Source organism: Carica papaya, chromosome 6 (assembly GCF_054855325.1).
Source record: "Carica papaya isolate Zhongbai chromosome 6, ASM5485532v1, whole genome shotgun sequence".
NCBI classification, from domain to species: Eukaryota; Viridiplantae; Streptophyta; class Magnoliopsida; order Brassicales; family Caricaceae; genus Carica; species Carica papaya.
In genome coordinates, this window is record NC_142314.1 from 2,038,066 (window position 1) to 2,311,060 (window position 272,995).

Genomic DNA, 272,995 nt, shown 5'->3' on the forward strand with positions numbered 1-272,995 from the left:
TGAGGTGAGGTCGCGGTAGCTTTGGGAGATAGAGGAGGATAGAAGCAAGAGATAAGAGAAATTTGGAATTTCTAAACTAATTAGAGCAAACATGGTGAGATTGTATGTGTAGGTTAACGAAGATACTCCTCATCAAGGAGATGGAAGTCGAGGCGCAATATTTGTAATAACTGATAAAGATAGGGATATATGTGTGTATATATAGAGAGAGAAAAACAAATAAATGAATAAAATAAAGGAGAGAGGGAATAGGGAATTGGAGAGTATAGATTAGATTAGGGAAAAAGAAATAGACGACTAGGATGGATGCAAATGGGGAGAAGGGATAGACGGCCAGGATGCGTGGTAGGTGGAGTATAAAAAGGGAAGGAAAAGAAGAAAAGGGGCGGGGGGAGGGGGGGGGGGCGGGGGAGGGGGGGGGAAGAGAAAAGGAAAGAAAAACTGAGGAAAGAAAAATGGAGAATGGGAAAGGGAAGAAGGAAGTGGGTGATGGAAAATTCGAGAGAGAGGGAAGTCGGAGAGGGAAATAACGAGAATAGCGAGCGAGAGAAGGAGGAAGGCGACGGTGCGAGCTACAGAAGTGCAAAAAAATAGAGACAGGAGGTATGGTGAATTAAATATTGAATATAGAATGATGAAATATGAATTTGTTTTCTGTAAATATTGAAGGAAAATATAAACAGTAAAGGAAATTGAAATTAGGAAGTAGTGATTGATGAAATCAGAAAGCGGAGGGAGATCGCAAGTGGTGGAACCGTTGGTTGATGTGGTGAGTGAAGAGTAATAGAGGAAGCCGCAGGGGAAGAGACCGATAGGTGCGGAAAAGTGTCGTCGAGACAGAGTGATGAACTAGAACAGGAAGTAGAGGAAATGAGAAATGGGAGAGTGAAGGCAAGGTTTTGGTTACAGTGAGAGGAAGGAGAGAAAAGGAAGTAAAGGAAGTGAGAAATGAGAGAGGGAAGATAAGGTGTCGGTTACGGTTAGAGGATTGGGGACAGTGGGTGAATAGGTGTAAGAGAATCCATTGGATGAGTCGGCATGCTGTGAGAGGTTGATGATGATAGAGAGAAGGGTGTAGGGAGCCGAGGGACACAAAGAGAATAGCAGAGAAGGACAAAGAGTGGAACGGTTGGGATGAATGACAGTGACAAGTGAAATGCAGGGTGAGGTGAGTGGAAGGAAAAAAAGGGGAATGGGATGAAAGTTAGGGAGCAGTGAGCGTGTGCATGTAGGGGTTGCGTATGTGAGTATTTGGTGTGGATATGTGTTTGTGTAGGTGTGTTTGGTGTGTATATGTGTTTGTGTAGGTGTGTTTTATGTGTATGTGTGTTTGTATGGGTGTGTATTAGTGTCTATTATTTAAATATGCTTATAGAATTAGAGAACTGCATGGTAAGGTTGATTGTTTGGTAATAACGGAAGTTGGAATGATAGACGTGTGGATTAAGTATACGTATATGGAGAATGGGAAAGGGAAGAAGGAAGTGGGTGATGGAAAATTCGAGAGAGAGGGAAGTCGGAGAGGGAAATAACGAGAATAGCGAGCGAGAGAAGGAGGAAGGCGACGGTGCGAGCTACAGAAGTGCAAAAAAATAGAGACAGGAGGTATGGTGAATTAAATATTGAATATAGAATGATGAAATATGAATTTGTTTTCTGTAAATATTGAAGGAAAATATAAACAGTAAAGGAAATTGAAATTAGAAAGTAGTGATTGATGAAATCAGAAAGCGGAGGGAGATCGCAAGTGGTGGAACCGTTGGTTGATGTGGTGAGTGAAGAGTAATAGAGGAAGCCGCAGGGGAAGAGACCGATAGGTGCGGAAAAGTGTCGTCGAGACAGAGTGATGAACTAGAACAGGAAGTAGAGGAAATGAGAAATGGGAGAGTGAAGGCAAGGTTTTGGTTACAGTGAGAGGAAGGAGAGAAAAGGAAGTAAAGGAAGTGAGAAATGAGAGAGGGAAGATAAGGTGTCGGTTACGGTTAGAGGATTGGGGACAGTGGGTGAATAGGTGTAAGAGAATCCATTGGATGAGTCGGCATGCTGTGAGAGGTTGATGATGATAGAGAGAAGGGTGTAGGGAGCCGAGGGACACAAAGAGAATAGCAGAGAAGGACAAAGAGTGGAACGGTTGGGATGAATGACAGTGACAAGTGAAATGCAGGGTGAGGTGAGTGGAAGGAAAAAAAGGGGAATGGGATGAAAGTTAGGGAGCAGTGAGCGTGTGCATGTAGGGGTTGCGTATGTGAGTATTTGGTGTGGATATGTGTTTGTGTAGGTGTGTTTGGTGTGTATATGTGTTTGTGTAGGTGTGTTTTATGTGTATGTGTGTTTGTATGGGTGTGTATTAGTGTCTATTATTTAAATATGCTTATAGAATTAGAGAACTGCATGGTAAGGTTGATTGTTTGGTAATAACGGAAGTTGGAATGATAGACGTGTGGATTAAGTATACGTATATGTGGGGCATATGGATTAGGGATGGGGTGTAGTGACAGTAGCATTGGTTAGGGAGGGAGAGACGCCGATATTGGTTGTCATCACTCAGAAATGGTAGGTCGATCGCCGATAGTAGTGATGCCTGCGAGTTGTCAGATTGGTATCGAGTGGAGTCGCCGATGTTGGTGACGAAAGAAAACAGCAATGTTGTGTGTGTGGGTGGCCAGTTAGGGGTAAAGCAGTGGAAAAGTAAAGAGTGGTTGTCGATACTAGGGACATATGGGGGTTACAGTATGGGTGAGTGGTCAGGTTAGGGCCGATGGGAGGGTATCAGGGGGTGACCACATCTAGACGTGGTAATACAATAGAGGTAGATGAGTAATATTGGGGTTGGGGGTAGGAAGAAAGCATGACCAAGGTAACGGGAAAGGAAACATAGAAGAATAGGTTTGTGATTGGGTTTCTATACTATATTTGAAATTTAAATTTACTATACTGAGTTATATGTACTCATTATCTATTACTTACAAATGAAGTAGGACTGAAGATGAGATCGGAGTTGCAAGTTTCCGAACCTAGTATATAGAGGATCCCCCTGTAAAAGTATAAGGGTTCAGTCTCCTGTACCTCTCTATGTAGCCTAGGTCAATTAAGGAATGAGCTGGGTCCCGTGGAAGAATGACTGGTCCCGGCTGGGGATAAACTGGGGGGCCCTGTGGTGGCACCTGCTGATATAGTGGGGGCACCAGATTGTACTGTGGTGGTGCCGGGCAGTACGGTGGCTGGGGCACCTGTTCACACTGCGGCAGTGGTGCCGGATGGTACTGTGGTGGAGCAAGCTCGTGCCGGGGTGGCTCGGGATCCGCTTGCTGTAGCGGTGGCTCAACCTGTGGTAGTGGAGGAGGTTCGAGTAACTCCCTTCTCTCCTCTCGATCTTGCTGGGCGGCCATGATCCTTTCCAGCATCTCAAATATTATGTCCACATCTTCTCGAAACGAATTATCCCGGGCTACTCGGTTTAGTGGGGGTATTCCTCTCCTCATTTCTCTGCACCTGCATTTTACAAGAAAGAGTTGAGTAACGATTTATCGGTGGGTATTTCTCTAAGCATTATTGTGTAAGGGATGAGTCCAAGGAACGCGGCTCTGATACCAACTGTAACGGCCCCATAAATTAAAAAGAAATGTATATATATTTATTCTAAGTGTGGAAGCGAAGTAAAATGGATTATAATTAACATCCCTTACACAATAACCAAAACGAATTAAAGTATGAAAGAATAAACTAACTTAAAGGAAATACTATGAATGAATGCTATAAGGAAAACTAATAAATTCTTTGGCTTCTACTTGCCGTCTTCCTGCAGAACGGGCTCGGGAACTAAGTCCTCCTGATTTGAAATTGTTAAGTAAGGAATGAGCTACACTATCCAGTAAAGACATCACACTACCTCACTACCACAGAAGTAAAGGTTAATAGAAAATGAAAACGACCAATTGAGCATAATTTATAACAAACTCATTTATCAATAATAAAAACTTTTACTGTCCACTTACCTCGGTGAGATTCATGAAAACAATTTATTAAAACAATTACATCATAAATATCATAAAATCATGTACACTCTGTAACATAATACATATCAAACTCTCGTTTTTCAATCATCAGACAACAATTTTCTTCTTTTATCAGCCTATTAGTATCCATAGGGGATCCCCGCTACATGTGAACCATTCACATTAATAACTTGATTTCAGGCCTGTCCCCATACCCCGTTTGGTATAGGCATCAAAACCATAAACCTCAATACCCCGTCCGGTATGAGGGTGAAACGGGCCCTCCCTATACCCCATCCGGTATGGGCGCCAAAACATATAAGGTCTCTATACCCCGTCCGATATGAGAGATCACGTTCCCGGTAGGGTTCCCTACGGATCCAGTCCGTCCACCATCTCCCAGGATATCTAGTTAGACTGTCGACATCATCTATTTAACAATTTACATACTTTTTCTATTTTTCTTGGTTTCAATTATCCAATCAAACATAAACACGTAAACCAGTAATGAACACCAAACAAGACAACAATGGGTTCACAATAATTCAAACCATAATAAACGAAACCGTGATTCATGCATACGAAACCATAAAATAAACACATCAAATACAATACTGCATTTAAAACTATAAAATAGATCAAACAATAACTAACCGAAAAATACATTAGATTCGGGCTCCATTAGTAACCTTAATTAATTATACACATGTATTAATTCATGAAATGCCGGTTTATTATTTATTGTACTTTAATACCGTGATAGAAAATATGGTGAGAAATCCTTACTTGTTTCGGAGTCTGAAATCGGGTTCTCACTGCGCCTACGGGTTGTCCCTAAATTCCTTGAATTTTTTCTTGAGAAACTGAAACACACTTCCGGTATCTGCACGTGTCCCCAAAAAATCCTAAATTAGACCCAGGGCCCTTTCGGCCAATATCAGAATTTCAGGCGGCGACGATCCACCTCGGGTTGGCCATTTTTGGTCGAATTCAGCCAAACTTGCATTGTTTCCTGCGATAAAACAACTCTAGGACCATCGGTGAGCCAAAAAATCATGAAAAATCGAAACTTACCGGCGGCGGAGCTCTCGGGTGCGGCGGCTTCTCCGGCACGAGTTGCAATCCGATGTTTTGCTTCAGTCAACCTATAGAGAAAAGGACAGTAATCACAGTGGTGTAAAAATTGCATCGAACGGGAACCGAGAAGGGCCTCATCGGAGGCAAAAATTGAGGAAAGCTGCGGCGGCGTTGCTGGGCTTCGGCGGTATTTTTTCGGCCGATTGGCCGGTGGTTTAGCTCTGATTTGGTCACAGGTAGATTCAGCATCGAAAAACGAGCCAATGAGAGAAATTTTACATCGTTTGGCGGTCGAAAAATCCTCCGATCCAGCGGCGGGTGGCGGGTCCGGTTCCTCCGGTGGCTGGGTCATCTTCTCCGACGAGGGTACTGGCAGCTAGGGTTTGGGGTTGGGTGTGGGTGAGGTTATTTATAACCCTCTCCTTTTAATCTCAACCGTCCATCACGATTTAATCTGGACCGTCCGATCGCGATTAAAATGAGAATAAATCTGGGTTGTCCATCGCGATGCGATCTGGGCCGTCCGTGTGTGATTTTATCTGGATCGTCCGCACACGTGAGATCTGGGCCGTCCGTGCGCGCGGGAACGAATTTGGGCTGTCCGATCGCGCGCACGCGAATCGCTCCCCGTCCCGCGTGGTTTCCCGCGTCAGCGTTCCAGCCACGCAGTGTGTCCTTTTTGGCTGGGGCTGCTGATCGGGCTGCTGACGTGGCTGCTGACGTGACATATCTTTTCTAAATTACGTTTTGACCTCCGGTTTTCGATTTTCTTTTCAAAAATACTCATATAATCCAAATTTTCACTCCTTTTTTTCAAAATTATTTTCAATTAATTTCCAAAAATAATTTCATCCATTTTTATCATTATTATTATTTTTATCTCCATTAAATAAAAATTAAATTAAATTACAACCTTATAAATTAATTAATAAATAAAATAAAATAAAATTCTAAATAAAAATAAAAATAAAATAAAAGTTTTTTTTTTTAGGTTGTTACATCGCACCCCTACCTCTCTCTCGGACCTCACTCGCACCGCCATCCTCCTTCTCTCCCCTCCCGCGGTACTCACACGGCCAACTTTCTTCCACCTACCTCACTCACCACACACACACCCCCTACACGGCCTCCTCCGTACACCGCCACCTCCATAAATATACACCAATCCACACCACACCTCCAAATTTCTCATCCGCATTTCAAATCCTAAATCTACACATGAAATTGAATTTTTACCGTACATCCCATTTCCATCTTCCTTCCTCATGCCGATCGCGCTATCACCGTCCGCGATCTCCTTTTCTCTCCCATCTCGCTCCGCTTCCCTTCTCTCTATTTCTGGAACCTTCCTTCCTCTCTTCTTTCTCCTTCCCGCTCTCTTCTTTCTTTGTTTTTTTTTTCTTTTCCTTTTTTTTTTCTTTTTTTTCCTTTTTCTTTCCTTCCCCGTCCCCTATTTATATCCCACCAGTTTCCTCGAAATGACGTCGTTTTCTCCCTTTTCGAAACGACGTCGTTTTTCCCCTCTTCGAAACGATGTCATTTTCTCCTCTTCAAGACGGTGTCGTTTTCCCCCCCTCCCCCTACCCCACCCCCCTCCCCCCCCCCCCCCCCCCCCTTTTTTTTTTTTCTGTTATTACAAATAGTGTTAAAACTTTTATATGTATGATGATAGTTGAATAGTTTCTTTGATTATAGAGTTATTCATTGTACATTAATTGATTTTTTTTTTAACTAATGAATATGTGTGATTTGGTTGGAGAATTATAAATATTTTATTTGGACTATAAGAATGAATAGTATATAATCTTATAGTGAAAATTATTTAGGGGTGTCACATCATATAATTGATAATAACCTATTGTGAAAACACTTTTAAGTTCAATAACTATATTTATGCCCCATTTGGATAATGTGAGTTATTGAGTTTCTTAATTGTTCTATAAGTATATGATCGAATGTAGATTTTTAGATTGTATTTAAGATTTTTGAATTGTTGTTCGATTTTAGTGATATATTTTAATACTCATGCTTTTTTTCTTTCAAATTGTTGATATCAAATTATAATTAAAATTGATATTAAAACATTGAATATCAATTATTATCGAATTTAAAAATTATTTTTAAAAACAAAAATATGTGAATTTTTTAATTATATGTCGATCTGAGACATCGACTAATCTGAGAATTAATTTTTAAATCATAAGAGTATTTTTATATTTAAAGAATATATCACAATACTTATTATACCTCTAAAATTAAAAAAATATATCAACAACTAAATTATTTTTGAATATTTATAAATTATATATATATCATTAATAATTAAAATATTTCAGAGACTGTAATTTAATTTAACGAGATTAAATAAAGGCGGACTTATCATATTTTCTCTAAAAAATACACGAATTTATTAAAAAAGTTGACATATTTTTAATTAGACTTGTTATTGTGACCTAATTATGTGATAAATCTCAATTATATATTTTATAATTAAAAAAATTTATTACATAATTAATTAAATATAATCTCAAATCTAATATTGAAAATAACCATTTTCTTCTACTAAAAATTAATTTCTCATATCATAAGAGCTGACTGGATCTGATATTTTCCTGAGAAAAGTAACAGAAAAGAAGATTCATTGAATTGAATTGACAAGAGAATCAATGTGTAGTCGCCATTTGTGTGATCAAATCCGTAAGGACATCTCTATTGGAGTTCTCTAGCCACAGAACATCTTGTTTGGCACCATCTTCCTCATCCAACCCACCTGTAACTCTTCTCCAACTTTCTAGACTTGTCTCTTTGTCTGTTCAAATTCCCGCCTCAGCACCTGAAAATGTGCTTCGTCAACTCTCACTGCTTCGTTTCCGACCTTTTTCAATGGCGGCTCTCTTCATTACTTCTCATTCTTCTTCTCCGTCTTCGTGCACTTCCAGAGCAAAGCAGGTCACGAAAAACCCATATTCTACCATTAAGGAAAGCACCCGCCTCTCGTTTTTTTTATGTGCTAAACCTACAGCACGAAGATCCATCAAATTCTCCATCAATGGTCTCCATGGAAGTGAATCCAATTCTTCTTTTGAAAACTCCAGCAACAATGATCCCTTGATTTCTTCCCCGACGAAACACCAATTTGGTTCGAAACCCCACTTCTCATTTTCTGTCTACTGCAAATCCAAATCTGGGAAGGTGGTGAAATTTTCTGTCCAAGAGGATCAGCGAAGCGAACCGACTAATTCATCTTCAGTCACGATGGTATCAGAGGAGCCGAGTAAAGATGATGAAGACCAGAAGAATGAATTGTCTGTGCAAGAAATTGAAGCGAAGAAAGAAAGTCACGGTGAAGAGAAAAATAAGCAGCAAGAAATAGACTGGAAAACTGACGAGGAGTTTAAAAAGTTCATGGGCAATCCTTCAATCGAGGCGGCCATAAAGCTGGAGAAGAAGAGAGCTGATAGGAAGCTCAAGGAGCTTGACAGGGAGGGCAGTGATAACCCAATTGTGGGGCTTTTCAATAGACTAGTTCGTGATAGTGTGGCAAGAGAGAAGGAGAGATTGGAGAAAGCTGAAGAGTCTTTTAAGGCTCTTGATCTGAACAAGGTATTTCACTTACCTTTCGATTTTCTAATTTGGTTCTTCGTAAAATTGCACGTTTTCCCCTTTGTTTCAACGTTATTATGCTGATTATAGCTTCTGTATCAAGATTCTAGATGATTTTGTCTTATGATATTTCACTTTGATTTTCTTGTTAGTACAGTGAGATGCGATGTCCCGTAGGCTATGTTTGAAACCTCTCCTTGTTGAATAACAATGTAATTGTGATTTTGCTAATGAACTCTGCAAATCTATAGCTTCCTTGGGAACATAGTCTTAGGAAATGAATTATAGCTTGTTTTTGATTCCTTATAAGCGGTATGGTACGTCCAATTTATGTCAAAATGCAACCTATTGAATTAGGTTATATGCTTGTATATCTTAAATAGTGCTTAGTTATTATCTCTGAGTTGTGATTTCCACAGATATTGAAGAGTTTATTTGAAATTGGCAACTGCAGTTGAAGAGCTGTTTTGGTTTTAATACATTTTTTGCAACCGATGTTCGGAGATTTGGAGATGGGGGTATTTTTATTGGTAATTTAAGGAGACCCATTGAAGAAGTTATTCCTGAACTGGAGAGTAAGCTATCTGAAGCCGCAGGAAGGGAGGTTGTGTTATGGTTCATGGAAGAGAAAACAGATGAAATCACAAAACAGGTACTTGACAGATGATTTACAGATGTTGCTCTATGAACATATATATATACGTATACATTTCTATACATACACCTAGTCGCACCGAAACATATGCAAGATGTTTAATTGGCCACTAGATAAAAATTTCTGTAGAAGGTCCTTTGTTGAATTCATTTTTATACTCCTTTAAACCACCGTAGACGAGTCTTTTGCTTCCCAACTGATCGAATTTTTCTGTGGTTAAGTACCCTTTCTTGAAGTAAAACGTTCCTTAGACAAAGAAAATGGAGAGAGACAAGGCCTTCAATTTGAGTATTCTTATTTCCTCTAGGACCAAGCACTCTAGACTCAATAAATTTCCAGAATAAAAATTTCCCAGGAAGAAATGGTTGCTTTAAGCTTTATTTTAATTAATTTTGTTCTTTAAGGTATGTATGGTGCAACCGAAGTCAGAAATTGATCTCCAGTTCGAGTCTACCAAGCTGAGTACTCCTTGGGGATATATTAGTGCAATACTGTTATGCGTTGCAACTTTTGGAACAGTTGCTCTTATGAGTGGTTTCTTCCTTAAACCTGATGCAACATTTGATGACTACCTTGCTGATGTTGTGCCGCTTTTTGGTGGATTCATCACTATTTTGGGAGTTTCTGAGGTATGATCATTTTACTCGCTGATTCCAAGTTTTCATGGTGATATTTGTTAAACTTTCAGTAAGTCAAAGCTTTGTGTTCTGCTCCTTCTATGGCAGTTTAGAAGTAGTTTTTTTTTGTACCCTGATGCTAGTCAACTTTGGAGAGCTGGATGAAACAAATATTGAATATATAAATCCTGCAGCTTAGTCTACTCTTTTAGAGTAGATTCAGCTCTGCACATCCAAACAATATGTGTTCGTTTCATCAACATTAATGAACATCCTTCATGTGGTAACAATTCCAGCATATTTGAAGCTTTGCTAAAAATCAAATTTCTAGTGATCTGATTGAATCATGAGGATAACTGGGGGTTTCAAATCGGGGGATTTGCTGGTCACGAGGAAGAAAAAATTTTGTTTTTGGAAGAAATTGTGAGGATATATGCTCTTAATAAATCAAGATTTTACTAGTTTTTTTTAGTACATATTAGTCCCAAGTATTATGAAGAGATCCAAGGATTATATAGTAGAGGATAAGGTTGAATTTTGGGAAGCTTTTGCTCCTGTCCTTCTACAGAATGAAATTTTGCTGGAATTATGAATTATCTGGCAATACTTCAAACTAGTCATAGGAAATCCTGGAACCATCATTTCAATGGTCCAAGTCATCTTTGATAAAATGAATTAGTCTTTATATTCTAGAAGCATTCACTGCAAATGTTTTCTGGTCAATGCTGTTGAATTTTCATAGATTTAAGTCATTTCTTGAAAGTCTGCCTCTTGCATATATAAACGTAAAGGAAACTGAATTGTTTGCATTATGCAGATAGCAACAAGGGTGACGGCTGCCCGTTATGGTGTTAAACTCAGCCCATCTTTTCTTGTGCCATCCAATTGGACAGGGTGTCTTGGAGTCATGAACAATTACGAGTCACTACTTCCTAATAAGAAAGCTCTTTTTGACATTCCAGTGGCTCGCACGGCTAGTGCATATTTGACATCACTAGCGCTTGCTGTTGCTGCTTTTATTGCTGATGGAAGCTTTAATGGTGGTGATAATGCCTTGTAAGTACTGAAACAGATTATAAGTTTTGAAGTTATTACATCCTAAAATATGGAATTTTACTCAGGCACAAATAGAGGCAAATGCCATGTTGCTAAAACAAACTAGAACCAGAAGTGTATTTTATATGTATAATTGTTCATTATTTTACTGTTCAACTAGACTAACGTATTTTATTTTAATGTGTTTGTGCTTCTTTTGTTGCAGGTATATAAGGCCACAATTCTTCTATAACAATCCCTTACTCTCCTTCATCCAATTTGTCATTGGACCTTATACCGATGATCTAGGGAATGTATTACCTTATGCAGTGGAAGGCGTTGGAGTTCCTTGTGATCCCCTTGCCTTTGCTGGACTTTTGGGTGAGCCTTTAGCCTCTTTGCTCCATATTATTTGTTATTAAATAAGATGATTTCATTAAGGCAGGCAGACTGGTTCTTTGATTTATGGGTTCTAAGCAGGAATATGGATTCTCTATTTTGTGAAATTAATAATTAGAAATGGCGTAAAGAATGTTAAACTTACCCTTTACCGAATCTTTTGAGAAGGACAAAATATTAAGATATAATATAAATGATAAACATATCATTTCTTATTAGTTTCAACTTTTAATAAAATTGGTTACATCTTATTATTTAATATGATATCAGAGTTATTCACGCATAACTCTATTTATACATAGGAGAAAATGATAAAATACGACATAAATAATAAACTAAGTTGTTGCTATTAATTTAAACTTTCAGCAAAAGTAGTTACGTTTATTATTCAATAACAAGCTTTGGAATTTTGATGGTTTTGCTCTTCTATAGGAATGGTGGTCACTTCTTTGAACTTGTTGCCTTGTGGAAGACTAGAAGGAGGCCGAATTGCGCAAGCAATGTTTGGCAGGAGTACTGCTACTCTGTTATCATTTGCAACATCCCTTTTGCTAGGCATCGGTGGCCTCAGTGGAAGTGTCTTGTGTTTGGCATGGGGGTTATTCGCAACTTTCTTCCGCGGGGGAGAAGAAGTACCAGCAAAAGATGAGATCACTCCTTTGGGAGATGATAGATATGCTTGGGGTTTTGTTCTTGGTCTTATCTGTTTCCTTACTCTTTTCCCTAATGGAGGAGGAACTTTTTCCTCTTCATTCTTCGGCGAACCATATTTTAGGGGCGATATGTGAATGAATTACTAGTTACGAGTGTGTATAGTTTCTCTTTTTTAATGTACATTTCTTAGAATTTTAGTTTTGGTATCAAATAAATATTTCTGATAAATGAATAAATTTTTTCTTAAAATTCACTTTTTATAAGTATTAACAACGAAAATTAAATAAAATAGTGTGTATTTTTTTTAATTAATTGTTAAAATTTTGAATTAAAATAATAAAAAATAAAAATTTTATACTTAATTAGACAAAAACATTAATTGATTAAATTGAACGATAATATAATACTCAAAGAATTAATTCACATTTAGATAATGTTAACTAAATATAATTATAATATATTTGTCTTGTTTAATCGCATAAATATTAAAATTAAAATCTTTTATCATATCTAATCATATAATTTTTAGCCTCATTATTTACAATTATGTTCTAAATTTGCATTAACGACTATTAAAACCACATTTAAATCAAAAAGATTTCAAATTATTTAGGTCATGATGAGTATGTGTAGGTGTCAAATCTGTAAATTTTGATTAAAAAAAAAAGTAAGATTGTTCAATATATTAACTGTTTATGCAATGCACATTCTATAAATTATTGGATTCATATTAAATATATGTTTCAAAATTTATGTGATGAATTTAATGATAAAAACCTTAAAATGCATGCACCTTTAATTTTAATGTATTTTATCAATTTTTAGTTGGTAACAAAAAATTTACAAGTATATATATATATATATATATTTAGTATAATGTAGTATATATTTAATTTTATTATAAATAATAATTGAATCTTTAACCTTCACAAAATAAAGAATTATCATATAACCCAAAGTTTAGATTATTTATAAATAAAAAATTTTCAACATCTATTTTAAATACCCAACATTTTATTAAAAAATATTTTTTGAAATAATCAAATTAATTAGTCAAAGCTATAAAAAACCACATTCTTAGATACATTAATTTTAAACCTAGTTATTAAATTAATTTGGATTTGTTCTATGCTAATCTAGTATCAAACTGATTAGATCACTTCAATTTTGCAACACTAAATCACAAAATTTGATTTTTGTGAATAATAAACATATATAAGATTATATCTTTACTATATAACTAATAAATATGTGGGCGGTAGGGAATCAATTTATATATATATATATATATATAATTTTAGTAATTGAACTATAGTTGAGATTATTTCTTTTTATAATCTTATTCTATACTTAGTTATAATAGATTTGCTTTTAAATAATTTGAGTTGGAACTATTAAAAAAATCACAAAAGATAATTTTATAAATTTGGATTTGTTATATGATTTGCTACCAAACCAAATCACTTTGATTTGCACACTAAATCACAAAAATTAATTTTGATAACACAAATTTAAATTTTTATTATAATTATGTGGGTGCTGAAAATTTAAAAAAAATTTTTTATATAAAAAACTGTTGTTGGTTTTGAGAGAGAAAAATAAAATATAAAACTTGTTTGAAGTCTTTTAAATATTTACTACTCGTCTTCTTTTATTGTTATCATTTGGTTGTTCTCAGTGAGGAAAAAAAAAAGAGATGGAAAATATAAGGTTGTTACTTAAATGTCTTGAATCGAAAGGAACATTTGTGTTCGAATTACCAAGTGATTGCACTATTTGTTGTCTTCGAAAAAAACTCTCAAGCTCTGTGCCTACGCGTATACGTTTCTCTCGTGATAACAAAGAAGAGTTTGTTGTATTACAAAATGACACACTACAAGCTCTCGGCATTGTCAATGGAGACCTCCTTTATTACTCCCGCGACCCTTTTGCTTTTACTTCTTCGTCAAAAGTCGCAGATTCAATTTCATCGCCTGTAAAAGAATCGTCTGATACTGAGACTACAACAAGTTCAGAAGAGACGAAATAATTGTATTTCGAGTAATTTTTGTCATTTGACAACTGTAATTTTAGTTTTTGATTGAATAAATATATTAAAAATTTGCTTCAAGTTGATGAATTAAAATGCATTAAAAAATTATAATCATAAATATAGTGATGTCGTCGTCTTTTAATTTTTAATTTTTTTTTTAAATTACATATTCGTATTTTATTATTTTATCTTATTATAATTTAAATTATATAATTTGGTAGATCTCAATACATAATATTTTATTTTATTTTATTTTTATCATTTTATATAAATTTTTAGTTTTGAGTTCTTTGTACATATATTTTTTTTAATTTTTATGTATTTTCAAAATTTTTAAAAAAATGAACATCTTTTTTTTTTCAATTTTAAAACAATTTTTTTAATCAATACAATAAAAATAATTTAAAAATATATAATTCTGAATGTTTAAATTATAGTAATTAAAACAAATAACAAATCAAATTTGTATGAATAAATATTTAATAAATAAATAAATAAATAATTTTTAACAGATTGAGGGAATAATTACCAATTAAATATATTAAAATATGTTATAGTTTAAATTAGAGGGTTAGTACCGTAATTTAACCAGTAACCTAATACAACCGGGAAGCTCCCTCCTTTATAAAATCATCTCTTCGTTTTCATGAGATTTGATGGAAACCAGAGAAACGAAAACATGAGGCTGAGACTCAGATGTTACGAAACCAGACAGACGCAGAAAATTGAATTGCCAGATACATGCACCGTTCTTCAACTTCAACAATCCCTTTCCGCTTTTTCACCTTCTTCTGTCCGTTTATCTCTCAACCGAAAAGACGAGCTCGCTGCGTCGTCGCCGGATGATTCTCTGGGCTCCCACGGTATCACCACCGGGGACCTTGTTTATTACTCCAACGATCCCATGGCTTTTACCTCTCCGTCGCAAACCCTAGTGTCCGCCTCCTCTTCTGTACAAGCAACGCTTCATAGTGGATCCACCAGTGCCGTAGAAACTGAAGATTCCGTAAAACTCGAGGACCGAGATGAAGAGATGGACGAAGAAAGCTCGGTTCAAGACCGGTTAGAGGAGGATTTTCTTTCGAGTCTCGAAAAGGGAAGAACCTCAATTCAAGATTATGCAGAAGCTATGCATGTGGATGATGAATATTTAGAGATAGCTGGTAGACGAAAATTCTCTGAGCCTTCTTTCTTGAGGAGAGTATTGACGGCGGAATTAGGTGATAGTGGTAGTCAATACAAGCTGTTGATCGCGGTCCACGCGGTGTTTTTGGATTCGGGTTTTGTCGGGTTCGATTTCGTCTCAGGTAGGCGAGTTGATCGGTTGAATTTACCTGACAAGTGGCCTTCAATGGTCTTTTCTCTATCTCTTTGGTACACTTTGCCTGAACTTTTGAGCAATGGTTCTAATTCACCTGAATTGATTGTTTTGAAGTTTCAAAAGTTAGGTCATTTTGATAATGTTTATGGATCATTAGCTTCTGGTGGTGCAGGGTTGTATAGGGTATGTTTGGATGAAAATAAGTTTCTACCAGCCATAGATTTGATCTTAGGAGATTGCGATGAGAATGGCAGGATGGATGATAAAAAATATTGGATTTTAGATTATGAGAAAGTAGTTTTTGATTTTTGGAGAATGGTGAAGGATGGAATTGTGTTGCCATTGTTGATAGATCTTTGTGATAAGGCTGGTTTGCTTCTTCCCGCTTGCTTGATGCGTCTGCCAACCGAACTGAAAGTGAAGATTTTGGAGTCACTTCCTGGTATTGATGTTGCCAGAATGGGATGTGTTTGTACTGAGATGCGGTATTTGGCATCAAGCAATTATTTATGGAAACAAAAGTTTTTGGAGGAGTTTAGAAGTGAGAGCAATGTGCAGGGACATGTACGTTGGAAGAACAGGTTTGCTATGCATTGGGGGAGAAGGAAGATTCAAGAGAACGCATTATACCAACGCTTTCGCTATGGTATTAGTGATAGACAACCACCCTTTATGGTCCCGGTCTTCCTAGGCCCTGAACCTCCTAGGTTTCCAGCGATATGGAGGGATGATGACCGATTTGGATTCCCTGCTCCCTTTGGACTGCTTGATCAAAGACATCATCGATTTCAACGGCGTAGAAATTTCTCACCACAATGTAATCTAGGAGGATTTTAAGTTTACATTGAGTGCTGAAACCAGACTTAAAGTTATCTTAAATAGGTTTTTTATGCTTATGTTTATAAATAAGCATCTTTGTTGATATTCTATTAGATTTGGACTATATGAGCACAAGTTACGGGCCAAATATATGAGTTAGTTTAAGATACATTATTGATGCTTGAAATGCCAAATATATGAGTTAGTTTGTTCTTCTGGCTGAGTTGCTCTTCTCTTGGTAAATTCTGCTATGGTTAATTTATTTGTTGTGTGGTTCTGTCTAATCTTGCCCGAGTTGGGGAGCTACGTAGATACTGGTTCCTATACAAATTCACAGCACACCTTGTGCCTCGTATTGTTGTTTTTTTTCTTGACATACGTTGAAAAGTGCTGTCGCAGGTCTCGAACTAGGCTTGTTAAAGCACCATGAAGGTGCAATTACCATTCAGCCAACTGGCCTTCGGTTTGGTGCCTTGCTGCCTCTGTGTATTGCTAGCTAGTCATCACCATCTGTAGGATAGTTCAATTTCAATGTGCTCAAGTTTCCTGCCTGAAGCTTGGGGTTTGAGTCACATCTATTTTGAGAAGTTAAAACTCCGCAGTGGGGTATCCTAAACTTTTCACCCCTTAGATGTATGCGGTGGGATGCTCTAGATGTGTACGAGTGTGAAAATTGTGTGATTTTTTGCCTGTTGGGATGAGGGTATAGCATCCCTAATCCTACTTCTAGTTTTTCTTCATATAGATAATAAGAAAATTAATCAAGCACATACTCAATAGCGAATTGCAAAACATTCTAAATTACATGCAACATATGGACAATGTTATTTTTCTTCCGTAAGGCATTCTACCAGTCACATTGCACTCACAATGGAGTCTTGAGTCTTTGTTATTTGTCACCACCATCTAATTTTTGTTACACAGCCATGCCAAATGATATGGTATGTCTTTTATGGCTCAAGTTCGTGCCTTCCATTGTGTTGCTCATTTATGAAGCTTAGAGTATATAGTGTAGATAAACATATGGGAAGGACAACCATGATTCGAGATGTTCTCTGGTGAAATTTATTGGAAGAGATCCATTGTGTTCCATGTTAGAAAGCTGGTTAAAACCCAGTGAAATTTATTGGGAAGAGATCAGTTTTTTAAGGATTTGGGTTATAAATTTTGATATCTTTTACCTCTAAGACAAGTACTTGCTTGTAACAGTACAAGAACAGAAGCAAGAACATCTTCCTCTGGAGTTATTGATGAGTGAGTCATTTGATAAATTTTCTTTTGGTACTGAAATTGAGAAGATGTGAAGGATATATACTTTTTAGCATGAAAATATTTGGGTAAATCTTCTAGCACATTCAAGATTGAGTCATTTATATATTTTTTCATTTTCATTAATGCACGTCTTAATTCACATATTGTTAAGTATGAAAATTTATATATTACTAGATATTTATCTGAATCCCTATCATATATATATATATATATATATATATGATTAATTGTGGACCCAACACAACAATATCAATAGAAAATTTGAGTTGTGTTTAATCTTATTATTTTGTATTTAAGATCTTATATATCTAGGAAAGTATTCATCTATCCTATATTGATGGGATAAGATGAACTCAATTATTTTAGTAAAAGATTAAGCTGAGTTTAATTTCAATTCAACTAATAAATAATAAAATAAAACAGTAATTACTGGATTAAATAGTATTTATTTTCGAGAATTCAAATATAATATTAGAGTAGTAACTAAATCAGGACTCCATTTCCTAACCTCACGGATAATATCACTACCCTCACGAGCAAGATCATGTCCTTCATTACGAGCTTGCACACGTGCTTCTATAACTACTCGATTAGTTACGGCTCCTAGTGCATTTTTATTTCGTATTACACAGATTATAAATTAATTTTGTAATTCGTAATTTATAAATTTTAATTAATTAAAAATTAAAACTTATTTAGATTGAAAAAATTTAAAGAAAACTATTATTATATATCATTAAATGTAACAGTTTGATATTTAAAAGAAAATAAAATTATAAATTGAATGCGAAAACGAAATAATAGAGTTATAATTTACATTCCTTACATAATTGTAGCACCCGGAAAGGAGAAGAAAAAAAAAAAAAAAAAAAAAAAAAAAAAAAAGAAAGGGCGGCCACGTCAGCAGCCACGTCAGCATGCCCGGTCAGCAGTCCCGGCCAACCAGGGCCTGCCACGTGGCAAGACCGCGTCACTCCAAAGGGAGCCACGTTGGCGATCCGCGTGGGTGCGATCCGACGGCCCAGATCAATCACGCGATCGGACGGCCCAGATTCAATCGCACGGACGGCCCAGATTCAATCAAAAACGAACGGCCCAGATTAAAACAAAATGAACGGCTGTGATCAAAAGGCAAGGGGTTATAAATAGAACCTCCACACCAGACCACAAACCCTAGCCGCCAGCCGCTCGCCGGAGAAGACGAACCAGAGGCCGACCGCCGCCACCCGCCGCCACTCGCCGCCGCACCGGGGAAATTTCCGACCGTCGATCGAGGTAAATTTCATACCCCCGACTCGTTTCTCCCCACTGATTCCTCCTATGGCCAAATCGAAGCCGAAATCCCGGCCAAACGGCCGGAATACGCAACCGAAGCCCAGCGGCACCGCCGCGCCCCCTCTCGGTTTTTGCCTCCGACGAGGCCCTTCCCGGCCTCCGTTCGATGCAATTTTTATATCACCGTGATCACCATTCTTTTCTCTACAGGTTGACCGAAGCCAAATCACCAAAACACGAACTTCGCCGGAGAGTCGCCGTACCCGAGAGCGCCGCCGCCGGTAAGCTCCGCTTTTCCGTGATTTTTTGGCCCCCCGAGGGCCCTAGGGTTGTTTTCTGACAAGGACCAATGCGAGTGTGGCCGAATTCGGCCAAAAACGGCCGAAAACAGTCAACCCGAGGCGACTCGCTGCCGCCAGCGGCGGCGCCGTCGCCGGAGCACGGCGGAGCCGCCGTGCCGGAGTTGCGATTTGGGCCGAAAGAGGCCCTGGGCCTAATTTGGATTTTTTTTGGAACCCGTGCAGGTACTGTGAGCGTGTTTCAGTTCCCCGGGAAAAATTCAGGGGAAAATTAGGGACAGCCTGCAGGCGCACTGTGAATCGTATTCGGATCCCGAAAACAGGTAAGGACCCCTCACCTTATTTCCTATCACGGTATTAAAGTTCAAAATGATAAAACGGTATTTCTTGAATTAATGCATGTGTGAAATTGCTTAAGGTAGCTAATGGAGCCCGAGTCTAGTGTGATTGGTGGTTTACTGTTATTTGGCCTGTTTACAGCTTTAAATGCAAAATGAGGTTTGATGTGTTCATTTTACAGATTTGTGTGCATGTACTACGTTTTTATTAATTATGGGTTGAATGACTGAAAAACTGATACTGTATGTTGTCTGTTTGGTATGAATTACGATTTGCTTGTTTAAATGTGAATTGATGATGCTGATTGAGGAAAAGGAAAAATGAAAGATTGTGTAAACTGATAATTGTATTATGGGGGTCAGCCTGACTAGATATCCTGGGAGATGGTGGACGGACCGGGTCCGTAGGGAACCCTACCGGGATTGTGGTCTCACATGCCGGACGGGGTATGGAGATCTTATGGTTTTGGCGCCCATACCGGACGGGGTATGGGGACGGCCCGTTTCACCCTCATACCGGACGGGGTATTGAGGTTTATGGTTTTGGCGCCCATACCGGACGGGGTATGGGGACGGCCCGTTTCACCCTCATACCGGACGGGGTATTGAGGTTCATGGTTTTGGCGCCCATACCGGACGGGGTATGGGGACGGCCCTGGAAACTGATTATGAATGTTAAAGGTTAACGGGTAGCGGAACCCCTATGGACCCCCACGGATACTAGTAGGCTGGTAAATGAGAAAAAGATATGTTGTACAATGATTGAATTACAAGAGGCGTGATAAGTGTTATGTTTTACAGCTTAGATTATTCAATGATTATGATAATGTTATTGTTTTTCTCATATTGTTTTCATAAATTCCACCAAGGTAAGTGGATGGTCAAAGTTTTATTATTGATAAAAGGTTTTGTTGTTAATAAACGAGTTTATTGTAAATTATGCTCCATTGGTCTTTTTGTGGTTTTTTACCCACCTTTATCTCCGTGACGGTGAGATATCGTGATGTTCTTACTGGGCTAGTGTAGCTCACTCCTTAATTAACCATTTCAGATCAGGAAGACATGGTTCCCGAGCCCGTTCCGCAGGAGGACGACGAAGGGGATGCCTAGAGACTCTGTAGTCATACGCATAGTTTTATTTTCGAGTTTCTTTCTTAGTTAGTTTAATCTTTTATATTTTAAGTACGTTTTTGGTTTTTCGTGTAAGGGATGTTAAATGAAATTTTGATCTCGCTTCCGCATTCGATATATTTAAATACTCATTTCATTTTAATATTTTCCGGGGCCGTTACAGTTGGTATCAGAGCCGCATTTCCTCGGACCCATCCCTTACACTATAGTCCTTTAAAGAAATACTCACCGATTGGTCGTTACTCAACCATTCCTTGTAAATGCAGGTACACAGAAATGAGGAGAGGAAGGCCCCCACTAAACCGAGCGGCCCAAGATAATTCGCTTCGGGAGGATTTGGACAGATTATATGAGATGGTGGAAGCTCTCGTAGCTGCTCAGCGAAGGCAAGAGGAGAGAAGGGAGTTACCCGGACCTCCTCCGCTAGCGCAGGTTGAGCCCCCGTTACAGCAGGCTGATCCCGAGCCACCCCGGCAGGAGCCTGTTCCTCCACAGTACCACCCGGCACCACAGCCGCGGTACGACCCGGTACCACAGCCACGGTACCAACAGGTACCGCCACAGCACATTCCAGTGCCCCCACCCCATCAGCAGGCGCCACCACAGGGTCCCCCAGTTCACCCTCAGCCGGCCCCAGTTCCTTTACCTCGGGACCCCGCTCCCTCCTTGATCGACCCTGGCTTCATAGAGAGGTACAGGAGACTGAACCCTTCTACTTTTTCGGGGGAATCCTCTTTTGAAGAGGCCCAATACTGGTTGGCGGAGACTGAGCGAGCCTTTGAGACCTTGGGAGTAATTCCTGAGCAGAGGGCTGCCATTGCCTCCTACATGCTGGTAGGGGAAGCAGTACGCTGGTGGGAGCTCAAGCGGGCCACCCTGCCTGTACCAGTTACTTGGGAGCAGTTCCTAGCGGCTTTCCATGCGGAGTATCTCCCTAAGCACATCCAACATTTAAAGGAAATTGAATTTGCTCAGTTGGTCCAGGGTAATATGACAGTGTCGGAGTATGCCCGCAAGTTCCTGGAGCTGGGCCGACATGCCCCGGAGACATTGTTGGATGAGGGCCGAAAGGCCAGGGAATTCCAGTGGGGTCTCCGCCCGGCGATCAGACAGCACTTGTTGGTGATGGAGCTCGAGACATATTCGGCAGTCCTGGCAAAGGCGCAGATCATAGAAAGGAGCTTCGACACCCGCCCTCAGCTAGCGGGAAGTTCCCGACCTTCAGCCCCGCTCCGCAGGCCAGCGCCTACCATGCCGGTCCAACCCAGCAAGAGACCCAGGCCTGCCGCTCAGGGCCCTCCTCAGGCTATGGGGGCAGCTCGTGGGAAGATCTGCCAGTACTGCGGCAGGGATCATGGGGACCGACCCTGCTACCGCCTCAACAACACCTGTCGCATATGCGGCAGTGCCCAGCACTATGCGAGGGAGTGTCCTAGGAACCAGAATCAAGGGAGGCCTCCAATCCAGGGCAGAGTTTACAACCTTACCCAGAAGGATGCCGATGCAGACCCGGACGTGGTACATGGTAAACCCAAGAAGGAAGTTTGTATCCAAGAGATTCCAGTAGTCCGAGACTTTCCAGACGTATTTCCGGATGAACTGCCCGGTCTACCAGAGGACAGAGAGGTCGAGTTCACCATAGACTTACAGCCAGGAACCCAACCCATCTCGGTAGCTCCTTACCGAATGAGCCGCATCGAGATGGAAGAGCTAAGGAAACAAATCACTGAGCTACAAAACAGTGGCTTCATTAGACACAGCATTTCCCCATGGGGTGCCGGGGTTACTTTTGCAAAGAAAGGAGATGGAACGTTGAGACTGTGTATTGATTATAGAAGGATAAACAAGGTAACAATTAAAAACAAGTACCCTCTCCCCCGGATTGATGACCTTTTCGATCAGTTGCAGGGTGCACAGGTCTTTTCTAAAATAGATCTACGATCAGGTTACCATCAGGTAAAAGTGAGAGCAGAAGACATCCCCAAGACGGCATTCCGAACCAGGTACGGACACTATGAGTTCCTGGTTATGCCGTTTGGGCTAACCAACGCCCCGGCCATCTTTATGGATCTAATGAACAGAATCTTCAGAGAGTTCTTGGATAAATTTGTCATCGTGTTCATCGATGATATCTTAGTCTACTCAAAAAGTAGAGAAGAACATGCTCATCATCTTGCCCAAGTCCTCCAGGTACTCAGGGAAAAGAAGTTGTATGCAAAGTTGAGCAAGTGTGGATTTTGGCTCGAGCAAACCGCCTTCCTAGGACATGTTATATCGAAGGAAGGGGTGTCGGTGAACCCCGAAAAGGTTGAAGCGGTGCTTGGTTGGGAAAGGCTGACAACAGTTAAGGAAATTCGCAGTTTCCTAGGGATGGCGGGTTATTACCGCCGGTTTGTCGAAGGGTTCTCCAGTCTAGCGGCCCCTCTAACCCGACTCACAAAGAAGAATGCAAAGTTTGATTGGAATGAGAACTGCGAAAGGAGTTTTTCAGAATTGAAGAAGCGACTGACTACTGCACCCGTGCTGGCTCTACCGAGTGGATCAGGAGGGTATACAGTTTATAGTGATGCCTCCTATCTGGGCCTGGGTTGTGTCCTGATGCAGCATGGAAAGGTTATAGCATATGGGTCTAGACAGCTAAAGAATCATGAGAAGAACTATCCTACCCATGATTTGGAGCTTGCCGCAATCATACACGCCTTGAAAATCTGGCGCCATTATTTGTATGGAGAGACCTTTCAGATCTACACCGATCATAAGAGCTTGAAGCACATCTTCACTCAGAAGGATCTCAACATGCGTCAGAGAAGGTGGATGGAACTCCTCAAGGACTATGATTGTGACATCCTATACCATCCAGGTAAGGGCAACGTAGTAGCCGATGCCCTCAGTAGGAAGAGTGCAGGCACCCTAGCCCATCTGATGGTTTCGGAATGCAGGTCCATTGGGGCTACGCAGCAGGTTCGACTGCAAGATCTGAAGAGGGCCACATGTTTGAGCCACCTAGCAGTCCAACCCGAGCTAATCCAAAGAATAAAGGAAGCCCAGTCAATCGACTCCGCCCTAGTAAACCGCAAGAAGGATGCAGAACAGGGAGTGAACTCAGAATTTCAGATCTCTGCCGACGGATTGATTCGTTTCAAGGACAGAATGTGTGTCCCAGACGACAATGAATTAAAAAGAGACATCATGACAGAGTCCCATAGTTCAAGGTTCGCCATGCATCCAGGAAGTACAAAAATGTACCAAACTATGCGACCCCGATTCTGGTGGAATGGGATGAAGAGAGATATAGCCGACTTTGTATCTAAGTGCTTGGTATGTCAGCAGGTCAAAGCAGAACATCAACGCCCAGGGGGGTTGCTTCAGCCTTTACCGATTCCAGAATGGAAGTGGGAACACATCACCATGGACTTCGTATCGGGACTACCCAAGGCACGATCGGGACACGATGCCATATGGGTAATTGTTGACCGACTCACTAAGTCTTCCCACTTCCTGGCCATCAGAATGACTGATTCGTTGGACAAGTTGGCAAGAATGTATGTCCGGGAAATAGTCAGACTGCATGGGGTCCCAGTAACAGTGGTATCCGACAGGGATCCCAGATTCACTTCTCGGTTTTGGAATAGTTTCCAGCAAGCTATGGGAACAAAGCTGTCCCTCAGTACTGCCTTCCACCCCCAAACCGATGGACAATCAGAGAGGACAATCCGTACGCTGGAGGATATGCTCCGAGCTTGTGTCCTTGACTCCGGAGGCCATTGGGACGACCATCTACCCCTGATAGAGTTTGCCTACAACAACAGTTACCAAGCAAGCATCGGCATGGCCCCATACGAGGCGCTATACGGGCGTCCGTGCAGGTCACCGATTTGTTGGGAGGAAGTGGGCGATAGAAGATTGTTTGGCCCGGATTTAGTGGAAGAAACCACGTCCAAGATAGTTAAGATCAAGAAGAACATCCAGACAGCTCAGAGTAGGCAAAAGAGCTATGCTGATACCCGAAGGAGGGACCTGGCCTTTGAGAAAGGTGACCGGGTGTTTCTTAAAGTCACCCCCTTCAAGGGAATTAGTAGGTTCGGCAGAAGGGGAAAATTAAACCCCAGATACATTGGACCCTTTGAAATCTTAGACAAGATTGGTACCACTGCCTACAGACTTGCACTGCCCCCTGAGCTCTCCCGGGTTCACAATGTGTTTCATGTATCTATGCTGCGCAAGTACAATCCGGACCCTTCTCATGTCGTGGCTCATGAACCGCTCTCACTCCGAGAGGACTTCTCTTATGAAGAAGTACCGGTCAGTATCACGGACCGAGAAAGCAGAATACTCCGTAACCGGGAAATATCATTTGTAAAAGTCTTGTGGCAGAACCACACGCCTAGGGAGGCGACTTGGGAGCTGGAATCAGAATTTAGGGCCCAATATCCTCATCTGTTTGATCAAGAGTAATGAGGCAAATTTAGGGACCAAATTTCTTTATGGGGGGGAGAGTTGTAGCACCCGGAAAGGAGAAGAAAAAAAAAAAAAAAAAAAAAAAAGAAAAAAAAGAAAGGGCGGCCACGTCAGCAGCCACGTCAGCATGCCCGGTCAGCAGTCCCGGCCAACCAGGGCCTGCCACGTGGCAAGACCGCGTCACTCCAAAGGGAGCCACGTTGGCGATCCGCGTGGGTGCGATCCGACGGCCCAGATCAATCACGCGATCGGACGGCCCAGATTCAATCGCACGGACGGCCCAGATTCAATCAAAAACGAACGGCCCAGATTAAAACAAAATGAACGGCTGTGATCAAAAGGCAAGGGGTTATAAATAGAACCTCCACACCAGACCACAAACCCTAGCCGCCAGCCGCTCGCCGGAGAAGACGAACCAGAGGCCGACCGCCGCCACCCGCCGCCACTCGCCGCCGCACCGGGGAAATTTCCGACCGCCGATCGAGGTAAATTTCATACCCCCGACTCGTTTCTCCCCACTGATTCCTCCTATGGCCAAATCGAAGCCGAAATCCCGGCCAAACGGCCGGAATACGCAACCGAAGCCCAGCGGCACCGCCGCGCCCCCTCTCGGTTTTTGCCTCCGACGAGGCCCTTCCCGGCCTCCGTTCGATGCAATTTTTATATCACCGTGATCACCATTCTTTTCTCTACAGGTTGACCGAAGCCAAATCACCAAAACACGAACTTCGCCGGAGAGTCGCCGTACCCGAGAGCGCCGCCGCCGGTAAGCTCCGCTTTTCCGTGATTTTTTGGCCCCCCGAGGGCCCTAGGGTTGTTTTCTGACAAGGACCAATGCGAGTGTGGCCGAATTCGACCAAAAACGGCCGAAAACAGTCAACCCGAGGCGACTCGCTGCCGCCAGCGGCGGCGCCGTCGCCGGAGCACGGCGGAGCCGCCGTGCCGGAGTTGCGATTTGGGCCGAAAGAGGCCCTGGGCCTAATTTGGATTTTTTTTGGAACCCGTGCAGGTACTGTGAGCGTGTTTCAGTTCCCCGGGAAAAATTCAGGGGAAAATTAGGGACAGCCTGCAGGCGCACTGTGAATCGTATTCGGATCCCGAAAACAGGTAAGGACCCCTCACCTTATTTCCTATCACGGTATTAAAGTTCAAAATGATAAAACGGTATTTCTTGAATTAATGCATGTGTGAAATTGCTTAAGGTAGCTAATGGAGCCCGAGTCTAGTGTGATTGGTGGTTTACTGTTATTTGGCCTGTTTACAGCTTTAAATGCAAAATGAGGTTTGATGTGTTCATTTTACAGATTTGTGTGCATGTACTACGTTTTTATTAATTATGGGTTGAATGACTGAAAAACTGATACTGTATGTTGTCTGTTTGGTATGAATTACGATTTGCTTGTTTAAATGTGAATTGATGATGCTGATTGAGGAAAAGGAAAAATGAAAGATTGTGTAAACTGATAATTGTATTATGGGGGTCAGCCTGACTAGATATCCTGGGAGATGGTGGACGGACCGGGTCCGTAGGGAACCCTACCGGGATTGTGGTCTCACATGCCGGACGGGGTATGGAGATCTTATGGTTTTGGCGCCCATACCGGACGGGGTATGGGGACGGCCCGTTTCACCCTCATACCGGACGGGGTATTGAGGTTTATGGTTTTGGCGCCCATACCGGACGGGGTATGGGGACGGCCCGTTTCACCCTCATACCGGACGGGGTATTGAGGTTCATGGTTTTGGCGCCCATACCGGACGGGGTATGGGGACGGCCCTGGAAACTGATTATGAATGTTAAAGGTTAACGGGTAGCGGAACCCCTATGGACCCCCACGGATACTAGTAGGCTGGTAAATGAGAAAAAGATATGTTGTACAATGATTGAATTACAAGAGGCGTGATAAGTGTTATGTTTTACAGCTTAGATTATTCAATGATTATGATAATGTTATTGTTTTTCTCATATTGTTTTCATAAATTCCACCAAGGTAAGTGGATGGTCAAAGTTTTATTATTGATAAAAGGTTTTGTTGTTAATAAACGAGTTTATTGTAAATTATGCTCCATTGGTCTTTTTGTGATTTTTTACCCACCTTTATCTCCGTGACGGTGAGATATCGTGATGTTCTTACTGGGCTAGTGTAGCTCACTCCTTAATTAACCATTTCAGATCAGGAAGACATGGTTCCCGAGCCCGTTCCGCAGGAGGACGACGAAGGGGATGCCTAGAGACTCTGTAGTCATACGCATAGTTTTATTTTCGAGTTTCTTTCTTAGTTAGTTTAATCTTTTATATTTTAAGTACGTTTTTGGTTTTTCGTGTAAGGGATGTTAAATGAAATTTTGATCTCGCTTCCGCATTCGATATATTTAAATACTCATTTCATTTTAATATTTTCCGGGGCCGTTACAATAATAGTTTAAAATATTCAATAAGATTACGAGAATATATATTTTAAAAGAATAAACAAAAATTAAAGAAATAAACGAAAAGTAAACAACTGAATATTTTAGGACAACCTTTACTACCTTTTGAAAGAGTCCGGATAGTGAACTATTCACAACCCCCTTATTGATCGAAATTTGAATATTAATCCTTTTGATATGAAATAGTTAATGAATGGGTAACGTACACTAGTCTATTAAAAATATCACACTACTCACCAATATAGAACCTGAAGGTTGGTAAAAATCATAAAAACAACCAATGGAGCTCTTAATTTAAGTAAATTCATTTATCATAAATAAAACCATTTATTGCATACTTACATTTGCGAGATTTCTAAAACTGAGCTATAGAGACAATAGCTCAACAACATCATAATTTCATATTCAAGTAAGCAAGAATAACAACCTTCCATTTTTATTTGCCTACCAGTATCTATGGGGACCCATAAGAATGTTCCATTACGCGTGAACTATTATTTAACATAGTCAACTAACCGACCGCCCTCATACTCAATCTGGTATGAGTACCAAAAATACTATTCCTTAATACCAATTCGGTATGAGGGTGAAACGGATCGTCCCCATATTATATCCGGTATGAGTGCCAAAAATACCAATCCTCGATACCCCATTCAGTATGAGGCGACGTTCATAGTAGAATTCCTTATGTACTCGGTCCGTCCACAATCTCTTAGAATATTCAGTAAAGCTACCATTCATTCATTAACTTAACCAATTAATTTTCTGTTTACATTTAATTTTCAGTTTTACAATTTAACTGTAAATCAACACAAGACAAACAATACATGCATTAAGAAAACACAACTAAATCATTTTACTAATTTTCGTATATTATCATGCATTTAAAACTGTAAAATCAAACAATCAGTTAAATAAGACAAATAATAATAAATAACTAGTCCTATCTCTATTAATAACTTATAATTAATTTTCGAATTTTTTTAAATTACGCAAAATATCGTATTATTGATAATTAAACTTTAATTCCATAATAGGGAATAAGGTGATGGATTCTTACTCGAATCAGTGTCTGAAACACCAAACTTTCAGTTGTATTTACTGGCAGTGCTCGGGTTTCCTGAATTATCTTGCGAAGATTAAAACACATTTTACGTATCTAAAAATACACCAAAAAATCTAAAATCAGTGTTAGAAACTATTTTCGGCTAATTTCAAAATTCCGGCACGGCAGCACCGCTGCCCGCGGCGGCAGTTTACTTCGGACTAGCCGTTTTCGACCAGTTTTGTCCGGTTTAGCTGATTTTATACACATCCTGCAAGAAAACATGTTAGGGGGCTCGGTTGGCCGAAAAAAGTCAAAAACAAAAATCTACCGGCGATAGAATTTTTAGGTGCGGTGGCTCCGCCAGTTCACCTTTGCGGCTGGACGTTTTTCTTCGCTCAACCTTTTTTTGCGGTTGGAGATGGCTTAAGCGCGATGGCAGATGAAAGTCGGCTCTCTTCTCCGGCGACTGATTCTTCTTCTCCGACGGGAGGCTGGTGGCTAGGGTTTGAGTTTGGTGTGATACGAGATATTTATACCCATCTTCCTTAAATCTGAGCCGTTCATCGCGTTTGATTTCGACCATTCGATCAAGTTTAAAGAGAAAATGAATCTGAACCGTTCATCACATTTAATTGCGATTGTTCGGTCGCGCTTAAGGAGGAAACAGATCCGAACTATCCACGCGCACAGAAACGCATCCGGACTATCCGATCGCGGGCACGCAGATTGCGTGTGTGGTCTCCTGCATGGCACCGAGTCAGCGTACCTTGCCACATGACATACTCCGTTCGTCAGAGCTTCTGACTGGGCAGTACTACGTAGCACAATTTTCTTTAATGACGTTTTGACCTCTAGTTTTCGATTTTTTTTTCAAAAATATTTTATGAAACTAAATTTTTATCCATTTTTTTAAAAAATTATTTTCAATTTCATTTCCAATCTATTTTTTCTTAATTTTACATTAAATAAAATTTTATAAATTTAAAATTTATATTTTTATATATTTTATTAAATTTTAAAATTAATCACAGGTCAAATTTTTTGTCCCAATATTACATTAAAATTATTTTTGTATTAAGAATTATATTGTACATAATTTATAGTCTATTAAAAATTAAATTCTATTTTTATATGTAAAAAATTTAAGTAGATAAGTAAATATATAAACTATCATATGAATTTTATATTTATACTTTAAATTTTAAATAGATAACGATATATAAAAACTTTGTCTTGATACAACATATATAATCATAATTAATTATTGCACATTATTTTTATTTTTAAATTTTAAAATAAAAAATAGAAAATATAACTTTTTATATATTCCTTTTATAAATACTTCTCAGAACTAAAAATTCTAAGGTGTTTATAAATCTTTTTTTTTTATTTTTAAATTTTTAGGTAAAATTTTAATTAACCAATTATTAAAATAATTAATAAAACCCCGCAATCAAACTCATAAAACCCCGCCCTGAAACCATGGCTTCCATGGCCTGTTTAAATTCTTCTGCCCCTGCAACCCGTTCCAACCGGCGTGTCAAACTCAACGTCGGCGGCAAGCTCTTCGAAACCACAGCCTCCACCATTGAATCCGGCGGTCCGGATTCGCTCCTCGCGACTCTCTTGAACCGGCCGCTCAACGAGCTGGACCCGGTCTTTATAGACCGGGACCCGGAAATCTTCTCGGTCCTCCTCTCTCTTCTTCGGTCGAACCGCCTTTCGTCCGCTGCCCGCCGTTTCTCCAAGCAGGAACTCGCCGACGAGGCGCTCTACTACGGCGTCGAGTCCCGTCTCCGCTCGGCGATGTCCCCGGTGCCGCTGAAAGGTGCAGACGCATCCCTCGTGACTACCATTCTCCCAGCAGCCGATGGTCTCGTCTCCGCATATACTGCTGACGATGAAGACGGCTCCCTCTGCGTGGCCCACGGTGGCCAGATCTCCTTATATGATTGGAATCTCTCCCACGCCGGCACCGTACGTACACACCTCGATGAAATCACCTCGATACGCCGCATCTGGCCTGAGATTGCCGCGGTGGGGTCCGAATCGGCCGCGGGGCTCCATTTCTACGACCTTTCCAAGGCGCGCCGCGTAGGGGCGGCCCACTGGAGGGACCCCTCGGATCCGAGGATCTACAAGGCCCGAGTCGCCGCCATCGCCGATTCCCCTGGCTCGGTTTTCGCGTCGTTCGACTGCCCGCACAGGGAAAACTGCGTGCTCCTTATAGACAAGTCAACGCTGCAAATCTCGTCGACTCTCGGACGGCAATCGGGCAGCTGCGTGAAGACCATGGTCCCAGGAAAACTGACATGGTTGCCGGCTGATGGGCTGCTTGTCGGGAGCGCGATCGTATCAGGAGCTTTCGGGTATTCCGGGTACATCAGGTTGTGGGATTCCAGGCTTGATAAAGTAGTATGGGAAACGAACGAACCGGGGTCAGGACGGAGCAGCAGGTTCGGCGACTCATTTGCCGATGTAGGTGTGGACGTGGAAGGGATGAAGCTGTTCAAGGTTTGTTCAAAGTCCGGCGACGTGGGTATGGCGGATTTGCGTAATTTAGGGGATGATCCTTGGGTATATTTGCATGACAAGAACCCAAGCATGAGAAGCAGTGGCGGTGGCGAGGACTGCGTGTTGCACTGTTACAGGAAGCAAGTGTTTCTGGGAAGAGATGGGGAACTAGAGGTCTGGTCAAGAGTAGCCGAGGAAGGAGATAGTGAGAATTTGTACAGGAGAAATTTTATGGATAAAGTGGAGGACATGGAAAGAGGAGTTATAAAAAAGATTGAAGGTGGTGGGAATAGGTTGTTTCTTAGTAGGGAAGGTGTTGAGGGGATAGAAGTATGGGAAAGCTCTAACTGTTCAGGTGCAATTTCTGTACTAACGCCAACAATCAACAGCAAACAACCGATAAAGAAGAAGAAGGAAACTTTTTGAGTTTTGGTTCGAGGTCAGAAATGGGTTACAAGAGGGTCGAGTCTCTGTGTGTGTTATAATTTAGACATGTAAAACTCATCTGTATATAATGTTGATACCAACAGTCAACAGATAGGATAGTCTGAGAGTTCCCTAATTTCTCATGTGATGACGAACCTTGCCTCCATGGTTTACATGTATAGGGAGATATTCTTTTACTGCAATTCTGCAATGGTGCATCAATTGGTTTGGTTGAGTTTAGGTAGGGAACACTGAAGCAAATCATATGTTTCTGTTCCAAAAGAATACCAAGGAGGAAAGGTAATTTCCTATGGTGTTACTATTAGACGTTGGCTGTAATGTTCAATGCAAGTCTACCTTATGCTCTTTGCCACAGGTTACACAAGTGATTGATTAGTCCAAACATCACTATTATAAACAGGATGAATTTAGGGCTTGGAGCTAACCGGAAAATTTCTTGAGGGATTTTGTAAAATGGATATGGTTACTGGGCAACTTCCACTTCGGCATGTGGGTGTCCAAGCTTTCTACTCATTTAACTTGGCAGCATTCTTGATGGAGACTACATCAAACGTTGTGCGTCCCATTCTGGGAGTTATGAGGTATATCATTTGAATGAAATTAGCTGTTTTGTTTCACTCACCTTTCCTGAGTTTTTCATGGTAATAGTGATAACATTCTGTAAATTAACTCCTTACCCTAACCTAACCAGGAAAAAAAATCTGGCCTTGTAGAACTCCGTGCAACAATTTGGAATTATATCCTGAATCCTACTCTGTGGAAGTAGGTTAAAACACTGCTTCCAATATCATATATTTAAGCACCTTTTTCACTTACTAAGACAACAAATTCTAGGAGTCTGATTGAATCAAGAGGTTAATACTAGCTCTAATTGTGGAATTCCTTGGTCATAACAGAGAAGAACCTTCAATTAGGAGGAAACTCGTGGCTGGTCAGGCTGGATCTTACTGGTTTTTAACATTATAAGTTAGTAGTGAGTATGATAGAGAGAACCTAGGACTTTAGAGTTGAGAGGAAGCTACATTTTCAAACCATGTACTTTGTCCTTCAACGAAGTCTTGTGGGAATTTGTGGATAATCCGGCAACTCTCTAGAATAGACATAGAAATCATGTAACCATCACAAGCTGGGAGTATTAAATTTGAGAATTGGATATCTTGTTATGTACCAATATTTAAGGAACAAGTGTTTCAAAAACATAATCTAGCATTTAAAACACCCTAGAGGTTACTTTTAATGCTGTAAGTTCGAACTGTATCCTTTAACGTTTGCATATTACATAGAATCTGTGTTCTTGATGTCATACCGATAGCAGGAAGGCTTGACGGCTGCTTGTTTTGGCGTTACAGGCTCACCTTATCTTGTCTTGTGGCACCACAAAGGGACATGGTGTCTGAGTTATCAACAATTATTAGTAAGAATCCTCTTTTTAGCAGGAAGACACCGCACAGCTACTGGGTATTTGACATTACTTACTGGTGCTTTTTGTTATGACAGCCTTAATAAGGTGATAGTGCTTTAGAGAGAGTATTTGCTACGATTTTTGGCTGCCCTTTTCGTGGTATCAAAACACGACGTAGCCAAACGAAAGAATTAAAAGTGCTTTTGGCTAACGGTAAAGCTCAAATTTAATTTTACGAAATACAACAGCCTTTGTTTTTAGATAGCTCCAATTTATGCAATTATTTTTTATAAACATAATATAATTTTCTATAAAAAATATTTTTATTAAAAAATTATTTAAAAAGAACTTTTCTCAACACAAACAACAAACTTTAGAAGGTTATATAGCAGAATACAGTTTTGGCGCCGGATAAAATTGAATTTGTCTCACTGTTAATAGACATAAATGACAAATTGTTAACCAAAATATGATTATTTGACCCTATATGGCTCTTGTATTTGGACCTCATCAACCATACAATTAACTGAATGGTATTTTCCGCCATCCTACATTTAAATTCATGTCTGAAAAAACTCCAACAATTATATGTAAAATGACAATAAATAAATATCGCGGTATTGAACTGTCACCAAAAATAGAAATGAACATCATAACTCATGTCCACTGCATAGGGAAACATATCTGAAGTTTGATCTTCATTTCATCTTTGTCTAAACAAGAAACATATCATGATCAAGAAATTTGTAGAATATTATTCTACGTTGTTATTGATAGCTAAATATTTCGACATCACGGGGGTCATTACACTCTGCATGAGCGAAATCCCAGTATGTAATTTACTGCCTCGACCCCTGTTCTTTTATTCCAAAACTTTGAACTTCTATTTGGTCAGAAGATGCGGAGAAAATTAATTATTACAGGGTGGAAAAAAACAGTAAAGTGAATGGTAAACGGCAGGCAGTTCAGGATGAGTTCAACATTCTTCATGGAAATAGAGGACAAAAAGGAAAAATATCTGAAGAAAGGAATGGGAAAGCAAACCAACTAGTTTAGAGCAACATGGACTCTGGATTTTCTATGTAACCTTTAAATGCTTTCAGCCATTCCGCACCAACTGCACCTGTAAATTAAAGCGAGAAAACATCAATTGGGTTACGCCAGAATTAAGTTTATTAAACATAAATTGCTCATTCAGAACTACCTACCATCTATTACACGATGATCACAGCTTAGTGTTACAGACATGAAGGAAGCAAATTTGAACTGTTCAGAACCAGTGCCAGGGACAACCCTCTTCTCAGCTGTTCAAGATAGCAATGGTATTAGCACTTATAATGTGACTCAGAAGAGAATGAAATTGGTAATCAGGAGCATTGATCTTTACAAGTTCCAACTGCAAGAATTGCTGCCTGAGGAGGATTAATGACAGCACAAAATTGTTTGATACCAAAAGGACCTCCCAAGTTGGACACTGTAAACGTGCCACCCTGCAGAAAAGAATGACAAATTTTTTCAGGCTATCGGTTCAAATTTATGTTGTTCATGTTCTTTTTTCAAACTCTTAATTATTTGATATGTAAATTAATTATAATTCATATATATGAAATATAATAAAACTAATGTCACTCATTTTTTAGTTACATAATGATGAAGCTATATTTTCACTTGTTGAGGAGATGCAAAAAGAATTTGAGTGGATATACAAAAGTCATGAAATCAAAATGACATTTACATACAAAATTTTGTCCGATTCATATTACACCTCCATTCCTATTCAATTTAACTGAATTTTGAACCAAAAACAACCTTAATCAAATGCTCCTAATTAGTGAGGCCAACATAGGTCCTACCTCAAAATCTTCTGGTTTTAAGCTGTTCTCCTTTGCTTTTTGGGCCAAGTACCTGACCTCTTCTGCAATTTTGGACAAACCCTTCTTGTCTGCATCCTGAAATTGACACCACATAGTTCTAAGTTATATGTACCATTAAATCAGAATGAAATTAAGGGCTTGCTCACCTTGACAACGGGGACAAAGAGTCCATAATCTGTCTGCACTGCTACATTGATATTCACATTTTTATACCTAAATAGAGGATTTAAGTAAGGACAGCGACATGGAACAGGTACAATGAATCAATAATAATGATACTCACTGGCGGATATAGTCATCTGTCCATGACCTATTACATTGAGGAACTTTTCGAAGAGCCAAAGCTGCAGCCTGCAAATTTCAGAAAGCATAAATATAGCCAGCCAACCAATGATAAACCAGTCTCAAATTGATGCACAACGGGTTATGCCTAACTAGATTTAAATGTAAAACTACTGTAATATTTAGGAGTATATTATTATAGTTTTGATAACTTTAGAATTTTATTCTTTTTAGTATTTAGATTTCTTATTTGTTTTAACATTTTTTATTTATACTAAGATTAGTATTCCTAAAATTATTAGTAACAGTTTTCTAGTCTTATTAGTTCACTATTTCCTAGTTTAGTTCTACTTAGAATAAGTTACTTAGAAAACACTATAAACATACTTGTAATTTCAGTTCTTTGGATAACATTCAAGTTATTCGATACAATATTTCAATATTATCTCAATTTTCTGATTACATGATGCAATCAAAACCTTAAGTGTGATGCTTGAGAATTTTTAAATATTATGTTTAAGAAACTCTAGCTGTAATATTTAGGTTTTTTTCTGCCAAAATCACTAATTGGATTAATCAATCCTATTTGTCTTACATCAGTAACAATAATCTAGGTGTCAAGTATTTGCAACTTTGTTTCTATACAATTAAGTTCCAGACTCAAATTTCAGAGTACAAAACAACAAGTGTATGCTAAAAGCAAGGCATAAGAGAGCTTCCTTATGGAATTGAATAGCTTAAGCAAAAATTTCAAGCTTATATGTTTTCATAAATACTTCCTGTGATAATAATTGTCATAATGGAAAATAGCAAATATTAACTTGCAGAAACAAGGCTGGATTGATGGCAGGTCATGCACAGGCAGTTGATCTCCACATTACATTTTGAATCATCAACTCATCAGTAGAATCTAAAGATGTAATTGAGAGTAACCATCAAATCATCAATAGAACCTGAAGATGTAATTGAGAATACCTAAAGTGATCATAGCAAGTACTAAACATGCTCCTAATCAGTTTCCAATATGAATTTAACATGAGGTGATAGTTAGCAATACACAATTGACTTGGAGAATCAAGAAGCTCAAGTTATGTACATGGGGAGTTGTATACCTTAATTACAAGATCATTTACTGACACGCGCTTGCCACCAGAAGCTTCTTGTATTGAGTTCAGTTGGCTCCTTAGACTTTAGCCAAAAAATAGATTGTTGTGTCAGTAATACCAAAGTACATCTTAAATTTTGTGGATAGGACAATTATACTTACTGCATAAGCTTGTCAACACATATATCTACTGTAAGATAATAATGGGGGATAGTTTGCTTCGAGAGTGATAAACGGGAAGCTATAACCTGTCAAAATCATACCATTAACTTCAGGAGTAGATAGAGAACAACAGATACTAGCTTGTAAATGAAGGAATGTGCATTATATTGATCCACAGAGAGAGAGAGAGAGAGAGGTGCATTATAGAAGTCACAGCTGCCATCAATTTGCAAGTAAGAAGTTCTGAAGGCTATAATACAAGGAGAACCAACAAAATGCTTAATTCAAAAGCAGAGAAAGATAAGACAACAAGAAATATCATCGTTTAGCAAACATCAGCTAGCTCCCTCCGATGCTCCCTTGAGCTTGATTAAAATAATTAAATTTCAAAACAACCAATCCCTAAAATTCAGGGAAATGAAAGTGGTGGTAACTCTACACTGAGCTCATAGAATAAAGCCCAAACTTCATAAATGATAATTAGTCCACCTGTTACCTTTCTTATTTGAGAAGGCGGGGTGTCTATGTAATCCAAAACCGGAGCTTTCATATCTTTAGCTTTGGGAGTTGTCGCTGAAACGCCTTTCTTGCTGGAAGCTGTATCACAAGGAAAACAAAATTACCTAGAGATGACAATTGAGTAAGGATTAATCGGGTCTGTTAGTTCTAGGGTATTCAGGTCATTAGCTCATTCAATTCTTAGGTTGTTTATAATTCAAGTCAATATAGTTTCAGGTCATTCAATATCACATTTTTATGGATATGGAACAAGTCCTTTTACATTTCGGGTCATGCCAAGTTTTGGGGTTTCTTGGTTGGGTCTGATTCACTTACATGCGAAGTAGAGTATTCGGGTTCAGAGTTCAACCATAATCATGTTTCTGATTTTCGGGTACCACCCTGGTTATTTCAGTTTCAAGTGTAGCTAACCCTTGGGTTTCAGGTTATCCGGGGGTTTCATGCTGTTAACTTTTTTGAGTGTTTTCTTTTGAGATAAAGGTTTCATGCTGTTAACTTTATTTGGTAAATTTAGCGGAGTCATGGTTCTGGCTAGTGGGTAAATTGATCTCTAGTAACAGTATTAGCAAATGATTAGAGGAAGGGGTATTAAAGACAAAAAGATAGGTAAGAAAGGGGGAATAAAATCAATACGATACTGAATAGACACAATATATTGAGGTGCTTTATTATCAAATGAAAAGGTGTACTGGCAGAGGAATTGTAAAATTTGATACCTAAGTAATCTTCAACATCAGCTTTAACAATGCGTCCATCAGGACCTGTTCCTTTGATGCTTGAAAGAAGTATCTAATTTTGCAAAAAGCAAAACAAACACCAGTTAGCTATAACTGATTCCCATTGTTGACAGTAACTCGTCAATTGCCATTGACATTCGAAGTCCATTGAGTCACTTCCTAGGACTTACATTTTGCTCTTCAGCTATCTTTCTGGCAAGAGGACTAGCAAAAATACGATCTTCAGCAGGAGCTGTGCTGGGCTTGGAAACCTTTGGCTCTGATGCACTGACTGGTTCCTCCACTACCTCCTGCTTGGCTGGAGTGGGAGTTGATGGCCCTTTTTCTGCGGCAGAACCAGCATTAGATGCAGGACTGTAATCTTTAAACTTTGCAATGTCCTCCTCTTCTTCAACTGTAATAGCAATTACCTACATATAAAACAAAATTGGTACAGACATCTAATTAGGTATCTTCAAATAAAGCACCTTTCTATCATTACTGAGGCGAGGGGACAATGGAATTCGAGGTATACCATAGATGACCATAAGATCTTAAATATTCGACTCTCGAGAAACGGCAGAAAAAAAGAAGAAAGAAACAAATGCCGCAGATAAACATGTGCACATGGACTTTGCATACACGAACAAGTTCATTACCTCACCAACTTTGATCTCTTTGGATCCATCCCCCTTAATTATTCTGGCAAGATAACCTTCTTCCATGCATTCCATCTCAACAGTAGCTTTATCCTTGAGATGTCAATCAAAATAAGGGGAAAAGCAAATATTCCAATATGAGCAAGCCAGATAAATAAGAGACTAAAATAAGTGTTGGAATGGGAAAGACTAGTGGTACAAGAGCCTTACAGTTTCAACTTCACAGAGTACTTCACCGGGAGAAACTTTATCACCTTCTTTCTTCAACCACCTTGCTATATTACCCTGGACATTAGAAAGAAACTTAGAAGGATAAAGACTCAACAAGCTACAGTATTCTGATAAGTCTCAAGAAGATAAGTACCTCTGTCATTGTTGGTGAGAGGGAAGGCATTCCAATCTCTTGGTGTGGAGGAAGATCTGAAAGAGATTATTTACTCCTCAGAAAGACTAATAAGCAATCATATATAAGCTCACCCAAATTTAGTTTCCTGTCGTAACTTTTACTTACTCTCTTATTTAGGATTTATAGTAATGGAATAGCTAACACGATGTGCTTAAAACAGTAGATGCTTTCGGTTACTTAAATCATTTAGGTTCTGACTAGAAAAATAAACAGTTACATATTTGAATAAAGACGCTTATTGTAAACAAATATATATTCTATTTGGAAATATATGTATATATGGGCAGATGGACAAATAACCAAATGTGTTAACATAATAAGTACTTTAGGCTAATACAGAAAAAGTACAGAGAGAGGTTCCTTCTTTGTGCTTAAAGATGTTTATTTGCACTTGCTAAGCTGTCTGCTAATCATCAAATAACAAGAGAGAGTTGAACATCATGAACATGTAACAAGCGGGACCGAACAACCTCTTATTTTTCCATTATAGCTTTTATTAGTTTTCTAACCACATTAGATTCAACATCCTGTTTCAGACAGATTTAGTGCCTTAATAAGAGCCCTTTGCTAGGATTATTAAAAATACAAAGAATTCTTGAGATTTGAGATCTCTTGTTCTTGACCAATTTCTATGCTATTCCTCTGTTTCATTTCCTTTTTGTTTCTTCTCGTAAATCCTTCTTCTCTCTCTATTTTCTCTCTTATTTTCTTCCCTTCTTGGCCTACATCAATTAGTATCACAGCTATCTTTTTCTACTTCTACCTTACCTTTAAGCATGAGCATTCGAATAAAAACTCAATTTTTTTTTTTCTTTTAAAAAATAAATCAATTGCTTTTGAAGTGCAATAAACAGTCGGTTCCAAAGCACTAAATCACATAGAAAAGCAAAGAACTATTGGGGGGGAGGGGAGTGCAGGGATTGGAGTGTTGATGTGATGAAAAACCTCAATGATTGGGAGATAGGAGAATATGAATCTTTACTCCATTTACTTTCTGGTGTGCAGACAAACTCCGATAGGGACCAACTGCTGTGGAAACGAAGAAATACGGGGAGTTTACTGTTAAATCATGCTATGAGCTGTTGATGGGTGAGAATGACACAAGGATGGAATGTTTCCCTGTCAAACAGATTTGGAAAGCTCAGGCTCTACCAAGAATTGCTTTCTTTGCCTACGAGGCCAGTAGGGAATGCATCTTGACAATTGACAACCTGATGAAAAGAGGCAGAGTAATGGTAAATGGTTGTTACTTATGTAAGCAGGTGGCTGAGACTCGCAACCACGTCCTTTTATGGTGCCCTACTTCTTATAACCTTTGGTCTATGGTTTATGGTCTTCTGGAAATTAGCTGAGTTATAGTGGGCTCGGTGAAGGAGGAGATCTGAGCTTGTGGGGGGGAGGGGAGGGGGGGGAGTTTGTAAAAAGAAAAAATGTATAAAACTAATTCCTTTGACTATCTTTTGGGTGGTGGAAGGAGAGAAATAGAAGAGCATTTGATGGGCAGAGAGTGATATGTCAAAGATTAGGGATAGATGACTTTATTGTTTTGGTTCTATTTTTCTAGGGCATGACGTGTATAGGGTAGAAGATATTGGACATGTTATTGATAGTCTTATTGATATGTAAATCTCTTATGTACATGGGTTGAACCCCTTAAGCACCATAGCATTAATATACTGTCTATGCTTTTTATTTTAAAAAAGATATATAGAAAAGCAAAGAACATTTATCCAAAGGAAGAGCAGCAAAAAACATCAAAAGGGCAATGAGCTATACTGTACCTGAACCAGATGAAAATTCTCTCCTTGATAATAGTGAACTGGTAATGGAAGCAAAGAAATAAAAAAAAAAAAAGTTTGTATAAGTAAGGAACCATTGGAAACTGTTAGATAAAGAGAATGTTGAATGTACCTTGAAAGCTCTCTGGTGAATGACGATCCAGCCACTGGATTTCTCAGTTTTGTCATTGTTGGTAGACTCTTCTTCAACATACATGATGATGAAGTCTACAAATCAAGACACATAATATTTAATATTTTGCCAACTGAGGCTCAACTTTAATTAAGAAGATAATTTGACATAATACGAGGTCATGGATGAAAAAGAGGGGAAGGGTAGATAAAAAGTTCTAAAGGAAGTCATCAATCACTCAAAATATAAGAATTTTTTCTCTTTTACTAATAGATATGCAAACTGGACTTACAGTACCGTTAGTGGTAGATCTGGAAACCCTCTCTGCAGGTACATAATCATTGCAAGGTATCTTCATAATATCTGGGAAAAAGGATAGGAGCAAATCTCTTAGTTTCATGCCTGAAAATCTAGATAGTTGATGTTTCACTAATTCTTTCTAGTTCTTCATTGTGAGGTTTAAAGACAATATTTCACTAATTCTTTTGGCATCTTCCATAAGAAAATGGGCTTTGTCCACCTTTCTTTCAAAGAGAAGCAAAAAGTAACATTCAGAATGGTAACTGGGTGCAGATCATATATAAAAGATTTCATACAAAAAATAGAAAAATTATAAGGTCCAGAAGTTCTTCATTGTTGGTGAAAATACAGCCAGCAATCCAAAAGTATAGGTATTCAGAAATAGATTTCTAGGGCTATGAAAAGGGGCTTGCAAACTTTATACAGAAGACTTCTGAAGACTAGGTTTTGGGGGTTTGGAATGGATAAGCCAAGAAAGCTTCCTGACAGGAAAACATCAAACTATAACCCTCCACCATTTCAGGGGAAATAACCATGCAATTTTACAACTGACATGGACTATACTTGTCGAGATGTAAACAAATACATTGAATAATCTGTGGAACTGAATCATAGAGGAAAAAAGGGCAATGTAAAAGAGAGAGTCAGTTATATTGTTATCTTATGCAAATATTAGCATAGATAATGCAGTCATAAAAACCTGTAAATCCTATGCTTAACATAAAGAAAATACTTTTTATTGAGAAGCACATAAAGAGAGTATTACTGATCAGCTCCATAAACCATACATGGTAATTTGTGATTCCCTTCTGATATTTCCAGCTAATGACATGCCAAATTTTTGGTGAAACCCCAACACATGGAAGAAGGATAGTAATAGGAAAATTTTAACAGATATTAACTATATGCATAAATCTGCCAAGCAAGCTTGGTTCCCAAATCAGCTAGCTAACAACAAAGAGCCATTTTATACAAGACCAGTGCTAATAAAGTATGCCTTATATCATTAACACTAGCTAAGTACCTTCTCTTTTAGCAAAAGTTGAATTGGCATCATTGGAGAACCAGCGAATCAATACTGCATGTTCACGGCGAAGCAAGTGGGAAACAGTTTGTAGCTGCAAAAAATACATTAACACTCAGAATAATGTGCATGTCTTTTTTAATTTGAAGACTAAAATATTTAAAACCTATGACGAACATATATTCATCGTATTAAAGAACAAACCGAGATAGCAACAGATTAGAGGTAACATAAGCCTAAGCAGGAGTACCAAATATTATGCAATCTTAAGATGCTTATGACATTTTCATTGTTTTCTTGGAGCAGCAGAAGAACAACTCGGCTACCTTGCATTCATTCTTCTTATATCCTGGTTGTCATCCAGGTCAAGAGTCAACTGAAGTAAAAGTGAAGCGAGATTCTCCCAGCCGATGGTGGTGTCCAAGAGAATATACATGCAGATGATTTGGAGTGCAACGTTCCCACGTCCTACCTCACGTTGCCTAATAGAAGCTAAGTTAATGGATTTGGAGGTCTACAACCAGATTATTGAGATGTCTGGGAAGAAATATCTAGATGGGAGAGACCTTATCTTCTAAGAGTGGATGTTCACTTTGATAAGAAGTAACCCAGGGTATTTCTGTCCTCTGTCCTTTTGAATTAGAGTAACTAAGGGACTGGGAGAATTCATCGAAGGTTCTGCGGTGGTGATATGACGGAAGAGCTTAAGCAACACTTTGTAATGTAGGGAAAAAAAATCAGTTGGGAGAAGTGGGTAAGGTGTAATGTCTCTTACTACTTCAACAAAGCATGTCCTTTATTACTTCATTAAAGCACTATAATATCAATTTTTGTGGATGATTCTGATGAATTGGGGAGCTTGTGAAGGAGAGATAACAATGCCAGGTTTGGAATTTAGCACCTTTGTTGGTTCTTGAACGAGAGAAAATGATAATTGTAGGATTTGGGCCGTGAGATTGGGTTAGAAAGAATATGGATACTCCCTCCTGTTGGTACAAGAATTGACATAGGTTATGGTATTAAAACATTTATTCCTGGATATTTTTGGTTGCTACCCCTATAGAAGTCCAACTTCACATCAAATTTGCAATTCCAATCATGAAATTATTGGAAATTCACAGCATCAGGATAGAAGCTTCAAATCACATCAAGACTGGTCCTAGTTACACTTGAGCTATAACATATCCGGATTCTTGAATTCAAAAATATTGAATTCTCATATAGCCAAAAACAGCTCTGAAGAAGTTCATTTAACATCAAAGAACAATTAAATTAGCAGTTAATATGCTTGGAACAGCGAGTCCATTTTTTTTCTGGGGAACGTCAATTTAGACTGGAAAGGTAATGGTAATGGGATTTACTTGTCTTCTTTCGATCAGAAACAAAAAAAGTCTTTAAGAAAGATAATATTTGCCTGTCTACGAAAGCTAAATGCTATAACAACAATAGTCGGAAAATGACTTAACCTGTCTGTGAAGTTGAACTGAACAATGTGCTATACTATGATACATTGCCACTAAGCCTAGGAGCAAAATTATCAACTTAAATACACCGAGCAAAAAGAGCATCAAAAACAAAAATTATGTATAAAAAAACCAAATTCTACAAGAAAAATTAGTCAGAAAATGACTTAAACCTACCTGTGAAGTTGAACAGAACAATGCATTCAATTATGGTGAATTTCCACAATAAGCTTAGGAGCAAATTATCAATGCGAACACACACCAAGCAACAAGAGCATAAAAAAACAAGACAAGCAAAAGGAAACCAACATGATTAAAAACTAAAAATCATAAAAAAGAAGAAATAATAGTAAATAAAATCTTTGGCAGTGACACTACAAAACTTAAAATGTTGATGTTGACAAAAGCATAAGACATGAGATGTGGACAAGAATTATGGTTACCTTCTTCGAGTGATTGATAATATGAGATGCGTATGCCATGGTTCACCTCTCCAATACAGTTGCCCAAGGAAGTGTAAGATCCTTTCCAGGAAATGCAGTAGAATATCTGAAAAATGAAATAGGAAAATTAATAAACAAACGGGAAACTAATGAAAACAATCATCTAGGGCAGCTTGCGCAGTTCACATATCTAGTTTTGACTGATAGGGCTGGTGATTTAGCAGTCTTCAGTCTATACATCACTCTATTGTCCACACACATCCACCACGACACAAATATTATAGGAGCAAAAAGAAAATGCTCTATCGTAACATAACTACAAGTTTATCTACACAAACGCCCAGATAAGTAACTTTTCTACTTTCTGTGAATCCATATTCCCACACTTAACTTCCAATGGTATACACTTAACTTGCAATGATATTCCAATCTAAAACAAATTTCTTACACAATTTCAAACTGCTAAGCTACACTAAATAGGCGTAAATAAAAAAATGCGGCAAAAAATACTTTAGTATACAAAAAATTCTTTGCTATTTTTGCTCTCCAAGATAATCGAAGTAATAAAAGAAAACAACAGAGTGACTCTCATCCTACGCGTTTTGTCATCCCTCTGAACAAAATCAATCCAGCCAATAATGTACAGTAAATCCACACTCAGCGCACGACGCTTTAGTATCTGATAATGTCAATTCCCCATATATCAAAATATGGCTTAAAACCGAAACCTAAACACTATTATCAACATTCAACACGTAATTCGATCACGAAACGAAAAATCTGCCACAAAAAGAGCTGAAAGAGAGCTATATTTCACGAACGCAAAACCAATACTCAAAGACAAAAATGTTCAACACGATAACAGATGAATTATAGATCGGGATAATTAACCTTCCATCACCAGCTCAATCAACAATAACTCCATCAACGCAACCTCATTTTCATCCAAACGAATAACACTTTAACAAGTTCACCGCTACATACAGGGGATAAAGCACAGAGATACACCAGAGAACACTATGCATGAACATATCTCTACATGACATATAATACATACACAAACACATACAAAAAGCTGAGAAAGATAGAGGGAAAAGTGTGACCTGCTGCTTGACGGAGATGAAGGTAAATGTCTCTTTGGATCTGCCCGTCTGCGCCGTGGAGATGAAAAGAGAGGAAGAACCTTTTCTCGCGTCTGAGAGTACTTGGATGTTGAACGTTTACTTTACATTAAAAGCATTTTATTTATGAAATTAAAAATGATATTATTGGACCGAAAAAATTGAAATTTAGCAGGTACAAAATTTCTGTTTATATAAATTAAAATATTATATTCAGATTATTAACTGTAACTAAATTATACTTAACTGAATTTACATAAATACCCAATACTTATTTTTTTGTTTTGGTTATTTACCCATTAAATATAGGATACATCTCAAACTACTGGAACTATTAATTTTCTTAAAAATATAATTTAATATATATATATATATATATCTCTCTCTCTTGTGTATTAGGAAAGAGTCAATTTCCCATCTCAAATTTTATTAAAAATGGATACCTACAGTCTGATCTAAATATCAAGTGTGATTAGATATATATTTTTAGTATATTTTGTATTGTTACTAAATTTATTATTTTAAATTTTAAATAATTTATCATGATATAATTTAATCATATATTTTTTTTAATTTTATTCCTAAGTTTATAAAATTATTTCAATTTATAATTTCTTTTACACATTTCTAAATCTTTTCATAGATCATAACATAAAAATTTTTGTTCTGTTCGTGTAAAATCACAAACCAAATGTGTGGTGTGATTTTGATTGAATACATTAATAATTTGAGCAGTAAAAATTGTAATGTTCCAGTTCTACATGATAAAATATGTGATTATTAAAATTTATATGTGAATTCAAAAGGTACAATTGAGGAAACTAACTTTTTTGCATAAATTTCACGCCCTGTTACCCTTCTCTGGCCTCTCACGAAGTCAAGTAAAAGACAGAAATTTCGAATAATTTTAAATGGCAGGTTGGCTGGAGGCTTTTTGGTAGTCAAATTAATTCGTTGACTAAAATTTGTTTTAAGTTTTCAACACCTCGGATCTCATGCATAAAGAATCTTTCTTTCCTTGGAATTAAAGATAAATAAAAGGATTTCTAGTTTTGTCAAATTTAATTAAATATTTTTATCATGTATACTCAAAAAATTATAAATATTAAATTCATATAGAATTTTGGGTGAGACTAAAATAATGAATTGTAATTTCTTATCATGTTGAATTCTGTACAACCCTAAAATTCAGATTGTTTTATCACATTTTTCTCAAATATGATATAAAAAGGCATCATATAAAATTATACGTAAAGTTTTAGTAAAGATTAAATTTTTGCTATCTTCGCTCTCTAGTAGATGAATTTTGTGTGAATTCAGAAACGAATTCCGCAACGGATTCTTTTTTTAGTTTGTTTCAAGATCTGTTCGAACCAAGAAACTCTCAAATGCATATTCCTCCTCAACAAATCAAGATTAATTGATCATACCTGTCGTTAATTTCGGTAGACATGATTTCCTAAAGCAACTTCACAAATGTCAACTGCTCCCCCTGGACCAAGAAATTTACAAACAGGTTGCAAAATTTAAAAGATTTTACCACTTACAATCTACAAAGTCACGCCAAGATAACAGCTTCCCCATTAGAACCTGCAACAGTAAACCCAGAAGAAGAAAATAAGATATGGTCAGATACAGGAACAACTATAATATGTAGGCAGACACAAACAGGCAGTGCTTTGATATTACATTGCTCGTAGAGTTGTTTCACTATCTGTAGCGTTGAATCAGCATCTTCTGCCATCTTCGAGACACGTTCTGCTTCCTTAACTGCTTCAGCAGCCAAAAATGATTTGTTTTCAGCTTCAGCAACTTTATAGGCTGCAGCCATTGCTGCTTCCTCCACCATATCACCAGATGCCATTGACCCTAAACTCTGGGGTCTTTGTGCCCTGACATCTTTTTGTTTTGGGGTAGGTGTTTTTGTCACCAATGAGGCATCATTTCTGATCTTGTAGCAATTTTCTACCTGCATTGAGCAGTATCGACAAAGGTGAGTAACTCACATGAGACAGAATCATACCCAAGTCCATGGCATTGAATATTGACTTCAGCACAACTAGTTATCCTGCAATTCTACATAGTTCCAAACTGCAAGAAGCACAGTCCAATAAATGCTCTACACAAAGGTCAGCATGATTGGAGAATCATTCAGAAGTTGGCAGCCATTCAAGATGGTCTTGAGCAAGTTAAACTAAAAGAGTGATGAAAAAACTCTTCACGAGTAAACTTGGCAGAACATATATCAAAGTCTCAAGAAGTTCAAACATATTGCTTCTTATTTCAGAATTCAGTTTTAAATTTCAGGAATGTTCAATGTAGGAAAGAAAAATGATGCATTCTACCGAACCTTCACATAAGTTAAAATAAAGAAGAAATTTGAGAATTTCGAACTCAGCTCACGTGATACCAATCTGCAAAACTAACTCATGTCCTTCATCTCATTTTACTGGTCCACCAACCTGATTGCTATAGATTGAGAAAAATGCTAAAAAGATACTAGCATGAAAGAATCATGTATTTATTATGTAAGACAGCTTTACTCTTTCCAATATCCAACTATAGTTGGTGTCATAATGCACATATAACCAACACTTTTGAGGAATAAAAGACTCAAAAATGGCAGAAAGCTGTTGCATGGAACACTTACCTTTTCAAGTTTGCCTTGAGCAACAAGTCTTCTCAATCTTGAACTTATCGACCTTCTAAAATTTGGTGGTACCTCCTGTCTTTGCTGCAATAAGTGAATCAAGACGGTCACGTACTACTCAGAATATGGATGTGACAACAATCAGCCGCTAGAGAACAATAACGAAAGAGAAAAGCAAAAATCACCCAGAGATAAATTAATGAATACATGTCAATCCAGCCACATTACTTTAGTAAGGAAATTACAAAGAAACCAAGCCATGAACAATTAGAAGGTCCTAGTGTCAGATGCTACACTATTTTCTCAAAAGAAGTAGAAAGAAACAGAGGCACGGAAATTACAGGACATCAGCTTGTGTTGAGGTTAAGAAACCACTGTATGTGAGTTCTGTTTCTTTTCTAATATTTAATTCAGTTAGCACGTCTACTTCCTTATATCCAAACACCTTGGAAAATTGTTGTCTCCAACCAGGTTAAGAACATTCTGCAATTAATATAGCTACTTTACGACGTAATAGGTTGTGATAAAATCAGAAGATGACATATGAAAGAATTACATTCATCTGACCTCAATGTAGTCAACAATGGCACCAATATCAGCTCCATTTTTATCTTTTGTGGTTGAAAGAGCTTCAAAAATCATGGCATTATACCTGAAAAACAAAGGGAAAAGGCGAGAACAAAGAAATTAAAACTGTTTGATTGGGTTTTCCAACATCTAGCAGAAAAAGAGACATGAATAATCATCATGGGAAGGAGCAATTTGAAAGTGATGCAGCATAAACATTATGTAAAACAAAACTCACGTGGATATGGATTAAAATAAAGTGAACAGAAAAGATGAACCTAGGAGCATTATTCCCATCGATGCTGTTTGAAGGATCATCCATGGCAGTACCAGAAGATGCATTATGAGCAACTGAAGCTGATGGAGCCAAATTTGGAGCACCGGGAACTGCAGTAGCAGTGCCAGCAGCAGTAGCAGTGCCAGCAGCCGCAGCAGCAGCTGCTGCTGCTGCAACAACAGCTTTTACTTTAGGTGTCTTCGACTTGTCTTTAGAGCCTGACCCGCCAGTGCTGACACTTAAGTTTCTCCATTTGTCCTAATAAGATGAGAAAACAGATTGCAATAAACCATAATAGGTTAAAGCATTACATAAGTTAAAAAGCAAAACAACAACTGACACACTGCTTATGCTTAATCATACTTAGGCTTCAAGCACATTCAAATGTAATAGGAAAACTTAGAATATTCCAACATTAAAAAGTATTCACACTCTTTCATTGTCAGATGGATAGTTTAGGCATTAAAAGTGATAGAAGAAAACCGCAAAATTCTTAAAACTAAATAGAAAGAAAACCTTCACAAGGCTTGTGATTCCATGGGGTCAAAAGGAGAGCAATTGGCTGGAAGTACAACTCAAAGGGTTGTCCAGGACTGCAGGCTTGTAAAATTATCTTAGCTTGATTACAGCACAATGTAGATGAAAGCATACGGAACATGTAAAACAAAATTGATTCTGGAAATCACCAAGACAAACATGATAACAGTAATTAATTATCACAGTGTATAGCAATGAAGTTGATAGGGAAAATTTTTTTGCTTTATTAACTGAATATTCTTAGAATCAACTCTATGACATATGAAAATTACTTCGAATGTCACATCTTCCACCTTAATTCAGGCAATTCTAAATCAATCATATGATTTCCTAAGTCCAGACTTTTTGATAAAAGACAAGGTCAAATCAAACCTTTGGTCAAGTAACTAGCAAGATCCCAATCAGGCAGCTCCTATGGCCAACAAGGAAATTGTTCAAAACCAATTCCTCAATTTCAGTTAAATACCAAGACGCATACGAATTGAGAAGAATATAATCTTCACAACCAAACGAACTCTTCCACAGCATAAATCTTAACATTCTTTACCACCAAACACCTCCAAATAGCCATCTTTTCTATAGCATTTTGTTTCAGCTATATACAGTAGTACCTAGAAATACTGCAGACACATCAGCACTACCCATTCTCACTGTGGAAACAACCACACACGTAGTCATTTTCCTATTTGTATGCACATATAAAAACATGGACATACAAATGAGTTCCATGCTTTCTTGTGGAACTCCATTTTTCCAAAGAAAGCTCGCATTCAGAATTTTCATTTCGAGGCTGTCAGAATTTCTGGTTTCATCACTAAATAGCCATCTTCTCTATAGCATTTTGTTTCAGCTATATTCAGTAGTAACTAGAAATACTGCAGACACATCAGCACTACCTATTCCCACTGTGGAAACAACCACACATGTAGTCATTTTCCTATTTGTATGCACATATAAAAACATGGACATACAAATGAGTTCCATGCTTTCTTGTGGAACTCCATTTTTCCAAAGAAAGTTCGCATTCAGAATTTTCACTTGGAGGCTGTCAGAACTTCTGGTTTCATCACTAACTGCGGACAAAGAAATTCAATAGAGAACTAAATAACATGAACAATATTTCAAAACTTGGCACTTCAATAACTTCCGGACCATAACAGAAGACAAAGAAATCTTCCCGGGGAAAAGTCGCATAGAACTTCCCTCGAACCAAGCGTTGTCAAAGAGCCTAACGGATATTAGGGTTTCCCTGGCACGGACATATAGTGAGGGAGACTAATTCAATTCAATTTCCTCGAACACAATCACCCCAAGGTTATTGATACCCGCAACAAACCAAATCAGTTACCCGGGAAATCAAAAAATTTCCAGAGAGTCAATCATAACGCTCAGAGAAAAAAAAAAAAATGAAAGAGCTCTATCTGAGAAACAAAAAAAAAACAAAAAAAAAAAGAAAGGGCGGGAGGAGAGAGAGAGAGAGAGAGAGAGAGAGAGAGAGAGAGAGAGGGCTAGGAAACCTTGAGGTCAATGTTCGATCGATTAGTGAGGGAAGGCGCGAAATCAGGATCCTTGAGGATATTCTTCCACTTTCCCGGGCCGTGCTTGGCAACTCCCGCCAGCAGCGCCTCCTCCTCCTCCGCCGTCCACTTCTGCTTCTGATTTCCCATTCTATCCTTTCTCCCGCCTCTCTGTGTGAACACACTTCTATATGTCCATATATGAAACCAAACTTCCGTCGGCTTTTCTGCTGTCCATTTTCTTGGCCTGTTTCAATTCTCACAGGAGAAAAAGGACAGAGCGAAGCCACCTGTGTCTCTCTCGCCTGACTTCTATCCCTCTCCTCCTCTTAAACTATTTATTTATTTATTTTTGTTTTCCTAATTTTTTTTAGTTTAAAATACAGTCAAATATTATTTAGTTTAGTTCTCAAATCTTAATCGAAATACTACCAAGAAAATAGTAAATTCAAATATTATAAAAATAGTGAATTCATAAATTATTTGATTTTGTTGTCAAAATTTGATTAAAATACTATAAAAAAATATCAATTCGTTTAATTTAATTCATAATTTATATAATAAAAATAAAAAAAATCGTTTCTCGTATAATTATCAATGTATTAATAGAAGATTTAAAAGCTACTGTAACTCATTACTTTATCGAGTGTAACTTTAAATTGAAAAATTATTTAAAATATTGTCAAAATATCAGTATCGTTAATTTAATAGTCAAACGTATAATAAGTTAATTTATAATTTTTAATATTATATTTGAATTCAATATTTATTTTAACTTATGTTTGTGATGATATAATTTTTTTAAAAAAATTCATAAATTAAAAATTCATACAACAAAATAATAAGATATACTAGACATAAATTATGAGTTATTTTAATAAAACTTTATCAAATCTCAATCCTAATTGAAATTAATAATGTTTAAAAAATATAATAAAATAAAATTATTTTTTAAAAAATATTCATTTTAACTTTAAAATCGAATCAAACTCCATTATTAATCTATCATCTATCTAATTTATTTTCATTTTGAATTAAGTACTTTTAAGTTAATATATTGAACTTACACAAGATAAAAAGTTTAAAGTTTTTTTAATATGGATGATACAATTACCAAGGTAAAATTAATATGTAATGTTAATTTGTTTAAAATATATTTAAGAAAATTAAAAATTAAAAATGTTAATTTTAAATTTGAACATTTTATGACTATGTCACTTAAATTCATAATTATTTATTCAAGTATAAATTTATTTTAAAACTATATAAAATATAACATTTTTATGCTATTTCAAGTTATATTACAAAAAACTAACTCATGTAATATTTAATTTATAAATTTTAAAAACATAGCGAATAAAAAATTATTATTTTTAATTAAAATTTTAAGGATAATATAAAATATATCATGAATAAAAATAATTTTATAAATTTAGAATCTAATTATAGCAAAATAAAATAAAATTAAGAGGACAAATATTTCAGGTGACAAAATAGTAATTCGTGCTAAATTATGGTATTAAAAAATTGAAATTGATAGTTTGTTTTTATGCCGTCACCGTTACCGTGAAGCAGAGTGCTGCTTAATAAGTAAAAGCCGAACTGCCGAAGCTTGGCGTCGCGGCCTGCACCGCAACAGTTTCCGTTTTCCAAAATCTGAACCAATTTCTGTTGATTCATGTCTGTGTCGCTGGCTCCCATCACCCGAACTCTCAATCGGAGTCACGGCCATGTCATTCACCGTCACTTTCTCACTTCCCTCCATCTCTTCTTCTCCTCAAGGCCAGTCAAAAATACTCAAACAACTTCTCGGTCTCAGCAACCCCAGTTTCAGAAGCTTCCTCCTCAAGCGCCAGCCTTCTCATATTCAATCGCCTTTTCCTCTATTTGCTTCTAGAAAAACCACCTCCAACATCTCTCAGGTTCCTTCTCTATATGTGTGTATGTATATATGTATTCGTGTTTGTGTACATATTGATTTGCGATTTCTATTTTTTTGTGTAGAGGAATAATGATCTTGTTGATGATCCACGCAGTTGGAGCCATTCGATCGCGCCAGACTACCATGAGGATGACGAAGACGAGGACGTCGATGATGATGAGGAAGAAGATAGGAGTTTGGATCTGCTAGTTAGATTCGTTCAAAATGTGTTCAAGAAGATCTCCAAAAGAGCAAGGAGAGCCGCACGGTCAGTTCTGCCTCCTTCCATATCTACGAAACTGGTAAAATACTTATTTTTCCTTGGCTATTTTAGTAGTTTAATGCTTGAAATTTTGAAATTGAAATTGGTATAGCATGAGCTCCAATGTGTTTCAATGTCGTGTTTGTTTGAAGTAGGTGGGTTTTACGGTGAACGGGGTCCTGATACTAGCGTTTCTGTGGGTCTTGAAGGCGTTTCTCGAGGTAATATTTTTTTGTCCGACTATTTTTGCTTTGGAAGGGACCTGAAGGACCAAGCAGGCTTGAGAATGAATTTGCGGTTATTCTAATCCATTGGAGTTTCGTGAATTTATAATTGAACGTTTGTCTTCAATGCTAATAGGGAATTTTGAGTCAAAATTGTTTTGTCCTTTAACTGTTAAATTGCACTAATCTAAAATGGATTCTTCATTTTACCAATAATAATCCATGTTTAATTATGTGTTCTCGCATGGACACAATTAGTCTGATATCTCTTGTTGATTGAAGCACAATCTCGTAATAATCTGAAAAATTAGAATAGGGCATAGATTACCCTGTAACTTTGTGGTGTGACTATCAAATAAAATGTCAATTTTAAATAATTGATTAGGTGATGAATTATTATAAGAGCTTAAGTGACACAGAAATTGCTTAATTTTGCTAGTTATATTGTAACAAACTCCCTCATGTATAGCAGGATGATGGCATAATATGTGAACTTCTTTTTAGAAATAAAGCATAATATATGGGCATGCAAACCATATGAATGCACAAGTCATTAGATTCAATGGTAAAATGCATGAACATCCAATTATGGAAAAGGAATGAATACGGTTGAGGTGGGGCTTCAACATTTGAACTTGAACCCACAATTTTAATTTTGGTACTATATTAAATATTTTGGTTGGGTGATTATTGTTCTAAGAACTTGAGGTAGAAAGTCATTAATTAGCAGCTATTTCCTAGTCATAAAGTTCCATAGAAAGTATCATTTGGTTAATTGGGAGGAGGTCAAAAAACCGATTCATAGTGGTGGCTTGAGGATAAGATCTCAAATTCAACATGAATTTGGCTCTTTAAAGAAAATGGCTATGGAAGTTTTTGAATGAGGATTACAAGCTGTGGAGAAAATTGTGCTGTACTGGGGCCAGCTCTAGGCCTCATGGACGAGGCTTGTGGAAGAATATAATGAGACAATGGCCGAGGTTCCTTAGCTGCATCAAGTGGAATATGGGGAAAGGGGACAAAATCAGATTCTGGTTTAACAAATGGATTGGCGATGACAGATTGCAGAACAGGTTTCCCAGAATTTTTTAGATTGCTCATTCGAAATTGATGGTGGTGGCATAAGCATGTCGGATTTGCAATGATTGTGTTGAATGGTCTGTTAGAGTGAATAGATATTTAAATTATTGGGAAATTAAAGAGTTTGAAGCGCTTTTGTCAATTTTGGAAAAGCAGAATGTGAAAGAGGGCTCGGATCAGGTCTTCTGGAAATTAGAAAAAAGGGGAAACTTTTTTGTCCAGTCATACTACAGATTCCTGTTTGGTGGGGATGCGGAAGACATTGGGGATTTCCCCTTTAAGCAAATTTGGAATTCTAAAGTTCCTCCAAGAGTGGTTTTTTTTTGCTTGGGAAGCATGTAGGGAAAGCATTCTCACCATAGATAAATTAAGGGGGAGGGGGCAGATTATTGTTAATAGATGTTATTTTTGTATGTGTGCTGAGGAAACTTGCCATCAATTACTTTTATGGTGCCCCGTGGCTTATAATTTATGGGGTACGATTTATGAGCTGCTGGGGATTAATTGGGTTATGGCTGGGAATGTTAGGGGAGAAATTTGGGCTTGGGATGGGCTAAATATCAGTAGCAATGTTACTACTTTGGTTCAATTGACCATTTTTTGGGTTCTTTGGAAAGAAAAAAGTACTAGAGCATTTGAAGGAAAAGAAATAGGGTTGTATAAAAATTAAGAGATATGTGGATTAACTATTTTGGAATAAAGCTTGTTAGGGCATGATATTTTGAGTGATGAGGATTTTGGAAATGTCATTGACATGCTAACTACACACTATAAATCTTTTGTAAATAGGTTGGTACCCCCTTTTTTTGGTACTGTGTTAATATACTCTTTACATTTTTACTTAAAAAAAAAAAAGTTCCATCTCTTTTCAGTGAAAATTAATTTGGAAGTAGTAAAATGGAATATGATATGTATAATTATGGTTTTTGCAATCCGTTGGAGGGTACTTTTAGACTGCTCATCCCTTTTTGGATAACAATGGGATGATACCAGTTAATTCCTCTTTTTGGGGAATAAAATGCAGACAGTACCTGTATTTGGGTGTATGGTCCAAATTTTTGTTTCAATGAACGTCTTAAGCTGCAGTTATAGGCATGTGATTTGTCACTTCTTAAATTTTTAGAAATGCATTTTACATTTTGTGCACCATTTGGCCCTTTTGCAATTTAAAACTTCGTAAAGTACTACTATCCTTGTTTGCAATGAGTACTTTGCAAACCAAGTTCATTTAGTAGGATGTTTTGTTATTTTTGTCTCTAATTTTCTGCAGATTTTGTGTTATATCTAGGTGGTGTGCACTCTTGGAAGCATCGTATTTGTAAGCATATTACTTATACGTGGTATATGGACGGGCATAACCTATTTACAAGAAAGTCGTAACTATAGGAGCAATGAATTTAATGATGAACACCATGCATGGTCCAGGGCACAGCCTGTGCCTTGATATGTGCACTCTGAAGCAGAAGCATGCAATCTGTCCAAACACAAAAAATGGCAACCTTTAGTATTTTGATCAAGGAAGAGAAGAAAATGACACCCAAAAAGGTTTTAATCATTGGAAATAACCATTTACTGCAAGTTTGAGGGATTTAATGGTATGAGATAGCTTCCCATATGAATTTCTGGAACAAGATATTCTCATGTAGTATCCATGGAAAACTAGTAATAAAAGCTGGGGAAAGCTTTAGTTGTTTGCATACACCACAATTCTTCATGGAAAAACACCTGTTATAAGTCATGAGAGTACCTTAAATGTACCATAGATATGATATGCCTAAGTTAAGCTTGTCTACAACAACAGCATCAGATATATACATTCTTATCCTTTCTTCAACATTTTGTTGTCACTGTGCTTCTGCAATTACTATTTTTTTTATCAATGCTTTGGTTTCATGATGCTGTCTTGTCTTCATTTTGGATGGAGTATCTTGCTGTAGAGTACATTGTCATTCTCACCTAATTTTTTATTCTTAGTTTCGTATTTTGTCCTATTACTGAGAATTAGAATTTAACTTTCATATTTCATCTCATCCCACCTTAAAAAGAAATTAGATGAGTGAATGTGAGAGCAAACATAAGAGTCAAGGGCCATCCATGCTTGAGGATAATTATAATTCTGTCGGTGGTGTTTGAGTATAGCTGTAATCATATTGTTGATGACTGAGTATAAATGGGATACTTGATTCTTTTGTAATATGAGCTTGATCCTGTAAAACAAAATCATTTAAAAAAAAATTTCCTTCAGAAAATATTATTATTACAGGCAACCAAGCTTTAGGTTCCATTGTCACGATATAGGAAAAAAACGAAAAGAAAAACCAGTCCAATGGAGAGTAAAACAGAAATCGCAGAGAGAAAAGGGTAAAGATCAAGAAATAGAACTGAAGGGCTTGTAAGAATGCAAGCCAACAATGAGGCCTTCAATAGAGGCAACAAAAGCTAATGCAGAGATGAGGAAGCAAATGGTGCTCAAGACCGTAAGAGCTATCCAGTGGGTAGAATACTTTTGAACCTTAGCCTGTGAAAAATGCATCTTGATGGGAAAATAGACAGTCAATGGCCAGAATGTGAAGGCTCCAATCAGACCCAAAACGTTATTGAAGAAGGGAAATATCATGGCCATTAGAGCTGTGAATATCACGTAACCTGTCCTCCAAAACAATCTGAACATGTTCACATTCTGATTTCCAAACCCAGGAATATTCACTGAATAACCTTTTGTTATAAGATTGCTGTCTGGTCGCAGTTTGCTGCACCAGTTTTCTACTAGCCTGTACACTGGTTGGCTGAATACCTGACAGACATCACAAAAATTTTAATTTCTTCTTCTTCAATCAATTCTTGTTTGCTTCTAGTTTTAACTATTGTTGTGAACAGATTAACGATTAGTTTTTACCTGATAAGCTCCCACCAGATGAACAACAACACACATGTTGGCGAAGTCCAAAAGCCAGAAAGGTTCATAGAAACCAAACCCAGTTAGGAAATTGCCCGGTGATTCATTCCCAAACGCAGCATATCCCAAAATCCCGCACAACATGTAGAACATTGTCGTAACTGACACACTAATGGTCGATATCTTTCTCATTACTTTATTCTCAGCTGGCTTTGATTTTAGTGTGTCCTACAAATCCACCCAACAAAGTTATGTTTGATATACTAAATTTCTTTTTGTTGAAATTTAGATATAGTTAAAAATAGATACCATAACACTCTCGTAAAAGAGGTAATGACTTGAGTTTGAATACTAACTTTATTCCAGTTTCAGAAGGAAAAAAATTCCCTATTACATAACTTGAAATTTGAAAAGACTGATTTATAGTTTGAAAGAAGATTGAACTTGCCTGGATCTCGATGAGAATAACAGAGAAAGAATAGGCAAAGGCAATGTTACCAAGAGCCTGTAATAAATTCCAAATCTTCTCTGCCTTTGTCACATCCACTCCAACTACTGTTCCTGTGATACTAGACTTAACAGGCTTCCCTTCTTCAAGACACAAAATCGAATTCACAAACTTAGTACATTTCTATATGGTTAGTAAATACAATTTAATATTGACCTCTTTTTTTTAAAAAAAATTATATTATAAAAGAGTTATTTCTCATGTTTTAATCCCTCTGGGTATATCTGTATATGATGAACTTTGTTATGGTTAGTAATGAACCTGCAATTTTGGCAATGGAGAGGCCGAGGCCTATTAAGGAATAAGCAAAAGACATGATTGCAGCAACCACAGAGAGGCCTGCAAGTTTATGAAAGTTGGGAATTTGGCTTAATATTATCTCTGCAACTGCGAAGATGATCACGAACAAGGTGTTCGACGATTCACATACTGCATTATGACCGTGCTTGTGAAAGCAATTGGCTCTTCTGATCGCCCTGTTAAACAAATTACATACGGAAATCACACACGTGTATAAATACATAACTGTTCTTTTAGATAACGTTGCTCAAATATGTGCTTCGAGTTAGTGATCTCAAGATCGTTAAATGTGATTCCCTACCTGTCCTCATCATCTCTAGAGTTAGGTTGGAGGTTACCTCCATAGTAATGTGTGTACATACAATATGGGTTTACGCTTATCAATAGTACTTACGACATCTATGCTTATCAATAGTACTTACGACATGCTAATAGATGAAGTGATTGTATATCCGATGGTCGATCCGATTAGATTTGCGTATTGAGCAAGTCCACATAACTTGGCTTGATACTCTCCTACAAAAATAAAATTAAAAAAATAAAAAAAACATTTTCATTTAATATATTCCGTTAATTATTTAATAATTAATTAAAAAAAGAACAAAAAAAAAAAAATTGGGAGTACCTAAAATGGTTTGGACTGCTTGGACATAAGTGTGGTTTCTATTGCCGGTAACAGGGTCAGGATACCTGTAAGCATCAGCTAATAAACCGGCAGTAAACCAAGTGACAAGGGAGAAGATGAAAAGACTAAAAGGCCCTCCAATCCACCCTAACTGAGCCATTGCCCATGCCAGTGACAGCACTCCAGATCCTATCACTGCTGTTATTACATGCGCTGTTCCGGACATCAATGTTCCTATTCCACATTTTCGAATGTCATATGAGCTTGAGATTAACATAATATTTTCATAAACATAATTAACGATTAATATTAAAATTAATGAAATTTTCACATATAAAATCGAACACAATTTTATAAAAAAGTAATTACTTATTTCTTGAGAAGAGATGGGAAAACATCGATCTTGCGTTTATTTTACTTTTTATTTTAAAAAAAAAAAATAAATATTGAACTAATTTGATAGATTAATATTTTAATTTAAGCATAAAAACGAAGATATATGTTTAATTAACACGTGAATATTGTATTAAAAACTTTGATAATTATATGATAATTACTTTAGAGTAAAATTACTTAACTATATGACATAATTATTATGAGAGAATTTTTAAAATTAAAAAAGTAATTGAAAAGTATCAGTAAATGTAATCAAATCCAATGTACTGAAAAAAAAAAACAACAACAATATAATTATTATGAGAGGTGAAAATACAGACATACGACAACCATGGATACTGTCGGAGCCACAGAAACCGAGAAGGGACACGGCTCTGTGGCTCGGGACCATTGAACGCGATAAACATCAACAGTTGGTTTTTGAATATCGAAACAAAAAAATCGATAGAAGAAAGGAGAATAGATTCGTACCGGTTCTTTTTAATCTTCCATCGTCGTCGTAAATGTTGGAACAAGAGGAATCAGTGTGTTGTATGGAGAAGCTCATCTTGTTTTCGAGGTCGGAGGAGGCCATTTTTGAGTAGCAGAAGAACAGAGAGAGAGAGAGAGAGAGAGAGAGAGGTAAATCAGAGTAGATTTTTTTTTTTTTGTGTGTGTGTGCCGAGAGAAAAAAAAAATCGTACGAAGAAGAAGAGTAATGAATTGGATTCTTATAGGAAAGATTTATAGTTGAATTGGACAAAATTTAGGGAAAACAAGAAAACGAAAAACGAAGCAACTGCGCAGGTGAAATAACGATGGCAGCCATAAATGCAAAAAAGCTCCTGCGTTTGGAAGCAAACTCATTTATTGGAAGGTGAGTAAGCTAGATTGTATTCTTATATGTATATGTATATATATATATATATTCAAACCATATAATTATTTACCATCCTTTTATAGACACGAAACGCTTGTATTACATGATTACATAACCTTTTCTCTCTCTTTTTTATTTTTTGGTTAGTGTCTATCCATTGGGTACTAATATTATTAATTACTATATGTAGAGATTTGATTATATTTCAAAATTTTATGTATGGTATCCAGCATTAATGGCTTCTTTTGTGATAACATTCAAAAAAATTTGTAAAACAGCGACGGATTCATGGCACACAGGTGAGAATATATGGATATAAAATATTGTCTGTATTCAAATGAAAAACAGAAGACTTTTTTAGTTATGTAAAATAGTTACTAAAATATAAACAGTGCCTACTCAATACTATATATATATATATCATATACATAATACTTATGTTATGCAATTAAACATTTTAACTTTTTTGTTAAAAATTAAAAAAAAAAAAATTGCTAAAAGAATATCAAAAACTAAATTACAATTTCAATGTTTATTTGCACCATTTTTGTAGCGGTAATTAATATTATACCACTTATTACAATTTATTATTATGTTTGTGAAACTATAGTGATCAAATGAATTGAATTTTAATTAATTTTTTATATTTATAAACAAAGAAAATATATTCTATAATGATTAAATTCTCTTAATTAAGATAGTCACAATGAATTAAAAAATTCAACATATTATGTTATATCTTTTAAAAAAAATTATATTATTATAAAGTTATATGATAACTAATAAGTAATGAAATGATATGCAACATAATTTCTACAATATAATGACTAACTGATTCCAATCTCCGTTTTTTTTTTTAAATTTAACCTCAAGATGAAGAGTTGCTGCCATCATCCGAATCTAAGAATTTTCATAAACGTTGAACCAGCTATAAAATTTCAAATAAATTCAAAAAAAGAGAAGATCAATTGTTCTAAGCTTACCCTTAATTTTGGATTGACCCAAATGTTTGCTTATAGGATTTACACAAGGAAAGAATTAACAAAGACTATAATAATATGCTACAGTAAGCTATATTTTAAGTCTTTAATTAGCTTTATGTAAAAGCATAATGTCTATAATTCAATTTACAAGAGGGGCTGCTTGAGATATCCTTTCATCTTCGAGGAGAGCATACGGATCAATATACTGCGGTGGTGCACTCGGAGTGTTGCTTGCGTCATGAACGAATGCTGGTCCAAAGTACTGTTAAGGGGAAAGTAGAAAAGGAGTTGATAACCATCATGACTATATGGTAAAATATAATCATCAAAACGGGGTATAGACTATTCTTACGCATACAGAATAGCAGAAAAAATTAGGACTTGTTAGCTATGGTAAAACATCTCAGAAGGTTTTTCCCCTTTCTTATAGGTGAAATGAGTAGATAAGCTAGATTTCGCGATCCCTGTTCAGAATAATGGTAAACAGGAATACACACTCAGCCTGTGTCTAAACTTTAACTATAGCCTTCCTTTTCTTTGGTTGGTTAGTGGAAAAAGTGGGATAGATCAGGCAGACGACAGAAAAATTCAATTTCCACAAATTAATATCCAAGATGAACTACACCCACTTGAGGGCCATGACGGTCTTACCACCTGAGGGTTTTTGGAACATAAATAGTGAGATTAAACATTTCAATGTCTTCATCCTACAGAACGGCTGTCTAGTATATTTCACATGCAACAGAAAAGTAACATATTTGGCACTGATTCATGCTACTGAGAAATGTCTGCAAAATTAAATAATTTAGTTCATCAGAGACATGAAAGCAAGCTTACAAGGTAGAGGGCAGAAAAGAATGACACAGTTAAGACTATCAACGGCCAAAATCCTAAGAAGAATGTCCCTCCAAGTGTCACCAAAAGTTTAGCACGGGGGACTAAACCCTGCAACAAACAAAAATGTTATGTCCATATCCTTCCACAGGCACTCAATTGCATGCAAGCAAAAAGTAAAAATCAAAGAAGATAATTTTCAATCAATCGGACACAATACTTGAAGGAAAATACTTAAAAAGAAAAACCTTCAAAGGAGTAGGTAGAAAAAGTTGGCCACACAACTCGTTTTGCTCTCTGTCAAAAACCATAGTACAATTTGTAACAACATATTATTTGATATCAATACAATTCCAATGATAATAAAATATTATTTCAGATTTTTCTCAAGATCAGTTTTTGAATTTAGATATAATAAATATGAATGTCTCCAAGTAAACTAAAGAGATGAATCACACTAATAAAGTCTGGCAATTAACTACTGTGAGTAAACAAGTTATAAATTAAAATGACTAGGCATCAACTGACCCAACAATACTTAAGCAATTAACAACTGTGACTAATCATGTTATCATGGTAAGCAAAAAGATTTCCATTACTGGATAAATATTTTTGAAGATACAGAAGTATGAGATCAAATGTAAAACCAACTACTTGTGAAGTCTAACACACTTGGCTTTTGGGCCGAGTGATACCTCTCCCACCTTCACAAGTTTGGATGCCCGGGATAGTAAGTCCCTCAAAAATGGGCTCAAAGTAACAAAATGGTGCCACTACGCAAAAGAATATACAAAGAAGCAAGAAGTCTATAAAAGGAAGGGAATACCTAAAAATATAGATGGACAATGCAAATTTAAATTAACATTTTGAAAGTGCTCCCTACTTCATGGAATTTGTTTATTTGTTTCTTAAGAATCTTGCTTTTGTTAAAGACTGTATAACTGGGCAGCTAACTGGCCAAATATATTGAATTAAAGACTAAATATGAGTAAACATAAAAAGGTAAAGAATAGTTAAAATATCTGTTAAAGAATATTATGCTTTTTGAGTTCCTGAGGATGAAATGGACATTTCATAAAGATGACTATTAAGTCTTTTAATGGATTAGTATTTAATTTTTTTCTCATTAAGTATGACATACAACTATTCAATCTTAAATTTAAAAATAATTACTTAAGAAAATCATGAAGACTGAAAGGAATATGGCCAAAAAAAGGACCATTACAGTTTTTGTGAAGTAAAGCATATGATATTTTCAACCCCAAGTTTTTTAGAAAAAAATATTTGATCTTAAAAATTATTAAATTCGTAGAGGAGAGAAATGTCAACCTCAAGGCCTTCGCTGTTCAATGCCATCGAGCGCTCCCTCTGATTAGATAAACTTGGATCAAATTCAGTTGACACTGCATTTCTTTTGGGAAAACTGCTAGTTTCTTCCCCAACTTTTGTCCCACCATCCACTTCATAGGTATTCCTTTTGGCATCTTCAAGTAATGAAGTGGGAGTCATCCCCCTTCTCTTCAATTCCTTCATGAATAATGACTCAGGAGGTTCTTCACCTGGAATGCAGAACCAGAAAATGAAGCATCCAATTGACTTTCAAAAATCAAATCAAATAATCACCAATCACAGTAGAATTCAGGGTGGAGTAACTAATTTGTGAACAGAAGATATGTTATCATGCGAAGCCCAGATATCTATTGGACAATTAACTACGAAATTCAAGAGTCGATAACACAATGGCCTTGAGCAAACCAGAAAACACTAACTTTGGGAATGTCCCTAACTTTATTCACATTTCCTTATTCCTGTATTGAGCCTTGAATTACAATTCCATGTTGCTTTAGCTGACATTAAAGTAGTAAATAAAATCCTCTAATCAAGATTTCATCTTTCATTTTTTCCATTTCTCCATTCATCCCTTTTCGTGTTAGCATGTGCTTGATTTACCATGTGAAATGAGGGGAATTGCAATTTGGCGGGAGGGGAATATGGCTGTAGGATATATAATTACATTATATTATTTGGTTTGCTTCTTAAAATGACAACTATATTGTTTGGTTAATATGAATAACAGTGAAGTACATTATTAAAACACTAAAATAGCACTAGACATGATATTAACTTAAACATCTGCTCAATACCTTCTTTAATGAAAAGAAATTGAAATAAGTCTTTAAAAATGAAAAGCTTTTGAAAATGAAGATATCTGTCAAGATCAAATTTATTTAAAAAATTTAATCATGGATCTCTGAGGATTGGTTTGGCACAGGTGATCCTCTTGGCTTTGCTGTTTAATTAGGTGTTTAGACATCGTTTTCAGCAGCTTTGGAATCATCCCAAGTGTCACCTAACCTATGGCATTGAGATGCATTATCAACTCATTGGGAGACATTGCGACTGTAACCAGCTAAATCTCCCTTAAATCATGGGTTGACTTGGCAAAGACTGTCACACTGCAGTCTGTTACCACTTGAAATGGCCAACATACAGCCAGATCTGGTGATAGTGGTGGGGAGGTGACTTTTTGAGTTTGTCTTCCAGTGTTACAGTTCCAGACGTTGTAATTTTGAGAATATGAAAGAGTAAAATTGTCTTTAAAATTCCAATTCACGAGGTAGTCGTAGTGAATGGCCATTCCTTGTTTGAAAGAATTGCAGTCCGTCTAAATGCTTGTTAACCCCCAAACCAAAGATAGTAGTAACTATTACCCATATATGGTCTATTCAATCAACCTAACAGGCTATCACTGTTTTATGCTTTCAGATTCCAAATTCCACTGTCCCTGAGTAGCAATTCTCTAATAAATCGAGCATTTATTACGGACCTAAAAGCTAAAACATCCTATAAACTTTTCCTCTAACAAATAGCAAGTTACCCTTTAATACAAAACTAAAAGCAACTTCGTTCGTAGTACACAGCTTACTTCAAGCCATTAACTGAGACTACTAATAAAGTACCGAAAACGAAAATACTTACAACATTCAAAGCAAAAGGCGTACTAACAGAGAAATAACTCCTTACCATTAGCTTGATTATCACCTTGTTGAGCAGCGCAACGAATCCTATCGAACCTCGTAGAGACAGAGTACCTCGAGTTGCCACAAGTTCTAAACACGACATTCCTTTTCCTAGAATCCGATTCCGAGAAAATAAATGACGATTTTCCGGGAAAATTGGACTGCGAAACAGAAAGAGGACAAACCGTGGACTTCAAAACCTGTAAAGGAACCATTTCTTTTAACTATTACTGTTTAATTTTCGTCCTCCTGGGGCATTAGTGAGAACAAAATTTCAGAATTTTCATTCTCGAAATCAAATTCTTTAGTTTCCTTTTAAAGAAATAAAGGCAAAGAACGATTCAGTTTTTTCTTCTTCTTAGTTTGTTGGAGAATGATAGCGAAGTATCTTCGAAGCAAGAACAAGCAGAAAACTAACTCGCGGACTTGGTCCTTGGAGAGACGTGGAGGTGATACCTATTACTGTCGCCGTCTCGGCGTATTTTAGTCATACAACTACATATCTTGCTAACGTGTACCGGAATTTGCAGAGTCGTCTGCTCGTGTGGCTATAATTGCCGTGACGTCGTTTCTCTAACTCTCATTACTTTAAAAAAAAAATTACATAAAATACCCTAAACTATTTTTATATTTATTTTATATAATTTCTATAAGGTTATTTATAAAACAAAATAAATAATAAACTTAATAACCCAATATAATATTAATATTAAATTAAATAAAAATTTAAATATTCAAGAATATATGAGCCAGGTGAAATAAGTTATTTTGGATAAATATTATTAAATTCCATGGAATAAGTACAAACAAAAATATAGAATGAAAATTATATAAAAATAATTTATGTGGCTCATATTTTATTTATTTTTTAATTTTTAGAAGCATATGATTGGATATAATTAATTAAAAAATAAATAAATAAATAAATGCACTGCAGAAGGTGGCGAATATATTATTCTCGAACTTTGTTGTTATTATAATAATTGCTGCTTACAGGTAATTTGCTGCCTCACGTGATTCAGGATCTTATCGCACCATGTTTTCAACTCATGAAAATTAAAATTAATTTGTAATTAAGACAATTAATTAGTATCAAACCCCGTTAATTAATTAATTAATATTTATAATTTTATAAAAATTTAAAAAATTAAAATTTTATTTTATTAATGTGTTTATAAATTTGTAACGAGTAAAATATATTAAATTTTGATAATTTTATTATTTTTTAATGAAGGGTAATTATAATAATTTTAAATTTTAAAATATTTTTTTCTTAAGAAAGAAAAAATAATTACAAGAACATGACAAAAATTTTCAAATATTCCGCACGTTTAAAACACGTTTAATATTATATATATATATATATATTCTTTGTTATAGAAGTGAATTCAAAAAAATCAAGTGGGCAAGAGTTATATATGGTGTGTTATATATCATTCTGAGTGGCAATAGGTTAGATTTTGTTCTTATACACCATTTTGCTGCTTCTTTTTTCACCATTATCATTCTAGCATCAAGCTTAACTAATGCAATCATGAAGTTAAGCTTGTAATTTAATATTGAAAATAAGGTAATTAAAATTCAAACCCACATAACATAATTTAATATTACATTTAATACTTGAATAGAACACGTTTTCAACAGTACTAGCAAGCAACGAATGCATATTCTTCGAGTGACAAATGAAGCCAAAATCACCTAAAGGCTAATCTAATAAACCAACAAGAGCAGTTACGGCAGAGCAAGAACAAGAACCATATATAAAAATATACTTCATCAGGCTGTGCACTCTCTCCTTCCCTGGACTCTAATTTCACTTCTCAGCTTCAACACGTACATACACGTAATAAATATGTATGTACATCTTCTTACATAATAGTCTTTATCTGGATTGATTGGAAGGCTTTTGGTGTTGCATCAGTCGGAGTCAAATCTGAGACCACCAAGACAGCATCTCCTTGTTTCACCACCCCCTTTGATTTCATAAGATCGATGGAATTCGAGATGTTAGCTTCCATGTCGCTTGACAAACCAGTGAAGAAGGGAATAACTCCCCATTGCAAATTAAGGGCCATCCGAGTGCTGTTCTCGTTAGTAAACGCGAAAATTGGAGGGTACGGGCGGTTTCGGGACAGGAGTGATGCCATATGTCCATGCTTGGTGTACACGAAAATGGCATCCACACCAAGCTTGTTTGCTGCAAATAAAGCAAACGGGAAATTAGTGAACAACATTTGCAGGCTTAAATACTTTTGGGCCTTCAAGTCATTCTATTGACAGAAAAATGTGCTGCATTTCCGATCAAACTTATGTCACATGTATGCTTAGTTGGAAATGAGTTGTTTGGAATTGCTGAAAGAAAATGTTCGAGTACTAGGAGCTTATGAGAGAGTTTCTAGTACACTTGAGGAAACTTTGAGTTTAGATTTGCAGGTTGGATATTCAGATATGTTTTTGTCCAATGTGATAGATTAAGCAAGCAAATTAAGACACAAAAAGTCAAGAGAATTACGAAGTTTGTTTAAGGTGACCTACCCTACTAGATTAATTAAATCTGGATTCAATATCAAATTTTCTTGGAGATTATAGTTGTCTTTAGCATCCTACCCCAAAAATACCTTATGAATGAAAAGTCCTTATTTGCTTGTGAAATTAAAATATATCACAACATATGTTGTTTCCGAAAGTTGGAGATTTAGGTGATCAATGAATGTAGAGCAGAACTGACCCATTTCAACAGCACAGTTACATATCTGCTCAGAAATGCGGTCAGCCAGAGATTCACCAAGTTGACACTGATCAAAGAGAGGCTGACAATTTTCCTCACGGCTCCACAGTTCCATCCGACTGCTGGTCATTTGCAAAACAGAGAGAGCCTTATGTCCATAAGATCCAATTGCTGACTCACCAGACAACATAAGAGCATCCGCGTACTGCCGAACTGCTTCAGAAACATCTGCCACCTGGTCATATCAAATAACATAGTTACTGAAACAAAAGATTCCATCTCCTCCAGAAGTCCAGTTCCTCACTGTGCTGCCATATGGACAATGTCCTTGCTAAAAGCTGTAATAATTATAGTATAGAAATACCTCTGCTCTTGTTGGCGTTGGGTATTCAACCATTGACTCAAGAAGTTGGGAAGCAACAATAACAGGCTTGTTTAGTTTCCTGCAAACATAAGTTATTTCCTCTTGAACTGTCGGAATCTGCTCAAGTGGGATTTCTACACCAAGGTCACCCCGAGCAACCATAATTCCATCGCATGCACGCACAATTTCTTCCAATTTCTGAAGAGATTCCAAGCTCTCAAGCTTGGCTAATACTCTTATAGATCTGCAATGACAGTGATTGACATGTCTACATTTAGATTCCAACATTACAACTTAATTTACTTTTAGCATCCCACTCGACCACAAAAAGATTAGTTAAACCCAAAGTTGTAGGGGTCCAATCACATAAACTTTTTACTGGACACTCAGTTTGACACCCCCTTTCAGCTCTTAGGTATATAACAACTTACTCTCGAGTTTCAGGTCCATGAACACAGTTACGCTCTAGCAGATGGAGTATGCTTTAAATCAACCACCCCATAAAGCATAAAAAAAGTCGTGATAGAAGTTGTTAGATGGACCCGGTGGTTTTGAGCCAGTAAATTGCAGGATAAAGGGAAATATAACAGTCCTAACTGTTAAGGCACTTCCACCTAGCTAGGGACGAAGAATAAGGGCTCCATAGAGTCCTTAGTTACTACAATGCAGTCGAGTGAGTCATGATCAAAGTGGATGACATTAGTACTTAAGGCTTTATATTAGCCTCCATGTGCAGCATAGGAAAATTTCGGTCAGTTAGAAGCAATGCATTGTCCCTTTAAGTACTGATATATCAAACTATTCAAGTGAGTAGAATAGATGAACTGTTATATCCACTTACTCGGTTGATTTGGACAAAAGGTAGTCCTTCAGATGCTTGATTGAATCAGCATCATTTACAAATGACAAGGCTATAAAATCTACACCTTCTGAAATTCCAAACTCTATATCTGCCCAATCCTGCAAATCAGATGACATCAACTGACGAACATCATAAAGAGTTTCCTTAATAGTTAGCATTGTTCCAGATCATCAACAGAAACATACATGATGGGTTACGTTATGAACTCGGCACTCAGAACTTCTGCAGAAATGACCCATTTTCCTTTCAGGGGAAAATGTTTAGTAAAATGCAAGATTCTCTAGCATTATCCTTATGTACTAGAGATAATGAAACAAACCCTTTAAGCAAAGGATTTCGTGCTGTTAAAATCAGATGCAATTTCTGAATGCAAGAAACAAGCAAATGAAATTAACCTTTACTGACAAAGTAGGGAGTTCATAATTCCTTTCTACAAGTTTCCCATTTCTCCAAAAGCTGAATTTAGCCCGTGGTAAGAAGATACCGGGATCAGTACACTTGCAACGCAAATCATTCCCAATTTTTTCAATCACTTCAAAGCTTGCCATCCCACCATCAATCACAAGTTCATCCCCAACCTCAATACCTGAAAACATTTCAGTTTAATCAATATAGAAAACAAAACCACCTCTAAATTTCTAGCCACTGTAAACAAACTCAACTTCTTTCACTCAATCAACAATTGCTTAACAGAAACACACCTTCAGAAAAACCTTCATAGTTTGCTTGAACTGTGAACGGACACGGTCCCTTGAGTTTTCGAGCAGTAAATAGCCAAATTGAACTTTCCTTATGACACAATTATTCAAAAGAGAAAAAGATGAAAACCCATCAAATTTTCATTATATTTCCAACATCGCCCTTAAACAAACACAAGATCTGTACACTTGATTTCATGGAGTTTCTTGTTCTATAAATCCTATTCCAAACGATTGAGAGTAGAAAAAGCAAAAGAAAATAAGAGCGTTTATAGCTAAATCACCTCAATTTTGATAGAAGATGAAGCACCATGATCAAGTACATGAATCTGACTACCTTCAGTGTCAATCATCACCGAAATGCAAAATCCTTTCTCCGCATTCAACTTCTTGATCTTCCTAATAACGTCCCGGTGCCATTCCTTTGTGCTGTGACACATATTTAACCTAGCCACATTCATGCCTCCCTTGGCCAACTTCTCCAATTCCTCCTCCGAGCAACACGCAGGCCCAATGGTGCACACCAGCTTCGTCTTCCTCATTCCCAAAAACCCTTTCTCCCTCAGCTCCCCCTCAGACACTGCATCCAACCCCAACTTACCTTCCAAGCCCTTCACCTCCTCCGCGCTTATCTCAGTTGCCGCTGCTCTCATTTTGGTTAGCTCTAGCTTCATTGCGCTCTTTTTACAGAAACTCCATTGTTTGTTGCAGAAAAACCCTGCGTTTGGGGTTTTCTCTTTTGGAATGATTAGGTTCCCGGCAAGAATTGAACTAGCAGCTGCTGCCATGGATTAACCAGGAGAAAAATAAAGATCAAGAACCAACTCTGTTAATACTTCCAGTAGTGATCAACTGATTTTTGTTAAGCATTCATACGTATAATTGCTTTTTTTGCATCGAAATCTCCGATGAGATTTGGGTTGTTTTCCGGTGGAGTTTACAAAGCGAAAAATCAAGACTTTCACACAGAATAATTTAATATACTACGAATCATACGGCACGTTGAAAATATTCTCAGACGAGAGTTTGAATATAATTCGAAATCCAATCGTTAATTTTATAATAAAAATATTATATGTATAATTATTTATTTTATTACTTAATATTATCTTGTAAATTATTTAATAAAAATTCATTAACTACTAAAATAACGCCTTTTTATTAGTGATTAATTATTTTTTAATTCACTAATTATTATTTTTTTATTAACGAGATTTAATGTATTGATAGAGAAATTATATTCACAATTTTATTTAAATTAAAATAATATTATTTCATGTTGCATAACGTACATCACGTGGCATTTTATGATCGTCCATGTAATTAATATCTTGTTTGGTTGAGAACATACAAATACCAGGAAAGGTCAATTTATATCTTATTATATATTATATACACATATATATGGATGACCATTTAATTAATTAAACCTACCCAAGTGGAAACATTATGAAATATAATAAATTATTATTTTTATTTTTTAATTATTTTATTTAGATAAATTTATATAAATTATAATTAAATTGTTTTTCGTTCGTGTACATTATAACTTGTTAAAATTAAATTTATTTAAATACGTTATAATTTATTTTTTATTTAAATACCTTTATATTAAATTTATTATAAATACTATTAGAGATTCTTGATTGATGATTTAAAGTAGTCTTAAAGAAAAATAATTTAAATATAATTTTTGTCAAATTCATGAAATAAATTTTACCTAATTCAGGATATTCCCTGCATTACCGAGCATATTCTTTGTACCTGTAATATTTGTATACAGCATTAGGTTCTGTTTTAATTTCTTTTTTTTTTTTTTTACTTATGTTAATTAATTTTAATATTAATTATCTAATTATATATCTATAGTTTCTAATATAAAATTTGATTTTTGAAGCAATATAATTACGAGTATTATAATTTTAATTTCAATAATTTAGTTTTTTTAAAAAAATAAATTTGATATAATAAATTAATTTTGTAGAATATACCATGATTTGATTGATTTAAAGATAATAAATTTTTTTATGTACGATTTCCACAATGGTATCAATAAGGATGGACCGTCTAAGTGGCTTAAAAAATTAATTAAAAATAAACAGTTAATTTTTTATAGATAAAAATAAAAATTAATTATACAAATTAATATAATTATACATGCATACATGAGATATGCACCCACTAATTTTTGTATAAGATAAATTAGTGATTGAATTAATCAAATCAATTAGTTGAGGCATAGAGCCGATAAGCCAAGAGGTTCCAAAGGGATATAAGTATATAATATACGGATAATGGGATAAGTGTATAACATATGGATAATGTTTTGCTAGGTAAAAATGTGTTATTATATTATAATTTATAGGAATTTAAAAAAATAAAAGGGTTAAAATATAATAAAAATGATAAAATATATTATATAAGTATTCCGGATACGATAAATTTCTTTTTATAGATATAATTAAATATTATTTTAACAAATTAATAATATCTGTAACGATTTCTTCTTCGTAGAGAAATATTATAATTTCGGTAAATTTTAATGAAAGAGGGAGTTGGCTAATTTTTTATTATTGTAAAAAATTGATCATACTATTCTAATTTCGATAAATAATACTAATATTTGTTCACTTAAAAAAATTATTGATACATCATACTTCATTTTGTATATACCTGTTGGTGGTAGAGTCATCCACTTATTTGAATAGTAGATATTTGTTAAGTTATCCTCTCGTTTGAATTGTCACCTTTGTGAACTAATTCTATATAGTAGCTTGTATGTACGAGAATTCCAAGTTTTGTTTATACCATATTATCTTGAGAATTAATATGAACTAACTTTGCTCGAGGGCAAAGAGTTTGTTATTTTAATTCTAAACAATTCGTAAAGAAATATAGACAAAATTGGATAGATTGTCTCGTAACTTACTCTTTATATCTAAATTGCATGCATTAAATTTATGAATAGATGTTCGATTGTCTTTTTAGCAATTTTATGTATACTTCTTGTGTAATATAACTTAAGGATAAAATATTATTGTAAACTTGTCACACTAGATATTTTATTTGTAAATGTCCGAAATTTTTAGGAAATGAATATATATTATATTAATAAAAAAATGACGAAGATAATTAAAAGTTTAGAGTTTATATTAATGTGTCTTTAAAGAAATTCAAATAGTAAAAAAATAAATAAAATAAAACATAACTAAAAAACCTTTAAGGTTAACTTTCGTTGAACAACTCTGTAACACCTAGATCCAAAAATTTGATACGAAATAATTTTTTTAATTTATAAAATATATATAATTAAATTTTATTTTAATTTAATTTTGTTGAATTTTTTAGAAAAAATGAATTAGAGACAAAATTGAAAAAATTTATAGAAAAATTGGGTAAAAATATGATTACGGGGGGTGTTTTTAAAAGAAAATTTTAAAACATAAAGTAAAATCGTAAAAAGAAAAAGTTTAGCAACGTGGGACGACCTAGTCAGTAGCCACGATGAATCAGGACACACCGAGTGGTGAATACGCTGACATCGACACCATGTGGGAGGCCATCAGGGCGATCTGTGCACTTGGGAGATCCAACGGTCTAGATTGAATCTCGCATGCAAGGACGGGCCAGATGCATTCTTTCTTTAGATGTGATTGGAAGGATTAGATTGATCGTGATGGATGACCCATATTCGTCCACGCAATCGACCTAAACAGGTAACGATCAGACAACTCTCATTGTTCTACGTCGACGCGAATGAACGACCAGGATTGGAGAGAATAAAGTTATTTAAATCTTTATTCAATCGGTCTCGAAACCCTAGCCGACACCCAGCCGAAGAAGAAGAAGAAGAAGGCAGTCGGAGGGAAGACCAGTTGTCGGAGGGACGTTGACGCCGCTGCACCAGAGCCATTGCCGACTGCCAAGAAAGGTAAAAGTTTTTCCTTCTCACTCAGAATTCAATCCCGAGCCTCCTTATGGCCATATCGGAGAAAAAAGGTTGATGGGCGGGTTGAAAACTACGGGTAAAGCTCAGTCTGAGCTGCCACAACTAAAACCCAAAATCTTCTCCGATGACACCATTTTTGTTTCTCATTTCGTGTAATTTTTTGACCACCGTGTTTACCATCATTTTCTGATACAGGTTAGCTAAAGGAAAACTTCAGCCGTGAAAGAGGACCGACGGAGCCACTACACCCATAGAGCTTCTGCCGGTAGGGTTTCAGTTATTTGCCTATTCCAGGCAACCAAAGCCTCCTAACTTGGTTTTTCATAAGTTTATATGTAAAACTGGTCAAAAACGAGCTAAAACCGGCCAAATCGAGGTGAACTGCCGCCGTGGGCAATAGAACCAGTGTTGGACCATGGTGGCACCGTCATGCTGGAATCCTAAAATTGGCTGAAAAGGTTTTTCAATGCCTACTTTGGCCTTTTTGGATATTTTTGAATATGTGACAGGTATTTTAATTTTTGTAAGAAAACTTCAGAAAAACTGGGGATCGCCAAGAGATGCAGTGGAAAGTACGGTATTTTGCACATCAATCTGGAGTAAGAATCTCTCTTTTTTTTTTTTCTGTTACGATACATTGAAGCTTAAGAATCAATAACACTGTATTTTTTGAAATTTAGAAAACTCTAAAATTAATTACAAGTCACTAGTGAAACCGGAACTGATTAGTGCATTTTTGCCTTGGTTTATTGTTTATTTTCTCTTATACTATCTAAAATGCTCATTGTTATATTGTGTTCATTAATTTACTAATTTTAATTGCATTCTTGTTATTTAGTTTACCTAACTGTGTTGCCCTCAATTGTTTATTTGTTTTGCAATAAATGATCTAATCATGTTTTCTTAATTTACGTATTGTATATTTGCATGACTTACTATTGATTTGTAAATTTAGAATGTTGATATGTAATTTGGTGATTGATTAATGGTATGAATCTATGTATGAGAGGCTTACTGGGTACCATAGGAAAGGATGGACAGACCCAATACGCAGGAAAAATCATACTCTGGACATTGTCTCAGTTGGATGTGGCTGAAAAATCTCACACCGAAAAAGTTTGGGAGATATAGTTCACTCTCATACCAGACGGGGTATCGAGGCGAGGGTGTGTTTGATATCTATTATCGAACGGGGTAAAGGGATAGTCGATTAAATAATAAATTAGTTATTGGGTTCATGCGTAGGAGAACATCCTTATAAACCCCTAGAGGTACAGTAACCAGGTAAAAAGATATATCGTTATTCTTACTCACTGGATATGAAATCACAATGTCACTTGAGTTATTGTCTTTATAGGTCGATTTTGAAAATTCATAACGGAAAATATGGAAGAGAAGGTTTTATATTAATTGAATTTACCTAAACTAATAATTTCATTAATTATTTTATAATTTTTACCAATATTTAATTTTTCGTATCAGTGATTAGTGTGATATTCTTACTATACTAGTATAGCTCATCTCCCTATTTAACCATTTAAAACCAAAAAGACTAAAATACGGATCCTGGACAATAGGAGGGTTGCGAGTAAAGGTTATCTCCTGAACCCCATCAAAGTTGCTAATGGAGGTTAACCCCATAGGATTTTAGTTTCATTTCTATTTCTATTATTTAAATTTTTTAAAAGGGATGTTTTCATAACCCTATTGGGGATCCAAATTTACTGTGTAAGGAATATAAACCCTAATTATTTTTTGTTTCTGCTATTTTAATATATATTCATTCACTTAAGGTTTTAGGCCTTTACAAACTCTGATGGGACTCGGGATGAAACTTTTATTCACAACTTTCTTGTTGTTTAGGATTTAAATCTTATTATTCATGATCTGAAATGGTTAATAAGGGGAATTAGCTACATTAGCCTAGTAAGAATATCACACTTAATATCGATATGGAAAATCAAATGTTGGTAAAAATTGTCAAACAACCAATAGAGTCATTACTTTTTTTTAAATAAATTTATTTAACTCAAAAATTGTTATTTCATACTTACCCTTATGAGTTTCTAAAATTAACCTATGAAGATAATAACCCAAATAACATTTTTATTTCATACTTAAAATGACAACTTAAAAAGAAATAAATTCATAAATTAAATACTGAAGCGATTAATAAGGTTATTGTTAACATTCCTTCCATAATAATTTTGAATGCCCAATATGATTACGGTAATGTCCGTTCTAAAAGACAAACGAAAATTAAAGAAATAAAACGAAAAATGAATAACTAAGCATCTTAGGACAACCTTCACTAGCACTTAAAAGGGAGTCTGAATAGTGAACTACTCACAACCCTCATACTGATAGGGATCTGAATCTTTGTCCTTTTGATCTGAAATAGTTAATAAAAAGATAAGATACATTAACCCAATAAAAATATTACACTAATTGAATATACAAAAAACTGAAGATTGGTAAAATAATCAGAAAAATAACTAATGGAGCCATTGCTTTGTTTAAGTACATTTAAAACTTATAAACATTTGTTTAATACTTACCATAACGATTTTTCCAAAGACAACCTATGAAGACCCATATCCATATCACTTTTCACCTTCACGCATAAGAGAATGAGAAATAATAGTTTTCCTTTCTTGTCTGCTTACCGGTACCCCTTGAGGTTCATAAGGGTGTCCCCCCTATTCACAAACTTAATATCTAATTTTACAATTGACCGGCCGTCTTCGTATCCCATCCAATTATGGGTGCCAAACATTATATCGCCTTGATATTGCGTTTGATATGAAGGTGAACCATATCTCCTAAATATTTTTAGTAAGCGACTTTCTACCTCAATACAATTGAAATAACGTTCACAGTAGTGTTCTCTATATCCGTGCCAGTCCATTATTTTTCTGAGTAACCAACAAGGCTTTTACATACAGATTTTTATGAATAAACAATTAATAAACTCATATTAATATCTCATATCACATTCTCAGATCAATTAAACTACATTCATGCTGGCAGTGTATAACCAAAATAACTAGATAAATTAATAAGACTATTAAACTATAAATTAAGAATATGTACTATATGAAAATTAAGTAAGTAGGGCAGTACAGGAAAATAAACATAAAATCAAGATAATTGTGAACTAACTGATTCCGACTCTACTAGTAACCTATAATTAATTTTAGCATTTTTAAATTTTTTACAAAAATACAAAATTATACATCGTTGAACATCAATTTACCATAATAGAGAATAAGGTGACCCATCCTTACTTGAATTAGTATTTTAAGACGTCAAACTGTCTACTACGCCTCATAATGGGTACCAAGTTTCCTGAAATTTTTATGTGAAATTCAAACTAGTCGTCACATACCTAAGAATACCGAAAAAAATCTAAAATCGGTGCCCAAAGCTCATTTCGGCCAATTTTGAGGTTCTGGCACGGATGCGGCACCGTGCTCCAGCACTAGCTCCATTGCTCATGGGGCAATTTGCCTTAATCTAGCCAATTTTTGCCGATTTTTGCCGTACCCCTGTAGAAAAATACGTTATGGGTCTCGGTTGGCCGAAAAATAAAAAATAAAAAAAACATATCCTACCAGCAGAAGGTACCTCCGGGTGCGGCGGCTCCAATGGTCCTCCATCGCGACTGAGATTCTTTCTTCGGCTACCCTGCATAGAAAAGGACAATGAATACAATGATCAAAAAATAATATGAAACGAAAATTAGGAAGGGGCTCATCGAAGAGATTTTGGGGTTTTAGCTGTGGTTGTTCCACCGGGCTTTACTTGCAATTTTTGCTTACCTGTCGTCTCTCTTCCTCTTATATGACCACAGGAGTACTTGAAATCTAATTTCGAGTAGGTAAAAATTTTTTTACCTTTTTTGGCGGTCGACAGTTGGCCTCTTTCTCCGACGTTTGGTTCTTCTTCTCCAGCAGGTGCTGGCAGCTAGCGTTTAGGTTTTTGTGTGGTGTAAAGTATTTATAACCATCTCGTATTGATCTGCACCGTCCATTGCGATCGATCTCGTCCGTCCGATCAAGTATGAGGAGGAAATAAATCTGTATTGTTCATCACGATTGATCTCGATAGTCCGATTGCGTCTAAGGGAGAAATGAATCCAGACCGTCTACGCGCGCAAGATCAATTTTGGGCATTCAGATCGCGGGGTACGTAGATCGCCAATATGGCCTCCTGCGTGGCACCGACGTCAGCGTGCCTTGTCTGCGGTGCACTCCAGTTCGTTGAGGCTGCTAACTTAGTGGTCCTACGTGGTCGAACTTTCTCTATTTGTATTTTAACCATCTTTTTTCTAATTTTTTTTTTCAAATATACTCCAGAACCTAAATTTTCATTCATTTTTCTTAATTTTTTTTAATCTCATCCTTAATTCATTTCTTCTCAAAATTCTACTTAAATAAAAATAAAATAAATTAATCAATTATTTTAAATTAATATTTAAAAAATAAAAATTTTGTATCGGGTTATTCTTCGGGCCCGGGTATTACATAATGACTATGGGAGACATAATCAAGACATTTATTACAAATTAATCAACAGATGAGGACAACATAGGTTGATAAACTAAATAAATGAGAAATAAATTAAAATTAATAAATTAAAATACACGATGTAACAGTAAGCATTTTAAGCACTATAAGAGAAAATATACAATAAAACTATGGCAAATATACACTGATCTGTTTCGCATCCATTGGTGACCTCTAATTAATTTAAAAAAATTTATTTTTTTAATAGAATACACTATTACTAGTTATTAGACTTTAATTTACCATAACGGGAGAAAAGAGTGAGAGATTCTTGCCCCATATAGATGTTCAAAATAACATTCTTTTCACTTCACCTCCTGACTATTCCTCGATTTCTTGGATTTTTTTGCAAAAATAAAAAATACGTATTATATATCAAAAAATACTCAAAGAAGGTCAAAATAAGTTTTTTAAACTTTTTTTTGCCAATTTAGGGTCTGATACTACAGCACCGCCATGCTCTGGTGCCGACTCTGCTGCCCATGGCGGTGATTCTACTCGATCTTGCTTTTTTTGGCCACTTTTGACCAATTTTGCATGGAAACTTGTGAACAAACAAGGTTAGGGAGTCTCTGTCGGCCAGAAAATGAGAAAATTGAGACCTTACAAGTAGAGGAGTCTCTCGGTGCGGCGGCTCCACCGTTCTTTTTTTTTCGGTCGGAGGTTTTCTTTTATTAACCTGCACTAGAAAGAAACGAAAAACACGATGGTCAGAAAATTGAGAGAAGTAGAAACGAAAAGGGGTTCATCGGAGGAGTTTTAAATTTCGATCGCGGTAGCTCGATCGAGCTTTACTCGTATTTTTTGGCTCACACATCGGATTTTCAGCTCCTATATAAGTGTGGGTAGATTTGGAATTCAATTTGGAGTGGAAAAGGAAAAAATTTTACCTCTTCGACGTTAGCGGTAGCTCCGGTGCGGTAGTGACGATTTCTCTCAAATGGTTGAGTTTTCCTCCCACCGCCCTTTTTCTTCTTCTCCGATTAGGGGTTTCGGTTCGGATTTTGGGAGTCGACTGAAGAGAGGTATTTAAACTTCTCTTCCTCTGATCCTGACCGTTCATTCGTGTCAACATGGAGCAAGGATAACCGTCCCATTCGAAGCCTTTTTAGGCTGATCTGTGTGCAAATCTAGACCGTCATCCATCACGATCAAATCCAGTCGTTCGATCACGTATGAAGAAGAAATTGATCTTGGCAGTTTGTGTGTCGGGATGCAATCTGTGCTGTTGGATGCACTGGTACGTGGATCGCTCGCGTGGACGTATTTATTCGTGTCTACCATGTGGCGCACGGGGACTGGTTGTGCTGCTGGCGTGGCGGTCTAGGTGGTAATAATTTTAAAAATTCTATTTTTACCCTAATTTTTTAGATTTCTTTTCAAATAGATTCTTCCTTATTTCTAATATAGTCCTGATTTTCAAAACTATTTACAATTGCATCCAAAATTCAATTTTCATAAAAAATTCATAAAAACTAAAATTAAATTATTTTAAATTTATTTATTTTTTATAAATATTAAATTGTTCCGGACTAAATTTTTTGATCCAGGTGTTATATTATTCACCTTGTATGTATATATTGGTGATGGAGTTGATTAACTTACTTGAAAAGGAGATACCTTTTGTGTTACCATCTTATTTGAGATGTCGCTTTTGTGAGCTAATTTTATAGAGTAACTTGTATTGTATGAGCTAACTACAAAACTTTGATTATACCGTATTATCCCGAAAATCAGCATGAACTAACTCTCTTAAAAGGTAAGGAATTTGTAATTTTAGCTCTAAACTATTCATAAAGAGATACAGATAAATTTGGATAGATTATCAAGTAACTTATTATTTAAATCTAAAAAATATATATAATTTATGAATAGATGTTCGGTTATCTTTCTTCATACGTATAGCAAATTATACCAATACGTACTACTTTTATGTTAATCTAGCTATTATGAATAAAGTACCATTGTAAACTCATCACGTTAGATATTTTATTTGTTAAATAAATAGAATATTCTATATCTTATACCAAATAGCTTTATTATTATATCAAGCTTAGCCACTCGTTTTCTCAAATCTAAATAATACTCGATTCGATAAAATACTTTTCCTACTTATTAAACCTCGATATTAATTTATTACTCAATTGTTAATTGATTAAAGTATTTCCTTCAAATTGAAGGTTGTCATTGTCAAAAGACATAAAATGGTACTCAAGTTGCAAAATTTCCCTCTAAAGAAATCTTCAACTTGTTAAATTTCTTCAAAGAGATCTTCCCAGGAAATTTAATGGCACAGTGAGTGGAAATTTCAAACAAACTCCAAGTAATTACTTTTGATAAACACCCACATGATATATATGTATATATATGTATGTATGTATGTATATATGTATCTCTCAATGAGCCTGTAGCATGACAGTTGATAACAATGACAGCCCAATTAACAAGATCCCACTTCTTGTCTGCTAATTCAATCAAATTTTTGAATCTTAATTTGGCTGCCTGTGGAATCACTAACATATACATACATACATACATACATAACTCATTGAAAATAAATTATTGTGAAAAATATGAAAATAATTTAAATAACAAAAAATTAGACTCCATTTACTACATATAAAAATATTATCTAATTTTATTTTTGAAAGATGTGTTTGTTTATATTTTTATTTATAGAATAAAATACACAAATTACAAATAAATTATGTTTTTTTAAAAAGAAAATTTTAAAATTATTTAATTTCATTATTTTTCTTATGTGGGATCAACGAAGACTTGGAAAAATTTGTATTGTTTGTTGAAAATTTCAAGAGAAAAAAAATTTAGTCAAAGGTCAACAATAGTCTAAATTGTAAGTCATTGAGACATTTATTATTTATATAATAAAAATAATAAATTAACATAGCTTAGCTCGTTAAATTATATGCCTTGGAGTCAATTTGTCCCATACAAACTTCCACTACATATATATATATATATGTATATATATGGAGGGTATGTTGGGGAAAAAAAAATTGGGTTGATGGAGAAATAGACATTATATATATATATATATATATATATATATATACACATACATGGAGGATATATTGGAAGAAGAAATTGGGTTGATGGAGAAACAGTCTCTATATGTGTGTATATATATGTGTGTGTGCGTGTATATATATATATATATTGGAAGAATAAATTGGGTTAATGGTGAAACAAACAATGTCTTATAGTATGGTTGATGATATTTTGTCACTTTGTATGTATAATGTTGTATGTTAGTTGTGAATAATACTTTATTGTTGAACCAAACAAAAGTTATAAAGTGTTCAAAGAGGATAAAAAAATGCATAATGCTCAATAACTGTGATTCTTTAATAAAAATTTATATATTATAATAATTAATTAATTGATACTATTTTATACCAATAATATAATTAATTTCATAATAATAACATATATAAAATATATAAATTTACTCGAAACATAATTAATTTTACTTTAATTTTTAACTTTAATTTTTTTTAAACACTAATTTTCATCTCATAGATATTTAGGAACTTTAATCATTGCTAAAGATTATAAATGTCCAATTAAAAAAAAAAAAAAAAAGTATGTACCATACGGTAAATTTGAGTCAGGAGATTATCATATTTTATTTATTGTCCAAAAAAATCCAACTAATCATCTAGTAAGCCTAATCCCAATAATAATTAATTTATTAAATATTAAAAAAAAATGGGAGAGGGGTAAAATGGTAAAAGCAAAAGTAAAAGTAAAAGGTGAAAATAGAGGGAAGATTAAAAAGAAATTCTACTACTCGCTGCAATTGGTAGACTTACACAGAAATCTGGAGTGTGTGGGTGTGTGTGTATATATATATATATTCATATTCTTATTCCTTCTCAAACAAACACCCTCTTCAAAAATCTCTTTTTTTTTTTTTTTTTTTCGCTTCTCTTCTGCAAATTGGGTACCGATTCTCTCTATCTCTCTTTCAATCTCGTAGTGTATGTATACATATGTGTGTGTGCGTACATATATTTGTACTCACTGTCTCTTCCGTTTTCACTGGTATCATTTAGAGAGAGAAGTTGGAGAAACACGTATGTTGTAAAGATTGAGGGAAGAGTGGGGAGAGGAGATCTTGGATGATTATTTCTTCTTTTTCTTGTTTGAGATTAACATTTCCATTTCAAGAATTCAGAGAGGATTAACTTTTGGAAAACTAAAGGAAACAGAATCAAGAAGAGGAGAATAGGATTTGAATTGATTAGTGGATTGAGGGTTTTTTCTTTTTTCTTCTGTGAACTTGAAGAGGTGAGGATGAGAGTAATCGGAGAAATGGGTAATAAAGAGAAAGACGAAGAGGAGAAAGGGAGAGACGCTGAACTCAACATACAGTCTTCTGCTGATAGTGTCGGCTCTCCGTTGCAGCAAGAGCTGATCGTTGGGTACGCTTTGACATCGAAGAAGAAGAAGAGTTTCATGCAACCTACGCTCGAAGGATTAGCCCGGTATATATACATAAGTAGCCCCAATTCAATCTTTTATTATATTGTCTCTATCTACACATAACATTGCTGTTCATCAAATTTCCGTCTGCGGATTTCTGTGGAATTGGTCAGTCTTAATAACTCTTGGTTATCCAACCATATAGTTTTCTTTCATTATCAATTCAAAATTTGCAGAATGATTGTTTATGTGGTGGTTTGTCCTTTTATCAAAATTTTACGTATCTTTTTAGAAGTTTCTGAGTTATTTTCATCTGGTTATAAAAAGGGGAAATCTTTTGTTGCTATTGGTTATTCTTAAAATGGTTGCTAAAGATTTGGTCTTGTTTGTATGCTCTGTTTGGTTCTCTATGTATCTATTGAAAAAGCTGCTTTTGCAGTTGGGAGAGGGTTTATGTCTTTGTCCATAGTGGTGTAGTATACCGTATCTAGAATCACTTTCAAGATTTGTTCTTGGCAACTGTTTGCTTGACTTATCTTATGTGCTTTGATTCTTAGTATATGGAATCTTTCAAAATTATTAAGTGGGAATATTCCATCTATATGCCATCCAGTAATTCTCCAGTGAAGAACCTAAAGTCAAAGCCTGTAGCCTTTTTCTTTTTTGGTTCCTGTTGTAGAAAATTGAAACTATTTTTTCTTTATATCTGACAAGGGGGTTACTTACAACACTTTTTGAAAAAAATCTATTTAAGTTTGTTTCTTTCATAAGCTTTATGTACGTTCCTATATTCAATTAGGCATTAAAGGGATGAATTATTACTCATAACTTGTCGATTTCACGTGACAAAAATTTTCATTTTCCTACATCATTATGAAACTATGCAACATGAGCTGGTATTTCATTATTGCCGAAATACATTCTAGTGCATGATATGCGCTACTTTACCGGAGTACATCCATCTTCTTGAACAAGATCGGTTACTGTTGGTAGGAAAATCTAGTTTCTCACTGCTGACCTGGGAATATAGTCAGTTGAAGAAGTTGTGGAAATTTGATGTTAGGTGCTTTCTTTAGTTTATTTGAGTTAGTGATTTATTTAGACATTACTAAATATTCGTCAAAATATTTGTTGGGTCTACGAGGTAGATTGAGGATCCACAATGCTCCTTCCTCCTTGGACATTCGAATGATGATCAACTAACTATTTTATTATTTATTGCAGAAAAAAAGGAATACTTTTTGTTGCCATTGATATAAATAGGCCACTTGCAGATCAAGGCCCTTTTGATGTCGTTTTGCATAAGGTTAATGCATATTTCTTCTCCAAGACATTCTCATATTTTTTATTTTCTTAATATTCCAAAAGCATACTTTAGTATTAGTATTTAACTCCCATATGTAGAAACATATGGTTAGTTTTGGGTTCTGATGAGTTGTATCCTTTTTTATTTCCCAGTTGTCAGGAAAAGAATGGTGTAGACTTCTTGAGGTTTGTCTGTTCGAGCTTTACTCTTCTTTCATTTCTTTTGTCTATTGTATGAGGAGAAGAATGCTTCTTGATATACAGCTTACCATATAAAATGAGAAATGGAATTGTGTTTATGTTGGAGGTTAAGTATGAGCAAAGGTGATTGGTTGAAGTTGAAGAACAAAATTTCCTGAACTGTAAAGTTGTTCATTATCTAATATGATTTGCAGTTGTTATTCTCTCATTCCTCATCACCATGAGTCATGATTAGATAGTTAAAATCAGTTCCCTTAAGAATTTAAATAAACTTTTCATGACTAATCTAGACAAGTTGCTCTGGTCTTGGTGAATGTAGCTGAATAAAGGTTTCTTGCAGATTTTACAAAGTTGTTTAGGGTTTAGTAACTTTACTGGAAAAGATGGTTTGGTTGGCTTTGGTTAGGGGCCAAACTTTATTTCTCCATGTATTTATGCGTAACCTTCATAGTTTAACTTGGTATCCTAAATTCCTCGGCAATATTGTCCTACCTATTGGCAAAGAAAGCATTTGGAATGTCGTGTGGATTTGTGTTAATTTTGATTCTTTTATTTTTAGCAAATATATTCCTGACCTACTTGGTTCAGTGCATTGGTTCATAAGAAAAAACAAAACTTGGTCTAGTGCATCAAAATTTTCAAAATCCATGTCTGTAGCTGCTAACAAAATGTCATTTTTTCGGTTCATGTAAGTCTTTCTATCTGACAGCATGTATGTTTTGGTGTATTGTCTTCCATAACCTTCTCCTCCCACCGAGAAAGAAAAGGATAAAGTTATTTTCTCAACACATGCTGTTTGAAAAAAAAAAAAAGGGTTTGAGGTTTAATTTGGGTGGACCTTTTTTCTTTGCTGATATCTTGGTATGTGCTTTAGGCTCTGTTAAATGTCTACTAGCTTTGGTGATATATCTTCCACCAACAGTTTTTCTTCTTGATGTTCCTTTTTGTTTTGAAGAACCATAAACATGTATGTATTTATATATAAATACATTTTTCTTTCCAGAAGATGTACCTCTCTCCCCTTAGTCATATGGTTCAAGCACGCTACTACGCAGCCAAAGTGTGGTTTATGATCTTTAAAAGTGCATTAGATTCACTTCTAAATTGACATGTTGCAGAAATCCAGTTGATGGTTCTCTGTCTTAATCAACTAGATTTCTGCTTTCCTTTAAAGTTATTTTTGTTGAAATTTTTTTTCAAAACACTTTTAACAACTCATTGCACAAACATTGACTGTGCTAAACAAAACCTGAAAGAAGCTATACGATTGATTAAGTAGTCTCCAGTCGGTTCATTGTGCTCATTAATAAAAACTAACCTTGTTTTTAATTTTCTAGTGGAACATTTTTTTAGAAGAAAGTGACAAACTGGGAAAAGAGTTAATATTATTCAAATGAAAGAAAGGGCAACCCGCTTATCTCTTGCAACTTGCCTTTTCTCAATGAAAACCCTATACCTGATAACATCTTCATTTCACATTGGTCATGCACCTCTTTGTGTTTAAATAGCTAATATACTGATTGTGAGTTAATTCTTGTGTGTGATTGAGTTTGTGATGCCCAAGAAACTGTAATCTTTCATCTTCTACTTTCTTTCAGTGATCAAGTTTCTTGGATAAACCTGTAATTCCTTTTAGCACCCTTTGACAATCCTTCCATTTGACTTGAGAATTCCTGCCAACTGGACAACAGTCATTAAGGATTCTACAAAAAAAGAAAAATCTAGGGGCCTTGAAGAGAGAATTTTTGTAGTTGAGACATCCTGCTCTTGTTATGCAGAACAGCAGCAGCAGAAGTTTCAATAGTTTCAGTAACATCCAGTATTCAGTGATGTTAAATATTTTCTTGTCGGCTACTACATGTTTTACACTTCATTTTTTTTCTATAATCAAAATTATGTTGAAGGACAATAAGGCTCACGTTTACACTTCTATTTATTTGTCTTGAAGGATTACCAACAAAAACATCCTGAAGTAACTGTTCTAGATCCACCATATGCAATAAAGCATCTACATAATCGCCAGTCTATGTTGCAAGAAGTGGCAGACATGAACTTGTCAGATTTCCATGGTAAATTGTGTATTATTTCCTAAAATTTAAGGGCTATTTGCATACGGCTGCCTATCTTGAGTTCTTGCAAGAAAAATGTAGCTATTAGGGGAAGAATTCCTGTTTAGTAATTTTTGAGTTGACTGTCCATTTAGGCAACATTCGGGTTCCAAAGCAAATGGTTGTCATGAAAGATCCATTATCAATTCCTGATGAAGTCACCAGAGCCGGTTTAAAAATGCCACTAGGTATGACTTTTTTGGAAACTTTTTATCTTATAGTTATATTCCCCCTCATACTTATATCTGAGCCTTGGGTCAATAGTGTACTTATCCCTTTTGAAGGTTGATAGTCAGGATCAACTCGGCCTAAGAGCTTCCCTTCCAATGGTGCATATGCAAAAAAATTATAATTATAATCTTAATATCCCTCTGGTTTGACCTACTTGGTCTGTAAATAGTTATGAAAGTTGTGTATGTCACAACCAGAAAATATTTGGTTTTTCTAGACATAAACAGGTGGCAGGGCTTATAGGACTTCTTCTGGATTCTGAAGTCTGATTTGCTTCTTTGGATCTTTTCTTTGTCGGTCTTACATGTTCTGTCACAGTGTCATGAATAGATTCAATAACTTTTCTTTTGGAAATTGTAGTTTCTTCTGTTGTTTGTTGAGGTTTTGGTTAAATTTACATGATTTTTAACCTTCATTTTTATTTTCCAGTTGCAAAACCACTGGTGGTGGATGGCACTACAAAATCTCATCAATTATTTCTTGCTTATGATCATGTCTCACTCTCAGAACTTGAACCTCCTCTGCTTCTTCAAGAGTTTGTCAATCATGGTATTTACTTTTGCTGCTACTTAATCAATATTTCAGTGTGTAATTTTTTGAAGTACTTATGTTCTACCTATCTCTTTGTAGGTGGTGTTCTCTTTAAAATTTATGTTATTGGGGAAACTATGAAGGTTGTAAGGCGATTTTCTCTACCAAATGTTAGTAATTGTGAACTAGCAAAAGTTGCTGGTGTGTTCCGTTTTCCAAGGGTTTCATCTGCTGCAGCTTCTGCAGATGATGCAGACCTGGAACCTGGCATTGCTGGTGAGATGGTTGACCTATATTACTATCAATTAATAGACAGTCTGAATGATTTAAGGTTTAAAAAATTGTGGGTTTGTTGGTGTGAGAGCTTTTTCTTCTTTACGTTTTCCTGGCTAAAGTATTATCTTGGTGCTTCAATGTCTTTATTAAAGGAGTTTTTCCCAAATGTATAAAATTGTTTAAAGTTGGTTGGCTCACAAGGAGATAATTATTGTGTGTAATGGACACATAGGTATGTAGCATACCTTCTATTATTACTGGAAGAAAAACCTGATTTGACCCGTAAAATTCATGGATTCTTCTATGAGATTACCAGTAATTGAAAGGAAATATCATATTAGTTAAAACGATTAATTTGTATTATAATTATATTTATCCCTTTGTTAGCGTATATCCGTTGTATAAAATAATTCTCTGACAAAGAGAGCTCTTTCAATCTTTTAGTCTTATTTCTTTCAGCTTCCTATCCTTTGTACTAATGTAACATTATGGCTGCAGAACTTCCTCCATGGCCTTTGCTAGAGAGGCTTACAAGGGAGCTTCGTCACCGGCTGGTAAAACTTGTGTGCCTTTTTTGTTCCTACTGTAGCAGGAGCTAAGTAATTGGTTTCAGGTTAAAGGCCACCCTGACGTTATTTATGCTTGCAATTCTTAGGGTCTCAGATTGTTCAACATAGATGTGATTCGGGAGTATGGATCGAGAGATGTCTTTTATGTCATTGACATTAACTACTTTCCTGGTAAGTGAAACCTGTTTACTTTTAACCCCTAGTTCCTACTTCTATTTCATCTCCTACGAGGCTGCCCAGTTTATCTCATTCTCTCTTTGCCATGTTTTGAATTATTCATGGTTATCAGCCTTTACGATCTGTTTCTAGTTGCCTAGCTGCTGGTAATCTGGCGGTTGAACATTGCAGGGTTCGGGAAGATGCCAGATTACGAGCACATTTTCACAGATTTCTTTCTGAGCTTAGCACAGAGAAGTATAAGAAAAGACATGGAGCATAGTTGTTGAAGTAAACATATACATCGCGTATCCAAATACCTTTTTGGTGTAGCTCCCCTTGCAAATTGAAGAGCAGTCAGATTATCAGGCAGCAGCAGTTGGGATTAGTTTCTGCATTTTTTCAGTTTTCTTTTTTAGCTTCTGTTAGTTTAACTGCTGATATGACTGTATTGGTGAATCCAATTCAGTGTACAGAGAGGGGTGCGGGTGTAGGGGATGTTTGATGAAATATAGATATCACATTCACATTTGATACTGTTTCAAAGAAAATTTAAGCCTTAATTGTTCTCCTGTTGGCACTAATCTCACTATTGCTCTATAAATTTTTTATATTTTAAGCTTGGGTCAGGGATGGATCAGCTCAGGTATATATTCTTGTAATATGATAATAAATGGGCTGGATTAGGTTAAGCAGTTTTACTTGGTCTAACTCGGAGTATGAACATAATATTTTTTCTCATTTTATAAATCGTTATAGATTTGACTCAAAGTATGTATTTTCATATGTTTTCGTTAAAAATTACGGGTCTAATAAATATTCTTGTAATCTAGTAATAAACGGGCTGGGTTGGGTTGAGTCATCGGCCGAACCCAGTTAATGCAATCTTACTCTATCTATCTCGAGTATGAGTAAAATATTCTTCTCATTTTATAAAAGTTATTGATTTTAATCGGATTATATATTTTCATATATTTTTATTCGAAAATTATGAATATAATATATATTATTATCATATGAAAATAAACGGGCTGGGTAGGGTTGAGCATAATATGTTCACCAAACTTAGTTTATGTTATCTTATTCGGTTTAACTCGAATATAAAAACAATATATATATATTTTTTCATTTTACAAGAAATTATGAATTTAAGTTGGATTATGTATTTTCATATATTTTTATTAAAAAATTGTGTTGTAATTGATATATTTATATATATTATTTTATTAATAAATTTATGTATTTTTACTTAAAAAAAATTTTAGATTTATTATTATGATAATATTTTTTAAATGGTACGAGCAAATAATATTTTTTATTTTGTTAATTCTCTTCTTTTTACTATATATATATATTTGAAATTACTAGATTAAAGAAGACCAAATTTATTATTTATATTGAAAATATTTTTTTATATTTTAATTTTATAAATTTATATGTGTTTATAAATATCTTTATTTATTAAAATATATAAAAATTGAATAGTTGTGGATAATTAAATATTGGACAAAATAATATATTTTTTTTTCAGAAAAATACTAAGATTAATACTTAAAAATTTTAGAAGTTCATGCTTAATTTACTATTCCTATCCTTTATTTTTTTAAATCAATTGCTTCTAAACCCTAAAAGCAAAGATCCTCTCAACGGCTACATGAACTATAATCCAACGGCTCTCGTTATCCCTCCAATCAGTTGACTTTTCAGATCTGGTTTGTTCCAACGGTCAGAAACTCTCCCCCATAATTTAAATCTCCAAAACCATCATCAATAGACAACTAGCCGTTACGCCTCGATCTCTCCCTCCCTCTCTCTCTCTCTCTCTCTCTCTCTCTCTCTCAAAATCTTCCACGATTCCAAACATTCAATTACTCACTTACTATTTCTTTTTAATTTCCCATTCTCAAAATCAAATTCGAATTGACTCACCCGTTTGCGTTCTTCTTCTTTTTCAATTTCTTGGTTTGTTTCTGCCGATCGCAAAATTGATTTTAATCCAAATTAATGGCTGCCGCGCTCCCAAACAAGGCTGGTTCGCAGATACCAAGCAGACAAAATCATAGTGCAAGAAACTCGGAGATCGGAAACCCCATCAGGAGGAGTTTCAGTGGAAACCCGTTTGCTAAGCCTTCGGTTGTCCCTACTGCTAGAGGGTTTAACAGTATTAACACACCTGCTAATAGTCCTTCAGGTTTGCTCTTCTTGCAACCCTATTGTTTTTGTTTTCGTTTTATTTTCCTATTTTTCGACTATTAGTTTGATAATCGAAGCGTGGAAACGGAAAGAAATAAATGAATTCGTAAAATTGTTGAAGAAATTTTGTGTCTGTTTTTATTATCTGGGTTCCTAAGAATTCAAAGGGAGTCGAGTTAATTAAAATGGATATAACTGGAATCTTTCGTTGAGAGTTAGTTGAGGGATAGTTTTTCCATATGTTGTTTGTTTCCCCAGAAAATCTAAGGGAAAACTGTCCGAGTACAAGTTCTATGGTGAATGTTTAGTTCAGTGAATCGGTAAATGTTGTCCATGCCTCCCGTTAAACATTCAGGGTTGAGAAAGAATCATTTTTATTTAAAGATCTATAATCTTTAATTTTCTCTGACGAAATTTTCTAAGAAATATTTTCGTTTGAAACAAACAGGAAATCTGTACAACAAGCAACAATAACAGTTACCGAAAGCATTTTCTTTCTTTTGCATTATCTGTTTCAAGGTTCTGATGTTGATTTCCTTCCGTGATGAAACGCAGAATTTCATCGGAGACACTCAATGGGCAGAGAAAGTTCGTCTTCTTTTTGCGATCTCGAAGACAAGGAGAACGGGAAGGACGCAAATCTAAAAGCGGCAAGAGTTCGATCACCAGCTGCTCCCAAGGGTAGTAAGAACTTCATGTCGCCTACAATCTCTGCTGCATCAAAGATGAATGCATCACCGAGAAAGAAAATTTTATCCGAGAGAAACGATGCACCAGTTCGACATTCCGTTTCCTTCTCTGATGTTACCACCATAATCATGGAGGATAACAAGATTCAGAAGAAGCTGGTGGAGATGGATTCGCATGAGCAGACGATCATGGATATGGACTTCAAAGAGACCATGAAGAACGACGAAGCCGTTTCCCAGAAAGATCAACATGACTCAGCAGCAGAAACCATGAAGATCAACGAAGCTGCTGTCATGGAGGATGAACTTCTGGTTTTTCAAACCTCTCAACAAGAAGATTCAGTAGCAGAATCTGATGATGCTGATCCAAGCTTTAAGATCAGTCCTGGTCCTTCAGCTTCTTATTCAAGTTCTATGGTGGCACCCCTTGATGCAGATCCAAAGATGCCTCCCTACGATCCTAAAACAAATTACCTTTCACCAAGGCCTCAGTTCCTCAATTACAGGCCAAACCCAAGAATCATGCTTTATCTTGACAGCAAAAGAGAAGGGAGTCGGCTTGAGGAGAATTTTGCATTTGAAAGCTCTTCTGATACTGAAGTTACTGGAGAGGAGGAAACTCAGTCTGAGGATTCACTAAAGCAATCAGAGGATGTTTCTTCTGAAACATCTGAACCAGACTCCATGAGCAATGCTGACATGCTTCTTCAGGGTGTTGAAGCAAAAGCTGTGTTGTCTAAACCCCGGTTATTTACAAGATCAAAGTTCATTGCTTTGGTTTTGATCATGGTGGTTGGTTGGTTCTCCCTCTCAGTTACTGATTCTCCAGTAGTTCAGCCATTGCTAAGAGATTTAACCCTCTATGAGTTCTATGTTCCACCAGAAGCCACGAACTTTGCAAAAGCCAGTTTCTATGAGCTATCTCAGAAGTTTAGGCTGTGGTCAGCTAATTGTCTCTCTCATATTTATAAACTGGTTTCCAGGTTAGGTGGAGTACATGAACTGGCTCCTTTACAGTATGCCAATTTAACAGGTTTCCTGAAGGATTGTTCCATTGATGGATTTCCTCACCGAAAATTTGATCTCGGCCTTCTGAAGCCTTTGAGGGAGAGAAAGGTCGACAATGAAGTAGTGGACGATAAGAGTCGTCCTTTAATTGAAGCTGACGAGACAATAGACGAAGTTGATGAGGGAATGAATCATGACCTAGGATTTGAAGCAGAAGGCAACAGTGAAGTTGTTTGTGAAGAACATCATGACTCTTCAAAGCATGAAGAAAATCAGCAAGATATTGGGGCTGAGGTGATTGAAAATGGTGATAGCTCTGAGGTTGACAAGAGACTGGTGGAAAGAGAAGCAAAACAATCTGAGATGATGTTTGAATTTGATAGTTCAGAGGATGAGAAGAAATTGGAGAGAGTTGAGTGGGCTTGCGTTGTTGCTGAAGTTGATGTAGATGCTAAACAATCTGATGCTCACACAAACAATGAGCAACTAAGTATCATGGTTGAAACTGAAGTAATCAAGCCTGATAGTTCAGAGGGAGAGAAGAATTTTAATAGTAATGCCGAACCAGAAAGTGATTTTGAAGCTAGAGAATTTACTGCTCTCGCAGATAGTGAGCAGGTACGTGTCATGGAACTCAGCGAGCAACCACTTCAACTGGAACCATCAGAAGCTGGCAAACCTGAAATTGAAAATAAAATGAATTTTATTACAGAAGCTGAGTCCACAGGAGTTAATAACGATCCAGAAATCTTTGTTTTTGATGTGGCTGATGAGAATTCACAAGGTGCAGAAACAATGGATTCTGCAACAAAACGGTCAGAGAATGAATTGAAATCAATGCATTATGTGTTGCCCATTTCCTTGCTTGTGCTGAGTCTAATTGCAGCCATAGCTTTCATGTCTGGAAAGAAAAGTAAAGCATCAATACCAAGCGCTGCAGTGACTACGAAAGTTGATTGCAACACAACATCAATGACCGCTGAGCAATTGATCCAGGAAAGATTCTCTTCGTTGAATTGGCCAACTGAGGTTGACATGCTTGGAGAGTCATGTCCCTCAGGTATGAGCAGTTATCAGAGCTCATTTTGCAGCCAGAAAGAGTCCAGTGAGGCAGAGAGCCAAGAAAGGCAGTCCAGCAGGAGGAACCATAAAAGAGAATCTCTTGCTTCATCAGACTTCTCTACTGGTTCACCTTCTTATGGAAGTTTCACTACTTATGAGAAGATAGCCATCAAATCTGTAAGTAATTAAATTTTGCCTACTTAAAAATTCTGCATGCATTAACAAAAGATAGAAAGTTGTTTATATATGTATCTTTGTGCTGGCTTTGGTTTTGTTTAGGGACAGGGAGAGGCTACTACCCCGGTTAGGCGTTCGAGCAGACTCAGCAGAAAACAAGTCACATCCTCGAGATAGATGTTCGAGCAGACCCGGTTTTATACACATGTTTTCCGTTGCACAGATGTGCAATTTCCAGTGTAAATAAACCATGTAGTTTCTGCTGACATAACCCAGCTGGATTTAGTGAACATTTCTACAAATTTAATTCTATTGTTAACTTGAACTCATTGGAGGATTTTTTTGCATGTTTCTTTCTGTTTAGCTTGACTGGTAGTGATTGTAATATGAATCTGTAAGTTCCGGAATTGGAGCACTTCTACAAATTTAATTCTATTGTTAACTGGAACTTGTTGGAGCAATTCATGTTTGTTTATATATGATTTCCATTACACTGCTGTGGAATTTCCAGTGTGCGTAAACCTCTGCTCACATAGTCTTTGCTTCCGATTACCAGTGATTGTAATATGAATTTATGAACTCACAGTCCAACTTCTGCTCACATAGTCTAGCTTCCGATTTCTATTGATTGTAATCTAAATTTTATGAACTCTTAGATTGAAGCATTTTTTTTTTCAAATTTAATTATATTGTTAACTTATAATCCATTGGAGCATTTCATGACTACTTTTGTTTTTGATGGGCTCATCATCACTGATTATATTATTTGTTCTATAAACTCACAATACAGCTTCTGCTCACATAGTTTAGCTTCCGATTCCTAGTGATTGTAATCTGAATTTTATGAACTCCTAAATTGAAGTATTTTTTTTTCTCAAATTTAATTATATTGTTAACTCAAAATTTATTGGAGTATTTCATGACTACTTTGTTTTTGATGGGCTCATTATCACTGACTATATTGTTTGTTCCATAAACTTACAGTCCAGCTTCTGCTCACATAGTCTAGCTTCCGATTACTAGTGATTATAATATAAATTTTATGAACTCCTAGATTGAAGCATTTTTTTTTTCAAATTTAATTATATTGTTAACTCAGAATCCATTGGAACATTTCATGACTACTTTGTTTTTGATTGACTCATTATCACTGATTATATTGTTTGTTCCATAAACTCACAGTCCAGCTTCTGCTCACATAGTTTAGCTTTCGATTCCTAATGATTGTAATCTAAATTTTATGAACTTCTAGATTGAATCATTTTTTTTTTCAAATTTAATTATATTGTTAACTCAGAATCCATTGGAACATTTCATGATTAATTTGTTTTTGATTGACTCATTATCACTGATTATATTTGTTTGTTCTATTCTCTAATACGCATTGTCTTTTATTTCTTTGCCAAATTTTATTTTCCATGTTATACAAAATTATCATAATTTTTTTTAAATATAAAAATATTTATTTTATCATATTATTTATTTCTTACCATCTATTTTATAACATGTTATATTAATCTTTTCGTAGTTATATCGTAATATTTTCTAAATTGTATCAAATTATTACTTAAAATAAAAGTTAAAAAAAAACTAGTTGGCTACATTCTGTATTTTCTAGCATTAGTTATATCTTCTATTAATACTATAATAAAATAAATTATAAGAGATATAATAAATAATGTAGTGATTTTTAATTATTTCAAATTTAAAGCATTTTTTCTTTTGATTGTTTTGTTTACACTCAACAATTTTGTTGTTTTGAAATTATTATTATTTTTTGTATACTTTTTTATTTAAAAAGTTATATTAAAATTTAGATATATTATATCAAATTAAGTTAAAGAGAATTTAATTTTTTTAAAATATATGTTTATTTAAAAATATAATGAATTCATAAAATTTAATTTATTCACCGTAATTTTACCGGATATATTTTATTTATTTAATTTTAACACGCGTAGAGCTTCTCGAATACCTCGAGAGCACGAGGCAGCCCAAATTTGGACAAGGAAGGGCTCTGGAGTCAGGAGCTTGTTGAAACTGAGCCAGTGAGAGGAGAAAAGAGAAGCATATGCTTATCAAGGCGCACTCGTTGGGTTTCCATTGCATATCTCTGAAGAATTTCCCTCTTTTCATTCCGTAGCTATTACATTTACGTCCTAATTCGATGCCTTGAAAAGGCAGAGATCATATTTCTGTGAGTTATTGAAGCCATAAGTACAGAGGGAGGAGAGATATTAGGGTTTAGGGTTTGGGAGTAGAGCCAATTAATGGCCTCCACGTCGCAGTCCGTCCGCTTCTGTGGCCCCTCATCGTCTGGCCCTGGAGGCGGCAGCTTCGACGCTCTCAATCGGATCCTTGCTGACCTCTGCACTCGTGGCAACCCCAAGGTGAGGGATCGTTTCTTTTTTCATTTTTCCTGTTTGTTTCTATGGAAACAGTAGGCAAAACTAATTACGCGCAGTTTTGTGGTTTAGTTGACTATATTTACACTAAGTAAAGATTTAATTTGCCAATGAATGGAACATTTGGAGTTAATATAAATTTGAAGTTCTGTCATCTTTTATTGGAATGTTTTATATTTCCTTCTCTGCATTTATGAATATAATTTATTGTAATCAGGAAGGAGCCTCATTAGCCTTAAAGAAACATTTGGAGGAAGAAGCTCGTGATCTTAGCGGGGAAGGGTTCTCTCGGTTCATGGATCAATTATACGACAGAATTTCCACTTTACTAGAAAGCAATGATGTTGCAGAAAATATGGGGGCTTTGAGAGCCATTGACGAGTTGATAGATGTAGCATTAGGGGAGAATGCAACAAAAGTTTCAAAGTTTTCAAATTATATGAGGACTGTGTTTGATGTGAAGCGTGATCCTGAAATTTTGGTGCTTGCTAGTAAAGTTCTGGGCCATTTGGCTCGGGCAGGTGGTGCAATGACTGCAGACGAAGTGGAGTTTCAGGTTTGTTTGGGTGGCTTCATTAGCTTTTGGCGTTCTCATTTGATTGTTGTAGCTGAGATTTTGTTCTTGTTGTTGCTAAGGTTAAAGTGGCACTGGACTGGCTTCGTGGGGATAGAGTGGAATATCGCCGATTTGCTGCTGTCTTGATTTTGAAGGTAATGCTTCAAATTGCTTTGCTTCCATCTGCTATGTCTTACCCATGCTTCGAGATCATTAGATTAGTAGACACCCTTTTTGGGTGTAAGACAATACCTTATGATCCAATTAACTGAAATGGGAAAGACAAAGAGATTGGAGTAATTTTTAGTCCCGCTGAGCATTTGCCAGTCCAGAAATGATGAGTTTCATTCCATAATTCTTGGGAACTTTATCTTTTTCATGTTGAACTTCTATTTCAGATTTGGACTTTTTGCCCCCAAAAACTTCTGGTACATTGCAATGAGGACAGTTGTTTAATTAGAATAGTTTTGTTGTTACTGTAGGAAATGGCAGAAAATGCTTCCACAGTGTTTAATGTTCATGTACCTGAATTTGTCGATGCTATCTGGGTGGCATTGAGGGATCCACAATTGCAAGTTCGAGAACGGGCTGTGGAGGCATTGCGTGCTTGCCTTCGTGTGATTGAAAAGCGTGAAACGCGATGGCGGGTTCAATGGTTGGTTTGTATTCTTTTAATCGTTTTGACTTAGTAAATAGTGAAATCTTGTTTATGGCTTTTGGAACATTTCTGGGAAGGGAAAAAGTTTAAATAGGAAAAAGGAAACTACACCTGGCTTTCATGATATGGACAGGGCTGCATGTATTTATTCATGTCCTTTAATTTAATTTATTATTTCCTGCCATGTTACTTTGTTTGGTTTTATAGGATACAACTTTCCTTGATTTTATTATTGGTTATATTGTAATCTTCCAACTTTTTGTGGAATTTTGACACTTGAAACTGGACAGCCGTTCTATTATAGAATCATAATCTTTCTCACATGCTTGTCCTATGCATAAGAAACAGTCTTCTATTTATGCTTTAACATCTATGCATAGTTTAGGTTCCTAATACAGGATGTCTTTGTCTTCAGTGAGGAATTTATGGATCTCCAGGACTTTTGTCCTAAGCTCAGTGCACCATATTATAAGGACCACTAAGTGAGCAAATCTAGAGAGACAAAAAGCTATTGAAAATTATTTCGGAGCCTGGGTGTTTTTCATGATAGACCATTTTACACTGTCTGTTACTTCTATGTGTTTCAAAAGTTAATTGTTGATTGTTGTTGATGGTTAAAAAATGGCAGATTCTTCCTTTTAATTCTGATAGTTAAATTTTATGGTATACTTTGTAACAATCTTGGTTCAAAATAGATGTATGATGTATGGGATTACCAGAGGGGAACGATTGGCCTCTGGTAGCTAAACTTCTACTTATGGCCTTTTACCATTTACGATTAAGGCATATTTTTGGCCTTCTGTTCCTAACAACTATATAGGGTTTGTGATTTGTACAAATTCATATTTGTTTTTTGCTTGGTATTGTAAATTGTTGTAGATTACTTAGTTTGTGGGCGAGGAGTGACTCGAGAATTGTTTTATTGATGATTGCAATGGTGATGCTAACAGGCATTTATTTTGGATGATACTCTCTGAAGTTTATAGTATTTCTCATCTCTAGACGTTTGAAGGGATGGCAATCCAAATTTCCCACTTCGAAAGAGGCTGGAAGCTGTATTGATTAATTTGCCTTCTCAAGGATTTGGATGTAAAAATCTACACATAATACCTAAGTAGTACAATAATTTTATATTTAAAAGAATCATAATTTCTAATCTATTCTCAATCTAAACCCAGCTCATTTTTCATCAAGGCCATAGAGAGGTTGTACTGTTGTTTCCTGTTTGATTTTCAGTCTTGGAAAATTATTGAAGGTTCACGTAGTTGATTGTTAGAGGAATGTGGCTCTATATAGATGGTCAAGAGCTGCTTTATTCCCTATCTTCAGACTCTTCACCAGTCTGTATCTTTTTCCTTAATTTTCCTTATTCTGCTGGTTAAGTTGCAAATTATTTGCATTGAATATTTTAGCTTTTGTATGAGTCCTATGCCTTTCCAATTTGTTGGAGGTCAATTATACTGGTCAATATGTTGTAAAAAAAATTAGTGCCTTATCTAGTTATAAAAAACTGTGTTGAGTTTTTATTTTCTACATTCACGGATGTTCAGGAACATATCTATAGTTGTTGAATATAAAAATGGGATTTAGAAAATTAGTGAAAAAATGGTGTGGGTTAGAAACAAACAAAAGAGTTATGTTCAAAGTGGTACCATATTTTCAATATTATTATTCAAGCCTTACTTTCAGTTGAATGATTGTACATGCTTGATGCACAAACATATTTGTATAAATGAAAACTTAAAATAATCTCATACAACTAAAAATATCTTGGTCTTGGCTTCTGTTTTTGATGCATCAAAAAGGCGCTACGTTGCTTGTTGTTGGAGGCTATAATAAGTTTTTATAGGAGACCAACAATGTGGTAATAGGATCAGACAGAAAAAATGAGTGTTTGAGGCTAAAACTTGAAAGGTTGTGTTTGTGGAGGCCAATGAAACATGGAAAGACTCCAAGTTTTAGAAAGTATAAATCAAACAACAAAAGCCTATTGCAAGAACAATTGATGGTGAATGGTGGGCTGTCTTCATTTTTCAGGGCATCCAAAAGTTTGAGACGAGGGGGATTTATTTGAAAGGAGACTTGCAGGATGGAAAATGAATTTCTTTCTAAGAGTGGGAGACAAAATCTCATCAAAAGCACCCTTGCCAATCTTCCAATTTATTTTTAGTTGGCTTTGACTATTTTTGTAAGTATTGCTAAGAAATTGGAGAATATTGAACGTTGGTTTCTTTGGGGGACTGATGAGAGAAGTAGAAAATACCATTTAGTCAAGTGTGACGAGGTGAAGATACCGATTAGTAGGGGTGGCCTGGGACTTAGATCACTGGTGGACATGAATAGGGTCTTATAGGGGAAGTGGCTATGGAGATACTTATTGGGGAGGGTAGGCTGTGGTGTAGGTCATTTGAGGCGAGATGGGGCCTGTTGACTGGGAGGGGAAACAGTAGCGTTTGGGCATGTCCTCATGGATCGAGTCTTTGGAGGAAAATTAGTTTGGGGCGCAACCAGTTCATGGATTGCATTCAGTGGAAACTCAGGAGAGGTAGTAGCATTCTGTAACACCCAAATAAAAATAAAAATTTTATTTATTTATTTGATTTTTTATTCAATTTAATTTAATAAAAATAAAAATAATAATAATGATAAAATTGGGTAAAAATATTATTTAGATTTAATTGAAATTGATTTTGGGAAAAATGGGTGGAAATTTGGATTATGGGGGTGTTTTTGAAAAGAAAATCGGAAACCGGGGGTCAAAACGTAATTTAGAAAAGTTGTGCCACGTCAGCACCACGTCAGTAGCCACGTCAGCGGCCCGGTCAGCAGTCCCGACCAACCAGAACGCGTCGCGTGGCAAGGCAACGCTGACCAGGGAACGGGCCACATGGGAGATCCGCGTGCGCGCGATCGGACGGCCCAGATCCATTCCCGCGCACACGGACGGTCCAGATTAAATGTGCGCACGGACGGCCCAGATTCAATTAGGCACGGACGGCCCAGATTGCATCGCGATGAACGGTCCAGATTTAATCCCAATTAAATCGCGATCGAACGGCCCAGATTTAATCTTGATGGACGGTTGAGATTAAAAGGCAAAAGGTATAAATAACTCCACCCACACCTGACCAAAGAAACCCTAGCCGCCAGTGCTCGCCGGAGAAGAAGAACCAAACGCCAGAGGAGCCGGCCGCCGCCACCCGCCGCCGGACCGGGGAAGTTTCCGACCGCCGATCGAGGTAAATTTTCTCCCTCTTGCTCGTTTTTCGACGCTGAGTCCGCCTATGGTCAAACTAGAGCCAAACCACCGGCCAAACGGCTGGAAAATCCGGTCGAAACCCAGCGGCGCCGCCGCGCCCCTCCTCGGTTTTTGCCTCCGATGAGGCCCTTTCCGGCCTCCGTTTAATGCAAATTTTATACCACTGTGATGACCGTTCTTTTCTCTACAGGTTGATCGGAGCTAAACATCAAAACACGACTCACGCCGGAGGAGCTGCCGCACCCGAGAGCACTGCCACCGGTAAGTTTCGGTTTTTCGTGATTTTTCGGCCCACCGAGGGCCCTAGAGTTGCTCTATCGCAGGGACCGATGCAAGTGTGGCCGAATTCGGTCGAAAACGGCCAACCTGAGGCGAATCGCCGCCGCTTGCGGCGGCGCCGTCGCCAGAGCATAGCGGAGCCGCCGTGCCGGAATTGCGATATTGGCCGAAAGGGGCCCTAGGTCTAATTTGGGATTTTTTGGGACATGTGCAGGTACCTGTAGTGCGTTTCAGTTTCCCGGAAAAAATTCAGGGAAAATTAGGGACAGCCTGTAGGCGCACTGTAAAGCCGTATTCAGACCCCGAAACAAGTAAGGACCCCTGACTCTATTTTCTATCACGGTATTAAAGCTAAATAAATAATTAAACTGTGCTGTGTGACTCTATAGATGTATAATTGATTAAGGTTGCCAATGGAGCCCGAGTCTGATACTGGTTGGTCTGTTATTGTTTGATTTAATTTTCAGTATTAAATGCAACATGATGTTTAATGTAATTATATTATGGTCTCGTATGCATGAATCATGGTTTCTTTATTATGGTCGGTATTATACTTAACCCGATACTGTGTTGTCTTGTTTGGTGTCCATTACTGGTTTACATGTTGTATGTGTTTGGATGATTGAAACCAAGAAAATGGGCAAAAAGGTTATATGAATTGATAAGTGGATAATGTGGACAGCCTGATTAGATATCCTGGGAGATGGTGGACGGATCGGGTCCGTAGGGAAACCTACCGGGAACGTGGTCTCTCATACCGCACGGGGTACGAGGACGGCCCGTTTCACCCTCATACCGGACGGGGTATTGAGGTTTATAGTTTTGGCGCCCATATCGGACGGGGTATGGGGACGACCATGGAATCAGATTATAAATGTTAAGGGTTCACGGGTAGCGGGACCCCTATGGATCCCCATGGATACTAGTAGGCTGGTAAATGAGGAAAATGTGTTGTTTAACGATTGAAATGTAAAGGCGTGGTAAGTATTATGTTATACAGTTCATATGATTTCATGATGATGATAATGTTATTGCTTTAATATGTTGTTTTAGGGATCTCACCGAGATAAGTAGACAGTAAAAGATTTTATTATTGATAAAAGAATTTGTTATAAATTATGTTCCATTAGTCTTTTTATGTTTTTTACCCACCTTTACCTCCGTAGCGGTGAGATAATGTGATGTCTTTACTGGACTGGTGTAGCTCATTCCTTATTTAACCATTTCAGATCAGGAAGATATTGTTCCCGAGCCCGTTCCGCAGGAAGACGGCGAAGGGGACGCCTAAAGACTCTGTAGTTACATTTATAGTTCTTATTTTCGAGTATCTCTTTTAGTTAGTTTGTTCTTTTATATTTTGAGCACGTTTTTGGTTTTTGTGTAAGGGATGTTAATCAAAATTTTTATTACGATTTCGCATTTGACATTTTTAATACACATATTTCATTCTAAATTTCCGGGGCCGTTACACATTCGGTTTTGGGATGATGAATGGATTGGGCCGGGCAGCTTTAGGGATCATATTCCAAGAATTTATGTTCTTGCTGCTAAGAAGAATGTGGTGATGAAGGAGGTGTTCAGGGGGAAGAGGGTAGGAGTGGTTGGAACCTGATTTTGGATAGAAACTTTAATGATTGGGAGATTAATGAGTATGACATTCTTGTAATTATTGTCTAATGTTCATTTGAGTGATAACATGGATAAGGTTGTGTGGAAATTGAAAAAAAAAAAAAAAACTTTAATGATTGAAAAAAAATGATGGGGAAGATATGAAGTTTCCGGCTAGGCAGATTTGGAAAGTGAAGGCTCCCTCGAGAATTGTTTTTTTAGCTTGGGAGGCTGGCAGGGAATGCATTCTAACAATTGACAAACTTATGAGAAGGGGGCATATCTCGGTTAATGGATGTTATTTGTGTAAAAACGTGGGTGAATCTTGCAACCACCTTCTCCCTTGGTGTCTAGTTACTTATAGTATTTAGCATATGTTTTATGGGTTACTGGGTATCAATTGGGTAATTGCAGGATCAATTAAGGATGAAATTTGAGTTTGGAGTGGAATTTGTAAGAAATTGAAAATTATAAAACTTATACCTTTAACTATTTTTTGGGTGATGTGGAATGAGAGAAACAATAGAGCGTTTGATGGGTGTGTGAGGGATACTGACAGAATTAGAGATAGATGGTTGTATACTTTTGGGTCTCTGATTATGAGGCATGATGTTTATGGATGGGATGGTTTCGGGAAAGTTTTTTGACATTTTAACTAACTTGTAAATATTTTGTACAGGGACGACACCTTCTTGGTGTCTATACTTAATTTCTTCCTTTTTATCTCGAAAAAAAGAATAGTTGATATTTGAGATGTACCATTCTACTTTATAGCTAGTTTTTGTAACTTTGTTGTAACAATGGAAAATACCCTAATGATGTTATGAGGTTTTGGTTTAGCAAAGAAGTGGGACCAAGAAAGAGTTCTGACTCTTTTTGTGTTAGATTGGGGACATTAGAATTAGGGAGAACGGGATTCTTGATAAGATATCCATTTTCTTTTGTGATGTAGAATGAGGTAGCACTAGATTTTTTAGATAAATTAGAAATTGTAATTGTATTAAATATAAAACAACTATATTAGTTTAGGAGTATATTATTATATTATTTAGAAATGTTATTATACTTTTAGTAACTTAGAATTTTTATTCTTTTTATTATTTTTCTATTTATATCATGATTAGTATTCTTAATATTATTAGGATTAATTTCTTATTCCTATTAGGATTAGTATTCTTAATTCTATTAGTTTACTATCTCTTATTTTAAGTCTACTTAGAAAAGGTTGCTTAGAGATTACTATAAATAGGTTTGTAATTTCTCTAATTCAAGTATTCAATAATATTTTGAGAGTTTCTCAATTTCTGATTGTGTAATGGAATCAAATTTTTAATGTGATGTTTAAGATTTCTTAGATGTGATGTCTAAAAAACCTTAGGTGTGATGTTTATGTTTTTATTACCAAATCTGTAATTGGACAAGTCAACCCTATTTGTCTTATGTCATTTTGACAGATTAGCATTGGATAGTAGTCTTAATCATGACTCATTAGTTGGGTTGTCCTTCCTTAAGAATGAATTTGAGAGACCTTGGCTAAAAATTATACTAAATGAGGTGCCAAAAAGAGACTTGAAATTGTGTGCTGCTTGACGAGACTACTTGTATATACCAAAATGCTTTTTCTTTTTTTGGGTGGGGTTGGAGATTGAGGAAAAGGTTTGGCTTTAAACTGGCCTTTGACAAGACTTATGACTGGTAAATTTGGGCTTTTTAAATAAAGTCATGGAGAGTAAAGGCTTTGTCTAGGTGGTGGATATGGATTCAAGTTTTCTTACCTTAGTGCTTTTGTTGTTTTAATGGGAAACCTAGGTCTTATTTTCAGGATAGACAAATTTGAGACAGGGATTCCCTGTCTTCTCCTCTTCATATGAAGTGGGTGTTCTGAGTCGTATACTTTCTCAAGACAGAGAAAAAGGAGTGTGATAGAGGGTCTTAGCGTGGGTTGTGATAGGCTGGAGGTTTTCCAAATTCAATTGCTTTTGTTTCCAATGAATGGCTGAAGTTCAATAATAACTTGACCATCCTGAACTCTTTGTGTTATTCATTCACAAGCACCAAGGGGGAGTGCAAACCCATGTACAAAAGAGTTTACAAATCGATTGATATGTCAATAAGGTCTTTAAGTCCCTTGCACAATTTCTTATTGCTTTCATGCTGACTTGGTAGTATTTTCTTGCATTCTACATTTTTATGCTAATTATATTTTTGCATGGGCGAAACTCTTTCTCCATGATCATCCATTTTTTCAAAAAATTAATTGATGAATAGGAAGATGAAATTTAAGAATGTAGAATTGTAAATGAAAATTAAATATTTAAAATGACAATGGGATAGAGTAGAAGAAATTTGAATTTGTATCTAAGTATTAAAAACTTTTTATAGAGGATGATTTGAAAATAGAAAATAAAAAAGTAAAAAGAAATAAAAACTGAAAGAAACAGTTTTTGACTGGAACAGTTTGTAATCGTTTTCTAATGTGGCAATTGAAATTGCTACTCAATTTAAGAGAACTTGCTGTATGATAAATTGAGATTGATTTGTTGAATTATAAATTGAGGGATAAAACTTTGTTTCTTAAAATCATGTTTCATAAGCCTTAAGCATTGTATTTAAGGATTTGATTGCATCTCATAACCAAAAAATTGAGAAACTCTTAAAGTATTTTATTGAATAACTGAAATTTCTCTTAAAGATGAAATTACAAAATTGGCACTAATACTTTCACTTCGTTTTAGTAATATTTTCGAAGATTTCTCTCTAATTTTCCTATTACACTGCTAAAGTGTTGATTGTTAGCATAACAAGTAGCTCACCCACGTGACTGTTGTATGTTATAAAGGGTAATGAAAAGCAAGTTAATTTTGGATCGGGATGGTTGGGACACCAAAACCAGTGTCTCACTTTCTTGTAATAGCTCCTAGGAAGCTATTCTTACTCCTATACTTCCTTCTTCCCTTATTCTAACAGTTAGTGATGGGTCTTGTTTTGCTTTTTTTTTTTGGAGAACTCTTGAATTGACACGACCTCTCATTTCTCCTGCTTATACAATCTATCACAGAGTCACAGTAATCATATTACGTCTTCTTTTGAGTACTCTAGCAGTTAGTGTTCATGGATTTTGTTATTTGGTAGAAGCCTTAATGATCGTGAAGTTATTGACATCAGATTCTTAATTTGACTCCTCCAGTTGTAAAGGGTGCTCTTTTGGCTCGATTGTCTCCAGTGGTGTGTATGATGTGCCCCAGTGTAGCTGAGTCTCATAGTCACCTTTTTCTTCATTACAACATGGTGTGGAAATTATAAACCCGTTTTTTCGACACTCTCCAGTGTAGCTGAGTCTCGTAGTCACCTTTTTCTTCATTACAATATGGTGTGGAAATGATAAACCAGTTTGTTCGACACTTTTGGTGTTTTTTGGATTTCCTTTTTGTTATCTAGAGGGTTTAATTTCCCTCTACTGTATTGTGGAAATAAGGAGTACAAGGCTCTAAGGGTGGATAGTTTCTGCTTATAGGTGTTATGTTTGGAGAAAAATGCTAGGATTTTCAGGGATATATTTTCTCCTTCTTCCCTATAGGATAATTTGTCTTTTTGGTTTCTTTGTGGGTAAGGCACTTTGGCATTTTAAATATTTTTCTTCATCTTTTTTATCAAGATTGGCTGGCTTTCATTGCTTGAGCTGATATAAGCTATCTGCATGCTTTATCTAAAAAAAAAAGCTATCAGCCTGCTCTTCACATTTCTAGAATTTTTCTCTTTGATTACTTTTTTTTAATGTTAATAATACTTTTCCTGTAAAAAAATTGGATTTGTTTTGCTAAGTTGAGAAGTAGTTTTTGAAAACAAGGTTGGGAACTAGAATAATTATGTTTTCATGCTAGTAGTGTAATTATGACCATAATTGGCCTCTCTTACCTGGTATGTTCTGTGTCTCATCTTGAAGTTGGGGGGAGAATAATTATGGCCATTGATCTTGATGGTACATGCTTTATACAAAAATGACTTCAAAACTTAATCATTTAATTTGAATTGGAGAATTGCATTAATTTTTTTGTTTATAACCATTCGTAGTTGCATGGTAATTTCAATTGTGTTGCATATTTAACAGGTACTATCGAATGTTTGAGGCGACACAAGATGGATTGGGTAGAAATGCACCTGTTCACAGTATCCATGGTTCTTTACTTGCAGTTGGGGAATTATTGAGGTTGGTAAAGGCCATTGGCTTTAATTTAAATCTTTGTGTCTATCATTGTTTATACATGCAACTCAAGATTAGTAGTTGTCAAAATGCTTAATTATATATATATGCAAAATTCTCTATTATATTTGTTCTACAATACTTTGTTGAATTGCCATCATCATGTTACAGCTTAATATATTGTTAAAATCTATTAAAAAAAACTCACAAGACATCAAGGAAGTACTACTCATATATAGAAGAGCATTTTCAAGAGAGTTTGTTGACTATCTTGTCTAAATCATTCTCATCAAAGATAGGACAAGATTATGAATGATAGGCCTCTAATCCTACGAAAAATAGAGAGTAAGGAAAGGATTTCGAAAGCAGCAACGAGCTAGGGAGAATAGGTTTGAAATAGAGAAAGAGAGTGAGAACAAAGGAGAAGAAGAGAAGCGAATGGGGGACATTGAAACTTTGGAGCTTAAGGATTCCTAATCGAGATCCTTAGAGGTTGAAGGTAAGATAGTATCTTTCATCTTCATTTCATTGTGTGTAGAGAGAGAGAGAGAGAGAGAGAGAGAGAGAGAGCTGTGGCCGGATGCTTTATTGACCAAGAGAAGGCAACCAAACAAAATTTGCATGACCAATGTTGCACCCTAGGGAGTGGTCAGAATGATCCCTCAGGACATAAAATTTCTGGCCATCAAGAACTAAACTTTCGATGTTGTCTACAAGGAGAAAAAATCGGAAGGAATAAGGGTGAACGAGAATGGGAGGGGCTTTAGGGTTTCAAATTCGTTTTGGGAAGATGAAGTGGACTAGTTGCTGGGAGCCTTACAAGAATTCTATTGGATTGAATGAGGGAGGTGGTCGGAACAAGAAGGGAAGAAGACACAACTTGTGGGTTGCCATGGACAGGAATAGGAGGCGGAGGTTCCTGGTCCTTACATAGGAGAAGAGGGAGGCAATAAGACGAAGTTTTGTACCGGAAGGAACACAGACTGACATATGGTGGAGAATGATAATAGTGCTGTTTGAAATGGTCAGGAAAAAATGTGAAGCACTAAAGAAGTCTAGGTGGTTGAACTTGTCGTGCAGAAGCAAGCGAAGAACCTGGAAAAAGGTCGAGAAATATTGCCTGTCGTTCCTATGCTAGCCCAACTGTCAAATGAAGTTTAGGGTAAGCTTGGTAGCGAAGAGAGAGAAGAGCTTCACTGAAGCTATGAAGGAGAGCTCAAGGCAGGTGTTGGTTGGGGAAGACAAGACTCGTTTCCAAGGCGGGTCGAGTAGATTTCAAATTTCAAAATTATGATTCCCGAAATTCAAATGAGGAATGTTTTGATGAAGCTCGAAACACAAAGAACAATTGTCGTTTTATAGAGGATGTGAAACGAATTGTGCCTCGATGAAGAGGACCCAATTTAAAGAGGATACACAAGCTAATGGTTAAACGTTTCTCACGAGTTGAGAAAGGAACATGAACCAAGTGGACCGAGCTTGGGAGATGGGTTAGAAAAGTGGGTGATGGGCTTAGATGGATACGGAGACCCGTAACTTAGAGATAGATGCAGAAATGCTCAACTGAAAGCGGGGGAGAGTAGGAGTTCGATCGTTCAATAGTGAAGGAGAATGCGCTTTTAGATTTTGATGGCAGGGAGAATGGTAGAGGAGTGGGGGGGGACCAGTGGGAGAGAAGCTATTGTTTCTGTAGAGGGCTGCAATGGGACCGAGGTTGCAGAGGAGGATTCCACCCGATTCCTGGCGGTGGTTTTGGTGGAGGATATGACAATGTTAGTTACTACAAGGAGGGAAGACATGAGGATGGCACAAAGGAGGGAGCTGAAGGTTGAGGAGGAGCAAGGGAGATGATTAGGGACCTAGTTGAAGAAGAATATTCAAGATGAGTAGTCTAGAATAGTTAGCAGGTTAGTAGCAGGCTAAGGGTCTCTTTTGACGGTTTAGAGGAGCAGACTATGCAGCTTTTCGAGGAGATAGAGAAAAGAAGGAAGGAGAAGGTGAGAGGAGAGAGACTAAAAGTAAAAGCATAAAATATATTTTGTATATGGATTAGTACCTCCCTAGTGCCGATTTTAGTAATATTTTTGCTCTATTTATTCTTAAAAAAAGCAAAAGTAAAAGAATAAACATGGGGTAGAGAGCTCTAAAGAGAAGGTTGCAATTTAACATTAACTATGACAATCTAAAGAAAAGAGATGAGAAATGAGGGGGGATGTTTGAAGATGCTTAAATCATATTTGGTTGTACCATTTCTTGGAATGTTAGGGGTTTAAATGATCATAAGAAGAGACAAGTGATTAGTGCCTACGTTAGTAGATGGAGACCTGATGTGATTTGTCTCCAGAAATCTAAAATGGAATCCATCTCTGACTGCATTATTCAGAGTTTTTGGAAGAGTAAGGAGATAGGTTGGAAAGAGCTACCGACTAGAGGGGCAGCTGAAAGGATTCTGATCTTATGAAAGGAGGAGTCTTTTAAATGTAAGGGGGTAGTATTGGGAGAATGTTCTATCTCTTGCCTGTTTGAAAATAATAGAAATGAGTGGAAATGGGTGTTCACTGGTGCCTACAACAATGGTGAAGGAAGATACAAGGGTTTGCTGTGAGAGGACTTGGAGGACTGTAAACAAAAATGAGATTTTCCATGGGTTGTTTGGAGAAGATTTCAACATGTTTTAAACATATATAAAAGGTTTGGTGAGCACTTTTGGAGAATTTGTGCTTAAAAATTCATGGAGACTCTTGAAGAATTAGTTTAATGGATTTCATAGGAGGTAAATGGACCTGATTTAATCAAAGACTCAACCCGGTGTGTTCAAGAATTGAAAGGTGTTTATTGTCAATTTCTTACCAATTACAGTCAACAGGTCCGTGCCAAAAGCTTTTGCAGTCGATTATATTCGATCACTTTCCTATTTGCATTGTGTCTCTAATGGGATCAAGTGGGGCTCTTGCCCATTTAGATTTGAGGATAAATAGTTGAAAGGTAATGGTTTATGTGATAAGATCAGTGGATGATGAAGAGGGATAACGGTGAATGGTAAAGTGAGCTTTAGAATTGCTCAAAAGATGGAGGTAGTGAAAATTGAAATAAAAAAGTGGAGCAAGGAGGAGGAAAAGAGTAAAGATATGTTCACCAAATCTTTATTTAAAGATATTGACACAATTGATAGAATGGAGAGTGAGGATGCTTTGCTTGTGGAAGAGTTGGTTCGCAAGGAACCTTTAAAGGTTGAATTGGCAAATGGATTACAAATGGAGGAGATACTATGGAGACAAAAATTGAGAGATAGGTGAATAAAGGAGAGGATAGAAACGCAAAATGCATTCATAATATAGCAAGTCATCATAAATGGACCAACTATATGGAGGAAATAGAGATTAATGACTAGATACTGGATGATAATGAATGGTTGAAGCAAGGGTTAAGGATTTTTTTATGTAGGTTATACTGCGATAGGTGTAGGCCCAAGTTGGATGATATAACTTTCAGATCGTTTGATGAGATAAGATGTGTTTCGCTCGAAAGAGGGTTCATTTTTAAGGAGATATTTGAAGGATTCATGCTCTGTAGAAAGGATAAAGCCCCTGTCCCGATGTTTGCATCATGAGTTTTATGCAAACATTCTAGCATGTAACGAAAGATGATGTTCAAGATTAGTTAAAAGAATTGCATGAATCAAGATTTTTTGTTAAATCCTTAAATTCTTCTTTCTTCATACTCATTACTTGGTGGAGGGGGCAGCTAATATCAATGATTTCAAACCTATCTTAGTTGAGAGTATTTATAAGCTGATTGTGAAGGTGTTAACTAGTAGGATGGCCAAAGTAATTGATAAAGTAGTTGGTGAGTGTCATCATGCTTCTATGGAAGGAAGGCAAATTCTGGATGCAGGACCTGCGGCTAATGACATTCTTTGTAAATTGGATAGGGAGAAAGCTAATGATAATGTAAATTAGAGCTTTCTTGATTATATACTGAGGAGAACGGGCTTCGGGGATAAATGGTGCAAGTGGATTAACTCTTGTATTACCACAAGAGTGAATTGGGGTTCATTTTTTTAACCCCATGAGATTTTATACAAGGTGATCCATTATCTCCATACTTTTTATTCTTGTCATGAAAGTATTGAATAAAATATGGTTAAAAGTTAGGGAGATGAAGTTGTTTAACGTCTAAAAGTGGGAGAGGATGAGCACATAGAGGAGGTAGCCTACTGATATTTTGCTGATGACACTTTAATGTTTGTGAATCGGACGAAGGGATAAATGTGTTTTATTAGGTTTCTTAACAGTTTTAGTCCTCAATATTAACTTAACCAAGTTTGAATTGGTAAGATTGAACAATAGGAGCAATATTGATAGGTTTGCAAGAGCCATGAGATGTAAAAGTATGGAGCTACCGTTAAGTACATGGGATTGCCATTGGAGGCCAATTATAAAGATGTAAGGACGTGAGATCTTGTCATGTTAAGGTTCAAGGAGAGTTTGGTAGGATGAAAGAGAAACGTCCTAACCAAATGGGGAGACTCACACCCATTAAAGGTACACGGACTAGCTTACCGATTTATTGTCCCTTATGATAATCCTTGTGATTGTTGCCAAGAGATTGAAATTAATCCAATGTAGATTCCTTTCCGATGACTCTCAGGATAGGAAAAAATACCATTTGGTGGTAGGAGATGAGATAAAAAAACCAATATCTTAGGATGGGTTGAGGTTGAGATCTTTTATGGAAATGAACCTGACATTAGAGGGTGAGTGGTTTTGGACGTTCATGAATGAAAACAGTATTTTATGGTGGAGAGTGATAGAGGCAAAATTTTGTACCATGGATAGTAGATGGTATTCCAAAGTATTGTCAAGATGCATGGACAAAAATGTGGAAAAAAGTATGCATAGGTAATGATAAATTACAGGTGGGAGGGTAGGCAGTTGGGACAAAATCAGTTTTAGGAAGGACCCTTGGCTTAGAGGGGGATGACTTAGAGATTAGTTTCCCCAGATTTTTGTTATTGCACGAGACATGGATATGTCAGTCCATGAGTTATTTAGAGATACTGAGGGAGGAGGTGGGGGGAAGGGGAAAAGGGAAAGGGAGTAATATGTGATGTGATAAAAAATCTTAATGATTGAAAAATTAATGAGTATGAGTCTCTCCTACAGACAGTCTCATTCGCCTCAATGGACGAGAGGACCAACCAATTTGGAGTCTTAATACCACAGGGACTTTCTCGGTTAGGTTTTTCTATAATTAATTGGTTGAGAATGATAGTATAGAGACTAGTTTTCTTTTCTAGCAAATTTGGAAGGTGAATGCTTCTCAAAAGTTTCTTATTTTATGTGGGAGGTAGGGCATAAGTGTATTTTTACTATTGACATTAATGAGAAAGGGAAAGATTATGGCTAACGACCGTTTTTTATGCAAGAGGGAGGTAGGGGCTTATAATCATATCTTGCTTTGATGCCCTTTTGGATATAAACTATGAACCATGACATACGAGTTACTGGGGATTAGTTGAGCAATGATTGGTACGGTAAGGGATGTGATTGGGCTTAAAAGAGTATTAATGGTGGAAAGAAATATGAATCTCATTCCTCTTGCTATACTTCAGGTGGTGTGGAAAGAAAGAAATTGGAGAGTTCACTTTCCAAAAGCGGGCGCCTACTCTTATCAGAAGCACAATTGCCAATCTTCCTATTTGTTATCTGTCCCTTCTCTCAATATTGAAGAATGTAGCTAAAAAACTAAAATCAATATTGAGCAGATTTCTATGGAGTGATTTGCAGGAAAAGAGGAGATATCATTTGGTGGCATGAGGCAAAATTAAAAGACCGATGAATCAGGGAGGGCTAGAAGTGAGATCAATCTATGAGATGAAGCAAGCTCTGTAGGGGAAGTAGTTATGACTTTTTTGAGGGAAGGAGGCATTTTATGGAAGAGAATAATTGAGGTGAAGTTTGGTACCATGGATAGAGTGGGTGATGGGTAGAGAGTATGCTTCTAGTCCAACATTTGAATTGATGATGAAATCTTGAGAGCGAGATTCTCACGTATTTTTGCTATAGACGTGATAAGACAGTTCTGTTAGGGAAATATTCAAAGAGGGGGAGTACAAGAGGGAATGCTGGGTGGATGTGATGCATAATCTTAATGATTGAGAGCTAGAAGAATGTGAATAATTGCCAAGTATTTTATCTTCTATTTCACTCAATAAGGATCAAGATCAACCTTTGTGGACTCTTAGCCCTATAGGTCAATTCACTGTGGGATTGTTCTATAAACGTCTAACTAAGAGAGAGTTTGATGAAATTTTTTCATTTAAACGGATAAAAAGACTAATTGCACCTCCAAGAATTGCTTTTTTCGTCTGGGAAGTAGCTCATGGGAGCATTTTAACTATAGACAAGTTTATGAGATGTGGGAAGACTATGGTGAACTAGTGTTGTCTTTGGAAGAATGCGGTAGAGGCCTATGATCACATTCTTTTTGGGCATCCTATTACATACAACTTATGGTCTATGGCCTTTGGTATCCTAGGATACAACTGGGCGTTGGCAGGCACTGTCAAATGTGAAATTTGAGCATGCAAGGGTATTGCGAGTTGGAAGAAGTTTTAGGGGTTCATTCATTTGGATATTTTTTGGGTTGTTTGGAAGGAGAGGATTAGGAGAGTTTTTGAGGGAGTGGATCAGGTGTGGATAGAATTAGAGGGAGATGGTTCCAATCCTTTGGTGTGTTGATAATGAAACAACATTTGTATTCCTTAGAGAATATCAGTGACCTAATAGGTATGCTATGTTGATAATGAAACAACATTTGCATTCCATAGAGAATATCAGTGACCTAATAAATATGCTAACTGAAATGTCAGTTCTTTTTGTAAATGAGTGATACATATGTTGCACTTTTTATTTCAATAAAAAAAAGAAAGAAAAGCAGATCTTTTGATAGGATGGAAGATGATTTTAATGGAAGAAGTTAGGTTTAAAGAATTTTAGAGGGGAGTGGTGATGATTCTTCTTGAAATATCCTTCTCATCTAGAACCTCAATGATTTGGAGTTTGAAGACTGGATTAGTCTTGCATCACTGCTTTTTTCTTCTTGAAATAAAAATATGAAAGATCTATTGATGAAATGACTCAAGGGGATGCCATCCATATACAAGAAAAAAAGAATTTATAGCTCTGTAAGAATATCTACAATAGATCCAAAATCTTCCAAGCTATCAAGGTTGTGACCAAGAACAATAGATCCAAAATAATGTAATCATTTATCCTTGATAGTGACAAAATTAGTTTCTATTTCTTTAAAATTTCTAGTGTTTCTTTCTTTCCAAATAATCCAAAACACAGTCAATGGAATGAGTCTGAGACGCTTGTTATTCATTCTGATCCCCTCCCAAGCAAGTAGTTCACCCTTTACGGATCCCGCCATGACCCACTGAATACCAAGGAGATTAAAAATCATAGACCACAGCATATGCATGATGGGGCAGCTCAATAAAAGGTGATTGCAAGTTTCCGTATTCTGTTTGTACATGGAGCATCTGTTGGCCATGATTATCCCTCTTTTCATGAGATTTTCAAGAGTAGGGATGCCCCTTTAGCGGCTTCCCAACTAAAAAATGAAATTTTGGGAGGAGCATGAGATTTCCAGATCCGGTTGCGAGGGAAAGCGGCCAAAACAGCAGGATGATTTTCCAGAGACCTGTAGTAAGACTTAACAGAGACTTTCCACTTTTGCTCAGGTTCCAACTAAGTTTGTTGTCAACAGTGTTAAGCTAATAAACAGTGTTTTGCAGCACTGCTGGAGGGAACTAATAGGCAGTCTCTGGTCAATGGTATGCTTGTCTTGAAATTTGACGAGAAGAGTGAATTTTCTGTGAAGTCTTGCCTATACACTTTCCTAAACCAAAATTTGGATTGTGAGAAGACTCTGGGATTTGACTTAATCTTGACCTCCACTGGGAGATACTTGAGGATGTCAAGAAAGAAATTTGGATTTTGATCGGCATTTGTGAAGTCTTGCCTATACACTTTCCTAAACCAAAATTTGGATTGTGAGAAGACTCTGGGATTTGACTTAATCTTGACCTCCACTGGGAGATACTTGAGGATGTCAAGAAAGAAATTTGGATTTTGACCGGCATTAAGGTGATCAAGTTAAAAAAGGAGATCATATTGCTCATTCAGTTGATCATTTGTTTGGTATCTATAAAAAGAGGAACAAGAGAGCTTTTGATGGTGTCTCGTTTTCTTCTGTTGAGATTAGGGACCATGTTTAGGATCTCTAATATTTTGCCCAAGGACAAGTCCTTGAATGGTTTTGATTTTATAGATTTATTGGATCCTTGTCCTTCAGAGCATTGTAATTATTATTATTATTATTATTTTTTTTTGTACTCGGGCTCCACCCTTTTGGTTCATGTTTTTTGTATATGGTTTTCTATTTTTTCTAAAAAATGTATAACTAGTGCTTACTTTTAAATGGGCTTGAAGTGATTTAAATGTTATATTTTTATTTCTAAATATTTATTTTCTTAACAAAAGTAACCTTAGTGCTTATTTTTAGGTAAAGTGCAATTTTCCCAATGGTTTGCTCTTATTATAGTTTGAATTTTGTGGGTTTTTATGGCTGTTTAGTTCCTTGCATGATTTTTATCATTTTACACAGGATCATTTGATTTTTATAGGGCATCTGCACGTGCTTAGGCTACTAAATAAATTGAAATTGATTATTTAAAAAAAAATTGAAATTCAAGGAGAAAACCAAAATAGTACATGATAATAGCCTAAAAAATTAATAAATTGATGTGAAAATGTTAAAAAACAAAGACACGGAGTACTGAAATTGTAATAAGCCCTTTCTTACTGATAAGCACTTCTGTCTGAATATATAAATTCTTTTTCTTTAAATCGGCATCTAGGTACTTTAATTGATTGTACTTATTTAAGGAATCTCAAATATCCTCTAGAAGCTATTTCTTAATACCGGTATTAGGTAGTTTCTTTTAGCATGGAGTAACTGGAACTTTCTCTTGCAGGAATACGGGTGAGTTCATGATGTCAAGGTATAGAGAAGTTGCTGAAATTGTTCTCAGGTACCTAGAACACCGTGATCGGCTTGTTCGCCTAAGCATAACTTCATTGCTGCCTCGTATTGCTCATTTTCTGCGTGATCGATTTGTGACAAACTATTTAACGGTAGGAAAATTCCAGTCATTTTTGGTCTTAATATGATGTTGGCTCTAACAGTGTTTTGTTTTTCAAGTGTCTTTTGCATATATGTGCTGTTTATTTAGTTTGTTTATATATGAGTTGTGACGTCCTGCAGATATGCATGAATCATATTCTCACTGTTCTGCGAATACCAGCTGAGCGTGCCAGTGGGTTCATTGCCCTTGGGGAGATGGCTGGTGCTTTGGATGGAGAACTTGTCCATTATTTGCCGACAATTATGTCTCACTTACGTGATGCGGTGGGTAAATAAGAATGTGTACTGACATTTGTTTTACTTTTTCTTTATAGTTTGAATGTGTTGGTTCCTGCTGTAGTATAACTGGGAAGAAGACCTCTGATTGTCCGCATGTCTGTAACTAGATTGCTCCGCGTAGAGGTAGACCTTCACTTGAGGCTCTGGCTTGTGTTGGTAACATTGCAAAAGCAATGGGGCCTGCAATGGAACCTCATGTTCGGGGGCTTCTGGATGTTATGTTTTCTGCTGGCCTTTCTCCTGTACTTGTAGAGGCCCTGGAGCAAATAACAATTAGGTGAACTAAAATATCCACAGACTTTCTGTTCTTATGTGTAGTTATATATCAATGCCTTAAAAGGGGTTTTAGTTTCCTAATTGTTTATTGTTTTTTCAGTATTCCGTCTTTGCTGCCAACCATACAAGATCGCCTACTTGATTGCATTTCCTTAGTTCTTTCAAAATCTCATTATTCTCAAGTGAAGCCCGCTGTCCCTTCTGTTCGGGGAAGTACAATTAATATTGGAACCCAAATATCAGACCTTAATGGTTCAGCTCTTGTGCAACTTGCTTTGCAGACTCTTGCTCGTTTCAATTTCAGGGTTTGTGTTGATAAATTGCATGGATTTGTATTTTCACTGCCTATTTGGTTTAGTTCTGAGACAATTTGTTGTTTAGGGCCACGAGCTTCTGGAGTTTGCAAGAGAATCAGTTGTTGTATATTTGGATGATGAAGACGGAACGACCAGGAAAGATGCTGCATTGTGTTGTTGCAGATTGATTTCAAATTCTTTTTCTGGTCTAGCACCTACACAGTATGGTTCTAGTAGGTCAAGCCGGACTGGGGGAAAGCGAAGGCGTCTAGTTGAGGAGGTACGCACGTGTTAAACTGTTTTTCTGTTACCAGACCCCGCTCTGTCCCCTTATGATAACTCTATGAAGGAGGTAAACCATGAAGGTCAAGAAGGAATGTAGAGAAATTATATCCTTGATGTGCACTATATTGTCCTTTGAACTAAGGTCTAGGTTGACCATTAATCATCATTGAGAAGGAAATAAGTAAGAGAAGACATGCTTAGTTACCTTCTCTATTAGTCGCCAAGGCCTATATCAAGAGCTTTGCCCAAGAAATCTTAGTTAACTTTGATCCTAGACACATGCATATACATATTTATCTTTTTTTTTTTGAAATAAAAAATGGGAAGTGTATATTAACAAGGTACCAAAAATGGGGTACCACCCATGTACAAAATATTTACAAGTGTGTTAGAGTGTCAATGACATTCTTAAAATCCTCATCTCTAATAAGGTAATGACCCAACAAAATGAACCCAAAATAACATATACATATTTATCTTTCATTTATCTACATGCAAGATTGTATTGACTTACATATGGATGCACATCTTAGGCCGTATGAACCATCAAGAAATTATTGATATGATGTCAACTTTAACATAGTCTGTTACGCTGATGTCAGGAATTATTTGATAGATTTTTATAAGATGCATAATACTTGCCTAAAGGTTGGTGTCTGGCTTTCTGCAGCTTGTGGAAAAGCTTCTCATTGCGGCTGTTGCAGATGCTGATGTTACTGTCCGTCATTCTATCTTTTCCTCATTGCACGGGAATAGAGGATTTGATGATTTTCTAGCTCAGGCTGATAGTTTGAGTGCTATTTTTGCTGCTCTAAATGATGAGGTAGGATCTAATATGGCTGTTAGGTCACCTCACACTTGGACATGTCACATTGCACTTCCAATTTTATAATAACAAAAATGATGTGTCCATTTATTTAATTTTCTATTTTCTGGAAATGATCTAATATGGCTGTTATGTTATATCCTTGTTATATAGCCTCCTATTAAAACGGGTCAATGGGCTTTAACCATACAAAATTCGACTAGACAATTTAAGCCGCACAAACTTCAATTCAAGGGAATGCTTGATGGGCATGTTCGCAATTAAGTGACTCTATCTGCTAAGGAAAATAATGATCTTACCCCTAAGGAAAATAAAGCCCCTTTCCAACCCTTCAAATGTTTCAAAATCTTCTCTACAACAGGACCCCAAAAAGAAGAGATATGAGGATTAACCAAGCAGCATCGCTAAATTAATGACAAGCCAGTTACAGATATTTTGTCCTATAAGCTATAGACTTTATAAGTTTTTCAAGAATGTATCAGTTTATAGCATTGTTTTATTAAAAAAAGTTTTTGAGGTGTTTAAGTAATATGAACTTATAAGCTGCATAGTTTATTTATCTGTTTAATAAATATATAATTTGTAACTCTTTGTTCAGTCAAAATGAAAGGATGATAATTTCATTATTATTAATGGATATAGTTATCTGAAAATAGATGTTTTTGGGGGTCAAATTCAATACCTACATTTTTTAGAGAAACAAAAGTATTTAGCAAGCTTAAATAATTATTATTTTTATTTCCATTCTTATTCTTATTCTTACTTTATTTTATTTTGGGTTTGCTTTATGCAAGAATTCATTATCAGTCAAATGAAATTCCATGAGCACTGCTCCGTAGATTAACATCTTAGTGCAAGGAGATTAAAAGAAAAGCCAGATTCTGTATATTTGCAAGAAGGGTCGGGGTTATAGTTTAGTCGTTTTGCATATTTTCCTTCTTATCAAATTGCTAGATATCAGAATCGATTACATAGTTGGTTTTCTGGTATCATCTGAGGTGCTTTATTTTTCTTGATTTTATGCAAGAAAAGATCATGACAAGCTACAGCTGAGCTCGAAGAGCTTGTTCACAGATATCATAGCCGAGGGAATCTTCATACTTATAAATGTTTTTCATATGGTGAGCAAGTTGGTGAGTTGGTTTTTTTTACCAGCTAGATCACCAAGAAGCTATTTTCAAGATGTGTATTAGGAGTGGAAATCACAAGGTGTTGAGAGAGGTCGTAAAAGAGTTTAGGGTGCATGAATGTACGTCCCCTTTGCTGCCGGCCCATTTTGAGCTCTACCCATGCACGTTTGTAGTATACCCCGACATAAATCTTGCCTCTGTTACTATGAACAGACAAACCTAGTTCCACATTTTATGTTTTTAAAGAAGTCTTTCATGACTTTAGGTTGTGAGTATCACTACCTTTTTTTCTTCCACTTTTTTAGAGGGTGGGGTTGGAGAAGTTACACTGATTACTAGAATATTTATCTGCTAATTTAGATGTTGTGTGCATACATTTTTGAAGAAATTCCATACCTTGTGGATCTAGCTGTGGTAGATATATGAAGTTTCTATTCCTGACTGTCAGCTAAGAAGAACACTTTCAAATTTCATTCTCCTTTTACGGAATGTTACATTAGAGCTTGAGACATTTGTAAACTTTTGGCAAGAATATGCTCTTTGTTCCAGTCTCTGTGTTCTTCATGGTAAACTGTGAGATCACTCCAAATTTATTTGTTGTAACAGGATTTAGATGTCCGAGAATATGCTATCTCAGTTGCTGGGAGACTGTCAGAAAAAAATCCTGCCTATGTGCTTCCAGCACTTCGTCGCCATCTCATACAGTTGCTAACATATCTGGAGCAGAGGTGATGTGAAAGGGTTATACTGTTAATTACCAGTGTCTTACAGTCATTTTTTATATGTTGTTTTTATTAAAGTGTCACATGCTTTGAAGTGTCAGATATTGACTTCTGTTACCATGTAAGCAGTGCAGATAACAAATGTAAAGAAGAGAGTGCAAAGTTACTTGGTTGTTTGATTCGTAATTGTGAACGATTAATACTCCCATACGTTGCACCAATACATAAGGTTTCAATTATACTGTGGACTTTATATTATTAAACCATTTTCAAATGCTGTTTACTCTCTTATGGGGTGAATTTTCTGATTTTTCAGGCACTCGTGGCTAGACTTCGTGAGGGTACTGGAGTTAATGCCAACAATGGCATCATCACTGGAGTTCTTGTAACCGTTGGAGACCTTGCCAGAGTGGTGGGTGAATTTTCCATATTAGGTTGATTGTCTAGGACATCCTACTTTGATCTTTGCTATAAATTTTGCAACTTGTGAAGGAAATATATGCATGTCTATGTGGCGTACACTTGTTTGATTGTGAATGATACATGTTATTTTTGACAGATGCATTAATCTTTTCCTGTGAATTGAGGTTTCTACAAATTTTCTGCTTTTTGAGTGGGAGAAAGGTTCTGTAGCCTTTTAGATGAAGCTTATTAACATATTGGAGTTCTTCTCTCTCTCTCTCTCTCAAAAAAAAAAAAGCAACACGAGAAACAGAATGTTTCTATTTTAATTTTTCTGGGTTATTACTTCTGTTTAGGGAGGGTTTGCAATGAGGCAGTACATTTCCGAACTCATGCCTTTAATAGTTGAAGCTTTGTTGGATGGAGCAGCTGTTACGAAACGTGAAGTTGCCGTTGCCACACTTGGTCAAGTAGTTCAGAGCACTGGGTATGTGATGGATTTCTCATGTCATTTCGCATTAATGATGACTACTGAAATTACTTGCTTTCTAGGACTTGAGAAATAATATTTTCCTCTCAATCAGAAGGTCATTGATGCTGATAATATTTGGACTCAGGATATGACATATCATGTTTTTAGGTGTCATAGCTATTCTAAACTCCAAACTATGTATTACTGAGTTCAACTGTTTGAGCAACTTGGATTTTCCCTTGGAATCATGTTTTTCGGTGTTTTGAAATGAATGAACGCACATGAAAAAAAAAGAAAAAGAGAAAAGATAGGCATGAACTTTTCTGACTAAATCTATTACTTCAGCTCCATTCTAGAATATGTGCTCTGAAGTATTTCAAGAAAAGAAAGTCAATTTTAATAGTTTCATTCCATTTCCAGTCCAAACAAATGAAAAAAAATTACAGTGGCCATTAGCAATTACAGAAATCAAAACCCCAAGGTAGCAAAAGAAAGGTGCATTACACAATAAATCCAATGTTTATCGGTAGGAAACCATGCAAAACAAAGAAAAACAGCAAAGCCAGAGATATAAACCCAGGTCAAATGAGAAGCAATGGATAGCTCCTCCTGAAGATTGATTCACAGTGGTGAACATGTTCTATATAAATTTCTGCCACCTCTTTATACCTCTTCTGAACACATCTTTCCTTTTTACCCTAGAATTTCCTAACACCTCTTTATTCTAGATTTTCTTTTCTTCTTGATAATTTAGTTTCCTCATTAGCTTAATCCTTCATGCCACTAATAAAAATAAACCCACCAATCTCTTACCTAGTGAAGAAAATTAGGTTGCTGAGTCCACATGTTTTAAAATGGAGATGGGCTAAGATCCCACTTCAGGTGAGAGCATGCGATCGTTTGTGGTCAATGAGAGGGAAGCTTCTTGGGAAATTGTCCTCTCTCGAAATGACAGGGAGCTTAGTGTGTTCACATGCTTGATGGCCTTTTGTGAATCACGTTTTGCTCACCCAAATAAAGAGGCAAAATGGTTGGAAAGATTTCCAAGGATGTTATTCTTGGTTAAATCCTATTGTTTTTTTTTTCTTTTGAACTGTAATTTGATATTCGAAAACTTTCTTTAGAAGCCAATATGCTCAGCATGACGTGCTAAGTTTGGGAAGGGTCATGGATCTGCATTTTGACATGGATACTTATGGAGAGGCTCTGTATTATGAATTGCAGCCTGGTTATCTCTGTGACAATTAATCCTCCTTTTACCAACTTCTTCTATGGTCTCTGGACAGGAGATAAGGGATCTTGCAACTAGTCGATTGACTATCCGGTGGGTGGTGGTGGGTCTAATATCTGGCAAGCTCCCTTTTTAGGATGGTACCTATGCAGTGAAAAGCCAAGAGTACCATGGCTTTTGTTCCGCTCCAATCTTTTGAACAATTGGGAGAAAGGAATAGAAGAATTTCTAAAGTACTTTTATATACATTATATCTTTCTCCCAATAAAAATTTTCTCATTTATGAAAAAGTTTATTCTTATTGAATTTCTTGTTTAGACAATGTAGTTCATTATTGTGATATTTCTTGCAGTGCTCTTGTTGTCATGCCCATGTGCATTAATGTATTTACAGTCGGAAAAAAATCTGACCATTGATTGTTACAATTCTGTTTCGTAGTTGCTTCATTTGCAAGTTTAAAAAAACAACAAATAGTTTTTTTTTTGGAGGAGAGAAAAACAGGAAATAGCTTTTTTTTTAGAATAATCTTTTTTCGGAGAAGAAGAAATAGTTAATATAAGTTAAACACTGAAAAGATATAGTTCAATCTATATGGTTTTTGTTTTAACATCGTATTCGCTTGAATGGCTGAGATGCTAGAGATGGTTAACTGGAATGGCTGCTCATAGAGACAATTCATCTCTTTGGTATATTATCCCTTTTGTTGATTGGTTTTCAAGTGCTAGGAATGGTTCTCCTTTTCTGTTTAGAGCTGACTTTTGGTACAGTGAGGACCCTCTATACAATTGCTTTCCTCATCATTACAGGCTTTCCTGTATTGTCACAACAGTATCTCCTTGTTTATATTGTAGCAAGAGGGCCATATGTCTTGGAAGTGTCATTTGTTCTGGAACCTTAATGGCTGGAAAGTGTTGGATCTAATGTGTTTGTTTACTTCACTTGATTCTTTTGTTTTTTTAGTAGACCTGGTTGTGGACTTTGATCCCCAGATTCCTTGGGTGTTTTACTTGCAAATCTCTTTTTTGGATTAGAAGAAATATTGTTAGAGAGAGGAAAGATGAAGCTATAGTAAATCCTTTTTTCTTACTAGAAAAATAATAATCTCTTTCTGTACTTTCAAAGAGAGCTTTTCTGCCCAATTTTGACAGGTATGTGATAACTCCGTATAATGAATATCCGCTGCTGCTTGGTTTACTCTTGAAATTGTTGAATGGTGAGTTGGTGTGGTCCACTAGACGCGAAGTGTTAAAGGTAGCTCCTAATGAATTACATTTCTTGACTATATCTTTGAATAATCTATCATGATAACGTTAGTTTTGGGTATTGCTAGGTCCTTGGGATTATGGGTGCTCTGGATCCCCATTTGCATAAGCGAAATCAACAAAGTTTGTCAGGGTCACATGGTGAAGTTACACGTGCCGCAAGTGATTCTGGTCAACATATTCCATCAATGGATGAGTTACCGATGGACCTTTGGCCTTCATTTGCTACATCTGAGGATTATTATTCCACGGTAGTATCTTTGATCTGATTTGTACTTCTAGATTGTGCTTATATTAACACTTTTATTGAATGAATCTAGGTTGCTATTAATTCTCTCATGAGAATTCTTAGGGATCCATCACTAGCTAGTTACCACCAAAAAGTCGTTGGATCTCTTATGTTCATATTCAAGGTATGTAAAATATTTTTCTTTTGGTTTCTTTTAGACATCTGAAGTGATTTTGATATGTGCACTTAATGGTTTTAAATGTTAATATCCTTAATACTATTTCCTTGCGAGGTTAGTCAATGGGACTTGGTTGCGTTCCGTACTTACCCAAGGTTCGTATAGAATTTTTATTTCATAATATTTTCTTGGCATGATTGATTAAGTCTATAAAAAACAAGGCATCATGTGGAAACTACCTATTTGCTTCGTGTCTTCTTTGCTTCTGCAGTATGGACTGTTGTCCTAGTTGGTTTTCTTTATAAATGAACTCGTGATAATATCTGCCATCATTAAAAAGTTCTTTCTGTAACATCTAGAAATCTAATGCTGGTCTGCGTTCCTATTGACTAATAACCACATTGTAGGCGTAGCTAATATTGTAACTGCTAATCCATCATAATCGTTAATTTCAGGTACAGAGAAGTACACCTGTCCTATAGAAGATTGCTTTTGTATAGCTGTCTAATTTTTTCTAATTTGTCTTTGTATCTCTTTTTGTTAGTCTTTGTTAAGTGCACTAGGCTATCTACCTTTTTTGCTCTCTAAATTGTCTTTCTTTCTGCAGGTTTTGCCTGACCTCTTTCAAACTGTTCGCACTTGTGATGATTATCTAAAAGATTTTATAACATGGAAGCTTGGAACTTTGGTCTCTATCGTGCGTCAGGTAATACATACGTTTAGGTTCTTTTAGCCCCATACCTGTTTTTAGTTTTTGTTTCCCACATGATAGGTCGTCAGTGTAGACCTTATTGATAGTTTAACATGCAATTAATTGTATATGACACTATCTATATAGGCAGAACCTGTTGGGGCATGAATAAGGTAGTAATGTTATTTTCTGATTAAAAAAGTATGTAGGTATTTTTTTCTCATGTGTTTTGTTTTCAAATGGAAAAGGATGGTATTTTTCCCTTTTAATTGTCTGGATCAAATTTGATAATTCAGGTCATTGTTTGGGGTTGGGTAGTGTTTCTAGTCTGGCCTTGGTCCGAGGCTCCGGTTTTTTAGGTGGGTTTATTTATTTCCTTGTAAAAGGATTGAGTTGCTATTTTCCTTTTACTTTTCTGCTTATCTCATTGTTGGAGGATTTTATAACATGGAAGCTTTAGACTCTGTTCTCTATTATACTTAGGGAGAGAGTCTAAGAGAGCTGATTTGACACCATCGATGTGGCCACGATGGTGCTGCTGAATAGGGCCATGTTTACGGGTCTTCAAAAGTTTCTGGTGGTAGGGCACAGTTCATTTGATGTGCTTGGAGAGGGTGAAGGGAATCAAATTTTCGAAAATGGGAGGGGAGTCTGAAAGTTGATTCTCTATCAAAAGGGGGATGCTGAATGGCTCATGGGATGTATCAAGGAATTTCGGTGGGAGAGAGGAGAGGAAGGGTGGGGTAGATGTAGGTGGAGTTGGAGCCGTATCCTCTGGATGCCTCTAAGCTCGATTAGGGGAGAGGAGTACTTGGTTCTTTCCGAAGGTAACGTAGGTGGAGGAGGGGGGTTCAACTGGATCTTCGTTTCAGAGCGAGAGAAGGCAGGTCGGTGGTGGCAGATAATGGAGGCAATTTTTGAAGTTCAAAGGATTGAGTTAGTAGAACCAGTATGGGTGAAAGGGAAAGGGAGGGCGGATTCAGGGCTGGGGACTGTGGCTGACCCGAAGAGTCTTTTTTCTCTAGGGACATTTTCGATTAGCTGCTCATGTTGTGGAGTGAAGATGGAAGTTGGGGTGAACAAGAAGGAGACCATGAATGCACGGCGATCCTCAAATGCCCAGTGCAGGTGAACCCTCGGGTAAGGCAGAAGAAACCCATACCCGCATCTATACCCAGTCCAAGTCAAGTTCAAAACGGAGGGTGTAGTGGTTGTTTTGAGTCTGGGGGTCAACAGACTTTTTTGGCTCATGTTGGGGCCAAGTCCAATTTTCAAATTGTGAATGGTTTGCGCTCAACCCAAAATGTAGGAGGGGGGATGTTGTTTTGGGAGGACTAAATTAATGAGAGTGAATCAGGGGCCTTCTGGGGCACAAAACAGATTGAGACTTGGCCGTAGGTTAACATGGCTAGAGAAAGGTAAATGGGTTGACGTTCCAGGCCCTAGAAGGGAGTCCAGATTAAAGATAAGCCCGAGGGCTGGTGTACAGGCCGGTGAACTGAAACCTGAACTGCTGCTCTGAACCGGTTCAGGAGGAAAAATTAGTTGAGAAAGAAAGAGAAGTTGAGGGGGAGAAAGAAAATGACGAGCAGGTGGCGATGATGGAGGCGGGTTTAGAGATCTGTCGTGTTTCGAGGCAGGATGGCACAGAGGAAGAGGAAGTTTTTGGCAAGGGGGACCGAAAATCTGATAAGGAAGGAGGTGGAGACATACTGCTGGAAGAAGTAGATGGAAGAAGTGTCGGGTCTGGTGGTCCGACTTTGCTGGCCGGGGATGCTTCTAGTTTGGTGTCTGTTGATGGTCAAACGGAGGTATGTGCTGCCAATGACGAAAATGAACTTGCTCTGATGTTGATTTAGGGGAGGTATGATGATTGTAATATGGATTTTGAGGATAATGTGGTTGTGGGCAGTAGGGAACTTGATAAAATGAGCAGTGAAAATGATTTAAATGGGTCCATTTGGGTGATGCAAATGCTAATTGACAACAATCATGTCTCGGGTAATGATAATTTGAGGGAGGGTGAACCTTTTTCAACTGCTGTATACAGCAGAGTTTGAGCTGAGACTGAAGTTGGATGAGCTTCAATTCAAACAAATTAGCAAGTTGAGTAGATACGGCCTTGAGAAGGTGTTTTCTGAGGAAGAGATGCTTGACAGTCTTAGAATTTGCAATGGTGATAAAGTCCCTGGGCCGGATGATTTCAATATGAAATTTCTGCAGGAGTTCTGACCTTTACTCAAGGAAGACTTGTGAATATATTCGGGGTCTGGTACTTTTGTGAAATTTCTTAACTCCATGTTTATTGTATATTGCTAAGATGGAGGGTGTAAAAGACATTAAAGAGTTCAAACCTATCAGCCTGATTGGTTGTATCTATAAGCTAATCTCTAAAGTTCTTGCTAGAAGATTAATCTGGGTGCTTGGGGAAGTGATTGGTGAGTGTCAACATATGTTTGTTGAGGGAAGACAGATTTTGGATGTCGTTTTGGTGGTTAGTGAGGTAGTGGGTAGGGGGGAGGAAGAGTTTTTATGTAAATTAAATATGGAAAAGGCGTACGATCATGTGTGTTGGGATTTTATTTACTATATGTTCTGTTGGTTTGGGTTTGGTAGGAAATGGAGGAAATGGATGACAACTTGCATTAGTATTGCTTCGTTCATGGTGATGGTTAATGGTGGCCATTCTTTTTTCAAGACTTCTAAAGGCTTGAGACAAGGGTATCCTCTATCTTCACTCTTGTTCATTATTGTCATGGAAGCTCTAAACAGATTTCTTGAGAAAGCTAGGGAGGAGAATCTGTTAAAAGCTATTGTGGTCGGGAGAGGTGGGGGTCAAATGGAAGTTTCACATTTGTTCTTCGCGGATGATATATTGGTTTTTTGCCAACCGGATGAGGAGATGAACATGAATCTGAGATGCATTCTATTGTGTTTTCAAGCAGTTTCTAGGCTGAACATAAATTTGCATAAGTCTGAGTTGGTGATGTTGGGTAGCAAGGGTGGTGGTGACTGTTTGGCTGGGGTCCTTGGGTGCAAACCTGTTCAATTGCCTATTAAGTACTTGGGTCTACCTTTGGGTGTTAAATATAAAGATGTGAAATCTTGGGACACGGTGATTGATTTATTTCAGAGGAGACTTGTGGATTGGAAAATAAACTTTTTTTTTAAAGGGAGGCGATTAACTCTTATCAAAAGTACTCTTACAAATCTTCTTATTTATTTTTTATTAGGTTTGACTATTCTTATGAAAATTACGAAGAAGGTGGAGAATATTCAATGTTGCATTTTATAGGGGGATGATGATAGAAGCTGTAAATATCATTTGGTAAAGTGGGAGGATGTGAAACAACCTAGGTCCAAGGGAGGTTTAGGTCTCCGGTCCCTGGTGGATTTGAATAAGGCTTTACTGGGGAAGTGGTTTTGGATATTCCTTTCGGAAGAGGGGAAGTTGTGGTGTCAGGTCATTGGGGTGAGGTGGGGGGATATTGTTGGGAGAGGGAGTAGTAGAGTGATTGCTAGGCCTCATGGGGTGAGATTATGGAAGGGTATTAGTATAGGGATGTCTCAGTTCATGGGGGGGGTATTCAATGGAAGCTTGGGAGGGGTAATATCATTAACTTTTGGGAGGATGAGTGGTTTGGGAGGGGTAATCTTAAGAACCAATTTCCAAGAGTTTATAATCAAGCCATGAGGAAGAATGTGGTGGTAGATGAGGTTTTTAGAGAGGCGGATGAGAGGAGTGGTTGGGACATGAATCTTGTTAGGAATCTGAATGATTGAAAGATTGATGAGTTTATAAGGCTCCTTCAAGTTCTAGCTGATGTGCACCTGGAAACTTATAAGGATAAGGCTGTTTGAAAATTCAAGAAAGATGACATCTTTACAGTTAAGTCCTATGACTATTTGACCACTAGGGTGAGTGATAGTTTGAAATTTCTGGATTTCCAGATTTGGAAAGTGAAGGCGCTGCCAATAATTGCTTTTTTTGCCTGGGAAGCGGGTTGGGAATACGTACTTATTATTGACAAGTTGATGAGAAGGGGTCACGTTATCGTCAATGGATGTTATCTATGCGTGGAAGCTGCTGAATCTTGCAACCATGTTCTCCTTTGGTGTCTGGTGACGTATAGTTTATGAAATATGATGTACAGTTTATTGGATAATAATTGGATGATTGGGGGCTCGGTACAAAGTGAACTTTGAGCTTGGGGAGGGATTGGTAAAAGGTTAAATCTTGTTAAACTTATTCCTTTAATTCTTTTTTGGGTGGTGTGGAAAGAGAGAAATAATTGAACGTTTAATGGCTGTGTGAGGGATATTGGAAGAATTAGAAATAGGTGGTTAGATAGTATTAGGACTGTAATTCTAGGTCATGATATACATGGGTGGGATGATTTTGGGAGGGTTTTCAATGTACTAACTGACATGTAAATATTTTGTATAGGGGCGACACCCCTTGGTGCCATATACGTAATATACATGTTTTTATCTAAAAAAAAAGAAGTTAAGTTTTGTTTCCCACATGACTTAGACCTTATTGATGTAGACCTTATTGATGTTTGAACATGCAATTAATTATAGATGACATTATATATTCAGGCAGCACCCACATGGGGCACCTCTAAGATAGTAATATTCTTTTTTGATTAAAAAGGGTATACTTTTCGCATGTGTTTTGTTTTAAAATAAAAAAAAATGTTACTTTTTCCCCTTCAGTGTTCTAGATCAGATGCCTAATTCCGGTCATTGTTTGGGGTTGAATGGTGTTTTTTGTCTGGCTGCGGCCCCCGAGCCCATGGTTTTTATGTGGGTTTCTTTATTTCGTTGCAAAGGGATTGGGTTGCTATTATCTTTTGACTTTCCCACTTCTCTCTTTGTTGGAGGAAATCTTATCCTCCCATTGGTTATAGTACTCTTCTACCTAATAAATTTCTTATTTTATCAATAAAAAAGGAATTTCATGTTGTTGCAGCATATTCGTAAATATTTGCCAGAGTTGCTCTCTCTAATTTCTGAGTTGTGGTCATCATTCTGTGTGCCAGCTGCCAATCGCCCTTCACGTGGACTTCCGGTAATTTCTTTTGTTGTTTACGTGTTACGAGGCTATCTGCAAGTCTTATGTTGATTATAAATGCTTTTACACTTGTGCATTCATAATTCTCTCTCGTGTGTATTAGGTTTTGCATCTAGTGGAGCAGCTTTGTTTGGCTCTCAACGATGAGTTCAGGACATATCTTCCTGATATCCTTCCTTGTTGCATTCAAGTTCTAAGTGATGCAGAAAGGTGTAATGATTACACCTATGTCCTAGATATACTTCACACCCTTGAGGTGTTTGGCGGTTAGTACTTGTTTCTAGACATGACTTTGGGTTACTACTTAGCTTGTGACTTGTTGAACTTCTGCAATGTCGGTCGGAAAAGAGTGCATGGAAACTGGAAAAAATTGGTCCATATTGGATATAATATATTTAGAATCTATAACAAAATGAAGTAGAAATACTGAAGTAATTTGGGAGAAGGGTAGATAATGGATATGTTTTTCTTTAAGATAAAAATAACCTAAGCAGGACGGGGAATAGAAGGAAAATTGATCAAGTATCCTCACACAAAAAAGAAGCACAGTAAATAAAGAATAAAGCGGAAAGGAGAGTGATTTTTGTGTAAGACAGCCTCCCAATTCTTTGGCAAAGTGGGTAAAGCTAATCCTTGAAGATACCCTGTGCTTTAGCCCATAAATTAGCACGATGATGAAAAATTTTAGTTACATTCTGACCATAAAATTCAACATCCAGCAGAAGGTGAGCCTCTCCATATCAAGATGCTCTTCATTCTTGACACAACTTCTCCAAATAGGTGAAAAGAGCACTTCAAAAATGGGTGGGCAAATCCAACATTTGACGAAGAGGGAAAACAACTTATTCCAAAGTGTTGAAACCACCTTGAAGTGCAAGAATGTGGTTATTAGACAACTATCCAGGGGAATATCTCTATAGATAATGGATAATGGATTGAATTTCCTTTCCACCTATTGGTTGGTTCCAAAAGTTAATGAGATGGAATTTATGTTTTGGGATAAATTATGTTGGTGGTCTTTGTTGTTTTTGATATAGTTGCAACCAAGGGGGCAAGTGCAACCCAAAAATGCAATTTTGTTTTTCTTTTCTTTTTATTTTCTGGAAAAAGGTTTTTCTTTTTCAATAAAAGAAGAAATTTAATGATGTGAGAAAGGACTAATACCTAATCTGCCTTCTTCCTATTCTTGTATAAGTTTGTTTTTTTGGTTCTTGTTTGGGTTGAGGTCAAGAGATACTTTAATGGTTTTCTTAATCAGTTTTTATTGAGATTAGCTCCCTATTGTCTCCAATAATTATCTAGTCTCTCTCTTTTGTTTGGTTTTCTTTTGGAGGATACCTAATCCCCTTATTTGTATCTCTTTTTCAATATCTATATATATTTCTATATAAAGAAAAAAAAGCTAATATAAAAGGAAGATGAGAATAAAGGATCATTCGGTGAAAAAAATAAAGAAAGAAATCCAGAAAACAACATAGAGAGAAAAACAAAAAGCTGTAGATGAAAATTTGGATCTGATCTCTTTGCCAAGTTGATAAACATCCCTTTAAAGAAATTGGCTGCACTTGAAGAACTTTTGCAAAAAAATACCTTTATATTACTAAAGAATACCGTGTACTCACCGCTTTAAGCGGCATACGCCAATTAATATATATGATAATTGAGAAAAAATATATATGATATATATTTTTTCTCAATTACTATTTGAACAATGGGTTTTCTTTCATATTTTCTGTTACACTCTTGGTGGTTCTTAATTGTTTGAATAGAAACTGTGATCTTTTGTGTTTCTCAAATGTAATTTGCTCGCTATATTCCTTTTTCTTTTTTATAATCATTTAATTGGCCGGTGAAAGATATTTAATAGTTTACGTTTGTCAAGAGGGTAGATCGAGTTGACAAATATATTTGTTATAAATGGCCTTTGTTTTTATTTTTTAAATATTATAGACTCGATTGAAATTATGCCAAAATCTGAAAGTCCCTCGTGTAATCCACTATTATTTTCTGTGGGAAAAAAATTGTTCTTGAAATTGTACTTTACATAACTTTGGTACTCAAATGTCTAATATCATCTGGGTGAAACCCTTAAAATAGTAAGAGGAGAATAGTGAGTGCCTTGGCTCACTATGTCCAATACACGTACTTTATGACCTTATTGTCATATCCAGTGTATGTATTTTGAGAAAAGTTAAGAATGGAGAGGAAATATCTAAATACACACACACGCGCGCGTGCGCGCGCTCGCACATACACACATATTAATATAGTTTTCAGGGGTGGGATAGATTGAAATAATATTTAATATTGATTCTGAGCAACCCACCTCATTTGGCGACTAGTGCTAGGGGTTTGCCCTAGTATATGTAAGGGCTTGAAGTTATTTTTTTGTGGTGTAAAAAGAGATTTTATCATGTTGAACGCAACCAAAAGTGAATTGGAAAAATGAACATGAGGTTTAAGAATGAAATGAAAATGTGGCTTTTCTTAAAGTTTGAAGGTTTGGAATTCATGTACAAATGGATGAATTACCATATTGTGTTCTTTGGAAGGAAGTTAAGGACTGTACAGGGGTAATCTTTTTCTGCTCTTTTCTCTCTTTTTAACTGGAGAGAGGATACAACATTCTTTTTTAGCATTGAGGGTGAAGTTTCATCTCTGACTTCATAAATTTAAACTGAAATGACTGGGAAGATCAGATATCCCATGGCATCTAAATGTTGTTTCTATGGACTCCTATTCGAGAGTGTAGAAAAGAACCAGATTTTGATACTGAAGTCTGACAGTGATAAAATGAGTGATGTAACATAGTGCATTTCTTTCTCCCTTTTATCTTTACGTATCTCACTTTGGATAGATCTTTAAGCCTTTTCAATATAACATCATAGGGACATTGGATGAACATATGCATCTGCTTCTTCCTGCACTTATTCGATTGTTTAAGATGGATGCATCAGTAGATATAAGGCGTGCTTCTATCAAAACTCTGACAAGGTTGATCCCTCGTGTACAGGTTAATAGCCAATCTACTCTCAGTTCAACTTACAAGATAGAATTTCTTTGTCCCTAGGTCCTATTTGCTCAAATTGCTGCTATTTGATTTACGGTTTCCATTCATCCTTTTCTCCTTTCAGGTTACTGGTCACATCTCTGCCCTTGTGCATCACTTGAAGCTAGTCTTGGATGGGTTAGTCTACACTTACATTGATTTTAAACTACGTAATTGTTATTCAAGAAAAAAAATTATGTAATTGAAGATCTGGCTTTCTTTTGGATATGCATGTTTAAGAGAGAACTGTGGTATATCTTTGATATAATTTGTTAGATACACGAATTAGAATTCAAGTTAATATTCCAAGATTCAACTATCACCAGGCCAAAATGATATGCATTTTTAAGAGAAAACTGTGGTTCTTTGATATAATTTTTATGTCAAAAAAGAAATGTTTGATATAATTTATTAGATGCACCAATTAGAATCCAAGTTTAAATGTTCCAAGATTCAACTATCACCAGGCCAAAATCAGGACCATCAGTGATTAAATTTATGGAAGGAAAGTTTTATCATGCAAAGAAAATAGTACTACTATTATTATTTAAAGTATGGATGTTTGTTTTAGATTTATATTCCTGAATAGGTCAATAGTTTAGTATTCTTTTAATTACTTTCCTAAGTTCTTATGATTTATATTCTAGATCAGTTATGATTTGTCTTTTTACTTAGTTACGAATTGTATTAAATTAGTCCGGCATTGTAATCATTGTTCTTTGAGGATTAGTTAGGAACACTATAAATATGTGAGCCTTGTGGGTTGTAAAGTAAACACTCAATTCTTAATGAATTCTATATTACTCTTTAATGAAATCTAAAAATTCTATTTTTGTGGTGGATTCAAGTGAAACCTAGTGACCTCTTTGTTATTTGTCTAGTTTGGTTGTTGTCAAAGCACCCATGTAAGCTTGAATGAAATCAAGCAATCCTATTCCCATTTCCAGTTTGTATCAGTTGGTACCAGAGTCTAGTGTATCTTGGCCCATTAGTTTTGCACTTCTACCACCAAACAAACACCTACCACCTTTTTTGAGGAAAAAAAAAGAAAAGGGAGAGAGGAGAAGCAAGAAGTTGACAACAACATGACTAACCATATGTCAGACAATTGGCTCTTGAGTTGGCCAAGGCTGGCTTGATAAAGGTTCTGAGGGAGGACGAAGGGAGGTAAGGGTAGAAAGTAGAGAAGAAGAATAATAATAAAAGAAGATGGGAGAGAATTCAGAAGGTAAGAGTGCAGACAGTGTAGGAATAATTCTTAGCTTTTTCATAACTTTTTCTGGTACATGGTACAAGACCAGTCGCTAGCTGGCATATTGCACCTTTTTGTAGGTTTGCTGGATGTAGACAAAGGCTTTGCCATGTTACTAACATTACAAAAGAGGAAATTACGGGAATTCAAACATCTAATTGCTCCTAATTCAAATAACAACTAATTTTCACTGACAGCTAGTCCTATTCTTCCTGCTTAATTGTGACAACCATACTAGTTTCTGCTGATAACACCAACCACCACCACTAACAGGCTCAGTTGCCCATCTGGACTTGCCATAACCAAAAGATGTCGTAGCGTGTGCAATTGCAGTGACGAATTCAAATGCAGATAGTTCTCAGATAAAAAGGAATCATATACTTGAGAAATGTAGTATTGGGGCCTTAGTCCTAGCTTTGGCTTCATAGTTTTCTGTTGAAGATAATACTTGCTTCTGATCACTCTAAACCGTCAAGAGAAAAGTTCGGCAGGAAAGTGCGTCAGCTTAATATGCTCTAGAGATTAAAATGTTCACGTTAATTAGATTACATGCAAAAACTCATTTTTGGTGTCTGGTTTTTTTTTAAGCAATTTTTTGGCATCTGGTTGGGCTAAGTTGTACGGGCATTTCAAAGGTTCTTCTTTGTCTACTTAGGCTGAAGATTAGCTGGTTATCTTTGAGTAAATGATGTCAGCTTTTTTTCCTTTTTTTAAAACTTTTTTTGGGAGGATTCTAGTCCTTGTATGCTGTATTAGTCTTTCTCAATCAAATAATGCTTCTCTTTTCCATTTAAAAATGATAATAATAACGTACATTTAGAGTAATATAAAGTTTTAAGATGTTCATCATTCATTCCAAGGTAAGTTTCAAGAATGAAAAGGAGCAGGACAAACAAAATAAGAGGGAAAAACTAAAGATATACACATTCCATAATTTTCAAGGAACATCTATATGGTATATATGATTTTTACCAGTTCATGCGTACTTATATTTGACCATGCTATGTATTTTAACTGATATAATGTTTATCTAACTTTTGCATTTTTTATGTCATCTGAATATTTTATGACAGAAAGAATGACGAACTCCGTAAAGATGCTGTTGATGCACTTTGTTGTTTGGCTATAGCTCTTGGGGAGGATTTCACTATTTTCATTCCATCAATTCATAAACTTCTACTGAAGCATCGCTTGCGGGTCTCCTCTATTTTATTCTCTTTTTGCGCATACTATAAATTCACAATTTTATTTTATAGACCTCTTACATATTAAGAAACAATTATTTTCTCTTCTTCCTGTAATTCCGAGTAAATTAGTTTTCCATGTTCAGCATAAAGATTTTGAGGATATTGAGGGGCGCTTGCGAAGACGTGAGCCATTAATTGTGGCAAGCACAGCAGCAGCACAGAGACTAAGTCGACGCCTTCCAGTTGAGGTGATCAGTGACCCTTTAACTGATATGGAAAGTGACCCTTATGAAGATGGAACCGATCTTCAGAGACAAGGTCGGGGTCATCAGGTATCCTATCTTTATCTTTCTCTCTGATATTTATTTAGCATCTGTCTTCTTATTTATATGTATATTCTTTCTTGAGCAATTGCCAGTGTTGTTCCTAAACTTGGTTCTTGATATGCGTGGCAATCCATGATGGTGAAGCATGAATAACATACATTCCAAGGCTTGTGAATGAATGGATGTAAACTTCCACAAATAGTGTTAAACCCTGTCGAACATATGTTTTATGATATTATGTAGTACTGTCTAAAACTTATCCTGCTTGGTGATTTTTGTTTAATTTACATGACCGAAGTATTGATGTTGGTCACAGTGTTGGGTAAAACTTTTGTTACCAATTTTATTGTGGTGATTAAAATGCAACTTTAGACACCGCAGCATGTGTGCAGGAGAAATAAAAGTATATTTGAAGAAGGTAAATAGTAAAAAACACATAATTAATTAATTGCAAGATATTCACATGCTTGATAAAAGGTAGTGGATGGCTTTTATTATGAAAATACCATACTCTGGTCAAGTGCATGCCTGTACTTAAATTAATTCAATTCATATTGTGAATGTAGCTTGTTTTGTGGGAGAGGCGTCCAACTGTAGATTTTACTGATCCCCTTCATGCCAAAAACAGTAAGTGTGCTTTTGGAAAGAGAGGGATTTTGGAGGGTTTTGAGGTGCTGAAAACCTCTTCATCAGTAAAAGTTTTCAATTTATTTTTTTAATGAGAAAAGCAAACTATCATGTAAAGAGAGAAAGACAACACATTAGAAGAGAGTATATTTTTTAAATGAACTATACATGACCTTTGGATGCCTTCTTTTTTTTTATGTTTATGGTTACACTCTCAAAAATGAGGGAGAGATGGTGGCTTTATAGATTTTGTTTCTACAGTCAGTCCTGATTTGGTGCCTTGTCAATGCTTTTCTTTCCCTACTAGCAATAGAATACAATAGGTGCACAAACTTCTCTCTCTATCTTGAAATGAAAAATGATCTATTAAAGGAAACATGAAAGGTAAATGGGGTCATATACAAGGGTTCACTAAACCAGGGAGAACAAAACAATTACAGGAACCAAAGGCTAAGTGGAGAACATAAAATCCAAGATAAAACCTGAAAAATTGCTCCAGGAACTTACAGCGAAGTACTGTCTTCTAATGCCTTGGAAGAGGCTTGATTTAGAACTTCATGTGCAGTCTCTAAGTTTGCAGGAGTGTCTAACCTCCTTGTGTTGCATTGGGCTTTTCTATGCTATATGCTAGTTTGATGATTAAGAATATTTACTCGTGTTGTTAACATGTATTATTCCTGTGCAATCATACTGGTTATGTTATTTTTCATATCTCTAAATCTGAATTACTAGACTTAATCATGTGATATTGGTTGGGGTGGGGTAGCATACGGATTCATGTATTGCATGAAATAATACAGGTCAATGATGGTCGGTTACGTACTGCTGGGGAGGCTTCTCAGCGTAGTACGAGGGAAGACTGGGCAGAATGGATGAGGCATTTTAGCATTGAACTTCTAAAGGAATCACCTTCCCCAGCATTACGAACTTGTGCTAGACTCGCACAGTTGCAGGCATGTCTAACTATCTTCATGTTTGCATTTCCTTTGCTTGAGGTTGGATTTTAATTTTCTTCTTTTTGCAGCCTTTTGTTGGCCGAGAGTTGTTTGCTGCTGGTTTTGTTAGCTGTTGGGCGCAACTGAATGAGGCCAGTCAAAAGCAGCTGGTTCGGAGTTTGGAGATGGCATTTTCTTCCCCAAATATTCCTCCTGAAATTTTGGCCACACTTCTTAACTTGGTATTTTTCTTTTAACGGCTCTTTCTTAGGTGTAAGATATTCTCATCTTATGCTGGAACCATAGTTATTATTGAATGGGATTTTGTTTACTATTGTGTTGAGTTTGACTAAAACTCCAGTTCCATCGAATATTAATGAGAATGCAAATAAAAACAAGATACAAATTTGAATAGGAAATAGCAATCTAATCCTAAGTCTTTTCATATTCAATCAGAGTTGGGTTTTTTTTTTGACTCATAGAATTGCCAGGTGTAGATACAAATTCATAATTGTAAAATTGAAAGCAGGAGTGAAATTGATTCAATTATTTATCAAATTTGTAAATTATAACTGACATTTATGTATATATCAATTAACTAATATATAGAAATTGAATGAAAGTAGAATAGTTTTTTTAACCAAATGCGATTTTAGTGTTTATGCTATGAAGCGTTGGCAAAGAACCATCTAAGCCTAAATAGTCTGATTTTAGGACTTCTTAAAAGATATGATCTTATTCTTCTACTTAGTGAGTAGTACTTTTTCGGGATTTGAGTTTATTTAATTGTATATGAACTTTTGAAAACTTGGACTAATTTTTCTATTTATTGTTTTCCTGCTTAGTAAAGTTAGAACTTAGGATGTTGATGTTAAGGAAGTTTACTGATCACATTGTAGAATGCGAAAACACTTCTTATTCTTCTACTTTGGAGGAATGACTTTCTCTTTTTTCAGTTTTGCACCATCTCAGTTGTATTGGTTATAGTTCTTCAGGGGAGGGAAAAGGAGAGAGTTGTATTTTTCAATATGGTTTTGTCTACTGTCGTTGCTTCAAATCTGAAGAAACACTGATTCTGTCTTTTTGACATGATATCCTGGAATGTCTTTTTCAAAACCAGAATATTTCGTTGTTTTTGAGTAAAGATGTCATGTCTTTGATATAGTTACAGAAATGTAAATAATCTTGTACATGGGTGGTATTCTCTTGGTACCTATACTTAATGATACTTTATTCTTTGTATTTCGAAAAAAAAAAGAAAGATATCTAGGTCTTTGGCTCTTTTTCTGGTGATATATTCACATGTTAGAGACTCAACAATTAGCTATGCGCATCCTGATCTTTTCAGGCTGAGTTCATGGAACACGATGAGAAGCCCCTTCCGATAGATATTCGTCTTCTTGGAGCTCTTGCAGAGAAGGTGTGCTTTCATTATTGCTGCAGCTTTAAGAGCAATGTGCTTCTACTATGTTAATTGTATATTTAAATGTTAATTATATATTTATTTCAAAAAAATGTTAATTGTATATTTAAGAATGCTGTGACTTATTCAACTAATTTCAGCAATAAAACTTTCAGTGCCGTGCTTTTGCCAAGGCTTTGCATTACAAAGAGATGGAATTTGAAGGTGCCCGTTCCAAAAAGATGGATGCTAATCCTGTTGCTGTAGTTGAAGCTCTCATACACATAAATAATCAGTTACACCAACATGAGGTTTTACTTCAAGAAAGATATTTTTTTTCGCAATATTTCACCTTCTTTTTCATTATTGTTAGAGAACTTATTTCCTCAATTTCTTGACAAATTTTGGTTTATTAGGCTGCAGTTGGAATATTGACCTATGCTCAACAGCACCTTGATGTTAAATTAAAAGAGTCATGGTAATGTGAAATACTTCTTTTTGTATTTACTTTTTATATTTGCATTTTTTTATAGTTAATATGGTCATGCAACATATACTCATAAATTAAAGTAAAAGGGAGCAAGAGAGAGAACATAGAGAACTTTATGGGCAACGGTGCCTACATCTTTGGTGGTACCTGCCACTTATTCACCTTGAAGAGCTGAGTATTTTTTTTTTATTTAAACAAAGGAAGATATATTATTAGAAAAAAAGATAAATGCTGTAAAAATGTGGACGACATTCCATAAAAGCAGGAAAACACAACAAACAAGGAGGATTCTTCAATGTAAGAGAGCAACCCAATTTCTTTGTGAAGTGGACTAAGAAAGCTCTATGTTAAGAATTATTTAGTATATATTTTATTGAATGAATTTGTTAAATGTTTGAATTTGTCATTCCCTGTTCTTATACCAAAAAACAGTGGTGCCAATAACATAAGGGACTTCAGATCAATCAATTTGGTTGGATATATTTATAAATTAATTGCAGAAGTACTTGCTAGAAGAATGACTCTGGTGTTGGGTAAAGTAATAGGGGAATGTCAGCATGTATTTGTTAGCGGAAGACAAATTCTTGATGCAGCTTTAGTTAGCTAATGAAGAGGTTGATGAATTCATCTTCAGAAAGAGGGATGGTGTTCTTTGTAAGTTTGATATGTAAAAAACATATGATCATATGAGTTGGGATTTTGTTGACTACATGCTTTAGATCAACAAAGCTTGTCTTGTTGGAGTAGGCTGGTTGCACAGCTGGTTTCGGGTGGCAAAAGCAGGTCATGTAGCTGATGGCGAAGGAAATTGCAGTTGGAGTCTTTTCAGTGAGCAGTTGGGTGCTGCTGGTCGTCGGAGGAGTAGCAGCAGCTCTGCGGCTTTGTTTTTGTTGCTGCTGCCGATGGAGGCAAGCTTGGCTACTGAAGACTGGCAGCTGTGGTGGCTTGGATTATGGTGGCCAGCTATGATGGCTGATTTCCCCTGTTTAAGGTCTTTCTTATTTTGGCAATGAAGGGCACATAAGGCTTGTAAAAGAGTTTAAGGTTTTTGAACTTTAGGTTCTGACAATGTGTTAAAGAATTGTTGAGAATGTATTTTGTTGAATATAACATCCTTATATATATAGGTTTTGTAGAATAGAAAAGGAAGTAAACAATTAATTACAAGGGTGTCTTTTACCATAATGCCCTTTAATGTAATTTGCATAGATAATATGCTCTCTCTAACCCTCCATAAAGATTCATGAGCTTTAGTCCAAAAAGCACCAATTTATTGCAATGCTATTCTGGTGTCTGAGAACAATAATTGAGAATTCTGACATTTTTTTCCAACGACGAAGGTAATATGTTGGTGAACAAATGAAGAACTGAATGGTACAAATAGAATTTTCTTTCAGTGGGGGATTAAAGAGAAATTCTAGGTGTAAAAGAGTACTTGCAACAGAAAAAAACAAACAAGGGAAAAGAAGATCCAAGATGCAACTGTTCCATGCTCTTCCCTTTAGCTAGGAGCTTTGTGTGGAAACTCTAATGTTACTGCTTAAATTCATAAACAGGCTTTTGTGGCTTCTAATTTGGATTTTCTCTATTGTACTTTAATGTCATTTTCGTAAACATTTTTCAATGAATATTTGAAAGACAGCAGGACATTTCTCTGCTTTATAGCGGACAGAAAAAATATGGAAGCATAATTTTTCTCTTCAAGCTAATGAATATTGACGTACTAACATTTCCTTTTCTTTCAGGTATGAGAAGTTGCAACGATGGGATGATGCTCTAAAGGCATATACCGGAAAAGCCTCTCAAGCATCAAGCCCACATGTTGTTCTAGAAGCAACTTTAGGTGCGTGACAACTTATACATAGTCACCATTGCTATTATGATGGCTCTGTTCAGTCTTTCAATGATTTGTTTTCCAACAGTTAGGCGTAGATGCATGTAGTTTTTAGGCAGAGAGAGGCTGGGACATGTATACAAATGCACATTTGGGTGCATAAAAGATTCTAAACGATGTTCAAAAGGTAAAATTTGGTGTGCCAATTAAGCCTATGCTACAGCTATATATGATCTGAGCGTCATATAGGGGAGACATGTTTTTGAGTAAGGGGAAAACTTTGGCTCAAATGAACTGCCTTAATGTTTCTTGTTTTGAATCTTTAACTTACTGCCGTACCTGTGTCCTTGGCGAGAACTGGATGTGGTTGTGGGATCTGTCGTCAATATTTGATGTGCAAGTCAGATACTTCGATCCAGAACTAAGAATTTATGGTATATTGTAATATGAAGACAATGATGAAGATACCATGACAAGGAAACATTGAGTGGAAATTGGTCAGGCGAACATGTAAATCTTGAATGTTTTTGTGAATATTCAATCATTCTATATCATTTGGAGTATCATATTTCTAGTTACAAATATGAATCTCGCTCCCTCTCTATATGTACATGCACATACTTGTGTTAAAGACTGTATTTTGTTGTGTAAATAGAAAATAGAAACTAAAAAAGTTGTTTCTTGAGTGTCTAAAATTTTCAATATTTTTGTATAATAAGGACTCAATCACTTATATTGTATTGATTAGTGTCTTTCTTAGCAATTCAATTCTTTTGTTTTCTGCTACATTTTATCTCTAAAAAAATTGAGTAGTATCTTTCTTTTTAATTTTATTACATATATATCTTTATATGTATGCTTTATGTTGAAAAGTATTTGTTGAGTATATGACATCATCTTCGCTTCAATAAGCGTATAATAGTTTTATGATTTTTCGAATTAAATAAATCTAAGTATCGTTAACCCAGTTTTTTGGACTCCTGTTGACTGAGTCCCCATATCTTTGATTATAAGAATTATCAAGTTAGACTCTTGGATTTCATACCCAAACAAGAAAGTTGAACTTGAGATCAAAGCAGCATAGGTCTTAATGGGTGTATCTAGGCATATCCTGTTAGTAATTCCTTTTTTTCTTTTTTTTTTTCGGGGGGAGGTTGGGGGGGGAGGGGAGGAAGAGAAAATTCCAAGGTGCAAGCGTGATACAAAACAGGGAATTCCCTCTTGTCTCCCTTTTTATAACTTTTTTTTCCTCTTCCTAATTATACTTTTCCTTTTATGGGAAAAGAAGGCACCAATTTGAATTACTTTGCATGTTAGCTTTCTTAATTTTATTTTATATGGTTACTTATGTAGGGAGGATGCGATGCCTGGCTGCATTGGCTCGATGGGAAGAGCTTAACAACATTTGCAAGGAATATTGGACCCCAGCTGAGCCATCTGCTCGGCTAGAAATGGCACCATTGGTTGTTTTCTTATCCTTGTCTGAAGGCTGCAATATCTGGACATGTTAATGTTTATGTTAGTCATATGGTTGTGCAGGCTGCACATGCCGCTTGGAATATGGGTGAGTGGGATCAAATGGCAGAATATGTATCTCGATTAGATGATGGTGATGAAACAAGACTTAGGGGTTTGGGAAATACTACTGCTAGTGGTGATGGAAGCAGTAATGGTACATTCTTCAGGGCCGTTTTATTAGTTCGTCGGGGAAAGGTACATTTTATCATTAACTACTATTTTGTTTTTCTAGTTTGTTGGCATTACTTCTTTTTAATTATATATGTACATGTTTCAGTATGATGAAGCACGTGAATATGTCGAGAGAGCTAGAAAATGCCTGGCAACAGAACTTGCAGCCTTGGTTAGTTCTTGAGTTTATAATTTGCTAATTCTGAATTCATTAAAAGATATATTTTTTATCGTTCATTTATTTCCTGTATATTGATTATTTGTGTGCATCATTCCTAACTTGCTCTTGTGAATTGAAGAAATCTTAATTATTTCTAATCATAAGGTTCTGTATTCTAGGTGATTATTATTATTATTATTATTATTATTATTATAATTTTTTGAAATAAGTGTTCTAGGTAATTATAAGGATCTGTAAGGATATTATTGAATCTGTCTGTTTCCTGATGTAGTATGTAGGGTGCTTATGAGATAATCCCTGTGTAGCTTTAGCCAGAAGAAAAATGAGCATCTCTCCCAAACTTCTTATGTATTGACTTATGGTACTTATTTTTTTTATAATTATATTGACTTATCTATTTACTCTTACTTATAAATCTTTGTCAAAATGCAAGTATTTGTTTTTTTTTTTCTGTTTAAATAATAATTATCCTTATCTAAACATGCGATTGCTATTTTCTAAATCTAGATACCTTAAGTTAATCTAATTAAGCACTTGTACTTCAAATGCATTTCCTCAATGCTCCAAACACCCTTTAATTTTTTCAATTTTTAATCCTAGTTATGCATGTTATATTGTTAATACTGAATAAATGACTTGGGTGATCAATTTTCATCAAATGCTTAATCGAGTAATAATAGGAAAAAACCCAATATAGTTTTTTATATTCTACGTCGAACCTGAACACACAACCCTCTAGGGTAAAAGTATAAGCAAAGTACGTGCTTGTTAGTAGTTGCGTTAAAATTTAGTTTGAATAAAAATAGAGCTACTAGGATTTGAAACTTTTTACTTCGGGCTTTCTATTCCAGTCATCATTGCTAAAAGAGTCGAATTATGTAGTGTTGGATTTGTGGAGTAACTCAAATAATCATTTGTTATGTGCCACATGGTTACTAGAAATGATTTACACACAGCTGCTAGAATAGGTGACACATGGCTGCAACAAAAAACTTTCTTCTATTTCTTATTTAGTTATCTAGTTCTATTTAATGATATAAGTAGTTATTGGGATAAGCATAAAGTTAAAATGCGTGAAGTGAAAATTTCTAATTAAATTTTTTATTTATTGAATTTTTATTTATAATATTTAATTTATAATAGCTGGATATATATATATATATATATATGAGAATAGAGAGAGTTTTAGTAGAAAACTCATTACAAATCAGTCTCACAAAAGGAAAAGATCTTCTAGTTATAGAAGTCAACTATGATTATGTTTTATAGGGAAATTTACTTGAAAATACTAATCTGTATAAGAATTAGACATTTATTAGAAGTCGGGTTCTTACACTAGCCCTCAAGTTAGTTTAAAAATGTTGAGCAAACTATGTTTGGAATTCAATTCTTCAAAAGTCTTCCTAGGTAATGCCTTAATGAAATATCTGTGGTTTGATAATAAAACTGAATGTGCCACAAGGATAGTGGTTCTGACTCTATCTTTTCTTTGACAAAGTATTTATTAATCTCCACATGCTTATCGATCATGATGAACTGATTTATTTGCTATATTTATTGTCGATTGATTCTCATATAATATTTTCATAGGCTCTGAAGCGAGAGTTCTCAATTCACCTAATACCCCTTGTAGGCACATTCCTTCTTAGATACCATATGCTAAAGTTCTAAATTCAGCATCGGTATTATTCCTTGATACCATTGACTGCTTTTTGCACGCTTAAGTAATTTCTTCAGATATATGTATAGTATTTAGAGATGGATATCCTTTATCAGCTATAGAACCAGTCCAGTCTGTATCAATATATATTTCAATTTCTTAGCTTTTGTTTTTCTTGAAAAATAATTCTGATTCCAACTATCATTTTTAGATACTTGAGAATTTGAAGCACTGCCTGCATAACTTCTTTGATTGGGTTATTCATGAATTTATTTACTACACTAACGACAAAATTGATATTTAGTGTGATATGTTAGAGATAAATGAACTTATCCACTAAATATTGGTATCTTTCTTTGTCAACTATAGCATTGTTAATTTTATTTCGTAGTTTAATATTGGGATTCATTAGTGTGTTTGTAGGCTTGCACTCAAGCTTTCCAATCTCTTTTTAGAAGTTTAACACATATTTTCACTGAGATTTATGTCTTTAATATTAAATTCTTTAGCTGAAATATTTTTTAATATGAGTATTTTCTTTGTGTCATCCCCTGTAATTATTATATGATCTACATATATAATGAAGATTGCCCTTTTTCCTAAAGGATCATGCTTGACTCACACATTATTATTTGTTCGGGATAAGTCTTCCGTTGTATGCATTTCAAAGTGGGCTCTTGTCAATGTGTGAAATATTCTAAATTTATTTGGTCTGGACAATTATCCTTGTGTGAACAATTCTTGTCCAATTTTAATGTTGCAAACAACAAAGTGGTGAAAGTGAACAAGTGTTTCTTGAAGAGTGACAATCAGGTTGTGTGAGATATTTTTGGTTGAATGGCATATTCATTCTTCCGATGAGGATCCTGAAGATATCATGATATCATTGATATTTTGACTAATGTGTGAATTTCCGTCATGTATTTGGGCAACACTCTCTTACTCTCATGCTAATTGGATAATCTTTTTCTCTCTTTAAAGATATGTAACATGAAATAATTAAGTTGAGTGTCTAATTATTCACAAGTTTTAGCTAATAGAAAGTAACCTAACTTTATGGTTTGTATTCTGGTTTTGGTTGCTCTTGGTGACATTAGAATCACGTAAATGCAATTTAAACAAGATATTTTGTCACTCAGATTTCATTTTTCTTTTATTTTTCTTTCTTTTGTTATGCATAAACGAGTCTTTTTCTTTAGGTGTTGGAGAGCTATGAACGTGCTTACAGTAATATGGTCCGTGTTCAGCAGCTGTCAGAACTAGAGGAGGTATCCTCAAAAACTTTTTCCTCAGGATCCCGCTTTCTGTGTCTGCTTTGATTGCTGGATGAAAGCTTGATATTTCTTTTTCTATCCTGCTGGTTGGCTGTTCCAAATCAGGTAATTGATTACTGTACTCTTCCATTGGGAAATCCTGTTGCTGAAGATCGGCGTGCTTTAATTCGCAATATGTGGACTCAACGTATTCAAGGAGCCAAACGTAATGTCGAGGTAGATACTTGCTCTGTCTTTCTCCCGTCATCTATGCTGTTTTTCTCAAACTAAATTAAGTTCATAGTTCTCTGTTATGCAGAATTGATATGAACCAGATTTTTCTAAATTGATTAGAGTATTTTTTGCTAATCTACAATTTTTGTTTTAGTATGGGTAAGATTGGGACCTGGTAGCATTAGGATTTTATTTATGCTTTCTAAATCTTTTTTGTCCTAGGATTTTATTTATGCTGGGAGAAAATCCTTACCCTGACAAATTAAAATCAAGAGGCTTGACTCTGGTGAATGACTGTCATCTTTGTTTATGGGCTGAGGAATGTCGTAACCATATTCTGTTATGGTGCCCCACTGCATACAATCTGTGATGCTCGGTATATGGACTGCTGGGGATTAATTGGGTCGTTTCGGGCTCGGTTTTGTGGGAAAATTTGGGCATGGGAAGGCCTAAGCATTAAGAGAAACATTGCTAATTTAATCCCATTGATAGTTTTCTGGGTTTTTTGGAAAGAGAGAAATACAAGAGTTTTGAGGGTAAATAATGTTGGTTAAATATATTAAAAGATAGATGAGTACATTACTTTGAGACTATTTTGTTAAGTCATGACATTATTAGAGATGTGGATGTCAGAAGCTTTGGACATGACAATCTAATATATAGAAAATGAAGAAGAAGAAGAGAATGAAGATGGAGAAGAAGAATTTGAAGAGGGAATTAGATAAAGATTTTTATTGATTTCGATTCATGCTTATAAATGATAAAAAACGGCCTTTTATACGCCTAAATGCAATAAAGGAGACGTCTTTGTTGGCGGAATCGGCTTGCTGTAATTGTGCGGTGATGATAAGCGTTGCGTTAGCCGCGAGATGAGATTAAGATTGCTAAGGTGCCGGCTGTGGGATTGATGAGATGATTAGGGTTGACAAATCCTAACCCTAGTCTTACTTATTTTGTCTTTTATGCGAATTTCTTAATCTACCATTCTTTTTATTACGTCCTTAGTGGGTTCCTGACAATACCCTCCACTTAAGCATCAACCTTGTCCTCAAGGTTGATTTGGGAAAACCCTTTCTTCTAGAGACCCTTCCGTGACAATTTCCTCCATGGCCATTACGGATTGATTTGCACAATAGCTTCCTAGAAAGTACCGGTCTCCACACTTGTACCAAGTAGCTGTTGCTCTTCTAGGTGCCGTATCCCTTCGGAGCGATTGATCATGATTTCTTGTTTCAGATGCTTCTGCGAATTTAACAACTTTATCAGTAGGATATGATTTTTGGGAGAGTTCTATTACAGATTGTTCCTGCAGTAAGGCTTGTTCGAATGTTTGATTAAGCATTTGCGACTTGAGGAATCTTAGCATGGGTTGTAGTTATGGCCTGAGACTACTGATAAAGGTGGATATAAATTTTTTTTTGAAAGTATTGAGTTATCTGTGCTCATAAGAGAGCATAAGTGTTCAAATTGTTCTACATAGTCGAGAACAGTGCCTGTTTGGGATAGTTTGGTAAATTTCTCTTTGAAATCTTTTGCAATGGTCCCCCAAATCTATCATGGAGCTCTTTAACAAAATATTTTATGACATTAACTTTGGGTTGCCATCAGTACCATATATCAGAAACTTCTCTTAAATATAATGATGCAATAGCCACCTTTTGCTCGTCAGAAATATTGTGAATTATAAAATATTTTTCACATATTCGAACCCACCCATGAGGATTTATTCCTTCAAAAAGTGGAATTTCTACGTTGGTAAGCAAAAAAAGTTTAGAAGAATCATTTTCGGGCATAGAATCAATTGGGCCGGTTCGGTTTGGGTCAATTCGAGCTGCAACAGACCCGATTCGGTTCAGGTCAGATTGGTCTAACCCGGGTCGATTCTGGTCAGGTCGGTCCACGTACCCCACCTGTCCTGTTCGGTCCAGTGAACTGGACCTAAATAAGGGTTGAAACCCTTATGTGCCATGCGTGCCGTTCGGTGGAGCAGCAGGGAGATGGCCGACGCTTAGGAGAGGAAGCAAATCTCCCTCTCCGCGCGGATTCGCTGATTTTAGTTGGTCTTTTGAGGGTGTCGAAGGCCCCAACCTGTTCGTGCTGCTCGGAAGGGAAAACGAAACATTTGCGTCATGGGTTTCAGCCACCAAACGGGCCGAGCGGCCCCAGCCTGTTCGCGCTTCTCGGAAGGGAAAACGAAACATTTGCGTTGTGGGTTTCAGCCACCAAATGGGCCGAGCTTTCTCCGAGTTTTTCCTGGTGTGGCGCTCGACTGCGTATCAGCTTTGCCAAGTACTCAAGCTTATGCTGGAATTTGCGCTTAATCTCGTTCATTTCTTCCGTGAAGGAGGTGAGTTTCTGATCAACGTCCTTCACGGAAAGTTCGGTCGTTTCAGGTTTCTCCGGCTCAATTGTCGTTGCCGTCCCTTTGGACTGAGTGCAGGATGTGATCTTGGCGTAGGATTCTGCCAATTCGGGCTCTGATACCACCTTGTCAGAAGCCTTAGACATGACAATTTGATCTAAAGAAAATGAAGAAGAAGAAGAGAATGAAGATGAAGAAGAAGAATTTGAAGAGGGAAATAGATAAAGATTTTTATTGATTTCGATTCATGCTTACAAATGATAGAAAAAAGCCTTTTATAGGCCTAAATACAATAAAGAAAGACGTCTTTGTTAGGGGAACCGGCTTGCCAGAATTGCGCGGTGATGATGAGCGCCGCGTCAACTGCGGGATGAGAAGAAGATGACTGAGGCCCCGGCTGTGGTATTGATGAGATGATTAGGGTTGATAAACCCTAACTCTAGTCTTTTACTTATTTTGTCTCTTGTGCGAATTTTCTAATCTACCATTCTTTTTATTACACTTTAAGTGGGTTCCTAACAGTAGATTTTGGGAATGTCATTGACACTTTAAGCATTTTGTAAATATTTTATAAATAGGCAGTACCCTAGTTTTTGTACTTTGTTAATATACACGTTATACTTTTTATTTAAAAAAAAAAATTGTTTGTCCTATTAGAATTTCTAGTGATGGTTAGATCAGGTTAATTTAAAAGAACTATAGAAACCTTTGTAATTTTCTTATAACATTAACTATTAGTGATTAATTATTTTGAGAATTTTCTTGAAAAATATCCTGGTTCTGTATTCTATGTGATTCTGTGATGCATCAGATCATATTAAATTTGGTGCTTACTGGATGATGTTCAAGAATCCCGTAGTCACTTTATCATTTTGAATCAATTAAGACATGTTTTGTTTAACGGATGAAAGAAATTCAAAAGGTGTCAATTTTCATTCTTATATTTTTTGAAGTTGAGTTGTTCTGCTAAACTTTGAAGTTTTGGCATTTGGAATATGTGGAAAATCCAAACATTTTGCCAATTAATTTGCAGTGTTGTCGCTGATTTGTATTTCGAAGGTGATTAGCGAAATTTGAGATCGCTAAGCAAATTTTACATGCATGGTGAATTAGTAAGCTCCATATATTAACTTTAACCAGGTAAAAGATGGGCAGATAGGTAGATTTGATACTTTTTATGTTTAGCACATGGTTGATTGGGTTTTTCTTTTCTTTATCAAAATTTTGCATTGCTTTACGGTTCTGACTTTGGTAACGCTATACAAATGCATAGACGTCAGACTTTTCTTTCCTTTGTAATTAGACTAGCATTTGTTGCTTCTTCTTTAGGCCTTTTAATGATTTTTATTTGCTGTTTCCTTTTAATCTTTGCTTATAATGCTTGAGCAGGTCTGGCAAGCACTTTTGGGTGTTAGAGCTCTTGTGCTACCTCCTACGGAAGATATTGAAACTTGGCTCAAGTTTGCTTCTCTTTGTCGTCAGAATGGGAGGCTTAGCCAGGCTAGATCTACTTTAATTAAACTCCTGCAGGTCAGTGGCAGTAATTTTTCAGAATCCCAGGGATGGTGATTTGGAGTATAGTTTGCTTTTTCCTTGTTACTTTTATTTTTTATGTATAAATTTTTCTTTGTTGCATAGTTTGACCTTTTATATTCTTTTTGTTCCTTTTTTCTTTTCAAATGATGTCTAGTATGATCCTGAGACATGTCCTGAAAATGTAAGATACCATGGGCCTCCTCAAGTGATGCTCGCATACCTAAAATACCAATGGTCCCTTGGGGAGGATCTGAAACGAAAGGAAACATTTGCTAGGCTGCAGGTATGTCTTGCTACTTTTTATTGTTTCAATTATATAAACCTCAATTTATACTCTGTGAAAATGGTTCTTAACACAGCTTTTTTGGGAGTCTTATTACCCATTCCTTCCTTAATACTTGTCTTTTCTTTTCCTTTTCTTATTAAGTTCTTACTTTCACACAAAGTATTTGCTTGGCTCTCAAATCACTTTTGTAGAACTTGGCCATAGAGCTCTCAAGTGCCCCAAATATTCAGTCTGATACGTCATCTGGTTTAATGACTGGCATGGGTGTGAATGTTCCACTACTTGCCCGTGTGTATCTTAGACTTGGAGCTTGGCAATGGATACTTTTTCCTGGAATGGATGATGATTCCATTCAAGGTAGTTTTCTACTTGTAATGTGTATATTTAATTGCTAATGTTAATGTGTATATTTAATTTGTAATGTTATTGACCTTTTTTCATACTATATGTTCCATTGTTTTGTAGAAATCCTTGATGCATTTAAGAATGCTACTCGTTGTGCTCCAAAATGGGCTAAAGCATGGCACAAATGGGCATTGTTCAACACCGCAGTAATGTCTCATTATACAATTAGAGGTTTTCCAACTGTTGCTTCTCAATTTGTTGTTGCAGCAGTCACTGGTTATTTTCATTCAATAGCATGTGCGGCCAATGCCAAAGGTGTAGATGATAGTTTACAGGTAAAGGATGAATATTTCTGATACTTGAGGTTATTGAAATATAAATATTCAATTGTTTGTTTTCATCTGTGTGGTGCATGATCATTGTATCATATCATTTAGTCAAATTACTATGGTACCGTTCAATCACCTCAACAATTTTTACTAACTCTGCTCCTGTCTCTCAGTTCTTTATTAACCTCTTCATGGATTACTATAATCCCGATATTTCTCACTAATATGAGTGGTTGATTCCCTCGCATGTTAGTTTTTGATTGTTGCTTGTTTGAAGGCATTAAGATATCACAGTTTTATTGGCACATTTGAAATGGTATTTTGCTCTTTTGCAATGTCAAATTACATGGATCATTTATCTATACTTTACCCCACATAATATCACTTTCTTGCTAAACTCTTTTAGAAAGAGAAAAACTTAGAGAACGATAGATAGCCGTTGGTTCTCCATGTGCTTACCCTTTGAATTTGGGTGGGGACATGTCTCCCTCATGTTGGACTAGCTGATAAAAAAGGGGAGAATCCTGGTGAGTGGATGCTATTTCTACAAGATTGGAGAGGAGACGTGCAACCACATTCTCCTTCAGCACTCGTTTGTTCACCGCCTTTGGGGTTTGGTTTATAGCTTTTTGGGTTTGAGTTGGGTCATTGCTGGCACCGTAACAACATTTAGAGGGTAAGCACATGGAGAACCAACGGTTATCTGAGTTGGACTTGAGTTGTGGACTTGTAACAACATTTAGAGGAATAAGCAATCTTTAAGGGTATTCCTTTCGCTACCTTTTGGGCAATCTCAAAAGAGAAAAATAGAATGACTTTTGAAGGGACCGGATTTTTTTTAAATAGATTTAAGAATTCGCGGTTCTAGGTTCTAAATTTTTTATTTAGCAGCCAACCATTGCATTCGTGTGATGAAAATGGGACCTTATCAATATGTTGTTGAAAATGTAAGTAGTTTTTTTTTACGGGTTGCACCCTCTTGGTGCAATTTTGATGCACTTTTAACTTTTCAAAAAAATATTTAAAGGCTGATGCCCCTTCACCTCATCGAGAATGGTGTAGGCCAAAGAATATGGATTTATCTTTATGAGCAACAGACAGATTTGTTTTCTCAGCCCCTTTGTGAGCTTATTTGAAATAAAGATTAATAATGGGTCATTTAATAATAGGTCAAGGAGCGGAAGGAAGAAGGTAGGATCCTAATTCTTTTCTTGTGCAAAATATATGTATATTTTATTATATGTCTACACATATCTGATTATGCATAGGCACGTGTATTTGTATATATCAAATGGGTCAAACATACTAATAGGTTGCAGTAAACTGGTGGTGGATCGTTCACCTAATGGGTTGAAGAGTATGAATCATAGTTACATGTTTTAGCTTTAGTTTCTCTCAATGAGGATCATGATCAACCTTTGTGGAATCTAGGCTCTGCGGATCAATTCACTGTGAGGTCTTTCTGTAATCATCTAACCAAGGGTGGGGGCACTGAAGAAAATTTTCCGTTTAAATAGATTTGGAGATTAAATGCACCTCCTAGAATTGCTATTTTCATTTGGGAGATTGTTGGTGGAACTATTTTGACTATAGATAAGCTTATGAAGAGGGGAAGGACTTTGATGAACTGGTGTTGTCTTTGCAAGAACATAGAGGAGACTTGTGATCGCATTCTTCTTCAGTGTCCTATATCATATAACTTATGGTTTATGACTTTTGGGATATTAGGTACAATTGGATGTTGGCGGGTAAGATCAAGAATGAGATTTGGGCTTGGAAAGATATTGTTGTTGGTCATTTTTTGGGTTATTTGGAAATAGAGGGATAGAGGAGTTTTTGAAGGAGTTAAAGAAGGCATTGACAAAACAAGAGAGACATGGTTCCAATCTGTTGGTTTGTTGATTATGAAACAAAACTAGTATTCCTTTGAGAATTTTGGTGACTTAATTGATATGCTAATTGAAAAGTAAATTCATTTGTGAATGGATTTCGCACCCCTTTGATGTTTGTAAGTAATACATACGTAACAATTTTATTTTTTATTTTTCAGAAAAGAGAACTTACACAAGAATCTTCAACTCCATTGTCTTGTAATCGTTTCTCACCTTCTTTATTTGTAAATCTATTGCTACTAATTTATTAATTCTTTCTAGAGGGTAGAGGTTCCTTAAAAAGCCGGAGTCTTTATCTGAGCCACGTAGTTAATTTGATTGACACTAATGACTTGCTTCCGAGAAAATTGCCAAGTAGAGCTATTTACTTATATCTTTCTCTGATATGCTCTAGGGCTCCGGAGGCTAATAGCCACCTTTTATGGATTCCAAGATGGTTTGAGAATAAGTTGTTTGACCTCTTGGGGAGTGTTGGGTTTGTGCACAAAATCTTGAGGTGCTTCTTCTTGTGTCTATTTGAGGGGTTCGATACATAGTAAGAAGCATAGTGTGTAGTAGAGGAAGGCACTTTTTGCTGGGTGTTGGGTTTTGTAGTTAGAATCTAATGCTAGGACACCTATTCATTATTTTTATTATCCCTTATTAGTTGGGACATAATGCTATTTAGGGCCTCTTTATGGGGCTTTGGCACATTGGTTTTTTCGGGTTGTCTATTTTTTTTTTCATTGAGATAGCTTGTCTAATATTAATTCAGCGGACGCTTCTAGTTCATTTTCTTTTTGAATTTTTTTTCTTTTAGTGAGAGGATATCTTGTCCTTGTTCCTTATAATCTCTTTCCTTGACAATATATATTTTTTATTAGTAAAAAAGAAGGTAGGTCTCATGCTAGTTAAGCAAGTGATTTTTTGTCAACGTGAAATAAAAAACTTATGTTTTTGCGGTGCTTTAGTCTATTTCCTCTGGCATGTGTTTTTCATATCTTTCATGCATATGTATATGTATTACATGTCTTAGTTCCAATGTTGTTCTTACATATCTTTATTGTAATTTTTGAGATTACTTCTCAGAATTATTTTATTGTATTATGAGCAATACAACAAGATATAGGGGAAGTATTACACCAAGCAACCTTAACTTTCTATCTTTAATTCGGTAAGAAAAGGACAGAATTTGGGAGGAAATCTTGGATGATCTGGTTATTGAATAACTGAGAATCACCATTATATAGGAGTCAACCAAATCTAGGATTACATGGAATCCCACATCATTTTCGCTTTGCTAATCTAGAAGTCTTATACTCCTCTAGTTAGGTTGTAAATATTGAACAAACACAAGATGCTACAGAGTTCTTTAAAGGTGGTTCGTGGAAAAGCTTTAGTGAGGATATCAGCAGTCTATGATTCTGTAGGCACGTAGGTCATTTGAATTACTAAATTTTCAATTTTCTCTAAAATGAGGTGACAATCAATTTCTATGTGCTTTGTCTGATTATGATGCACAGGATTCTTCACTATATTTGTGGCAGTCTGGTTGTCACAGCATAGATTGATAAGTGCCTTAGTGATTATCTCCAGTTAACCAAGGAGTCTCTTTATCCATGTAGCTTTACAATTCCTAATGCTAATTCTGTAAATTCAACTTCAGTATTACTTCTCGAAACAAGTTTTCTCGGACATCTGAACAGTATCTTGAAGTGGATCTTTTATCTTTCATATCTACTGTTCAGTCTGCATAAGAAAAAAACAAAAATGTTCTGGGTGACCTGTTTCTTGTAAAGTAATCCTCTTCTTGGGGTCATCTTGAGGTACTTCAAAATCTTGTATATAATCTCCATGTGTTCCTCAATTGGGTTGTGCATGAATTTACTTACGACATTAATTGAAAACCTGATATCTGGTCTGGTATGGAGAAGATAGATGAGTCTACCTACAAGCCTCTAATATCTTTCCCTGTCTATTGGTTTATTTTCCTTCTCATTTCCTCTCCTTTTAATTGGACCCATTGGGTATTATTGAGTTAACATTCTAGAATTCTAGTTTCCTTTAGTAAGTATAGGGTGTTGTTGCATGCTAGATGAATATACCCTTCTTTGGTCTTGTCACCTCCATACCTAGGAAGAACTTAAGATTGCAAAGATCTTTTATTTCAAATTTCGTTGCCAGAAAGTTCTTGAGCTTCAAGTGTTCCTCTTCATAATCACCCATGAGTATGATGTCGTCAACATATACTATGATAATAATAATTTTCTCTTCTAAGGATTGTTTCACAAAGAGAGTGTGCTCTGCTTGACATTAGATGTATCCGATTTTTTCATCGACTTCATGAATCTCCCAAACCAAGCTTGGGGGGACACTGTTTTAGGCCATAGAGAGATTTTTTTTTTTTTCTTTTCGGTTTGCAGACCTTGTTGATGTTGAAGTTAATTTCAAGTCTTGGAGGAATGTTCATGTACACCTCTTCCTCAAGATCTCCATTTAGAAATAAATGGATTCTGACATCAACTTGGTTCAGTGGTAAATCAAGGCTTGCTGCAAGGGAAAGAAGAACCCTTATAATATTGACTTTGGTGATTGGAGCAAAGATGTCTTGATAATCTATTTCATATGATTGAGAGAGTCCCTTTGCAAGAAGCCTGACTTTTAGTCTCTCAATGCTCCCATCGGCCGTATGCTTTGTAGTAAAGATCTGCTTACAGTTAACAATTTCCTTTCTAGGGGAAGATCAGAAATCACCAGTGTGCAATTCTTCTCGAATGCTGTAATTTTATCTCTAAAATCTTGTTTCCATTTAGGATACTTGAGTGCTTCTTGGATGGAATGAGAATATGCACATTGTTAAGGGTAGATACAAAAGCCAGTAGGATGGAGATAATCCATTATAAGAAATGTATTTGCTGATGGGATAGTTTGTGCAAGTTCTTGCTCCTTAGAGCCAATGGAATGTTGAAGTCATCCATTCTTGGTGTAGTGTCAAGACCAAAAGTTTCCTTACCTGTTTGATGCTGATTGTGAATTAGAGGTGGTTTCAATTCTTGATCATTGATGAAGCATGTTGAATGCTCTACCTCCCTTTTATTGTTCCTTCTCCGTGTGTAGATAATCTTTTCAAGGTATGTGAAATTCGAATGACCTAGTCGATAGTGCCAAAATGTAACCTCATTTTCCTTATTGCAAGAAGTCTATCCAGCTCCTATAGGACATGCTGGCATTTTGGGTCTGATTTCTGAGAGAATGATCTTTTTTGAAGAGGTAAGAGTCTAGAAGACATCTAAGCTGCCAATCATCTTCCCTTATTTCAACTCCTGAAATTCACACATGAAAGGAAAGAATTTAGCTTCACAATTGTGATCACTGATCAATTTACTAATAGAAAGAAGATTGCTATCCAAGTCAGGAATATATAAATCCGATTTTAGTGTCAAATCCTCTATTATAATTCTCAATAACCCCGAGCCTCCAACCTTGGAGAGGGAACCATAAGCAATTCTAATATTGTAGCTTTCTTTGCTGGGATTGTATTGATGGATTAGTTTGATATTTCTAATCATGTGATCTGAACACCAGATTCTACAATCCAGGCATGAGGATGTTTTGTGTTAGCAAACAAGGCAGTGGAATTGTTACCTCTTTGGGCTGTCAATCCGGTTCAGAGAGAGAGAGAGCAGAAGACTGATGGAAGATGTTTTTATTGAGGAGTTTTTGTAGTGCCTCTAGCTGCTTTTTACTGAAGGGAGTTCTTTTGAGGATGTTTTTCCTTCTACGAAAGTAGCATAGACTTGGTTGTCTTTGTTGCTGTGTGTATGCTTCCAACCAGTGGGTTTACCATGAATTTCCCTGCAGTTTTACCTCAAATATCCTGATTTTTCTGCAGTGATCACATCAAGGAAAATTTCCCTTTCAGTTTTCATTGATGTGATTTGAGTGGGATCATCAGGTCACCAAGGCTGATCCCTCCGACATGGGTGTGGTATCTTGAGTTCCCATCATTAGCTTTTTCCTGCTCTTTTCTTGATGAACTTCGAATAATGTTTCTCTACAACTTGGAAGAGGCTTGGTTCCCATCAATCTTTCTCTCACTTCATCTAAGTTCTTATTGAGACCAAGTAAGAACTTAAAGATCTTCTTTTCTTCTACCATCATCTTGTATAGGTTTTTGTCTTTAAAACACTTCCAGGCGTGAGTCTCAAACATGTCCAGTTGTTACCAATACCAGGAAAGAGTGTTGAAGTATTGAGTAACTTTGAGGTCACCTTGACGCAAGTCACATAGTTTGGCTTCTGTTTCAAATAGTTTTGAAGTATTTTCAGAACTTGAGTAATTTTCTTTGACAACATTCCATAGTTTCCTTTGCTGTCCCAAACAGGAGAAAGTTTCTCCTATCTTATTGTCCATGGAGTTGATTAGCTATGTCATGACCTTGTGATTTTCGATTTTCTAGACCCTGAAGTCGGGATGATGTTTATTTGGGACTATTACTTTGCTTATAAGGTACTTATCTTTTCCTTTTCAGCAGATGTATATCATCACAGACTGAGACCATTGAAGGTAGTTGTGGCCGTTAAGTTTGCAACTGATGATAAGGATAGATTGTTCTTCTGATCCTCCATGAGAATTCCTGATTGTTACTCTTTCAGGATTTGAGGTAACCTCGGACGAAGACTTGTTCATGGCGTACTTGGTCATGAGATTTGGGTTTCAACGAAGGGCAGTTTTCTGTTGTGCCCTGCTCTGATATCATGTAGTTTTCTGAGATTATTTTTCATAATTTTTCTATTGTATTATAATAGAGAACAATACAAAAATATATAGGGGAAGGATTACACAAAAAAACCCTAACTTTCTATCCTTAATTAGTTAAGATAAGGATAGAATTTGGGAGGAAATCTTGAAGGATTTGGTTCTTGAATAGCCGAGAATCCCCATTATATAGGAGTCAACAAAATCTAGGATTACACGGATCTCACACCATTATTACTTTCCTAATCTAGAATCCTATATTTGCATTGCTGCAGGATATACTTCGCCTTCTCACATTGTGGTTCAATCATGGGGCTACAACTGAAGTTCAAATTGCATTACAGAGAGGATTTGCACATGTTAATATCAATACATGGCTTGTTGTTCTGCCTCAAATAATTGCCAGAATACATTCAAATAACCGTGCTGTGAGGGAACTGATACAATCACTTTTGGTCCGTATAGGACAAAGTCATCCCCAGGTATGGTTCTGATGATTTCTCTATGTTAAGAGAATGAAATATTTTTAACATAGGACAAAGTCATCCCCAGGTCCGTATAGGACAAACTCACTTAAATTATTTTTCATTTTTAACTGTTATTATTAGTGCTACTGGAGGCTATACATTTCTAATTGAACATGCTATGTAATTCCTCCTCACTAAACTAATTTGATTCCTTGTACAGGCCCTTATGTATCCTCTTCTTGTTGCATGTAAATCAATAAGCAATTTACGGAGAGCTGCTGCTCAAGAAGTTGTAGACAAAGTTCAGCAGCACAGTGGCGTGCTTGTGGATCAGGTAGGCGGGTTAATTAACTTAAATATCTAATTCTTTGGTGTATTTGTTGATCTAATATATTGGTTACTTTTATACAGGCACAACTTGTATCTCAGGAACTAATCAGGGTTGCTATACTTTGGCATGAAATGTGGCATGAGGGACTGGAAGAAGCTAGTCGTCTGTATTTTGGTGAACATAACATTGAAGGGATGCTTAAAGTGTTGGAACCGTTACATGAGATGCTTGAGGAAGGGGCTATGAGGGAAAATACTACCATAAAAGAGAGAGCATTCATAGAGGTTTTATCTTGTTTCATATTAATGCTTATATAGTTGTCTCAAAGTTGTGTAGAACTTAATGCAGGTCAAGTACACTGAGATTAGGTTTAAATTTCTTTGTTGGATATTTTTTAGTAACAAAAGGAAGCCATAAACAAAGCTGTTTTGTTGTCTCATAGATGCCTAAACTTCAATTGGTTCTCCTTTGAGAGCATTGCATGGTCAAACTTAAAACCTCTTAACTATTCTTGTTTTTAAAAATGAGATTGAATCACAATAAAATCAGTAATCCTCAGAGTCTCGTTGGGGTTATAATTCCATTTAATTTTCTCCTATCTTTGGCAAAAGTCACCTGAGATCCAAATAGAAAAACTAAAGAACTGCCCATGTTGGGAATGGAAAAGCAAGTTGTGTTTTGAGCACAAGATTTCTGGGACTTGAAGAATCCAATTGATTCTTCCATGATCCAGTTTGGTCGTGAAATCGTATCTGGTGTTTTGTGCGACAAATCTTTTTGGCTTTTGGAGAATTGTCCTGTCAGGTCTTTGACTTGCTGCAGTCTTGATTATTCTTTGTAACCTGTTTGGGTTTCCCTTTTTCTAGAAAATTAAGAAATGCTAACATGTATCAGCAATCTTGATTGGATTCTTTCTTACCTTATCTTTATCAGAATTTATTTTATAAACAAGTTCAAGCCCGTGCTGTGCAAATATTTTGTCTTTACGTTTGACACTGAAGATTTTTGGTTTCATCCTTTTCTCGCCTTGAACATCTCTTGTTGTCTTTTTTCTTTGTTTGAAATACTTGTGTTAGCATTCAGGTCACAGTGGTGGAGTTTGTTGCACTTTATATGCTTTAGTAATGTGCATTTCATTGCAGGCATACCGCCATGAATTATTAGAGGCCTATGAATGTTGCGTGCAGTATAAAAGAACTGGAAAAGACGCTGAACTCACCCAGGTACCACAAAAGTTCGGAATATTACTAGCGATTTCCTTATTTTAACTTTAGCCTTGACTAATTCATGAAACTCGGTTGTTGATGCCAGAAATGCCCAATCTATTTAGGGTGTTCCTTTACATGCGTATCTTGAAGAGGACATATAAAACCAAAATAATTGGATCAAAATAACTTTATAGATGGAATTAGATTTAAAAAAAAATTCTCTTCCTTATATAAATTGATTTACTTCTATGCTCCCTCACCTAGACCCAAAGTTTTGAGACATCTCAGGATTTTTTTTTTCAAAAAAAAGTGTGAGATGTGACATCTGAGCAAAGGCTTGGGCATTCCTTGCCTATTTGATTTTTGATTTCATTAAGTTGAAGTTTCCATTTCTTGTATTTTGGTCTTTTTGAACTTCCTGGATTGGAAATCTTTTTTCTAATTTTCTTTTACATTCCTTTTCCTGTGCTAGCTGTTCTTTATTACATGTTTTCACTATGGTATGTAACATTTTCTGATCTTAGCTGCTGCCCACTTAGCCTCACTTTGGTGCTTTGTCTTTATCCTTCACTTTTTGTCATGGGTTCTTTTTGTGTTTTTTCAGTATTCTTTTTACTTCCATTTATTGTAATCGAGCATTTAGTAACCAGAACTCTTATCATTTGCATGTTTCCTTCTTGATATGTGGTATGTCATGTTCCAACATAGACCAGCTTAGGAGCGCAATGTTATATGCGTGGCCATGTACATTATCCTCTAGATTATGTACTACAAAAAAAAAAAAAAAACTCATGTGTTTTCTGCATATTCTCCTTTTCAACAATGACAGTTTCTGAACACTGATTTGGGCACATGAACTGTTTAAGTGTAGCTTCTTTGCTCTGCAACAAAATCTTGGTGCTAAATTGTATATTGTCTTTATTAGGCATGGGATCTCTACTACCATGTTTTCAAAAGAATTGACAAACAGCTCCAGAGTCTTACCACCTTGGATTTGCAAGTAAGAAAATCTGTTTAGGCTGATTTGTAACCCATTGTTATAATGATATTAACTTCTGCTCTATATTTGAATAGTCTGTTTCTCCTGAGTTGTTGGAATGCCGTAATTTGGAGCTTGCTGTTCCCGGGACATATCGTGCAGGTAGAATATAATTATTGTTTAACAAGTCTACTTTGATATTAAATTGAGTTCTCCTAATAAGCTCTACACCTTTTCTGAAATTTCAGAAGCACCTGTTGTGACAATAGCATCATTTGCAACCCAGCTTGTTGTTATAACATCAAAACAGCGACCACGGAAATTGACAATTCATGGAAGTGATGGGGAGGACTATGCCTTCTTACTGAAGGGACATGAAGATCTACGCCAAGATGAACGTGTCATGCAGGTGTTCTCTCTATTGTACATCATATTCCTATGTTTTGGCTGCTCTTATATGTTAATTGGCAAAAGAAATTGAGCTGATAGAAAAAGAGATTAGGTGCATAGGTTTTCTGTAGTTTGGGATTTGACATTATCTCTATCTTGGTTAACTGAGTTTGAATTGAATTCAAGGTTGTGCATAGTCTTATTTATCTTAATGAATCTATTAGACATCGGTTTAACCATCTTTCTAATAGAATTTAAACTCTTTTATCTTGATGGGCTTGATAAAAACTCACAAAAAATTTGGTTCAAAAGCTCACAAATATGTCCAATAGGCTTAACAGATATGTATACATAATGTTCAATTACCGTAAACATGTATTCTACATGCATACTGTGTGATGTATTTTTTATTATATAAAAAATAATTTTTATGAATTAAACTCGAGTTCAAGATGAGGCTTGATGGTTTTCTTCCTGAGGTTAAGCTGAGCCAAATGCATTATTTTGTTGTAGAGAACTGAAGTTCTAGTGTAGTTGTTGGATGGTGAAACCCTTCTGTGTAGTAGTTGTTAGCTGACTAATTATTGATTATAATCTAAATTAGTTCTAGATTGCCGTTTGCCAAAACTTTTATTCTGTTTATTTCTTGAACAGTCAGTTTATGGGTGCACTATTATTAATCCTACAGCATTTCAAAATGTAGTCTAACTAAGAATGGTAATTATCTCCTACTTGTTTCTTATTCAGAAGAAATGATTTCTCTTAGTGTTCATGCTCTGTGTCAGCTTTTTGGTCTAGTGAACACTCTGCTGGCGAATTCTAGAAAAACTGCAGAGAAGGATCTTTCTATCCAACGATATGCTGTAATTCCACTATCTCCAAACAGTGGGCTAATTGGATGGGTTCCAAATTGTGACACTTTACATCATCTAATTCGAGAGTATAGAGATGCTAGAAAGGTTTGTTTAGTTTTATTTTGCTTGTACATGGTTATTTCCGGTATGATATTTAATAGAAGTAACATTAAGTGACTCAAATCGGCCAATTCCTTTCAGATCACATTAAATCAAGAGCATAAATATATGCTAAGTTTTGCTCCGGACTATGACCATTTACCACTTATAGCAAAAGTGGAAGTATTTGAATATGCTCTGCAAAATACTGAGGGAAATGATCTAGCTAGGGTATGCAGTCTTTCAGATTTTTATTGTGCATTCTTATTTGTATTCTTTTTTAGATCTGAGTGTGCAGAAATTTCCTTTATGATAGGTACTTTGGTTGAAAAGTCGCACATCTGAGGTGTGGCTGGAGAGGAGGACAAATTATACAAGAAGTTTAGCGGTTATGAGTATGGTATGCATTTGCTTTATTGAGAGAGCTATCCCTTGAAATGCTACAAAATTCATCTGTATATGAATATGCTTATTCCTTGATAAACTGGTATTGATCTTCATGGCAATAACAGAAACTGTAGGGTGATTTCACCCATTCCCCCAGAAAAGAAAATAACTTCATGCAGCATAATGGGATTGTTTACTTAGAGCAAGCCTTGGATTCTTTTGTTGCCAACTGAAAATTTTTGCACAAGTACCATAAAAAATAAGAAACCTGAAAGTGAAGGAACAATTAATTTCAAAGTACAATGGACCAGTAGACAAGCAGAGTGCTAGCCATCTGTTAACAATGGGTACTGATATTTGGACATTAATCACTGCTTGAGTTAGGTTGGTGAATGAATTCTGATAAAAAGTGACAATGTGATGGCTAATTACTACACAAGTAGTGTTCATTTCTCTTGACTCTCAAACACAGAGTATACTTCAGAAAATGGTTTTGAAAATTGATTTGTCTAATCTTTTACTGTATTTATTATTTTTACTAATTTGAGCATGTATAATTGTTTGAGATTAGTGGTTTAGTGGTTTAGTCAACATAAATTTTAAGGTTTTAGTGACCAGAGACACCTGATCGATACAAATATGTTTATTGTAGAATTATTTTTCTGTATTTTTTCTTTTTCTGTCTTTTACAACCTGACAATATAATAAAATAGTTACTGCCAAGTTGTGCTGTTTTTTCCCTTCCATTAGGGAAGTTTGTTAGTTTTTGTCTTTTTCTTCATTCCTTTGCCTATAAAATTTTGCTGATTATCGATGAATAAAATAAGAGTGAGAAGGAAAGAGAAGTTTTTCTTATTCTCAAGTTTTTCATGGTATCAAAGCAAGCCTGATCCAAATTCTTCAGCATCTCTCCTGCATTCAATAGGCAATGGATGAGCAGACCCCTTCTCCGCTCAAAGTTCTTTTGGGCTCTCACCTTCGGGTGCCTGACCGCCATGCTCTGGCTGATCAGGTTCCATCTTTCGTTACTGGCCATCGACTAAATGGTAGTAACTATCTTCAGTGGTCGTCCTCGGTGTTGATGTTCATCCGAGGGAAAGGCCGAGATGTAGCACCCGGAAAGGAGGAGAAAAAAAAAAAAAAAAAGGTGCCACGTCAGCAGCCACGTCAGCAGGCCCGGCCAACCAGGGCCTGCCACGTGGCAAGATCGCGTCACTCCGAAAGGAGCCACGTTGGCGATCCGCGTGGGTGCGATCCGACGGCCCAGATCAATCACGCGATCGGACGGCCCAGATTCAAACGCACGGACGGCCCAGATTCAATCAAAAACGAACGGCCCAGATTAAAACGAAACGAACGGCTGTGATCAAAAGGCAAGGGGTTATAAATAGAACCTCCACACCAGACCAAAAACCCTAGCCGCCAGCCGCTCGCCGGAGAAGACGAACCAGAGGCCGACCGCCGCCACCCGCCGCCACTCGCCGCCGCACCGGGGAAATTTCCGACCGCCGATTGAGGTAAATTTCATACCCCCGACTCGTTTTTCCCCGCTGATTCCTCCTATGGCCAAATCGAGGTCGAAATCCCGGCCAAACGGCCGGAATACGCGGCCGAAGCCCAGCGGCGCCGCCGCGCCCCCTCTCGGTTTTTGCCTCCGACGAGGCCCTTCCCGGCCTCCGTTCGATGCAATTTTTATATCACCGTGATCACCATTCTTTTCTCTACAGGTTGACCGGAGCCGAATCACCAAAACACGAACCTCGCCGGAGAGCCGCTGCACCCGAGAGCGCCGCCGCCGGTAAGCTCCGTTTTTCCGTGATTTTTTGGCCCCCCGAGGGCCCTAGGGTTGTTTTCTGACAAGGACCAATGCGAGCGTGGCCGAATTCGGCCGAAAACGGCCGAAAACAGCCAACCCGAGGCGACTCGCCGCCGCCAGCGGCGGAGCCGCCGTGCCAGAGTTGCGATTTGGGCCGAAGGAGGCCCTGGGCCTAATTTGGATTTTTTTTGGAACACGTGCAGGTACTGTTAGTGTGTTTCAGTTTCCCGGGAAAAAAAAAATTCAGGGAAAATTAGGGACGGCCTGCAGGCGCACTGTGAATCGTATTCGGATCTCGAAAACAAGTAAGGACCCCTCACCCTATTTCCTATCACGGTATTAAAGTTCAAAATGATAAAACGGTATTTCTTGAATTAACGCATGTGTGAAATTGCTTAAGGTTGCTAATGGAGCCCGAGTCTAGTGTGATTGGTGATTTACTATTATTTGGCATGTTTACAGCTTTAAATGCAAAATGAGGTTTGATGTGTTCATTTTACAGATTTGTGTGCATATACTACGTTTTTATTAATCATGGGTTGAATGACTGAAAAACTGATACTGTATGTTGTCTGTTTGGCATGAATTACTGTTTGCTTGTTTGTATGTTAATTGACGATGCTGATTGAGGAAAAGGAAAATGAAAGATTGTGTAGACTGATAATTGTATTATGGGGGTCAGCCTGACTAGATATCCTGGGAGATGGTGGACGGACCGGGTCCGTAGGGAACCCTACCGGGATTGTGGTCTCACATGCCGGACGGGGTATGGAGATCTTATGGTTTTGGCGCCCATACCGGACGGGGTATGGGGACGGCCCGTTTCACCCTCATACCGGACGGGGTATTGAGGTTTATGGTTTTGGCGCCCATACCGGACGGGGTATGGGGACGGCCCGTTTCACCCTCATACCGGACGGGGTATTGAGGTTCATGGTTTTGGCGCCCATACCGGACGGGGTATGGGGACGGCCCTGGAAACTGATTATGAATGTTAAAGATTAACGGGTAGCGGAACCCCTATGGACCCCCACGGATACTAGTAGGCTGGTAAATGAGAAAAAAGATATGTTGTACAATGATTGAATTGCAAGAGGCGTGATAAGTGTTATGTTTTACAGCTTAGATTATTCAATGATTATGATAATGTTATTGTTTTTCTCATATTGTTTTCATAAATTCCACCAAGGTAAGTGGATGGTAAAAGTTTTATTATTGATAAAAGGTTTTGTTGTAAATTATGCTCCATTGGTCTTTTTGTGTTTTTCTACCCACCTTTATCTCCGTGACGGTGAGATATCGTGATGTTCTTACTGGGCTAGTGTAGCTCACTCCTTAATTAACCATTTCAGATCAGGAAGACATGGTTCCCGAGCCCGTTCCGCAGGAGGACGACGAAGGAGATGCCTAGAGACTCTGTAGTCATACGCATAGTTTATTTTCGAGTTTTCTTTCTTAGTTAGTTTAACCTTTTATATTTTAAGTACGTTTCTGGTCTTTCGTGTAAGGGATGTTAACTGAAATTTTGATCTCGCTTCCGCATTTGATATATTTAAATACTCATTTCTTTTAATATTTCTGGGGCCGTTACACGAGATGAATATCTCACTGGAGAGCTCTCACCTCTTCCCACGAACGATCCAAATGTTCGGATATGCAAAGTTGAGAACAATCTTGTTATGTCTTGGTTGGTGAACTCAATGACCACTGAGATTGGCGAAAATTTCCTCCTTTATGAGACTGCGCACGATATCTGGGTCGCAGCTCGTGAGTTCTACTCCACTCGCGATAACACTTTCGCCATCTTCGAAATCGAAGCAAACCTTCATGACTTGCGCCAAGAAGAAGAAATAGTAATTCAATATTACCATTTTCTTATTCGAAAATGGTAGCAACTTCATGTTTTTGAAGAACATGTTGGAGCTGCCTAGAGGATGCCAGGAGATTCCGAAGCATCGTGGAACAGAGATGAATCTTCAAGTTTCTTTTCGGAGTGAACAAAAACCTCGACAAGGTAAGAGGACGCATCCTTGGAACCAAACCTCTTCCGAACATCAGAGAGGTGTTCTCGGAGGTGCGACGCGAAGAAAGCAGGAAGAAAGTGATGATGGGTGACTCGTAACTCAACCTTAATCCTGCTGAAAACATATCTCTCTCACCCGAAACTGGTACTGTTCTCACAAGTCGGGTGACTGAGCGAAAGGGACGACCATGGTGTGAATACTGTAAGAAGCCGGGACACATTCGTGGAAGATGCTGGAAACTTCACGGGAAACCAGCTGAGAAGGAATCGGCTGAGAAGAAGAAAACACGAAAGCAGGAAATTGAGGAAATTCATCGGGACAATTTTATCTCAATAGAGGAGGGATCCACTACAACCGTTTCTATCGGAAGCCCTTTATTTAGTCCTGAACAAATCAGCCTCCTCCAAAAAGTGTTTTCACCCAATATGGTTCTCAGTAATGCTTCTACAGCTCACAAAGTTAATTTTTATGGTTTCTCAACTTATTCCACAAAAAAGGGAATATGGATTATTGACTCAAGTGCTTCCGATCATATGACTGGGGATATCTCATTATTCAAGGAATATAGTAAGTGCAGAAATAAATTCTCAGTAAAAATTGTTGATGGCTCTAACTCCCAGGTCGAAAACATGAATAATTGCAATGACACCCAAGTTAATTTTGTACTCTGTGCTATATGTTCCAAATTTGGATTGCAATCTCCTGTCAGTAAGTAAAGTATCATAGGATTTGAATTGTGTGGTTACATTTAACTTTAAACTGTGTGAATTTCAGGATTTGGACTCGGGGATGACGATTGACAATGCTAGTATACTGATCATGCAGTATGTACTAATCCTAAATCTGTAAACAACTTAAATATGGAATGCCCTATCATGTTATGACATTACCGTTTAGGACATCCTAACTTCGTGTACTTTAAAAAACTATTTTCTAATTTGTTTCGAAATGAAAATCCAACTTCTTTTCAATGTGAAGTATGTCAGCTGTCCAAATATATTCGAAATTTATTTCTCAGTTCTGTTTACAAACCCACAAAACTTTTTTCATTAATTCATAGTGATGTATGGGGTCCCTCTCGGGTCACTAATATTATCGGGATAAAATGGTTTATATCTTTTGTTGATGATCACATTAGAATTACCTGAATTTTTATCATGAAAGAAAAATATGAAGTTGACCAGATTTTTAAAAAATTTCACATTATGATTCAAAATCAATTTCACACCAACATCCAAGTAGTGAGGTCAGACAATGAGTGTGAATACTTTGAAACCAATTTGAGCCAATATTTTTCTGACCATGGCGTTATCCATCAAAGTTCATGTGTTAATACTTTACAATAAAATGACATAGTTGAACGGAAAATTAAACACATTATTGAAGTAGCCTGATCAATCATGTTTACTACCCACATTCCAAAATTTCTTTGGGGAGAGGCTGTTCTTACTGCTGCATACTTGATAAACCGTATGCCCTCCCGAACTCTCTCATTTCGAACACCCTATGATGTTCTCCTCAGGACATTTCCGCAATCTCATATTCTTTATACTCTTCCCTATAAAGTTTTTGGTTGTTCCGCTTATGTTCATGTTCATGTTCATACTCACCTCAGAGGTAAACTTGACCCACGGGCCATTAAATGTGTTTTTGTTGGATATTCACCAAATAAAAAAGGATACAAATGTTTTGTCCCAAGACCCGTCATTTCTACAACACTATGGATGTCATTTTCTTTGAAAATTAGTCTTTCTATCCCACTACTGATATTTAAGGGGAGAGTCCTAATCAGGAATATCAAGTATGGGATATAAGTACACTACCTCTTACTTTTTCTCCCCTCACTATTCTCGAGTCCTCATCAAATTTTCTTGAAACCAATATCAAAGAGTCTGAAACTGAACCTATACCTACTACTATCAACAAAGAGTTGTGTCTATACTAGGAGATACAAAACTCCCGTTAATAAAGATTCGGAACCAACTAAACATTGTTATGAGTCTATTCCAGTTCCAAGCAGTAAGAACACATCAGGTAATGAGTTTTCAAGCACAATTTCGGATACGGTTACTATTACTGATCATGATACTAAGTTACCTATTGCTTTGCGGAAAGGAACTCGATCTTGTATTAAACACTCTATATAGGATTACATTTCCTTCAGCAATTTGTCCTCAAAGTATCATGCATATATAAACAAACTTGATGGCAGCCCCACTGAAGCTAAAACCATTCATAAAGTCCTTGCATTGGCAATGTGGAGAGGTGCTATTCAAGAAGAGATTAGGGCTCTTGAAAAGAATAAGAATTTGGAACTGACAGAACTTCCACCGAGAAAACATAAAGTTGGGTGCAAATGGGTATTTACTGTAAAACACAATCCTGATGGAAGTGTGAATCGGTACAAAACTCGTCTAGTAGCTAAAGGCTTCACTTAGTCATACGGGATAGATTATCAGGAGACATTCGCTACAGTGGCTAAGCACAACACTATCCAGATATTACTCTTTCTTGCCTCTAATCTTGATTGGCCTCTCTGTCAACTTGATATAAAAAATTCATTTCTCAATAGAGATTTAGAAGAAGAGGTATATATGGAAGTTCCTTCAGGCTTGAGACCACATATAAAACTTACAAGGTATGCAAACTCAAAAAGACACTCTATAGTCTACAACAATCTCCGAGAGCTTGGTTTGACAGATTTACCAAAGCAGTTAAACATATGGGTTATGAGCAATGTCAGTCTGATCATACTTTGTTTGTCAAGAACAGTGCCTTTGGTAAGAAAGCTATCCTAATTGTTTATGTTGATGATATTATTTTAACAGGTGATAACATATAGGAAATTCAAAAATTCAAAAGTTTTCTTGCCACAGAATTTGAGATAAAAGATCTTGGAGCACTTAGATATTTTCTGGGAATGGAATTTGCTCGTTCTAAAAAGAGGATATCTGTATCACAAACGAAATATGTTCTTGACTTGCTAAAAGAAACAGGGATGCTTGGGTGTAAACCAGCAGAAACTCTCATGGAAACAACTACAAAAGTTGGATTTAAAAAAGGCAAGCCGGTTGATAAAGAAAGATATCAGAGACTTGTGGACAAACTTATATATCTTGCTCATACTAGACCTGACATCAGTTTTGCTGTAAGTACTGCAAGTCAATTCATGAACCAACCTACTTATATTCATATGAATATAGTATATCGGATCTTAAGATACCTTAAGAAAATTCCAGGATAAGGACTATTTTTCCAAAAAACAATGAACAGGAATATTGAAATCCACATAGATGCTGATTGGGCAGGTTCTATAACTGACAGAAGATTTACATCTGGGTACTGTACTTACATTTGGGGAAACTTAGTCACTTGGCAGAGTAAGAAACAATCTGTTGTGTCATGAAGTAGCGAAAAAGCTGAATTTCGGTCACTTGCTTATGGAATATGTGAGGGAATTTGGTTAAAAAGAGTTCTAATGGAAATGAAATTTTTGGTTACTACTCCAATGAAAGTATGGTGCGACAATAAAGTAACAATCAGCATAGCTAAAAATGTGGTATATCGTGATCGAACTAAACACGTGGAAATAGATAGACACTTCATCAGGGAGAAGATTGAAGATAAGACCATTATAATACTCCACGTTCCTACTAATTAGCAAACTGCAGATAATTTATAAAAGACACTTTTCAAAGGACTCTTCAACGAATTAATATCCAATTTAGGTTTACTAAACATTTATATAACCTAGATTGAGGGGGAGTGTAGAATTATTTTTCTGTATTTTTCATTTTTCTGTCTTTTACAACCTGGCAATATAACAAAATGGTTACTGTCAGGTTGTGCTGTTTTTTCCCTTCCACTAGGGAAGTTTATTAGTTTTTGTCTTTTTCTTCTTTCCTTTGCCTATAAAATGTTGCTGATTATCGATGAATAAAAGAAGAGTGAGAAGGAAAGAAAAGTTTTTCTTATTCTCAAGTTCTTCATTTATGATTGGTTATAATTTATTTTTGAATTATTTGAATTGAGAAGAATAGAAGGGATCTTGATAGTAAGGGCTACTAATGACTAAATGGATTCAAAGTCTAACGTTTTTGGTCTAATGGACAACTTGTGAAGAGACCTTGTTGTATCTGTCTTGTCAATAGCCGTACTTGGCGACAATCCTCCTGATTAGCTTTAATGTCTCTTTTAAAGGTTTCAATATATGATTATAAGGTCAAATAAATTATTCTAAACTCTCTTTTGCTTGATTATAAGGTTGATACTGGTTATACTTGTTATTTCGAAAGACAAATATATATGATTATAAGGTCAAATAAAAAACATCTTGTATGGCTGGAGTATCAATCATTCAAAAGTTTGATTAATGTTATCTACTATTATTTTTTAGGATTTTCAGTCAATAAAAAACTTAATAAGCTATTCTCTTTCTTTTTTCTTTGTCAGTAATGCAGCATAGTGTAAATAACTAAAGGCCCAGTTCCCTTTTAGAACCACTCAAATGCCACTAATTAAGCTATCTTTGTACTTGTATCAAAATCTGTTGTCTGCTGGAGTAATTGATTTAAGCTGGAGATGTTACTCGCTTTTCAGGTTGGTTATCTTCTTGGCTTAGGCGATCGACATCCGAGTAATCTTATGCTACACCGCTACAGGTACATTAATTTGGAGAAAGCAAAGCTGTTGCTTGTTAAAGTTCAAGTATTTAATATATCTGACTGTTCTTTTACAGCGGAAAGATATTGCACATAGATTTTGGAGACTGTTTTGAGGCTTCAATGAACCGGGAGAAGTTTCCTGAAAAAGTATGTTCTTGATGGAAATCTGCAATTTGCATTGTCACTTTTAATCAGTTGTTTAGTGGTATACAGATAGTTTATGTTTCTGCTGATATCTCTGATGTAGGTTCCCTTCCGCTTGACTAGAATGCTTGTGAAAGCAATGGAGGTTAGTGGTATTGAGGGAAACTTCCGTTCGACCTGTGAAAATGTGATGCAAGTTCTTCGAACAAACAAGGACAGTGTTATGGCAATGATGGAGGTACGGGATGTGGATAATGGAATTGTTTTTTTTATACTGTTTCTGCTTCAATATATTTTTTGCATAAAGTGAATCAGTTTATTTGATCAAGCTCTTCATATAACTGGAAACTGGGATGTCTCAACTGATAGAAGTGAATGTAGCAGTGATTGTGCAGGTTTTAATTTAGCTTCAGAAAAGTAGTTTCTGTCCATGTTTCTCATTCTTTATAATCCCATGTGATAACCCACCCTATCACTGAAAGAAGCATCCAGATCACAGCAACTAAGACACAAGCTGCACAAACTCGAGAAACTGCAGTATCCAGCCAGTAAAGCTAACTCTCCTGAAGCACAAAGAAAACCTGCAAAAACAGTGATTAGGAACCAACAATCTAACTCCCACCCTTCCCCCAAAACTCATCAGCAATTCCCCTTTATTTATATAGTTTCTGTTAGAACTTTGAGAATCTTAAACCCCTCTTATTATAATTTGCCTTTCCCAGCCTTTTACTGAATATTTTTGCAAAGTCAATTAACCTCAATCTCTTGCACTTAGTTGCGCACATTAGCCTTGCATTTGATCTTTCTTGTGAAGCTCTTCATTCTCGCGGCTTGCACCTTTTATTGCTTCCGATGTCTTGGATTCATTCCATGAACCAAGCATGCTATACTCCTTGCACTGAAGGGGCATCTTGAAATAATACTTTTTCATTACTATTAGCTTGTTTTGCATCAATGTTAGATTAATATCATTAGTTTATTTTAGTCCCCGGTTTGCAGTCACCAAAAAGATTCATGGTTATGGAGTTTGTCTTGTTGTATAGTGGCACTTGAAGATCTGAAGTTGGTTTGAGTTGTTTTTTTTTAATTTTTTTTTCTTTCTGGGGAAAAGTAGAGAACTGATGAGGCAATCATCGTTCTAAATTCTAGTGGTGAGTTAGTAATTACCGTACACGTGTCCAAGGATCCAGGAATGCGACAGTAAAGTGCTGTAAATCTTATAGGCAACTGGTGTAGGCTACTGTGTGGTGTTTTCTGCCAAGATGTGTGGTGACCATTGTTTATTATGTTTGATTTTTGAGTTTCTGCTTTTACGTAGAATGGATGGCAGAGACTTGTTCGGAATTGGATAGTTAGGGTTTTGCTGCTGGAACCTCAATAAATTCAACTTTAGTATTAATTGACTTAATTTTCTATTTGGTCAGATTTTTGTTTCTGCATTTGCTGTCAGAAAGCAAAAGCTCTGGCTGAATACCAAAGATAGAAGTACCTTTTAAGTAAAAGCAAAATTTTTTTTTGGCTTCTGATAAAGGTGAAATCAGAAGCTTGAAATAGATGTGTTTGGAATAGAGCTTGTGCTGTAAAGAGTTAATGATGTTTTTAGTTACTATTTATTAATTTTATATTTCACTAACTTATTAACAATATTTTAATTTTTTTTAAATGAAAAAATATTGTAGTAAAGGCACGAAAAGGATTCAACCTGTATAAAAAATCTTTACAAATCTGTTATAGTATTAGTCAAACCCTAAATCCTTACTAGACTAAAGAGGATAACACTTTACTGAAAAACATAGTCTGAAATGGAGTATCCTTGTCTCTTAAGAAAATTTTATGTCCTCAACAGAACTATTTCTTTCTTTATAAATAATCTGTAAATAGCCAAATTTATCTAAAAAAATACCTATAAATAGCCAAATGAATAAGGCTAACACTCTTCTTGAAAGATTCATTCCCATGGATACCTCTCCAAGCCCAAATCTCATCTCTCATTGAACCAACCATTACTCAATTAACTTGCATAAAGTTATATGCCATAGACCAAAGCTGAGAAGCGAAGCACATCATAGAAGAAGATGGCTACCTGTTTCCCGTATCATTCTTACACAAATAATACTTGTTCACGAAGAATATTCCCTTTTTTGTAAGATTATCTGGAGTTGGGATTCAACCTCTTGTCACCTACCATAAAAAATGCCACTCTGTGGAGCTTTAATTTTCCTAATCAGTTTCTATGGTAAGTTCATTGCAACTCTTTCAATCTTTGCTGGATTGAGCTTTAATTTTCCTACTTGTCCAAAAATTGGATTAGATTCGTGTATTCATTTATTTCCCAATTGTTTAGGTTTCTAACCAAATCCACCACCCAAGACCTGTGGTCCTCATCCCACCTGAGAAAGAATTCAACTGTTGCTTCTCTGTTCCTTGCTATGAAGAAAATAGTGGGAAGATGTTGTTTCAAGAATTTTATCTCTGTACCATTCGACTGACCAAAAACTCACCTTGTGCCCTGAATCAATCTTCCATCTAATACACCCTTGAAAATCCTCTCTTCCCATTGTAATTTTCTTCCATTAACCAACCCCATGCAGCCATCTAGGTCTCTTAGAATGCCACTTTTTACTTTTTGTTCCAAATTTTTCTTTGATCACTCTTATCCAAGGTTGTTTCAGTCCTTCAGATGCTCTGGAGTTCTCTATATAGGCATGAGAATATTTTTTATTCTAGCATTAAAAGCATGCAGGATATTACCTTTATGTGTAATGGACCAAGCAGCCATAATAAGGAGAGAAATTGTTTTGCTTCTACACAAACAATTTCTGGAGAGTCTCAGTTGCTCTTTGCTAAAGAGGAAGGTTCTGGTGGTGTTAGGATTTTTCTCTGAAGTTGTTGAATTTCCTCTGATGTCCTTTCAATTAGTAGGTCTGCCGTGTAAGTCCCAGTAGGTGTCTTTCTGTTACCAAGTTATGACAGTGATCATATTTTGGTCTTTTCTTTGCTTTATGTTGTTGGATGAGGACACTCTTCCCAAAGCAATCAAGGCAGATGCCTCAGGATTGTAGGATGGATCTTGCTTTCTCAGCATCACTCGTGTGACTTCCTCACATCTCACTTTAGCAAATGCTTCTCGAAGACTAGGGATTGATCTTTTTGAAAGGTTTTTTCCACGTACTCAATTAGGTTTTTATTGAGACCTATTAAGAATTTGTACCATCGCTTGTGATCAACAAGTTTCTTATAGTATAAAGCATCATCTGGACATTTCGACGCATGTTCTTCAAACATATCCAACTGCTTCCAGTGTTTGTTGGGAATGTTGAAATATTTGACGGCGATAAATTCTCTGTCGTTGGTTATGAAGAAGACATTCAATGTTGAATAGTTCGGATGTGTTTTCGATGTGTGAGTATGGCTTCTTTGCAGCATCCTATGTTTCTACTGTTATTTTATATAGGAAACAATTCTCTCCTATTTTCATTCATTATGGAGTTGAGGAGCTATAACGTATCCTGGTTGTTCTTCGTGTTCCATGCCAGAAAGATTGGGTCTCTGTTTTTTTGGCTGGACTACTTCTCTCGTCAGGTATTTTTCTTTACCTTTCCTAGATATAAAAATGAAAACCAACTGGGACCAATTTAGGTAGTTATGACTGTTTAGTTTGTGAACGGAGATGGAGAAGGATGAGGCATCTGAGGCTCTTCGTTGGTTGATAGGACTTAGAATAATTTCTGATGATGAGCTCCTTTCTCGGCAGCCATAGAGGTTTTGGACCTTTTTTTTTTTTCTTTTAGGCTCTCAAAGGTTGCTTTTCTTACCATGAGAGATTCTGACTGAGAAGTGGTTCATTATATTATGGATGGATTAGCTGGTAACAAATAAAGAAACAATATCAGCTAATAAGCCCCAGGTCAAAGGAAGAATCAAATATCTTATTTATCCTAATTGAGAAGCAATAAAACAGGAAACAAAAGATAACAAATCAAAGAAACAAAAGCCTAAAATAGCAGTCACTCTCCTTTTAATGCTTTGTTGGATCAACCATTGACCTGACCCCAATGTCTCCATCTATTAAAGAAACTTTAATTGTATCCCAAGCCACCAAGTGAAATCTCATATGCTCGCCCGAATCTCCTCACACAAACTGTCTCTAAATGGCCTTTACGCTCCACTCATTAAAATAGTCAAAAGTGACAAGTAATAAATTGGTAGATTTGCAAGAGTACTTTTTTACTTTTTGTAAGTGTTGGTCTTCCAAACTTGTCAACTACTGGATTCTATATAGAGATATCTTTGAATTTGGACCACCCAATTGAGCGCCTGCTTTTCGCTATATCAGCCTCATCTCCTCTAGCTGCGCCTGAACATCTACGTGTAGTCACTAGCCATGCAGCTTTCTCTAATCATGCCTGAATATGTCCAGCCAGCAAGAATATTGGAGGTTACGTCTCAATCTACCAGCACCAACTTTCCAATAAGAAGCTCAACACAAACAATGGCGAATTTTAACTGTTTGACCGCCTATCCGCTTCAAGGGTAAAGATTACTTGAGTTGGTCACAATTAATTCGAATCACTCTCTTGATTCAAGGGTTGAGAAAAATTAAGCCAACTACTGGGCACTGGATCAGAGATAGGAGATCCCACTCTTGATGCTAGGGATGAGGAAGATTCTATGATTGTGTTTTGGCCCTGGAATTCTATGGCACCAGAGATCAATAAGCCAGCTATATGACTGGTATTCAATCCAGGAGACCTATTCCAAGGGGCAAGATACAGTGCAAATGTATGATCTAGTCATCAAAGTGTGGACAACCAAACAAGGTAACATAACAGTTAGAGAGTATTTAAACCTTTTGAAGGGCATATTGTAGGAGCTCGACCAGTATCATAGTATCACTATGGAAAACAGCAAATACACAGCCGTGTAAAAAAAATTTATTGAAAATGATAGAGTTTATCAATATATGGCAGGACTTAATAAGAAATATGATCAAGTAAGAGCCCAGATTATGGGAAAAGAAGAGATGTCGCCTCTCAATGAAGTAATATCCTTAATCAGTGCAGGGGAAAGTAGGAGGAGAGTTATGTTTGAATTTCGTACAACTGATAAGTAAAGGTTCTAAATCTCAACAGTTAGAGAAGAATCCAAGTCACAGTGCGATCTCCGCTGCTGGCAGGGATAAGAGTGTTATCTTGTGTTATAATTTTCCTTATTTTGTCCTTTCAATTATGCTTGCTTTTCTACTGATATTTTGTAGAGATGAAAGTTTCCTGTGTGGCTTAGTTTCCTCTTTGAGTTCTATTTTTTTCCCGTACTTTAGCCTATAAATACCCATTTACAAGTTCTATGGGCCTATGAATACTTATATACAAGTTAACAACAGTTACAATGCTGATAATATTTTTGCTCTATTCTTCATCAGCTGATTATTAATACTTCTCTTTTCAGGCCTTTGTTCATGATCCTCTCATTAATTGGCGTCTTTTCAATTTCAATGAAGTCCCACAAATGTCAGTGTTTTCAAGCACTCATGTTCCTCCTGTTGTGAATGCCGAAGAATCTGCTCAAAATAGGGAGCTTCTTCAGCCTCAACGGGGTGCTCGTGAAAGGGAGCTTCTACAGGTTTTACAATACACCAAACATGGATCATTTTTAACAATTCCATGATGTATGATTTTCATCTAACTGATTTTCATCTGTTAGGCTGTTAATCAACTCGGTGATGCTAATGAGGTTTTGAATGAACGTGCTATCATTGTGATGGCTCGTATGAGTCACAAACTGACAGGACGTGATTTTTCTTCGTGTTCTTCATTATCTCCTGGATCTATGCAATATGCTGTGGACCACAGTACATTGATCTCTGGTGACGCTCGTGAAGTCGAACATGGTTTGTCTGTCAAATTGCAAGTTCAAAAGTTGATTGGCCAGGCTACATCTCATGAAAATTTGTGCCAAAATTATGTCGGGTATGAAAATTTCAAATTCTCCTCAGTACAGTAGACATGCAGGCAAAGCTTATTTATGAACATTTATGTTTGCAAATGATAGTTTTTCTCTATTTTTTGGCCAATCGAATTAGTGGAGTCAGGTTTTGGCTGTTATCAGGTCAGAGATGGAAAAATAAAAAGTGTATTATTAAAGTATCAGAATTAAGTTGCTACTGTTAGAGTCATGATTTCTAATTTCAATATCCTAAACTTCATAGTTAGTGTTACTAATATCAAGTTGCTTGTAGTCTGAACAAAATTTATGTTGAAACAAGTTTGGCAATCTAGGTGGTACTCCAAAATTATCCGATCAATTTTGTCGATATAAGCTGCTCTGTCAGTTTGTACACTAATTATTATTGTTATTTTACTTTCTATCAAACGTTACCCATATTTTGTTTTTCTTTTTTTCTCAGATGGTGTCCTTTCTGGTAAGCAGCAGAAGATATGTTGATACTGTATGTATATAATGTACATAGCTGACCCAGCAGTGATCAATAGTGCTAATTTATTGTGCTAGTATTCTCTTGTAATCTGTAATTTGATGTATATCGATACTGCTGCATTGGTAATGTATAGACACTACACCAATTAATGAAACTCTTTTTTTTTTTTTTTTTTTTTTTTTCTTCTTTTTTCTTTCCTTCTCGTGTGAATGCTACATTTGTAAGCTGTTGTCTCATGAACAGTGCTAATTATTTCATCTACTTGATAATTCTGCATGAGAATTCTATACAGTGGGTCCGAGCTTGCAGTTTTAATTTTAAGCAATGGTTTTTTAGCCCCCTTAATTATGGTTTTAAATTTTGTTACTTCCCAAGGGTTTTAAGGGTATGAAAACTGGCTTTTTACAGTTAAAATGTTTGCAAGTTTGAATTTACTGTAATTCTTTTACCTGGTGAATTGAGTGCTTCTGGAAATTAATGTTGGGTGCATTTGGTGTATTAACATCAGTTTTTAGTAAATTAGATTTAACATGGTATAACCTATTTTTAATTAATACAACAAATGGATGCAAACACCTCTGATTTTTTTCTCTAGAGAGAGTAAAAATACATTTCATTTCTTAACAAACAGCACATGGTGCAGTGATGAAATTTGAACATCTTATTTGAAAGTTGTAAGCTTGAATATGATTGTTAACGTATTTTAATTACTATTTCAATAGATGATAGTAAAAGTAGTGATAGCTATATATTACTTCCATTTGTATAATGTGTTTAGAAATTTTTAACACTCAGCGTGGTAGATCTCTTTTACAGTAAAGGGCCAATGGAATTTTGTTTGCTACTCGGTCTCAATGTATGTGTATTATTCAAATAGAATATTACTGTATGTAATTGTTATTATTTCAATTAAATTCAAGACGAGATGGTAAGTGTATATTATACAAACCTATATTTATAATTTAACTACTTTTAATTTCTCTAACTTTAAACTTTTAGAGTGTGTTTAAATGACTTTCGAGATGATTTATTATTATTATATTATGTTGTATGATAATGGTAAAATTATATTATTTTTAGAAAAATTATATATTAATATAAAATAATGGCTAACTGTTTTTTTTTTTTTTTTTTTTTTTGGCAGTACTGATTGTAATTTATAAATAAATAAATAAATAAAAGAAAAAAAAAACATACATTTTCGTTCCGCCTTGACGCAATCCCTTTGAAGCCTTCTCTATCTTCCTCTCTTCTCTCGATCTCTGTATCCTAACAATGTCTCTTCTTCTGAAGTCAGTACCTCTCCTCCCTCTGCGGCTCAGATCCTTTTCTCTCTTCATCCATGGCACCATCCTCTTAACTGCAAAACCAGTACTTACGACCAGAACAACTGTTTTCTCTATTTCGGCTTCCGCCTCTCTTTATCCTCCTCATTCTTCTTCTTCTTCTTCTTCTTCTCCTTCCGCTGAAGCTCCATCCAGACCACCAGCTTCTCTCAAGGACGCATCACTGCACTGGGTCTCCAGGACCGCCTTCTGCGGCGAATTGTGCACTGAAGATGTGGGCAAAAGGGTCCGCCTCTGCGGGTGGGTTGCGCTCCACCGGGTCCATGGCGGCCTCACTTTTCTCAATCTTAGAGACCATACTGGAATTGTCCAGGTATAGACTTAATATACTCGAGCTCTGCATAATTTGCTATCTACGAATGGGCTTTGTAGATGAATAACCGTTGCTTTATTTTTATTGATTTTTTTTTTTTTTTTTTTCTGGAATAAGTAATTTTTAGTGTCGAAAATGTTGAGTGGTAGGTTACGACACTTCCCGATGGATTCCCCGATGCACATTCCACTATCAATGACTTGAGGCTTGAGTATGTGATCGCTGTGGAAGGAATTGTTCGGTCTAGACCAAAGGAGTCAGTCAATAAGAAAATGAAAACTGGTTTAATAGAGGTATATTTCCATCATTTATATAGTTTCTTCAACTTGGGTTTTCTTGTTTTTTAATCCACAAAAGTAAGGTTATATCTAGAAAAAAAAGATTAGAACTTTTGTTAGAATTATTATGAAAATTTTGCACATTGATTAGAAAGGATGAAATCTAGGTTGCTGCAGAGCATGTTGAGATCTTGAATGCTGTGAAAACAAAGCTCCCATTCTTAGTTACTACTGCAGATGATGTGAAGGATTCTGTTAAGGAGGATATCCGGTTGAGGTAGCTGGCTTTAGTTGCTCTCAGTTCATTTGGTGATTTATGACTTATGCTGGACTGACGATATGAATGGTTGATCTTTTATTTTTATGTATGTGCTGAGATTCAATTTGTTTTCTTCTTTTCCTTCATGGCATTTCTGATTTCTAGATCGGGAATTGGGGTTTTAACTCTTTTTTGTAATTGAATTATTTTCCAAAATATTAAAACATTGAGCAGTTAAAGATACAAGTCAACTTTTCTGCTACAGTTGAATTAATTATTCTGCATTTTCAGTAAATATTGTACTTGTGAATTTCAGAATCTTTGTGAAATGCTCTTCTAAGTTATCAAGCGTAACAGTTTATTTGCTGATACTGTACCATGCTGCTATTGATTTCTTCTCTCAATATCTGTTGAAAATCTCTCTATTTTCATATGCAAATTCCATCAAGGAAATTCGATTGTCATTTTCCATCTATATTATCTCTTGTTAATTTGGTATCTCTTGAGTAAAATCCTTGTTTCTTTTTTGACCTTTGTGATTCATCCAGAGTAGATGAGAATTTTTTTCGGTAGAAGATGTCTATAGAAATTTCCTATTCAATCTTCAAGTGTGAACAATTATAGGTTCTCTGTAATTAGATACATACCTCATATTTTTATTTCAAAAAAAAAAAAAAAAAAAAAGGTTCTCTATAATTAGGAAATGTAGGAATTTGTGGGCTTTGGTCCGAGGCTGCCCAAAGGTTTTGAGTCCCCTTTATCTGGATAGAGTTTAGGACAATGAGCTATCTTGCTTTCTTGTAACTTTGTAGTTGATATGAATGCGTGGGTTCAACAAGTTACTTGCCAGTGTTTTTTCTTCATTTTATTTAGTGTCTTCCATGGAGATAGGTTAAAGGGATGAAACCATGTTAATTAGTATATCTCTTTTTCCTCACTTTGTGCGTGACTTCGTAGCAATTCTCCACATGGTAATCTTTTTTTCTTGAATTATCTGGAACTTTTCTGCTTAGATTCCTTTCAAGTTTCAGAGAATAAAGCTATAACACTTGTTGGTAGGTACCGATGCCTTGATTTACGCCGGCAACAAATGAACTTTAACATAATGTTGCGTCATAGAGTGGTTAAACTCATCCGAAGATATCTAGAGGATGTTCATGGCTTTGTGGAGGTATTGTCCTAAGAGTTTCATTTTTTCTTCACGTCAAAGTTTCTTTCCAGTTAGTTGGTTCATACTTTCTTTTGATCTTAACCTTTCGTGTCTGTAAGGCAGATTGAAACTCCAGTACTGTCTCGATCAACCCCAGAAGGTGCTCGAGATTATTTGGTACCCTCAAGAATTCAGGTGCTCTACATTCTGAAAGACCTACTTACCTTCATATAGCATCCTGGAACAGGCTCAGGAAATGTAAAAAGTTATCAAGCAGTCCTGGGATTCACTTGTGAAATTATTAACTGCATCTTTTGTTCAAGTCGATCTCTGTTTATTTATTAGTACTGGAACTATATATAAAATTTACTCATAACCCTAGTAACTCACTGGTGAAAGAGAGGAATCGAATTGAACAAAATGTTGGACAAGGTTTCCTGAAGAGTTAGTACTGTGTGTGTCCTTATCATGTGGCCAATTTTGATCTTCGTGGGTTCTGTTGCCTCTCAATTTTTTACTTAATTTTGTTTTAGATTTCTTCTTTGTGAAGTCTCTAGGAGGATATCTTATTCTCTATCATTGTAATTCATAACTTTCTTATTCCTAATAATACTTCTTTTTCTTGAAAAGAAAAATCCTGTATCATGCGAACAGTGGAAAATTCTGTTGGCCCTTAACTAATAAGTGGCCCGGCCATTGGACCTTTGGATCTTCAAGTGATAATTAATTTGATAATGCAGATACATAGGGAATCTGAATAAGATTAGGAAGAAGAACATGATAAACATTCTGTTACAAAGATTTGAACCTTAGTGAAGGAATAGTTGCATGAAGTTTTCTCAGGTTTTCGTGAATTCTACTCAAAGTCAATTGAAACTATTTCAACTAATAAATTTGTGTTTAGTTCCCCATATTTCATTATAAGTAATTAGGAATTCAAAATAATGTTATTATACTTTTATTTATCAGATTGAAAGTCTATAATTATTTAGAATTTAGTTTTAACTTGTTAATGGATATAAAACTATGAAACTTGAATTTTGATGGACTATATTTTTTCAATAAAAGAATTTTCAGATTATCCATCTTCTATTGTTAATGGATGAGCTTTCTCTTGAAATGTACCATTATTCCAATTTTCACTTTTTGATAGTTGAGTTTGCCATCTGAAAAGATTTTTTCTCTGCCTTGGTCTGAATTATGCAATGCTCATTGATACAGTTCTCTCTACAGGCTGATTTTTTTTTTTTTATTTATTTTTGTTTTCCTTATTAAAATTTGAGGTAGGGACTATCTTAGCCTTAAAGGATAAAATATATACTTAAAGGATTTGGATCCTTTATAGTTATTTAAGATTTAAAATTTAATGTCGTTGCAAAAAGACCTGCATGTTACAATCATGGATATACCTGCACATGACAATCATATGCATACTACTGTGGCGATGTAAATATTTATAAGCCTTGTCACTCTGGTTTTTTTTTTCTTTTTTTGCTTGTCTTTTGGAGTTAGCATTTGTTACTTGGAGTATATTTTTATTGCTTGCAGGTCTGATTCAATTTAATGTGTATTTTGAAGCCAGGAACATTCTATGCCTTGCCTCAAAGCCCACAACTATTTAAACAGATGTTAATGGTCTCAGGCTTTGATAAATATTATCAAATTGCCAGGTAATAATTTTTGCTTTCTGACTTGCGAACTTGTTATCATTCTAGCATGGTGGTTGCTCGCTTAGTTGGTTGGAATTTAGCAGCTTCATCAAGACCATGTTTATTGTTATTTTTGTGATTCAAAACAACAAACAAGCCTTTGCTTATATTGAATTTTGTTCTGAGTACTGCTGAATTGGTTAACTAAATTACGGTTTTGTTAATGGATATTGGATTGGATCATATTCGTTTACTTAAAATATCCCTCTATCTGCCAGATGTTTTAGAGATGAAGATCTAAGAGCTGATAGACAACCTGAGTTCACCCAGCTTGATATGGAACTGGCTTTCACTCCTTTGGAGGACATGCTGAAGCTAAATGAAGATCTGATTAGAAAGGTTTGTATATGTGGGAGATACTTGAGAGGATTGTGTAATGAACCTTCTAATATTTTGTTGGATGAGTTTAAATGAGGAAATAGACAGTAGCTCTGTGAGGTCAATAAATTTACAGGTTTTCTTCAGTGGTTTACTTGTTACGAGGTTTTATCCAATAAATTCCAAACTTGTAATATTAGAAATATATCTGCAAACGGGAGCTGGTGAAAATGTTATGTTGCTTTAGTAAGTACAAGGTTGTGAAGCAGGTTAAATTTGATTTTTGTTGAGCTCTGCTGTGTGATAAAGATTGATTTGGCAATTACTCTTTTTAAAAAAAAGATTCACTTGGCAAGTGCATGTAGTTAGCTCCTAAGTATGATGGTGTTTGTGGTAAACTGTAGCATCAAGCTTAATAATGAAAGTATATTTTATCATGATCAAGTACTGATATGAGTAAAGTAGATTGTGTTTAAAAGTTATATCGTTTTGCATATTAACTAAAACTGACAATAAGATTTGAGATATATTGCGCTTGTACGGTATTTGATGCAGAATTGATTAACTATAGATTATTTAAATAGATTAGAAATCATAGTTTGATTAAAACTACTATATTATTTAGGAGTTTATTGTTGTAGTTTTAGTAACTTTAGGATTTTATTTGATTAGTATTTACTTTTCCTATTTCTATTAGTGATATTATTTATAATATTATTAATACTGATATTTCCCATTTTATTATGGGTAATATTTATAATCTTATTAGTATGAGTATTTTTAAGTTTAATCCTACTTGGGAAAGACTTATTTGACATTCTATAAATATCTTTCTAATCTCTTTGAGATTATCATATTAGTTATTCAATAAAATATGTTGAAAATTTCTCTATTTTCTGGTTCTTTGATACAATTAAACTCTCGAGAGTTCTACGTAAGATTTCTTAAATGTGATGTCTATATTTTTATCTCCCAAATTCCTAATTATACAAATTAACCATAACTCATCCTGCATCAATATTATATGCTTGGGTCCCGATATTTGTTCCCGAGTTTTCCTACGATCAATAACTGTTGATATGCTTGTTGATATCCTGTATTAGGCACTTGTGATATTTGTCTGGTAAGTCTGTCAAGTTAATGCTTATGATAGATTCCTGTTGATTGCTTATTACCCTCTGTTGATTTGCTGATGTTCACTATTTTCTTTTCTCCTTGTTATATATATTTAAGGAAAGTTTTAACATGATCATATTGGGTAAGACAGGTGGTTATCTTGTCATTACTTGTGTCTATAAAATGGTTTATATTTGTTGGATTTGAAAAGTGATGTTCTTCATGGGTTCATTTCTTTGAGGAAATGTTGGGGCACAAATCTGATGATAGGAAGCACATATGTTCTTATGTGCAGAAGAGGTGGGACACAGAGGGCTTTGTTTGTTGCGTTTGACTTGGTCAAGATGACTCTGGACAATTTTTTTTTTTAACCAGGATTTAGCAAATAGTGTGGAAAATTGTGATTAATTTTGTTGACTAGTTGGAATATGCAGTCTTTTGGGATGATAGACTACTAAGGACATGACAAAAGTTCATTATCTTAATGTCAACAAGGATTGATATGGGATATAAAAAAGAAACAGGAATTATATGGCTTAGGACATGGATGCACCTAGCTCTCGAGACCATTCTGTTGGAATTTGTATTTTCTTGACTGGCAGTTAATTAACTACAATATTGTTGAACCTTTTTCTGCTCATCGTCTTTTTCATTTCCCTTCTACCTGGGTTGTGCTTTGTTTTTGTTTTTTTTTTTTTAACTTTCTTAATACATTTAGTTTTGATCTATTTAGATTAAAAAAAGGTATAATTAAAAAAACATGTTTTGTAGGTTTTTCAAGAGATTAAAGGTGTTCAGCTACCAAATCCTTTCCCAAGGCTTACATTCAGTGAAGCTATGGATCGATATGGTTCAGACAGGCCAGATACTAGATTTGCTCTTGAGTTGAAAGATGTGATTATCTCTTTTTTTACTTCTGTTTACATGCATCTTATGATTGTACCACACTGAAATTATCTTTTAACCTTAAAATTTATACAATTCAACATTTATTGAAGGGCATCTTGCTTTGAACTGTGCTACTACACTAATCTAACATTGTGGAATGTTACTAATCTCATTTGTATTTCTTTGGTTTAGTCCTTGATTCCTTTTGGGGATAGATATTACTTATAATGAACTTTTGTTTTATTAGCTCAAGAAAAGCAGGGATGCTAGAGGAACACATTTCTGGGAGCCAGCAAGAGTGCCTAATAGAATTAAAAAACGAGCTTGAATGAGCGATGTTTTCTAACGAGAGTAATTGGAGACAAAAGGCAAAAATCAAATGGGTAGAAGTAGGGGATGCTAATACATGCCTATTCCATTGCATGGTTAAAGGCCGTAGAGTTAAGAGTGTGACCAAGGAGCTAGAGCTTGAAAATGGGCAAGGGGAAGGAGAGGTGGGGCTATAGGTAAAGAGATCACTCAGTTTTACAGAAAGTTGTATATGGAAGAAGCCTCGTGCAGACAATTTCTGGAGGGAATTGATTGGGCACTGATTAGAAGGGATACAGCAGAATGGCTAGAACGATAGTTTGAGGAGCAGGAAATAAGTAGGGCATTGTGCAATTTAGGCAAGGACAAATCACCTATGCCCAGACAATTTCTATACAGTTTCTCAAAGTTGTTAGGACATGGTGAAAGGGTTTTTAGTGAGAGTATTTGTGGACTTTTATTTAAATGCCACCATATGGAAGAGTATGAGCTCCACCTTCATAACACTAATCCCGAAAAAAGACAAGTTCACAAAGGTCTCATACTATTGCCCAATAAGTTTAGTGAAAAATGTATACAAAGTAATTAAAAAAGTCCTTTATCGAAAACTTAGTGAGATATTGGATACTGAATTTTGCTAAACCAAAGTCTAGAGATGAGAATTGGAGCGAATGGCCGGCTAATGCATCCAGTCCACTCCAAATAGAGCAGTAAAGACCAGTAATTAATAAGGTTACTGGGTGAGTGTGGGTAGAAAGTTATAAATCTGCAATGGGTATAGAACGAGTATTGATTTAGTCATTTATCTGTCTTTCACCTGCTTCACCTTGCCCCACTGTATATATAATTAATAATTTTATTTTTATCTTTAATTTTACTCAAACTAATTAATTTTTGATTAATAAATGTTTAATATTGTATATTTATAATATTAGTTTATATTTATTATTAAGTATTATATTTAAATATTATTTTAAATCATATCTTGTTTCGGTTAATATTTAATATTTTTAATTGAATTATTTAAATATTTTATAAAATTTTTTAAAATTAAAAAAAAGGTAAATGGGGTGAGTAATGGTAGGAAATTTTACCTGGAGGGCGAGTGATCAGTAAATAATTTTTTATCCGCTATGAATATGGAGTAGGTATAGATTTATATTTTTATTAATGGAGCTGGTATGGGAATTGACATACCTGCACCATACTCACCTCGTGTTCACCCCTACCAAAGTTCCTCCATGGAAGATAGACAAATGTTCAATGCTAGTCTAGCAGTCAACGAGGTGGTGGGTTGTATTTGGAGGTCAAATGAGGCAGGGCTAGTCCTCGAGTTTGATTTCAAGAAAGATTATGACGGGGTCAGTTGAAGATTTCTTGAAGGCATTCTAGAGCATAAGGGATTTGGCCCAGGGGGAGGAGGTGGGTTCAAGGAAGTCTATTATCAATTTCACTTACGGTGATAGTGAAGGGAAAACCACAAGATTAGTTTCAAGCAACGAGAGGATTAAGGCAAGGGGATTCCTTTTCTCCCTTATCTTTACACTTGTGGTTGATGTGTTGAACAGGATGTTGACAAGAGGAACAGAGAGAGCTATCATGTAGGGGTTAGAAGGGAAGGACCGGATAGAAGTGTCACATTTACTGTTTGCTGGTGATACAATCTTTTTTTCAATGAAAAGTCCGTTGGAAATGCATTCGCTCTTATTCAAGTGTTTTGACTTATTTCAGGTTTGAGAATCAACTTGGCTAACCATCTCTCACTGGGATAAATGTGGAGGATGACATTTTCAAGCACTTAGTGGCATTAATAGGATGTATTAGATCAGTATGGCCTGTTATATACCTAGGTGTCTCTTTGGGAGGTAATTCATGAAGTAGAAGACAAGGTATCCAAATGCCTAGAAAGTTGGAAAAAGCGCTATTTTCTTTAAGGGGAAAGAAATATTTTCTTTAGGGGGAAAGGTTACTTCAATTTATGTCTGCCTTTCTAGCATTCTCATATACTTATCATTGTTCAGGGTGCTCATGCGAGTTGCAAAGATAATAGAGGGGGCACATGGAGAGGTTTTTGTGGACCAGAGTGGTGGAGAGATAGGTATCACTTAGACAAGTGAAAGGTTTGTTGTCAGTCCAAGAGTTCATGGGGATTAGGTATTAGGAATCTTAGGTAAAAAACATATCTCTATTGGCTAAATGGATTTGGCACTTTATCTATGGGACAAACTGTGCCGGAAGGTGATGAATGGTGTTCAGTTGGATGGTAGGGACGGCTGGGATGCCAGAACAGGAAGATCTATATCCTGTAGCAGTCCCTAGAAAGCTATCTCCGAAGTTTATGCACTATTCCTTCCCTTAACCAGATTACAAGTGGAAGATGGCTCTAAAGCCATGTTTTAGGAAGGCACATGGGTAGGGTGGCAACTGTTGGCCACACATTTTCCCTGACTGTTACATTATCCTTTAGTCCCAATGCATCTGTTTCATACTTCATATCCATATCAGAAGGAAGAGTTGCATGGAACCTCTACTTTAAATGTAACCTAACCGAAAGGGAGGCTTCTGAAATGCAAATCTTATCAACCCTGCTAGAGCCAATTCAGATTGCAAATCAACCAGACACCAAAGTTTGGACCCTAGAACCCTCAGGCTTATACTCTTGCAAGTCCTTCGATCACCTAAAAAAATACAATATCTAGCCATTTCCCTATTGCAGTATTTACGTGGATAGCTATCCATCAAAAGCTTAACATCAATAAGATGTTAAAAGTCTGTAGGCCTCTGGCACTGTCCCCGAATATCTGTGTTATGTGCTGTAAAGGAGAGAGATGCACATCTTTTCTTTCATTGTAAGAATTGAAGTTGTGGGCCAAACTCATTGATCTATTTGGTCTTTATTGGTTTGTCCCTACGACAGTTGAGAGAAACGGAAGGGTGCAAAGTTCCCATGGCAAGGGGTGATATTTGCAGGATTATGTGTGATTTGGCTGGAAATAAACAGCAGAATTTTTTATGACCGATGTTCTTCTTTCCAGGAGTTGTGGGATAGGGTTACATTTTTTTCTATATTATGGAAGAAAAGTCGCAGGAAATATTCTGAGATAGCCATCTCAGAGCTTCACCTGGATTTCTGAACTCTTTGTTTCTATTTCTTAGAGTATTTTCGTTCATGTTTTTTTTTCTAATGCATCTGATACAATTCTTTGGGGGATCTCTTGTTCTCTGCATTTACTTTTCTCTCTTATTCTAATAAAGCTTTCTTTCGATTAAAAAAATTAATGCACTTCTGTTTGCTATATTACTTGATAAGATGTGTTATTCTAAAGAATATTGTTTCCTGAGGAAACACAACCACCTAGGCTACCCATGCTCTAGGTTGGTAGCCTTTCCATTGGCACTAATTACAGCCAAGCAAGGATAATCTAAAACTCACAAGGAAGAGATCAAGAGTTTCTAAATCCTAATGAAACTTTAAATCTCCTAAATCTAGTTAAACTTACCTAGCGTAAACAATTTAAAAACATGCAAAACACTAAGTTTCATACCTATTCTAAAAACATTTAATGATCTTTCAGTTTGACTTATTCTGATTGCACAACAAGTACTCTGTAAAGTTCAAAACAAAACAAATGCTTCTATTTGTTCTTATAGTAATGTTTTCTCCAATATCCTTTTCAAGTGGATGATAAAGTAAAGAGTTTCTTTGGAGCTGCAGGTGTCTTACATATTTGCGGAGTCCCCATTTAGGGTTTTTTCAGATGCTGTTAAAAGTGGAGGAATTATCAAAGCATTATGTGTACCTTCTGGTGCTAAAAGTTATTCAAACACAGCTCTCAAGAAAGGTGATATTTACAATGAGGCAATCAAGTCTGGTGCAAAGGGTTTGCCTTTCCTGAAGGTGTTGGATGATGGTAAAGAGAATACTTTTTCTTTCCCCACCTAATAATTAATTTCTTCATAGGTTATACTAAGGTTCCAGTTTTTCAGCGTTGATGTGTTTGGAATATTCTTTCAGGTGAAGTTGAGGGAATTCAGGCACTAGTTACTAGTATGAATCCAACAAATAAAATAGACTTATTGAGACAATGTGCAGCAGGGCCAGGTGATCTTATACTGTTTGGCGTGGGCCCTCATGTATCAGTGAATAAAACTCTAGATCGACTTAGGTTATTTGTAGCCCATGAACTTGGTTTGATTGATGATGTAAGTTTCTCACTAGCCTATGATCTTGAGTATGTGTAACCATTTTTTTTGTTTTGTTTTTTCTTTTCCTCATCCTACTGATTTGGACTGGTTCTGATATTTTAGACCAGGGATTCAATTCTATGGGTGACCGACTTCCCAATGTTTGAGTGGAATGATTCAGAGCAGAGGCTTGAGGTATGTCCTATACCATAATCTGTTTCTAGCAATTATGGTATGATTAATTTGTTTTCCCTCATTAAACTCTCCTTGATGGTGTGGTTCATGATGGTATTATCGACATAATTATTTTCCTTTCACTTCTTGCTGTATGTTTTCAATTTGTTAGGTGGTAGGTAGATTTCCACTATACTAAATTTGAAAACACTGTTGATATTAATGCGATAGATTGAGGTTGTGTTGTTTTCTCTTTATAAGGTCAATGAGGTTTTGTTCTGTCTCTCTTTCTCTCTCTCTCTCTCTCTCTCTCCTCCTCTCTGTGTGTCGAATTGCCTTTGTGCAATATCAATATGATTATTTAGTTTGGTACCTTAAATTGGGAAATGGTGAACTTTATTCTATACCTGCAAAACTAGTGGGTTTTGATTTCCTTTTAATATTTCGGTTGGATGCCATAACATCAACATTTCAGAATAATTGAGGAGTTGTCTGTTTGCCTACCCTGCCAATCCTATTTCTTGCAGTTTACTGGTCATGGTTAGCCGTGACTTGGATGAAAGAATTTTCTTAGTTGTGATTGAGAAGATAATATTTTTCACTTTCCTCCTGTTTTTCTTTGTGGTTGTTTTCTTTGTATTTTTTGCAAGATTTTGGTCTAATTAGGGTAATATTGTTTCTTTAGTCGTTAAGTGGATGCAGTTTCTTGCAGGCCATGCATCACCCATTTACTGCGCCGAACCCGGAAGACATGGAAGATCTTTCCTCTGCACGTGCTCTTGCTTATGACATGGTTTACAATGGAGTTGAGGTGATTACCTAGTTTTCCTTCTAAGATCAATAAGTTCTGAACTTTTGTTGGAATTTAGTATAAAACAAATATAATGTTTGCCTTTGTTTTTGGTGTAAGATTGGCGGAGGAAGTTTGAGAATTTACAAACGTGAGGTGCAGCAGAAGGTTTTGGAGATTGTTGGCATCTCTACCGAACAGGTAAGGGATATTGAAAATGTATTTTCCAGGTCCTTTATAATTCTAGAAAAAGGAAAAGCTTCAACCAAATTAATTGAATCCATAGTAATAAGTAAGATACTAATGGAATCTAGATTTTTTTCTTGGAGCCATACGTATCAACATTCATAATCAGTGGTTTGTTCCATATTTATTGCTATTTATCTATATACATATATATATCTACCTCTTCCTTCAGATGCCATAACATCAAAATGTCAGTAGTGCACAATGTTTGAGGATTTATCTCCAAGCTCAGAATGAAAATGCATATTCCTCAACTTGAAAAGTGTTGGAAAACCCCTCAATCTTTTATCTTAATATTAGGAAATTAATCTTCCTAAAATATGGTATTGATTAATTTTCTCCAAGCTAGGAATGAAAATTAAGCTCTTAGGTTAAATGAAAAGTACATATTTGACCTAAGTCAGTAGGAATGAAAAGCACATATTTAACCTAAGCTAGTAGGAATGAAAATTAATTTCCTCCAAGTGTATAATTTTCTCCATGCTAGGAATGAAAATTATGCTCTCCAGTGATCAGTTTTGACCTGTATTTGATTCAATATGAAATTGTCACAGCCATATTGCTACTAGAACAAAATGCCTACCAACTGGGATTGACTGGTTTTGCTAAAATGACTTATACACTTATTTTTGGCATTTTTCAGTTTTAGTTATTGTCTTTTCTGGAGAAATGAAAAGCTCGACATATGAGTGAAGTGAACCTAGTATTTTTTTTGACGGGATATTTTTCTGGGAATGATCTTTTTGATATGCTGGAAATGTTCTTCAGCACGTCATAGGTTATATACCACCTTTCATTTTCCAGCACTACGTCCCTTGACATCATCTTAAATGGTGATATGCTATCTTGTGTGCAGGCTGAAGCAAAGTTTGGCTATCTTTTGGAGGCTTTAGAGATGGGTGCGCCTCCACATGGTATGGAATTTTTACTAGGATGCATCTTTTAATGTCTTGTTTGGTTTAATATTTAATCTACTTCAATTCTTTTTCTTGACCTCGACTGTTTGATATTTGGTTTATATTTTATTCTACTTTCGTTGTATTTCTTGACTTTGTTTAATATATAGGAGTATGTTGAGCTTGTTAAAATATAATGAAGTTAGATGTGCTATCAACTTAAATGCTATCTTTAGCACTTTAGGTAGGGTAGTAAAAATAAGGTTAGGTAAGATATTTATATGTAAGATTTTTATTTTAGATATGTTTGAGATAATTGGGTGAGGAGATGAGTAGGATATTACAAAAGATCATTTTCTTAATTCATAATCATAACGGTGGCGGTAACAGGGGCAGGCACAGAGGCAGCAGCAGCAACAATGGTGACAATAGTGGAGGTGATGGTGATGGTAGCGAGGATAGTAATTGTAAAAGCAGTTGTGGTGGGATTAACTATGGGGGTGGGCAGTTTTGGGGTTGATAGTAGAGGCAGAAGTCATGGGAGCGACAACGATGACAATTTATAATAGCAGTAGCAGTATCAATGTCGGTGCGTTGGCAACGATGGGTTGGTGGGTAGATAAGTGCTTATTTACCTCTCTGGGTTAATTGTTTTACCTAGGCAGGTAATGTTTCTATTATGGAGTGAAAAATACTTTCTACTTCAAGGTTGAATACTGGATCCTACCCATGAAAAATTTCTTAAGTAAACATTTGGTTAGTGGATAAGAGATCTTACCCACCCTTTGGCCTTACCTAACCTTACTCTATTCTTGCAACTTATCATATTAAATATTGAGCAATATGTTTAATAATAAAGTTGGATTATTTTTTATGAACATTAACGCTAAATATATAAATTAAGACTCAATTTTTTTCAAAAAGCATAATTTTGCACTTGAGCATTTGGTTTTGCAATTCTTTTTTCCAATCCAAACGATGTTTTGAGATCAATGCGATAATATAAGACTAAGTTTGGTACGTCGGATAAAGTAAGATAAGGTGTAGATAAGGCTCCTTTGTCCTATCTAATAATTGGAAGTATTTAATAGGTATGATAAATCACTACGTATCGTAGGGTGAGTAGTGTTATTTGCCTAAAGAGATGTGAAAAAGCATTATCCATCTAGGTAGTGCTTTAAAAAAGAGTAAAATTACTCTTTATAATTTTTTTTCCTTCTACATTTATCATTTAACGAGAATACCTCAATCACCACCCCTTACTGCTACAACTAGTGCTACCCTTATTACCATTGTCACTAAAACCACCACTCTCGCTGCTGTTGTTATTACTCACCACCATCAGTGCGACCATATTGTATTGTCGTCATAGCCACCTTTATGTTCAACCTCACCACCATTGCAACCATCATTTCACCACCACTATTTTCACCCTAGGACCACCTTTGGCATTGTTGATTTTTCTATTTTCACCATCACTGCCATTGCACATGCCACCACCACTTCTGTTGTCATGTTGACTACGCCTATTGCTACCATTACCACTCTTTTACCATCACCACCGTCCTTACCATTGTCTTTGCTACCACTGCCAACGTCACTTTCATCATTATCTTAACCCATCACTGATGTCATGTTTGTCGACATTAATACTGTTTCTACCATTACTTGACCTGCATCCGCCACCAGTCTGCCACCTCTATTTTTGCCAACAATGTTATTGCCATCACAACCTTTGTCTAAGTCGTCAGCACTCTCCCCACCCATGCGTTGCTACTAACATCACCATCACCACCTACTATCACCACCAATTTTAAATATAAACTAAGACAAATTTCAATATGAATTAAGAAAACGATTGTAGAGTAAGAATCATAGAGTAATACCAAACAGATTGTAGAGTAAGAATCACATGTATCAGTAGTTTACTCTACTTTAGCCAACTACCTTATCCCATCTAATTTACCATCCTACCAAAGTACCAAATGTATCGTAAAATTTATGAAAAAAACTTATATAAGACCATAGACTAGAGTGTGTTCATGGGGATTGTCAGGGTCTCTACTAATGAATCTAGTTGTGTGACAATATTCATGAGAAGCTGCAAAAGTTCTTGAGTGTTTGAGTTTTTCTACCTGTACTAATCTTCAATGAAAATTAGGATCTTTAGGGGAGTACTTTGTGATCTATTGAGTGTGAAAGTACTCGAAACTTTCATTAAACTTTTTCACACATAATATTTCCATTTTAAAGCAATTCTAGTTGTGATAATTTCTGGACTTTTAGGAACTACCTTTCTTTATCTGATTCTGAGACTGAAGTCAACAACACTCACAACTTAATACATATAGAGCAGAATATTAGATATACCACAATAATATACATAACTTCATAAGAGCATAAGAAAACAAAATCACTTATCTCCCTAAAGCACAACTTAATTTTTCTTTGCTCTTTGGTAAACCTTGCAAAAGATGTTATCTTCATAATTATAGAGTCCTTAACAGTGATTTTTCTCTTAATTTCATGTAAATTATCTTAATTTTTCTTCGTTCTTAGGTTAACCTTGCAAGAGATGTTATCTTCTTAATTAAGGACTACCCTGATTTTTCTTTTGATTTGATGTAGATTATCTTATCCACACCGTGATATATGGAAAATAGTTCAAGATGCAAAATTTTTTTTGGTCTTATAGCAATGGTTAGCTTCATGCACCAAAATTAAGTTGCTTTCTACAATCCATTGAATCGTAGTTCATTCAGGATTTAGAAATCCTTGCAGAGTGTCAGGGACAGACATCAAACCTAGATGATCAAGGTGGGAACAAGTATCAACTGGACTAATTATGCGTATGGTTCTTGAACTTTAGAAACATAACTTGTCATTCGAGTCTATCTGGAGCATTTGGTTTGGTAGAAACATATTACCTTTGAATACACATCACATTTTGGGATCTATCGGATAACATTAAAATAGCTATAACATTATTTTTTTAAAAAAAGCCCTAATATTAAGGAAAATAACTAAATTTTGAAATATCATAACTTCATATTTTAGTGTCTGTCTGGAGAAATTCTTTTAGAAGCTATGTAACTTTTCAAGATCTATGTGATTAAATTAAAACAACTATGACATTAAGAAAACAGCTACTGAGCAATGGACAATAAAACTCATAATGATAGATGTTTAAATGCTCTAACTTTGTATTCGAACGAGGAATTGTTATACTGAGTACAAAGCTGTCAATCATATTGCAGACTCAATCTTCTCATATACCCACATAAACAAGTTATTTTCTTCATGTTTTTATACTTGATTCTTTTTGCGAATACTTGATAAATTAGTGTCAAAATCAAAAGAGTCTAGGTTCAAGCCTCTGAGACTCACTCTTCTCTTATTATTACCCACCCAAACAAATTATTTCACATAGTTATAGCATGAGGCAGCGGTCTGATGCTTTTAGTTTAGTTGGGGAGCATTGGAAGGGGGACAAGTTAGAATATAAATAATTACTTGAACATTTTTCTGTCATCTTTTTAAGTTATTGGGTTACTTGGTATAATTGTTTTATATAACCTACTACACTCCTATTTTGAACTGGGTGCTATGTTGGAATTACAAATCTGCTCAGCATACCATTCTCTTTCTCAATATTTTTTCTTATTTCTATTCAATTTCAATTCCTATTTTCTGGAATTGATGTTTTGACCTATGCATAATCTTATAATAGAGGGAATTTATTTACATATGGATTGGATTTTCTGGAATTAATTCCTAGAATAAAAAATTTTGCTGGCAATGCTTCTGAAATGCAGGGGGAATTGCATACGGATTGGATAGATTGGTTATGTTGTTAGCAGGAGCTAGTTCCATAAGGGATGTCATAGCTTTTCCGAAGACAACTACCGCGCAATGTGCTCTCACCAGAGCGCCATCAGAGGTTGATCCACAGCAGCTAAAAGATCTTTCAATTTAAAGCCAATAATCTCTCCTGTTTTCAGTACAGAACATATTTCTAAAATCAAGTTTCCAACAGATATTTATATGGGAGAATTTGACTCCACTTCCTTGTTCATGTTATCGGTTCAATTTTAATTAACGAGGGTCTTATTTTTGTATACCTATATTACAGACGCCTTTAAAATGTTATAACAGATAGTAGTAATTTTTTCGCAAAGGGAACCATATTTCTTATCATATGCTCAGTCAAAGAATATGAGCGTGATATTCGATATTATCAAATTCAATAATAATAGTAAGAATTTAAATTCTCTCTTGTATTATATCAAGTGAATTATATATTCATTACTCGACAAAGATCATCTTGCTGACCATGATAAAGCTGAACTTTTTGATTTATTTACAAATAGTTAATTTATGTGTTAATAAGGGAAATGTATAAAAGTGAAAAACTCTTGAACTATTTTACTTTACTTAATTTGTGTGCTATGTACGATAATAATTAGGCTATATATGATCTTTGTAAACTTTCCATTTTTGTATACGCAGGTGGTGAATGTTATGATCATTTCCATGCCAAGATTTAATTTCTTTTTTTAGACTGAATCAAATTGATGCAATAGTTTGTTTATAAATGCATTCAGTAACAAAAATTGAATAAAAGAAAATTGGAATATGAAATACATATAAATATATAGATCAAATCGATGAGACTATCAAATTTATTCAGGATAGAAAGATTTTTGACTTCCCCCCAGCGTTATACCAAATGAACGACATATTAGTTGTTGGGTAAGATCATTTTACTGATCATGGTAAAATTTAACTCGTTGATTTACTTAAAAATAATTATATGAATTATTAATAAATGACATGCATAAAAAAAATAATTATTAAACATTAGTTCGTTTTAGTCAATATTAGAGAATTAGGTTTTATGTGCTAACGTAAACTTTTCGTTTTTGTATTTGTCATGATCATTAATGCGCCAAGGATGAATTTCTTCCTCAAGTTAAATTAAGTACAAGTAGTAATTTGTTCACAAATGCATTCAGTAATAGAAGCTAAATAAGAAGACTCAGATCATGAAAAATATGTAAACATAAAAATTATCTCGATGAAATTATATTAAAATTCACTAATGATTAAAGAAATTTAACTTATTTTTAGTATTACACTAAATAAATAACAACTTATTTGTTATCTTTTTTTTATAATATCCATTTATGATAATTTAAAAATTATAATGAGTCGCAAATTCTTAAATCTGTGACGTTATATGATATATGTATGTGTATATTTGTGACTTTGAAGAAAAAACATAAAAGATTATTCCGCTTACTCATTTCATTTCCCTATTCCATTATATGAAAATATATAAATCTGTTGGTATATATTTAATTCGTTAGTATGCTTAAGAGTTTGTCTTAATATATGTATATATATATATTTAATTTTAACTCGATTTAATTTAAATTACAATACAAATACCACATATCTGAATTCAAAAAAGAGTTATAGCTCTAAATCAAATTCAAATTATATATTTTTTAAAATCTTTAATATAAGTTTGGATTTTGTGATTGTATTAAAAATTCTGGATTCACTAATACAATGTAAAATAATCAATTGACATTTAGTCTCAATATCCAAATGTTAAAATGAGAATACTTAAGTTATTATTAAAAAATATGTAAATAATTTATTAAGAAAAATTATATCTGTCATTCTCATATATATTATTTTCAATATAGATATTCAAAAGAATAATATAGTATTCTTATCACGGTTAAAAATAATAAATTATACGATAGATATTATAAATTATATAATTTATAATATATATATATATATATATTTTTTAAAAAAATTATAATCTATCCAAAATACAATAGATTGAAAGCTCGATTATTTTTTTAAATATATTATTTTTAAATTTTAATATTCAATATAATAAATTATGTGAAAGAGGTTATAAACTATTTAATTCGTCAAGATCTATTATATTTTCAAAACGAATTATAATAGGTTATTTACATATATAATATTCAACATACAAAACTTTGTAAATTAAAGATGGATCTATTTTTAAATTCTATTATCTGAAAGAAAAATAAAGTATACTCATCACAATTAGGAATAATAAATTACATGTACATGTTAAAATTTATAAGCATTTTGCTGTTTATATACCAAGCACATAATAAAATTTGAATGATGTGAGAGATTTTATTTAAGTCAATATTCATTAAAAAAGATAATTCAATCAATTATTTTTAGTCAAATAAAAAAAATATCTCAGAAGCTCTATGTAAGACTATTTAAGAAAGATTCTAAAAAATGCAGGTGCATTTATTTATACTAATCTAAATTAGTTAAATTATATTCTCTCTATTATTACAAAATCCTAAAGGAGTAAGTAATTAAGACACAATTAACTTAGATGCAGGAATACTTAAAAATTGTAACCGTCAAATTGAGTAGTCTATAAATATACTTTATTTTACTTTATCTTTGTTCAATCAGTCAAATCACAAATTAATCTTTATATTCATGTTAAGTTTATCCATGGAGCCTCATAGGAAGTCAAAGGGCCGCCAAAAGATTGAAATGGTGAAGATCAAGAAGGCGACGAATCTCCAAGTTACCTTTGCCAAACGCCGGGCTGGCATTTTCAAGAAGGCGAGTGAAATTAGCACGCTCTGTGGCGCTGAAGTTGCAGTGATTATTTTTTCACCTGCCAAGAAAGTGTTCTCTTTTGGCAGTCCTTCTGTGGAAAAGTTGATCAATCGATTCAATGGCCTGATAGAACAACCTCCTTCAGCTAACAGACGTATGATGGATGCTCATCGAAATCCTTATCTCCAAGGGCTCAACTTACAGCTAAACGAGGTATAATCACTACCATGTCTTCATATATCTATACTATTTGATTTTTGTAACTAAATCTTCAATTGTTTTTGGACATGATTTTATATAATTAAAGCTTAATGACCAACTGGATGCTGAAAAGAAGAAAAGTGTGGAGCTTAAGAAGGTGATGAAGGAGAATGCGAGTAAAGCCTGGTGGATGGGTTCCATAGATGACATGAACCTTTCACAGCTTCAGCAATTTCAAGGTGCTCTTGAGGAATTATACGAGAATGTTATAAAACTCGCAAAAGAAAAAGATGATGAAGAGGACAGTATTAATCCTAATTCTGATGATCAGCTTCTTCTTGGAAGCTCTTCCAATGGAACTGGACTTCCATTTGGATATATCCCCTTCAATGCTGTTGTTGGTCCCATAAACATGGTTAATCCCAACATGAATAGGGTTAATCCCAACATGGTTAATCCAAATGTGATTAGTCCCAGCATGATTAATCCAAACATAGTTAATCCTGCAACTTATATGAAGATGCTTCGTAATATGCTCAACAACAATAATCCAAACATGCCCTTGTCCAATTCCATGATTCCCAGTAATCCAAACATGATCTCCAATGTCATGCCTACCAACAGTAACCCTACAAACATGATGCTGCCGGCGGCCAATCTGATGATCGACAATGATCAAAACATGGTTCCAGCTAATCATATGATGATGAACAATGACCAGAACATGATGGTGGGGGGATCGGATGCGATCAACGATTCAAACATGATGTATACTAATGGTCCCAACAGTGTGGACATGATACAAGCTACAGGATATAATATGACTCAGAATAATGGTGGAGATGGGCAGGAGTTTTTCTGAATTTGAAGTTCGCTGGAATGTGTTTTGATTAATAAGATCACAGAGTGCTCATGCAGTTTGGCTTTCATATTTCAGCTATATTATCAATGGAATATAAAGTGATATATTTTATAAGTAAAAGATCTATTTGCTTTCATCTCAACTCTAAATTTTACAGTATTATATGTTATACATGCATTATAAATCTTATATATTTGTGCACTGTTTAATAAATAATAGGGCTTAGATTTATGCCCAAAAGAGAGAGAGAGAGAGAGAGAGAGAGAGAGAGAGAGAAGCAATAAAGATCAAGAATCAAAATTAATTTGTATTTACATATCTAATATGTTCTATTAGATGTTATATGGGGTGATAGGTTCTTGAAAAATCATCTGTGAAATATTAATTATTTACCAATCTACGGTTAAAACAAATGTATGGCACGTAATGGCTGTAATAATCCAATGAAAAAATGAATATATAGGTTGTTGATAAGATATATAGTGGATATATATAGAATAACTTCAAAAGTAAAACATCATTAATTTATTCTTATTTAACAAAAAAATTTTAGAAAGACATGATAGTGAAAGTAAAAATGAATAGTGCATTAAAAATACATTTTTGCAAATACGGATACAAGTGCACGTTATCTTAAAATATATATGAGTACTTAATAAATTTACTATGCAACGTGTTATATTTTATATCAATATTTCAGTATATTATAAATAATCGAATATTGTTAATATAATATCCCATATTGAAAAAATTAATTGAAAACATTACAACTATGTTCTATATTTACAAAATTTTTATAAAATATATTGTGCTTTTTCATCAGCATAACTACTACTTATGACGGAACCCAATCTCTTTGGGATTTGAGTTTTTTCAAAAAAAAAACTGCCCTCAAAGACAAATTCCTTCAAGAAAATATGAATTCCAATTGAGAATATTCGATTAAAAACATGACTATCTAAATCCTTTCTTTTTGTTGCAAATTTATTTGGAAGATGACGAGATTAATGAAAAAGTAAACATAAAAATTTAATTAGATAATCCTAAAATTCTGACTACAATATCTCTCATGGAAACACATTTAAGCCCCTATGGATTCAAATAGATAATAAATAATTTTGAATCAACGTAGAGAAGATTAGAGAAGATGAGCAATCATCAAAAGCATCAAGAAAGATAATGTACTATGAAAAACAACTCACCGTGGTGAAGAATTGAGCCAAGTCGGAATAGTTCTATAGAGAAGCTTCATCAAAACCTTTTATGGCTAAGGTTGAAAAGAGGAAAATAGTTTTTAAAATAATTAATAGGGTGGTAATTGTATGATATTCAATACTTTGGGATTTTCTTCTTCAAATTTTAATTGCTTTTATATATAACATGTTAAACTTCATGGTGGTTTTGCAATATTCGCTATAATTTTATTACCAAGCTTGTAATTTTTTGTTGACTAATTTATTTTTCATGTATGGAGAAATATGAAAAATATTTTCATTATCTTCCCAAATTTGATATATATATATATATATTAAGAAATAGGTTTGTAATTATATAATACTGTGTACTGAGATGTGTTATTCAAATTTTATTCATCCGTGCGCATCTTGACACTATTTTTATTATCTTGTCAAATTTGATAAGCAAGAAAATGTGGCTGCTAATAACTATTTCTAAGAAGATTCATCTCATTTTGTTCTACAAATAAGGATGATTAGGAAATGGAAAATTCGTATAACTTATAGGTAATATTATATCAATTTTCAAAATTTTTTTACTACATATTTCAATGAGGTGATTGTAAAGCATTCCAAACAAGTAAGTTTTTAAAGACGATAGATTTATATAGAAAATTTGTCTAAATCAAATTATATATTGAACAATATAAAATAATAATGCATAACTTGGTGACTCGGAATGAGTAAGTCATCAAAACCGGAAAAAATTTATATAGAAAATTCATCTAAATCAAGTTGTGTTGGATAGTAAAAAATGATAACGTCCAACTTGATGATTCCAAACAAGTAAGTTATTAAAGCTAATAAATTTGTATAGTGAATTCATCTAAATAAATTATGTATCAGATAGTTCAAAATTATAATGTCAAACTTAGTAACTCCAAATGAGTAAGTAATTAAAGTTAAGAAATTTATATAAAAAATTCACCTAACTCAAGCAATATGTTGGATAGTGCAAAATGATAAAGTCAATCTGGTAACACCAAATGAGTAAGTAAATAAATCTAAGAAATTTTTATAGAAAATCTACCTAACTTAAACTATAGGTTGAATAATACAAAATGATAATGCACAGCCCGATGATTCCAAATGAGTACGTAATTAAAGTTAAAAATTTTAAACAGAAAATCCACCTAACTCAAGCTATATGCTGGATGGTGTATAATGATAATGCTCAATCTGGTGACTCTAAATGAGCAAGTAGTTAAAGCTAAAAAATTTATGCAAAAAATCCATTTAAATCAAGTTATAGATAGTGCAAAATAATAATGTCTAACCTGATGACTCCAAATGAGTAAGTAATTAAAGGAAGAAATTTATATAGAAAATCCATCTAAATCATATTATATGTTTGATAGTGAAAAATGATAATGCTCAGCCTGGTAACTCCAAATGAGGAAGTAATTAAAGCTAAGAAATTTATATAGAAAATCTCTCGTAATCAAGTTAAATATTGAATAGTGCAAAATGATAATGTCCAGCTTGATAATTCCCAATAAATAAGCAATTAAAGTTAAGAAATTTATAAATCAGTTTATATATTAGATGGTGCAAAGTGATAATATGCAATCTGCTCCAAATGAATAAGTAATTAAAGCTAAGAAATTTAAATAGAAAATTAATCTAAATCAAGTTATGTATTTGATAGTGAAAAATGATAATATCTGACCTGCTGACTCCAAATGAGTAAGTAATTAAAGCTAATAAATTTATAAATCAAATTATATATTGGATAGTACAAAATGATATTTCCTTAATTGGTAGCTAAGAAAATTTTATTACTTTAATATGAGTAATTAATCTAAAAATAAATCAATAATGAAATTAGATAATATTCATGGGAAATATTTTATTGAGAGTATGCAAATATATCTATATATTTGGGAATATATATCCCAAGTATGGATAATATCTTCATTAAATGTTAATTATTTATTTAACTTATTCAATTATATGAGATATAATTTAAATAAAAATTTCCTGAAAAATGCATTGAAGATTTTATATTAGGACAAAACAGTATTAAATAGAAATTTTCAATCAAATGGATCAAAGAAATTGGATTTTGTTTAAGCAGGCTTTAAGTTGAAGTGTTGTGCAAATAAAATAATTGTAAGTCACCTTTTGAAAGTGCTCAACGTGAATTATATGAATTTTTAAGTTTAATTGAATATCACACGCAATCGAATTAAAACTTTATTGTTATGAAGGTTAATCGATTGTCACAATTAAATTTAATTATTTAAAATTTTGAATTTTAAATGTGATCCAATTGATAGTTATAATTTAATTTGCAACTTCGATCCTTCCTTAATGCTTATAAATAAAATTAAAATTATCCATTGTACTAATGATCAATTAATTTTATAAATAATTTATCATAGTTTTTAAATTTTAATATATCTTATAGTACATTTTTACATTTTTTATTACTTTAACATAAATTATCTAAGGATTTTTATCATTGCAATTAGATTCATTGTGTCTTCTAACAAGACTTCTAACAAGAGACAAATAAATAAAATTAAAAGTAACTCTTTTACCTTCTCAATCCCAAATTAATATCGAGAATATATATAAGTATATATAACATAAAAAATGTAAAATTTTCAAAAAGGTTCAATTTTCATGTATATCCATCTAGCTATGTATCTATATATGTTAAAACAATGATGATTTTGTAAATTGTATAAAAGTACAGCTAAAATTTAACTTTAATTGTCCAGATTTTTCCTACCATATATTTTAATAAGGAGGAGATTCTCAGGCAACCCTAAACAAGTAAGTTATTAAAACAAGAAAATATATACAGGATGTCTACCTAAAATTTATTAATTCACAACCTTGATTTAAATCTCCTATAAATATCACTCATTTCCCCCTCTTTCAATACAAATTATTTCTCTCAATTAATCTCTCTATTAATTTCTCTCTGCACATATTCAATACTTGTAACCATGGCGAGAAAGAGTAAGGGACGACAAAAGGTTGAGATGGTGAAGATGAATAATGAAAGCAATCTCCAAGTCACTTTCTCCAAACGTCGAGCCGGACTTTTCAAGAAGGCGAGTGAATTGAGCACTCTATGTGGGGCTGAGATTGCTATTATCGTCTTCTCACCCGGTCGGAAGGTCTTCTCTTTTGGCAATCCTTGTGTCGAGACTGTGTTGGAATGTTTTGTTAGTGGTAATCCACCCCAAACTGCTTCTGGAACCATGAAACTCATTGAGGCTCATCGGAACGCTAGTGTTCGTGAGCTAAACATGCAGCTCACTCAGGTTATTTTAATTTCTTTCCTTTCTAATAAAATGTTTTCAATATTAATAATACATATTAATTCTACTACATGTACAGGTTTTGAACCAACTCGAAATCGAGAAGAAGCGAGGCGAGGAGCTTAACCACATGAAAAAGGCAAATGAGAATAAATATTGGTGGATGGCTCGAAAGAACGATCTGAGCCTGACACAACTTCAACAACTGAAGGCCTCTCTCGATGAGCTGAAGAAGAATGTGGCTAAGCATGCTGAGAAGATTGTGATTCATACCCAAAATAATCATCATCCTCATCCTCATCCTCATCCTCATCTTCCTCTTCCTCATCCTCATCCTCATCATCATCATCCTAACCATCCTTTTTTTCTGGGAAGTTCTTCCGGTGGAGCAGGTCTTCCTTTTGAGACAAAGCCTGCTGGATTCAGTTCTAGCATTGTTCCATTCAACAATCCGAACATGATGCCTCCAAAGTATCATGGATTTGGCCAAGGATTCTTCTAAGCGAACTTTTGTTATTTATTTAAAATAAATTTTTAATTTTTCTGGCACAGTAAATGCCTCAGGATTAGTCTTTATATTATGTTGGGTTTTAGTATTTTAGCTTTTAACGAGTAAGGGTTTGTTCTAGAAAATAAGAGGCATCTTATTTTTTGTTATTTGTTTAAGTATTTTGTAATCGTTCAGTGATATTGCATCTAGTTCTTAATATAAGTTTTCTACCTTCAAACCCTTTGCGCTATAAATATATATATATGTATGTATCTCAAAGATTCTACTATGCTATTTTTTTTTTGTCTTGCATTGTGACACTATTAACTGCTACATATATAACATATCGTAATATGTATTATTTTAATATATAAACAATAATTATCAAAATATTTAGTCATTTATATTCACCATACAAAATATAGAATATATATATACAAGAGTTTAGCCTCTATTGTATATATGTGTGTGTGTATATATATACAGTGATCTATTATCTCTTATTTATTGTACACCATACCTCGAGAGATTGAGGAAAGTTTAGAGCTTGAGGTAAGCATACTAGAATTTTTTAATATCAAGAGCTTTCAGGTTAGAGATAGATATTAGATTACACAAGCATGAGTTTTTGTTCTTCGGATAAATTTATGGAATAATTAGCATGCACAAGAATTAAATTACGCAAAAATTATAATTTACAATTTTCTTATTTACAATTTAAACGTATGTATGATACTAAATGGCTGTATAAATCCAAATAAAAATAGAACATATAGGTTGTAGAGAAGGTAAGTAATAGATGTATATATAGATCAACTTTAAAAGTATAATATAGTTAATTTATTTTTTTTACCAAAAAATTTATATGGACGACCTGATAGGGAAAATAAAAATAAATTGTGCATTAAAAAGATGATGCATGTACAGATATAAGTGTGCGTTGTATTAAAATGTATACACGTATTTAATCACAAATCTGCCTATTACACTCCTATATTGAATTTGGTGCTATGTTGGAATCACAAATCTTCTCAGCATATTATTCTCTTTCTCAATTTTCTTCTTATTTCTATTCCATTTGAATTTCTATTTTCTGTATTTTTACACTGGATCTACAACTCGTGTATGTCTAAGATTTATATTTTTTTTCCATGAAGACATCCTTCTCTGCTCTAAGTTCGTTGTAGGTATCAAAAGTTGATCATATTGTAGCTATTATGTGAAAACAACTATTGAATTTAGAATAAAAGATTTGCTGGCAATGCTTCTGAAATGCAGGGGACACTTCATATGGATTAGATAGATTGGTTATATTGTTAGCAGAAGCTAGTTCCATAAGAGATGTCATAGCTTTCTTGAAGACAATTATCGTACTGTGTGCTCTCACTCGAGCACCATCAGAAGTCGATCCACAACAGCTAAAAGATCTTTCATTCCAAAACCAATAATCTCTTCTGTTTTAAGTCTGAACATATTTCTAAACCAGAGTTTCTAACATATATTTATATGAGAGAATTTGACTTAGCTTCCCGGTTCATGTGATCCATTCAATTTTGATTAACGAGGGTCTTATTTTTGTATACTTATCTTACTATTTTTTAAAAAATTCGTAACAAATAATGAAATTTTTTCGCTAAGGAAAACATATTTCTTACCATATGCTTAATCGGCTAAGGAAAACATATTTCTTACCATATGCTTAATCAATGCATGTAAGGGTGATATTCAGTCTTAAAATTTTATTTCAAAAGATTTATTGTTAAGATATTTTCAGACTAATTTTGTACATTGAAACTAAATTATTTTCAATTTTGAGAGCAAAATTAATCTTGAGAGCAACAAAGGAGGCCGATAAAGAAAAACATGCTAATAGATTTAAAATTAAATAGAAGGAAAAAAAAAGAAAGAGAAATAGGAAGGGGCTGCCGAATGATTCATTAACATGGCAATACTATTATGATATATTGTTTACATTTTGAAGCCTTATGAAACACAAACAGATATGCATAAAGAACAGATTGCGTTCAAGGACAAAAACAGAACAACAAGACCGGAATATAAAAAATATATAGACACGTTGTTTATATCAATGAGATTATGTCAAATTCAATAATGACGATAGAATTTAACTTCTCTCTTGCGTTATACCGAGTGCATGACATATTCATTATCACATAAGATCATCTTTCTGACCATGATAAAATCGAGCCTTCTGAGTTACTTGAGAACAAGTAAATGATATGTTAATACGGAAAATGCATAGAAGGCAAAAACTCTTGAACTATTTCACTTTAGTTAATTTGTGCATGATGTAAGAGCATTAGGTTATATAGATCTTCATAAACTTTCTATTTTGTGTTCCAAGATTGTGGCTATTATGATCATTTCCATGCCATTAATAAATTTCTTCTTTGAGATTGAACCAAACTTGATGCAATAATTTATTCATAAATGCATGTAATAATAAAAATCAAACAAAAATACTGAAATACAAAAAAAAAAAAACAAATAGATATACCGATGACACTATCAAATTTATTCAGGGTAAAAACATTTTTAACTTCCCCATAGCATTACACCAAATGAACGACATATTAGTTGTTGGATAAGATCACCTTGCTGACCATGATAAAACTTAACTTGTTGATTCACTTAAAAACAATTATATGAATTGCTAGTAAGTGAAATGCATGAAAAAGAATAACTATTGAACATTAGTTTGTTTTAGTCAATATTAGAGAATTAGGTTTTATACGCTTACGTATACTTTTTGTTTTTGTATTTGTCATGATCATTAATGCGCCAAGGATGAATTTCTTTCTCAGTTTAAATCAACTAGAAGTAGTAATTTGTTCACAAATGCATCCAGTGATAGAAACTAGATAAGAAGATTGGAACATAAAAAATATATAAACATATAAATTATCTCGATGAAATTATATTAAAATTCACTAATGATTAAAGAAATTTAACTTATCTCTAGTATTATACTAAATGAATGACATACTAATAGTTGAATAAGATCATCTTGACGACCATGATAAGAACAAATTTTTTTATTTAGTAGAAAATAATTAAATGAACTATGAATCAGGAAAATACATTAAAAGGAATTTAGGTTCAACATGCTTGTGTAAACTTTCCATTTTTGTATTCCAAGATCAATGCGCTCATATGATCATTGACGGACGAAGAATAAGTTTCTTCCTTGAGATGTAAGCAAATCAAAATTCTTAAATGAATGTTTAACTATGTACTAGATATAAAGGTAAAGAATTCTTGATAGTATCAGAAATTTAAGTTTTGGATTATGTCAAGATATTCCTTACCTTATATTTCAATGAAAAAGGATTCTAGCCAGAACTGTAAATACATAAAAGTTAAGTAAATCCACCTAACTCAACTTGGATAGCCTCAAGTGGTACCTCCAAACCTTATAAATATCTTGCGTAGTTTACAATCTTCAATTGCAATAATAGTATACTTACATCCTCTCATCATAATCTCCATTATCTTCTTCTCAATTTGTTGAGGTTATCTTTTGTTATTTTCAGTTTTAGCAATGGCAGATGAGAGGACATCGAGTAAAAGAAAAGGTCGTCAAAAGATCGAGTTAAAAAAGATGGAGAATGAAGCCAGTCTCAAAGTTACCTTCTCAAAACGTCGAAGTAGCCTTTTCAAGAAGGCGAGTGAACTTTGCACTCTTTGTAGACCAGATGTTGGCCTTATTGTTTTCTCCCCTGGAAATAGGGCCTTCTGCTATGGCAATCCTAATATCGATATTGTGATTGATCGTTTTCTTAGTATTGATGTTCGTTCAGCTCGAGATCCTGACAACGACAATGATACTCAACAAACAATCAATAGGATCACTAAGGTGTTAAAAACTTATTCGTTATCTTTTTTTTATAATATCTATTTATGATAATCTAAAAATTATCATGAGTTGTTAATACTTAAATCTATGACGTTACATATTATATTTTGAATTTTTTGTTAGAATTTCAAATCTTTAGCCTAATTGCTTATCTAATACTGCAAATAAATGAACATGTGTATATGATAACAGGCGCAAGACAAGGAGGAGGCAGCAAGGAAGCGAGGTAAAGAGCTCAAACAAAGAAGAAAAGGCTTGATGAAAGAGCTTTGGTATACGCGTTCAATGGACAAATTCAACCTGGAAGAGCTTGAAGTTTTGGATGCTGGTATGAAGGCCTTGTGGAATGATGTTGCCGAACTCGCAAAGAAGCTAAAGAAGGAACAAGGTAACTCGAGTTCTGCTGAGGGTTCTCCAAGGGATGATGGGATGTTTTACTCAGATCCAGCAATGAAGGCCTTGACTACTCTCCCCATGCCTAGTTTGCCCAGCAACCCAACTCATGAATATGCCCCCAGCAGTACTAATTCAACTCCTCCCCTGAGTAGCTTCTGTAACATAGACTCTGGCAATCCCAACATAATGATGATGGATAACCCGTCGAATGATTTAGGCATGGCGTTAGATCCTGTTGATGACTTGGAGGGCATGCCTGGAGATCTCTTCAACAATTTAGTCATGATTGAGTCAGATGATCCAATTGCAGCACTTAATGCAGGAGATAATCCATACACAATGTCTGATGCCTTCGGGAACCAAACTGCAACAATGGATATTAATCTGTCAAATGATCCAAATATCAGGCCTAATGAGTTTCTTAATTTGAGTACTATGCCTCATGCACCAAATGATCCAATTAGCACAACATCTGATGCTCTAAATATGATACGTATCGTGCCAGATGATTCAAATCTAGACTCAGTATTTGATGGCTTCACTCTAGAGATGCTATTTGCGGATCCACTGGATGATGAGAACTTCATTGTGGACAATCCAAATGAGGCGGCTAACGGTGATAATCCGGAAACAATGTCGCCTCCTCTTGCAGGGAATGTTCCAGGAAGCGACCAAGGATTTTAATGACTAAGTTTGTTGATTATCTTGAAAAGAATCAAGGGCTAGTTTGAAGAGTTTCAATATCGTGTCTTTTGTTTTTGTTTGTCTTGTCTTTCAAATAATGCTATGGGAATTTGGGATTTCAATTGACTTGAGTTTTGTATTTGCTTACTTTCAGGTGGTATTCTTGTGTGTGCGCGCGCGTGTGTGTTTTTTTTTTTTTTTATAAATGTTGTCGTTGTTAGTCTTGGATCGAGTTAATAAGTATATGTGTATTTCATGAGTGTTGTTTATTTTAAATTCTTGTTAAGTAATATTCTCTAAATCTTTAGAAATAGTTAATCTTTTATAATGGTCCTATAAAGTACATTTATATGATAGTTCTGTCTCTTTATATATATGTATGTGTGTGTATGTATATGTATGTATATATATGTATATATAGTAGTAACTTATCTCGTATTTCTTGTAAACTATATCTCGAGAGATTTAAAAGAGTTTAAAATTTGGTATCAACACTCTCGAGTATATGAAAATATTGAAGCTCTTTAAGTACGTAATAAATTTATTATTTTTAGAAAGTTAATTATTACATTATATATAAATATATGTACGTGTATATCTATGACTTTGAAGAAAAAAGGTAAAAGATTATTCCGCATACTCATTTCGTATTCCTATTCCATTATATGGAAATATATAAATTTTTCGGTATATATTTAATTTGGTAGCATGCTTAAGAATTTGTCAGAATATATATGTAGATATATATATATATATATAATTTTAACCTGTATTTAATTTAAATTACAATACAAATACCACATATCTGAATTGGAAAAGAGTTATGATTCTAAATCAAATTCAAATTATAGTTTTTAAAAATCTTTAATATGAGTTTGGATTTTGTGATTGTATTAAAAATTCTGGATTCACTTATATAATGTAAAATAATTCAATTGACGTTCACCCTCAATATCCGAATGTTAAAATGAGAATGCTTTTGTTATTATTAAAAAATATGTAAATAATTTATTATGAAAAATTATATATGTCATTCTCATATATATTATTTTCAATATAGATATTCAAAAGGACAATATAGTATTCTCATCACAGTTAAAAGTAATAAATTATACGATAGATATTATAAATTATATAATTTATAATATATATATTTTAAAAAAAATTATAATCTATCAAAAATGTAATAGATTGAAAGATCGATCATTCTCTTAAATAGATTATTTTCAAATTTTAATATTCAAAATAATAAATTATGTGAAAGAGGTTATAAACTGTTTAATTCGTCACGATCAATTATATTTTCAAAAAGAATTATAGTAGATTATTTACATATATAATATTCAACATATAAAACTTAGTAAATTAAAGATTGATCATTCTCTTAACTATGGCGAAATACTTTTAAATTCTATTATCTAAAAGGAAAATATAGTATACTCATCCCAATAAGGAATAATAAATTGCATGTGTAATAACATGTTAAAATGACGTGAGAGATTTCATTTAAGTCAGTGTTCATTAAAAAAAGATAATTCAATCAATTATTTTTAGTCAAATAAAAAGAATATCTTAGAAGCTCTATGTAAGATTATTTAATAAAGATTCTAAAAATTGCAGGTGTATTTATTTATACTAGTCTAAATTAGTTAAATTATATTCTCTCCATTATTACAAAATCCTAAAGGAGTAAGTAATTAAGACACAGTTAATTTAGATGTAGGAATACTTAAAAATTGTAACTGTCAAATTGAGTAGTCTATAAATATACTTCATTCTACTTCATCTTTGTTCAATCGGTCAAATCACAAATTAATCTTTATATTCGTGTTAAGTTTATCCATGGAGCCTCCTAGGAAGTCAAAGGGCCGCCAAAAGATTGAGATGGTGAAGATCAAGAAGGCGACGAATCTACAAGTTACCTTTGCCAAACGTCGGGCTGGCATTTTCAAGAAGGCGAGTGAAATTAGCACGCTTTGTGGCACTGAAGTTGCAGTGATTATTTTTTCACCTACCAAGAAAGTGTTCTCTTTTGGCAGTCCTTCCGTAGAAAAGTTGATCAATCGATTCAATGGCCTGATAGAACAACCTCCTTCAGCTAACAGACGTGTGATGGATATTCATCGAAATTCTTATCTCCAAGGGCTCAACTCACAGCTAAACAAGGTATAATCACTACCATGTCTTCATATATCTATACTATTTGATTTTTGTAACTAAATCTTGAATATTTTTGGACTTGATTTTATATAATTAAAGCTTAATGACCAACTGGATGCTGAAAAGAAGCAAAGTGTGGAGCTTAAGAAGGTGATGAAGGAGAATGCGAGTAAAGCCTGGTGGATGGGTTCCATAGATGACATGAACCTTTCACAGCTTCAGCAATTTCAAGCTGCTCTTGAGGAATTACAGGAGAATGTTATAAAACTCGCAAACGAAAAAGATGCTGAAGAAGACAATATTAATCCTAATTCTGATGATCAGCTTTTTCTTGGAAGCTCTTCCAATGGAACTAGACTTCTGTTCGAATCTATCCCCTTCAATGCTGCTGTTGGTCCCAGAAACGTGGTTAATCCCAACATGGTTAATCCAAACGTGATTAGTCCCAGCATGATTAATCCAAACATGGTTAATCCTGCAGCTTATATGAAGATGCTTCTTAATATGCTCAACAACAATAATCCAAACATGCCCGTGTCCAATTCCATGATTCCCAGTAATCCAAACATGGTCTCCAATGTCATGCCTACCAACAGTAACCCTACAAACATGATGCTGTCGGCAGCCAATCTGATGATCGACAATGATCAAAACACGGTTCCAGCTAATCATATGATGATGAACAATGACCTCAACGATTCAAACATGATGTATACTAATGGTCTCAACAGTGTGGACATGATACCAGCTACAGGATATAATATGACTCAGAATAATGGTGGAAATGGGCAGGAGTTTTTCTCAATTTGAAGTTTGTGGGAATGTGTTTTGATTAGTAAGGTCACAGAGTGCTATTGCAGTTTGACTTTCATATTTCAGCTATATTATCAATGGAATGTAAAGTGATATATTTTATAAGTAAAAGATCTATTTGCTTTCATCTCAACTCTAAATTTTACAGTACTATATGTTATACATGCATTATAAATCTCATATGTCTGTGCACTGTTTAATAAATATTAGGGCTTAGATTTATGCCCAAAAAAGAGATAGAGAGAGAGAGAAGCAACAAAGACCAAGAATCAAAATTAATTTGTATTTACATATCTAATATGTTCTATTAGATATATGGGGTGGCAGGTTCTTGAAAAATCATTCGTGAAATGTTAATTATTTACCAATCTACGATTAAAACAGATGTATGGTACGTAATGGCTGTAATAATCCAATGGAAAAATGAATATATAGGTTGTGGATAAGATATATAGTGGATATATATAGATCAATTTCGAAAGTAAAACATAATTAATTTATTCTTATTTAACAAAAAAATTTAAGAAAGACATGATAGTGAAAGTAAAAATAAATAGTGCATTAAAAATGCATTTTTGCAAATACGGATACAAGTGCACGTTATCTTAAAATATATATGCGTACTTAATAAATTTACTATGCAACGTGTTATATTTTATATCAAAAATATGATATTTCAGTATATTATAAATAATTGAGTGTTGTTAATATAATATCCCATATTGAAAAAATTAATTGAAAACATTACAACCATGTTCTATATTTACAAAATTTTTATAAAATATATTGTGCTTTTTCATCAGCATAACTACTACTTATGACAGAACCCCAATCTCTTTGGGATTTGAGTTTTTTCCAAAAAAGAAATTGCCCTCAAAGACAGATTCCTTCAAGAAAATATAAATTCCAATTGAGAATATTCGATTAAAAATATTACAATCTAAATGCTTTCGTTTTGTTGTAAATTTATTGGAAAGAATGACGAGATTAATGAAAAAGCAAACATAAAAATTTAGTTAGATAATCCTAAAATTCTGACTAAAATATCTCTCATGGAAACACATTTAAGTCCCTATGGATTCAAATAGAGTATAAATAATTTTGAATCAATGTAGAGAAGATTAGAGAAGGTGAGCAATCATCAAAAGCGTAAAGAAAGATAATGTACTATGAAAGATAACTCACCGTGGTGAAGAATTGAGCCAAATCAGAATAGTTCTATAGAGAAGCTTCGTCAAAACCTTTTATGGCTAAGGTTGAAAAGAGGAAAATGATTTTTAAAATAATTAGTAGGGTGGTAATTGTATGATATTCTGTACTTTGGGATTTTTTTCTTCAAATTTTAATTTCTTTTACATATAACATGTTAAACTTCATGGTGGTTTTGCAATATTCGCTATAATTTTATTACCAAGCTTGTAATTTTTTGTTGACCAATTTTTTTTTCATGTATGGAGAAACATGAAAAATATTTTAATTATCTTCCCAAATTTGATATATATATATATATATATATATTAGGAAATAGGTTTGTAATTATATAATACTGTGTATTGGGATGTGTTATTCAAATTTTATTCATCCGTGCACAGATGCTGATATTATTTTTATTATCTTGTCAAATTTGATAAGCCAGAAAATGTGGCTGCTAATAACTATTTCTAAGAAGATTCATCTCATTTCATTCTACAAGCAAGGATGACTTGGAAATGGTAAATTCATATAACATATAGGTAATATCATATTAATCTTCAAGATTTTTTCACTACATATTTCAATGAGGTGATTGTAAAGCATTCCAAACAAGTAAGTTTTTAAAGACGATAAATTTACATAGAAAATTTGTCTAAATCAAATTATATATTGAACAATATAAAATAATAATGCCTAACTTGGTGACTCGGAACGAGTAAGTCATCAAAACCACAAAAAATTTATATAGAAAATTCATCTAAATCAAGTTGTGTTGGATAGTGAAAAATGATAACGTCCAACTTGATGATTCCAAACAAGTAAGTTATTAAAGCCAATAAATTTGTATAGTGAATTCATCTAAATAAATTATGTATCGGATAGTGCAAAATTATAATGTCAAACTTAGTGACTCCAAATGAGTAAGTATTTAAAGTTAAGAAATTTATATAAAAAATTCACCTAACTCAAGCAATATGTTGGATAGTGCAAAATGATAAAGTCAATTTGGTAACACCAAATGAGTAAGTAAATAAATCTAAGAAATTTTTATAGAAAATCTACCTAACTTAAACTATAGGTTGAATAGTACAAAATGATAATGCACAGCCCGATGATTCCAAATGAGTACGTAATTAAAGTTAAAAATTTTAAACAGAAAATCCACCTAACTCAAGCTATATGCTGGATGGTGTATAATGATAATGCTCAATCTGGTGACTCTAAATGAGCAAGTAGTTAAAGCTAAAAAATTTATGCAAAAAATCCATTTAAATCAAGTTAGTGCAAAATAATAATGTCTAACCTGATGACTCCAAATGAGTAAGTAATTAAAGGCATAAATTTATGTAGAAAATCCATCTAAATCATATTATATGTTTGATAGTGAAAAATGATAATGCCCAGCCTGGTAACTCCAAATGAAGAAGTAATTAAAGCTAAGAAATTTATATAGAAAATCTCTCTTAATCAAGTTAAATATTGAATAGTACAAAATGATAATGTCCAGCCTGATAATTCCCAATAAATAAGTAATTAAAGTTAAGAAATTTATAAATTAGTTTATATATTAGATGGTGCAAAATGATAATATGCAATCTGCTCCAAATGAATAAGTAATTAAAGCTAAGAAATTTATATAGAAAATTAATCTAAATCAGGTTATGTATTCGATAGTGGAAAATGATAATGTCTGACCTGCTGACTCCAAATGAGTAAGTAATTAAAGCTAATAAATTTATAAATCAAATTATATATTAGATAGTATAAAATGATATTTTTCAATCTGATGAATCCAAATGAGTAAGTAATTGAAGATTAAAAACTTTACATAGAAAATCCATTTAAATAAATTTTGATGTTGCATAGTGCAAAATAACAATGTCAATCTGACGACTCTTATAAACACTACCCATTTTCATTTCTCTCTACACATATTCAATCCTTGTAACTATGGTAAGAAAAAGTAGGGGACAACAAAAGGTTGAGATGGTGAAAATGAACAATGAAAGCAATCTCCAAGTCACTTTCTCCAAATGTCGAGTCGGACTTTTCAAGAAAGCGAGTGAATTGTGCACTTTATGTGGGGTTGATATTGCTATTATCGTCTTCTCACCTGGCTGAAAGGTTTTATCTTTTGGTCATCCTTGTGTCGAGACTATAGTGGAACGTTTCATTAGTGGCAATCCACCACAAGTCGCTTCCAGAACTATGAAACTCATTGAGGCTCATTGAAATGCTAGTGTTTGTGAGCTCAACATGCAACTCACTCAGATTATTTTGATTTCTTTCATTTTTAATATAAAATTTTTGTTATAAATAATATATATTAATTCTACTATATATACAGGTTCTTAACCAACTTGAAATCGACAAGAAGTGAAGTGAGGAGCTCAACCAGATGAAAAAGGTAAATGAGGACCAATGTTGGTGAATGGCTCCCAAAGAGGATATGAGCTTGGCACAACTTCAACAATTGAGGGCCTCTCTTGATGAGCTAAAGAAGAATGGGGCTAAGCATGCTGAGAAGATTGTGATTCGTGCCTCAAATAATCATCTTCATTTTCCTCGTCCTCATCCTCATCATCTTTTTTTTCTAAAAAGTTCTTCTAGTGGAGCTAGTCTTCCATTTGAGACAAGACCTGTTTCATTCAATACTAACGTTGTTCTATTCAACAATCCAAACATGATGCCTACAGAGAATCAGGGATTTGGCCAAGGATTCTTCTAAGTGAACTTTTGTTATTTATTTAAAACAACATTTTAATTTGTCCTACATACTAAATGCCTCATGATTGGTCTTTAGAATATGTTCGATTTTAGGGTTTTAGCATCCAATATGAGTAAGGGTTTTGGTTTAGAAAATAAGAGGCATCTTATTTATGTTATTTATTTAAATATTTTGTAATTGTGATTAGTGAATTTCATCTTATTCTTAATATAATCTTTCTTTGTTCAAACCCTTTGTGCATGATTATATATATATTACTATATTTCAAAAATTCTACTACGCCATTTTTTCAATGTGTTGTGACGCCATTAACCAGTACTTATATAACATATCTTAATATGTATCATATTCATAAGCTAAAATAATTTATTAGTTAAGAATAAATGTCTTTAACAAATTTAATTAAATTTTGCTAAATAATTTGTATATCCTATTAATCTAACCACAGTTCTAATACTTGTTACGATATTATTTTTCATGAGATAAAATCTTCACTATTTATTGATTTTTTAGTGTTAATTGTATTCAAACTATGTTCCTACACAAGCAGATTTTAAATTAACCACATAAACGCATTTGTTAGGTAATCTTACCATAAAATAAAATTAATATGTACATGCATAAGATGTATCCTATAACCATTTTTCTGGCAGCTGTCAATGAATTTTCACGAGAAATTACAAAATAATATAAGATTCACTCGACAATATATATGATTACTCCAAAATGGCCTTTAAGTTTATTATATACTAATGTTATGATTCTTTTAATTATAGTGTAGATTTCAAAAGTTATGTACGTTGATTCGAAATATTCATTGTAAATGGATACTTTTATTAAGAGTTATGATATTTCTATGTTCTAACCTTGACTGTTACTTAAAATCCATTTACTTATATTCTATTTTCTTGAACGTTCGTGTCAAACTTGTTTTCTTATCACATTGATATGAAAAGTACACGGATTTAAAATTGAATTATTACTCTAAACAATGTAAATGTATAGTCTTTTAAAAATATTCTACTTTTGTGAGCAATGTGGCATGAACTTTTAAATATATAAACAATATATCAGATATCTTCTTAAAATTTTCTTTTTTTAAATAATCTATTCAACTTTATTATTTAATTTGATACTAATGTCAAAACCCTAATATTTAAATCCTAATGATTTTATCCTATTTTTTTGTTAGTTTACAACACAAGATCGATAAGTTCATGCAATAACCTTACATCTTTATTATTTAAAATATCTTGTTCACTATTTATCATGTATTTTACCTTTATTGTTATTTTTGTAAATAACCAACTTGAAGAGAAAATTTGTGTCAAATGATTCTTCAATTTAAAGTTATATATATTGGACCAGACTTTTATTGTATCAGAGGTAAGAATGAAAGTTCTTTGAGTATATTAGTGAAAAAGTGAGAAAGAAAATTCTTTGAAAGAGATCAAAGGACAAGTGGTTCTTCTTTTGAGTCTGAATACATCACTTATCTTGGAACAATTGAAAAAAAAGGGGAAAAGATATGGCAAATTGTGGTGTGCATGTCGACTAAGGAACAAAGCAAAATTTAATGATAAATTAGGGAGTAAGGAACTTTAAAGGTTTTATACAAGGACGTGTGGCAAAGAGTAAAAGATTTATCAACATAAAAGAGGTTTTTCTCTTTAATAAATGCTGATGTTCTGTGGGAGAGAAATTATTATGTCATATGTATTGAAAATATGAATTAGATAATAACATAAAGCAGAGGTAGTATGGGATTTAACTTAGCAATTGGGATTCTCTTTAAGTGTGAAAAGGAGACCGTGACTCGAGGAATTGAGGAGATGGAGAGAAGAGATCGTGAGGAACTCCAACAAGCTTAGAAATAGCAATGCTTAATGGATATTGCTTAGCCAGAGAAAACTTTTCATTGTTTTTACTATTCCAATTATGTTGGCATTTTCTAGAGTTTGAGCCCTTTAAGGGTTGTTGCTTGGTGTGTCCATACTCTTTTCTCTTCTCTCTTCTCACTTTGGAATAAGGGTATGCGAATTTCAATCTGAACCAAAAAAATGAATTGGACCACATAAATATTTTAGTCCTAAGATAAAGAGACCAATAAGTTTAGTTCCAACTGGTTCAGTCCTGGTCCAGGCTGGTAACAAAAAAACTTTAAAATAAAATTAAAATACTAAAAAAGAAAAACCCTAACTATTTAAGACTTAAATTAATCCCCTTCCACTCCTCCCTAGCTGAAATTTTGAAAAAAGAAAAAAGGAAAAAGAAATAGATGAACCCTAAGGTTGTTGATGATGATGATCAATGGTGATGGTATAGTTGCCAGAAGGATGAAAATTCGAATGGAATTTTTAATAGATGTCAAACTTAGGTTTGTTTTAATAACCCAAATGGATTTGTTTAATGAAAGGATGTTGAATGGATGATGATAATGATGGATTTGATTTTAAAAGTTGGATGGACTTCACTTTTTCGAGCTTTGGTTTAGTGTAAGTTATACAACTAAATATTCAATAGATATGAAAATAAGATAATTTGAAATTTTCTGTTGGTATAGGACTGTACTTGTAGAAAAGTTGTATGTTGGTAAAAGTCATCCTATAAAATTGATTTCTGTGTGTAAAAGATGAACTTTATGCTTGTAAAGATATAGTGCAATAAACGAGGCATTAACCTACATAAATATTCAATACATATGAAAATTAGATAATTTGAAATTTTCTGTTGGTATAGGACTGTACTTATAAAAAAGTTGTATGTTGGTAAAAGTCATCCTATAAAAATGATTTCTATGTGTAAACGACGAACTTTATGCTTGCAAAGATATAGTGCAATAACCGAGACATTAACCTATATAAGTGACTAATGTTTGTATGTGTCTATTGTTAGTAACGAAATATTGTCAGTTACTAAAAGTGGTCGGTAATATAAGTGACTTTTCTTTTAGTGAATTTATGATAACGGTGAAATTATTAATAATAATTTACTTCTATTTTAAAAATTGTTAAACTAATAACCCAGTGAATAAATTTAATGAATGCATTCACTAAATACATATAACGGCCCCGGAAATTTAAAAGGAAATGTATATAATAATTTGAGTACGGAAGCGAAATAAAGGTTAAGGTTAACATCCCTTATACGATAACCTAAAAGTATTAAACTAAACAAACATCACGGAATAAATTCTCTTAAAGAAATATAAGAAATGGAAAAAATAAAGGAAACTATAAAGCATCTAGCATCTACTCGCAGCCTTCTTGCGGATCGGGCTCGGGAACCAGGTCCTCCTGATCTGAAATGGTTAAATAAGGAGTGAGCTACACTAGCCCAGTAAGGACATCATACTATATCACCGGCACATAAGTAAAAATTGGTAAAAAATAAAAAAAAACCAATAGAGCACTAAATTTAAATAAATTCATTTATCATAAATAAAACCATTTACAATTCACTTACCATTGTGGAATCTGTGAAAATGACCTATAAAGACAATAACATCATGAAGATCATAACTTCATGCACAATCAGTAACATAGAACATATTATAAATTCATATTCATTGACAATAACTAATCATCACCATTTCTCGTTTCACCAGCTTACTAGTATCCATGGGGATCCATAGGGGTGTCCCTGCTACACGTGAACCATTTTCCTTAACAATCTTAATTTCGGGGTCGTCCTCATTCCCCGTCCGATATGAGCACCAAGACATTAAACATCAATATCTCGTCCGGTATGAGACAACGTTCATGGTAGGGTTCCCTATGAACCCAATCCGTCCACCATCTCCCAGGATATTTAGTGAGGCTGTCACCTTATCTGTTTATTAGATCACACCCCTTTCCTATTTTTCTTTAATCTCCATTACCAAATTAAATACAATCACATAACCAATGAACATGCGCCCAGTAATACAATCATATCTGAAACCAGATACAGTAACACATGCATTTAAAATCCTAAACCAGATACCATCATGCTTTTAAACTATAAAATAAATCAACCTGAATCAACAGAGAACAATGTCCGTTTTCGAGCTCCATTAGTAAATCGTAATTAATTATGCATATCTATCTAACTTGTACAAAATACTGTATTATTATTTACTCAAAACTTTACATCTATGATAGAAAATAGGGTGAAGGGTCCTTACCTGATTCGACGCCGAAAACTAAATGGTTACTGCGCCTACGAGCGGTCCCTGGTTCCCTGAATTTTTCTTCAAGAATTGGAAGCCGCTTACGGTACCTACAAATGTCCCAAATAAATCTAAAAATCAGTCTCAGGGCCTACTCGGCCAATTTCAAAAATCTAGCACGGCGGCTCCACTGTGCTCCGGCGACCCACCTCGGGTTGGCTGTTTTCGGCCCTTTTCAGCCAAACTTGCATTAGTTCCTACGAAAAAAAAAATTTAGGGCCCTTGGTTGGCCGAAAAAATATAGAAAACCGAAACTCACCAACGGTGGGGCTCCCCTGTGCGGTGGTTCCTCCGGCTCACGTTGCGGTTGGGTGTTTTACTTTGGTCAACCTGTAGAGAAGGAAATGGTGATCACAACGGTAGAAAAATCACACCGAATGGGAATCGGGAAGGGCCTCATCAGAGGCATTTTTTGAAACACCCCGCGGCGGCATTTTTTGGCTAATTTGTAGGTTCTTTCACTCTGATTTAGCCATGGGTGGGTTTAAAATTGAATTTTGTGTAAGAGAGAAAATTTTTACCTCGTTTGGCAGTCAAAAATTGCTCCGGTGCGGCGGCGAGTGGCGGCAGTCGACTCCCCGGTGACTGGGTTGTCTTCTCCAGCGATGGGCTCTGGCGGCTAGGATTAGGGTTTGGGTGTCTATGGGGTTATTTATACCCATTCGCTTTTGATTTGGGTCGTCCATCGCTTTTAATCTGGACCGTCTGATCGCAATTAAATAGAGAGTGAATCTGGACCGTTCCTCACGATTCAATCTGGGCTGTCCATGTGCGATCCAATCTGAGCCATCTGTGCGCGATGCAATCAGGGCTGTACGTGCGCGTTTTGAATCTAACTCGTCTGTGCGTGCGGGAACAGATTTCAGCCATTCAATCGCGCGCATGCAGATCGCCCACGTGGTTCCCCCCACGTGGCCTCCCACGACAGCGCCTCTACCACCTGGTGCATCCTGGTTGGTCGGGGCTGCTGATCGGGTATCTTACGTGGCGTAATTTTTATAAATTATGTTTTAACCCCTGATTTCTAATTTTTCTTTCAAAAATACCCCTAGAACCCAAATTTTTACCTTTTTTTCTCAAAATTGTTTTCAATTAAATCCTTAACTAATTTTTTACCCTTTTTATTATTATTATTATTTTCATTAAATCAAATTAAAATAAATTCAATTCAATTCAATTCAATTAATAAATAATTATATTTATAAAAAAATAAAATAAAAATAAAAAAATAAATGTTGGGTGTTACAACTCTCCCCCCCTTAAAAAAAATTTTGTCCCTCAAATTTATCTCCTACTCTCGATCGAACAGATTGGGATATTGGGCTCTAAAGTCTGATTCTAGCTCCTATGTAGCCTCCCTTGGTGTGTGGTTCTGCCATATGACCTTTACAAAGGGTATTTCCCGGTTGTGGAGTAACCTGCTCTTTCGATCCGCAATGCCAACTGGTACTTTTTCATAGGATAAATTCTCCTGGAGTGGAAAAGGTTCGTGGGCCAACACATGAGAGGGGTCCGGGTTGTACTTGCGTAACATGGACACATGAAACACATTGTGGACCTTAGAAAGTTCCGGAGGCAGTGCTAGTCTGTAGGCGGTGGTACCAATCCTGTTTAAGACTTCAAATGGTCCAATAAATTGAGGGTTCAGTTTTCCCCTCTTGCCGAACCTACTGATTCCTCTGAAGGGAGTGACCTTGAGGAACACCCGGTCACCTTCCTCAAATTCTAAATCTCTCCTCCGGGTGTCCGCATAACTCTTCTGTCCGCTCTAATCCATCAGAATGTTCTTCTTGATCTTAACTATTTTGGATGTAGTCTCCTCTACCAACTTTGGGCCAAACAGTTTTCTATCACCCACTTCTTCCCAACAAATTGGTGATCTGTATGGGCGCCCATATAACACCTCATACGAAGCCATGCCAATACTTGCTTGATAGCTGTTGTTGTAGGTGAACTCTATCAGGTGTAGATGATCGTCCCAATGGCCCTCGGAGTTAAAGACACAAGCTCGGAGCATGTCCTCAAGTGTACGGATTGTCCTTTCCAACTGTCTATCAGTTTGAGGGTGGAAGGCAGTACTGAGGGACAGCTTCATTCCCATGGCTTGCTGAAAGCTACTCCAAAATCGAGAAGTGAACCTGAGGTCCCTGTCGGACACCACTATCACTAGGACTCAATGAAATCTGACTATTTTCCGAATATACATTCTTGCTAACTTGTCCAAGGGATCGGTCATTCTGATAGCCAAGAAGTGGGAAGACTTGGTAAGTCGGTCAACAATTACTCAGATGGCATCATGTCCTGAGCGTGCCTTAGGTAACCCTATCACGAAGTCCATGGTGATATGTTCCCACTTTCACTCTGGAATCGGTAATGGCTGAAGCAACCTGCCTGGGCGCTGATGCTCTGCCTTGATCTGCTAACATACTGAGCACTTAGAGACAAAATCAGCTATGTCTCTTTTCATCTCGTTCCACCAAAATCAGGGTCGCATACTTTGGTACATTTTAGTACTTTCGAGACGCATGGAAAACGTTGAGCTATGGGCCCCTGTCATAATGTCTCTCTTTAACTCACTGTCGCCTGAAACACACACTTTGTCCTAGAATCGGAGTAACCCATCGACGAAGGCTTGGAATTCTGAGCTAACTCCCTGTTCTGCATCATTCTTGAGGGCTACTAGGGTGGGATCGGCTGACTGAGTTTCCCTTATTCTCTGGATTAACTCAAGCTGAACGGTCAGATGACCCAAACATGTGACTTTCCTCAAGTCCTGAAGCCGAACCTGTTGTGTGGCCCCAATTTGCCTGCATTCTGAAATTATCAAATGGACTAATATACCTGCACTTTTTATGCTGAGTGCATCGGCTACCACATTGCCCTTACCCGGATGGTACAAGATGTCACAATCATAGTCCTTAAGAAGTTCTATCCACCTTCTCTCACGCATATTGAGATCCTTTTAAGTGAATATGTGTTTCAAACTCTTGTGATCAGTATAGATCTGAAAGGTCTCTCTATATAAATAATGGTGCAAAGTCTTCAAGCCGTGTATGATTGCGGCAAGCTCTAAGTCATGGGTGGGTGGGTGGGATAATTTTTCTCATGACTCTTTAACTGTCTGGACCCATAGGCTATGACCTTCTCATGCTGCATTAGAACACAACTCAGGCCTAGATAGGAGGCATCACTGTAAACTGTATATCCTCCTGATCCACTCGGTAAGGTCAGCACAGGTGCAGTAGTCAACCGCTTCTTTAGTTCTGAAGAACTTCTTTCACAGTTCTCATTCCACTCAAACTTGGCATTCTTCTTTGTGAGTCGGGTTAGGGGAGCAGCTAAACTAGAAAATCCTTCAACAAACCTGCGGTAATAGCCTGCCATTCCCAGAAAGTTACAGATTTTTTTAACTGATGTCAATTTCTCCTAGCCGAGCACCACTTCAACCTTTTCAGGGTTCACTGATACTCTATCCTTTGATATGATGTGTCCCAGGAAGGTGGTCTTCTCAAGGCAAAATCCACACTTACTCAACTTTGCATATAACTTCTTTCTTCTGAGAACCTGCAAAATCTGAACTAGATGGTGAGCATCTTCCTCTCTGCTTTTTGAATAGACCAAGATCTCATCGATGAACACGATAACAAATTGATCTAAGAATTGTTTGAAGACCCTATTCATTATATCCATGAAGATGGTTGGGCCGTTGGTTAGCCCAAATGGCATGAGCAGAAACTCATAGTGTCCATACCTGATTCGAAAAGTCATATTGGGGATGTCTTCTGTCTTTATTTTCACCTGATGGTAACCTGATCACAAGTCTATTTTGGAGAAGACTTGCGCACCCTGCAACTGATCGAAAAGGTCATCAATCCTGGGAAGGGGATACTTGTTCTTGATTGTGATCCTATTCAATCCTCTGTAATCAATACATAATCTCAACGTTCCATCTCCCTTTCTGGTAAAAGTGACTCCGGCACCCCAAGGAGACACACTATGTCTGATAAAACTACTGTCCTACAATTCAGTGATCTGTTTCCTCAGCTCCTCCATCTCAACGCGGCTCATGCGGTAAGGAGTAACCGAAATAGGCTGGGTGTCTGGCTGTAGATCTATGGTGAACTCGACTTCCCTGTCCACTGGCAGTCCAGGTAGTTCATCCAAAAACACATCTGCAAAGTCTCGAACTACCGGAATCTCTTGAATACAATTCTCTTTCTTGAGTTTGCCTAGTTAGAGAAAAAAGCAAGGTTAAGGTACTCAACGAATAAGAAAACTTGCCATCAAGGAATAAGTATTAAATGATTTTATTAATTTGTAAATGGCTCCTCATTAGTAGGATTGAATACAACATTCTTGCTAAAACAATCTACGGTGGCGTGATATGCCGCTAGCCAATTCATCCTTAAAATTACATCAAAATCTCTCGTGTCTAATTCTATTCAGTCTACACTCAGTTTTCTATCTGCTATCTCTACAGCACAAGCCCTGTAGACAACTTCTCCCAAGAGTGTTATACTCCCAACAGTAGACACAAATAATATAGAATCAAATTTATCAGGTAATACATTAAATTTTGATGCAAAAACAGGGGAAACAAATGAATGCGATGCACCAGTGTCAATCAAAACATGAGCAAGATGGTTACAGATAGTATACATACCATGTACCACGTCCAGGTCAGCTTCAGCATCCTGTTGGGTGAGATTGTAAGCCCTGCCCTAGATAGGAGGTCTACCCTGATTCTGGTTTCTTGGGCACTCTCTCGCATAATGTTGGGCACTACCACATATGCAACAGGTGTTATTGATGCGGTAGCAGGGTTGGTCCACGTGATCCCTGCCGCAATACTGACAAGATCTTATCATGTCCTACCACTGGAGCCTGAGGGGGAGCCTAGATCACCGGCCTGGGCCTCTTGTTCTGTTGGACAGACATAGTAGGTACTGGTCTGTGGGGTAGAGCTGAGGGTCTAAGGTTCCCTACTACCTAAGGGAGGGTGTGGAAGCTCCTATCCACCAGCTGTGCCTTGGTTAGAACGGCCGAATAGGTCTTGAGCTCCAGCACGAATAAATGCTGGTTGATCTTTAGGCGGAGGCCCCACTGGAATCTCCTAGCTTTCCTGCCCTAATCCAACAGCGTCTTAGGGGAGTATCGGCCCAACTTCAGGAACTTACGAGCTTATTCTGACACAATCATGTTCCCTAGGACCAGGTGGACGAATTTCATCTCCTTCAGATGTTGGAGAGGCTCTGGGAGGTACTCTGCATGAAAGACTGCTAGGAACTGTTTCCAAGTAACTGGAACAGGTAGGGTGGTCTGTTTGAGTTCCCACCAGCGGTCTGCTTCTCCCACTAGCATGTAGGTAGCAAGGGTGACTTTCTGCTCAGAAGTCACCCCTAAGGTCTTGAAGGCCTTCTCTGTCTCAGCTAACCAGTACTCAGCATCTTCAAAAGAGGATCTCCCTGCAACAGTTGATGGATTTAGTCTCTTGTACCTCTCTATGTAGCCCGGGTCAATTGTGGGAGGAACTGGGTCCCGTGAAAAAGGGACTGGGCCAGGCTGAGGGTAGACTAGGGGGCCTTGTGGTGGTACTTGTTGATACGGTGGGGGCACCGTAATGTACTGTGGGGGTGTTGGGCAGTACTGTAGCTGGGGCATAGGATCATACTGCGGTGGTGCCGAGTGTTAATGTGGAGGAGCAAGGTCGTACTGAAGTGGCTCGGGATCCTCTCGCTATAGTGGTGGCTCAACTTGTGGCAGCGAGGGAGGGTCAGGTAGCTCCCGCCTCTCCTCTTAGCCCTACTGGGCCACAATGAGTCTCTCTAACATCTCAAATATCTTATCCACGTCTTCCCTGAGCGAACCATCCCGGGATGCTCAGTTTAGTGGGGGTCTTCCTCTTCTCATCTCTCTGTACCTGCATTTCACAAGGAAGGGTTGAGTGATAATTTATTGTTTGGTGTTTCTCTAAGTATTATTGTGTAAGGAAGGAGTCCGAGGAACGCGGCTCTGATACTAACTATAACTGCCCCAGAATTGAAGAGATGGAGAGAAGAGATCGTGAGGAACTCCAACAAGCTTAGAAATAGCAATGCTTAATGGATATTGCTTAGCCAAAGAAAACTTTTCATCATTTTGACTATTCCGATTATGTTGGCATTTTTTAGAGTTTGAGCCCTTTAAGGGTTGTTGCTTAGTGTGTCCATACTTTTTTCTCTTCTCTCTTCTCACTTTTGAATAAGGGTATGCGAATTTTAATCTGAACCAAAAAAATGAATCGGACCACATAAATGTTTTAGTCCTAAGATAAAGAGACTAATAAGTTTAGTTCCAACTGGTTCAGTCTTGGTCCAGGTTGGTAACAAAAAAACTTTAAAATAAAATTAAAATACTAAAAAAGAAAAACCCTAACTATTTAAGACTTAAATTAAGCCCCTTTCACTCCTCCCTAGCTGAAATTTTGAAAAAACAAATAAAGAAAAAGAAATAGATGAACCCTAAGGTTGTTGATGATGATGATCAATGGTGATGGTATAGTTGCCAGAAGGATGAAAATTCGAATGGAATTTTTAATAGATGCCAAACTTAGGTTTGTTTTAATAACCCAAATGGATTTATTTAATGAAAGGATGTTGAATGGATGATGATAATGGTGGATTTGATTTTAAAAGTTTGATGGACTTGACATTTTCGAGCTTTGGTTTAGTGTAAGTTATACAACTAAATATTCAATAGATATGAAAATAAGATAATTTGAAATTTTCTGTTGGTATAGGACTGTACTTGTAGAAAAGTTGTATGTTGGTAAAAGTCATCCTATAAAATTGATTTCTATGTGTAAAGGATGAACTTTATGCTTGTAAAGATATAGTGCAATAAACGAGGCGTTAACATATATAAATATTCAATAGATATGAAAATTAGATAATTTGAAATTTTTTGTTAGTATAGGATTGTACTTATAGAAAAGTTGTATGTTGGTAAAAGTCATCCTATAAAAATGATTTCTATGCGTAAACGACGAACTTTATGCTTGTAAAGATATAGTGCAATAACTGAGACATTAACCTATATAAGTGACTAATGTTTGTATGTGTCTATCGTTAGTAACGAAATATTGTCAGATACTAAAAGTGGTCGGTAATGTAAGTGATTTTTCTTTTAGTGAATTTATGATAACGGTGAAATTATTAATAATAATTTACTTCAATTTTAAAAATTGTTAAACTAATAACCCAGTGAGTAAATTTAATGAATGCATTCACTAAATACATATAACGGCCCCGAAAATTTAAAATGAAAAGCATGTAATAATTTGAGTGCGGAAGCGAAATAAAAGTTAAGGTTAACATCCCTTATACAATAACCTAAAAGTATTAAACTAAACAAACATTACGGAATAAATTCTCTAAAAAATATACGAGAAATGGAAAAAATAAAGGAAACTGTAAAGCATCTAGCATCTACTCGCAACCTTCTTGCGGATCGGGCTCGGAAACCAGGTCCTCCTGATCTAAAATGATTAAATAATGAGTGAGCTACACTAGCCCAGTAAGGACATCACACTATGTTGCCGGCACAGAAGTAAAGATTGGTAGAAAATCAAAAATAACCAATGGAGCACTAAATTTAAATAAATTCGTTTGTCATAAATAAAACCATTTATAATTCAATTACCATTGTAGAATCTATGAAAATAATCTATAAAGACAATAACATCATGTAGATCATAACTTCATGCACAATCAGTAACATAGAACATATCATAAATTCATATTCATTGAAAATAACTAATCATCACCTTTTCTCGTTTCACCAGCCTACTAGTATCCGTGGAGATCCATAGGGGTGTCCCCACTACACGTGAACCCTTTTCCTTAATAATATTAATTTTGGGGCTGTCCTCATACCCCGTCTGATATGAGCGCCAAGACATTAAACCTCAATACCCCGTTCGATATGAGACAATATTCACGGTAGGGTTCTCTATAAACCCGATCCGTCCACCATCTCCCAGGATATCTAGTGAGGCTGTCACCTTATTTGTTTATTATATGACATCTCTTTCCTATTTTTCTTTAATCTCCGTTACCAAATTAAATACAATCACATAAACAATGAACATGCGCCCAGTAATACAATCATATCTTAAATTCTAAAATCGCACAGTGGTCAAGTAATACAGTAACACATGCATTTAAAATCCTAAACCAGATATCATCATGCCTTTAAACTGTAAAATAAATCAATATGAATCAACAGAGAACAATGTTCGTTTTCGGGCTCCATTAGCAAATCATAATTAATTATGCATATCTATCTAACTTGTACAAAAAACCATATTATTATTTACTTAAAACTTCACATCTATGATAGAAAATAGGGTGAGGGGTCCTTACCTTATTCGACGCCGAAAACTAAATGGTTACTGTGCCTAGGGGCGGTCTCTGGGTTCCCTGAATTTTCCTTCAGAAACTGAAACGCGCTTACGGTACCTACAAATGTCCCAAATAAACTCAAAAATTAGTCCAAGGGCCTACTCGGCCAAATTCGAAAAACTGGCACGGCGGCTCCGCCGTGCTCCGGCGACCCGCCTCGGGTTGGCTGTTTTCAGCCCTTTTTGGCCGAATTCAGCCAAACTTGCATCGGTTCCTGCGAGAAAATACATTTAGGGCCCTCGATTGGCCGAAAAAACATAAAAAATCAAAACTCACCAGTGGTGGGACTCCCCAGTGCGGCCGCTCTTTCGGCTCATGTTGCGGTTGGGGGTTTTGCTTTAGTCAACCTGTAGAGAAGGAAACGGTGATCACAATAGTAGAAAAATTACATCGAACGGGAATTTGAAAGGGCCTCATCAGAGGCATTTTTCGAAACACCTAGCGGCGGTGGTACCAAGCTTCGGCGAAAATTTTCAGCCAATTGGCTGGTTCTTTCACTCCAATTTTACCATGGGTGGGTTTAAAATTGAATTTCGTGCAAGAGGGAAAATTTTTACCTCATTTGGCGGTCAAAAATTGCTCTGGTGCAGCGGTGGGTGGCAGCAGTCGACTCCCCGGCGGCTGGGTTCTCTTCTCCGGCCAGGGGCTCTAGCAGCTAGGCTTAAGGTTTGGGTACGCATGGGGTTATTTATAACTATCTGCTTTTGATCTGGGTCGTCCATAGCTTTTAATCTGAACCGTCCTATCACGATTAAATAGGCAATGAAGCTAGACCGTTTATCGCGATTCAATCTGGGCCGTCCATGCGCGATCTAATCTGAGCCGTCCGTGCGCGATGCAATCTAGGCCGTCCATGCGTGTTTTGAATCTAGGCCGTTCGTACGCATGGGAACGAATCTCTGCCATTCAATCGCATACACGCGGGTCGCCTATGTGGTTCCCCCCGTGTGGCCTCCCGCATCAGCGTCTCTTCCACCTGGCGTGTCCTGATTGGTCAGGGCTGCTGACTGGGCATCTGACGTTGCATAATTTTTTTAAATTACGTTTTGACTCCTGGTTTTCAATTTTTCTTTCAAAAATACCCCCAAAATCTAAATTTTCACCCCTTTTTTCCAAAATTATTTTCAATTAAATCCTTAACTAATTTTTCACCCTTTTTATTATTATTATTTTCATTAAATTAAATTAAAATAAATTCAATTCAATTCAATTCAATTAATAAATAATTATATTTATAAAAAATGAAATAAAAAAAAAAAAAATAAATGTTGGGTGTTACAATACATGTTCACATTTTGTAATATCTCATTATTAATTATGCTTGTTTTATCCTATAAAAAGTTAAAAAATTGAAAGTCCTTCTATTTTAATCCTTTAGAGGAGATTCTATTTTTTTTCATAATGAAAATTAACATTACCTTAACAAAAAAGACAAACATATCTTTATTAATGCAATAAAAGCCATCACAATTTTTTTTTAATTGTGTAAATTATTGAGAAAAATGATTGAGTTATCGCATCTCCTAACAAGAGGCAAATAATTAAAAGTAAAAGTGACTATCCTACCTTCTCAATCTCAAATTAACATCTACAAGGAGAAGTAATATATGTATATATAATAATGTAAAAAATGACAATTTTCAAGAAGGTTCTATTTTCATGTATATCTATATACCTATGTATCTATATATGTTAATAAAAGAAAGATTTGGCAAATTGTCTAATAGTAAAATTTAACCTTTATTGTCCAGATTTTTCCTACTATATATTTCAATATGGAGGAGATTCTCAATCGACTCTAAAAAAGTAAGTCATTAAAAACAAGAAATCTACACAGGATATCTACCCAAAGTGTTAATTCACAATCTTGATTTGAGTCTCCTATAAATATCACGCATTTTCCCCCTCTTTCTATACAAATTATTTCTCTCCAAATCTCCTTTTTAATTTCTCTCTACACATATTCAATCCTTGTAACCATGGTGAAAAAAAGTAGGGGACGACAAAAGGTTGAGATGGTGAAGATGAACAATGAAAGCAATCTCCACGTCACTTTCTCCAAACGTCGAGCCGGACTTTTTAAGAAAGCGAGTGAATTATGCACTTTATGTGGGGTTAATATTGCTATTATTGTCTTCTCACCCGGTCGAAAGGTCTTCTCTTTTGGTCATCCTTCTGTCGAGACTATGGTGGAACGTTTCATTAGTGGTAATCCACCACAAGTCACTTCTGGAACTATGAAATTCATTGAGGCTCATCGGAATGCTAGTGTTCGTGAGCTTAACATGCAGCTCACTCAGGTTATTTTGATTTCTTTCATTTCTAATATAATGTATTCATTATAAAAATATATATATTAATTCTACTATATATACAGGTTCTTAACCAACTTGAAATCGAGAAGAATCGAAGTGAGGAGCTCAACCAGATGAAAAGGGTAAATGAGAACCAATGTTGGTGGATGGCTCCCAAGGAGGATATGAGCTTGGCACAACTTCAACAAGTGAAGGCCTCTTTTGATGAGCTCAAGAAGAATGTGGCTAAGCATGTTGAGAAGATTGTGATTCATTCCTCAAATAATCATCCTCATCTTCCTCTTCCTTGTCCTCATCATCATCATCCTCATCATCCTTTTTTTCTGGGAAGTTCTTCTAGTGGAGTAGGTCTTCCATTTGAGACAAGACCCATTGGATTCAATACTAGTGTTGTTCCATTCAATAATCCAAACATGATGCCTACAGGGAATCAAGGATTTGGCCAAGGATTCTTCTAAGTGAACTTTTGTTATTTATATAAAACATCATTTTAATTTGTTCTACATAGTAAATGCCTCATGATTGGTCTTTAGGATATGTTCGATTTAGGGTTTTAGCATCCAGTATGAGTAAGGGTTTTGGTTTAAAAAATAAGAGATATTTTATTTTATGTTATTTATTTAAATATTTTGTAATCCTGATCAGTGATATTTCATCTTATTCTTAATATAATCTTTCTTTGTTCAAACTCTTTGTAACGGCCCCGGAAATTTAAAATGAAATATATATATTAAAAATATCAAATACAGAAGCGTGATAAAAATTTTGACTAACATCCCTTACACAATAACCAAAACGTACTCAAAATATGAAATTTCAAACTAATTAAGAGAGAAACTCGAAAATAAAAGCTATAAATATAACTACGAAATCTTTAGGCCTCCCCTTCGCCGTCTTCCTGCGGAACGGGCTCGGGAACAATGTCTTCCTGATCTGAAATGGTTAAATAAGGAATGAGCTACACCAGCCCAGTAAAGACATCACATTATCTCACCACCACGGAGGTAAAGGTGGGTAGAAAACACAAAAAGACCAATGGAGCATAATTTATAACAAATTCTTTTATTAATAATAAAATCCTTTACTGTCCACTTACCTCGGTGAAGTTCATAAAATAACATACGAAAGTAATAACATAATCATCATCATGAAATCATATGAACTGTATAACATAATACTTACCACGCCTTTGCATTTCAATCATTACACAACATATTTTCCTCATTTACCAGCCTACTAGTATCCATGGGGATCCATAGGGGTCCCGCTACCCGTGAACCCTTAACATTTGTAATCAGATTCCAGGGCCGTCCCCATACCCCATCCGGTATGGGCGCCAAAATCATAAACCTCAATACCTCGTCCGGTATGAGGGTGAAACGGGCTGTCCCCATACCCCGTCCGGTATGGGCGCCAAAACACATAAAGTCTCCATACCCCGTCCGGTATGAGAGACCACAATCCCGGTAGGGTTCCTTACGGACCCGATCCGTCCACCATCTCCCAGGATATCTAGTCAGGCTGACCAAATTATACAAGTATCAATTTACATAACCTTTTATTCCCTTTTTCCTCAGTCAGCATCATCAAATCACACACAAACCAGCAAACCAGTAATTTATGCCAAACAAGACAACACACAACATCGGGTTCTCAGTCATTCAACCCATAATCAATAAAACAGTGATATATGCACACAAAACTATGAAATGAAAACATCAGACCTCATACTGCATTTAAAACTGTAAAATAGGCCAAACAACAGCTGACCGACAAACACACCAGACTCGGGCTCCATTAGCGACCTTAAACAATTTCACACATCTATTGATTCATGAAATACCGTTTTATCATTTATTGAACTTTAATACCATGATAGGAAATAGGGTGAGGGGTCCTTACTTGTTTTAGGGTCTGAATACGGCTCTACAGTGCGCCTACAGGCTGTCCCTAATTTTTTCTGAATTTTTTTCTGGGGAACTGAAACGCACTACTGGTACCTGCACGTGTCCCAAAAAATCCCAAATTAGACCCAGGGCCCCTTTCGGCCAATATCACAATTCCGGCACGGCGGCCCCGCGGCGGTCCCTGTGATAAAACAACCCTAGGGCCCTCGGTGGGCCAAAAAATCACGAAAAATCGAAGCTTACCGGCGGCGGTGCTCTCGGGTGCGGTGGCTCTCCGGCACAAATCGTGTTTTGGTGATTTGGCTCCGATCAACTTGTAGAGAAAAGAACGGTGATCACAGTGGTATAAAATTTGCATCGAACGGAGGCCAGGAAGGGCCTCATCGGAGGCAAAAATCGAGGAGGGGCGCGGTGGCGCCGCTGGGTTTCGGCTGAGTTTTTCGGCCGTTTGGCCGGTGATTTGGCTCTGGTTTTGCCATAGGCGGACTCAGCGTCGAAAAATGAGCAAGGGGGAGAAAAATTACCTCGATCGGCGGTCAAAAATTTCCCCGGTGCGGCGGCGGGTGACAGCGGCCGACTCCTCCGACGACTGATTCTTCTTCTCCGGCGAGCACTGGCGACTAGGGTTTCTTTGGTCAGGTGTGGGTGGGGGTATTTATACCCTTCGCCTTTTAATCTTGACCGTTCATCAAGATTGAATCTGGACCGTTCGATCGCGATTTAATTGGGATTAAATCTTGGCCGTTCATCGCAATGCAATCTGGGCCGTCCGTGCTTGATTGAATCTTGGTCGTCCGTGCGCGTGAATCTGGGCGGTCCGTGCGCACATTTGATCTGGACTGTCCGTGCGCGCGTGAACGGATCTGGACCGTCCGATCGCGCGCACGCGGATCGTCCCCGTGGCCCGTCCCCTGGCTAACGTGTCTTTGCCACGCAGCGCATCTTGGTTGGCCGGGGCTGCTGACCGGGTCGCTGACGTGGCTGCTGACGTGGTGCTGACGTGGCACAACTTTTCTAAATTACGTTTTGACCCCCGGTTTTCGATTTTCTTTTCAAAAATACCCCCAGAATCCAAATTTTCACCCCTTTTTTTCAAAATCAATTTCAATTAAATCCAAATAATATTTTTACCCAATTTTATCATTATTTTTATTTTTATTTTTATTAAATTAAATTAATCAATTAAAATTTCAATAATTACAAAATAAACTAAATAAAATAAATTAAAAATTAATAATAATAATAATAATAATAATAAAATTAATGGGTGTTACACTCTTTGTGCATGATTATATATATATTACTATATTTCAAAAATTCTACTACGCCATTTTTTCAATGTGTTGTGACGCCATTAACGGGTACTTATATCACATATCTTAATATGTATCATATTCATAAGCTAAAATAATTTATTAATTAAGAATAAATGTCTTTAACTAATTTAATTAAATTTTGCCAAATAATTTTTTTATCCTATTAATCTAACCACAGTTCTAATACTTGCTACGATAGTATTTTTCATGACATAAAATCTTCACTACTTATAGATTTTTTTAGAATAATTTTAAAATAATTTTAACCATATAAATGCATATATTAGGTAATCTTACCATAAAATAAAATTAATAGGTTCATGCATGAGATATATCCTATAACCATTTTTTCTGGCAGGTGTCAATGAATTGTCATGAGAAATTACAAAATAATATAAGATTCACTCCAAGATATATATTAGCAACAACATCATAAAGATTACTCCAAAATGGCCTTTAAGTTTATTATATACTGATGTTATGATTCTTTTAATTATATTGTGTAGATTTCAAAAATTATGTACATTGATTCAACGAGAAATATTCATTGTGACAAGACACTTTTATTAAGAGTTATGATATTTCAATGTTCTAACATGGACCGTTAGTTAACATTCGTTGACTTATATTCTATTTTCTTAAACATTCATGTTAGACTTGTTTTCTTATCACATAGATATGAAAAGTACTCGGATTTAAAATTGAATTATTGCTCTAAACAATGTAAATGTATAGCCTTTTAAAAATATTCTACTTTTATGAGCAATGTGGCGTGAACTTTTAAATATATAAACAATATATCAGATGTCTTCTTAAATTTCTAAATTTTTTTAAACAATCGATTCAACTTTATTATTTAATTTGATACTAATGTCCAAACCCAAATATTTAAATCCTAACAATTTTATCCTATTTTTATGTTAGTTTATAACACAAGATCGATAAGTTCATGCAATAACCTTTCATCTTTATTATTTAAAATATTTTGTTCACTATTTGTCACATATTTTACTTTTATGGTTATTTTTGTAAATAACTTACTTAAAAAGAAAATTTGCCTCAAATGATTCTTCAATTTAAAGTTATATATATTGCACCAGACTTCTATTGTATCATAGGAAAGAATGGAAGTTCTCTGAGTATATCAGTGAAAAAGTGGACTCAGTAGGAGGCTCTTAAGGATAAAAGAAAGAAAATACTTTGGAAAAGATCAAAGGACAAGTAGTTCGTCTATCATTTCTGTGACATCCCAAATGCTAATTAAGACATGTGGGTATCAGATGCAGAAACATAATAACAAGTGCACGATAAAAATTATATACAGCGAAGCAAATTAACACAAATCCCTTACAAATATATGAGTTCTAATTACATATATATAATTGAGATTAGAAGTGGCTGTAAAATATAAAATCAAAAACAAAAGAGGGTTACTTCTTTCACTATGCTATTGAACTCATTAGAGTGCGGAAACGATCATGCACTCAAGTTTTGTAGATCCACGAGATCCTCATAAACTTTAATAGGCAGGTCATCTACCAGTTCCTCATTTTCTTTTTCATCTGAGGGGGGTATAAAAAGAGTGTGTTTCACATGCTCAGTAAGAAAATAGTGTTTAATTAACATCATAAGGTTTATAAGCATTTTGCTATTTATTTACTAAGTACATAATAAAATTTGAATGACGCGAGAGATTTCATTTAAGTCAATGTTTTATTAAAAAGATAATTTAATCAATAATTTTTAGTCAAATAAAAAAAAATATCTTGGAAGCTCTATATAAGACTATTTAAGAAAGATTCTAAAAACTACAAGTGCATTTATTTATACTCGTGTAAATTAGTTAAATTATATTTCCTCCATTATTACAAAATCCTAAAAGAGTAAGTAATTAAGACACAATTAATTTATATGCATGAATACTTAAAAATTATAACTGTCAAATTGAGTCATCTATAAATACTACTTTATTTTACTTCATCCTTCTTCAATCATTCAAATCAAAAATTAATCTCTATATTCGTACTAAGCTTATCCATGGAGCCTCCTAAGAAGTCAAAGGGCCGCCAAAAGATTGAGATGGTGAAGATCAAGGAGGCAGCGAATCTCCAAGTTACCTTTGCCAAACGGCAGGCTGGGATTTTCAATAAGGCAAGTGAAATTAGCACGTTTGTGGTGCTGAAGTTGCAGTAATTATTTTTTCACCTGCAAAGAAAGTGTTCTCTTTTGGTAGTCCTTCTATGGAAAAGTTGATCAATCGATTTAATGGCCTGCTAAAACAAACTCTTTTAGCTAACAGACGTATGATGGATGCTCATCGAAATGCTCATCTCCAAGGGCTCAACTCGCAACTAAACGAGGTATAATCACTGCCATGTCTTCATATATCTACACTACTTAATTTTTGTAACTAATTCTTGAATTGTTTTTGTTCATGTTTGATATGGATATGGACATGATTATATATAATTAAAGCTTAATGACCAACTAGACGCTGAAAAGAAGCAAAGTGTGGAGCTTAAGAAGGTGATGAAGGAGAATGTGAGTAAAGCCTGGTGGATGGGTTTCATAGATGACATGAACCTTTCATAGCTTCAGCAATTTCATGCTGCTCTTGAGGAAGTGTATAAGAATTTTATAAAACTAGCCAAAGAAAAAGATGTTGAAGAGGACAATATTAATCCTAATTCTGATTATCAGTTTCTTCTTGGAAGCTCTTCCAATGGAACTAGACTTCCCATTGAATCTATCCCTTGTTGGTCCCAAAAACATGGTTAATCCCAACATGATTAATCACAACATGATTAATCACAACATGGTTAATCCAAACGTGATTGATCCCAGCATGATTAATCCTAACATGATTAATCCTGTAGCTTATATGAAAATGCTTCGTAACATGCCCAACAACAATGATCCAAACATGCTCTTGACCAATTCCATGATTCCCAATAATCCAAACATGGGCTCCAATGTCATGCCTACCAACAGCAACCCTACAAACATGATGCTGCCTGTGGCCAATCTGATGATCAACAATGATCAAAACATGGTTCGAGCTGATCATATGATGATAAACACTAACCAGAACATGATGGTTGGGGGATCGGATCTAATCATCAATTCAAACATGATGTATACCAATGGTCTCAACAATGTGAACATGATGCCAGCTGAAGGATATAATATGACTCAGAATAAAGGTGGAAATGGGCCGGAGTTTTTCTGAATTTGAAGTTTGTGGAAATGTGTTTTGATTAGTAAGGGTACAGAGTGCTCATACAATTTGATTTTTATATTTCAACTATATTATCAGTATAATGTAAAATAATGTATTTTATAAATAAAGAATATGTTGACTTTCATCTAAACTCTAAATTATACAATACTATGTGATTATATGCATTATAAATCCTATTTATCTGTGCATTGTTTAATATATATTAGGGCTTAGATTTCACCCCGAGAGAGAGAGAGAGAGAGAGAGAGAAACAACAAGGACCAAGAATGATTTTGATCCCTAATATTTAATTTTTGTAATTTTAATTTTAAGTTTACTTTCTTAACTCCATGGCTATAATGTTCTAGGTATAGCCTAATTTAATTTTTATTTGTCTATAAATTGGTCTTTATAATTTAGAATTAAAATATATCCAAAAATTCGTACTATTCAAATTGAACACATTACACCCATGTTCTATATTTACAGAATTTTTATAAACCATGTCGTGTGTTTTCTTGAGCATAACTACTGCTTATGACGGAAACAAGTGAAGAACCTTAATCTCTTTGGGGTCTGATTTTTTTCCAAAAAAAAAGACTCTTGAGGACAGAATCTCTCAAGAAAATATCAATTTCAATTGAGAATATTCGATTAAAAGCATAACTATCTAAATCCTTCCATTTTGTTGTAAATTTATTGGGAAGAATGATGAGATTAATGAAAAAGCAAACATAAAAATTTAGTTAGATTAGCCTAAAATTCTAACGAAAATATCTCTCATGGAAACACATTTAAGTCCCTATAGATTCAAATAGAGGATAAATAATTTTGAATTAATGTAGAGAAGATTAATACAAAAGATGAGCAATCATTAAAAGCGTTAAGAAAACTAACGTATTATGAAAGACAACTCACTGTGGTGAAGGATTAAGCGAAATCCAAATAGTTCTATAGAGAAGCTTCATCAAAAGCTTTTATGGCTAAGGTTGAAAAGAGGAAAATGGTTATTAAAATAATTAGTAGGGTGGTAATTGTATGACATTACTTTGGAATTTTCTTCTTCAAATTTTAATTTCTCTTATATATAATATGTTAAACTTCATGATGGTCTTGTAATATTTGCTATAATTTTATTACCAAGTTTATAATTTTTTGTTGACTAATCTATTATTCATTTATGGAGAAACATGAAAAATATTTTCATTATCTTCCCAAATTTGATTTATATATTAGGAAATAAGTTGGTAATTATATAATGCTGCATATTGGGATGTGTTATTCAAATTTTATTCATATGTTGACACTATTTTCACTATCTTGTCAGATTTGACATGTAAGAAAATGTGGCTACTAATAACTATTTTTAAGAAGATTCATCTCATATCATTCTACAAGTAAGGATGATTTGAAAATGGTAAATTCTTATAATTTATAGATAATATTATATCAATCTTCAAGATTTTTTTTACTATATATTTCGATGAGGTGATTGTAAAGCATTCCAAACAAGTAAGTTATTAAAGTCGAGAAATTTACATAGAAAATTCATCTAAATCAAATTATATATCGGACAACATAAAATAATAATGTCCAACTTGGTTACACCGAATGAGTAAGTCATCAAAATGAAAAAAAAAATTATATAGAAAATTTATCTAAATCAAGTTATGTGTTGGATGGTGAAAAATGATAATGTCCAACTTGATGATTCCAAACAAATAAGTAATTAAAACTAAAAAAATTGTATAGAAAATTTATCTAAATCAAACTATGTATTGGATAGAGCAAAATGATAATGTCCAACTTGGTGACTCCAAATGAGTAAGTAATTAAAGTTAAAAAATTTATGTAGAAATTTCACCTAACTCAAGCTATAAGTTAGATATTGCAAAATGATAATATCCAGTCTGGTGACTCCAAATGAATAAGTAATTAAATGTAAAAAATTTATAAATCAATTTATTTATTGGATAGTATAAAATAAAAATGGTCAGTCTGGTTACTCCAAATGAGTAAGTAATTAAAGATAAAAAAATTTATATAGAATTGGATAGTGTTATATCAAATGAGTAAGTAATTAAAGTTAAAAAATTTATAAATCAAGTTATACATTGGATAGTGCAAGATGATAATATCAAGCCTGGTAACTTTAATTGAGTAAGTAATTCAAAAAAATAAATTTATATAGAAAATCCATCTGAATCAAGTTATATGTTGGATATTGCAAAATGATAATACCTAGCCGGGTGATTCCAAGTGAGTGAAAAAATAAAACTAAGAAATTTATAAATTAATTTATATATTGGGTAGTGCAAAATGATACGGTGACTTCAAATAAGTAAATAGAACTAAGAAATTTATATAAAAAATCTATCTAAAATAAGTTATATGTTGAATAATGCAAAATTATCATACTCTGTCTAGTAACTCCAAATAAAAAATTTATATAAAAAATTCATCTAAATCAAGTTATATATTAGATAGTGTAAAATGATAATATCCAGCCTGATGACTCCAAATGAGTAAGTAATTTATAAATTGAGTATATATTAGATAGTGTAAAATGATAATATTTAGCCTGAGGACTTCAAATAAGTAAGTAATTAAAGTTAAAAAATTTGTGCAAAAGTTCCATCCAAATCAGGTTATATATTGGATAGTGCAAAATGATAATGTTAGTCTGGTGACTCTCATAATATGTTATTCATTTTCTATCTCTTCCTAGCAAATAATAAAACTTTTATTATCTCTTCTTCACATTGTCTCTTTCTTTCACTTTTAGTCATGGATAGGAAAAACAAAGGTCGTCAAAAGATTGAGATGGTGAAGATGAGTAATGAAACCAACCCCCAAGTCACTTTCTCAAAACGAAAAGCTGGTATTTTTAAGAAAGCTAGTGAATTGTCCACTTTTTATAGCGTTGAAATTGCAATTATCATTTTCTCACCTGGTAAGAAGATTTTTTCGTTTGGTCATCCTTGTGTTAAAAAGGTGATTAAAGATTTCATTTGTGGTAATTCTCCACGAGCTACTTTAGGAGCCATGAATCTCATTGAGGTTCACCGCAACTCAAGGATACATGAGCTTAATATGATTCTCACATAGGCTTAATTAGATCATATTTAGATTTTAGAAGTTCTTATAATTATTTAATCTTTTTTTTTCTTGGATTAGAATCTATATCGAATTGTACTTATTATTTGAAAAATATGAGAATAGGTTATGAATCAATTGGAAATTGAGAAAAATCGCAAAGCAGAGCTTAAGGAAAAACAAAAGATATGTGCGAGTAAGTGTTGGTGGATGGGTCCGAAAAAGGAAATGAGTTTCTCATAACTTGAGCATTTAAAGACATCTCTTGAAGAATGGAAGAAGAAAGTTATTGAAGAAGCTGAGACGATTATAATTCAGGACGAATTAAATATGATGCCCCATGTGTTGAACAACCCAAATATGATACCAAATGAGGTCAACAATAATCCAAATATGTATAATCAAGGAAATTGGCAAATAAGTTTCTACTTAGTGCATTTCTTGACTAAGTCTTGGAATGATGAATTTAAGAAGAGTTGTAAACACAATGCTTGCAGTTTGTTTTATTTTATTCTATTAGATATCTGCTGCCTTAGCATTTGGGTTTTCATCATGTTCCTTTTCATTGTAGTGTCGTGGTACTTTCAAAGACTTTAATAATAATATAACTTTTTTATTTATGCATTTACTTTTCTTTTTAAGTTGAATCTGATACACTATTTTATGAATGGTAATAGGAAAAAATACTTCAAATAATTTATTTTTAACTTATTAATTCACGATAAAGGTAATGGCTAAGTATAAGAAAACAAGGTATTGAAGTCATATAATTGTGCTTCAACGAGAACATGAATCAATTTTGGGAATTGTATATATTAGACAAAATGATATGTGAATAGGTACGAGAGATGATAAATTCAATCATATCATATTTATGAGTTAGTTTTTACATTGACAATTACGAGTCTTTTTTTTAGTACATATATACATTAATTAATCAAACGATACATATACATCAATTATAAAATAATATAAAAAATATATCGAGTGTTCAGATAAATAATTGTTCATATTAGTCATAAAGCCCAATCTAGTGACTCCAAATAAATAAATAATTTATAAAAAATTTATCTTGGATAGTGCAAAATGATAAAGCCCAATTTAGTGACTCCAAATGAATAAATAATTAAAATCAAAAATTTTATATGAAGAAATTATCTAACTTAAACTATATATTGAATAGTGCAAAACGATAATGTCCAACTTGATGACTTCAAATGAATAAGTAATAAAAATTAACAAATTTATATAGAAAATTCACCTAAATCAAGTTATATGTTTGGACAGTGCAAAAATAATAAAGTCCAACCTAGTGATTTCAAATGAGTAAGTAATTAAATCTAAAATATTTATATAGAAAATTCATCTAAATCAAGTTATATGTTGGACAGGGTAAAATGATAAAGTCCAACCTAGTGACTCCAAACTAGCAAGTAATTAAACCTAAGAAATTTATATAGAAAATTCAACTAAATAAGTTATATGTTTGGACAGTGCAAAAATGATAACATCCAACTTGGTGACTTCAAATGAGTAAGTAATTAAATCTAAAATATTTATATAGAAAATTCATCTAAATCAAGTTATATGTTGGACAGTGTAAAATGATAAAGTCCAACCTAGTGACTCCAAACGAGCAAGTAATTAAACCTAAGAAATTTATATAAAAAATTTAACTAAATAAGTTATAGGTTGAATAATGCAAAATTTTAAATCAATAAAGAAATTAAGTAATATTCTGGGAACATAATTTATTGAGAGTACTTATCTAAATATGTAAATATATCTATATATTTGAAAATATATATTCCAAGTAGGAATAATATCTTAATTAGGCATTAATAAACGTTAATTTCTTCATTTATGTGAGATATAATTTAAATAAAAATTCCTTACAATTACCTATTTTCTAACAAACTTTATTCAATTATACGAGATATAAATTACATAAAATATTTTATATTAGGACCAAACTGTATTAAATAGAGAATTTCAATCAAATGGAGCATAGAAATTGGATTTGGTTTAAGCCGACGTAAGTTGAAGTGCTTTACCAATTAAAAGCTCGACTTGAGAGGGGGAAAAGAAGAAGAAAGCACTCAACCCTTCGAAGAAAATTCTAACAAAAATATAAAGAAAAAAAAAAAAAAAACTGATTCGAAGGAAAATTTCATTCTGTCGATTTTAGATTAACATCCTAACAGGATTAGAATTTATCATGGGACATGAATTACAGTTTAAGAGTTGGATTTAATTACATAAATTTCTAGTTTAATTGAATATCACATGCAATTAAATTAGGATGTTATTCTTATGAAGGCTAATCTATTGTCACAATTAAATTTAAATATTTAAAATTTTAAATTTTAACATAACCCAATTTATAGGTATAAATAGAAATCAAATTTTCTCATAATGTTGTATAATTGATCAATTTAAGTTTAATTTGTGACCTAGGTCCTTCCCTAGTGCTTATAAATAAAATTAAATTCTTCCATGGTACTAATGATCAATTAATTTATAAAATATTCATCAAAGTTTTTAAAATTTTAATATATATTATTTTTACTTTAACATAAATTATCTAAAGAAAAATATTTTTTTTAATTCAATAAAATAAATCATAGTCTTTTTTTCAATTGCGTAAGTTATTGAGAAAGTGATTGAATTATCGTGTTTTTTAACAAAGGGCAAATAAATATAACTAGAAGTAGCTCTCTTACCTTTCGAATCTAAAATTAACATGTACAAGGAGAAGATATATATGTGTGTGTATAGTGTAAAAAATGACAATTTTCTAGAAGGTCAAAGTCTCATGTATATCTCTCCACCCATATATCTATATATGTTAAGAAAATGATGATTTGGCAAATTATTTAAGAGTATGCCTAAAATTTAATCTTAATTGTCCAGATTTTTCCTACCATATATTTTAACAAGGAGGAGATTCTCAAGAAACCCAAAACAAGCAAGTTATTAAAAACATAAAAATCTACACATAATATCCATCTAAAATGTTAATTCAAAATCTTGAGTTCACTCTCCTATAAATATCACTCCTTTCCCCCTCTTTCTATACAAATTATTTCTCTCCATTAGTCTCTCTTTTGATTTCTCTCTATACATATTTAGTATTTGTAACCATGGCAAGGAAAAGTAAGGGACGACAAAAGGTTGAGATGGTGAAGATGAACAATGAAAGAAATCTTCAAGTCACTTTCTCCAAGCGTCGAGCCGGACTTTTCAAGAAGGCGAGCGAATTATGCACTCTATCTGGGGCTGATATTGCTATAATCGTCTTCTCACCGAGTCAAAAAGTCTTCTCTTTTGGCCATCCTAGTGTTGAGACTATTGTGGAACGTTTTATTAGTAGTAATCCTCCACAGGCTGCTTTTAAATCCATGAAACTCATTGAGGCTCATCGAAACGCCAATGTTCGCGAGCTCAACATGCAGCTCAGTCAAGTAATTTTGATTTCTTCCCTTTTTAATATAACGTTTTTAATATAAATAGTGTGTATTAATTTTATTATACATACAGATTTTGAACCAACTCGAAACTGAGAAGGAGCGAAGCGAGGAGCTTAACCAATGGAAAAAGGCCAATGAGAACCAGTGTTGGTGGATGGCTCCTAAGGAGGATCTAAGCTTGGCACAACTTTTACAATTGAAGGCCTCTCTTGATGAGTTGAAGAAAAATGTGGCCGAGCATGCTGAGAAGATTATGATTCATACCTCAAATAATCATCGTCATCTTCCTCTTCCTCATCCCCATCCTCATCCTCATCATCATCAGCATCCTTATCATCCTTTTTTTTTGGGAAGTTCTTCTAGTGGAGCAAGTCTTCCATTTGAGACAAAGCCTACTGGATTCAATTCAAGCACTGTTCCATTCAACAATCCAAGCATATTACGCCCACGAAATCCTTGATTTGGCCAAAGATTCTTCTAAGGGAACTTTTGTTGTTTATTGAAAATAGCTTTTAAATTTTTTCTACCAAGTAAATGCCTCAAGATTGGTATTTACATTATATTTGGTTTTAGGGTTTTAGCTTCTAGTATGAGTAAAGGTTTGGTCTAGATAATAAGAGGCATCTTATTTTATGTTATTTGTTTAAGTATCTTGTAATCGTTTAGTGATATTGCATCTTGTTCTTAATATAATCTTTCTTCCTTCAAACCCTCTTCGTGATTATATATGTATATATCTATATTTACTGTATCTCAAAGATTTTACTATACTAATTTTTTAATGTTGTGTTATGATCTCATTAACCGCTATCTATATAAAATGTGTTAATGTGTAACATTTTAATATATGATGAATTATGAGAATCTACCAAAATATTTATTCGTTTATATTCACCATACAAAATAAAAAACATGTTTATGTGAGAGATTAGTCTCTGTTATATATACATATGTGTATGTGTATGTATATATATACAATGGTATGTTATCTCTTATTTATTATGTACCATACCTTGAAAGATTTAGGCGAGTTTTCAACTTGAGGTAAGCGTACAAAAATTTTTTTGTTACGAAAAACTTTAGACTAGAGATAAAAATATAATTGCACAAGCATGAGCTTTTGTTCGCCGGAAAAATTTATGGAATTATTACCATTCACAAGAATTGTATTATGTAAAAAAAAATTATATATGACAGTGATAAATACTGGATTCGTTATAAAAAAATTATATTAGTTCAACTTTGAAAAGAACCCTAAGAAATCTCCATGCAGGCTTGTCTCGCTCCCCTAATCCACTATATGGAAACATATAAGCTCTTTGAGTAGGTAATAAATCTATTATTTTTATAAATTTATTAAGACATCAGTATATGTATCCGCGACTTTGAAGAAAACCCCTAAAAGATTATCCTACAGACTCGTTTCATTTCTTTATTTCATTATATAAAAATACGTAAACCTATTTGTATATATTTAAGAGAATACAAATTTCAATTGAGGTTATTCAATTAAAAGTGTGATTGTCTAAATTCTTTCATTTTGTTGGGTAGAGAAGATTGTCGAAATCAATGAAGAAGTGAATGTAGAAATTTAGTTAGATAAACCAAAAATTTTGTTGGGTAGAGAAATCCCTTATGGAAACACATTTTAAGTTCCTATGGATTCCAATAACCAATCAATAAGTTTGGATTAACGAAGAGGAGATTAATAGAGAATATGAGCACTCATCAAGAGCATTAAGAAAAACAACTTCCTATCGAAGACAACACATTATGGTGAAAGATTGAGCGTAATCAGAATAATTATATAGAAAGGCTTCAGTAAGAGCATTTATGCCTAAGGTTGAGAAGAGGAAAATGGTTGTTGAAGAATTTTGAGAAAGGCATATGAAACATGGGAAAGTTCTTGTAGGGTTTTATGCTCAATTTTGTATACTGAGCTTTTTTCTCCTCTTAATTTTTATATTACTTTTATATTTCCTCTTAGTATGCTAAACCTAGGGAGGGATTTATACAGTAAAATAGACATTTAAAATAAGTAAGGTGGTAATTGTATGATATTCTGTACTTTAGAAATTTTTTTGTCCAAATTTTAAATTATTTTACATATAATAAGTTAAACTTTATGATAGTTTTGTAATTTTACTATAATTTCATCACCGGGTTTATAATTTCTTTATTACTAATTCATTATTCATGTGTGGAGAAATATGAAAAATATTTTCATTATCTTCTCGAATTTGACATATACACTAGGAAGTATATCACTAATTATATAATCTTCTAAATTGATATGTGTTATTCAAATTTTACTTATTTACGGATAAATGTAGACACTATTTTCATTATCTCATTAATTTTGATATGCAAGAAAGCATGGCTGCTAATAACTCTAAGAAGTGCCATCTCATATCGTTCTACAAGGATGATTTAGAAATAGGTAAATGTTGTATAAAATTACAGATGATATTATCTTAACCTTCAAGATTTTTTTTTACCATATATTTTGATGAGGAGATTGTAAAAAATTCCAAACAAATAAGTCACTAAAGACTAGACATTTATATAGAAAATCTACTTAAATCAAGTTATCTGTTGGATAATGTAAAATGATAATATCCAACTTGGTCACTCTGAGTGAAAAGTTATTAAAGCCGAGAAGTTTATATAAAAAAATTCATCTAAATCAAGCTCCATGTTAGATAGTGCAAAACAATAATGTCTAATTTGGTGATTCCAAATGAGTAACTAACTAAAACTAAAAAATTTATATAAAAAATTCATCTAACTCAAGTTATATGTTGAATAGTACAAAATGATAAAACTCAACTTGGTGATTCAAAATGAATAAGTAATTAAAATCAAAAAAATAAAAATTATAAAAAAATTATCTAACTCAAGCTATATGTTGGATAGTACAAAATGATAATATCCAACTTGATGACTTCAAATGAGTAAGTAATTAAGATTAAGAAAGAAAATTTATCTAAATAAAGTCATATATTGGACAATGCAAAGTGATAAAATCTAACCTGGTGACTCCAAACGAGTAAGTAATTAAATTTAAGAAAATTATATAAAAAATTCATCTAAATAAATTTTATATTGAATAATGCAAAATTATAATATTCAATCTGGTGACTCCAAACGAGTAAGTAATTAAAATTAAGAAATTTATATAAAAAATTCATCTAACTCAAGCTATATGTTGGATAGTAGAAAATGATAAAGCCCAACCTGGTGATTCTAAATAAATAAATAATTAAAACAAAAAAAATTATAAAAATTTTATCTAACTTAAGTAAGCTATATCTTGAATAGTGCAAAATGATAAAGCCCAATCTAGTGACTTCAAATGAATAAATAATTAAAATCAAAAAATTTATGTGGAAAATTTATCTAACTTAAACTATATATTGAATAGTGCAAAACGATAATGTCCAACTTGATGATTTCAAATGAATAAGTAATAAAAATTAACAAATTTATATAGAAAATTCACCTAAATTAAGTTATATGTTTGGACAGTGCAAAAATGATAAAGTCAAATCTAGTGACTTCAAATGAGTAAGTAATTAAATCTAAAACATTTATATAGAAAATTCATCTAAATCAAGTTATATGTTGGACAGTGTAAAATGATAAAGTCCAACCTAGTGACTCCAAACGAGCAAGTAATTAAACCTAAGAAATTTATATAGAAAATTCACCTAAATCAAGTTATATGTTTGGACAGTGCAAAAATAATGAAGTCCAACCTGGTGACTTCAAATGAGTAAGTAATTAAATCTAAAACATTTATATAAAAAATTCATCTAAATCAAGTTATATGTTGGACAGTGTAAAATGATAAAGTCCAATCTAGTGACTCCAAACGAGCAAGTAATTAAACCTAAGAAATTTATACAGAAAATTTAACTAAATAAGTTATAGGTTGAATAATGCAAAATTTTAAATCAATAAAGTAATATTTTGGGAACATAATTTATTGAGAGTACTTATCTAAATATGTAAATATATCTATATATTTGAAAATATATATTCCAAGTAAGAATAATATCTTAATTAGGCTAATTTCTTCATTTATGTGAGATATAATTTAAATAAAAATTCCTTACAATTAGACAAATTTGGGCCCAAACCTTAATAAATAAATAAATAATTTCAGTCAAATGGATTATACGAATTGGCATACATTATAGCATGGTATAATTAAAATGCGCCCAATCAAAAAAAGGAAAATTAAACTGATTGTAAGTCGTCTTCTAGCAGTACTTAATTAAATATGATTAACGCCCTAATAGGATTAGAATTTCTTATTAGTAAATATTTTATTGAGAATACTTAAGTAAATATGTGAAATTATCGATCTATTTGGAAATATATATATATATATATATATATATATATATATATATCCCAGTTAAGGATAAAAGCTATAATTAGTTAAGAATGTAATTGTTCATTGAACCCTTTTAAAAATTAGAAGTACCAGTTTGAAATTTTAAACTTATGATTGCAAACCCAATTAATTGTCGTAGAAATATTTGTTTACTTAGTAAAAAAATATAATAAATTTTTTGAAAGTTAGTTTAATTTAATTACTACAATTTTAGCAATACATTATGAGAAAGGTTTTCAGTTCACACTTACTAAAATATTATAGGTTATTTTCTATTAAACTTTATTTAATTACGTGAAATATAATTTAAATAAAAATTCCTCAAAAATACATAAAAGATTTTATAATATAACCAGACTGTATTAAATTGACAATTTCAATCAAATTGATCATAGAAATTGAATTAGGCTTAAGCCGGCCTAAGATTTCAAAGAAAATTTTTATTATGTCAGTTTTAGATTAACATCCTAATAGGATTAGAATTTATCCTGTCGACCTGAATTACAATTCAAGAGTTAGATTTTATTACATGAATTTTAAATTTAATTGAATATCATATGCAATTGAATTAGAAACTTTATTCTTATGAAGGTGGATCCAATTAAATTTAATAATTTTAAATTTTAAATGTGATCCAATTGATAGTTATAAATAGAACCAAATTTTATCATAATGTGGTATTAATAATTGATCAATTTAAGTTTAATGTGCAACCTAGGTCTCTCCTTAATACTTACAAATTCGTGGTGCTAATAATCTACTAATTTAATAAAGAATTCATCATAGTTTAGTATACACTATTTTAACATTTCGAAAAGAACTGACATGCTTGACCGTACAACATCGAGTGCTGTTTTGCTAGTACAATAGATAAAAATTATATCTACATATTAAATTTGCGAAAGTTGAATTGTGAAGAGTTAAAAGTTTTAAATAAAGTGCTTTTAAGATATATTTGATATTGTGTAAAGCTAGAAAACATTTTCAATATACAATTTATTATTGATTATGTTTCTCTCATTTAGTTTTAATTATTTTTATGATTTTTACTTTAATTTAATGATCATTTATCAGTTTTATTCAATATAAATATCAGTATAGCTTTTGTTATTTTAATTTTTGATTTAAAACTCTTTAAATAATATCACTACAAGAAAAACGATTAAAAAAAAAACTGTCACTACAAGATCATTTTCATTTGTATAGTTCCTTGAATATACCAATGTCTACATTTTTCATGGTGTTTCTAGGGTTTACACTAGCAATTATATAACCATTAAAATAAGTTATCGAATATTTACAAATAACTGAGAGTCATTTTGATTATGAAATTCAAAAATGAACTCCTACTACAAATAAATCACTGCCAAAGTCTAAGGTAAAACTGATGGTTGACACATGATGGAGAATGAAATTATGAGGACACGAGCGTTCTTCAGCCAGTGATGAACCCTAAGGCGTATAGATGATGACAATGAGGATGACGATGTCACGTTGAAGGAAAGGCAAAAGAAATGATAAACCTAGTAGAAATTTCGTCAAAAAAAATAGAAAAAAGAAATAGATGAACCACGAGGTTGTTGATGATAATGATCAATGATGATGGTATAATGAAATTCAATTAGAATTTTTAAAATATGCCTTGCTTAGGTTTGTCTTAATAACCCAAATGAAATTTGTTCAATGAAAGGATGTTCAATGGATGATGATAATGATGTATTTGATTTTAAAGATTGAATGGGCATGACTTTTTCGAGCTTAGGTTTAATGCAATAATCGAGGCCTTAACCTATACAAATGAGTAATGTTTATGTGTCTATCCTTAGTAGCGAAATTTTGTTAGTTATTAAAAGGGGTCATTACTGTAAGTAATTTATCTTCTAGTGAATTAATGATACCGGTTAAATTATTAACAATAATTTATTTCTGCTTTAAAAATTATTAAACTAATAACCTAATGAATAAATTTAATGCATGTATTCAATAAATACATTGTTCACATTTTGTAAGATCTCATAATTAATTATGTTCGTTTTATCCCTCTAAATAGTTAAAAAAAAAAAAAATTGAAAGTCTTATTTAACCCTTTGAAGGAGCATCTATTTTTCTCATAATGAAAATTGAAATTACCATAACAAAAAAGACAAGCTCATCTTTATTAACACAATAAAAGACATCACAGCCTTTTTTTTTTAATTGTGTAAATTATTGAGAAAAGTGATTGAGTTATTGTTTCTCCTAACAAATTAGTAAAAGTAATTATATTACCTTCTCAATCTCAAATTAACATCTACAAGGAGAAAAAATATATGTATATAATGTAAAAAATGACAATTTTAAAGAAGATTATGTTTTGATGTATATCTATCTATCCATTTAGTTATATATGTTATTAAAAATATGACTTGACAAATTGTAAAAGAGTAAAATTTAACCTTAATTGTTCAGATTTTTCGTACCATATATTTCAATTAGGAAGAAATTCTCAATCAACTCTAAACAAGTAAATTATTAAAAAATGAAAATCTACCCAGGATATCTACCCAAAATGCCAATTCAACACCTTGATTTGAGTATTCTATAAATATCACTATTTTTCCTACTCTCTACACCAATTATTTCTCTCCAGATCTCTCTTTTCATTTCTCCCTACACATATTCAATCCTTGTAACCATGGTAAGAAAAAGTAGGGGACGACAAAAGGTTGAGATGATGAAGATGAACAATGAAAGCAATCTCCAAGTCACTTTCTCCAAACGTCGAGCTGGACTTTTCAAGAAAGCGAGTGAATTGTGCACTTTATGTGGGGTTGATATTGTTATTATCGTCTTCTCACCCGGCCGAAAAGTTTTCTCCTTTGATCATCCTTGTGTCGAGACTATAGTGGAACGTTTCATTAGTGGCAATCCACCACAAGTCATTTCCAAAACTATGAAACTCATTAAGGCTCATCGAAACGCTAGTGTTCGTGAGTTCAACATGCAGCTCACTCAGGTTATTTTGATTTCTTTCATTTCTAATATAATATTTTTGTTATAAAATATATATTAATTCTACTATATATACAGATTCTTAGCCAACTTGAAATCGAGAAGAAGCGAAGTGAGGAGCTCAACCAGATGAAAAAGGTACATGAGAACCAATGTTGGTGGATGGCTCCCAATGAGGATATGAGCTTGGCACAACTTCAACAATTAAGGGCCTCTCTTGATGAGCTGAAGAAGAATGTGGCTAAGCATGCTGAGAAGATTGTGATTCATGCCTCAAAAAATCATCTTCATCTTCCTCCTCCTCATCCTCATCATCCTTTTTTTATTTTTAAAGTTCTTCTAATGGAGCAGGTCTTCCATTTGAGATAAGACATGTTGGATTCAATACTAGCGTTGTTCCATTCAACAATCCAAACATGATGCCTACAGGGAATCAGGGATTTGGCCAAGGATTCTTTTAAGTGAACATTTGTTTTCTATTTAAAATAGCATTTTAATTTGTTCTATATAGTAAATGCTTCATGATTGGTCTTTAGGATATGTTCAATTTTAGGGTTTTAGCATCCAGTATGAGTAAGGGTTTTGTTTTAGAAAATAAGAGGCATCTTATTTTATGTTATTTATTTAAATATTTTGTAATCCTAATAAGTGATATTGCATCTTATTCTTAATATAATCTTTCTTTGTTCAAATCCTTTGTGCATGATTATATATATATTACTATATTTCAAAAATTCTACTACGTCATTTTTTCAACGTGTTGTGACGCCATTAACGGGTACTTATATCACATATCTTAATATGTATCATATTCATAAGCTAAAATAATTTGTTAATTAAGAATAAATGTCTTTAACTAATTTAATTAAATTTTGCCAAATAATTTTTTTGTCCTATTAATCTAACCACAGTTCTAATGCTTGCTACGATAGTATTTTTCATGAGATAAAATCTTCAATACTTATAGATTTTTTTAGTGTGAATTGTATTCAAATTATGTTCCTACACAAGCAGATTTTAAAATAATTTTAATCATATAAATGCATTTGTTAGGTAATCTTACCATAAAATAAAATTAATAGGTACATGCATGAGATGTATCCTATAACCATTTTTCTGGCAGCTGTCAATGAATTGTCACGAGAAATTACAAAATAATATATGATTCATTCCAAGATATATATTAGCAACAACATCATAAAGATTACTCCAAAATGGCCTTTATGATTCATTTAATTATATTGTGTAGATTTCAAAAATTATGTACATTGATTCAACGAGAAATATTCATTGTAAACGGACACTTTTATTAAGAGTTATGATATTTCTATGTTTTAACATTGACTATTACTTCAAATCCATTTACTTATATTCTATTTTTTTGAATGTTCGTGTCAGACTTGTTTTCTTATCACGTAAATATGAAAAGTACATGGATTTAAAATTGAATTATTACTCTAAACAATTTAAATGCATAGTCTTTTAAAAATATTCTACTTTTGTGAGCAATGTGGCATGAACTTTTGAATATATAAACAATATATTGGATATCTTCTTAAAATTCTAATTTTTTTTAAATAATCGATGCAACTTTATTATTTAATTTGATGCTAATGTCAAAACTAATATTTAAATTCTAACGATTTTATCCTATTTTTTTGTTAGTTTATAACACAAGATCGATAAGCTCATGCAATAACCTTTCATCTTTATTATTTAAAAAATTTTGTTCACTATATATCATGTATTTTACTTTTATGGTTATTTTTGTAAATAACCAACTTAAAAAGAAAATTTGCCTCAAATGATTCTTCAATTTAAAGTTATATATTGTACCAAACTTCTATTGTATCAGAAGTAAGAATGGAAGTTCTCTAAGTATATTAGTGAAAAAGTGGTGGATTCAGTAGGAGGCTCTTAAGGATAAAAGAAAAAAAAAATACTTTGGAAGAGATCAAAGGACAAGTGGTTCTTCTATCATCTCTCTCAATAAATAATTATCTTTCGAGTTTGAATACATCACTTATCTCGAAATAATTGAGAAGAAAGGGGAATGGATATGGCAAATTGTGATGTGCATGTCAACTAAGGAACAAAGCAAAAGTTATGACAAATAGGGGAGCAAAGAACTTTAAAGTTTTTATATAAAGAGGTGTGGCATGGAGAAAAAGATTTATCAACATAAAAGAGGTTTTTTGCTTTAGTAAATGTTGATGTTCTGTGGGAGAGAAATTATTATGTCATATGAATTGAAATATGAATTAGATAATTACATAAAGCAGAGGCAGTATGGGATTTTGCCTAGCAGTGGGGATTCTCTTTAGGTGTGAAAAAGAGATCGTGACTCGACGAATTGAGGAGATGAGGAGAAGAGATTGTGAGGAAATCCAACAAGCTTAGAAATAGCAATGCTTAGTGGATATTGCTTAACCAGAGAAAACCTATCATTGTTATGACTATTCCGATTATGTTGGCATTTTCTAGAGTTTGAGCCCTTTAAGGGTTGTTTCTTGGTGTGTCCATACTCTTTTCTCTTCTCTCTTCTCACTTTGGAATAAGGGTATGCAAACTCCAATATGAACCAAAAAATGAATCAGACCACACAAATGTTTTAGTCCTAGATAGGGAGACCAACAAGTTTAGTTCCAACTGATTCAGTCCTGGTCCAGGCTGGTAACAAAAAAACTTTAAAATAAAATTAAAATACTAAAAAATAAAAATCCTAACGATTTAAGACTTAAATTAAGCCCCCTCCACTCCTCCCTAGCTAAAATTTTGAAAAAAGAAAAAGGGAAAAAGAAACAATGAACCCTAAGGTTGTTGATGATGATGATCAATGGTGATGGTATAGTTGCCCAAAGGATGAAAATCCGAATGGAATTTTTAATAGATGCCAAACTTAGGTTTGTTTTAATAACCCAAATGGATTGGTTTAATGAAAGGATGTTGAATGAATTATGATAATGGTGGATTTGATTTTAAAAGTTGGATGGACTTGACTTTTTCGAGCTTTGGTTTAGTGTAAGTTATACAACTAAATATTCAATAGATATGAAAATTAGATAATTTGAAATTTTCAGTTGGTATAGGACTGTACTTATAGAGAAGTTGTATGTTGGTAAAAGTCATCCTATAAAAATGATTTCTATGTATAAACGACGAACTTTATGCTTGTAAAGATATAATGCAATAACCGAGGCATTAACCAATATAAGTGACTAATGTTTATATGTGTCTATTATCAGTAACGAAATATTGTCAGTTACTAAAAGTGGTCGGTAATATAAATGATTTTTCTTTTAGTGAATTTATGATAACGGTGAAATTATTAATAATAATTTACTTCTATTTTAAAAATTATTAAACTAATAACCCAATGAATAAATTTAATGAATGCATTCACTAAATACATGTTCACATTTTGTAATATCTCATAATTAATTACGCTTGTTTTATCCATATAAAAAGTTAAAAAATTAGAAGTCCTTCTATTTTAGCCCTTTGTAGGAGATTCTATTTTTTTTCATAATGAAAATTAAAATTATCTTAACAAAAAAGACAAACATATCTTTACTAATGCAATAAAAGCCATCACATCGTTTTTTTTAATTGTGTAAATTATTGAGAAAAATGATTGAGTTATCACGTCTCCTAACAAGAGGCAAATAAGTAAAAGTAAAAGTGACTATCTTACCTTCTCAATCTCAAATTAGCATCTACAAGGAGAAGAAATATAAGTATATATAATGTAAAAAATGACAATTTTCAAGAAGGTTCTATTTTCATGTATATCTATATGTCTATGTACCTATATATGTTAATAAAAGAATGATTTGGCAAATTGTATAATAGTAAAATTTAACCTTTATTGTCCAGATTTTTCCTACCATGTATTTCAATATGGAGGAGATTCTCAATCAACTCTAAATAAGTAAGTCATTAAAAACAAGAAATCTACACAGGATGTCTACCCAAAGTGTTAATTCACAATCTTGATTTGAGTCTCCTATAAATATCACGTATTTCTCCCTATTTCTATACAAATTATTTCTCTCCATATCTTTTTTTTAATTTCTCTCTACACATATTCATTCCTTGTAACCATGGCGAGAAAAAGTAGGGGACGACAAAAGGTTGAGATGGTGAAGATGAACAATGAAAGCAATCTCCAAGTCACTTTCTCTAAACGTCGAGCCGGACTCTTTAAGAAGGCGAGTGAGTTGTGTACTCTATGTGGGGCTGATATTGCCATTATTGTTTTTTCACCTGGTCGGAAGGTCTTCTCTTTTGGCCATCCTAGTGTGGAAACTGTGGTGGAACGCTTCATTAGTGGTACTCCACCACAAGCCGCTTCTGGAACCATGAAACTCATTGAGGCTCATCGGAACGCTAGTGTTCGTGAGCTCAATATACAGCTCACTCAGGTTATTTTGATTTCTTTCCTTTCTAATATAATGTTTTCATTATAAACAATATATATTAATTCTACTATATATATATATATAGATTCAAAACCAACTTGAAACCGAGAAGAAGCGAAGTGAGGAGCTTAACCAAATGAAAAAGTCAAATGAGAGCCAATGTTGGTGGATGGCTCCTAAGGAGGATATGAGCTTGGCACAGCTTCAACAATTGAAGGCCTCTCTTGATGAGCTGAAGAAGAATGTGGCTAAGCATGCTGAAAAGATTCTGATTCATACCTCAAATAATCATCCTCATCTTCCCCTTCCTCATCCTCATCCTCATCATCACCATCATTCTCATCATCCGTTTTTCCTGGGAAGTTCTTCTAGTGGAGCATGTCTTCCATTTGAGACAAGACCTGTTGGATTCAATACTAGCGTTGTTCCATTCAATAATCCAAACATGATGCCTTCTGGATATCATGGATTTGGCCAAGGATTTTTCTAAGTGAATTTATGTTATTTATTTAAAATAGTATTTTAATTTATTCTACATAGTAAATGTCTCAGGATTGATCCTTAGGATATGTTCGATTTTAGGGTTTTAGCATCTAGTAAGAGTAAGGGTTTGGTCTAGAAAATAAGAGGTATTTTATTTTATGTTATTTGTTTAAGTATTTTGTAATCGTATTCAGTGATATTGCATTTTATTCTTAATATAATCTTTCTTTATTCAAACCCTTTGTGCTTGATATTATATATATATATATATATATATGTACTATTATATCTCAAAGATTCTATTATGCCAATTTTTTAATGTTATGTTCCGACACTATTAACTGCTACCTATATCACATGTGATACATATTAAGAAGCTAAAATGATTTATTGGTTTTGAATAAATGTGTTTAACTAATTTAATTTAATTTTTCCAATTATTTTTTTATATCCTATTACTCTAACCCCAGATCTAATACTTGTGACGATTTTATGTCTCACGAGATAAAATATTCACTACTTTTAAATTTTGGTGGTATGAATTGTATTCAAATTATGTTCCTACACAAGCAGATTTTAAAATAATTTTAACCATATAAATACATTTGTTAGGTAATCTTGCCATCAAATAAAATTAAAAGGTACATGCATGAGATGTATCCTATAACCATTTTTCTGGCAACTGTGAATGAATTGTCATGAGAAATTACAAACATGATATACGATTGACTCCAGGATATATATTAGCAACATTATAAAGATTACTCCAAAATGGTCTCTAAGTCTATTGTATAGTGAGTTATTTTCAACTTCTTGAGTTTTAAATTAGATTGTGTAGATTTCAAATATCATATACATTGATTCAATGAGAAATATTCATTGTAAACGGACGCTTTTATTAAGAGTTATGATATTTCTATGTTCTAACATTGACCGTTAGTTAATATTCATTGACTTATATTCTATTTTTTTGAATTTCCGTGTTAGACTTGTTTTCTTATCACATAAATATCAAAAAGTACACGGAATTAAAATTAAATTATTGCTCTAGACAATGTAAATATATAGTCTTTTAAAAATATTTTACTTTTGTGAGCAATGTGGCATGACTTTATTCCTATATAAACAATATATTGGATATTTTTTAAAATTCAAAATTTTTTTAAATAATCGCTTCAACTTTATTATTTAGTGTGATACGAATATCAAAAATCTTGTATTCAAACCCTAACAATTATCCTTCTTTCTTGTTAGTTTATTACACGAGATCGAATAAGTTTAAGAAATAACTTATTCAACTTTATTATTTAAAATATCTCGTACACTATTTATTTAAAATAAAATTGTCTAACACCTCCATACATTATACCATCATACATAATGTCTATCCCATAATAAGCACTTTCATATTCATATTCAAGTTGCGGGTACTCCGAAAAAATAATTATTGTCCTGGTGTCGCTTTAAAATTAAAATTAAAATTAAAATCAAAATTAGCAAAATATCTAAATTATGATGATGTTAAAGACAAATAATAATAGTAATAATAAGAAAAATCATAGAAATAATAATAATGATGATAATAAACCCGACCATGAACTAATTTAATTATTATTTGTCAAATTATATCGCCAATTTATCATCATTATCGTTATTAATTATGTATTCTTGTTTCTGAATTAATAAATATCTTTACATTTCAAAAAAAAAAAAGCTATAGTTTTTCAACACTCTATGTGCAAAAGCTATAATCTACATTGGACATGTAGCGCCCGGGAAAATGAAAAAAAAAAGGGGGGGGGGGGGGGGGGGGGGCTACATCAGCAGCCACGTCAGCAGACCCAGTCAGCAGTCCCGGCCAATCGGGACCTGCCACGTGGCAAGACCACGTCGATCCGGGACAGGCCACGTTGGCGATCCGCGTGTGCGCGATCGGACGGTTCAGATCAAGCGTGCGATCGGACGGCCCAGATTAAATCAAAATGGACGGCTGAGATCAAAAGGCAAAAGGGTATAAATAAGACCCCCACACCAGACTACAAAACCCTAGCCGCTTGCCCTCGCCGGAGAAGACGAACCAGAAGCCGGCCGCCGCCACCCGCCGCCGCACCGGAGGGATTTTCGACCGCCGATCGAGGTAAATTTCATACTCCCGACTCGTTTTTCCACGCTGATTTCCCCTGTGACCAAATCGGAGCTAAAATCCCGGCCAAACAGCCGAAAAACACGGCCAAAACCCAGCGGCACTGCTATGCCCCTCCTCGGTTTTTGCCTCCGATGAGGCCCTTCCCGGCCTCCGTTTAATGCAATTTTTATATCACCGTGATCACCATTCTTTTCTCTATAGGTTGATCAGAGCCGAATCACCAAAACACGAACTTCACCGGAGAGCCGCCACACCCGAGAACGCCGCCGCCGGTAAGCTTCGGTTTTCCGTAATTTTTTGGCCCCCCCGAGGGGCCTAGAGTTGTTTAATCGCAAGGATCGATGCAAGTGTGGCCGAATTCGGCCGAAAACGGCCAAACCGAGGCGAATCGCCGCCGCAAGTGGCGGCACCGTCGCCGGAGCACGGCGGAGCTGCCGTGCCGGAATTGCGATATTGGCCGAAAGGGGCCCTGGGCCTAATTTGGGATTTTTTTGGAACATGTGCAGGTACCAGTAGTGCATTTCAGTTCCCCGGGAAAAATTCAAGGAAAATTAGGAACAGCCTGTAGGCGCACTGTGAAGCCGTGTTCGAACCCCGAAACGAGTAAGGACCCCTCACCCTATTTCCTATCACGGTATTAAAGTTCAATAATGATAAAACGGTATTTCTTGAATCAACGAATGTGTGAAATTGCTTAAGGTCGCTAATGGAGCCCGAGTCTAGTGTGTTTGTCAGTTAACTGTTATTTGGCCTGTTTTACAGTTTTAAATGCAGTATGAGATTTGATGTTTTCATTTTATAGTTTCGTGTGCATATTTTACTGTTTTATTGATTATGGATTGAATGACTGGGATATTGATGCTGTATGTTGTCTGTTTGGCGTAAATTACCGTTTTGTTTGTTTGTATGTGGATTGATGATGCTGACTGAGGAAAAAGAGAATGAAAGATTATGTAAATGAGTAATCGTATAATGTGGTCAGCCTGACTAGATATCCTGAGAGATGGTGGACGGACTGGGTCCGTAGGGAACCCTACCGGGATTGTGGTCTCCCATACCGGACGGGGTATGGAGATCTTATGTGTTTTGGCGCCCATACCGGACGGGGTATGGGGACGGCCCGTTTCACCCTCATACCGGACGGGGTAATGAGGTTTATAGTTTTGGTGCCCATACCGGACGGGGTATGAGGACGGCCTTGGAATATGATTTCAAGCGTTAAGGGTTAACGGGTAGCGGGACCCCTATGGATCCCCATGGATACTAGTGGGCTGGTAAATGAGGAAAACATATTGTGTAACGATTGAATTACGAAAGGCTTGATAAGTATTATGTTATACAGTTTATATATGATTTCATGATGATGATGATATTATTGCTTTCGTATATTGTTTTATGAATTTCACCAAGGTAAGTGAATGGTAAAGGTTTTATTATTGATGAAAGGATTTGTTGTAAATTATGCTCTATTGGTCTTTTTGTGTTTTCTACCCACCTTTACCTCCGTGACGGTGAGATATCGTAATGTCTTTATTGGGCTAGTGTAGCTCATTCCTTATTTAATCATTTCAGATCAGGAAGACATTGTTCCCGAGCCGGTTCCGCAGGAGGACGACGAAGGGGACGCCTAAAGACTCCATAGTCATATTCGTAGCTTTTACTTTCAAGTCTTTCCTTTAGGTAGTTTGATCTTTTATATTGTGAGCACGTTTTTGGTTTTAGTGTAAGGGATGTTAATCGAATTTTTGACTTCGCTTCCGCATTTGATATTTTTAATATACATTCCATTTTAAATTTTCAGGACCGTTACAAGACATGCTTATTAGATCTTAATCTTATACTTGTCTTAATCTGTTCTGGTAAATTTTTAAAATTTATGCAGATTCAACTTAATATATATATGTATTATTTGAATGGTCACTCAAGGTAAAAGTTATATAGCTTAAAAATATTTAACATCGAATAAGCTATTTCGTTACCTTACATGTTAAATTTCAAGAAGTTTAATATCGTATTTAAATTGTAAAGATTTTGAAAACTTCTATTATCGTAAATTTATTCTTTTTTTTTCAGTGAAATCATTTTTCTTAAATCTTAATTTGAATTTTAATTTGAAGACATATTTGTTTTAATATTATCATATATCTCAAAAAATTCAGTTAATTTTTCATGATTAAATATCATATTATTATTGGTATATAAGTTTTACCTAAATAATAAAAATATTTTACTTCCTTATTATAACCATATGACAAAAAGATACCCTTAATTAAGAATATAATTTTATTAAATATTTACTTCATACAAAACAAAGTCCCCAACTTCATCAATTCTTCCTTTAGTTGTTGCCAATCATATAAATATATGTGTGTGTATATATATATATATATATATATATAATATAGAAACATGCTAGTAAACTTACATATTTATATATAGCATATAAACTTACATTAAAAAAATATAATCATTAAGTTAGTGCGTTATAAAATATAATTTATTAATCAATCAACTTTTATTTAGGTTTAATCAACCAACTTAAGTTATAAATCAGAAGAATCTCAATTGAGGAAAACCAAGCAGGGCAGTCATTTTCCTTGAATATATACATATATATACATATATATATATTGAATATACAAAATCAATTGAGAATTATCACATCTTAATTTTATAATATTTTAAAATAAAATTAATATATAAACTGTTGATTATCTACTCCTTCTCTATATCTCATTTATTATATAATTTTTAAAAAAAAAAAATACAAAGTACGAAATTTTTTTTAATTTTATAAAATTTTTCTCTGTGTAAATTAATTTTTATGTTATATTTATATAACTATAAAAAAATATTCTAAAACTGTATTTTGTACATAATATAAGCTGAAAATCTAGTTTAATATTAATTTATTTAATAAAACTTGAAAATCACAAATATAAAAATTATTTAGAAATATTGATTCTATCCCTTTGGATAAGTTTTTATATAATATATCTCTTTATTATCTAACAAAATACTCAAGAAAACCTCTAAAACATCTATTAGTTATGTAATTAATCCTAATTTTTTCTTAAATAATATATAAATCAACCCACTTTTTCATATATATATAAAAAAATTGTGTGATTAATCTAGCTTAAAAGAAGAACTTGTTTAATTGTGTGATTAATCTTTAAAGTAAGATGTAATTAGTATCTAATTTTTTGAGGTGAAAAAAATTCCACCTCCAAAAAATATCTACTAAATCTTGATTAATCTACGATTAAAATTACTTTCATAAGAAAACCTTATTCCAATTCTTCTTCTTCTTCTTCTTATATATATATATATATATATATATATATATATATATATGGATTAATTAGAAGCTAAGCTTAATTTTTTCAAACAAACATTCCTAAGTTGCCATGTGTAAAACAAAAGTCTTAAAGCAAATTAAATACCATTAAACTCTTTATATTTATATATATATATAAAGATGGCATAATCCATTACTACTACACTAATAACTACAATTATTGATGGGAGAGTTAAATAAAATGCATAAATCAGTTAAAAAGGTTTAAAGCTTTATCAAAAGAGAAAAATAATTATAATAAAGCTAAATTAAGTTGGGTATATGTATATGTATATGTATATATATATATATGTGTGTATATATATATCTGTGGGCTTATTATAAAAATTAAAAAAAGAAAAGTGTGGGGTATGTGGCAATACTTAGTGAAGAAGGAAATGTGAGGGAGTAGAATCCAAAATTAAAATGGCTTCTGGTTGTTGTCTTAATGTGCCACGTGTCATGCTTTGATTGGAGGTTCCGTAGAACAGTCATTATCGGCCAGGTAGTTTATCTGGTTAGTTAATGATTGTTGAACATGAAAATAAACTTCCTCAATCTCTCAGTTTATGAACAGATTTTTTTTTTTTTTTTAATAGAAATTATTTTTTAAATATAACGTAAAATATATATATATTATTTTTAGGTTAGATAAAAATTCCAACTTCAAATTTTTTTTAAATTAAAATTTGAATAGTATTTTATCCAATAAATGAGATTGTAATTTTTTTTTTGTTATTATATTTTTTTTTTGCTAAATCAATTTTAATAAATGAATAATAATAAATTTATTTTATAAAGAGGTAATTCCAAATTTACCCAAAGAAAAATGTTAGGTATAAGTGCTTTTTGGGTTTTGGAATTTGTTTAGAAAAGAAAATTTGTACTGTAAAAAGTTAGATCTGATTGGATGCATGCATGGAAAAATGCTATTCAACAATGGCCAAAAAGTACTTTTGATGCTACTGAGAATAATAGAAGATGAAAGGGTAGTAAGCCTTATGCCTGTGAAAATTATACACACCACTTGCATATATATATATATATATATATATATATAGACATATATATATTTAATAAAGTCAGGAAGAAGAATATTATGTCTTTTCTTTTTTAAAGAAAAGTATTATATAATTGAAATTTGGAAAATAAGATAAAATAAAATAGTATTTATGTTTGATGGGCTATAAATAGCAAATCTATGCAATCTAGACATTCAATACATATACATATACATATATTCTTCAAGTATTCCAAACTGTTAAATGAAAAACAGAGCTTACTCTGTTTTACTCTCTGTTTCTCTTCGTTAGGACTTCACTGTCCTTTCTTTTCTTTTCCATGATCCTAAACACAACTACTCTGTTTTCTATTCCCACAGTTTCCCTATTTCTTCTTTTGAGAGAGAGGGCTATTGCGGTAGTTTCGGGAAATAGCGGGTTTGGTTTCCAGTGACAAGAAATCGAACCATTTCCCACTGAGTTCCAGTCAAATCTCTCTGTTTTTTTTTTTTCTCTCTCTCTTGGTTTTCGAATGGATCCGTTTAAGCTCCGGAAGGTCAAAGTTGATAAGGCAAATGCAATCCTAAAGTATCGGAGGCTAAGGCAGATCACACACTTGTTCAGATTAGTTGAAATATGTGCTGTTCTGGTTTTGATTTCGAGGCTCTCCGCTCACCTCCCAGATGCTGTCAAGAACTCCGGTGAGTATTTCCGGGACTTATCTGTCATCCTAGCAAGCCCGCGCTTTGTGTTCATTCTCGGAAACTTGATTGTCATCATTCTTTTTGCAAAGTCTGGTCAGTTTTCCGGCCAAGATTCTGCTATGCGAAGTTCGAGCTTCGATTTATATCAAGAGTTTGTCAAAAAAAGTGAAAGGAGGCACGGTATCCATCGAGACGTGGTTAGATACAGAGAACAGCAGAGTATAACCGAAACAAAAAACAGAGAAAAACAGAGAACTTCTGAAGCGAAACAGGGAGAAACACAGAGTACGTGTGAAGAAAAAAACAGAGAAAAACAGAACATATTTGAAGAAAGAGTTGTTGCTAACACTGTCTCTGCTTCCAGAGAGATCAAGAGTTACCAAAGAACTCGATCCGAGAATCTCAGGCATGTGACTTTCGAAAATTTTGCGCAACTAAGGCGATCACAGACAGAGAAGTTCACGGAAAGCTCTGAGTCTAATATGAAACTGGTGAATATCTCGTACCCGGAAGACTCAATGAGCAACGAAGAGTTCCGAAACAAGGTGGAAGAATTCATCGCAAGGCAGAAAAGGTTTCGGAAGGATGAAGAGTACTCTGTTATCTAGAGAGCTCTAAGTGTCTGTATGTACATGTAAAAAATCATGTAGTACATAAGATGGAAATTATCAAACAGTTTTTGTTTCCAAAAAATTTACTGCCTCTGTCATTCTATAAACACTAATGTGTTAAATATAAAGAACTCTGTAATTTTATGTAGATAATAAATTTGGCTATTTCTCTCATTATCTTAAACGTTTGAAAAAGTCGTCTTTTACACAATTGGATTCTGTTCTGTATTCCGATTCACGTACTAATTCTTTTCGCGCACGAGAGAAAGAGCACTATAACATAATAAAAATAAAAAATTTGATCTTTTTTACCGTTCGTAGTTATTACATAAGTAACAAAAAAAAAAAAAACAAAGGGATGTAGGAAAATTTTTTTATCCAAATTCAGATTATGCAGAAAAGTAATGTCCTTTACGCGTGGCCAAGTTCCAGGAATCTTAGCCAATTTTCTGAGATGCCCCATTTCCTAGATAGGAGAATGTATGGCAAATCAGATGAGCTAGGAAGAATGAATTCTAAAAATCTTGTGCTCACAAAATCATAATATACTTTGATGCTAATTGCCAGTTAAGGTCATTGAAACTTGAGACATGAATCTTAAGCAGAGCATAAAACAGAGAAAGTTGGGTTTTTTAAAACATATATATATATATGTGTGTATAATATATACAATATATATGTCTGAAAAAGCATCTCAAGTTTATCTCAAGTATTTGTCTAATCTCTCAAAAAATACCCACAAAAAAATAGAAAGTTGAAGGTGTATTTTATGGGATACCTCTGCTCTGATTCTATATATATATATGAAATATATTCATGGTGACTAGGTAATTGCTGTCATTCACTAGAAGAAACAGGCATCAGTTCCAAGTTCTTTTCCACTTGCAAATGGATTATTATTTATTTAAATTGTTCTTTTCTTTAATTCATTTGATGTGGATAATGCTCTAATGCATTATTAGCATTAAGCAGATACTATATGTATATATATATATAGATGTGCGTGTGTATGCATGTGTGCGTGTGTGTGTGTGTGTGTGTATAGGTTGAAACTGTTGGTGGGTTTCGGATTAGTTTTCTTTTCTCAGTTGGGTTTTTCTGTTCGTTTCATTTTTCCCTTATGAAAGTTCAATAATTATTTCTAACATTTTTTTTTTCTTTTTCATTTAATGATTGGATGGTACGTGTTTGTTTCAGAAACTAAATGCAAAAAAGAAGAGGAAAAATAAGCTATTCGGATTAAGCTTTAGTTACACGCAAACTGAGAATTTTAAATATATATATATATATATAGAAAGCAATAAAATATCATTAACAAATAAATAATTATAAAAATATAGAATTTATAAGTCAACAAGTCAACTTTCTTCCTAATTGGTTCAAAATATTTGACTTGCAGCAACAGGGCCACTGCAAGACCAAGACTTTAATTTCTCTGCAGAAACTACCCATTTTCTTCCCACTTTCTCTCAGTTTCCCAGTAGCCAATCACCACCCACCACCATCGCTTCAAAAACCATACGGTCTATTTCTGCTCAACCTTCAACTATTTCAATAGTTTATAATCAAGTAGCTCTTTGATCCTTTAAACACCTCCATTTTAGTAGTACGTCCTCTCTATTTTCTCACTCACCAAAACACTTCCCGTGACCACCAGGTATAACCCATCAAAACTCCATATACCCACCAATTTACAGCAAAAAATAAGTAAACCCAGTTTAAAAGAAGTCAACCCAGTTTAAGAAGCACCAAAAACCATGTTGTTGTCTGCAGATAGCTCCCAGCTCCCCTCCGCCAAATCCATAATCTCCGCCGCAGCCTCAGTTGCAGCAACCGCCGTGCTCATCCGATCAATCGCACAGGACTACGTTCCCCACGAGCTTCGTGACTACATTTTCTCCAAGCTCAGAGGCTTTTTTTCCTCTTTCTCTTCTGATCTGACCTTGACCATCGAAGAATACGACGGTCTTAACAACAACCACCTCTTCACGGCGGCGGAGCTTTTCCTCGAGTCCATGATCTCGCCGGAGGCAAAGAGAATCAGACTCTCAATGCCCAAAAAAGATAACACGTTTTCACTTTCTCTAGAAACAAACGAGGAGATAATTGATACCTTCAATGGGATTAAGTTGAAATGGAAGTTTATATCCAAACAGGTACCTTCAACTTTCGTTAATGGCCCAGATCCGTACAATCCCGTAATGAAATCCGAGCTCAAGTTCTTCGAGTTACGATTCCACAAGAAACACAAGGACATGGTTTTAACCAGATACATTGAACACGTCTTGATGAAGTCCAAACAAGTGACAGAAGAGAAGAAGATATTGAAAATTCATACCCTGAGACACGACAGGTTGCATAGGAGAGGAGGGGATGTTTGGCAATCGGTTAATCTGGATCACCCGGCAAGATTCGAAACGTTGGCTATGGATGCAGAGGTGAAGAAAACGATAATGGAGGATCTTGAGAGATTTGTAAAGAGAAAAGAGTACTATAGGAAAGTGGGCAAGGCTTGGAAACGTGGGTATTTATTGTTTGGACCACCAGGAACTGGAAAATCGAGCTTGATTGCTGCAATGGCGAATTATCTGAATTTTGACATTTATGATTTAGAGTTGACTGATCTTAGAGGCAATGCTGAATTGAGGAAGCTGTTGATTTCAACAGCGAATAAATCCATATTGGTTGTGGAAGATATTGATTGCTCTATTGAGTTGCAGAATAGGATTGAACCAGCCGGAGCTATGAATCCTTCGAGAGTTTATGCAGGATTTAACCAAGGAAACCAGCCGGTAAAAGAACTCAAAGCTCATAATTATTTGAAAAACTTTGTTTAGTGATTGGATTATTAAGAATATGTCCAATGCAATTCAATTCCTATTGTTTTACCTTTCAATCACTAAACTTTGTATGAAATTTTATAAATGATCTAAGAATTGAAAAATGAAAACAAAAAACAAACAAATAAGAATTGATTTAGTGATTGGAAGGTAAAAGAACAGCAACTGAATTGCACCAGACATATTCTTACTAGAATTTGCTAACACAATTAAAATATTTTAGGTTACTCTATCAGGATTACTGAATTTCATTGATGGATTATGGTCGAGCTGCGGGGACGAGAGGATTATTGTATTCACCACGAATCACAAAGAGCGACTTGATCCAGCTCTGTTACGTCCTGGTCGAATGGACGTGCACGTCCACATGTCCTACTGCACCCCGTGCGGGTTCAAAATGCTGGCCTCCAACTACCTCTGCATCACAGACCACTGGCATTTTTCGGAGGTCGAAGACTTGTTGGTGGCAGCCGAGGTGACTCCGGCAGAAGTAGGCGAGCAGCTGATGAGGAGTGAGGTGCCTGAAATTGCTCTGGGAGGTCTCATTGAGTTCCTAGAGGGCAAAATAAGAGAGCTTGAAGCAAAAGCTCCAGAAGGAGAAGCAGAAAAAAAGCAGGAAGGAGAAGCTGAAAAGGAGGAAGAAGAAAATGGAATGGAAGCAAAGAACGAGTAATTTAATAAGTTGACCTGTCAAAGTAATGTTAGAGAGGTAAGGGAGGTTCTAGGAGAAGTTAAAATGTAAATAGATATATATATATATATACATATTGGGGGCATACAGTAATAATGGTGGGTATCTGTGGGGATACAGATGCTTTAAAAATATAAGCAATTTTTTATGTTAGTGGGTTGGGATAAAAGAGATGATAATGTTAAAGATCCGGGTATCATAACAGTTTCTTATCTACACTAAGTAACTTAATATAGCTAATCTATCTTTTTATAATATAATGATATTTTGTTCAAGATTTGTTTTTTTAAAAATTGTACTTTTAAGATGTATTCATAGTGTGTATATACGGTTACTTAAATATAAATAAAGACAAAAAAATCTAAAATATGTTAAAACGGTTCTTTCATTTTTTTTTTATTTTTTTTTTCATATTATGTACACAGATAGACAATGAAGAAAGCAAAGTTTCATGTAAGTTCTTTATTAGAATGAGAGAAACTGCACATCCTCTTCAGTCTAAATGTCTAACAAAAATAAAGCAATTTTATACTGATAATCTCTCGTATAAACTATGAAATTGTAAGGTATGTAAGTCAGCATATCATACCACCATGCACCCAAACAAATCAAAATCAAACTAATAACCAACATTCTAATTTCTGAAGGAAATCATTTCGAGCATCTGACTACAGATGAAAAGTAGTTGATCAAATGAACGGGCATTGCATCAAGAGAAAATTGTCAGCATAACTCTCTCAACACATCATACCAAAGCTGTAGCAGTTTTAGAATGTCAGCCTCATATCATCATCATTAGAAAAGAAATGATTCCAAAAGTAAAAGATACAACCATATAATCCTGAATCACCTTAGAACCACCAAATCTGGAACTAAAGGATTCCCATTTACTACATAAATAAAGTTTTTAACTGTATCCAACAACTACCAAATCTTTATTTGGATGTTTGTATGCAACTCTATATCAACAAAAAGTCTCCGGTAGCTACACCTGAAACATTACTGAAAACCAAGGCTTCAGTATGCCTGAGCAACATAAAGCACAAAATAAATCCCTAAAATACAAGAATGCAATGCTTTTTTCCATTTAATATTCGATTTGCTACCAAAAATAGAAGTGCTATCCTATAAGTTATAGACCCGCGATTGCTACCGGTGCCGGTTTAATTCCCATTTTATTCTTCAATTCTGATTTTCATTTTAGTTTAATATGCATAAGAGCTTTTTTTTTATCAGAAAAAATATGGATAAGAACATAACTCTTGTATTTTGATTATAATTGCCCCTACCTCAAATTTCTTCGCGGTAGAATTCAGTCTCCATCTTAAAAGGTAAGAATTGAATACCCATCATCCAAAAATTTAAAATGGGTTAGCAGGAAGTCAAATACAACAAATTATGTTTTAGTTATACATACTAATACTAATATGAAATTTATAACTACAAATTGAATATGACATAGACCAAAAGAAACCTAACTGGTAACTAAACCGTCCGTCGAATCACTAAGAGATTACATGCACATAGCAAAAGTAATTTATTGAAGAAAGACATGTAATCACGTACCTGCCTCAAAACTGAGAACAAATATCTCCTAGTAGAGATCAGAGTCCTTGAGCTCACCCAAAACCTATAAAAGAAAGCTCTCTACACCGCCATTTTCATTTCTATTTTCTGATGAGGATCATAACCTATGAGCTTGAAATCAGTCGCCACAAAAGAATCAATGTTTTTCTTTTCTGGATTGATCTTCAAAATCTACATTAAAATGAAGGTTGGAAAGTATAGAATAACCAATTATAGAAGAAAATAATAGAAAACCATGGTACACTATAATCTATATAAATGAGTACTATGCAATAGACCAAATGGTAATCAAACATGGTTCCTGTCTACTTCCCACTCACTGGAAAAGGCTTTGGAAGGTTCTGAAGCTGCTCCTGCAAGGGCCTGACATGATTGCTGTAAACATGAGTATCCCCAATAACATGGACCAAATCACCTGGTCTGAGATCTGAACAATATAGAGGATGGTTACTTGCAGGTTCCAAATAGAAAAAAGGTTATACTTACTATCTTCCATCCATTTATCCATATTTTTATTAACATATCTCTTCCAGGCTACCCAAATTCTGGTACATTTTTCTTAAAGATTATATCAAACAGCTCCTCTGTTTCATCCTTGCTAGCGCAGTATTCCTATTCCAACCAGACTGACTCTTCAGATGTCAATAGATAACAGCATCATATAGACTACAGAGCAATCAAAGCCATTAAAGACCTATGTACTTATTTTTTGGGAAGATAACATACCACAAACATGAGCAATAATGCAAGTTAGGAGTGCATAAGAGGCGATATTAAATGGTACACCCAGGCCCATGTCTGCTGAGCGCTGATACATTTGGCATGATAACTCCCCATTGGCGACATAAAACTGCAAAAAAAAAAATATTACTCCAAAAAATTGGTAGTTACTTTTTTTTAGATAAAAGTAAAAAAATGGTAGTTTCAATAAGAAAGCATTAGCTATATTGATAAAAACCTGTGCAAACATGTGGCACGGGGGAAGTGCCATCAATTTGAGATCAGAAGGATTCCAAGCTGAGAGAACTATCCGACGATCATTTGGATTATTCTTGATTTTATCGATAATATCTAACAACTGATCAAATCCTTGACCTGTATAGTCCGCATGCATATCAGTGTACCTGGGAATTACAAAAGATAGGTAAAATTTTAGTTTGATATTTCCATTATTTCACCAAACCTTAACATAATAAAGAATTTAGTCAATCACCTAGCACCAAAGTGTCTCCACTGAAACCCATATATGGGCCCTAGGTCACCTTCCTCTCTCTCTTTCAACCCAATACTGGAATTAAGAGACAAATATTAGCTAGAACTAAATATGTCACAGCATTTTTGTATGAAAAAATAGATAATCACAATCCAACTTGCCTATCAAAATATTCTCTGGATGCATTGCCATCCCATATATGGATGCCCTTTTCCTGAAGGACCTGTCAATTATACCAACTTCTAGAATGTAGATCATATAGACTTCATCTACAACTACATTAATGAGATGACAGGGCACCTAACAAGTAACATGGATGAGGTTACCCTAATTTTTGAAGAAACAACAGATTAAGTAGGATACATACTAGAAATAAATTTATTATAAAATTTTAAAAATTCAAACCTTAAAAATCCTCAAGAAAGAACTGGCATACAACTAGCTGTACTGAACATCTCCAGTTAAATTTGAAAATTCTCTTTAAGAGTAACAAACACAATCCATGCATAAAGATATTAAAACAAGGCATCATTACATTCACTACATTCTCTTAAAGCAAAACAGATGACTGATTTTCTGGTGAAACAGTTAGCTTTCTGAGCAAGAACAGGTGAACTGAATTACACATATGTATAGTTCACATGAGATGGAAGAGTGTGAGAGGAGAGATTTGAATAAAAAAGAACCAAACACTTTCAACCTTTAAACCTTGTTTACACTCCTTGATCCAAAAAGCTCCCTACATGTTTGGAGCTATGATCCTAGAGTGTGCTCACTTCTGAAAAAGAAAAGATAGAACTATAGATAGATAATAATAAAGTTTACCTTTGCATTAGTCGAACCACTTATGAACCAAAGAAGTTCCTCAACAACACCTCGCCAAAACACTTTCTATAAACCAAACGAGAATAATATATGTCAACCTATATATCAAATAAATAAAAGGTTTTCCTTTTAACAAATTGTCATCATGATAAACAAAGAATTATTATTTAGTCCAAGGGGAAAATGGAAAAGAATACAGAAGAAGCTAACTATTACATGGCAGAAATGAAGAGGATGGAGGGATATGGTTGTAAAGGCATAAATACCTTAGTTGTAAGAAGTGGAAAAGTACTCCGCAAATTGAATCGCATCTGACATGAAATGAGCTTGTTAGCAGTCAAAATAGGAACCATGTAACTCAAGCATACTTCTGAAGAAAAAGTTACAAAACTAGATAAAGCCTAGATAATCTAAGTTCCAACTGACCTGGCAACCAAATTTCGACAAAGTACCAGTTCCCGTCCTGTCATCTTTCAGAGTCCCATTTGATATGATGTCTTGAACCAATTTTAGATACAAGTATTCCTCATGTCTCTCAAAAATCATCTTGGGCAAGAAAGAAAACTTCTTTATCTCAAACTTAGATGATTCTGACCAACTATCAAAGCTGAGCCCATTATTCTGACCAGGGATATCAACCGCAGAACTTCGTACACGAACGTAAGTCGTGAAGCAAAATCGTATATCGTTCTCCACAATAGGAAACGATGAGTACCATGGCTGATACACAGAAGTATCAATTGTAGGTATAAATGTATCACAAGCGATGGTTGTCTCAATTTCGGTTATGTGGATAGCATCACAGCTAGGTGCATTGATAGTTTCCCTGTACAAAAGGATAATAAACATAAAGAAAGAAAAATGAGATCCTCAAAGAAGTAATAAAAAAGAAGTGCACACCTTAATATCTGGCCTCCTCCGATAACAAACACCTTCTCTATTGACAGACAGTAAGGAGATGCAGCTAATAATTCCAAAGCAGAAGTCATGCTGCTACAAATTACAACATTCTCAGCAGTGGCAATATCAAAACTCCCTGAGCGAGTAAGAACAACATTAAGTCGACCAGGCAGAGGTCGATGCTCAGTGGGAATACTTTCCCATGTTTTTCTACCCATTATAACAGCATTCTTCTTCCCAGATTCTGAGGTAGTTAAAGTAACATCCTTGAAAAATTTCAAGTCAGTAGGCAACCTCCATGGTAATTTCCCATTCTTACCAATACCCATATCGCTGGTTGCTGCTACAACAACTTGGTAAGTTCTCTGTGGATCTGGCTGTGTGCCAAAATTTCCATCAGGAACATTTGCCACAGTGTCTGCCGCCATCACTGCACTCAAACCTTGGGATAAACCTAACAATGATGGCGTGAAGTGAAAACTAAACTGCCAACTTTTGTGGACGGGCAGCACGACCTGAAATCAGCAACACGCTTTACTTTAAAGCAGAAAAGAGATATCATATTTTTTTCCTTGAAAATTGAAGACATGCACCACAACAAAGCAAATGAAAATAAAAAGAACAATGAATCATAAATAGAGACTTATAATATCTGAGATGTAAAAAGAATTTTACTAAAGAGACGTAGACTTAAATGGTAACTCCCCATTATTGGAAAACTCTGGAAATCCTATGAAATATTTGATTAAGTTTAGCAGACACGTCACCATATAACTCTAATGAAATAAGAGCTTCCAATCATGCTTCCGGTTTGGCTATCCAAAACTAAAGCAGCTGGAACTTCCAAAAAGGTTCAAATGAAAAAAGAAAGAACAACAAATCAAAAATTGAGACTTAAAAGCTCCGAAACGTAAAAGGAATGTCGCTAAAGATATGTAGACTTTAATGCTAACGCCCCATTATTTAGTGGACAAAACACCAGATAACTCCAATGAAATAAGGACTTTCAACCATGCTGCCGGTTTAGCTATCCAAAACTAAAGCAGCTGAAACTTCCAAAAAAATTAAATAAAAGAGGATATTACGCCTCGAGCTTCTGATCTTGACGGTTTACCAATATACACTCACTGCTATGTTGAACAAAACTGTGTTAAAGTACAAATGAGTATACTTACCTCAACTAGATGTCTCCTTGTCACCAGAATTAAGAATTCAATCTCACCTCCTCTTTTACTGTTTTACTCTCCTCTAGTTTTTATCAATCATACATTTCCTGCATGGCCTTAAAGTTGTGAATTGCAACTCTGGAATTCGCAACTATTTCTTTAGTAAAAGAAGAGCCCCTCCCTTCGTCCACTCCCAATCCACCGATCAACACGAGTTACAGAACAAGACTAAAATGAACTTTTACTCTCTGTTCGATCTTCTTATTCAATTTTTTTTTAAAAATAATCTTCTTATTTAATTTACTTGTCACCAAAAGATGGAAATAGAATATAAAGCCGAAAAAGTTTGGCGAATGAACAAAACTGACCCGAGCAAATTGTCAAAAGAAACTCTCATACAAGCATAAAGCCAAAAAGGCTAACCAGTTAACAAAAACAAAAAGAACAATTGTCAAAAGGGAGAAAACTCAAAACACATAACAATAACGACAATCTAATTGAAACAATGCATTCGACCAAAAATGCAGAGAAGAACCTTTAGAGCTCTCACCAGAGAACAAAAAATAGTTAAAAAATTCACATATCGGCGTCAAACAATCAAGATAGACAATCATGAAAGTTATAAATCAACCAAACCGTGAATCAGATAACAGCAAATACAAAGCAATTTCTTCACCAAAAAAAAGAAGTAGCGAAAAGGAAATGTTACCAACCGATCTGAAAATAGACCGTGAAATCTTGACGAATCGCTTTCACAATCCTCAGAAGAATAACACACTCGAGCTCAAATGGAAAGGAGGATTAGGGTTTGAGAGTGCAAATGCAAGCGAAAAGGAGCGAATTATTAGCCGAAGCGGAAGGAGAGAGCGAGTGTGTGCGTGAAGAAAACCAGAAGCTAAGCAAGTTTCTTCACTGACAATCTTCTTTTCCTTTTTCTTGTTTGGTTACTTTCTCTCTCTCTCTCTCTCTCTCTCTGATTGTGCGAAGAACAGAAAAAGAGAGAGAGATGGAAAAGAGCGAGAAAAACACAGACCGAGACTGCAAACAAAATCCAAAAACACGGTTGATGCGGACGCGGAGTGCCGCCAAGTCTAGTGCGTGCGTATATAACAATCCTATGGCTCTACCTGAATGCCCCTGATCTTTCGTTTATTTACTACTTTACCCTTTTGCCAGGTATATCATAAATTTTATGGATTTAATAAATTAATCAAATTTGCGGATTTTTAAATAATAACCCAATTAGTAGTGGTGCTTATCCGTGACATGATTAAGAGTGGGGTCTAAATTGAAATAGATTAATGTTGTTTTAATTTATTAATTTAATTTTTAAATATTCTACTTCAATTCATCCATTTTATTTTAACTCAAAATATATTAAAAATTAATTTTTTAATTTAAAAAATTTATTATAAATGAAAATCTATTCAAATTATGTATGAAATGAGTACCAACTTAATTGTGTACTTTTTTAATTATATTTCTCTTGATTTAGTTCTATCCAATTTGGTTTATTATCTCATTAATTAATAATCAAAACTTTAATTTTTATATTATCATTTGATTAAGTTACTCAAGTTGGAATTTTTTTTATTTTTCTTCTAATCCAATTTACAATTCTAAAACCATATAGGGAATAAATTAAAGAATTTTATAAATTCTATTTATAAATTTACATTTAATGTAATTAAAATACGATAAAAAAAATTATTACTAAAATAATTAAAATTATAACCCTATATACGACTCAAAATTCTAAAGGTAAGATAGGAGTAGCTTGGTTATTAGAACTTAAAAAGAGGGGCATTTTGGGGAAAACAAATTGAAGTGGCTGAAACATGC

General features: G+C 34.9%; 19 protein-coding genes, 3 long non-coding RNA genes and 3 pseudogenes across 37 annotated transcripts; 19 read left to right on the forward strand and 6 right to left on the reverse strand.

Moving 5' to 3' along the window:
- The first annotated feature begins 7,735 nt into the window (after positions 1-7,735).
- On the forward strand, positions 7,736-12,288 carry EGY3 (ethylene-dependent gravitropism-deficient and yellow-green-like 3). The gene is made up of 6 exons (XM_022055810.2): positions 7,736-8,675; positions 9,130-9,327; positions 9,735-9,959; positions 10,765-11,003; positions 11,209-11,363; positions 11,814-12,288. The coding sequence occupies exons 1-6, from the start codon at positions 7,956-7,958 to the stop codon at positions 12,167-12,169; spliced, it is 1,893 nt and encodes a 630-aa protein (XP_021911502.2). The 5' UTR covers positions 7,736-7,955; the 3' UTR covers positions 12,170-12,288.
- Positions 12,289-14,700: 2,412 nt separating this feature from the next.
- Positions 14,701-16,430, forward strand: LOC110825070 (F-box protein SKIP22-like). The gene has a single exon (XM_022055531.2). It carries the CDS (start codon positions 14,714-14,716, stop codon positions 16,223-16,225), a length of 1,512 nt encoding a protein of 503 aa, XP_021911223.2. The 5' UTR covers positions 14,701-14,713; the 3' UTR covers positions 16,226-16,430.
- An 8,645-nt stretch (positions 16,431-25,075) lies between these two features.
- LOC148253201 (uncharacterized) lies at positions 25,076-27,375 on the forward strand. Its single transcript, XR_015812830.1, has 2 exons — positions 25,076-26,087; positions 27,154-27,375. It is a non-coding gene; the product is annotated as an uncharacterized LOC148253201 (long non-coding RNA).
- A 2,514-nt stretch (positions 27,376-29,889) lies between these two features.
- Positions 29,890-31,787, forward strand: LOC110810504 (BTB/POZ domain-containing protein). The gene has a single exon (XM_022036705.2). The coding sequence runs from the start codon at positions 29,941-29,943 to the stop codon at positions 31,396-31,398; it is 1,458 nt and encodes a 485-aa protein (XP_021892397.1). The 5' UTR covers positions 29,890-29,940; the 3' UTR covers positions 31,399-31,787.
- Positions 31,788-33,502: 1,715 nt separating this feature from the next.
- Positions 33,503-44,914, reverse strand: LOC110810411 (dihydrolipoyllysine-residue acetyltransferase component 2 of pyruvate dehydrogenase complex, mitochondrial-like). 2 transcript variants are annotated; one of them, XM_022036580.2, is made up of 20 exons: positions 44,789-44,914; positions 43,686-43,791; positions 41,780-41,873; positions 40,748-40,818; positions 40,456-40,550; positions 40,326-40,363; positions 38,503-38,558; positions 38,349-38,423; positions 38,139-38,231; positions 37,671-37,910; positions 37,480-37,552; positions 36,741-36,841; positions 36,245-36,330; positions 36,090-36,165; positions 34,979-35,046; positions 34,842-34,908; positions 34,675-34,770; positions 34,209-34,311; positions 34,030-34,125; positions 33,503-33,944 (listed from the first exon to the last, which is right to left on the reverse strand). In XM_022036580.2, the coding sequence occupies exons 2-20, from the start codon at positions 43,722-43,724 to the stop codon at positions 33,874-33,876; spliced, it is 1,638 nt and encodes a 545-aa protein (XP_021892272.1). In that variant the 5' UTR covers positions 43,725-43,791; positions 44,789-44,914; the 3' UTR covers positions 33,503-33,873. The 2 variants fall into 2 exon arrangements, with proteins under 2 accessions (XP_021892272.1, XP_021892273.1); XM_022036581.2 differs by lacking the exon at positions 44,789-44,914 and having other exon boundaries at positions 40,753-40,818; positions 43,686-43,731.
- A 1,287-nt stretch (positions 44,915-46,201) lies between these two features.
- On the reverse strand, positions 46,202-50,679 carry LOC110810412 (telomere repeat-binding factor 4-like). Its single transcript, XM_022036582.2, has 6 exons — positions 50,355-50,679; positions 48,302-48,558; positions 48,024-48,108; positions 47,457-47,540; positions 46,496-46,775; positions 46,202-46,396 (listed from the first exon to the last, which is right to left on the reverse strand). The coding sequence occupies exons 1-6, from the start codon at positions 50,502-50,504 to the stop codon at positions 46,365-46,367; spliced, it is 888 nt and encodes a 295-aa protein (XP_021892274.1). The 5' UTR covers positions 50,505-50,679; the 3' UTR covers positions 46,202-46,364.
- A 1,233-nt stretch (positions 50,680-51,912) lies between these two features.
- On the forward strand, positions 51,913-55,675 carry LOC110810466 (ATP phosphoribosyltransferase regulatory subunit). Its single transcript, XM_022036664.2, has 4 exons — positions 51,913-52,276; positions 52,359-52,577; positions 52,693-52,758; positions 55,130-55,675. The coding sequence occupies exons 1-4, from the start codon at positions 52,085-52,087 to the stop codon at positions 55,283-55,285; spliced, it is 633 nt and encodes a 210-aa protein (XP_021892356.1). The 5' UTR covers positions 51,913-52,084; the 3' UTR covers positions 55,286-55,675.
- Positions 55,676-56,064: 389 nt separating this feature from the next.
- LOC110810421 (amino acid permease 6-like) lies at positions 56,065-59,439 on the reverse strand. The gene is made up of 7 exons (XM_022036609.2): positions 59,038-59,439; positions 58,171-58,404; positions 57,968-58,061; positions 57,507-57,721; positions 57,186-57,328; positions 56,738-56,965; positions 56,065-56,635 (listed from the first exon to the last, which is right to left on the reverse strand). The coding sequence occupies exons 1-7, from the start codon at positions 59,138-59,140 to the stop codon at positions 56,210-56,212; spliced, it is 1,443 nt and encodes a 480-aa protein (XP_021892301.2). The 5' UTR covers positions 59,141-59,439; the 3' UTR covers positions 56,065-56,209.
- Positions 59,440-60,393: 954 nt separating this feature from the next.
- LOC110810495 (tubulin alpha-6 chain) lies at positions 60,394-64,700 on the reverse strand. The gene is made up of 4 exons (XM_022036698.1): positions 64,267-64,700; positions 62,572-62,801; positions 61,246-61,353; positions 60,394-60,670 (listed from the first exon to the last, which is right to left on the reverse strand). The coding sequence occupies exons 1-4, from the start codon at positions 64,475-64,477 to the stop codon at positions 60,548-60,550; spliced, it is 672 nt and encodes a 223-aa protein (XP_021892390.1). The 5' UTR covers positions 64,478-64,700; the 3' UTR covers positions 60,394-60,547.
- Positions 64,701-65,854: 1,154 nt separating this feature from the next.
- LOC110810485 (pyruvate kinase isozyme A, chloroplastic-like) lies at positions 65,855-69,927 on the reverse strand. The gene is made up of 7 exons (XM_022036686.2): positions 69,199-69,927; positions 68,918-69,005; positions 68,612-68,802; positions 68,196-68,314; positions 67,355-67,598; positions 66,991-67,225; positions 65,855-66,459 (listed from the first exon to the last, which is right to left on the reverse strand). Exons 1-7 carry the CDS (start codon positions 69,700-69,702, stop codon positions 66,131-66,133), a joined length of 1,710 nt encoding a protein of 569 aa, XP_021892378.1. The 5' UTR covers positions 69,703-69,927; the 3' UTR covers positions 65,855-66,130.
- Positions 69,928-81,330: 11,403 nt separating this feature from the next.
- LOC110810477 (Inositol 1,3,4-trisphosphate 5/6-kinase family protein) lies at positions 81,331-87,786 on the forward strand. Its single transcript, XM_022036676.2, is given in 11 exon segments — positions 81,331-81,939; positions 83,102-83,183; positions 83,336-83,368; positions 85,332-85,452; positions 85,587-85,679; positions 86,152-86,271; positions 86,353-86,529; positions 87,028-87,083; positions 87,185-87,269; positions 87,447-87,506; positions 87,509-87,786. Coding segments are annotated over 11 exon segments (1,047 nt in total). The 5' UTR covers positions 81,331-81,748; the 3' UTR covers positions 87,538-87,786.
- Positions 87,787-89,019: 1,233 nt separating this feature from the next.
- On the forward strand, positions 89,020-92,844 carry LOC110810505 (uncharacterized). Its single transcript, XM_022036706.2, has 3 exons — positions 89,020-89,445; positions 90,003-92,383; positions 92,486-92,844. Exons 1-3 carry the CDS (start codon positions 89,259-89,261, stop codon positions 92,558-92,560), a joined length of 2,643 nt encoding a protein of 880 aa, XP_021892398.1. The 5' UTR covers positions 89,020-89,258; the 3' UTR covers positions 92,561-92,844.
- A 1,503-nt stretch (positions 92,845-94,347) lies between these two features.
- Positions 94,348-175,496, forward strand: TOR (target of rapamycin). Of its 5 annotated transcripts, XM_088222164.1 has the most exons (57): positions 94,350-94,773; positions 95,006-95,344; positions 95,425-95,499; positions 95,827-95,999; positions 105,257-105,355; positions 114,396-114,555; positions 114,686-114,829; positions 114,952-115,121; positions 115,221-115,425; positions 115,502-115,696; positions 116,372-116,524; positions 118,264-118,385; positions 118,509-118,608; positions 118,696-118,791; positions 119,138-119,268; positions 121,633-121,735; positions 121,815-121,997; positions 122,067-122,159; positions 122,273-122,308; positions 122,761-122,859; positions 127,820-127,918; positions 128,025-128,187; positions 130,810-130,934; positions 131,056-131,108; positions 133,296-133,419; positions 133,553-133,741; positions 135,163-135,315; positions 135,387-135,539; positions 136,646-136,717; positions 136,876-137,010; positions 137,116-137,177; positions 138,935-139,032; positions 140,377-140,486; positions 140,563-140,736; positions 140,819-140,884; positions 143,753-143,821; positions 143,933-144,043; positions 147,792-147,932; positions 148,093-148,221; positions 148,416-148,581; positions 148,690-148,904; positions 155,803-156,009; positions 156,215-156,328; positions 156,406-156,609; positions 157,468-157,548; positions 158,459-158,533; positions 158,608-158,674; positions 158,761-158,921; positions 159,688-159,861; positions 159,958-160,086; positions 160,172-160,255; positions 168,682-168,743; positions 168,821-168,893; positions 168,994-169,128; positions 174,339-174,512; positions 174,594-174,859; positions 175,297-175,496. In XM_088222164.1, the coding sequence occupies exons 1-57, from the start codon at positions 94,654-94,656 to the stop codon at positions 175,313-175,315; spliced, it is 7,428 nt and encodes a 2,475-aa protein (XP_088078290.1). In that variant the 5' UTR covers positions 94,350-94,653; the 3' UTR covers positions 175,316-175,496. The 5 variants fall into 5 exon arrangements, with proteins under 5 accessions (XP_088078294.1, XP_088078291.1, XP_088078290.1 ...); XM_088222165.1 differs by lacking the exons at positions 168,994-169,128; positions 174,339-174,512; positions 174,594-174,859; positions 175,297-175,496 and adding an exon at positions 164,857-164,906 and having other exon boundaries at positions 94,349-94,773; positions 168,821-168,872; XM_088222167.1 differs by lacking the exons at positions 94,350-94,773; positions 95,006-95,344; positions 95,425-95,499 and having other exon boundaries at positions 95,868-96,003.
- Positions 96,011-100,997, forward strand: LOC148253202 (uncharacterized). Its single transcript, XR_015821405.1, has 2 exons — positions 96,011-99,522; positions 99,755-100,997. It is a non-coding gene; the product is annotated as an uncharacterized LOC148253202 (long non-coding RNA).
- LOC148253203 (uncharacterized) lies at positions 137,184-138,311 on the forward strand. The gene is made up of 2 exons (XR_015821404.1): positions 137,184-137,843; positions 137,937-138,311. It is a non-coding gene; the product is annotated as an uncharacterized LOC148253203 (long non-coding RNA).
- A 1,017-nt stretch (positions 175,497-176,513) lies between the features above and the next one.
- LOC110813273 (tRNA synthetase class II (D, K and N) family protein) lies at positions 176,514-193,574 on the forward strand. Of its 4 annotated transcripts, none has more exons than XM_088222170.1 (15): positions 176,514-176,985; positions 177,135-177,278; positions 177,431-177,540; positions 178,582-178,693; positions 178,796-178,867; positions 180,251-180,342; positions 180,600-180,720; positions 182,587-182,709; positions 186,728-186,923; positions 187,028-187,215; positions 187,321-187,392; positions 188,084-188,182; positions 188,282-188,362; positions 189,264-189,321; positions 189,694-193,096. In XM_088222170.1, exons 1-15 carry the CDS (start codon positions 176,602-176,604, stop codon positions 189,867-189,869), a joined length of 2,028 nt encoding a protein of 675 aa, XP_088078296.1. In that variant the 5' UTR covers positions 176,514-176,601; the 3' UTR covers positions 189,870-193,096. The 4 variants fall into 4 exon arrangements, with proteins under 4 accessions (XP_088078296.1, XP_088078297.1, XP_088078298.1 ...); XM_088222171.1 differs by lacking the exon at positions 189,694-193,096 and adding an exon at positions 193,119-193,574 and having other exon boundaries at positions 176,517-176,985; XM_088222172.1 differs by having other exon boundaries at positions 176,849-176,985; positions 177,103-177,278; positions 189,694-193,098.
- Positions 193,575-201,197: 7,623 nt separating this feature from the next.
- LOC110819227 (agamous-like MADS-box protein AGL62 pseudogene) lies at positions 201,198-202,017 on the forward strand (annotated as a pseudogene).
- A 26,467-nt stretch (positions 202,018-228,484) lies between these two features.
- LOC110824720 (uncharacterized) lies at positions 228,485-235,275 on the forward strand (annotated as a pseudogene).
- Positions 235,276-238,053: 2,778 nt separating this feature from the next.
- LOC148253204 (agamous-like MADS-box protein AGL62 pseudogene) lies at positions 238,054-238,374 on the forward strand (annotated as a pseudogene).
- Positions 238,375-241,503: 3,129 nt separating this feature from the next.
- On the forward strand, positions 241,504-242,468 carry LOC110810419 (agamous-like MADS-box protein AGL62). The gene is made up of 2 exons (XM_022036607.2): positions 241,504-241,826; positions 241,903-242,468. Exons 1-2 carry the CDS (start codon positions 241,506-241,508, stop codon positions 242,290-242,292), a joined length of 711 nt encoding a protein of 236 aa, XP_021892299.1. The 5' UTR covers positions 241,504-241,505; the 3' UTR covers positions 242,293-242,468.
- Positions 242,469-248,908: 6,440 nt separating this feature from the next.
- LOC110810418 (agamous-like MADS-box protein AGL62) lies at positions 248,909-249,673 on the forward strand. Its single transcript, XM_088206419.1, has 2 exons — positions 248,909-249,229; positions 249,304-249,673. Exons 1-2 carry the CDS (start codon positions 248,909-248,911, stop codon positions 249,592-249,594), a joined length of 612 nt encoding a protein of 203 aa, XP_088062545.1. The 3' UTR covers positions 249,595-249,673.
- Positions 249,674-253,325: 3,652 nt separating this feature from the next.
- LOC110810497 (agamous-like MADS-box protein AGL62) lies at positions 253,326-254,136 on the forward strand. The gene is made up of 2 exons (XM_022036700.2): positions 253,326-253,649; positions 253,732-254,136. Exons 1-2 carry the CDS (start codon positions 253,329-253,331, stop codon positions 254,134-254,136), a joined length of 726 nt encoding a protein of 241 aa, XP_021892392.1. The 5' UTR covers positions 253,326-253,328.
- Positions 254,137-260,844: 6,708 nt separating this feature from the next.
- Positions 260,845-262,105, forward strand: LOC110810453 (uncharacterized). The gene has a single exon (XM_022036650.2). It carries the CDS (start codon positions 261,149-261,151, stop codon positions 261,926-261,928), a length of 780 nt encoding a protein of 259 aa, XP_021892342.2. The 5' UTR covers positions 260,845-261,148; the 3' UTR covers positions 261,929-262,105.
- A 1,243-nt stretch (positions 262,106-263,348) lies between these two features.
- LOC110810417 (AAA-ATPase At3g50940-like) lies at positions 263,349-265,737 on the forward strand. Its single transcript, XM_088206325.1, has 2 exons — positions 263,349-264,723; positions 264,995-265,737. Exons 1-2 carry the CDS (start codon positions 263,689-263,691, stop codon positions 265,442-265,444), a joined length of 1,485 nt encoding a protein of 494 aa, XP_088062451.1. The 5' UTR covers positions 263,349-263,688; the 3' UTR covers positions 265,445-265,737.
- Positions 265,738-266,227: 490 nt separating this feature from the next.
- Positions 266,228-272,241, reverse strand: LOC110810494 (bifunctional dihydrofolate reductase-thymidylate synthase 1-like). 8 transcript variants are annotated; one of them, XM_088206317.1, is made up of 14 exons: positions 271,867-272,240; positions 271,163-271,260; positions 269,988-270,502; positions 269,514-269,913; positions 269,354-269,398; positions 269,088-269,153; positions 268,424-268,485; positions 268,263-268,337; positions 268,008-268,173; positions 267,776-267,899; positions 267,370-267,476; positions 267,029-267,220; positions 266,752-266,785; positions 266,228-266,464 (listed from the first exon to the last, which is right to left on the reverse strand). In XM_088206317.1, exons 3-12 carry the CDS (start codon positions 270,413-270,415, stop codon positions 267,110-267,112), a joined length of 1,584 nt encoding a protein of 527 aa, XP_088062443.1. In that variant the 5' UTR covers positions 270,416-270,502; positions 271,163-271,260; positions 271,867-272,240; the 3' UTR covers positions 266,228-266,464; positions 266,752-266,785; positions 267,029-267,109. The 8 variants fall into 8 exon arrangements, with proteins under 8 accessions (XP_088062443.1, XP_088062446.1, XP_088062442.1 ...); XM_088206320.1 differs by lacking the exon at positions 271,163-271,260 and having other exon boundaries at positions 266,228-266,453; XM_088206316.1 differs by lacking the exon at positions 271,163-271,260.
- Between the last annotated feature and the right edge of the window lie 754 nt (positions 272,242-272,995).

What these genes read in the sequence shown, in the direction of transcription:
- LOC110810495 (XM_022036698.1), bottom strand. Translation starts at nt 64,477, where the DNA reads ATGGTTCCTTTACAGGTTTTGAAGTCCACGGTTTGTCCTCTTTCTGTT. An exon ending in AGGTGATAATCAAGCTAATG is followed by an intron (nt 62,802 to 64,266) that starts GTAAGGAGTTAT and finishes TCTGCATTCCAG; the next exon opens with GTGAAGAACCTCCTGAGTCA. An exon ending in TCTTTTCTGCCCTCTACCTT is followed by an intron (nt 60,671 to 61,245) that starts GTAAGCTTGCTT and finishes TCCCCTTAACAG; the next exon opens with TACTTTGGACCAGCATTCGT.
- LOC110810505 (XM_022036706.2), top strand. Translation starts at nt 89,259, where the DNA reads ATGGCTGCCGCGCTCCCAAACAAGGCTGGTTCGCAGATACCAAGCAGA. An exon ending in ACCTGCTAATAGTCCTTCAG is followed by an intron (nt 89,446 to 90,002) that starts GTTTGCTCTTCT and finishes GATGAAACGCAG; the next exon opens with AATTTCATCGGAGACACTCA. An exon ending in AGAAGATAGCCATCAAATCT is followed by an intron (nt 92,384 to 92,485) that starts GTAAGTAATTAA and finishes GGTTTTGTTTAG; the next exon opens with GGACAGGGAGAGGCTACTAC.
- LOC110825070 (XM_022055531.2), top strand. Translation starts at nt 14,714, where the DNA reads ATGAGATTTGATGGAAACCAGAGAAACGAAAACATGAGGCTGAGACTC.
- LOC110810497 (XM_022036700.2), top strand. Translation starts at nt 253,329, where the DNA reads ATGGCGAGAAAAAGTAGGGGACGACAAAAGGTTGAGATGGTGAAGATG. An exon ending in TCAATATACAGCTCACTCAG is followed by an intron (nt 253,650 to 253,731) that starts GTTATTTTGATT and finishes ATATATATATAG; the next exon opens with ATTCAAAACCAACTTGAAAC.
- LOC110810466 (XM_022036664.2), top strand. Translation starts at nt 52,085, where the DNA reads ATGTCATTCACCGTCACTTTCTCACTTCCCTCCATCTCTTCTTCTCCT. An exon ending in CCACCTCCAACATCTCTCAG is followed by an intron (nt 52,277 to 52,358) that starts GTTCCTTCTCTA and finishes TTTTTTGTGTAG; the next exon opens with AGGAATAATGATCTTGTTGA. An exon ending in TCTTGAAGGCGTTTCTCGAG is followed by an intron (nt 52,759 to 55,129) that starts GTAATATTTTTT and finishes TGTTATATCTAG; the next exon opens with GTGGTGTGCACTCTTGGAAG.
- LOC110813273 (XM_088222170.1), top strand. Translation starts at nt 176,602, where the DNA reads ATGTCTCTTCTTCTGAAGTCAGTACCTCTCCTCCCTCTGCGGCTCAGA. An exon ending in ACCATACTGGAATTGTCCAG is followed by an intron (nt 176,986 to 177,134) that starts GTATAGACTTAA and finishes GTTGAGTGGTAG; the next exon opens with GTTACGACACTTCCCGATGG. An exon ending in AAGGAGGATATCCGGTTGAG is followed by an intron (nt 177,541 to 178,581) that starts GTAGCTGGCTTT and finishes ACTTGTTGGTAG; the next exon opens with GTACCGATGCCTTGATTTAC.
- LOC110810418 (XM_088206419.1), top strand. Translation starts at nt 248,909, where the DNA reads ATGGTAAGAAAAAGTAGGGGACGACAAAAGGTTGAGATGATGAAGATG. An exon ending in TCAACATGCAGCTCACTCAG is followed by an intron (nt 249,230 to 249,303) that starts GTTATTTTGATT and finishes CTATATATACAG; the next exon opens with ATTCTTAGCCAACTTGAAAT.
- LOC110810453 (XM_022036650.2), top strand. Translation starts at nt 261,149, where the DNA reads ATGGATCCGTTTAAGCTCCGGAAGGTCAAAGTTGATAAGGCAAATGCA.
- LOC110810485 (XM_022036686.2), bottom strand. Translation starts at nt 69,702, where the DNA reads ATGGCAGCAGCTGCTAGTTCAATTCTTGCCGGGAACCTAATCATTCCA. An exon ending in CAACGCCAACAAGAGCAGAG is followed by an intron (nt 67,226 to 67,354) that starts GTATTTCTATAC and finishes TGATATGACCAG; the next exon opens with GTGGCAGATGTTTCTGAAGC. An exon ending in TAACTGTGCTGTTGAAATGG is followed by an intron (nt 66,460 to 66,990) that starts GTCAGTTCTGCT and finishes CTTTATTTGCAG; the next exon opens with CAAACAAGCTTGGTGTGGAT.
- LOC110810504 (XM_022036705.2), top strand. Translation starts at nt 29,941, where the DNA reads ATGGCTTCCATGGCCTGTTTAAATTCTTCTGCCCCTGCAACCCGTTCC.
- LOC110810419 (XM_022036607.2), top strand. Translation starts at nt 241,506, where the DNA reads ATGGCAAGGAAAAGTAAGGGACGACAAAAGGTTGAGATGGTGAAGATG. An exon ending in TCAACATGCAGCTCAGTCAA is followed by an intron (nt 241,827 to 241,902) that starts GTAATTTTGATT and finishes TTATACATACAG; the next exon opens with ATTTTGAACCAACTCGAAAC.
- TOR (XM_088222164.1), top strand. Translation starts at nt 94,654, where the DNA reads ATGGCCTCCACGTCGCAGTCCGTCCGCTTCTGTGGCCCCTCATCGTCT. An exon ending in TTGCTGCTCTAAATGATGAG is followed by an intron (nt 116,525 to 118,263) that starts GTAGGATCTAAT and finishes TTGTTGTAACAG; the next exon opens with GATTTAGATGTCCGAGAATA. An exon ending in GTTAAATTAAAAGAGTCATG is followed by an intron (nt 137,178 to 138,934) that starts GTAATGTGAAAT and finishes CTTTTCTTTCAG; the next exon opens with GTATGAGAAGTTGCAACGAT.
- LOC110810494 (XM_088206321.1), bottom strand. Translation starts at nt 270,415, where the DNA reads ATGGCGGCAGACACTGTGGCAAATGTTCCTGATGGAAATTTTGGCACA. An exon ending in TGTCGAAATTTGGTTGCCAG is followed by an intron (nt 269,399 to 269,513) that starts GTCAGTTGGAAC and finishes ATTTCATGTCAG; the next exon opens with ATGCGATTCAATTTGCGGAG. An exon ending in ACCTTCCAAAGCCTTTTCCA is followed by an intron (nt 267,221 to 267,369) that starts GTGAGTGGGAAG and finishes ATTTTAATGTAG; the next exon opens with ATTTTGAAGATCAATCCAGA.
- LOC110810412 (XM_022036582.2), bottom strand. Translation starts at nt 50,504, where the DNA reads ATGGGAAATCAGAAGCAGAAGTGGACGGCGGAGGAGGAGGAGGCGCTG. An exon ending in CTCAAGGCAAACTTGAAAAG is followed by an intron (nt 46,776 to 47,456) that starts GTAAGTGTTCCA and finishes TGCTCAATGCAG; the next exon opens with GTAGAAAATTGCTACAAGAT. An exon ending in GAAACAACTCTACGAGCAAT is followed by an intron (nt 46,397 to 46,495) that starts GTAATATCAAAG and finishes TTACTGTTGCAG; the next exon opens with GTTCTAATGGGGAAGCTGTT.
- LOC110810417 (XM_088206325.1), top strand. Translation starts at nt 263,689, where the DNA reads ATGTTGTTGTCTGCAGATAGCTCCCAGCTCCCCTCCGCCAAATCCATA. An exon ending in TTAACCAAGGAAACCAGCCG is followed by an intron (nt 264,724 to 264,994) that starts GTAAAAGAACTC and finishes AAAATATTTTAG; the next exon opens with GTTACTCTATCAGGATTACT.
- EGY3 (XM_022055810.2), top strand. Translation starts at nt 7,956, where the DNA reads ATGGCGGCTCTCTTCATTACTTCTCATTCTTCTTCTCCGTCTTCGTGC. An exon ending in CTATTTTGGGAGTTTCTGAG is followed by an intron (nt 9,960 to 10,764) that starts GTATGATCATTT and finishes TGCATTATGCAG; the next exon opens with ATAGCAACAAGGGTGACGGC. An exon ending in AATGGTGGTGATAATGCCTT is followed by an intron (nt 11,004 to 11,208) that starts GTAAGTACTGAA and finishes CTTTTGTTGCAG; the next exon opens with GTATATAAGGCCACAATTCT.
- LOC110810411 (XM_022036580.2), bottom strand. Translation starts at nt 43,724, where the DNA reads ATGGCATACGCATCTCATATTATCAATCACTCGAAGAAG. An exon ending in GATCTACCACTAACGGTACT is followed by an intron (nt 40,551 to 40,747) that starts GTAAGTCCAGTT and finishes CTTGATTTGTAG; the next exon opens with ACTTCATCATCATGTATGTT. An exon ending in TCTCACCAACAATGACAGAG is followed by an intron (nt 38,424 to 38,502) that starts GTACTTATCTTC and finishes TCTAATGTCCAG; the next exon opens with GGTAATATAGCAAGGTGGTT.
- LOC110810421 (XM_022036609.2), bottom strand. Translation starts at nt 59,140, where the DNA reads ATGGCCTCCTCCGACCTCGAAAACAAGATGAGCTTCTCCATACAACAC. An exon ending in TGGAAGATTAAAAAGAACCG is followed by an intron (nt 58,405 to 59,037) that starts GTACGAATCTAT and finishes AATGTGGAATAG; the next exon opens with GAACATTGATGTCCGGAACA. An exon ending in TTATTCTCATCGAGATCCAG is followed by an intron (nt 56,966 to 57,185) that starts GCAAGTTCAATC and finishes GTGGATTTGTAG; the next exon opens with GACACACTAAAATCAAAGCC.